This window comes from Lynx rufus, unplaced genomic scaffold (assembly GCF_022079265.1).
Source record: "Lynx rufus isolate CCGP_SWC_20201006 ecotype Redwood Valley unplaced genomic scaffold, mLynRuf1.p SCAF_24, whole genome shotgun sequence".
NCBI classification, from domain to species: domain Eukaryota; kingdom Metazoa; phylum Chordata; class Mammalia; order Carnivora; family Felidae; genus Lynx; species Lynx rufus.
In genome coordinates, this window is record NW_025814839.1 from 10531924 (window position 1) to 10772126 (window position 240203).

General features: G+C 44.0%; 2 protein-coding genes across 2 annotated transcripts; one reads left to right on the plus strand and one right to left on the minus strand.

Moving 5' to 3' along the window:
- Positions 1-28979: 28979 nt before the first annotated feature.
- PRKAB1 (protein kinase AMP-activated non-catalytic subunit beta 1) lies at positions 28980-40303 on the plus strand. The gene is made up of 7 exons (XM_047088047.1): positions 28980-29388; positions 32256-32419; positions 33620-33713; positions 33998-34112; positions 36701-36834; positions 38035-38103; positions 38381-40303. The coding sequence occupies exons 1-7, from the start codon at positions 29230-29232 to the stop codon at positions 38456-38458; spliced, it is 813 nt and encodes a 270-aa protein (XP_046944003.1). The 5' UTR covers positions 28980-29229; the 3' UTR covers positions 38459-40303.
- A 4251-nt stretch (positions 40304-44554) lies between these two features.
- CIT (citron rho-interacting serine/threonine kinase) lies at positions 44555-208737 on the minus strand. The gene is made up of 47 exons (XM_047088045.1): positions 208586-208737; positions 202387-202528; positions 195122-195297; positions 189615-189716; positions 179067-179209; positions 177756-177849; positions 171279-171482; positions 169054-169207; positions 148430-148613; positions 132110-132215; positions 131056-131199; positions 129700-129819; positions 124925-125095; positions 124575-124625; positions 124001-124054; positions 121274-121414; positions 119350-119475; positions 115892-115987; positions 110901-111017; positions 109801-109910; positions 108621-108795; positions 104266-104463; positions 95809-95862; positions 87789-87986; positions 86676-86869; positions 83764-83899; positions 79257-79361; positions 71441-71581; positions 70889-70996; positions 69056-69218; positions 68614-68778; positions 66041-66178; positions 65309-65489; positions 64562-64653; positions 63927-64031; positions 63515-63684; positions 62201-62281; positions 61935-62070; positions 60152-60291; positions 58420-58512; positions 56808-56916; positions 56581-56709; positions 55993-56073; positions 54203-54281; positions 53896-54075; positions 47977-48277; positions 44555-46976 (listed from the first exon to the last, which is right to left on the minus strand). Exons 1-47 carry the CDS (start codon positions 208679-208681, stop codon positions 46953-46955), a joined length of 6207 nt encoding a protein of 2068 aa, XP_046944001.1. The 5' UTR covers positions 208682-208737; the 3' UTR covers positions 44555-46952.
- Positions 208738-240203: the final 31466 nt, after the last annotated feature.

Below are 240203 nucleotides of genomic sequence, written 5' to 3' on the forward strand. Positions count from 1 at the left end.
TGACTACTTAACTGCCACTGCAGCACAAAAGCAGCCATATACAATATGCAAATGAATGAGTATGGCTGTGTTCAATAAAACTTTATTTACAAAAATTGGTATCTGGCCCATGGGCCATAGTTTTCCCATCTCTGAGAGACGAGAGAGGAAGACCGGAGAATCCCACATGGATTTTCACTGCCTCAGTCCCTTCCTCTGCCTTACCATCTGATCTGCTGAATGATTTCATGATTTTGACTCAACTAGCCGACCTGTTCTTACTGTAAGAGCAGAAGGGTGCCACATATTTTTGGTATTGCCAACGTGCTCTCGTCTCACAAAGAGATGGATGCTGTTGCTGTTTCTCTCTGGATTTGGACACATTTATCCTGATTTCTCTAATCAGCTCAGATGGGCTCCATCTGCTAGAATCAATGACACTTTCCATCAGAGGCTTGACAGGGGCAAGGTCGTGCAATGGACAATCAAGACCTGGAAATGACAAGCCCAGATCCATCTCTGCCTCGCTGTGTAGCTCCTGGCAAGGCAGATAAGGACTCTGAGAAATCTTCTAGCTCTTCCCCCAGAGCAGGGGGTTAGCCACCCCCCCCCCCGACACCATGTCCCTCAAGCTGAGAAGGTCAGCCTCTTTGACTTGGTTTCAGAAAAGGCTCACCTGGTGGGCAAGGGAGGACGCAGACACCCATCAGCCTGTCAAACCAGCCAACCCAACCTTGGCAGTCAAGAGGGTAGTCCATGTCAACTTCCTATCAGAGGAGCCAGACCCAGGAACAATCAGGGCGGCTGAATGGAGGGGAAGATGGGAAAACAGGAAGTGTCACGGGGGGGGGGGGGGGAATAGATGGCTTTGACCAAAGAGAGGAAAAAGGGACACTAAAACATCAAAGGAAGTTTCTTGCCTGCAAGATGAAAACGGATGGTGTTGGTCTATGAAGAAGATGGGTAGAGAATAGATGTGCACACACCAACTTTATCCTTTAAGGAAGGCATAATGTGCTCGTGTGTGAGTACGGGGCTGTGGGGTGTGGGGCCAATGGTGCCGGTTTGGCAACAGACTGCCTGGGCGCAGTTTCCCCCTCTGCCACTTACCTACTGTGAGACTGACGGTCAGCCAAGTGCTTAACCTCAGTTTCTTCTTCTGTAAAATGAGGATTATAGTAGTCTAATCCACTTAAGAAGGCTATTGTGAAGGTTAATTAGATGACCCACAGCATGTGTATAGCATGATGTCTGTTCCTTAGTTGGTGCACAAAAACTGCAGACCATTCGGGGCACTTGGGTGGCTCAGTCGGTTAAGCGTCCATCTCTTGGTTTTGGCTCAGGTCATGATCTCACAGTTCGTGAGATTGAGCCCCATGTCGAGCTCTCACTAACAGTGCAGAGCCTGCTTGGGATTCTCTTCCCTCTCTCTCTGCCCCTCCCCTTCTCTTGTTCTCTCTTTCTCTCTCAAAATAAATAAATAAACTTAAATATATATATAAATGCAGGGGCGCCTGGGTGGCTAAGTCAGTTGAGCGTCCGACTTTGGCTCAGGTCATGATCTCAGAGCTTGTGGGTTTAAGTCCCGCATGGGGCTCTGTGCTGACAGCTCAGAGCCTGGAGCCTCCTTCAGATTCTCTGTCTCCTTCTCTGCCCCACCCCTGCTTACGCTCTCTCTCTCTCTCTCTCTCTCTTTCAAAAATAAATAAACATCAAAACATTTTTTAAATTTTTTTAAAGTTTTTATTTATTTTTGAGAGAGAGAGAGACTGAGTGTGAGCAGGGGAGGGGCAGAGAGAGAGAGAGACACAGAATCTGAAGCAGGCTACAGGCTCTGCGCTGTCAGCACAGAGCCTGATGTGGGGCTTGAACCCACGAACCGTGAGATCATGACCTGAGCCAAAGTCAGATGCTTAACCGACTGAGCCACTCAGGTGCCCCAACATTAAAATGTATATATATAAATGCAAACCATTTACTAATCCTATTATTACTGCTGTTATCAACATGGCTGGGAGAGGACTTCAGAATTTAAGATGCTACCAAATAGAGCTCATGGCTTTGCACTCATGAGCTAATTTCAAAGGACAGTGTTCCAGGGGAAAAAGGCCAAGTCTTGGCCTAACTCCTGGGAACTTGTGAAAATACATACTGCCCAGATCAGTGTTGAGCTGGGTTATAATAATAGCAGCCGACACTGACATAGAACTTAATAGGCCAGCTACTGTCTAAGCTCTTACATGAATTAATCCCTGTTGAATCCCCACAGCAACCTCCCCACTTCGCAGATAAGAAAACTGAGACTCGGAGAAGAGAAATAACTTGCCTGATGTCTCACAGCTACTTAGAGATAAAGGCAGGGTTTAACCTGGGATAATCTGGCTCTGAAAGCTGTGTTCTTTTTTCTTTTTAAACGTTTGCTTATTTTTGAGAGAGAGACACACAAAGTGTGAACAGGGGAGGGGCAGAGAGAGAGGGAAACAGAGTAACCGAAGCAGGCTCTGCACTGTCAGCACAGAGCCCGGTGTGGGGCTCAAACTCACATACTGTGAGATCATGACCCAAGCCGAGGTCGGATGCTTAACCGACTGAGCCACCCAGGTGCCCTGAAAGCTGTGTTCCTAACCACAGTGCCACACTGCCTCTAAGCCAATAGCTAGTATACTCAGTAACAAAACCAGGAGATAGCACTCGACTTGTGGCTAGCTCCAGAGCTGATTTATATGGGGGTAGTATGCTGAGGTTTCAACCTACAGAAAGCAAACAAAAAGCAAACAAACAAACAAACAAAAACCTGTGATGAGACAGGACCAAGGGTAGCAAAATCAAAACACTGCAGGAAGGAAGCAGGAAGCACTGCAAGGAACACGCATGAATGTTCCCAGTTACAGGATAATATGAGTGGTGGGGACTGTGGTGTTCGAGAGCACAGTCCAGCTGATTGTTACCACTTGGAATGCAGACCCCGTGGAGCCCATTTTTCAAAAGATATTAGAAAGCTAGGTTTTCATTTCGAATCTCCTGTTTTTTAGATGTTGACAACCAATTCACATTATGTAAACACACGGTGAGGGCCAAAAACAAAGCAAGATGAAAAAGCATACAAAAACCACATCTCCAGTCTGGACATCATCTGCTTTGCAGTCTCTGGTAGACAATGTGGCTTTCAAAGATCAGTTTGCCCATTAGACACCATCCAAGCAGTCCTACAAGGGACACAGAAGTCTTCACATATGGGGACTTTCTCCATTCTTAATATAAATATTTCTATCCGGAGATGAAGCATCGACCCGTATATGCTTGTGATTGAGATTTTGTTAGCAGTGGTTCCTAAGAAACAGTGTTTCACAGTGTTTGGAGCCTGGACTTCAGTCCTGGCTTTACTAGGATACAAATCCTACTTCAACTACATAGACCACCCTGGCAAGTTACTCTCTCAGCCTCAATTTCCCTATCCATAAAGTAAGGATAGAATTACTTCCCATCTGTATGGTCAGGTTCCTTTCAGATACCTTTCCCTCCATGTTATCAGAGAAAACAAAAATATCTTCCAGAGTTAGAATCCCAGGGAGAAACTCAAATATAAAGGCTTTGTGTGCATGTGTGTGTGTGTGCGCGCATGTGTGCGTGTGTAGGAAAGAAACTAGCCCTTAGAGAATGAAATCAATTCTATCTTCCATTAAGACCAATAACGGGCCAATTTCTCAGTAATCCTTTGAAATAAAATTTCCCAGCCCTAGGAGGAACTGAGTGGCAATGTGGAATTACTAAGACAGAGGTTTCTAACTTTGAGCTGTATGCAAGTTACCTGGGGAAGTTTAAAAGAAGTTGGTATCAGGGCCCCATCTCAAAAGATTCCAAGTCGCTAAGTCAGAAGTGAGGCTCAAGAATCTGCATTTTCCAGCTCCCCATTCCTACCCTGGAGTTTAGACGCAGGTGGTCAGCTCAACCCTCTTTGCCAAACGTCCTCCCTCCCAAACCCAGAAGGAAGAATGCGCTAACAGAAGCTGGCCTTTAACAGAGTGGCCAGTTTTCATTTACATCAGCAAAGTCATCATCCTAAACGTGTCGTATCTCATTCATTGCCAAGGAAGGGAGTCAAGTTACCGCCAAGGAGAGTACCCACAGGAAGTCTCTTTTGTAACAATCCTCAAGGCAGCACTGAGGGGTTCTGGGGAAGTCTGACTTTAGAGGAGCCCAAGCCTGGATAGGAGACAAAAAGCCTTGAATAGGTGACTTTTCTGATTCTCATTCAAAAACTGTCTGAAATAAACAGACAAGTCTGTTTAAAAACTGTCAAATCCTGCCTTTAAAAAAAATTACTCTTTATCCTTATCAACAACACCGAAACTAATCCCGAAGTCCTGACCTTTTAAAAAATTACTACGTGTCCTTATGGAGAGAATTGTAACCAATCCCTTCCCTCCCAAATGATGGAAATCCCAGGTGGATAAACTTGGGTCATAAGAGTCCTTACCCAAACTCAGAAAAAGGTCTCTTTCAATAGGATATCCATGTAAGCCATGTGGCAGTTAAAGAGAGATTTGGGACATCAAATCCACAAAAACTGGGAATCACTGACACTAAAATATTCAACAGCTTGGGACAGAATGTGGCACTCTCAGAAGAGAACTATTCTGGGGGTGCCTGGGTGGCTCAATCGGTTAAGCGGCCGACTTTGGCTCAGGTCACGATCTCGCGGTCCGTGAGTTTGAGCCCCGCGTCGGGCTCTGTGCTAACAGCTCAGAGCCTGGAGCCTGTTTCCGATTCTGTGTCTCCCTCTCTCTCTTCCCCTCCCCCGTTCATGCTCTGTCTCTCTCTGTCTCAAAAATAAATAAACATTAAAAAAATTAAAAAAAAAAAAGAAGAGAACTATTCTGGTGCAAACAGAATCAGAAACTTGCAGGCTCTCAAAGTCAGAAAATTCTCTGCTCTCCAGCTGCTAGGGAAAGGGGAGAAATGAATCGCACAGAGCTGAAAAATTTAAATGTTGCTGCAGTCTATTTATCAATCGAATCGTTCAAGTCCCCAGCCTAAATCAACCTGTCTGCAGGCTTTTACTTTCTGCTGGTGCCTTGAGGATTCGAGCAAAGTGAGGTTATTCCAATCGTGTTTCTCAAAGTCTCGGAGTCACCTGTGACAAATTCAGCTGGGATGTTTGTGAAAATGCAGATTTGTGGCCTCTAATCAAGACCCTGAGTGGTCCTGAAAGATGCATTATCACAAGCAATCCCCCCAAAAATAGTTCTAAGCATTCCAAAGTTGCAGAAACACTGTTCTAGGGCTTTGCATCTGATGGAAGAACACTCTTGCCTGTGTATGAATATGTGCCACAAAACAAGATGTTTTTTACATCTCGAAGACACATCTGCTGCTTCGTCCCTACTCCCCAGTGCATTTTACACACCTCCCAAGTTTGTTCTTCCCTCTCTCCTCATGATCAGGCTCATGGTCACATATCTGATGCCCTGCAGAATTCAGTGGAATTTCCTCAGCTGCAAAAACAGTTGACTGTGACAAAGCTTGCGTATAAAGCAGACAAATGTCCCACCAGAAATATGACAAATGATATTCAGGAAGGTCTCACCTTACTGAGGGGTGAAGTTCGAACATCAGGGCATCAGGTGACCTTTGAGTATAATCAAAATTCATCTTGGAAGCATCTACGGTGGGGGGATGCCCTATTAGAGATTCACACCCGCCCTGTATCCTGGTCAGCCCAATAGACCCAGCGTTCCCACCGGTGTTGGAAGAGATGACATTCCTTGGGTTGAACACCAGCTGAAATAGTTGGCATGGCATATGTTCAACACTGGAACCACGCCCCAAAGTCACACAGAAGGAATAGGAGTCACATACCCACCCATCCTCATGACCATTGTACAGGGTGATGGCCAGAATCTCCAGCTCCATTTAAAGAGTTGCTTTCTTCTTTTTGAGAAACATGTATGGTTCATTCACCACACACACACGTTCATTCACACGTACAATGCTACTCCACTGAATTTATGACTCTGGACGGCTGTGTAGGCATCTAAATAGCCAGACAGGGCCCTACCATGTATTAAAATTGCTTGTTTGTCATTCTTAGCAATAAAAGCCTTCATGTTCCAAAGTTTTCATTCAGGAAGAACTTGGCCTCCTAAGTAGATTAAGGATCCCATGTGTCTTCCATTAGCAGACACAAAGTTAGCAAATATTAAGCCATTATGCACTGGTAAAGCTTATGGCTTATAAATAAACCGGAATGAGTCCTTTCCTGGCCTCAAAATATCCTTCATTGCATTAGGATTGGAAATAAGCATATGTGTCAAGGTAGGAAAGAAGCAAAAAGTTGGCCTTTTTGCAAAAACATAAAAGCAAATTCATCTTCTTTTCTATATTACTGGTTGGAGTAAAACTTCCTGGGGATTGGTTTCCATAGACATGTCTGCAGAGAATTTTTGTGATTCCATTATGAAAAATGGGGAACATTACCTATTCCCAAAAGGTCAGAAGGGCCTTTCTTTGTTGGTTCACATAAGCTGAAGTCAAGACAAATCCCACCTAAGTCATCATCAACAATGGAAAGACTGTGGCTTTGAAAAGGATATAAACTTGTGGACTTTGACAAATAAATCAAAATAGCCGTTAAAAAGATGTTCAACCAGTGACCAGAGCAACAACAAAATACTGGGGTCTTTTGACTGTCAGATTGAAACAATTAAAAAGATGGATAATATCAAGGTTGGTGAGAGTATGAAGAACTGGATACAAAACAACACTGTTGGTGGAGGAGTAAACTGAGTCTTTGGAAGGTCAATTTGAATACATCTATTAAACTTGAAAATCCATGTGCCCACCCACTCAGCAATTCTATTTCTGAGTATCCTCCCTAGATATAAGTGTACAAATAGGCACGTGAAACAGTAGCTCTCTTCCCTGGTTACACATTAGCGTCACCTGGGGAGCTTTAAAAACTAACAATGCCCAGGGCCTACCCTGGATCAGTTAAATTAGAATCTCCAGTGATAGGACCAAGCATTCATAGGTTTTAGGGCTCTCCAGATGACTCTAATGCAGCCAGGATGTGCAGTGATGTTCACCGCAGCTGGGAAACCATGAAACAACCTAAATGGCCATGGGTGGGAAAGTGATTAAGTACCCAGTGGTTTATTCATAGGACGGGATACCACACCACAGTTTAAATATACATCGTCCATCTCCCATACTATGGCTTTAGAAGGCCCCACATGATCTCGCTGCTGCCTCTCTTTATCTCCCAGCACATTGCCCCCTCACTCCTCCACTTCAGCTATACTGAATTCCCCTCTCTTCTTTGAGCAATGCAAGTATGCTCCTGCCACAGGGCCTTTGCACTTGCTGGTCCCTCTACCCAGAATTTTCTTCCTCCTGATATCCAAGTGGCTTGTTCCCACCTATCCTTGAGACGCTTGGTCACCTGTTAGCAGAGCGGTTACCCCTGACCAACTTCTCTAAAATAGCACCCACAGCCCCACCCTTATTACCTTGGTCCTCTTATTCCAACTTTACTTTTCTTCCTAGTACTTACCACTCCTTGCAAAACTGAGTGTATAATATATAATTATATGTAACTTATTATATTGACATAAAATTATACATTTTATATATTAATATGCATATAATCATACACTTTTATGGTCTATTTCCTCCTAGTAGGATGAAGACTCCAAAAACATTCTTTTTTATTTGAGAGAGAGAGAGAGCGCAAGCAGGGGAGAAGGGCAGAGGGAGAAGAAAAGAGAATCCTAAGCAAGCTCCACACTCAGGGCAGATCCCAGTGTGGGGCCCCAATCCCACGACCCTGGGATCATGACCTGATCTGAAATCAAGACTCAAGACATTCAACCAACTGAGCCACACAGGCGCCCCAAAAACATTTTCACTTCTGTCATTGCCCATAATAATAGAGCATAACATTTTACGGTTCTTCCTTTGAAGCTAAACTGTTGGGGTTTGAATCCAGGTTCTGCCTCTAAGTAGCTGTGTGCTCTTGAGCATGTCTTTTAACCAGTCTGTGCCTCAGTTTTCTCATCTGTAAAGTGGGGATAAAACAGCACCTAGCTCACAGGACTGGGAAGATTCAATTGTGTAAAGCACAATGCCTGACACACGGTACTCACTATGTAACTGCTGGGCACTGTCATCACCAACACCTAGAGCAGGGCCTGGCATGTAAATATTTATTGAGTAAATTAATGAATGAATATGTGTGTGTGTGTAACCCATATCTTACATATATATGATACATACGATACATATGATACATACATGGGATAATGATATATCTATATGTGATACATATGTATCACATATAGATATATCATTATCCCATGTATATAAACACACACAAGATGAATTTCTAAGTGCATACTTACAGATTTAAATGTAGAGAAAATCACCTGGAAGATGCACACAAAATGCTAAACAGTACTGCTAACCTTTTAGGAGGAGAATGAGGTTCAGAAATGCTCACAAAGCAGTTTGCTGCATCTGTATCATTTGTGGGTCGGATTTTTTTCTGTTTTTTGTGGGTGGTGGTGGTTGTTGTTGTTGTTGTTGGACATGGGCCAAGTGTAAAATCAAATATGTTTCAGATGTGACATTTCTCCAAAGGAAGCCAGTGCTTATGCAGATATGCTGGCCCAGGTCTGCACTTGTTTAATCAAGGCTGATCCCTACAGAGAACGGAAGCCCTTGGGTGGAGAAGGCCCAGGCCTGCTCTCTCTCTCTCACTCTTTCTCACTGTCTGTGTGTACCCCACAGAGCCTGAGCGGCCAGCAGTCAGCCGCGAGCATGGAGGACGGACCTCATCCACACACACCCCACCGGAGTTTCTGAGGAATGGACCCTTGACTTCAGACTGTGAGATCTTTTCCTCCAGGACTCTCCAGAGGCAGGTCCCTGGCAAATGAACTTAAAAAAGAAAAAAAAAAGAAAAAAAAAGAAAGAAAGGAAGGAAAAAAAAGTCCAAAATTAAGGAAAACCAAGCAGCACAGACAGATCAGCCATCACAGATTTTTTTTTTTTTTAAACAAAAAGAAAAACTCAAGTGTCACTGTCTGAGTTTAGTGAAGGTCTCTGTGTCCATGCCTCTTCTGCAGAGATGAGCCTCAGGAAATCTCAGTACTTCTACATGGGGGCTGGGGGTCTACATGTGGAGGGAGAGGGAGGTCCTAGAAGTTGGCATCCGCCAAGTCGAGGGCAAACATTTGCAGCATGTTTAAAGTTGACAATGGAGCTGAATCTGTGCTTTTTGTCCCCTTTTAATTTTACATGTCATAGCTAGTGGGTCCCACTCCATCAGTTGCTCCCTGCCACAGCCCCCAGAGTCCCCACATCACGCACCAAAGAAAACAAATGAAGGGTCTTTCTGGCCTTTTGTCCTGACCTCAATCTTCCGATGGTCCTCTCCCTTGCTTGTATCCACCGCTGCTCACCTCACTTTTCACTTCAAGACTCTGAGACTGTACTTAGTGATCAATTCTAGGTACAGGAGCACCTTCCCCATCCCAGTTTTGGGGATAAACCGGCTGTTTACGGAATGTGCTTTATTCAAACCATCCCCGCCCCCCACTCTTTTTTAGCAAGTCTCAGGCAAGATCTTTGATTTTCCTGGATGCCTACCTGGAAACACCACCCACTGTATTTCTTTTCTGTCAAACGTAACCCCTTCAGGTGTGAGTGTACTGGCTTAATGATGCCATTATGCTGCCTGCCAGAACTTGCCAACCCAGTGTTTCTCAGATGCAGGGCAAACCACTGGCGGTACACAAAGATCATTTTTAAGTTGTTTATAGACACAACATTAAGTGATGCCAATCACAAAGCATGTTTCCCCTTTTCTATTCTTTCTCAATGCCGATTACAGCAAAGAGAAAGCTTCTGTTTAGTGCTCACGGGTCCTTAACACCTTTTCTGTTACTTTGGCTCTTTTCCCTTCTTCATAAAGGAAGAGCAGGCCTCAGGTTCAAAGTCTTCTGTCTAGATAGAATTTAATAGCAGAGTCCTGTTTTCGTTGTATTTCTTAATTACCTTCCATTTACAGTTTCCCCCTTAGGGACGTGATACGTTGTTTCTATTCAAATAAATTTACTTAAGAAAAATAAGTGGACTCAAAGAAAATATCAAGGGATTAACACAACAGGTGATATGTACATGTGGCAAAAGTAACTTCAAGAACTACTATCAGAAATACAGTGGTAATGAACTTTCCTAAGCAAGAGAAAAGGCAGCTTATTCTAAGTAAATGAACAAGAGGCCGACAATTAAAACACCTGTGTCTCAAGGCCTTTTTTGCCACTCACAGGCTATGCAAGCTGATTTTTAGGCAAGTTTCTTAGCCTCTCTGTGCCTCGAATTTCTTCATCTGGAAAATGGAAATGAGAATACCTGTCTACATACCTCAGAGTGTTGTTAACAAGAATTAATCGCCATAATAGATGTGAATGCCCCTGGAGGGAGATTCTAAGTGCTTTACAAATACAAAGCAGTGTTCTTAGATTACTATGAATCTCAGGCATTTGTTAAAATCCTGGACCCCAGCAAAAAATAAACGTTGATGGGCATCAGATTCCACCTGTCATCTCAGCCGGATGTCTGTCATGAGCCAGCACTTGTCCCAGGAGGAAACTGAATCAGGGCCACGAATTCTCGGCACGCAGAGATCCTAACGTCATTCCAGTATATCGGATCCCGATTTCTGTTTCAGACATCTTGTTTCTTGTTTGTTTGTGTTTGGGTCCCTGATCTTTTACCCAAATCAAATGAAAAGTGTTGCTGAGAGGCAGAATAAAAATGGTTTTAAGTAAGCCTGTTTTCCATGGTGTATAAAGTTGTGTTTTCTCGGGGTTCCCAACCTTCTAGAGGGAATGGGCTCCTGGATCCCAGTCTAAGCCTGTAGGGAAGACAGAGAGAGGCCGGGGATGGGGCTGGAGAGGTGTCAACCTAGAACTAACTTAGGCCTGAAATGCCCTTCCAGGAGGCATTGAAAATGTTAAGACACTGAAGTCACTAAATAAGGTCCCTGGGCTCCAGAGGGGGTCTGAGTTTTGCTGGGCCTTGGGACCTGGCAGAGAGCTTTCATATTGATAAACTGGGATGATGTTCTCCTCCAGGGCTTCCTGCAAGGCTGAGATCATCCTTGTTCCACTCCAAAAAGCAGTCAGAGGGGCGCCTGGGTGGTTCAGTCGGTAAAGTGTCCGACTTCCGCTCAGGTCATGATCTCGAAGTCTGTGACTTTGAGCCCCGCATCGGGCTCTGTCTGACAGCTCAGAGCCTGGAGCCTGTTCTGGATTCTGTGCCTCCCTCTCTCTCTGCCTCTCCCCCACTCACGCTGTGTGTCTCTCCCACAAAAAAATACATAAACATTAAAAAAAAATTGTTTTTAATTAAAAAAAAAAAAACAGCTAGAAAAAGGATTGACCAAGTGCATCAATCAGCCAGGGTACACTTTCGGCAAGACAGTGACCAAAAAAAAAAAAAAAAAAAACATGGCTAGAGCAAAGAGTGGAGTTTACTGGTTCCTCTAACTAACTGCAAATTCCAGAAATAGCTTCAGGCATGGCTGGATCTTGGTGCTCAGCACTAAGAACTTCTACTGGTCTCTCAGCTTCAACTTCCTGAGTTCATTTTGGTTTCATAGCAGCATGCTGGCTGTCAGCAGCTTCAGGCTTCTCCTATCTGCTTAGCAATGCCTGTAGAAATGGTGTGTCTGTCCCCTAACAGCTACAGGGGGGAAAACGTTCAATTCAAAATAATGCAAGGGGCACCTGGGTGGCTTGGTCGGTTAAGCGTCCGACTTCGGCTCAGGTCACGATCTCATGGTCCGTGAGTTCGAGCCCCGCGTCGGGCTCTGTGCTGACGGCTCGGAGCCTGGAGCCTGTTTCAGATTCTGTGTCTCCCTCTCTCTCTCTGACCCTCCCCCGTTCATGCTCTGTCTCTCTCTGTCTCAAAAATAAACGTTAAAAATAATAGTAATAATAATAATGCAAAATTGATTCAGAACCAGAACCAGTCCATCAGTCTGGATACCAGCCATTAACGAACAGGCGTGGTCACCCTCCCAACACATATTGAATCCGTGGCCAGGGGTGTATGGCACCCTCATTGGCTGCACCTGGCTCACGGTTCAGCCAGTGTAACTGAGGGTGAAGTCAGATCCACCCAAACTTTATGGGTCGAGGGTGGAGGAAAAGGATGGTTTCCCAAAGGAAAACCAAAGTGCTTTTACCAGAAGAAGGAGAGACAGAGGCTAAGCAGAAAAAACAACCGCTGTCTGTATTAGGCATGCTGCCTCTTACTATGCCTGCCACAAACAGGCCAAAAGTGATGTAATAGCTTTTCAGACAATTTCCCCACTCTGTTGTCACTCTCATCCACTCCCTTGTCCGATGGCTATTTACAGAGCACCTGTTCACCCATGGGTGAGGCTTTGGAGATTCCAATATGATAAAAAGAGATCCCTGGGAAGGGTTCACAGTGGGGAGCAGGCACATGTACGATAATTAGAAGAAAACATTAGGATGCTAAGACAGGCATGAACAGTGTTATGCTGTCACTTGGCGGGAGGGACCGCTGGCTGTACCCGAGAGGGGAGGCCTCAGGGAGCAAATGTCCCTGTCCCACTGCCCCGTGCATTGCTAAGGCTGATACGGCTACAGCCCTTGAAGTTGCCCTATCTTTGGCCACAAGTTATGGGCAGAAGCAGATGCAGACATAAAATCGCTGGCCTCAGCTCCTGGATCAGCAAATTATCTCTGGCCTACACCAAGACAGCTGCATTCAGCAAAACAGCATTATGCATGTATCTTGATATGTAACCCTAGATCCAGGCTTCTAAATATAAGAGACAGTTTTGGGCCACTGATTACAAAAAGAAAAAAAAAAATTATTCTAAGACAGCATCCACCTTCATTGCTTACTACCAATCCTTAAAAAATACTCGTGGATGTTGACTATTTGAGCCTGGAGAGTTACCTTATGAAAACAGGCCCCTGAACCCGCGTACTTTGAATTCCAGTTTTGACGCACGCAAAAAAGAGGCCTAAAAACTAGTCAAGCATCACCCATCATTTCTGGAGAAGTCCCAGAGAGAAGGAATTCCCTTTCCAATACGGATTTGTTTGTTTATTATTTCTTCCAATAGAGATTTATTTATCGGGTGTCAGGAGAAAGAAGTACAGGGTTGCCTTTGTGCATTTTTGTGGGTCGGGCATCTGCGTCTCCCCTACATTCCTGGTTCCAAACCTCAGGTGAGCGGCCAGGTCAAATCTGTGATGGTCACAACCTCCATCCCTCTTCCAGTCTGAGTGCACAGCTCACCGTCAGACACTGGCTCAGTGAGGTGTCCTGCCATTTAATTTTCCGAAGCTGTCTGCTCCTGGCACTGCCACGAGGTGTCGATCCTGCCGGGTGACACGGAATCCCACGCAGGAGGACTGGTTGTACTTCAGAGTGAATATACTGACAGGGGCCCAGGAAAGGCCAAATCCTGCCTCTGTGGAGGTAACAAGGGGCTTGAGGACCAGCACAACACAGGGCCTAACGCAGATCTCAACACCTAGTAGGCAAGGTGAATAAATATTTCTCGAGCCACTACCAAAGCTCATCTAAACGATTACAATAGTCTTCTGATGGGTCTCCCTGGTGTATTGGTTGCTGACTGGTCCTGTAACAAATACTACAAGCTTAGTAACTGGAAAACAACCCACATTTATTGCCTTACCATTTGGGAGGTCAGAAGTCTGAAACAGGTCTCACTGAGCCAAAATCAAGATTCCAGGAGGGTTGTATTCCTTCCTGCAGCTTCCCAGGGAGAATCCATTTCCTTGCCTTCTCCACCTTGTAGATGATACCCACATTCCTCGGCTCCTGGCCTCCTTTCACCTTCAAAGTCAGCAATCACCACTGGACTCTACTTCACATGGCATCTTTCCCGTTGTGACTCCTCTGACTTCCTCTTCTCCATTTAAGGACCCTTGTGATTACACTGGGCCGACCCAAGTAATCCAGGCTAATCTTATTTTAAAAGCAGCTGATTAGCATCCTTAATTCCCCTTGCTGTGTATCCTAACAAACTCACAGGTTCCAGAGATTAATCCGTGGACATTTTGGGGTTATCATTTTTTTTCCCACCACACCCTGTTTTCACATTGATCCCCGTCCAGCACTCACAGCAGCCTGGGGTGATCTCGAAACCTGAATTAAACAGAACTACGTCATTCCTCTGCTGAAACCCAACCCACACAACCAATGGCCTCCCAACGCAACTAAAACTCAAACTTTTAACATGTAACCCTACATGATCAGAACTTTTTCCCTTTCAGATCTCATCTCCTACCACTTACCCTCCCTCCCTCTGCTGCAGCCCCACACTGGCCTTCTTGCTACTCTCCAAACATGCCAAGATCATTCCTGCCTCGGGGCCTTTGTATGTGCTGTTTGCTCTGCCCATAACACTGATTCCCGGATTTTCTTTTCCTCTTCCTCCAAGTCTCGGCTTCTTGGAGAGGGCTGACCTAACCCCCTCCAAGGCAGCCTACAGTCTTCTATTTGCACGATCACACAATCCCCAGGGCGTTACTTCAAGGTCTATCACAATGGAGTTGGATACAGTAATCAACTATATAATTATCATTGAATATTTGTCTTTCCCGGCAGACTATCAGCCCCTATGAAAGCAGGAACGCTGTTCATCTTTTTCACCCTTGCTTTCACGGTGCCTGGCATATACAAGGTTTTTGGTAAGAATGAATAAATAATGAAAGAGAATAGAGGGTGTGGAAGGAAGGAAGGAAGGAAGGAAGGAAGGAAGGAAGGAAGGGCAAAAGAAAAGAGAAGGGGAAGAAAATAGCTGGAAAACTTAAGGAACTAAGAAGAGATTTCAGCAGATCCTTAGTGCTGGGAGGCACAGTTTGGAGTTAAAGTTCCACCAGATTAGAGAAGCCTGGGAACCCCTCAGTCTTTCGTTGAAACTCAAGAGGAGTCACATATTAGTGGTAAAGATCACATCAAAGGACTGAAGTCTGGAACACACAAAACCAAAACAGACCCACCCAAAAGAAGTCTAAAATCATGCCTCCATTGGATAAAGAAGAGTCATCAGTAATTTCACTGTCAGATAAATCAAAATCAAAACCCAATACTTTTCTGAGGCAGATACCAGAACCCCAGTTCTCTGCAATATATCATACGCAACGTGCGGCATGAAATTTAAAAATTACTGAACATGTGAAGCAGCAGAAAAGCATTATCATCAAGAGAAGAAACAGTGAGTAGAAACAGACCCAAAGATACTGCAGATGTTGAAATAAGTAGTCAAATGCATTAAAATAAAAGCAATAAAAAAGAGAAAGGATCTAGAAGAAAAGGTTAATATAATGAGTAAAGAGATGGAGAATTTCAGGAGAGGTATGGAAAGTAAGAAAAACTAGAAATCCTAGATCAGAAAATTACAAATTCTGAAACAAAATTTGAAAATTTTGAAAATTCTGAAACAAAATGTTTGTATGATGTTAACAGTATATTGGACGATACAGAAGAAAAGATCAGTGGACTCGAGGACAGGTCAATAAAAATTATTCAAACTGAAGCACAGCAAAAATAAAGCTTCAGCAACTTATAGAAGAAAAGCAAGCCATACCATAAATGTAACTTGATTCCCAAAAGAGAAGGAGAGAAAGAGACAATGGAGCAGTAAAAAAATTTTTTAAAGAAATACTGACTTGGGACACCTGTGTGGCTCAGTTAGCTGAGCGCCCAACTGTTGATTTTGGCTCAGATCATGATCCCAGGGTGGTGGATCCAGCCCTGTGTCAGGCTGTGCACTGAGCATGGAACTTGCTTAAGATTCTCTCTCCTTCTCCCTCTTCCCCTCTCCCCAGCTTGTGCTCTCTCACTCTCTAAAATTAAAAAAAAAAAAAATACTGACTTAAAATTTTCCAAATGTTATTAAAAATATCAGCCCACATGTTAAAGAAGCTCAAAAAAACCCTTAACTGGAAATATTCAAGGAAAACCAAATTGCTGGAAACCAAAGTTAAAGAAAATAAATAAAAAACCAGGGGGGTGGGGGGGAGGGGTGAATCGATTACATACACAGAAACAATAGTGAAAATAATTGACTTCTAATCAGAAACAATGGGATACAGGATACATTGGAATGACAACTATAAAATAAACAACTGTTGGGGCACCTGGGTGGCTCTGTCGGTTGAGCCGTCGACTTCAGCTCAGGTCATGATCTCACAGGCCGTGAGTTCGAGCCCCGCATCGGGCTCTGTGCTGACGAGTGCCACATCGGGCTCAGATCCTGGAGCTGCTTCTGATTCTGTGTCTCCCTCTCTCTCTGTTCCTCCCCGGATCACACTCTCTTTCTCTCTGCCCCTCCCATGCCAGTGCTCTCTTTCTCTCTCCCCAAAATAAATATTAAAAAATAATAACAATAAATAAACAACTGTCAACCTCCAAGTGAAAATATCCTTTAAATAGAAAATGAAATAAAGACATTTTCAGCCAAACCAAACAAAGCTTAGAGAGTTGGTTTCCAGCAGAAATGAACCACAAGAAATGCTAAAGGAATTCCCTCTAGCATGAAGGTAGGGAAAACCAGATGGAAATCAGTACCTATGGGAAAAAAACCAAAAAGTTCTGGAAATGTAAAATGTGTGAATAAATAGAAAAGACCATAATCTTCACCAGAATCTCAACATGACTTTTTGCAGAAACCAATCAGCTGAGTCTAAAATTTAGATGCCATAGCAAAAGACCTAGAGTAGCTGAAACAATCTGGAAAAAAAAAGCAAAGTTGTAGGACTCACACTGCCTGATTTCACGACTTACTATAAAGCTACAGTTATCAAGAAGGTGTGATATCGGTGAGATAAGACAGACATGGAGATGAATGGAATAAGGCACATATATGGTCAATGGATTTTTGACAAAAGTGCAAACGCTGGGGTGCCTGGGTGGCTCAGTCAGTTAAGCGTCTAACTCTTGATTTTGGCTCAAGTCATGATCCACAGTTTGTGAGTTCAAGCCCTGCATCAGGGATTCTCTGTCTCTCTCTCCCTCTCTCTCTTTGCCCCTCCCCTCCCAAAATAAAAAAAAAAATAAACTTTAAAAACAATGCAAAAGCAATTCAATGGGGAGAAAATAATGTTTTCAACATGTGATGGCGGAACAGTCTGACCTCCATACGCCAAAAAAATGAACCTCAACCCATACCTCACATGGTAATATAAACTGACTCAAAATAGGTCATAGATCTAAACACAAACCCTGAGGGGCACCTGGGTGGCTCAGTTGGTTAAGCGTTCAGGTCATGATCTCTCAGTTCATAGGTTCAAGCCCCACATTGCACTCTGTGCTGACGGCTCAGCCTGCTTCGGATTCTGGGTCTCCCTCTCTCTCTGTTCCTCCCCTGATCACACACACACACTCTCTCTCTCTCTCTAAAATAAAGATGAAAAAAAATTTTTTTAATAAAAACATAAAACCTGAAATGATAAAACTTCTGAGGAAAATATAGGAGAATATATGGTAACTAGAACCTTTGAACACTGCTGGTGGAAATATAAACTGGTGCAGCCATAATGAAAACAGGACGGCAGCTCCTCCAAAAAATAAAAACAGAATTACCATATGACTCAGCAATTCCACTTGGGGGTATATACCAAAAAGAACTGGAAGGGGACTCAAAGAGGTATTTGCACTCTGATGTTCATAGCAGCAATACTCATACGAGCCACAATGTGGAAGCAACTCAGGTCGATGGGCGAATGAACATACAAATGCGGTGTATACACATAATAGGATACTATTCAGCCTTAAACAAAAAGGAAATTCTGAGCCAACTTACAACATGAATGCACCATGAAGACGCTATGCTAAGTGAAATAAGCCAGTCACTAAAGGACAAATGATGCGATTCACTTATAGGAAGTAGCCAAATTCAGAGGCAGAAAATAGAACAGTAGTTGCCAGGGGCTGGGGGGAAAGAGGGAGTAGGAAGTTATGGTTTTAATAAGTATAAAGTTTCAGTTTTGCAAGAGAAAAGAGCTCTGGAGATTACGTGGTGGTGACAATTTTGCAACAATGCGAATGCACTAATGCCACCGAACTGTACCCTTAAAAATGATTAAAATGGTTCTTACACCATCCACAAAAATAAACTCAAAATGGATGAAAGACCTAAATGTAAGACAGGAGGCCATCAAAATCCTAGAGGAGAAAGCAGGCAAAAACCTCTCTGACCTCAGCCACAGCAACTTCTTACTCAACATGTCTCTGGAGGCAAGGGAAACAAAAGCAAAAATGAATTACTGGGATCTCAGCAAGATAAAAAAGCTTCTGCACAGCGAAGGAAACAATCGGCAAAACTAAAAGGCAACCAACAGAATGGAAGAAGATATTTGCAAAGGGCTAGTATCCAAAATCTATAAAGAACTTATCAAACTCAACACTCAAAAAACAAATAATCCAGTGAAGAAATGGGCAAAAGACATGAATAGACACTTCTCCAAAGAAGACATCCAGATGTCTAACAGACACATGAAAAGATGCTCAACATCACTCATCATCAGGCAAATACAAATTAAAACCACAATGAGATACCACCTCACACAGTCAGAACGACTAAAATTAACTCAGGCAACAACAGATGTTGGCGAGGATGCAAAGAAAGAGGATGTCTTTTGCACTGCTGGTGGGAATGCAAACTGGTGCAGCCACTCTGGAAAACAGTATGGAGGTTCCTCAAAAAATTAAAAATAGAACTACCCTATGACCCAGCAATTGCATTACTAGGCATTTATCCAAGGGATACAGGTGTGCTGTTTCGAAGGGGCACATGCACCCCAATGTTTATAAGCAGCTCTACTGACAATAGCCAAGGTATGGAAAAAGCCCAAATGGCCATCGATGGATGAATGGATAAAGATGTGGTACATATGTACAATGGAGTATTACTCAGCAATCAAAAAGAATGAAATCTTGCCATTTGCAACAACATGGATGGAACTAGAGGGTATTGTGCTAAGTGAAATTAGTCAGAGAAAGACAAATATCATATGACTTCACTCATATGTGGAATTTTTTTTTTAATTTTTTTTTCAACGTTTTTTATTTATTTTTGGGACAGAGAGAGACAGAGCATGAACGGGTGAGGGGCAGAGAGAGAGGGAGACACAGAATCGGAAACAGGCTCCAGGCTCCGAGCCATCAGCCCAGAGCCTGACGCGGGGCTCGAACTCATATGTGGAATTTAAGATACAAAACAGATGAACATAAGGGAAGGGAAGCAAAAATAATATAAAAACAGGGAGGGGGATAAGGAAAGCACAAATAATACAAAAACAAGGAGGGGGACAAAACATAAGAGACTCTTAAATACAGAGAACAAACTGAGGGTTGCCAGAGGGGTTGTGGGTGGGGAAATAGGCTAAATGGGCAAGGGGCATTAAGGAAGACACTTGTTGGGATGAGCACTGGGTGTTATACAAGGGGATGGATCACTGGAATCTACTCCTGAAATCATTATTGCACTATATGCTAACTCGTATGTAAATTAAAAATTAATTAAAAATTTTTTTTAAGTTAAAAACAGAGGGGCGCCTGGGTGGCTCAGTCGGTTAAGTGTCCAACTTCGGCTCAGGTCATGATCTCACCGTTTGTGAGTTCAGGCCCCGCATCGGGCTCTGTGCTGATGGCTCAGAGCCTAGAGCCTGCTTCAGATTCTGTGTCTCCCTCTCTGTCTCTGCCCCTTCCCCGCGTGTGCTCTCTCTCTGTCTCTCTCTCTCTCTCAAAAATAAATAAACACTAAAAGTTAAAAACATAATTACCATATGATCCAGCAATTGCACTACTGGGTATTTACCCACGGAAAGCGGAAACAGTAATTTGAAAAGATATATGCACTCTTCTGCTAATTGCAGAATTATTTACAATAGCCAAGATATGGAAATAACCCAAGTGTGCCTTGATAGATGAATTAATAAAGAAGTTATGGTATATATAAGTTATAATTCTAAGCAAAATATGTCAAAGAAAGACAAATGCTGTATGATTTCACTCACGTGGAATTTAAGAAGCAAAAGAACCAATAAAGTGAGAAGTACAAAATTTTTTTAAAATGATTAAGATGGTAAATTTTATTTTATTTATATATATTCATCATGTTTTTCATTTTCTTTTTTTAAGTTAATTAATTTATTTATTTAGTAATCTCTACACCCACCATGGGCTCAAACTCACAACCCCGAGATCAAGTCACATGCTCTACCTACTGAGCCAGTAAGGTGCCCCATGTTCTTTATTTTCTATACTTTATGATGTTTTGACATCTTGGGCCCTCAGTGACTGGGAAGAGACTGCACCTCCCAAGATTAACTGATTTCTACTGGTAGTAAATGACTTGCCTGGAATCTGCAATGCAACCAATCCACAGCCCATACTCTGAAGCACATTCTCCATCTGGCTTTTAGACTCCAGCAGGCAAAATCTCTCTGCCCTAATCACCCCAGGGCCCAGTACCAGACAACCAGGGACCATCCCTATAGCCCAGGACCCAACGAAACCACAAGAAGGGCTTTTTGCACATGCTCTCCCCTCACCCTCTCTACCTGTGGCCAGCCTGACTGGCATGGCATATCCCCTCCTCTTGGGAACTGAGACTCATAAACTGTCTTTTCAATGGCCATCATCTCCTGATCTGTTGACCTAACCATACATGAATAAGTCCAAAATCCTGGGTACGTTTTATAGCAGCATATTGTATATTTTTGTGTATTTTATTTATTTATTTAACTTACTTATTTGCATATTATTGTATATTTTTAAAAAATAATTGTTAAGAGTATTGAGAAAGATTGACATATCAATTATGATACATCTATCCTACCTTAGTTTGGTATGGTAGCTAGGGGTGAAGACGGAAGAGTCCAGTTTCCTGCATCTAAATCCTGGCTCTACCACTTACAAGCTCTGTGAGGTTGGGCAAATTACTTATCCACTGTGCCTCAGTTTTTTCATCTGTAAAGTGGGGGTAATGATAGAATGGACCTCTTATGGCTTTGTGAGGGTTCAATGGATTCAAACAAGGGCAGTACCAGGTATACAGTAAGCACTCTAAAATGTTAACTATTATTGTTATAGACTCTGCAGCCATTTAAAAAATGAGGGAGATCTGTATGTGCTGACATGGAAAAAGACACTAAGGGGGAAAAAGTCCCCACTGTGTCAGTTTTTTTTAAAAGGAAAGTGATATAAGCAAATACTTCTTCTGGAAAAGGTTATATAGTTATAACAAAATATGTCCCCCAAAAGCATACTAGAAACTCTCAACAGGTTATTTTGAGGAGAAGGAAATAGAGCTCTAGTAGAAGGTATGAGGGGAACTTTTGTATTTTATTCAGTATCTCCTATATTACTTGATGTTTTTACCATGTTCGTTCATACTTAAAAATAGACATTCAACTTTTTGGAAGACCATGGGAATATTTCTCAATGTTCTTCATTGCCACCTAGGGGGTTCTGGAGGTATTGCCTGCCATAATCATGGTCATTTGTTTAAACTTAACTATTTTATTATTTTTTTTTTCAACGTTTTTTTTTTATTTATTTTTGGGACAGAGAGAGACAGAGCATGAACGGGGGAGGGGCAGAGAGAGAGGGAGACACAGAATCGGAAACAGGCTCCAGGCTCTGAGCCATCAGCCCAGAGCCCGACGCAGGGCTCGAACTCACGGACCGCGAGATCGTGACCTGGCTGAAGTCGGAGGCTTAACCGACTGCGCCACCCAGGCGCCCCAAACTTAACTATTTTAATAAGTGATACCACCTTCTGAATTTAGTATCTTACACCAAGCAATTCATAGCCTCCAACTTCCGCTAATGAGTTTTGCAAAGTCAATAGATGCTAAAAAAACAAAAACAAAACAAAAAGAAAAACAAAAAAAAAACCCACCTTGTTTGATCTACTTCACTGAAAGATTCTGGCTTCATGTTATAATCTTGATCGGCCTGAACCACCGGCCCCACCCAAATGATCTCACCCTGCACCCAGTTATCTGTCCATAACGCCTAAATTTCTACATCAACATGGTTGCCTGACTTTGAATATTGGTTCCATGACTTCCTATCTGTGTGACCTTGAGCAAGTCACTTCACCTCTTGGCTTCAGTTTCTTCTGTAAAATACAAATGATAATAATAATAGTCCCTTAAAGGATTCTTGGGAGCATTATGAGTTGATATATCAAGCACAATGCCACTCACATAATATAGTTTGATAAACAATTTTCACTGGTAACACCTACAGTCTTCAAATTTCAACATGATGCTTCTGCCAGGAAGCCTTCCCTGATTGGCTCACATTCCCCTCATAGATCACATTTCTCCTATGTAGCATTTGTCACAGATGACTGTTGAATGATTGTATGATAAATGTCCATCTTCTCTAAGAGGATCACAAGCCCCATTAGCACAGAGCCTGGGTCTGGTTTTACCCACCATTCTCTATCCCCAGCATCTACCACAGGGCCTGGCAGATAGTTTGTGCCACACACAATTATTGATAAAGAAATGGACTAATGAGGTTAGAAAGCTGAAGGCCTCTAAAATATTAAACGTTAACTACAACAGATGTCACAGACTGGTTAGGTTCCGACAGGCTGCACAGGAGGCCTGGACTGGAAGGGTCATCCAAGGATAAACAAGACAACTCTCACCTTTGTCCTAGGACTTGCCCTGTTTTTTCAGTCGAGGTGAAATTCATATAACATATATAATTAATCATTTTAAAGTGTACAATTCAGTGGTATTTAGTACAGTCACAGTGTCCTGTAACCACCAACTGTATTAAGTCCTGAAACATTTTCATCACGCCAAAAGAAAACCCAATAACCATTAAGCAGACACTCCCCATTCCCTCTTAGCCCAGCCCCTAGCAACCACCAATCTGCTTTCCATTTTTATGGATTTACCTATTACGGATATTTCGTATGACGGAATCCTACATACACGTGGCCTTTCGTGGCTGAAGTCTTCCACTTAGCATACTGTTTTCAAGGTTCATCCACTGTTAACAGTGTGTCTACAACTGACCGCTCTACAACTGACCGCCTTGTTAACAGCAAAAGCCTCAAGGCATTTATTTACAACCGCCCCGCCACCCCCCCCCCCCCTTAGTCTACGTCTACCAAATCCAAAGCGACTCTCACAGAGGCTGCGCTTGCTGCCCTCTGAGTCCCGAGGAAGGCCCACCAAGGCCCTCAGCAGCTCCGGGCCACGACCCCAGGGCTGGAGCCCTCTAGCCAGCAGGCGGGAGGCTGGGCTGAAGCCCAGGGGGCAAGGATGGCCCTGCGGAGGCAGCCCTGCGCCCTCGGCGGCCCCTTCTCCTGGCGCGGAAGTCAGGGGCTGCACCAGACACGGTCCCAACCCCACGGCCTCGCAAGGCCAAGCACTCACGTGTCGCCGCAGCTCCCGGACGCTCATCAACTGGTGCTGCACCTCCAGGTAGATGGGGCAGCTGTACAGCGCCTGCAGGCCCACTAGGGCGCGAGGGAAGGGGGGGCCGGCCAACCCGGCTTTCCTGGCCTAACCCGTCGCCCCAGTCCCAGCCCGCCTATTGGTGGATTAAAAAAAAACGTAGGTCGAAAGTTATACCCGGATTTTCACCTGGGAGGGGTAGAGGGCGGGGCTCCTAACCCCAGTGGTTCAAGGGTCAATTGTACTTCTCCTTTTTAGGCCTGGGTAATATTCCATTGTGTGGAATATTCCAGTTTATCCACTCATACCTTGATGGATATTTGCATTACTTTCACCTTTTGGCTGTTGTGAAGGGTGCTCTCCAATCCTGTTTTTGTTTTTTCTTTAAGCCCTCATGGTATGTCAGATCATGAAGACTGAAATAGCAGTGTCCTTTCAGCCACGAACTTGTATAATTCAGCAAGCCATTTTGCCTCCTCTGCTGTAACCCAAGAGGTTCAACCAGGATTTTTGTGCAAGTAATTTATTTGGAAGGTGATTCCGAGTGTTTATTTAGGAGATGATCCTGAGAAGTGACAAAGGAAAGAGAGGAAGGAAGCCAACAAATTTAGTGTACCTTTATGATCAAGTTAACTGTGTTGGGCATAAATTGGTTCAGTTCCACTGGGGACCTCTGTAGTGGACACAGTATGGAACATATCTTAGAAATGTTCCACCCATTGGCCAAGGAGCTGCAATATCTATCCACAAACTACTGTCTGTCACTGCTGAGGACTGCTCACAAACTATCCACTGTGTGGCCCCTCTGGTCTCCCCCATGTGCATGCCAAGAATGCTCTAGAAGGCCCTCAGATAGAGTCACATGTGCTTACAGTAGGAAACTTTGGGCATACACAGAAGGATGCACGCAGATTGCAGATGGGACACAGGGGTCATCAACAAGGCATGTTAGAGGGCTTATCAAACTCATCCTCAGATCCCTAGGAGCTCACGTTTTAATGAGACAAATACAGATTTCTTTTTATTTTTTTCACCTTAGGTGAATCTATGCATGAAAACTGCTTTAGTTTGTCAGTCATCTTCTTGGGAAAGGGAAGAGATATACATCCTTTTCTCCTCCATTCCTTCAAAGCTTCTTGATAGAGAGTAGATTTGGAGTGAACTTTATTAAGACAGATGTGTTACCAGGGTGACTGGGTGGCTGGGTTAAGGGGCCGACTTCAGCTCAGGTCATGATCTCGCCATTTGTGGGTTTGAGCCCTGTGTCAGGCTCTGTGCTGACAGCTCAGAGACTGGAGCCTGTTTCAGATTCTGTCTGTCTGTCTGTCTCTGTCTCTCTCTCTCTGCCCCTCCCTCTCTCTCTACCTCTCCCCTACTCATGCTCTGTCTCTCTCTCTCTCTCTCTCAAAAAATGAATAAACATTTAAAAAAAAAACAGATGTGATACCTTGAGCTGGGCGCTTCTCACCTTGAGGTCTCAGTTTACTCTGTAAGGGAAGCTATTTCTTTAAAAATATTTTTTTTTATTGGGGCGCCTGGGTGGCGCAGTCGGTTAAGCGTCCGACTTCAGCCAGGTCACGATCTCGCGGTCCGTGAGTTCGAGCCCCGCGTCGGGCTCTGGGCTGATGGCTCAGAGCCTGGAGCCTGTTTCTGATTCTGTGTCTCCCTCTCTCTCTGCCCCTCCCCCATTCACGCTCTGTCTCTCTCTGTCCCAAAAATAAATAAACGTTGAAAAAAAAAATTAAAAAAAAATATTTTTTTATTGAAAATAAAACAAAGATACAGGAAACCACACAAAAGTGTGGCTTAGTGAATTATTATAAGGCAAATGCTTTAATAACCACTACCCAGGTCAAGAAATAGAATTTTGCCAGATATATCACAAGTCACAAAATGAGACTGTCTGCCAGTTAATGTCTCTTCCCTGGAAGTCTACACTTATAAAATTTACAATTCTGTATTTTTATAATCAGTTGATTTCTAAAATTCAGCCCTACCCCTAAATTCTATGATATTATAAAATGTATATCAATCATTATGTGGATAAGATAACATTACTCCCATACCCAAACCCTCCCATGAATTCCCACTGACTTTGAATAAAATCCAGAAAGTTCCACTGTGACTATCAAGCCCCAAAAGGATCAAGCCTTTCCTCCTGCTTTCCAATACACTCCCAAATCACCTGTATGTTTCTGCGGCATGAAAAACTCATACCCACCTCAGGGCCTTTACACTTGCATTGTCCCTCTGCCTGAAACACTCTTCCCAAACTATTTTCTCATCTGACTCTCTTTTGTCAGTAACGTCTCAGCTCAACTGTGACGTCCTCAGGGAGGTCCTCCATGACCACCTTATCTAAAGTAGTACCCAGTCTCTCTCTCACGTAATTTCATTTGTTTCCTACATAGTAGTAATCACTCTGAAATTATCCAGCTTATGTATGTTTGCATATTCAATTATGTATCTATTGCTACACAGGGCCTTTCAGCTTTGCAAAAGGATTAACACTCCTTTTCCTGTTATTCCTTTATCCACAGCACCTAAAACAAAGCCTGGCATAAATTGGCTCTACACAAATACTTGTGACCGAATACCATGGAATGAGCTCATTTTACTTCTGAGCCAATGACTATCTCTCTGTCACAATGACAGTTGTATCTCGGTGGAGAGAGAACATGGGGTCATCTACCAAGAAAAGACAGACAAGTGTGCCAACATTGTGTTATTTACATCGGTGAGGTGAATTTCAGAAGGTCTGGTGGAAATCCAGGTAGGCCAGCTTACAACTCTATCTCAACAGCTCACACACACTGCAGTCTGTCTTAGATAAGGCTGCTATTAAAAAAAAAAAAAAAAAAAAGTGCCGCAGAATGAATGGCTTAAACAACAGAAATTTACTTTCCCAGGGTTCTGGAAACTGGAAAGTCCAAGATCAAGGTTCTGGCAGGATTCGAGTTCTGGTGAGAGCTCGCTTCCTGGTTTGCAGATGGCCTCCCATGGCCTTTCTTCTGAGTTTGCACGAAAAGAAAATGGGGACCGGGGAGATCTGGGACCCATGCTTTCACTGGGTTATCTTATCTGAGCCAGAGCAGCAGTCTTGAAACTTTCTTCATGCATAACAGCACCTGCATAGCCAGATAAAGGGTCCACAGCTTATGTGTTCATGAGCTCACTGTCCTCATGTCCATGGCCCTCCTCACTGCCTAGTGTGAGCAAGAAAGCTCAAAGAATGCATTCTGGGTTATCCTCTGACCTGGCTTAAGTCCCTTCTGGGCCAGCAGAACCCTTTTGCCTACCCGAATTATTGCCTTTCCGGGAGTCCGTTTCCACCTTTACTCTGTGGATTCCTTTGGAGCTGGAATCATGGCTTATTTTTGTCTTATAAAATCTGTTTTTAAAATACAAAAGTAGTACATCCTCACAGGAGAAAAATTTCAAACAATAATTGAAAAAGAGAAAGTCCCCTTTCGATCTGCTCCTGTTTCCAAACCCACTCCTCTCCCCAGGTGGGACCACTATTAACATTGTGTTGTATATATTTCCAGAACTTTCCATTCACAAGAATAATGATGCCAATAAAAGTGCTAACGTTTGTTGAATGTTTACTGAGTCAGGTGCTATGCTAAGCACTTTCTGTGCATGTTCTCAATTAATTCACAAAACAAGCCTATAAGGTCGGTGTTATTTAATTTCCTATTTCACAAAAGAGGAAACCAAGGTGGCAGTTACAAAGTGGTAAAGCCAGAATTTAAACCCAGGCTAACTTCAGGGCTCATGCTCTTAACCTCTATTGTTCTGCCACTTGCTTTGGGATTTGGAATGTCATAGACACTTCTCCATATTTACCCACAGAATTCTATTTCCTCCTTTTTTATTTTTATTTTTTTAATTAAAAAAATTTTTTTAATGTTTATTTATTTTTGAGACAGAGAGAGACAGAGCATGAGCAGGGAAGGGGCAGAGAGAGAGGGAGACACAGAATGTGAAGCAGGCTCCAGGCTCTGAGCTGTCAGCACAGAGCCCAAGGCAGGGCTCCAACTCACGGACTGTGAGATCATGACCTGAGCCAAAGTCGGACGCTTAACCGACTGAGCCACCCAGGCGCCCCATATTTCCTCCTTTTTTAAAGTTGCTCATTATTCTATAAAATGAATTTTAAAAATTCATTTTGTCATTCTATTGCCACACCTTTTCAAATTTTGCAGTTTTTTATTTCCTTATTTCATCAAATCTAACATTCCATTGATTGTAAGGAGCACCCAGTTTCAGAGATTAAAATGTGAAATAAAATGTGCATCCTTAAAAAACATGTGCGTCTTAGAATTAATGTAATAACCCTGTGGCAGATGGACATGCTTCCATATAATTTGCATGTGTATATTTCTACAGAAGTTCCCTGGAAGTAAAATTGTGCACTAAGATGAAGGTACATTTTTTATTTTGATGGATACAATCGAATCTCCCAGGAGACCATTTACTTGTTAGTCATCTGACTACTATTTACTTAGCACAATGCCTGGCACTTTGTAGGTATCAAATAAATGTTTGTTCAGTAGACAAAATGCATGACCTGGCCCAGCAAATGCAAAGCATTTTGAGATAATCACATGCGAAACAAAATACAAAAACAAAAAACCTCACCACCACCAAAAAAAAACCATGACAGTGACCGATAGATTAGAATATTTTAGGACCACAAGTGTATACACTTTTGCTAAAGCACTGGCCACGATGTGACAATCGTTAATAAATTAATTTTATGCAGAATGATGTGTCCAAAGTGATTATAAAATATGTTACAAAATTTTCTATCAAAAGGCTGTGCAATTTTTTAAAAAATACACTAGTAACTAGCATTTTATAACGCCCAAACCTACTCGTCTTGACAAATTTCCTGAGATCTTATGGTCTGTCATTTTCTCAAACACCTGCAAGACTACTTGCATCAAAATCACCTGGCGTTCATATTAAAATGCAGACTCTACTCCAGAGCCTACTTCGGAATCATAATTTCCAGGGAATAGGACCGGGGAATCTGCATTTTATTCAGGCAGTGCTTCTAAGGCACACAAAAAGCGTGTGAGCTAGAGCATTAACCAGCTTTAATAGTATGAGTCTCTTAATTAGATTAACACTTTAAATGATCTCTTTGGCTGTCGAGTGCAGGATCAACAGGAAGTGGGTAAAGATACCTAAAATAGCTAACGGCATCACTCATTCCAGAGCAGGGAAAGCGGCCCAGACCGCCCTCGCGCTGGCACGCCCCCTGCCGGCCTTCCGCAGTCTCGTCCTGACTCCGGCCGCAGCAGCTCACTGCGACTGCGCGCCCCGAGGCCCCTGGAGCCTCCTTTGGGTGTGGCTGCCGCGCATATCCAGACCGGAAGCGGAAGTGAGGTCGAGTTAGCCTAAGGCACTTCGCCCGCTGCTCCCGCCCCCACACCCTATCGCGACCGACTCTCAGACGCGCCGGAAGCGGAAGTTACCAGGAGGTGGGGGAGTTGTTGGGAAAGTGTCGAGCTTATTTTCGGGCTTCCTGAGTAACGCGGGCTTGTGAAACGGCCAGTCCGTCCCGCACGCCTCAAACCGGTTACCGGCCCGGAGCCCTCTCCCGAGCGGTGTGGTACTCGGGGCTCCGACTGTTTCCCCAGGGTCCTTGTGACCCGTTAGTTGCGGGAGTCTCCTGCCCCTTCCCTGGAGTGAGGCCCCGTCCGACTTCCCGGTGTCCCCGCAGACCCCCGCCATGGGCAACACGAGCAGCGAGCGGGCCGCGCTGGAGCGGCAGGGCGGCCACAAGACGCCGCGGAGGGACAGCTCCGGGGGCGCCAAGGACGGGGACAGGCCCAAGATCCTGATGGACAGCCCCGAGGACGCCGACCTCTTCCACTCCGAGGAAATCAAGGTGAGGGGGTGGGGGAATCCGGCTCCCCTTGATTAATGTTGAGGGGAGAAACCCCCTATTAGATTCCCCGCCACGTCCTCTCAGAAACTTCGTAAGCGGGAGGGAGGAGATACTTAATTCTATTCACTTAAAAGCCAGATGGCCCTGTAAGAGCCCTCTTCGCAGTCCAGGAACCTGTGTCTAATTACCGAAGAGAAAGTCACCCCGAGGGAGGAGGAACTAACTTCGTTTAACATCATTAAGGAGAAAGCAGCTCTGGGACAGCGTTTCAAATTCTTAATTAATTAAGATCGTTGAGCTAGCAGCAGGTGAGCCCCGGTCGCTGCTTTCCCCTTAGGTATAATTAGTTTCACAGCCTTGAGAGATCTTTCCTCACCTCTACGGAGACGGGCCCTTTTTGTCGGAGCTGGTTTTGCAGTTTATTGTCGATTTTGGAAAGAACCCAGCACACACGTGCAAGCTGAAAACAGAGTTACCCAGCTGACTGCAGTTGCCAGAGGCGTTTAGTTCTTCCTGAACTTGTGGTTCCCCCGGCTTCTTTAGAGCAGACTCAGAAAAGGAATTGGACTTCTGGAGGTCAGTAGGTGAGTGAAGTGTCAGTCTGAAAAGGGGGCAGCCAGCTGCTACTCAACCTTCTCTCTCCTCTCGTGTAAAAATGTGACATGATATTTTAAACAGACCAAAGCAGACATTTTTAAAAACATTTTTTAATGTTTATTTTTGAGAGAGAGAGAGAGCGTGAGTGGGGGAGTAGCAGAGAGAGGGAGACAGAATCCGAAGCAGGCTCCAGGCTTTGAGCTGTCAGCACAGAGCCTGATGTGGGGCTCGAACCCACGAACCGTGAATCATGACCTGAGCCGAAGTCGGACGCTCAACTGACTGAGCCACCCAGGCGCCCCAAAGCAGACATTTTTGCAGACTACATTTGGACATCCTAACTGTAGTCTGCTTTCATTCATCAAAACTTTAAAGATGAGCTTTGACTCCTGGTTCAGCCATATTCCTGCAAACCGCCTGATGGGGTGTGGTGTTTCCAGCTGCAGGGCCCAGTCCAAGGACACTTAGTGGTTCTGGCAGCTGAAAAGTATGTGGTATAGCCTAAAAAAGGAAGAACGGATCCCTTAAGGACAGGGCAACAGAGCAGGCTTGGGAAAAATGGGGTCTCCCCAGGCCCAGCATGCTCTCTGTTAGTATCCAGTTGCGTATTCATCATCATTGCCCATTGGGCTAGTTGCCTGGCGACTCATTCCACCTTTACTCATATTTTTTTCTCAGATGTTGGGCTAGGTGATCACATTATTTTAAATCCTCACTTGGATCTTGACTTTGAGTCCAACTCGAAAGAGCCTGCTCTTCCTGGGCGTTAAGTCCTGTGATTTGCACTTGCTTTCTGAAATTGTGCATTCCCGAGGAGCTGTGTGCAAAGTGAACTTTGAAATCCTGGTTCTCCAAAGACTTGACATCCCTTCCCCCAGAAATCATCGTGGCCCAAGGACGGCTGTTTAAGACACCACAAGAACCAAACTCCTTTCTTCAAGGAGTAACTTGTGGTTCTGCTGCTGCTGCAAAGCTCCTATAAGAAATATTTAGAATACAGAGGATCTGTGGAGAATGATTTTAAATAGTGTCCATTATCATTTCCTGAGACGTTACTGAGATGATGTAGCAGAGACACTGAATTGAATGCCCTAGACCCCTAAAAAAGTCATGGATTATTTTAGTACACTAGTTCACCATTTTGGCCGTGGTTATCACTTCCTCATTGGCAAGTGATTTTCCAGTCTGTTATTCTTTAATCTTTAGATCTTGTTAAATCTTAAAGAATGCAGGCTCACTTAAGATAAGCTCCAGTCAGTATTCGAAATGAAGATATTAGAAACTTGCTCAATGGCACCTTTTTTTTTTTTAAAGAAATTACGGCGCTTTTTTTTTTTTTTTAATTATTTATTTTGAGAGAAAGCGCAAGTCGAGGAGGGACTGAGAGAGGAGAGAGTGAGAATCCTAAGCAGGCTCCGAGCTGTCAGCACAGAGCCCAACACAGGGCTTGAACCCACAAACCATGAGATCGTAGAGCCTGAGCCAAAGTTGGACGCTCAACCAACTGAGCCACCCAGGTGCTCCTGCTCAATGACACCTTTAAAGGTCTATCCCAGCCTGGAACTCCTGCTCTTTTAATGTCTTTGGCTTCTGACTAGGAAATGTGTAAAAGGATCTAAAACCACATATATTTCAACCAGAGTTGGCTGTGTTTATTTCTCCCTTATTTTGGAATACCTCAGTTATACATTACTTCCCGTGCCTGAAGTTATTGTTTGCCATAAGGAGGGTCAGTCTTTGTCTTACCTTTTTCTCCCCGGTGCCTGGATAGCACTTTGTGAATATTTTTTCCCTTAGAATCTGGATTTGTGAGCTTCAAGTTGACAGCTCTGGAATTGTCTCTAATAAATTTTCACACACTTCGAATCTTGTTAATTCAGGGAAGAAAATGACATTTGTCAAGCTAGTCTTGAATTCATTGTACCCGCTTCCAAGTGAGTTCTGTAGTTTCTCCTAAAATTTTGATGTAGATCTCTTTAAAAACAATACTAACAGCTTGTAATTATTAAGTACTTACTACATGTCAGACATTAATGCAGAGCATTTTACACGGACTGTCTCAGTCTTTCACAACAACCTTAATAAATAGTTGTTTTTGTTATTTTAATCTTGCATTGGGGAAACCAAGGCAGAGCTGTTAGTTAATGAGTTTGAAAATGAACCTAAGTAGTCATCACTGCCTCTTTTTTAGAAGACTAGACAGGGTAACTGTGTGTTGCAGGGAGCCCACTGATGGCTTCCTGTCCCTGAGTAAACTGTTCCCTTTCTAGGCTCCAGAGAAGGAAGAATTCCTGGCTTGGCAGCATGATCTGGAAGTGAATGATAAAGCCCCTGCCCAGGCTCGGCCGACAGTATTTCGATGGACGGGAGGCGGAAAGGAAGTTTACTTATCCGGGTCCTTCAACAACTGGAGTAAACTTCCCCTCACGAGAAGGTAATTGCCTGGGCAATATTCACATATTTGTCTTAATCCAGGGATAGATACTCTGGTTTCTAACTGGTTTCTGCAGAGGAATAGAAAAGGATGTTTTTATAAAATGGATGCTGAATGGAAAATAATCTTGCTTAATGATTCACAGGGTTCAAATCTCATACCCAGTTAGACTCTAGGTTTAGAGCACACTTAGGAGAAAACACTTCTCAGTTATGAGTATCTCACAGACATCTTTGACTTCAGATAGGTTTGCTTAGGCAAGACTTCTTCCTCAGAATAAGAAATCTATTTCTAGTGCAGTGGAGAGAGAGCACTGGGCTGGGAATCTTCAAGCCCAGAATTTGGGTCCATGTTGACTAAGCTAACCTGTTGGTAACACCTGAGCCTCAGTGTTCCTGACTATAAGAAGGGAACATTAGACAGAAAATCTCTGAAGTTCCTTCTAAACTTTGACACTCTTTGTATTGCCTTTGGAAGGTACCTGTTATTTAGGCATCATTAGCAAGACCATGGTAAAACCCTTGATCAGGAATCCTAGCACTGACTTCTGTCTCAAATAGTCAGTGAAAAACCATCTTCACTAGTGAGTACTCTTGATGAAACAAAAGGAGAAATTGTGCCCTGCTGGGTGTGGCCTGATCACGGTCACAGGCCGCCTGCTTTTCCACTGGTAATGTGGGTATAGGAGGGGGACACTCAGCACAGTTAGAGTCATTTCAAGCAAAAAGCTTTCCTGGAACCTTGTTTTAGACGTTAAGCAAGCTTCTTTAGAGACCTGTTTGTGGTTCTTGGGAAACTGATCCCGTCTCCTGCCCAAGGCAGACTGACAGTAAAACTCGGCAGCGTGCAGTTTATCTTGAGTTGCTGTCCTCTTTGGCCTCCCAGATGCCAAGTGGTATTTTGCGGGCAAGTTGAAAAGGATGAATGCCTGTTTGTTGACCTTTTGATGGTAGGAATGTGGATTCCTGGCATTTGACCAAAGTGAGTCCTTAAGGAAACCTCTTGCAATGCTGCTTTCTTACGGCTTTTCTAGATTGAGGTCATTATACTGAATTGCCTACAGTGGTTAAAAATGTTTATTCTTTTGCAGCTAAACTCTTTACACACAAAGGTTTGGTTTCGTCCCGTGGCCAGTTTTGTAAGTAAGCTTAAGTGGGCAGCTCACCCAGCTGAAATCCTCTGCTTCCTTTTTCGTTGCAGCCACAATAACTTTGTAGCCATCCTGGACCTGCCTGAAGGAGAGCATCAGTACAAGTTCTTTGTGGATGGTCAGTGGACACATGACCCTTCTGAGGTACTCTTCCTCCTGCCCTTGGTCCTCTGACTGCCTTCACAATCCTAACAGCTCACTTTCCTCTACCAATTGTTGCCAGGTCTCCTTGTCCTGCTGGTAAAAGTCGCTGTGTGTGGCTTAGCTAGATGGCAGTGTTAATTGTCAGACTTATGGGCAAACTTGATGGAGATGAGCAGGTTGGCCAGCCAGGAGATGAGACCTTCCAGCCAGGAATTCTAAATCCTCTAAAGAATAACTCCAGAGACCTTCCACGTTATGATTTCTGCCTGTCTGTCTCTTCCCAGCCAATAGTAACCAGCCAGCTTGGCACAGTTAACAACATCATTCAAGTGAAGAAAACTGACTTTGAAGTATTTGATGCTTTAATGGTGGATTCCCAAAAGTGCTCCGATGTGTCTGGTATGAACACAGTTACTTTATACCACGTGTGTGCAGGTGGGGCTGTGCAGTCTAGAAATAGTCCTGTTTCTCTTGCCTCTCACTCTTGAGCTTGAGCTGCCCTGTCATGTGGATGTTTGTAGCTCCCTAAAGAGCCACAAAAGTGATTCCTAACTCTGTCAGGTCAGGTTGTTGAAATCTAGCCCCAGGGGAGCTGTAAGCCATATTTTTGGTCATCTCCAGTATTCAGTAGGCCTGCTTAGCCACAGAGAGCAGATGGTGGAAGCAGAACCAGAGCTTGATCTCGTGCCAGGGGCAGGGCCAAGAGGCCCTGGGAAGTTGCACTGGGTCAGTGATGAGCCAGCTCGGGGGGAGCCTGCCAGCTCCCTGCCTACTGACGACCCTGTCAGGAGAGTCTCAGCCTGACAGGTGATAAATGGACACTTCAGTGATCTGGGCTGTCACTTATATGGCATATTAGCACCTTGCCAGAATCCCTTTGTGGGGAGAAAGAGGCTAACCACAGGAAACCGGCTAACTGCACAACCTACTCGGTACCATCCTTAAAGAACTTTGCAAGAGTCAGCCAGGCCTCAAGCTTTCAATTAATTGCTTTTCATCCAAACCCACAGGAAGCAACGTAATACATACAATTCAGGGGCAGTGATGTTTTGTAATCTCAGGCATCAGTGCCAACTCCACTGCCCCTTTTTGCAGGAGTGTAAACAATTCCTTGGACCCCTGTGGGAGGCAGTGAAAAGATTGTCCAGGATGGGACCTGATAGTCTAAGAAGACAGGTTCCGTGCAGTTTGCAGGATGATTCTTCATTGTCAGCTGGCTGGGCCTGGAGCTTCTGCCCCCATGATCTCTGACTCTTATCAGCTCAGAAACCACAAGTGGTAAATTGACCATGGCGGGCTTGCTGTGGCTGAAAAGCCAGCTTGTTGAGCAGAAGTTGGAAATCCCAAGATAGTGTTCTTCTTTCTGGATAGCTAACAAATCTTTTAGAGAAGCCATTTATTTCTTTGTCAGATAGGTGGGAATAGGAGGATGGAGAAAATGCCCAAGTATCCCCCACTTACTGATAAATGTAACTTTAGGCCACATACCAAAGCTTTTAGTCAAGTTTCTGCAGCATAGACCACCTGGGGAAAGAAAACTGGCCCCTAACTGTTAGTAAACCAACATCAGCCTCTCCATAGACCTCATATTTAGATACTCATTTTCTTAAAATATGTATTTACTCCTATTGGCTCAGTTTTCTACGCTTGTTTTTCTCCATTTCCTGCTGTCATATGGTTGGGGCATACGAAGTGAGCCTGTACCCTAGAAAGTGATGTTGAGGGAATTGGCAGAGCGGGGGCACATCAGGTTTAATCTTCCGCCCAAGGATTGGGCGGCCAGGACCCATCCTACGTGTCCTTTGACAACAGCTCAGTCCTTTCCAGCTGGTCAGACATCACTAAGTGAGCTACCTCTGACCTTATGAAATGCTGCACTTCCAGAAGCTTCTTTTTTTTTTTTTTTTTTTTTTAAATTTTTTTTTTTCAACGTTTATTTATTTTTGGGACAGAGAGAGACAGAGCATGAACGGGGGAGGGGCAGAGAGAGAGGGAGACACAGAATCGGAAACGGGCTCCAGGCTCTGAGCTGTCAGCCCAGAGCCCGACGCGGGGCTCGAACTCACGGACCGTGAGATCGTGACCTGGCTGAAGTCGGACGCTTAACCGACTGCGCCACCCAGGCGCCCCCAGAAGCTTCTTTTTAAAAAAAAAATTTTTTTTTTTAATGTTTATTTATTTTTGAGACAGAGAGAGAGCGTGAATGGGGGAGGGTCAGAGAGAGAGGGAGACACAGAATCTGAAGCAGGCTCCAGGCTCTGAGCTGTCAGCACAGAGCCCGATGCGGGGCTCGAACTCACGGACCGTGAGATCATGACCTGAGCCGAAGTTGGACGCTTAACCGACTGAGCCACCCAGGCGCCCCTCCAGAAGCTTCTTAATATCTGTATAATCAAGACAAGCAAGCGTTTGAAAGGAACCTGAGAGTGGTGGAGTCAAAGAGCCTGTAGAGATTAGATTTATCAATTTTTTATTTTTGGTTTTAGTTTTGAAATGTGCCAATGCCTCATAGAACTTGTTTTCACCACTGTGTCTATAAACAGGCTGCTCTATCTTCCATTTTATTCTGGCTGGTGGTGCTCAGACCTTGGGCTTAGCTGCTTAAGCCTCGCTTGAAGCCCTGAGCGTCTTTGCGGTATTTGCCAGCCCAGCCCAAGGCGAGCAGCATTGTTCTGCAGGGCATGTCAGGTTAGGTTACTGAGAGCAGCTTCCTTGTTAGTCTGACCCAGAATCACCAGCTTTGCCCCCACCGCTATCTGCTGCCAGGGCATCTGAGTTCATGCTGAATTTTATGCCAGTCACCCAAATTCCAGAAGAGTTTTCTCATTGCCTCTACTCTTCACCCTTGGGGCCTATATATATTCTTCAAGGGAATATAAATCTGTGTTGAGGGGACGAGGAAAACTGAACGGTGCCATAAATTCAGTGAGACTGCTCCTAGACCTCATAATTTTCAAAGTAAATGTCCTGTCACCGTCTCCCGACAGAGCTGTCCAGCTCCCCACCAGGACCCTACCATCAGGAACCCTATGTCTCAAAACCAGAAGAACGGTTTAAGGCACCACCCATTCTCCCTCCACATCTGCTCCAGGTCATCCTGAACAAGGACACGGGGATTTCTGTGAGTACACAGGCGTCTGTCCAGACCATCCTCCACCGTCCTGTTGTGCTGCTCCCCTTTCCAACTGCCTCTCGGAAGCAGTTGGGAAAAAGGTTTCAGTGTTGCCCGTTGGTGTTAACTGCCAGGGTCCCCCTCTGATGTGGGAATGGGCTACTGGTGAGATGTTCCAGAGTGTGGGTGCTGCTCTCCCGTTGCACAAAGCCTTTCTGAACTTGTTTTCCTAGTGCTTCCCTCTTGCCTCAACCTAAGCCCCATTCCTTGTGAAACATGACGAGAAGTCTATAACCATTCCTTGTCGGTAAGCTACTTAGTGGAGCTCCTCCTCTGGCCCCCAGACTTCAGTATCTACTCTTAATCACCAAATTGTTTTCAGAAATGTCAGTGCTCTCGGATTAAAACTTGGGAGATCTGGCTGACACACATTTTCTCTGGGAAATTGATATTATTCGTAAAAAGAAGTATGTGTCCTCCAGGATCCTGAAGAGCACCCCATTATTACCTTGTTAATTTTCCATTCCGTTTCACTAAACATGCGCAGCACAGCCCTAATTCTTGGGAATCTGAGTGTTCTTGTGCTTTGTCCAAGCCACCCCCTGAAAGTCCCATGTTTATGAGGTGATAAAGCAGCCGTGCTGCTTGTGGACTCCACATACAAGCGGGTACACGTGTGCTACGATGAAGAGCCAAAAGCATCCGTGTGCAGGCGTCTCCCGCAGCGGTTGTGGTTTGCCCTGGGACATGGTTTCCCAGGCACCGGGTGGCTTCCCCTCTGTCCCCCCACAGTTACCCATTTCATTCTTCATGCTTTCTGAATCCTACAGACATGAGCTTGCAGCCCACTGCTCGGGAATGTTTAGTATAGATTTATCTTCCCGCTCTCTCTAAAAGTGTATTCATTGGATGGCTCTCTCTTCTTCTCTTTCAATAAGAAGATAGCCGTGGCCCACTAGAGGCCAAGGTAAAGCCTGACTGGAGACACACACCAGTGCATCCAACAGGCATGCAGGGAGCTCCCCTTAGACCATAAAGCATGACCCCCTCACCTCACCTGTCAGATCAGTCTTTCACTACCCAACTTAAGCAGAAAGGGGCATGAGAGCCTGCCTCCTTTCCATTGATACCTGGTGCTGTGAAATAAAGGGAGAATCTTCTTGATTTCCAAGTCCTAAATGCTCATGTCTGCTTTTGTTTCTCCAACAGTGTGATCCAGCTTTGCTCCCCGAGCCCAACCACGTCATGTTGAACCACCTTTATGCACTCTCTATCAAGGTAATGACACTTCTGTTGCTGGTAGAGCTGTGTTTCTCAAAGTGTGCTGTGAGGCCCCCTAGCAACAGAATTACTTGGAGTGCTTATCTAAAGGGCAGCTCCTGGGGCCTGGTGCAGATCCACAGGCTCGGGTTCTGAAGGCAGAACAAGAGTGTTTTTATTAAGCCCTCTTGATGCTTCTCTCTCACACACACACACACACACACACACACACACACACTAAAGTTTGAGCTCTTGACTTGGTACCACCTTTGATCATTTCCACCCTTTTCCTCAGGATGGAGTGATGGTGCTCAGCGCGACCCACCGGTACAAGAAAAAGTATGTCACCACCTTGCTATACAAGCCCATATGAAGAGCTGGGAGCCAGCGGTGGGCTCCAGGGAACAGTGTGCACCACCAGGCTCCACGCGTGCATGCTTTCCACTAGAGGGAACGGACTGTAAATTTCTCATTTCACACTCTTTATAAGACATTTCATCCCCACCGTAGTCCTGCTTGAAGGTTTGTTCCAGGCACGGCAGCTCCCAAAGCGCCTCGGTCTATAACAGTCCTCTTGGCACCCTGCGGCTGTGAGCCTTGGGGCTCACCGAGGCCAAGGACAGTGAGGGAAAGCAGAGGGTCTGCTGCCCCCACACCACAGTGCATGAGGACAGGTGCAGTTCTGAACTGGTCGTGGAGATTCTTCTTCAGCCAGAAATGAACACTTGCCACTCTGCTGGGAAAATCTAAGAAGCAGGGTCTGAGGCCACGCAAAATTTCTAATCATATGGGCATTTTTAAGACCATCAGTTTGTCCCTGTTGAGGCCTGGCTGTGGAGGCAACAGCAGGTACCTGTCCTCTGAAATCAAAGCAATAGATGGTCGCCTGTTCTCTGCTCCAGGGAGATATAATTTCTGTAGAAATTAGAACCTGTCTGATTTCCAGATGAAGTTGTACAATTGTTTCTTCTGCTTTTGTGCACTAAGTATTTTTGTTTTAAACCAGAGGTGGCTGAGTCTCTGGCCTTAGGGCAATTTTTAAATCACCCCAACTAGAATATAGATCATGCGAACTGTATTCAGCAATAATCTGTTCTTAGAACAGACTTTGAAAACTGCTGCCGGATTTCTCCATTAAGCTGGATGATCCTATGGACTGACCACTGTTAGCTGGAAGGTTGTCCAGCTTTTTACTCTAATCGCAATGAGGGGACAGTATTACCATGAAAACTTGGGAGGAGCACCCTACCCTATGCCAACTTGCTCAGGACCTCTGTCTTTACTTAGCAACGAAGGCTGTAGCAGTTGCTGTCGTTTATTCTGGGAGGAACTTAGAACTTGACAGCAGCCTTCTAAATTCATGTCGAGAAGACATTCTCTGGACCAAAGCAAACCTCTTCACACTCGGCGTGGTTTCCGGGGAGATGCTGCAGACGTGCCCATTAGTGCAGGTTCCTGTCCTCAAGTCAGCAGAAGCTATGGTTCTGCCCTGTGTTCTTGCTGGGAGACGGAGGAACAAGCTCCCTGGTTGCCAGTATTTATTTGGTAAACCTGAGTCTGGGATACCCTTTTTTGTTGTTACTGCTTTCCAAACACTGAATTATTGTCACCTTGACGTACAGGTTTCAATAAAGCTTTGTAAAGATAACGGGACGCAGGCTTGGAGGAAGCTTTGATTTTACTCAGTCATTTGGAGAAAAGACTGGAACGCTTCTGAGGTTTACTCGGTGAGGTGCTTTTCAATCTTTGTCACGTCTTGCGCTCATTGAAAATGGTACCAGTCGTGGTACTCTGGGGTGAGTGACAGGGCGGCTCTGGCTGCCCCCAGGACTGAGGACCATTCCCTTGACCTACGGGTTTTGCACGCAGAATTTGGAAGGCTGTTAAGAAGCCTGTAAAACTGAGTTCCTTTGAGCCACTCAGTTTTGAGGGGAGACTGAGGAGAGGCAACAGTGAAGGTTCCCAGTTTGGGCAGGTTGATGGCATCTCCAGGTCAAAGGTCTTGCCACCTCTTGCTTATCAGTGAGCACCACCACAGGAGCCTGGGATCTGGACACCCTTGGAAGACGCCAGGACATTCTGGAATCAGCGTTCTCATCAGCTAAAAGGAGCTCTGTTTGCTCTGCCAAACAAGATGGAAGATTACAGATGACATTGTAATAAGCCTTTCCTTCCCAAGTGCCAGGAAGTATTTAAATAAATGTATGAAAAAAGGGAACTTCTAGGTCATTTGGTTTACTTGAGGTGGAGAGTGGCCTAGAAAGCACTCCTACCTGGGTAACTGGCTGTCTCACCCTGAAAATCCAAGTGATGTGGGAACCCTAGATTTGGGGGACTATAGGGATTTTAAGTAGACTGTGGAAACATGCAAAAATCCTCTTTCCAAAACTGGATAAAGTACTTTTAAAATACAATGGAAAAAATTTACCTAAGCTCAAAAGTATAAAAGCGATCTATTCAAGCACCAGAAAAGAAACTTGGTGAGCTGTGAGCACAGGCCCTATGCCCTGGTGGGGACTGAGGGAGGGTGCTGGTGGGGGCCCTGCATGAGTTGGCCCAGGAGGGCACTGCCCTTTCTGTGAGAGGGATTAGAGAATCTGGCTGCTAGCCTGAGTCAGAGTCAGAGCTCAGAGGAAGCCATCAGCCCCAGGCCGCAGGGGGAAACAGTAAGAACTTAAAAATCCACTGTAAAAACTAATTGGGAACCAGTAAACCCTGTGAGAGCTCTCTGCAGCCCAGAGGCCACAGGAGACCCCCCAAGAGAGACCACCACTGTGGTGGAAGGATGCAGGCATAGCCCCTCCATGGGACCAAGGTATCCGCATTCTCTACAGCAGTTTGTGTATCTAAAAGACTTCCATTTTCTTTAAAAGGCAACACAAAGGAAGTCTCCTATGGTTCGAAAGACTGCTCACAGACCCAAGTGAAATCCTCAATACCCAAGAAGCTAGAGGTAAGGGAAATTATTTCATGGATGTGAAATCACAGGGTCAGAGGAGACCCCAGATCACAGAGGCAAAGCCAAATGTAGAAGTGAAGTGTCCTATGACCGAGGCAGGCAATGCTTTATTAGCATTCCCATTACGGGTGAGGACTGGTTACATGGTTAAAGCTTAACCCAAATTGCTTTTGAGTGAAGTTGTATTTTTCCTCCCGGAAATCTATGTACAAGTGAAATTTATAGAGCCAAAGGTAAGGCCTTTAAATTACTAACATGTAAGTAAAATGGTATGGGTCATTAGAATCGTATGTCAAAATACAGAAACCAGAGATTAAAGGACCCAGGCAAAGCCCTTTCCTTCCTCCAGCTTTGCTTATGGGTGTAAATAATGTAAGGGAAGTCAGTAGCACTCCGAAACCAGGTCAAACCCTGACTTCACATTAAAGTTGGCCATTCTCCCACTGTCCCCTCCCTAATGATATTAGGGATGTTGATCCAGTTCAGTTGCTGACTAGCTGTATGACCTTGGGCAGATCACATGGCCTCTCTTAGCTTGACTTCCTCTCCTGAAAAATGAGAGGGATTGGACTAGCACTAGATGATCCTAGGGCTCTTTCCACACTGGGAGCCACAAAGCCTTTACGACATGGATGGGATGTGGCCACAAACAGGAAGTTAAGAGGCTGGAAAAGCAAAAATGCCAGCCCCCTCAACTCGCTTAATTAGGTACTTTCCAAACTCCAAAGACCAGGATTAAAAACCCAGAACATCAGTAATCTCATCCATGGCTGAGGTCAGAGACAGCCACTTTAGGGAAGAATAAAATGCCATTTGGTTCACCTCCCATTATTTTTAGATGAACAGTTTCATTTCCAAACGTGTTCAGTTCTCCCAATACCCGATTCTCCACCAGTGTTTACAGTTTGAATGAATTGATGAGGATCCAAGTCTATGGACCACTCAAATCTTTATCCAGCTTCTGAGAAATCCCCCCCCTTAGCACCTCTCTTGATCAGCAAATTAGTGGAGGAACAAGCCAGAGCCTTCTGACCTGGAAGACCAATGCTAATTGTCTTCAGGAGAAAATAAGGAAGTTAGGAACACACACGCATTTCTTCTGAAACCTAAGTCATCCCAGCTGTTGTAGTAACATCTGTAGGGCCTTCCTGAGAGTCATCACTGTTGTCAGACCCTTGGAGAGGATCCCAAAAGCTGGAGCAGCCAGAGTCCAATCTGTGGGGCCCACCCTGTCTCTGGGTCAGCTCCCAGTCCTCATCTTTTTCGTCCTCAGCACCACTAAAGGGCCTTTGCCTGGATGAAGATGTCAGCCCTCACTGCTGCCTTTTCTACCACCTTGGTGTGAATTCACCCATCTCATCTGGAAAATTGTGAGTACCCTAGGTCACCTTTAGCTTTCCTTTTTGTGGTTCTTGGAAAGACCACCTGAGTTGCTTATAGTAGTGAAGTCATTTTCAAAGTTTGTTCTTCTACCTCCAACAAGCCCTTTAGTTCCATTAATCATTGATAGACTCAAAGGAAAGCCAAGTGATCAACACTGTACTATATTTCCACTAGCCCAACCCTCCCCAGCTTTGGAAAATAAAGCCAATATTTGATTAGGCAAGTGATGAAACATTTTTCTCATACAAACATTGTGTGCCTGGAGCCCCAGTCTCCATGGTGTAGACATCATAAGAAATATTTAAACTGCCCAGAGAGAAATCTGACTAGAACAGGCCAAGGTTTCTCAACCTTGGCACTATTGACACTTGGACCTGATATAATTCTTTTCGGGGGTAGGGGTTGCCCTGTTGTAGGACATTCAGCAGCATCCCTAGCCTCTACCCACTAGATGCCAATCGTGACCATCAAAAAGGTCTCCAGACTTTTGTCAGATGTTCTTAGGGGAGGGGAGCAAAGTTCAGTGGTTTAGAACCACTGGGACAGGCCTATTCAGCTGTTGTATTGCGAGTGGAAGCTTAGCTGCTCCTAGGCGTAGCCTTAATGCTTTAGACTTAAATCTGCATGGATGTCTTCTAAAGCAAATCTGATTCAAGAGGCCCAAGTTTTCTGAAGACGAATTTCAGTCCCATTAAGCAAATTATCTCTTTTTTGGCCTAAGTCTCCAAAACCTAGTTTCATGGTTATGAAATTTGCTGTACAATCAGTGTCTTTAGTCTCATGAAAATTAAGCACAGAAAACGTGATGTCTGATTTTGTGCTTAAGAAACAGGAGTGGTGGCCCCGTGGAAGGTTGGGCCTCATTTTATGGTGTGGCTGAGTGATTTGTCAGTTCTTTGAAGTCATTCCTTAGGGTCCAAAGAACCTTTCTGGCACATTCCTTTTGGAACCAAACCGTATTTACTTAGAAAGTATTCCTTGGCTGCCAAGAATCCTCAGGACATTAATTGATATGGTTGGTGTTTAATGGACTTTCCCCAGTATTATAAGGAAAGAAAGGTTCTGACATTTTATTCATCTTCTGAGTCATTTTCATTCTTATAGTTATGACCTTTGGCAGATTTTTATCTCCAACAGTAAAGTAGAAAACAGATTTGCAGGTACAGTCCCTGTAAGAAGCATGTCAGATACGGCCCTCCCAGTCCGATTGTGACTGTGGTCAGATACCTTCATTGGAAAATAAAAATCGAAGAGTAGAAAGCAACAGGAACCATGAAAAAATTCACCATTTGCCAAAACTGATGTTTGGATCAAGCAGAGTTTGTACTAACAATCACGGGAAAAATTTACCTCACAGACTGTAAAAATCCATCCAGTTAAAAATAGAAGTATTTACATTTTAAATTTTTTTTTTCAACGTTTATTTATTTTTGGGACAGAGAAGTATTTACATTTTAAATTACCTTGATCCAAACTCCTCCCCCCAAGGAAATAAATCTACATCATTAAATTCCCCATGACCGGGGCGCCTGCGTGGCTCAGTCGGTTGAACGTCCAACTTTGGCTCAGGTCACGATCTCACTATTTGTGGGTTTGAGCCCTGCATCGGGCTCTGTGCTGACAGCTCAGAGCCTGCTTCGGATTCTGTGTCTCCCTCTCTCTGCCCCTACCCCGCTTGTCGTTCTTTCTCTGTCAAAAATATTTTTAAAAACTCCCCCACGACCTTATAATGGAGAGAAGTTTTAAAGTGACCTGTTTTCCTGCTTAGCTGCATTATGGGAAAATTAGGTAATCCATCCTCAAGTAATCCTTTCAAAATGGCCTGTTTGCATAAGGACCTTTCCTGTTCTGCAGTCCTATAAAGTGACCTAACAGCCAGTTTATGGTTCACTGGAAATAGTGACCAAACTTCCAACAAGGTCTTGCTCTTGGGAAGGACTGCTACCGGGCTCTTGACTCCAGGAGAGCAGTGTGCTCCGGCCTCTGTGTTGCTCCCCCGACCCCAGAAAAAGCCTCCTCGAGAGGGAAGCAAGGTCCCACGCCACAGTAACAAGCCCATGCTGACACTGGCAATACTGAGGACTTGTATGGTCTCTCAAGAAAAGAAGAGGTCGTTGCACAAAAGCAAACATTTTAGATCATTGCTTTATTTCACTATTGTTTAACAACAAAGTTCATTCCTCTCAAGGTGGATCTTGAATTGTTCCTTGTGTTCTTTTCCTCATCCTGAATAAAAAAGGTAATGAAGAAAAAGCCTGTACTTTTGGAGACCTAGAATCTTACGTATGCTAATAAGCTTTTGACTGCAATTTCGTGGTACGGTATTTCCTGCTGGCATCTTGGTGGTCCCACGGAGCTCCCCACCCTCCAGTGAAGGTGGCTGTCCACAACTACCACCGTTGAAACCAAAAGTAAGTGTTGAAAAATGCACCTTTTACAATAAAAAAGTAGAAACCAATTCAATTTCCTTTTTTTTTTTTTTTTTACGAATATAAAGTTTCTTGTAAATATGTACAGTCTTTTGAGCTAGTTCTATAGCAGGAAGCATTTTTCACAAATGAGACACACAATATACACTTTCAGGGCTCAAGAAGCCCCATTTCTCATGGAGATCCTAAATGAAATGCCAAGACTGAAAGACCAGTTTTCAGTGACCTTTCCAAATACTTGTGGACCAAGAGACAAAAACTTCAGCAAACATTCAGTCTGATCTGCCCTGGGGGAGGGAGGGGATGCAGTGTGACCCCAAAGACTCCAAGCGACACATAAAACACAACAGCATGACACCTGCCAAGGGTGCAGTAACGTGGAGGGAGGGACATAGGCGTTTCGAACAAGAAAGCACTTAGGTTAAGAGACGAGCAGGAAGGAGCTGGGATTTGGGCCAGGTTGCAATCTGGAAAGTGATCTGACGTGGGTTGAAACGTGGTCATGATCCCCTGCAGTGGTGGAAACAGGTCTACCTTTCAGCCTACCTAGGATGTGCCTTGGTTGGTCGAGGCATGCGTAAGAGTCATGGAGAATCAGAAGCAAGAGATGCCTTGTGGGAGATTAAAGGCAGAAGTAAGGCCGCTGTTAGCTTGCCAACTGCAAAGCCTCTAGGTTGGTTCTTTACCAGTTGCCAGGAATTTTGCATTCTGGTAGCGGGCAGAGAGAAACCATGTGAGCAGCACTGCACCTAAGGAGGACCTCCTGACCCCAGCAGAGGTGGAAGAGGGGCCGCGGCTCTCTCCAACTTCCTGGTCTTAGTCTAGCCCTAGGGAAAGGCTCACTTGGGAAGTCACAGTTTCGTGGGGTAGAACTGTGCTGGATTTTGTGTGAACACGGAGTCATCCACGAGGGAGGCGGCAGGGAAGCGTGAAGGTGTGAGGTGGTGGTTTGCTGAAATCCTTCTCTGGTCGTAAGGCTTGAGCGTTTGGTTTTTTGTTTGTTCAGTGCTACAGACTGCAGCTTTTTGTGGCCAGTGAATTGGCAAGTGGTCAGAGGGTCTCGATTCAGCGGGAGCGATGGTATGGTACTAGTACATTGGCAGAGCAACCCAGGGGGGCAGCCAGGTCAGGGGGCAGCACATGCAGTGAAACCGCCATGCAGAACTCCCGGACGGGTCTCTTCCCATCCCAGGGTGGGGAACGACGCGCTGTCGCGGACAGGAGGTGGATGGCCCCCCGGTCCTCTCCCGGGCCCAGAGACTCATCAACGCTGGGCTCCGAGCAAGTCTATTGCATGCTTTCCTGGCCAAAGCTACATGGAAAGCAGGGACAGCAGGCTGGGGAGATGACGCTGAGGGGCGGGGAGGGAGAGCTCCTCGAGGTTCCTTGGCCCCAAGTCACTGCCTCCGAGCTGAGGCCTGATGACCTCCGTACATTCTCAGCTGGTGGGAGGGGAAGTCGTCAAGGCCATAAAAGGCAATGAGAACGGTAAACATTTGGCTAAGATGTCACCCTGGGTAAAACAGGGCCATCTGTGAGGATGGACTGGAACAAGAATGAACCTACATGAGCGCAGGAGGTTAGCCAACTGGCGGGGACTCTTCTACAATACGTTTCCGTAGCAAAGACCTGATGGTGTGATCTAGCTAAAAATGACTACGACAGGAAATACATTGCTATTCAAATCTATTAAGAATTCTGTTGTCTTTAAAAAAAAAAAAAAAGAAAAAAAAAGAAAACCAACCAACCCTAGGATCTTAAAGTAGCTATTAAATAGGATTCTAACCACGTTGTAGTTAGCGCAGGTTGGTTTCCTTTGATGAACTGGTACAGGCTAGAGCCAGGTATAAAAGTTTGTGAATGCTCTGAAAGAGAAAGTGCACAGAGGGTGACTGCAGGAAGGTGCTGACGGCTCCCGAGAGCCTCAGCCCGGCACCACCTGGCTGCAGGGCGTCCACACTGAGGTGGGTCTGGACCCAGCTGTGCCGTGGGGTGGCTGAGCAGATGGGGGCTGGGGTCCCCTTCAGCAAAGTTCCTTAGAGTGTTTGGGGTTTTCCTGCAGATTAAGATGAGGAGTTGGTTTTTCTGGCTGAGATTTATACTGAAGACTGGTCCCAGACCTAGGAGCAAAATAAGGAGGGGGTTTTAGCTGAGGGGGCCAGAAATGCCTGTGCTCCCCCTGCCTGATCCCAGGAGGAAGTGTACACCACCCGGCCTCCCTGCAGCTGTTAATAGGGAGTGCTCCACAGTACGGCTCCAGCTCTGAGCCTGGGGTTCATCAGGGAATGACATTCACAGAAAATTCTCCAAAGCTGTGGATGGATCTCTGTTACACACACACACACACACACACACACCCACCCATTTTATCGGTAAATCAGAGGGGAGAAGAAAAAACACTGAATGGCCTTTCCTCCTCTCTTTATCGGCAGGGGTCCCAAGAGCCAACTGCAGGTGGCCTTGGGAGAATGTGATCTAGAAAACCAGCCCCCAAGGACAGAAAGGTGGCTGTGCTGTCCAGAGGGGTCCCTGGAACCAAGCCTACCGAGGAGGCATCAAGTACTTGGGCCTCCCCCTGCTCGTCGGGGTCCCCTTTCCTTCAACACATCCCTCCGTCTCAATTGCTAACCTAAAATTACACAGATAATAACGTGTATGATTTAAAGATTTCAAAAAGCTCAAAGTTCTAGGGGGCAACCACTGTTAACCAGTTTCTGTGTAGCCTTCCAAAAAATTCTTGAGGTACGTATTTGTAGATGTGCCTGAAAAAAATAAGACATAAGCGTTTTGTATAGTAGGCTATCATTTGTGTTTAAGAAGGGAGGATACACATAGATACTTGCTTATGTGCATAGAGTATCTCTAGAAACTGCGAACACTGGTTGCCTCTGGGGAAGCGAATGATATACCTTAGGTAGCTATTCCATTTTGAGGTACACATGTATGCATTATCCATTTGCTTAGAAAGGCCTCTTCTTAAATACATTTTCTTCCTAAACTTGTTACCATGTCCTAAAAAATCTGAATTAATAATAACAGAGTCTCCTTTTTACAACAGTGGCCCCAAAGGGCCCTCAGCTCCTCAGGTCACTCCTCTGGCCTCTCCGGATGGTGCCTCACCTTGTTGACCTGGGACAGTGGGGTCCTCACGGCTCCCGCAGGCAGCCGGCCCCGGCTGCTGTCTTCAAACAGCCTCCCAGGTGAGCGTTCCCTCCGCGTGCTGAGCATCCGGCCTGGGGACTTCTCTCGCTCCAGGGGGCGGCCAGGAGACTTGTCCCTGCGCAGCTCTGTCCGCCCCTCTCGGTAGCGGTGGGGTGTGCTTGGCTCTCGTGGGTGGCTGGGGCCTTCCGGTGGCGCCGGGCTAGAGGCCACACGCTTGGTGATGTGCTCGTTGTATGTTGGTGGGCCTCGCTTGTTGGGGCTGCGGGCAACAGGAAAGGGAGGTGAGAAATGAGAAGTCACAACCTCAAAGGGGCATTTTCTTCCTCTGAGCAACCCCCAGGTCCCAATCCCACCAGGAGTTCTTCAGGCTTTTTGTTTTCTTTTGATAGGACAGGAAGAGAAAGAGGACAACAAAAGAAAATCAAGCTTCCTGGTCTCAGTGCAGGTTTTTACTGCCAGACCCTGTGCTAAGCTCTTTATGTGCTTTGACTCATTACATTGTCATGACAGCTCCACAAGCTAAGAGCAGGCATGACCCTCACAGCAGAGGCGATGTGGAGACAGGGAGGCTGAGTGCCTGGCCTGAGCTAGGGAGATGCAGAACTGGGATTCCGACACAGGTCAGTTTGACATCCTAATCCCCACCCAGTATCCTACTGACCTAAGTATTTTGCAGAATCTGTAAGGCACAGAAGGAAGTCTTCATTTAGGGGAGGAGGCTGCTCAAAGGCCCTTGATGCAAGGGAGCAATTTTGAGAAAGCCTGTACACATCTGCCAATTCTGTCTCACTCGTCGGCCTGGTGTTTGGTCACCTCTCCTTCCAGGTGGCTTTCCAAGCATCTTTGTGGCACCCAATACTGATGTGAGAGGGATCGGGCCTGACAGAATTAGAAAACTGAGCAGGACAGACAAAAACAGTACAGTTGCTCAAAACACGGCCCTGGCCCTGAAGATTGACAGTTAATAACCAAACAATAGAAAACACTGGGGCCTTTTTGTATGGCCAATCCAACCCTCCCCCGAGCCCGGCCTGGATATTTCGAATGAAGATTTCAGCAGGTACGGCCCTAACCACCTCTCTGAAGAAGGGAGATCCAGAAACAGAACTGAGAGTGAATTCCTTCCCACCCCAACGAGCAGAAAAAGTACTCAGTCCTCCTCATCTCAGTATAATTAGAGCCAGGAAAAGGGAACCGACTTAACATGGGCACATTTTATGGAGAATATTACTTGGAGAACATGTTTTGATTGATTGGAACTTTATCTCAGAAAATAAAAGTAGAAATCGGGCAAGTAAATTTATCCTCGTTATTTTTAAAATCTAAATTACAATTGGAATTACAGGCTGATTCTAAGAATGAGCCAAGTATGAATCACATACTGATTTATCTTGCTCTAATTTTTGCAGCGAAATTGTATGCTAATATGCTCGATGACATACTTTCCATCAATGTTGGACTTTTGCAGTAAAATCAGTCATTTCTTCAGAAATGTTTGAGAGAGTCACTGGTTTTCCCAGAGGCCCATCTTAATCCTTGATATTTAAATCCTTCTCTTTGGAAGGGGCCAAGTTAGTTGATTTTTTCTTCAATTATTGGTCCAACTACCAGAATCTCTTTGTCAATGCTCATAATTGAAAACAAATGAGAAGCAAAGGCACCTACTGGGGGAGGAGAGACTCTAGAGCAAGCTTGAAGGCCAAATCTGGACAGATGCCCTGGTTTTATAAATAAAGTTTTATTGGAACACAGCCATGCCCATCTGGTTTTGCACTGGTTGTTGGGCTTTCATACTACAACAATAGTTGAATGGTTGAGACAACAGAGAGGTGAGTAGAGATAATTAGATAAGTGATCAGTTCATTGTGAAGTTTTTCAAGTCATTGTCTGGCTTCCCTGTGCAATTCTGTCAAGATTCCAGATAACATGCCCAGAAAGCCAGAACCCTCCTGTGCTAGGTGGGTACAGCAGAAAAATCTGAGATAACTCAGATTTCAGCATCTTGAAATGAAGGTTTATATTCATCTCTAGTCATGTGGCTTTAAGATATGGAAGACAAAAAAAATAAATTCCAACTAGGAGAATTACATTAAGCCTGTTTGTAATGGAGATGAAAGTATAAAATGTGTCCACAGGGGCCCATCATAAAGCAAGTGAGAAGATACTCAATGCCCTGGGGAAGGAGGATGGCTCAAGGAAGGCCATTTGGGATGTCAGATTAATGGAATGAAAGAAAATACCCATCATTCTAGGCCAAGTGGGCAATCTTCTATCTCTGTATCCATTAATGACCAATGATCTACCATGCCAATTTTATGTTTTTTTGTTTTTGTTTTGTTTGCAAAGAGTTTCATTTCTTGCTCTGCTAAACAGACCAGGGCAATGAGGCCTGCAGTGAATCATATTCAGCCAAGCGGGGCTTCTACATTCTGACCTGCCAAAGCAGTCTGCATAAAAAGATCATTTTAGGGGCGCCTGGGTGGCGCAGTCGGTTAAGCATCCGACTTCAGCCAGGTCACGATCTCGCGGTCCGTGAGTTCGAGCCCCGCGTCGGGCTCTGGGCTGATGGCTCGGAGCCTGGAGCCTGTTTCCGATTCTGTGTCTCCCTCTCTCTCTGCCCCTCCCCCGTTCATGCTCTGTCTCTCTCTGTCCCCAAAAAAATAAACGTTGAAAAAAAAAAAAATTTAAAAAAAAAAAAAAAAAAAAAGATCATTTTACAAGCCAAGAGACAACCAAAGACTAACTGTTGATTTTCCACACATGCCTGGCAACAGCAGGAAAGCAACAGCATTATTTCTGCCTCTTGTTCAAAGGAACCGGAACCAGTTCCAACCACAGGAATAAGCAACTTCTTACAGAGACACCATATAGTCTCAGAAGGAAGGTGCCTGCCATCTAATTAGTGAGGCAGTGGAGAAAAAAAAAAATCTAATTATGGTACTTTGATTTGTTCTTGGCATGACTTGGAAACTACTTAAAGAAAATCTGGACGTTTCAGGATAGAACTGTAGCCCTTTGAACAGTTCCTTCTGAGGCAGGGTCAAGCCAAAAGAGTTAGGAACCGCTGGTTATTTGGCACTTCTGATTTTCTAGCAAGTGCCTGGGACTAAAACCACACTGACCAAAAATTCAGACTAACTCATATTTCAATAGAAGAAAAACTATTCATTAGGACATAGTCTCAGAATATTAAATTTATGATTTTTTTTCAAGATCTAAGCATTTTTTAATATTAGAGATAATTACAATGTGGTGGAGGGACTAAGTCCCTTGAGAATAAAAACATGTCTTCATCTGTGGATTCCCAGCCCCAGACATTGTGTCTAGCACATGGTAGGGGATCCATGTAATTCTTTACAGAGTAGACATACCATTCCAGAAAAATTTAAATCCTAGGTCAGTTAAATATTCCCCTTGGGTTAAATAATCTCAGAATTTATTTGCAGACCAAGATTTTAAAGTTATATACATCAAAGCTCCACATCGACCTGGATCTGGCTCACAGCCCTCTGTGTCAAGACCAGGTCAGTCCCACTTCCATGCACTGCTGATGGCATTGCAGATGGATCTGGCCTTCAGGGAGGAATTTTCAGCAAGATCTATCAAAATTACAAGCAGACGTCTGATGTCACCCGTCAATTTTGTTTCTAGGAATTTATCCTACAGATAGATTCCTAAGCATGCAAAATGACAGAAGCACAAAATCATTTAACAGTCTGTAAATAACCCTAAAATCCATTGATAAAAAAGCAGTTAAATAAATCAAGGTCACAGGAAGGAATGCTAAGTAGGCATAAAAACAACAATGAAGAATACTTCTGATGCCAATGTGGAGCAGTCTCCAAGGAACATTAGGTACAAGAATGTGTGCTGCGCTACCACCTGTATCAAAAAGAGGAAAAGCACTTCCAGAATGGTACAGCAAGGATCGCCGAACACCCGTTCCTCCATAAAAGCAACAAGAACGCTGGCAACAGCCATCAAAATAAACTTTTCAGAACTCTGGAAATTAACCAGACTTGTAAGAACTCTAACAGCAAGGGCATTTATGCAAGAAAAATAACTGATAATCCCAGTAAGAACAAGTTTTGTGACATGTTAATGTGACCTATTTCTACCCCCTTTCTCCCCAGAGCTGCAGTTTTGAAACTAAGAGCCCTGTAAGAGTAGCCTCTGGAGAGAGATCAGGATCAAAACTCCCCAAAAAGCCCCATCCCCAGAAAACAGTCTGACCTGCATGGCTACTCCCCAGAAAAGACCATTCGAGGGGCTTTTTCCTTGACCCAAGTCAGGGCTTGCTCATGAGAAAAGCCCTATTCCCAGATGTTTATCAAGAACAATCAACAGCAAGTGTTTAATCTGCCAAATACCTGAGGGAGTGCTACCAGTTGGGGAAGAGGCTGGCCAAAACACTCAAAAGGAAATCTGGGAATAAGATGTCTGCAAGGCATTTTGAAATGGTCCCTTATATTCATAGGGATTTAGAAGGCCATGCACACAGGAAAAACCTGAGAAGGCTTCAGTTCTCAATTCTGGCTGACTTTGAGCATTGAAGGTATGCCCAACACACACGTGCACACACACACACACACACACACACACACACACCCTAAGCAAAAGGTGAGAGACTTACTGATTCAATGCATTGAACAAAATCTCTGCCCTGTCATTAGCTGATAACTAACCTAACCAAGCAGAAACTTGAATGGCCAGCCCCACATAACAAAGAATACAGACTTTACAGATTTAGTCCAGGAGAGTCACTCAATAAACAGGAACAACAGGGGCCCTTGGGTGGCTCAGTCGGATGAGCAGCCAACTCCTGATTTTGTCTCAGGTCATGAATTCTTGGTTCATGAATTCAAGTCCGGCATTAGGCTTTGCACTGTCTGTGCAGAGCCTGCTTGGGATTCTCTCTCCCTTTCTGCCCGCCCGCCTCAAAATAAATAAATAAACATTAAAAAAATAACACCAAAAACAGCAACAACAAAAACGGGGGAGAGGTGGGGAACTGATTTCCAGAGATGCCACATTATAGTATTTGAAATGTTCAGCCTCCCAACAAAAAATTAGAAGACATGCAAAGAAAGAGGAAAGCATGGCCCATACGGATGGTGTTATTTCTTCTGGGAAATCTTCCCTGGCCCCCAAGTCCAAGCTAGGAACCCTGTTCTGGGCTCCCGTGGTGCCTTAAACTACCCCAGTCAGAGGCCCATCCTTCTAAGCTAGGCTATAATTGCCTGATTGCTCATCGTGGCCTCTCTCCCACTGGGCTCTATCAGGGAGGGACTGCATCTGGTTCTTCAGCACCATACCTCCTGCAGCAAGCCCAAGTAGCATGGCAGAGTATCTGCTAAAGCAATGAATGCACAATTCATGATCGATTCTAGTGCCACTAAAAAACTCAACAGAGAAAGACCAGACATTTCCTTCCACCTTTTTCCAAGGGGGCATTTAAAAATTCTCCTGATGGGGCGCCTGGGTGGCGCAGTCGGTTAAGCGTCCGACTTCAGCCAGGTCACGATCTCGCGGTCCGGGAGTTCGAGCCCCGCGTCAGGCTCTGGGCTGACGGCTCAGAGCCTGGAGCCTGTTTCTAATTCTGTGTCTCCCTCTCTCTCTGCCCCTCCCCCGTTCATGCTCTGTCTCTCTCTGTCCCAAAAATAAATAAACGTTGAAAAAAAAAATAAAAAATAAATAAAAAAATAAATAAAAAAATAAAAATTCTCCTGATGCTTGTAAAGGGCACTTTAGTGCTATAGATCCCAAAGAAATGAGTGGCTTGAGCTTGAAGACTGGGAAACCTTTGACCAGTTTAGCAAAATTTCCTGCTGTCTTACAGAAAAACACTCTGCCTCCTGTAATGGAGAAGTGTTGTACCTGCGGGAGGTGGAGGGGCCCCGGTGGTGGTCAGTGCCGGACTCCTTCACAAGGTTTCCTTTGCAGCAAATAACCCTTAATTTATCCTGGTATGAGGACGCCAGGTAAATCGCTCCTGAGGAAATTGCAGGGCCCAAGTAGCGTGGGTTCGGGATTTCCAAATACGCTCGGGCAGGGGTCCTATGGAGTTCCAGATAAGAGTTTACATTCAGGTTATCTCCGTTGCTAGATGGAATGGAAAGAAACACACACTTGGCCCCAAGCCCCAACCGCCAAGGTTTTCAAAGTCTGAAAGGGCAATGCTTACCCCAGAGAAGAGCGTGCCTGGATCTCAATTACTTCTAGTGAGTTGAAGTGGGTCACAAACAGATAGGGTTCTCTGTAGGCTGCATGGCCACCACAGAAGAGCATGGGCAAGGAAGGGTTAAAAGAGAAACTCAAAACCAGGCTGCAAGGCCACCTTGGACCTAGCAGTCCCACCTAAAGGGATTTATCCTACACATACATCCATGTGCCAACATAATGAGGCATGTTCAGGTATACTCACTGCCATGTTGTCAGAGCAGACGATGGGAACCAACTCAAGGGGACATTATAGGGGGTCAGTTAAATAAATTATGGTACATCTATGGAATTCTGCATAGTTGTAAAACCTGCAAGAAGCTCTCTATGTACTGATACATAAAAAAAACCTGAAGTGTACAATTTTACTTAGTGTGAAAAGCAAGATTCAGAATGTGTAAAGTGTGTCACCATACTGATTTAAACAAAAAGCATTTTTAAAGTGTGTTGGGGGGTAGATAAGAATATATTTTCTTATGCGTCTGTATTTGCACAAAGCACTGGAAGGATAAGAAACTCAAAGAAGTATTTTTTCCCCCTTTGGGGGAGAGGGAATGGAGAATTAGGGAGACAGGTTATTTGGGTGAGGCTTTTCATTGTATACCTTTTTGAAGTGTTTCATTGTATATGTTTTCAAAAAACATTAAAGATCGGGTTCATAGATAATTAAATATTTCTGGCCTTAATACTATATATCAATATCATAGTGTCACTGAAACTCTAGGATATGATGAGATCTTTTTCTGTCTTAAAAGTAAAGGAGATTATCACTACCATTCCTTTCAGTAAACTAGGACTTTGGTATTAGACTGTTAGTCGTGCCTCCTGGTACTCAGGCCCTGGTGGATAGAGAGCCTCCTTCCCTTGAATCTAGGCTGACCCTGTGGCTGCTTTAACCAGTAGGATGTGGTGGTAGCAAGAAGGCCTGCCAGCTTGCACTTCTGCACTCTTGGAAGAAGCCCACGTGGAGAGGAACTGAGACCTCCAGCCACCAGCCCAAGCTGAGTTCCCAACAATTATACCAATTGCCTGCCATTTTGTGAGGCCATTTTGGACTTCCTACTTATCCCAGTGCCCCCACTGGAACCGCACGAAGCAGAACTATCCAGTCCAGCCTCAGCATCTTAGGCAATGACAAGTTGTTGTTGTCTTGTCCGTAACAAGTTTTGGAACTTGTTATGCAGCAATAGATAAACCAAATAGCCTCGACAGGTATTTCAACCGTAACGGCATTTCAGAACATTCACACAGACATGTATGTACATATTTGCACGTAGGTGTGTGCTTATGCTTTGACCCAGCAGCTCCACTTTGAGGGCTTATGAGCAGCAGGTACTATTTGACAAGTGTGCAAAGATCAGTGCAAGGTGTTCATCATAGCAATGTTTGTACTTACAGAAAGAATGAGCATGATCTACCTGCTCTGCCTAATCAGAACTGATTAAACTGACAGGTGTTCAGCTATGCCATGGGATACTCTGCAGCCTTTGAAATGATTTAAATTCACAGGCAATGCTCTCCTTTCTGTCATGAGAGCCTAACAGATATTTCACAAGGCCAGTGGCCTTGGCTTATGTGGTTCTTCATCAGAATCTTTGCCCTGAATACTTCTTCAGGTGACTCTCACCTGTGGTGCTTGGTGTCTAATGTAATCCATAAGCATAGTGCTTAACCCAAAAAGGAGTCCACCTGCAATTTTTTCCTAGGACACCAGCTGCTGGCAGAACAGAGCCCTCCATACCTTGCATCACTTACCAAAGGCCAAAGGTAAGCGACTCCACTTGAGATCGTCTGTGCGGCTACGTCTTCCATAAGAATCCACGAACACCCCAAATTCTGCAAGGAGTTGGAGCCCGGGGCATCAGCACAGCCAGAGGCATCAGTATCAATGACACATACTTTGATAGAAGAATTAGGGATTGAACCCAGGGGACCACCAGCGAGATTTAACTGGATCATTAAAACCTGAAGACCTTTGCTGAGTCACATCTCTCAGAGATGTGTTAAAGGAAAGCGGAAGAGACAGAAAATAAGAGGCAAAAGGAGGAGGAAAAGGAGAAAGAGAGACCCAGACACAAGGAGGAACAGACAGAAAGACCCAGAGATAGGAAGAAGGGGGGAAATGAAAAAGAATGAAGAGAAACATCACAAGAAAATGCAAGAAAGAAGGAAGGGAAAAAAGAGAAAGGAAAGGGAGAGAAAGAAGGGGCAGAGAAGGAAAGAAGTGGCTGCTCTCAGGAGAGAATATGAGAGAGCTGGATCAGGCAAGGGTGCTGGTAGGGTCTGGGGCTCCTGGTGTCTGCGAGCCATCAGACCAGTGGCGGGCGGGAAGCCCTGACTCACCGTGGAAGCAGAGCAGGTACTCCTCCCGCTGCCCTGCGCCGTTCACCTGCACGATCGAGACAGGGAAACTATTGGAAGAGGAGGCAAACACAGCAGGCGCCAAGGAATGGTCATTCTTATCCAGGAATTCTGTAAAGTCAGGTGAGAAGCGGGGCTTCAGGAATGAGCTAGTGTTGGTGGCAAGGCTGGAGCAGAGTGCGGGCTCGGGGGGAGGACTTGGGCCCTACCCTCAAGCGTGTACTGCTTCATGTCAATTTCGTAGAATTTATTGGTTCCAATAAGGATACTGTAATTGGTGAAGTGGATGCAGCTGCAGGGCTCTGAGGTCTCTATCTCCTGAGACAGAGGGTAGAAGAAAATGATGTGAGTTAACACAGGGCAGCCCCATTTCCACTGCTATTCCATTTCCGCCTCAACTAACCAGCCTTGGAGACGGTCACCTCTGGACTTATTCACGTTCTCAGCCACACAAAGCACACTCCATCCTTTCATGTCCCCCACGAGGGCTGATCATCCCTTTGCTACCTCTGAGTTCTTTGCAACCCCAGACCAAGAAAATAAGGTCAAATGGCAGCCAAAAAGAGAAACACCATTTCAATGAAAAGGTTGCAAAAACAGATCTTTAAAAATGCAAATTCTTATCTGAGGAAAAGAACTGGAGAAAACAGGGTTAGAGGGAGTGGTTTTAAGCTTCCTTCTTTTGGTAAGCTAAGTTTCTAACGTGAACCTGTATCACCTATATGATTATTCTCATCATCATTGTTGTCATCTCCATTAGTGATGGGCTTTCTAATTACTTCCACTTGTTTTCAGGCCAGTCCTAATAGTAAAAAAAACCTAGGCATGCTTATTCAAAACAGTAGCCAAGAATTACAGGGAAGCAATGATTTCTGAGAAATCTCCTAAAGCTAACAGTTCAAGCTCACAATCTACACTATCATCACTGAATATTTCTGATCACCTGCTAAGTATGAGGAAACTTTTAGGCAGCATGACACAGTGAAATGGTAGGGAAAAATCAAACTTAAGTTTTGGTCTCAACTTTGTAACAGGATCTCAAGCCAGCCTCAATTGTCTAACCTGAAAATTGGGGATTACCACCCCTGCATTTCAGAACTGTTGTGGAAAGTATATAATAACCAGCTCAGTTTCTGGATGGTGGACGAACAGCCCACCCAGGATGAAACTATTTCCCTAACACAGAATGACCTCTATGTATGTTCACCCATCAGTCATTTCACTTCTGAGACTAATCATGAAGACACCTGAAATAAAGCAGGCTTACTACAGGTGGCACTTTCCTAGCCTAGGGACAACGGCCAGTCTCAGGAAGTGAGGCAAATGATCCAATGTGCACCTTGTCCACACGGCAGTCACCATCACCACCACTCTGCTCCAAGGACAATCAGCTCCCTAATTACACATCAGAACACAGCACTGGCTTCTCCAAAGGTTAATAATAGAAACTTCTAGGATCTGACATAAATTCTGATAAGTGCCACCAGAGACTGCTAGCTTCTCAGAGAGATGTCCTTCCTTTTTTATGTGAATTGAAACGAAGTGTCTCTTCCATCAGCCAGCTTCCTTTCTCCCATAACAAAGGGCTGAATTCACTGGGTCGGCTAGAGAGGCCGTTCACAAACAGAAGGAAAATGAGAGGGAAAAGGGCAGCCACTCAAGGCTCTGAAGCTTCCTCCAGGTGTGTCTGTCTCTTTCTCCCTCTCCCCCTACCTAGAGATCACCAAGGCTGAAGGGACCTGGCACACACTGTTCCCTGAGACGGCACGCCTTCCACATCAATTGGTGGGGACAGCAGGACAGGTGAGGCCCAGGACTTACTTTCCGAATGCAGTACTTGCTGAGGTTTTCATTGTAGCGGAGAATGATGACTTTGCTGGGCATGGCTGCACAGATGCAGAGCCCGTTCTCAATCTGAAAAGCAATCAGGGAACAGAAAAAGAGTGTCAGTCGTGTGTATACTGGCTCCAGAGCAAAACTAGGAATATAACATCAATTTTTTTTAATGTTTACTCATTTTTTGAGAGAGAAAGAGACAGAGTGTGAGCAGGGGAGGGGCAAAGACAGAGGGAGACAGAATCCGAAGCAGGCTCCAGGCTCTGAGCTGTCAGCACAAAACCTGATGTGGGGCTCGAACTCCCGAACCAGGAGATCATGACCTGAGCCGAAGTTGGACGCTTGACTGAGTGAACCTACCCAGGAACTCCCAAAAAACTTTTTTTAAATAAAAAGAAAAGAATTGATAAAACTGACAGAGCACACGGTGTTTTACCTTGCTCAGTCCCCGTCTGAAAATCCTGGGCCCATCTAGCAATGTCTTTTATCAGCCCCATAAGGTTCCTCTAAGAAACCTTTTCAAATCAACACCTTTCTAGGCCAGCCATTCTCCTACTTTATATTCTGCCCCCCCCTTTTTTTATTGCCACAATTAATCATAACCATCATATAAGTGACTAAGAAAAGAATTCCAGAGACCAAAAGTCCTCAAGAATAGTCACCAAGGTCAAGGCCCCTTCAGGAGGTTCCTGGAGTCAACCATAGCCCTCCCCCACTGGTCCTCCGTTCCTCAGCACAGAATTCTCTGAAGGCTCAGTCAGGGACACAGGATGTGTTGGGTAAATGCTGACTCAGTGGCTAAACAACAGATTCCCAGTGAGCCATTTTCTGAGAAGGGAAAGTCAGTGGTTGTCAACAGGATGACTCCAGTGGCCTCAGGCGGCCTGCAAATGCTTGATTCAGATTTCATTAAAGTTAGACATGTTTAAGGGGCGCCTGGGTGGCGCAGTCGGTTAAGCGTCCGACTTCAGCCAGGTCACGATCTCGTGGTCCGTGAGTTCGAGCCCCGCGTCGGGCTCTGGGCTGATGGCTCAGAGCCTGGAGCCTGTTTCCGACTCTGTGACTCCCTCTCTCTCTGCCCCTCCCCCGTTCATGCTCTGTCTCTCTCTGTCCCAAAAATAAATAAACGTTGAAAAAAAAAAAAAATTTAAAAGTTAGACATGTTTATGTGTAGGCACCCACAAACACTCTTAATTTTTTCAATAAAAAAAGTTTCCCTAAAGAAGCAGGCAAGAAAATATATGTATTTATGCACCAAAATCAATATGCTATTAGCTACCAAACAATTAACCTGAGTTATTGTGAACTGACTTTATGTTCTATAAATGTCATAAATCAGAATTTGCTAATTTCTAGTAATAAAACATTTTTCATCCAGTCCAGGAGTGGGGATCCATGTTAGATTAAAAAAAAAAAAAAAAAGACTCTGTCCTACACACACTGACACAGATATACACACACGTACACATTCTAAGCATGGATCTTCCTTTCAGTTTTGTTAAATTCTCATTTTTCTCTCTGACATTTCCTTTAGATTCAAAGCCTGTGCAAATTTCATGGCTACACAAATTCCTTCATGTGTCTAAAGGAAGCAACAGAAATTTAATCCAGTTAGAAGACATACAATTTTCAAGGTCAAATTGGTAAGCTGCCTCAAAAGGAGGGAAGAGCCGATCTCAAGAACATTCTGCCAGCTGAGGCCCTGAGGAGAGCCTACCTTGCCAGCAGCAAACAAGTGACAGCCCTTCACGGCTTCAAAAACGTTGGGTGAGATGTCGGGCTGGGCGGGAAGGTGAGCCTGCGCCAGGGACTGCTTCACTTTTTTCACGTCAACAAGGCACAGAGCTCGCTCTTCTCCTGAAGGGAAAAGGAAGAGCTTCACGGTCAGTGTGAGGCAGGGAAGCAAAGGTGCGGGATGGCAGTTCTACTTCTCTTCACAAACATCCACGCGGGGCCATGCAGGTCAACAGAGTTTCCCAGACACTTCTGTGTACACAGCTTAGGTCCAAGTTTCAGATCTAAAATGAAAACATCTGGCCTCTTGGTCAAGATTCTGGGATGCAAAAAAAAAATTCTGCCGACATAATCAGAGAATGTGAACTATACTTTCAAACACAATCCCCATCAAAGTGAAGATGAGGATGGGTTAGGAACACGGAGGGGACATTTTATGAAATGACAGGCTCGGACCCTTCTGATAGGTCAGTGTCATGGAGGACCAAAGGAAGGCCAAGGATGCATTCCAGATTAAAGGAGACTAATGGGACACTACTAAATGTAGTGCACAATCTGGGACTGGATCACAAATCAGGGGGGAAAATACCAGAAAGGACGTTATTGGAGCTGCAGGTAAATTCTAACTATGAGTAGTGTGTCAGACAACTGCATTCCAACGAGGGATAAATTTCCTGAATCCAAAAACGGTGCCACGTGAAACTATTCTGTGTGATACTATGACAGTAGACCCATGCCACTACACGTTTGTCCAAACCCACCAAGAGTGAACCCTCACGGACACTCTGGACCCTGGCTGATGATGTGTCACTGCAAGTTCATTAGTTATGTCCAATGTCCCACTCTAGTCGGGGATGCTGATAGTGGGGGTGGAGGGATACTGGAACTTTCTGTCCTTTAAGCTCAATTTCACTGTGAACCTAAAACGCGTCTAAAGAATAAAGTCAAGTAGGAAGGGAGGAAGGGAGGGATGGAGAGAAAGGAAGGGAGGGAGGGAGGGAAGGAAAGGAAGGAAGGCAAGCAAGCAGAAAAACAAAAGAGGCAAAGAGAGTAAGTGTTGAGAGCCAGTTCCTGACCATATTATTTCAGCCACGCCTAAAACAAGACCTGACTGTGGATGTTTTTGAACATTGAGCCAACAAATTACTGTTTTCCATTAAAAAAAAAATAGTACTGCCAATAAAGAGAGAAAAAATTTTTTGCCATGGTTATGTGAGACAATGCCCATGTTCGTAGGTGATACGGTGAAGAATTTGGGGTCACAGCTGCAAGGGACTCTCAGACGGCTCAAAAGTTAGTGTGTGTGCGTGCACGCATGTACATTTGTATAGGAAGAGAGAGAAAATATGGCAAAATGTTAACCAGTGAACAGATGAAGGGTTTCTGAGGGTCACACAGAAATAAGAGGCAACATGCTAACAGGCAGGCTCTCAGAAGGCCATGGCTCAAGGTGGCATTGACCTCGCCACGACGCCGGCATCAAAGCGTCTGATGTTACCAGGACTCTGAGGCTCCTACTCTTCCCCTGGCTGAATGGTGAAGTGTTCTTTGGGGGTGTCAGACTGTACTGCACTGGCCACCAGGGGAATGAATCTGGGCAGAGAGCGCCATCAGCTTGGGCACCAGCATGGACACGGGGGAAAGAGCCGCTTCTGCTCCCATCTGCCTGCAGGAGGGCCTGCCTTTGTGTTTCGCAAGCGTGACACTGGCTTTCAGGTAGTTTCCCTCGACAGTGAAGAGAAAGCGCCATGTCCTTGGCCTACCACCTGCTATCATGAGTAGCTTCTCCAGGTCCTTGATGATATAAATTTGGAAGACTGCTCCGATTCCTGGGACATGGGTGAGGGAGTTTTTCAAGACATTCAGAGCGTAGAGCCCTTCCTCAGTGCCTACCAACACCACCTGCAAGGAGAGAAGGTCACAAGCACAACATAAGCATGATCACATCCCGGGGACAACCCCATCAAGGAAGAGCCCTTTCTTTCTTGACTGCAGGGGGCGGCTACTGCCAGTGTCCAGAGAACAGTGCTACCTGGTCGCTGAAGGGCAGTGTGCAGTTCATGTCTAGACGGTCATCACCTTCCAGTTTCAGCAGGGAGTTTCCAAGCAATTTCTTTTCGTATTGGAACAAATTTAAAAAAGAAGGAAAGAAAGGAAAAGAAAAAAACAAGGACATGGTAAGATGGAACTGTTCATGACCAAACCATCCAGAGAGATAAAAGCAAGAACAGAGAGAAGTTTGGTGCCAGGAAGGAAGGTTACTCCTGAAAATGCCAGAAACACACATTTGGTCTTGGCTTGCCCCCTATTTTGATCTGAGCTCAGAAGGCAAAACATGAATGTTACTGCTTATCTCTGGGGTGGTTGTTAATTAGCATCAAAGTAATGCCTCAGCTTGATGCAGAAATAAAATAGATGTAGAGAGATTTTCTGTGGTAGGAAATAAGCTGAGGCTAAAGAGATTCCACCTGCAAAGGGTTAATAAGCCACATGGAAGGCTCCTTCCCCTCCAGGCTGCAGCAAAAGTACAAAGCACAGTGTCAGCACCAAAGAAGCAAGCTTCTGAATCTCTTTACCTGAACCCACGCAGGCAGAAGCTCGTAGGAAATACAGTCACGGCCCTATTGTACACATATTAACATGGATTTCAATAACAGGCTCACACAGGTAACCACAAAATAAGTCATCAAATCACTGGTCCACCCGGTGAACAAAGCTCCGATCAGGAGGCTCATGGTTAAGAAGTTCACCATTGTGAACTGTGAAGGTGCTTACTAGGAGCCCAGCATTTGGTCTTTGGTGGAGAAAACACCAATGAGCAAGGAGCCCTGTTTATATCCTGGAAGTTTCCAGGAGGAGTGATGCCAATCAAGGCACACCTACAGTTCCAACATCTTAAGGGTAAGTAGGATTCCAAACCTGCCTACAGAAGAGCAGTTCGTGTGGAAGGTACGAGAAGGTTATGAAAAGCCTTCCCGAAGTTGGCATGGCTGTCGGCAGACTTTTGTGCTGCTCCACAGCCAAGCGCTTGCAAATAAACTCATCAGAGTAAACGAGAAAGAGGATTTCCATATGAGTACATTTGCTGCCGTGACCAAGATCAATCGCCGCCCCAAGAGCTGGCTAACGGCACTGACTGCCTCATTCTAAAGGGCCGCCGGGGGAGGGTGTGTGACACCAGACAGACCGCGTACAGCCTGTATCTCAGTGACACAAGAGTCCCAGTCATGACAGTCTCGGCCATCCCTCCCCCGGAGAGGCGGCAAGAGGGGCCCCACCACTCCGGTCAGTTCCCAAGTCAGCCCACTTTACAAAGACAGCCTCCAGCTCCTGCCTCCATACTCACAGCATCAGCTTCTGCTTTTTCCCTAGAAACTCTCCCACCTGCGACCACAGACTCTAAGGCGGTGACCCAGCGCTGTTTGTCGGGGAAGCTGGGAGCCAGCAAGTAGAGCGTTCTCCCAGGCCAGCAGGTGGTGTGTGGGTGAGACTCCATCTTCAGTATGTAGGGGACATCTAGGGGATGGGACAGAGAGCAGGGGTCCGCTGTGGATTCCTCTCACTCTTGGGAGGGATGGCCCTGAGGTGTCAGACATCGCCCAGGCATGCAAGTCCTAGACCCCACTAAAAAGGGGGAGCCAAGGAGGGCACCCCCTCCTCCCCCTGCTGATTCATCCAGCCCAGTGCCCACCCCCACCCTCACCTCCCCACCCTACCCCACCCCACCCCCTGCCGTGGGTTCTCCAGCTTCCGCTCACCTGCTTTGGCTGTATTTGCAAGCTCAGAAGCACCAACGGCGCCATGAATAGATACATCCCCGTCGGGAAGGCACAGCTCAAATTCTTCCACCGGCCTCTGTCCAGCTTGGTGCAAAGAGGAAGGGCAGAGAGAAAACCAAAAGAACAGGAACAAGAACGAGGGGAGAAGAGAGGAAGAAAGAAACAGAGAGAGAGAGAGAGAGAGAGACAAGGCAAGAGAGACAGAGTATGCATGGAAAGAGAGGCGCACGAGAACAAAGGAGGAGGGAAAAAGGTGTGCAGAGAAGGCGGAGAGGGAAGATAAAAACAAAATAAAGTGTGTCAGATGAGTAGCACAGTCAAATTTCTGCTGACGATGCGGATTTATGGGCTAGTTGACTGAGGCAGAAGTTCTCTGAAGGTGTATTAGCAGGTAGGATCTTCAGGGCAGCACCCTGCAGGTTCCTCAGAGGGGAGACCTATAGACGTGAGTATCGTACCAATAACCTTTAGCGAAGTCATTTGGTTTTTAATTTTCAAAAATGGAAAATCGTAGAAGGCTTGCAACGCAGTTGGAAAAACAAAGCCTTCACGCCAAGACTGGGAGACCTGGGTCAACCACGTGCAATGAAATTCCCCCTGAATTCTTAATTTACCTTCTCTGGCTTCGCTGTCATAAATGAGGACTTTAGATCCCTCCAGGACAATGTACTTCCTGTCCCAGCCTTGCTGTCCTCGTTTGTTATTCCTGGGGATATAGGGATGGATAAGAACATAGGTTTAGACTCAGGAGGGAAGGAGGGAGGGGGAATCCTAGCCACGACGCTTCCCTAGGAAACCTCAGGAATGGAAGTGCCCTGTGCCGTCCATGTATCAGGGGAGGCAGAGCTTCCTTCTCCCCTTGTGGGTTCTGTGGCTGGCCTAGGCATTCCACTGGTATCAGACAGACGAACAAGAGATAAGCATACGGTTTTTATTTTATGTGTGTGTACCTGGAAATCTCCATAAGAAAATAAAGACCCAAAAAGCAGATAGGCCTAGTGTTTGTATACTAGCTTGAACAAAGAGTAGTGGTTATGAAAAAGCAACTAAAATGTATGGGGAGGCTAAAGGAAGATAAGGTGTTACTTTAACAAGGCTTATCTGCAGAGTTTTGTCTACAAGCCTTGCCTCCCTGCTTCTGGTGAGAATATTTCTTTCCTCCTGGAAAAGGGAGGGGTGCTCTTACACGGGAGATTTATCTCCTGCTTTCAGGAAGAGAAAGGGGAGGTCAGAGGGGCCTTCTTAGACCTGCTGTTTCTCAAGTGCCTTTGGCTCAAAATAATCCTGGTTCCAAAGTGGCATATTTTGGGGTGGCATCTTCGCCGGCACATGCCCCAGCCCAAGCCATCCTGTCACAATACCTGGGCACTTTCATCCACCCTTCCAGGTGCAGGCCGCTGCTGGGCTCCTTGGTCTGGAGACCCGGGGAGTTCATTTTGTCACGGCAGAAGGCCTCGGTGAAGTGTGTGGCATACTCGGCTGGCAGGCCACAGGTGGCTGGCAAGCACGTAGAGCACTTGGGATGACACATCACCTGACATTCTGGGGAAAAGCAGTGAACAACCTGAAAACACCTTGTCGAACCCTGGACCATTCTTCCTCCTGCCAGCCAAGCCCCAGCCAGGGCCCATCGGTCAGGCCTCATCACCCAGGTAAATCCCTAAGCTTTCGCAGGAGCCAGGTCCTCCCTACAGAGAGAGGAAACATGAGAGCCAAGTGCTCTCCACCCAGTTGTCCTGGCTTCTCCCCAGGCCGCCACAAACAGGCGTGTAGAGGACCCACCGGCAAGGTTCAGCTGGAGCCAGCACCCAGCCTAAAGGTGGGGAAAGGGCAGCCTGGCAAAACGGGAGGGCTGGAAATCAGCAAAGCGCAAGGCATTTTGCACACGGGGGGTGGACACGTGAGCTGGAAACATGTATAAGCTCTCTCCTTCAACGGGAAAAGTAGCGTCCTCCCACTGGAATGAAAAGCTTCAAAATGAATGCACTATATGGTAAAACATTTTTAAAGGAAAAAACCCACACCCATCAGATGGATTTGTTTAGGGGGAGACATGCAGGTGCCCACGGCAAACGCACCACTGCTTCTCTTACCAAGACATTTGGATGCCTGGCGCCCAAAGTGCACAGTATCCAGACACACAGCGCACTTTGTGGCTCGCATGTTCAATCCTACGTTAAATCGGTGAGGAATATTGTGGTGCATGCGCTCCTTAAGACGCCGACTGAATTCTGAAGGAAAATGTTTAAAAATTCATTAGGTGCTGCAAATGATACCGTCAAGAAAGTAAAAAGACAACCCACAGAATGGGAAAGGATATTTAGAAATCATCTCTCTGACAAGGGGCTTGTAGCTAGAATATATAAAAAGCTCTTACAACTCAATAATAAACAAGACAACCCAATTTTAAAATGGGCAAAGGATCTGACTAGAAGATAAGTAAATGATCAATAAGCACATGAAAAGATGGTCAACATGATTGGTCATTAGAAAAACACAAATCAGGGGTGCCCGGGTGGTTCAGTCAGTTGAGCATCTGACTTTGGATCAGGTCATGATCTCACAGTGCCTGAGTTCGAGCCCCATGTCAGCCTCTGTGCTGACAGCTCAGAGCCTGGAGCCTGCTTGGGATTCTGTGTCTGTGTCTGTGTCTGTGTCTCTGTCTCTCTCTCTCTCTCTCTGCCTTCCCCCGCCCCCTCCACTACCCCTGCTTGTGCTGTCTCTGTCTCTCTCAAAATAAATAAACTTAAAAAAAAAAAAAAGAAAAAGAAAGAGGGGCGCCTGGGTGGCTCAGTCGGTTGAGCGACCGACTTCAGTTCAGGTCATGATCTCACGGTTTGTGAGTTCAAGCCATGCATCGGGCTCTGTGCTGACAGCTGGGAGCCTGGAGTCTGCTTCAGATTCTGTGTCTCCCTCTCTCTCTGCCCCTCCCCCACTCATGCTCTGTCTCAGAAATAAACATTAAAAAAAATTTTTTTTTAAAGAAAGAAAGAAAAACACAAATCAAAAGCACAAGGAGATACCACTTCACACCCCCACTAGGAGATCTAGAATCAGACACATGGAAAACAAGGTGAGGGTGTGGAGAAATCCGAATCCTCATACACTGCTGGTGGGAATGTCAGGTGGTGCAGCCGCTCTGGAAGACAGTTTTGGCAGATCCTTGAAAAGTTAAAATTAGGATTGCCCAGCAATGGTGTGACCCAGCAATGCCATTCCTAGGTATATACCCAAGAAAGCCGAAAACATACGGAGCCACAACATACAATGTTCACAGCAACGTTATTTAGGATAGCCTAAAGATGGAAACAACCCAAACGATTATCAATGGATTAATAAACAAGATATGCTATCCATACAACAGAATATTACTCAACCAGAACAAAGTGAAGTACTAATTAACGCTACAAGACGGGTGAGTCTCCAAAGCATTATGCTCAGTGAAACAAGCCAGACACAAAAAATATGGTATGATTTCATTATATGAAATGTCCAGAGCAGCAAATCTATTCAGCTTAGTGCTGCCAGAGGTCTGGCAGAGGGGAGAATGAGGAGTGACTGCTAACGGGTGCAGAGTTTTGTGGGGAGGGAAAGGTTAAGGCCAAAAAATGTCCCCAAATTAGAAAGTGATGGTTGTACACCCTTAATGCACTTAATAAAAAAACATCCAATCATACACTTCAAATGAGTGAATTGTATGGCATGTGAATTTATCTCCATAAAGCTGTTAAAAAACCATTACAGCAGGTTACAGAGTGTGAAACTATTTTTTTTAATTTTTTTTAAATGCTTTTATTTATTTTTGAGACAGAGAGAGACAGAGCATGAGTGGGGGAGGGGCAGAGAGAGGGGGAGACACAGAATCTGAAACAGGCTCCAGGCTCTGAGCTGTCAGCACAGAGCCCGACGTGGGGCTCGAACTCACAGACCGTGAGATCATGACCTGAGCTGCAGTCAGACGCTCAACTGACTGAGCCACTCAGGCGCCCCAGTGTGAAATTATTTTAACACTCACAGATGCGTCTCAAGTTCTATGAATCAACTTAAAATCTCCATTATCCGGTTATTAGGAGTTGGGTATTTTTTTTTTAATGTTTATTTTTGGGAGAGAAATGCAGAGTGCAAGCGGGGAAGGTCAGAGAGAAAGGGAGACACAGAATCTGAAGCAGACTTCAGGCTCCGAGCTGTCAGCACAGAGCCCGACACGGGGCTCAAACCCACAAACCATGAGGTCATGACCTGAGCTGAAGTCAGACGCTTACCCGACTGAGCCATCCAGGCACCGCTAGCCATATGTATTATTAATATACACTCTAAGATAACATTTTAAGTAAAAGAAGAAAGGTGTTTTGCAGTGTATAGCTTAGTGTGCTATGATATTTTAATAGAAAAAAGGGCTAAGGAAAATATGCCTATTTCCTCATACTCTTTAAGTATAATTATATAAGATACATGAATAATATGATATGCTGTCACATGCATGAACTATTGCTGGAAGAATACAGTGGTGGTCCCTGGGTAAGGGAACTGACATCGGGGACAGGGGACTCACTTCTTACTCTTTATCCCTTAGTATTATTACTTGTCACTTTTACTGTATGTATGCATTTTCTTAGTGGATTAAAAACACTTTCAACCAAACTCCAAGGACCCCTTGGGAACGTACCCTCTGGAGTCGATGACTCCTTTCTGCGGCTGGATGGCGGGGCGAGCAGGCTCATGGCACTGGGCTGGTGCTCGGGCGACCGCACGATGGCGGACATGGCGATCTGCTGCCTCGCGGTGGCTGGCGTAGATGGGTGCGGGTGGTCTGTGGCCTTCCGGTGGGCAGCTGGGAAGAGACCAGTCCGATGCCTTCTGGTTAGCTGGGTCACCAAGAAGCCCAAACCAAGCGGACTGACCCTGGGTGGTCTTTCAAGCCCCCGAGACCAAAAGGACACGCATCGTGCCAAATGGGCAATACCAAGGATGCTGTGAATTTTTCACACTTGGGACATCTGGACTGAGAGCTTATGGGCCAGAAACACAGATGCTGAACTAGTACAACCCATCTGCTTGAGGTGGGTTCTCTGCCTTTTCCAGAGACTTGGCGTAGAGAGTGCCCCTACCTTCCTCCCGGGCAGACCGGAGCTCGATGCGGGTCTTCTGAAGGGCTTCCTCTAGCTCTGCACAGCGAGCTTTCTCCTTCTCCAGAGCCACCTTCAGCTCATTGTACTGCAGAGGAACCTGTGTGGGCAAAGCAGGGTCCTCTTTCCGTCGACTAAATAAACCCTAGCAATGGAAACAGAGATATCTCCTAACTCCTGGAAACTGGCACTTTAGCTGAAGGAACTCTGACTCAAGAGGAGCAGACCATGAAAGCCAGGAGCATACTCACTGTAAGCGGATTTAGTAAAAATGGCATGTGAAGGGGGGAAGGGGAGACTGAACCACAGCCCGTTCCAGCCGGCTGGAAAAAAATAGGGTTTTGGAAATTTTCAACAAGAGGGCTCAAGATGCTTGCACGGCCACCACCCCTTCCTTCGGCATTCCCAAGGAGGAGAGCCATTTCCTGAGTCTTTACCCTCAAAAAATGGAAGTGGAGGATGGAGTCAGGACGGATGGTTCGGAAATCACTCTTGCCTTGAATTTGTCTCATGACGCTTAGTTACGAGACACAGAGATGAGCATTTTTTAAAAAGGAGACAAAAAACTTGAATCCTAAAATGATGTCAAAACAAGGGGCTTACTCAAAAAAAAAAAAAAGCAAATGAAAAAATGAAAACGTGTACTGGACATGGAAGGAAAAAGGAAAACACAGGGAATCATGTGGCTGAAAAAAAAATTAACCACCAAAAATAAATGGAAACACCCTGACTACATCACATGACACAATCAGAAAACAATCCGCTGCTAAAATACAAAAGATTAAATATCAGAAGCATAACAAGCACAGACAGTCACGCGGTATGCAAGAATGTCCCTCCCCGGCGGCCACCACTGGAGGAGGCTGTTCTCGTCCCTCACCATAAAGAGAGCGCTGGGGACACGGGCGCCAACTGCCCGCTCCAGCCCCTTCTCGGGTGTTCCAGGTCACTGGGGGCTGCCACTGCTCCCCCAGGGTGGGAATGCTTTGGGAAGGAAACGGCAGGGTCCTCAGAGACCTGTTCAGACTAAGAACACCTGGCCAAACCTCCTAAGAGGGCTCTGGTGGTTTAGGGAAGCAGGTCTTGGGTGGATCCAAAATCTGCATAGGTGCATCTGTGTATAACCCTGTCCATAGCTGGGTGGGTTTTTTTTCCCCTTTCCTTTTCTTTTTGGTCAAAGTTTTTCATTTGTTTGTCTATTATCCTTCTAAAGGGATGGCGCAGCACCCTTGGAGTGGAGTGGTGTCACCTCACCTCCCTGGGTCCCAGTCTCCTGCAAGGACTCTGCCGGTCAAAAGGACTGGGCTAGATGATTTCCAGTCTCTTCTGGAGTTCCGTATATGTGCTCTGAGAATCCTACTACAGAACTGAGAACCACTCTCTCTTTCTCCTGAATCCCACACACATGACCTATCTCTCTATAGCCCTGTACCTGTGACCTGCTAATCCCTCTGGAGTCTTGTACAATGACCTCTCTGGAAACCTTTCTCTCTGCTATTACCACCCACCTCCCAATCCAGCTGCTTATTAAAAAAAAAAAAAAGAGAGGGAGAAAAAAAAATCACTCCCTTAACAGAGACAGGCACTATAATTTTAAAGGCTATGAACACAAAGTAGTTTGTTACAGACTTGATAATGACATGCCTTCCTTAAGGACTATTCTGACGATCTCAAAACCTATTTTCAACCCAACATAAAACTAGAAAAATGTGCATTTTGTTTTCATGGATGTTTCTGTAATTATCTCTCACAACGGTATTTCATGAATCATAAGGACTGAGAAAACCTCCCGACTTTTCTAACACTCGGACCCACCTTTTTCTTTTTAGCAGGCTGGTCCATTTTGGCTTGCAGAAAATCAATGAGTTTGGTTTGTTGAGAAATAGTACCTTCCATTTTCACTTTTTCATGAGAATAGAGAACCTAAAATTCATAAAAACAAAAAAATAAGCTTGGCCCTAGAAAGAAGTATACTTCCAAATTTGGTACTTTAAACAAATAAAAAATAAAGTCATTAGGATAGTAGCAAATGAACATTCAACACAAACCACACTGCACCAATATTTACTCACTTAGTCCTATTCTTACAGCCCAAAACAAACAAACAAACAAACAAAAGGAATGATACACGGACAGGTAGGTGAAAAAGTAAAACGAGCCAGGGGTTGATATTAGAATCTCGGGCATGATCATGATAGAAATTTTCCAACATCTCTGAATGTTTGGAAAGTTTCCCAATGAAATATTGGGGGAAACACACAATAACATACAATATAAAGATAGCGACCGTTTCCCCAGATGGCTTTTGGCCATCACGCTTTGCCTCCGCAGACAATCTTTAAGCCAATTCCCTCCGCTGGTTCTCACCTGAATGTTTTCCAGCTGGTACTCCAGATCGCTCCTTTCCGTCTTCAGCAGATCAGCCCGGTCTAGGGCTTCCTGCAGCCCTTGAGTCAGACGGAAGATGTGATTCTTCTGCAGATCCATCTGCTGCTGTAATTTGGCTTGCTAGTGGGGAGGAAGGCCAAGACAGAGTCTCGGTACCACGGAGAATACAGCTTGGTCCCCTACTGTTAGCTTGTTGCCAAACTAATTGCAGGCATGGCACCAGATTTGGCTTTTGAAATCATCTCCTTCCAGAATTACCGACGGTCTTCTGTTCCAAATTGGTGCATGGCACCGATAAGAAGAATTTTCCCAGAAATCTCTGATGGCCAGCAAGTCACGGGATCCCCACCGTAACAAGAAGTCCAGGCTGGTGGTCTGCCTTCCCAGTCAGAGTTACAATTAAGGACATTTGGGTACGTACGATATGGCCCATCTGAGGTGCCCTCTGAGATGCTGCGAATTACTGCCACGACAGCTAAGCTCCAATTTGTCCTTGGGGTTTTTTGGTTTTTTTTTTTTTTAAAGATCTGTTTATTTTTGAGAGAGAGCACGCAAGTGAGGAAGGGGCAGAGAGAGAGGGGGACAGAAGATCCAAAGTGGGCTCTGTGCTGACAGCAGCAAGCCACACGCGGGGCTCAAACTCATGAGTCACAAGATCATGACCTGAGCCGAAGTTGGGCGCTCCACCAACCGAGTCACCCAGGTGCCCCCTTAGGCTTAAGATCTCAGTTGCTACTGTGAGAAATCACTTTGTTTAGGCAGCGTGGATGCACAAAGGGGAATCATATCAGCTCTAACTTGAGGAGCACCTCGTTAGGGTGAGAGACCCCAGCAAGTACACAAACAGCCACAATCACAGGAGATACTTCTGCAGTGTGGGGAGGAAGGAAGAGGAAGATCCCAGACTCAGCACAAGAGTCTATAAGACCCAAGGGGGAAAAAAAAATCAATTTAGTGTTTTGGAAATAGTTTTGTGCTGAAAATCTCTCTCCAATTTTTACAATGGAAGTCAACCAGAAAATAAGGCAGGCTCTAAAGGTACTGGTTTTATGGCTCTCTTTCCTAAAACTCTTCTGTTTATAAAAAAGCAGGAAAGAGCAGGTATCCTGATGACACACTGCCTGATGTCATCTGACCCCTGGGTGACAATCCAACCGCCCTGTGGTTGGCCCGAACACCCCCATGCCTGGTGGCCTAGACTCTCTGCAGACTCAAGCAGAGAGCTCCTAAAGAGCAGTAAACATCACCACGGCCATTTTCTAACAGGCGACGGCAAATCTCTGCGCACTCAGCCCCAGAAGGCCAAGGGCCACGGACAAACTCAGAACTGGCTGACCCTCTCCCTCTCATTTTACTTCCCTCCACCTGTGTTTTGGTTCTCTCTCCATCTCTCCTCCTTGCCGGCCCTTCGTCTTGAGGGGAAGTGGATTCCTTGGGGCATCATGGCATGGTGGAACGAACCTGGGCTTTGGAATGCTAGGGACCCTACCACAAATGCTGACTTTAACACGCATCAGTCACAGGACCAGGGGAAGCTCATATTGCCTCTAGAAGCTCTGGCATCTTCATCTGAAAGTGGGTATAACACCTCCCCTGACTGGGTGACATACTCAGTGCCACCATGCCCGGCGTACCCCAGATGTTCAAGGAATTCTCGTAATCTCTCTCCCTCCTTTGTCCTCTTTCCTTCCCTCCATCCAGTTTGGGCTTCCCCCTCACTTCCCCATCTGCCTTCCCCGTGCCAGCCTCCTCCACCAGCCTCCCCCATCAGTCCTTCATAAAGCAAGAGATACTGTCAGCAGCCAGAGATCACCTGGCCTGTGTGCCAACTTAGAATTTATGAATCAAACCAGAACCCCTAAAATGCAGGGGGGATGGGACGCGGGGGGACAGCTAAGATTACCTCTTAAAGGGAACTATGAGTCCCTTACAGTGCAAGTGATTTCCACAAATTACCCTCTTTAGTTTCTTCCCACTATTTTAGGACAACATTAATTACTACGCAGGAAGCAGAGAAACAGGAGCTGGGGACAAAAATTGGTTTGGTGACAGCCAGGCCCAAAATATTTCTCTAGAATAAACACATCAACTGTCCGTGAGCTTTCCAAGAAACAGACTGCTTATTTACTATAATAAAAAACAAGAGTGACAGGTTGCTCAGTGGAATGTTTTTCAAAGCCATTTACTTGCTTCCCAGAGAGAGGAAAATGGGGGCTATTCATGGGTCAGTGCTGGACTGAATGCAGGGCGTTGGACCTGTCCAACAATTCCATGAGGTGACAGGAGACTGGGAGGGTGCATGAGGGAGCTGGATCACAGAACCAGAGCACCAAACAACCGCGGTGGTTGAAAGGATGGATCAAAACCAATGAGAAAAAGTTCAAAAGGACAGTATTCTTTGAAAACACTGACTGATAAATGCCAGAATACAAAGATGTTTACTCAAAAAATGCAAGCTTACAGAAGGGTTGGTGGCGATGTCACAGGTCAGTGGGTGTCAGTGGTGTGATAAAGCTATCCAAAGAGTCCAGGGTAACTGGCAGAGGCTTACAGAGCCCAGAATGGAGCTGGAGATATCCCACTGGACCCCATGTCGCTCATACCCTGTGGACTTTTAGAAACTCTCTTTGGAAAGATAAATCTACCAGAAAAGAACATCTCAAACTTGGAGGGACTTGAAATGTTTCAATTAGGTAAGAGAAGGTGGTCTGGCGTGGGGGAGCTACTCAGATATCTAACTGTCTGTCACAGAGATAATAAACGTAGCTCTCTCCTAGAACTATCGCAAGGACTGTATGAGCCAAAGCATGAAAAGGGCACTTGGCGTATAGCAATTGCTACTTAAACATTAGTTTTTTGGAGGCATCTGGGTGGCTCAGTCAGTTAAGTGTCCAACTCTTGATTTCAGCTCAGGTCATGATCTCACAGTTCAGGAGTTCAAGCCCTGTGTTGGGCTCTGGGCAGACAGCACAGAGTCAGCTTGGGATTCTCTCCCTCTCTCTCTGCCCCTCCTCTGCTTGTACTCTCTCTCTTTCTCCCTCAAAAATATGTAAATATTTAAACATTATTTTTTTATTAATCAAGTAATTTGATTATTATTTGGTATTACTCTCCTATTTTAGGTGGAAATGCCAGACCCAAATGTTTCAATGAAACAGAACCAGTGGTTGGAAGTTGTAGGCTTTAGTTCAAAATAAGACAGAACTTTCTAAGAATTAAAGTTGTTGAAAAAATGGGTCAGGATGTCCAAAGGCATGTGCACTCAGGCAGAGGTTCAACCAGGCCCACCAGTGAGGAATGTTGGGGAAGGGATTCTCTGCCTTGGACAGGAGGTTAATTTGACCAGGATTAGCAAATGGACTTTCACCTCTGGCATTACCTCTGACAGCCTGATAGTAGCTACTGAATGTCATGTCAAAAGAAGTTTCTGAAGCCATTTTGGGTCCAGGAGGATATCTGGGAGAAAGATCCATTAGCAAAGTCTGCCAGGGCCAGGGATGAAGGGAACAATGGAACAAGGGCTGGAAATTTGGGTTCTGTGACATTAAAAAAAAAAAACAAAAAACAAAAAAAACAACTTCTTTCCAACCCTGAGACTGTGATTCTGGCCCCACTTACAAGTCTCTATACCTAACGAAGAGGATATGGTTAACTTAAGACGACGACAAACAAGCAAAGACAAAAAAGAGAGACAAACCATGAAACAGACTATTTAAGTATGGAAGACAAACTGATGGTAACTAGAGGGGAGGTAAGTGAGGGGATGGGAGAAATAGGAGATGGGGATTAAAGAGTACACATATCACAATTTAAAAAAAAGACATGCTAGGAGCGCCTGGGTGGCTCAGTCGGTTGAGCATACAACTTCAGTTCAGGTCATGATCTCACAGCTCATGAGTTCAAGCCCCGCATTGGGCTCTGTGCTGACAGCTCAGAGCCTGGAGCCTGCTTCAGATTCTGTCTTCCTCTCTCTCTGCCCCCCCCCCCCGCTCATGCTTTGTCTCTGTCTCAAAAATAAATAAAAACGTCAAATAAAAATTTAAAAAAAGACATGTTTTAACATATCTTGAAATCAAGACATGACATCTAGACACATAGATAGCTTTTTGACAAAGGTGTCAAGAAAATGTAGTGAGGAAAAGAGAGTCTTCTCAACAGATGGTACTGGAGTAACAGAATAGCTCTATGGAAAAAAGTGAACCTCTGCTCTCCTGCCATACGTAAAAATTAACTCGAAAGACATCCTAGACCTACAAATAAAAGCTAAAACTAGAAAACTTCGAGGAGAAAACAGAAAATACTATCTTTGACTTTAGGATAAGCATAATTTTCTTTTTTTATAGATATAATTTATTGTCAAAGTTGTTTCCATACAACACCCAGTGCTCATCCCAACAGATGCCCTCCTCAATGCCCATCACCCACTTTCCCATCCCCCCCACCCCCCATCAACCCTCAGTTTGTTCTCAGTATCCAAGAGCCTCTTATGGTTTGCCTCCCTCCCTCTCTGTAACTTTTTCTTTTCCCCTTCCCCTCCCCCATGGTCTTCTGTTAAGTTTCTCAAGATCCACATATGAGCTAAAACATACGGTATCTTTCTCTGACTGACTTATTTCACTTAACACAATACCCTCCAGTTCCATCCACGTTGCTGCAAATGGCCAGATTTCATTCTTTCTCATTGCCAAGTAGTATTCCATTGTATGTATAAAATTTTTTTTTTTTTAACGTTTATTTATTTTTTGGGACAGAGAGAGACAGAGCATGAACGGGGGAGGGGCAGAGAGAGAGGGAGACACAGAATCGGAAACAGGCTCCAGGCTCTGAGCCATCAGCCCAGAGCCTGACGCGGGGCTCGAACTCACGGACCGCAAGATCGTGACCTGGCTGAAGTCGGACGCTTAACCGACTGCGCCACCCAGGCGCCCCTCCATTGTATGTATAAACCACATCTCCTTTATCCATTCATCAGTTGATGGACATTTGGGCTCTTTCCATAATTTGGCTATTGTTTAAAGTGCTGCTATAAACATTGGGGGTACATGTGCCCCTATGCATCAGCACTCCTGTATCCCTTGGGTAAATTCCTAGCAGAAGCATAGTTTTCTTAAATAGGACACAGAAAACATAATCCATTTTAAAAACTGATAAATTTAACTTCCCCAAAATTAAGAGCATTTGCTCTTTGAAAGATACTGTTTGAAAAGACAAGGCAAGCTATAGAGTGGGTGAAAGATTCACCATCCATACACCTGGCAAAGGGTTATTATCAAGAATTCTTTAAAAATTTTCCTCAGGGGGTGGGGGTATCTGGGCAGCTTAGTTGGTTGATCCAGAGCTTCTGACTCTTGATTTCAGCTCAGGTTGTGATCCAGCGGCATGGGATAGAGCCCAGTGCTAGGCTCTGCACTAAATGTGGAGCCTGCTTAAGATTCTTTCTGTCTCTCTCTCTCTGCCCTTCTCCCCTGCAGGCATATGTGTTCACTCTCTCTCCCATTAAAAAAAACAAAAAACAACTTTACTTGGAAGTAACTACCCAAAAGATTTGAATTTACACTTCCCAAAAGAAGATATACGAATGACAAATATATGGAAAGATGTTTATCATCACTCATTAAAGAAACGTAAATTAAAACCACAATGTGATACTGTAATATATGCACTAGAAAGGCAAAACAATACTAAGCGTTATGGGGTCAGAACCGCCACACGAAGACTTGGACACAATTTTTCATAGATTTATGTATAATAACTAAAAAAATGGCAACTATTCAAAGGTTCATTAACAGGTGAATGGATAAATGATGGTATACCCATACAATGAACTACAGCTTAGCAATAAAAAGCAATGAACGGCTAATACATTCGTCAACATCAATAAATCACATAAGCATGTTCAACTAAACTAAAGAATCCAGATACAAGAGTATACAGAGTATAACTCCACTTCTATGAGATTCTAGGAAAAAAACAAAAACAAAACAAAAACAAAAAAACTATCTATAGTGACAAAAAGCAAGTCACCGGGTACCTGGGGCCAGACCTGGAAGGTATGGACTAGAAGGGGGATGAGGAACTTTTTTAGATGATGAAAATGTTTTACATTTTCATTGCAGTGAGGATTAACCAGGCATTTACATTAAAACAATTATATATATAATTATATGTATGTATATATAGAGAGAGCAAACTTAGGTTAAGCCCTTGGTCACATGCTTACAAAGTGCACACCATGACCAGGGATCCTAGCCACATTCTGGACAATAAATATCATTCTTTGTTTCATAATGGTTTCAAGTGTCAGTAAAATCTGCCTCAAACTCAGTGTCAGCCAGATGTCTGTGCTCAGAAATCTATCTGTGAGGTACAGACTGGGAAGCTGGAAATGTTCTCATGTCGTTTACAAGTGAGAAAGAGGGGACTGAATCAGGATCCCGGCATGCTATTCCAAGCCTTGTCACTGACTCACCATGTAACCTTGGACCAAAGTATTGAGCTGTCAGAGCCAGCTCTCCTTCCTCGGAAGGAAAATAGGACAGGCGAGATCATTGATTATTTCTGTTCTGTTTCCAACATGTGCCTAAAGCAGGGACATTGCCTATTCATTCCAGATAAAAGACCATCATTCTCTACTTGACCACCAGGTAGATTTTTAAATTTGTATTATAGTGTTCTTAATGCTGCCTTTGGTGAGCCTTCCACTCAGGATATATTGAGATATAACTAATTTTATTTTAAAAACCTTTATTGCGGTACAATACACATAAAATTTACCATTTTAACCATTTGTAACTGTATAGTTCAGTGGCACTAAGGACATTCACGTTGTTATGCAACCCTTGCCAGCATCCGCCTCCAGACCTCTCCCAAACTCCCACCCATGTTTTTTAAAGTATCATTCTGTAAGGTATTTTATTCTCACCTGCAAAATTTTCACCACATTTTCCCAAGTTGATAGTTTAGCAATATTATTTCTCTCAGCACAGTCCCTTGAGAGGTCTATAATAAAACCTCAACTAATGAGAACAGGTAATCTGGTTAACTGAACTATCTGGCTCACTATGGGTTAAACAAAACCATCTTGGAATCTCATTTCTCAGTAAATATCTTTACAAAGCATGTATGTCCTGGTTGGTCAATTCTAATGAACAAAACAGAGTCGTCAGTGATCCAACATATAGGGCTTTGGTTGGGATCAGGACATCGTCAGCAACTTAAATAGACATTTTCAGAATTCTGTTAAAAGGTCCAGGAAATAATGTAAGGGATGGGTTCAGAAGATCAATTTGAGCTTTTCATTCTATGTCTCAAAGGCAGGACATAATTTTTTTTTTTTTAATGGAGTTAAATGAATGTTCAAAAGTCTTCATGAAATTTGGCACTCAACACAATCTGGTCAAGTCTCTGCCCTGTGCATGAAGCTAATTTGCATGGATGTTCTACCAGCCTGAAAACTTAATACACTTTAGATATTAACTCTAAAAGAACAATTTAACTCAATATTCAGTCACCTGTATATTTAATAAGCTTCCATTGGGCACATACTCTTCTGTGCTCTATGTTCTATTAAGCACTATGTGGGAGGACACAAGTGACAAAGACCGTCTAGCCTTTGTGACACATTCTTTGAGCCTGTTAAATACCTTCAAAAAGGTATTAAGTGACCACCTTACTTCTCCTTGAAAATTCCAACTTCAAAGATTGAACATCTAATATGGATCTGACCATCTAAACACAACAAATTTTCATCTTCAAAAGTCCACCTGGCTCCATTTCCCAGGTGTTTCACACTCACCTCTTCCAGAAGCCTCTGTTTGAGCTCCCGTTCAGTCTCCAGTTTCTGCTGTAAACTTCGGGCGTTCATTTCAAGCATGGCATGTTTCTTCTCCAGATCATTGAGCTGGGCATTTGGAAAAATTGGCCATGAGATCATATTTAGAAATGCTAGATGCTAATGACTTTTGAAGATTTCCATAAAGCTTCACATGTAAAGAATCAAGTTCTGGGGCGCCTGGGTGGCGCAGTCGGTTAAGCGTCCGACTTCAGCCAGGTCACGATCTCGCGGTCCGGGAGTTCGAGCCCCGCGTCAGGCTCTGGGCTGATGGCTCGGAGCCTGGAGCCTGTTTCCGATTCTGTGTCTCCCTCTCTCTCTGCCCCTCCCCCGTTCATGCTCTGTCTCTCTCTGTCCCAAAAATAAATAAACGTTGAAAAAAAAAAAATTAAAAAAAAAAAATAAAGAATCAAGTTCTGAAGATCAGAATATAAATGTTGTTTTCTAAAAGTATAGTATCACAAAGGTCCATGTTGCAGATAAGCCTTGTACAGGGATGGGATTATTGCTAAGGGATGCATAAATAACTGACAAGTTCGAGGACAAGGATGATCACCTTGGCTGAATTTAATTAAACTATCAAATGCTGAATACTTACTATTGCACAGCATCATATCGGGCTCTTGTGATGAAAGAATGGACAAAGTCTCTCAAGAATCCTACAAAAAGTCACAAAGTGGGAGACTGACCATAACTAGACCTAGACACAATGACTGCTTTGTCACATGATATTTTCAGTAAGAGAGGTATGCAGAAGAATTATTCTTCCTGAATTACAGTCATCAAGAAAAGACTGTATTGGGGCGCCTGGGTGGCTTAGTCGGTTGAGCATCCGACTTCGGCTCAGGTCATGATCTCGCAGTTCGTGAATTCGAGCCGTGCGTCAGGCTCTGTGCTGACAGCTCAGAGCCTGGAGCCTGCTTCAGATTCTGTGTCTCCCTCTCTCTCTGCCCCTTCCCTGCTCATGCTCGGTCTCTCTCTGTGTCTCAAAAATGAATAAACATTAAAAAAATTAAAAAAAAAAAAAAGAAAAGATTGTATTGGGGCATCTGGGTGGCTCAGTCAGTTAGGCATACAACTTTGGCTCAGGTCATAATCTCACGGTTCATGAGTTCGAGCCCTGCATCAGGCTCTGTGCTGACAGCTCGGAGCCTTGAGCCTGCTTCAGATTCTGTGTCTCCCTCTCTCTCTCTGCCCCTCCCGCACTCACAGTCTCTGTCTCTCTCTCAAAAATAAATAACATTAAAAAAAATTTTTTTTAATAATAAAAGAAAAGATCATATCAATGTCTGGGGTCATAAAGGATGGGTCAACTTTGCTACAGAGTCCTCTAGGAACAGTAAAATAGAAAAAAATATTCAAGTTAAACACAAAAAGGTTCATTTACCGCTAAATACTACATTTTGTTTCCTCACGGGTTAAAAAAAAAAAGTAAGCCAGTATCGAGGAACTCCAGAGTGTTCCTGAGGGGCAAGCTCTAGCCTTGAATCCAATCATTTTATTTCTATGAAATTTTATTTCTATAAGAAAATAATCATGGATATCCACAAAGTTTATGTTCATTATAGTGTTATGTATAATGGCAAAAAGCTGAAAGAAGCTCAAAGTTCCCACACAAGTGGAATGATTTAAAAAGGTATCTTTGTCGAAAAATCTATACACTGAAAACTATAGAAAGCTTAGGAAAGAAATTGAAGAAGGCACAAAAAAATGAAAAAAGATTCCATGCTCCTGGACAGGAAGAACAAATATTGTTAAAATGTTGATACTACCCAAAGCAATCTACATATTCAATGCAACCCCTATCAAAATAACACCAGCATTCTTCACAGAGCTAGAACAAACAATCCTAAAACCTGTGTGGAACCAGAAAAGACCCCGAATAACCAGAGCAATCTTGAAGAAAACCAAAGCAGGAGGCATCACAATCCCAGACTTCAAGCTATACTACAAAGCTGTAATCATCAAGACAGTATGGTACTGGCACAAGAACAGACACTCAGATCAATGGAACAGAACAGAGAACCCAGAAATGGACCCACAAACATATGGCCAACTACTCTTTGACAAAGCAGGAAAGAATAGCCAATGGAATAAAGGCAGTCTCTTCAGCAGGTGGTGCTGGGAAAACTGGACAGCGACATGCAGAAGAATGAACCTGGACCATTTCTCACACCAGACACAAAAATAAACTCAAAATGGATGAAAGAGCTAAACATAAGACAGGAAGCCATCAAAATCCTAGAGGAGAAAGCAGGCAAAACCTCTTTGACCTTGACCGCAGCAACTTCTTACTCAACACGTCTCCAGAGGTAAGGGAAACAAAAGCAAAAATGAACTCTTTGTACCTCATCAAAATAAAAAACTTCTGCACAGTGAAGGAAACAATCAGCAAAACTAAAAGGCGACTGACAGAATGGGAGAAGATATTTGCAAACAACATATCAGATAAAGGGTTAGTATCCAAAATCTATAAAGAACTTATCAAACTCAACACCCAAAAAACAAAGTCCAGTGAAGAAATGGGCAAAAGACATCAATAGACACTTCTCCAAAGAAGACATCCAGATGGCCAACTGACACATGAAAAAATGCCCATCACTCATCATCAGGGAAATACAAATCAAAACAACAATGAAATAGCACCTCACACCTGTCAGAGTGGCTAACATTAACAACTCAGGCAACAACAGATGTTGGCAAGGATGCGGAGAAAGAGGATCTCTTTTGCATTGTTGATGGGAATGCAAGCTGGTGCAGCCACTCCGGAAAACAGTATGGAGGTTCCTCAAAAATTAAAAGTAGAACTACCCTACATCCCAGCAATTGCACTACTGTATTTATCCAATGGATACAGGTGTGCTGTTTCAAAGGGACACATGCACCCCCATGTTTATAGCAGCACTATCAACAGTTGCCAAAGTATGGAAGGAGCCCAAATGTCCATCGATGGATGAATGGATAAAGAAGATGTGGTATATATATATACACATACACACACACACACACAGACACACACAATGGAGTATTACTCAACAATAAAAAAGAATGAAATCTTTCCATTTGCAACTATGTGGGTGGAACTAGAGGGTATTATGCTAAGCAAAATCAGTCAGAGAAAGACATCCTCACTCATATGAGGATTTTAAGATACAAAACAGATGAGTATAAGGGAAGGGAAGCAAAAACAATATAAAAATAGGGAGGGGGACAAAACATAAGAGACTCTTAAATATGGAGAACAGAGGGTTGTTGGAGGGATCGTGGCGGGGGGGGGGGGGGGGAGGATGGGCAAATGGGTAAGGGTCACTAAGGAATCTACTCCTGAAATCATTTTTTACTATATGCTAAACTTGGATGTAAGTGAAAAAATAAATTAAAAAAAAAAAGGTACCTCTGTGTTGTTGTTTAGGGGTTTTTTTTGAACTACATGTTCAAAAACATTCAGTAACTCAGGAAAAGCCCCTAGTTATAGGTTTGGTTTTTTTTAAAAAAAGATGCAAAGCTGCTTACATAGTAAGAATCTAAATTTGTAAAAACATATGTATGCATAAACATATTATGCAAAGGAAAAGCCACAAATAAATTCACCAATAGAACAGTGGTTCTATTGCCAGTCATTTTCTCCTTTACTTTTCTATGGTTTCTAGATCTGCCACAATGACCTCAAATGGTTATTTTTATAATCACAAAATAACAAAGAGTTATACAGAATACAAATTTTAGATTACTGCTTTGAGTGTGTGTGTGTGTGTGTGTGTGTGTGTGTGTGTGTGTGACAGAGAGAGAGAGAGAGAGAGAGAGACAGAGAAAGTGCACGTGAGAGCCTGGGTATATGAAATCTCTTTGATCGTCACTTTTGTTATCTGTAACATTGGGGCATCTATTCAAAATCTGTTTCAAGACTTAGATAAATCTCCAGAACACTGGTACCTCACTCTGTGAACATTAATATGGCGTGCTAAATGGACAGGACATGTGTATTTCCAGTGTGAAATACTGTGTGCCAGTGTGGCCGTCAGAGCCTATCGTGTCCCTGGACTCGGAGCACAGAAAGGCCCAGCTGCCTGTTACCCCAACAATGGAAGGAGCATTCGTTCTTGTCACTGAGCACTTTCCGATGCTTGACATTAAATCCAGCAATCAATCCACAACTTAAATCCAGAAACCAGTTGCCAGAAAACAAGAGCTGTGTGCCCAGATCAAAATCTGGACCTCAGGGGGCCCAGACAGGCAGATGTTAAAGAAGTCACTGGCCGACTGTGACACCCCAGTCCCCGCCACACCTCCCAAGCTATCGCCAACCAAGGATGTCCAATGGTGGACCATAACCCCAAGGCTTTACAGGACTGAGTGAATTTATGTTTGTGAAATATGTGGACCACGGACTGCACCTGAATTTGTGTCGAGCACACCTTCTAAAAGATGGAGATGAAATCTTTCTCCTAAAAGGAAAGGGATGGGCGCTGACCTTGTCAGAGAGGCTCTCGGCTTTCAGCTTCTGCTCTTTGAGGGCCTGCTGCAGAGCGAGAATCTCAGCCTTGTGCTCCTTCACCGCCAGCTCCACCACCTGGCGGGACTCAGTGATCCGCTGATCGGCCCTCGCCCTGCCGGAAAAGCACAGGCCTGTTTCAGAAGCCCCACCATCACTAAGCTCCACCATCACCATCTAGAAAAAGGAAGGGGGCCCATCTCTAATCCCAATAAGCAACCGAACAGGCTGCAGGCTGGATAGATGCCCAATCCCGATTCCAAGTTCCAAATTCTGTCTTGCTTTCTCACTGCTTACAGAGCGAAGATTTGACCCATTTTAGGTCTTGGGTAAAAATACTCTTAATAGGTAAAGTTCCTGTTAGTACTCACTTGGAGGCTGAAGGGGAAATTTTTCCAAAAGCAACTGGACTGATAGGATAGCAAGACTGGCACAACCTCCCATGGGACTGGAAATGAAATGGGGTCCCACCGAAGGACCAGGGTGCAGAGGACCAAGGGAGACCCAATGGAGCAAACATTTCCTCTCTTTAAAGCATATGCAGTAAATTAATTGTTTTGGGTGCTTATTAGGGAAACTCAAATATGATTAGTATATCTGTAAATAAGGTTAGAGAATAGAAAAACTAGAAGAAAACTAGAAAAATTGCTGCCTTTCCCTATTTTAGGTCTTGTGTTTTGCTACTTCCATATCTGGGCTTCTACAGTCTCCTCCACTGGCCAGCACTCTCCTCCCCTCCCCTGCAAACCCAAATCTTACTCAGCCTTCAAGGATTAAACTCAAAAGGCCATGTCCTCCATAAAACCTTGCTCAATTACTCCTGTTGCAAGGAAGTTCTCCTTGCTCTGTATTCCAGAGCATAAGCACACTGCTCTCCTGGAACGCCCTGCTCTCTATTTTGAGGTGGTAAATATCTGAATGCATAATTCATCTTCTCTGCGAAACTTGCCTCTTGAGGACAAGAATTAAGAATTCTCTTCACTCATCTCTGTATCCCATGTAACATCAAAATGGGGAAGGGGGGGAAGGAAAAGCCAAGATCTTTCACAAGTGCCCCCGAAAGTATATATGAAATGTCTTTCTGAGCCCAGCCTGTAATTATACCTTCCATGAGTAGTTGTGTGTTTCCTGATGCTGAAGCCAGCTCCCGACCCTCAAAATTATTTCTGAGGGACTCTAGAAACAGCTCCGATAAGAGCTTCACTTGAAGGTAAGAGCCGGGGCTGGGGGGGGGGGGGGGGGTGGTGGTGGTGTCTGCGTGAAAGCAACCAGAATGTACCATGAGGACTCAGGGTAAACAAGAATAGGAGGTCTTAAACCAGCAGCCCCTCACAGCAGCAAATACCCTGAGAGGAAGGATGTTGAAAAACTTGAATATTTCTACCAGTGCCTCTTGAAACTTAAGGGTCTCATCTTTTGCCTCTAATCTTTTCTGGTTTGACTGACTTGGCGTAGATTAAACATCCAACACATTTGGTTGAATCTAGTACGGTCCAGTAAATGTGGGAAAATACCAAAATGAGTCTGATGGAGTAAAAGAGTGACATTTCCATGCCTACTGTATCTTGCTTAAGGAGTTCAGAGGGTCCCAGGAAAGTCAGTTTCAGAGGAAGGTGACACTAGTGAAGGACGGACACAATTCCGTTGTGCAGACATGACATCATGGGGCTAACTCTAGCCAGCACACTGTGCCTCTGTGCACGCTGGAAAATGGGACCTATTCCTCAAGACCATTTATTTCTATCTGTTGGTAAACTGTCATAATATGCCCATTTTGTTAGACCAAAACACTTTCCTGCCAAGAGCTGTAACACTGTCATAAGCAATCTTCACATCTACAATGTCTTCAGTGTGGATGGCACCCCCTAGGGCTAGGAAGTATATGACCTGCAGGATCATAGCCCCAGCAGAAAGGGGATTCTATGCCAGGGGACTATGGAAGCGAAAGTGGCAGAGAAAAGATACTGTTTGAACTTATTATTATTATTATTATTTATTATTATTATTATATTTCCTACCAAAAAACAAAAAAAATTATTCTTGTAGGGGCACCTGGGTGGCTCAGTCTGTGGGGCATCCGACTTCAGCTCAGTTCATGACCTTGTGGTCTGTAGGTTGGAGCCCCGCTTCGGGCTTTGTGCTGACAGCTCACAGCCTGGAGCCTGCTTCGGATTCTGTGTCTCCCTCTCTCTCTGCCCCTCCCCTGCTCACATTTAGTCTCTCTCTTTCTCAAAAATAAGTAAATATTAAAAAAAAGGTTTAACTATTCTTGTAGAGAAGCTGTTCGCAGCCAAGGGTGATTTTGCCCCTCGGGAGACACTGGACAATGTCTGGAGACGTTTTAGGTGTCACAATTTGAGGAAGGGGTTGCTACTGGCACGTGGTGGGTAAAACCAGGGATGAGGCTCCCATTCGACAACATGCAGGACGGCCCCCACAACAAAAGATTATCTGGGCCAAACGGTCAATGGTGCCAAGACTGAGTAACCCTAGTATAGATGGGTGACTAGCTTTACACATGAGCGGGATTAAAATGGTCATAGTCTTGCCACGTGGTCACAATGATAACAAACCTGAGGAAGAAGTTTCTGCAAAGAGAGGACTGAGATATTTGCCCTGCTCTGACTTGTAGGCCTCTACACAGAGTAAAAGGACACCAGCTACTAGTTACCACCCCAGAATCCAAGTGACACTGACCACACTTACCACTAGGATGACCCACCCACCCTGGGTTGTCCAAGGGTCTCCCAGCTTTAACACAGAAAGTCTTGTATCCTAGAAACTTCGCTCGGTCCTGAGCAAGCTGGGACCGGTGGGCACCCTGTTCGCAATGCTCAGGTGGTCCTGGTGAAGCTGCCGGTCACTGGCTTTCTACAAACAGGAAGTCCCACCTGCTCTGCTTCTCGGTGTCCAGCATCCTCTGTAACTCTCGAACCCGACACTCAAACTGGGACTTCTCGTCACCAAGGACACTCCTCCACGCCTCCCACTGACGCTCTTTTTCCAGCAGTTCGTCGTTTAGGGCCTCCAGGTCCATGACCTGTTCTTCCAGCATCGTGCAAGTGGTCTTCAGAGCCTCCATCGTCTGCAAATCAGTACCACTCAGTTGTGCCTTGTATCAAATGAGGATTTCCTGGATGTTACTTTTGTTGGATCAGTGTCAGAAAAAGCACAAGTTTCTAACTATAGTCTGAAAATACAGTTTATCTTTTTCTTCTACAAACCAAGGGGACAAGAATGGATAAAGGGCCATTTCTGCCACCATGTTAACGGCAGAACCCAAAGCAAGCCAGAGGGAAGAGACCACACTTCCAAGTGGTCCAGGGCACCTGGGAGGCTTCAGGTCATGATCCCAGTGGGGTCGTGGGAATCGAGTCCCATGTCGGGCTCTGCAATGAGCATGGAGCCTACTTAAGATTCTCTTTCTCTTTCTCTTTCTCTTTTTCTCTCTCTCTCTCTCTCCCTGTATCTCCACCCCCCTAGACCCCTCTAAAAAATCTTTAAAAAATAAAAGTCATGTGGCTCACACTGGTGTCCCAAAACATTTTATTTTGCTTTTACTTTTTTTTAAATCAAAATTAAGAAGAACGACCCACTTTTAAAAGCCACATTTCCAAACCCCCCAAGCCCTCAAAACATAGACATGACTATGAAAAAGAGCCCTCATCTAATGGACAAAGCTCAGTCTTAGATCCGTTGGGAGAGGTGTACCAGGTGCCTGCTCTAAATTCTAAAGGGATCGGGGTGCCTGGGTGGCTCAGTCGGTTAATCGGCCGACGTCAGCTCAGGTCATGATCTCACGGTTTGTGAGTTCGAGCCCTGCGTTGTGCTCTGTGCTGACAGCTCAGAGCCCGGAGGCTGCTTTGGATTCTGTGTCTCCCTCTCTCTGCCCCTCCCCTGCTCGCGCTCTGTCTCTCAAAACTGAATAAAAGTTAAAAAAAATAAACAAAATGTAAAGGGATCAAAGGGTGTCAGGGATCTCTGACACTATTTACTGTCCTCACTTGCTTCTGGCTGGTGAGCTGCATCTCTCTCTCCGTAATCTCGCGGCGGAGATGGTCCACTTCGCTTCGTAGCTGTACTATCTCATCGTTGGCGCCAGAAGCCTCGTCGAGTTGTTTGGACAAGTAGAAATTTTGGTTGTTGAGCTCGGCGTTGTCCTCGGTGAGCTGGTTTAGCTGCTCCTCCAGGTCTGTGATTACCTAAAAGAGGAGAGGAATCCAGTTCTGCATCAAGCAAGTGGATTTAAAATGAGAAGCTGCTTCTAGAGCCAATGACTTTAGAGCCTACGTGACACTGGCGGTCCACGGGCCACTCCTGTTTGCTTCTCCAGCCCCGGCAGCCAAGGCCACGCCCGCCCACTTAGCACTGACACACACGTGCCGTGGGGGAAAACGAAAAGTCTCTGATTCTTTCTAACTCAGGATCCATCTGGAAGATGTGGCTAAAGTGAATCAAGCAAGAGTGACTGCCGTATGGAAGGGGCTAAACTTTAAATGAGATCAGGTTCACGGACAATAATACGATGTGGAACATGTGAGCCGAGGAAAGGCATCTAACAGACTGGTATCACAGTCAGCTAATTAAACTACAATGGCCCCGGCACCATCCACAGGACACTGGAACCGGAGATAGTCTGAGAAAGCAAAATAAGTTCTTATCAAGGAGGACTGACCCCGGAGGACACCAAGAGTTATTTTAATATCTCGGCAATAAATTTAATTTCATGCAACAAAAGAAAAAAAATTTAAGGGAAGCTCAGAATAATCCTGAAAATAGTGTACTATGGCATCACTTGAATGGTTTTTATTATACAGTTAGCTATCAGAAAATGGGAAGGCATGTATATGAAATTGTCCTTTTATTGAGAGATTTAATCTGGCTTTGCTAAGTTATTTCCCTGCTCGATGGCAGAATGACTTCGAGTTCAGTGCATTCAGCGTTTCCTATTCTCTTTGCTGAGGTTCAGTATCAGCACTTGCAGAGCTTTTATATCCAATACTTTCAGAGTTTAAGGGCAATTTTCTAATAATGGTTGGGATGAGGCACAGAGGCAGTAAATTAAATTTTACGTAACAAAAAGAAGTAAATTAAAAGGAAATGCCTTGAAGCCTACGGTTTATTAATTGTTTCCAATTTTCAAACCTAGAGTAGACTTAGTTTATGAAATGTTGCCACTGTTTCCATGACTAATTCCCTATTTTAACCCCCTTTGATTATCAATTTAAAAAAATCTTCCTAGGCACATAGAATTAAAGAACATCAATTAAGCACATTTGTTCGATGCGGCTCAGAAAACAGAGCTTTTCATTTTGTTAACCGAGCTGATAAGCTTTTAATGTAGTAAGTGGTCTAGTAATTTGTATTTTAATGTCAAAAGCCCTGTTAATTCCTACTGTACTGGTTTGAGGTGCGCTGTCAGCTACAAGATGGGGAATAAGGTTATCTGGTTGGATCCTTAGCTACAGCTCCTTCTTTATCGGGGGAAGAAAATAGGAAAACACTATAAGTTTGTCATCCCTAGTAGGCAGTCATGCCTCAAAAGGATCCCTGGATCACCCTTTTGGTGACATGGTTAAATCCCCTAAAACCAGAAACAATGAATAAACAATGCCCAATAGTTCCACTGGCCTCCGTCTTACATGTAGTAAAACCCATTTCTTAAGACAGTTTTCATCCTAGACTGCAAATATCTCCATTTAACTACTGTGCTGCCTTCTTATTTCCCTCCCCTCCCCAAAAAACGGAGGTAAGCTGACCTAAAACTATACTATCAAATGGAGCCTGGAACCACAAATACAGCCATTTTGAACTTTGCGGGGGGGTTGGCGTCTCCATCCATGATACAGAGGTCAATACCATATTTACTACCTCCCCTGTTTCTATTTTTTTTAATGTTTATTTTTGAGACAGAGAGAGACAGAGCATGAATGGGGGAGGGGCAGAGGGAGAGGGAGACAGAGGATCCAAAGCAGGCTCCAGGCTCTGAGCTGGCAGCACGGAGCCCGATGTGGGACTTGAACTCATAAACCGCGAGATCATGACCTGAGCCAAAGACGGGCGCTTAACCGACTGAGCCACACAAGCACCCCAATGTTCTGGATTTCTGGCATACTATTCTACCTTACTGTGGCCTACAAAATTCAGGGGATAAAAAGTAAAGCCCAAGACAGTGCTTCATTTTAATGATTATAGCGGTGCCTCTTGCAGAGCATAGAGACCCCAGAAAATCTGTCGACACAAGAATATATACGTTGCCCAAATAACTTAACTTGCCACTTGAGAACATACCTAAGCCTTTGGGTTCCCACTCCCTTTCTCTGACTTATGGGAAAAACTGCGATTTATTATTAGCCCGTTTCTGCTACCTCTTCTTTCAAAATAGGTTACAAAGTGCTAAAGAAGAAATCTTTGAAAAGCTCAATGAAGGGCCAAGATTATTACTCTCACTTCAGTGGAGACTGCCCATTGGACTAAGAGGCACTCTTCTATTTCCCTATTGTCATCCAGTTTTCAAGGGGCCTCACAACTCTGATTTCTACTTATAGTTTGTGATTGTTGGTTCTATATTTTACTGTCTCTATTTTGCCTGTTCGTCAAGCTTTTAATGTTATGGAGTGTTATGTGTTTGTGCGAAGCACCCAAACACTCATTTTAGCTCACTCAGACTTTTTATATATTCTTTCCGCCTAAGTCACATGTTTAGCTTGAGACTCTATTTTGAGTTCCTGGAATTGTGGCATTAAGTGATAGTATTAGGGGTGCCTGGGTGGCTCAGTCAGTTAAGCATCCGACTTCGGCTCAGGTCACAATCTCGAGGTTCGTGGGTTCGAGCCCCGTGTTGGGCTCTGCACTGACAGTGCAGAGCCTGCTTGGGATGCTCTCTCTCCCCCTCTCTCTCCCTCTCCCACTGATGCACTCTCTTTGTCTCTCTCAAAATAAATACTTAAAAAAACAATTAAAAAGTATTGTAATAGGCAATCTATGATTCTGAACCAGGTAATGTGCAATGAGAATTCTTAGGTCTACTATGTGTCCCTGGGTGTATTCTCTCCACACCAAGGGCAACATTATCTGTTTACTATAGTATGAGTCTGTTAATCTTCCAACCCCATGGATACAGGATGAAAAAGAGAAACTGAAGGTTGACTCCACCTTAGCAGTAAGATGAGGGAGACAGCTTCCTCACGCAGGAGCCAGCAGGGCTTTCTTACATGCCTTTTTTTGCAAATAAGAGATCACGGTACAGTTCTAAGAGAAACCAAGGGTATAAAAAATGATCTACTCTCAGTGTCCAAAAAAGAAGACAGAGAGTGGGAGAGAGATATCTCTACGTGGGGTTATCTGTTGCTTTTCAAGCAAATCTCACAGTTCTGAACAAGAACTGTTTACTTCTCACACCTAATGCAAAGACCAGCAGGGAGACCATTAATGTTCAACAGCGTGTCAGGGGTGAAGAAACCAGTCAGATAGTGAGCATCAGTCTAAACAGACACGGGGCTAAAGCCCTCCTGGAATGTCTGGTTCTTTCTTGAAGGCAGCTATTTGCATATTATTTATTTTTAATCTTATAGCTGACAGATTGATTCATAATTAAAACTGTGTCATATGTTTGCCCACCAACTCCCCTCCAAAACAGACTTAGGTAGGGTTTTAGGTGCCAGATTGGATCAAATCCTTTTTAAAAATCTCTTCAAAATATAGAAATGGTCTGAGCTGGAAAATCTTACTGTTCATGAGCTTTTTAAAAGATGCTAACTGGGAGCTCCTATCAGTTCAGTTATTATAGGAGTTCCCATTCAGTAACAAAGATGCCATTTCCTCACAGAGGCAACCTGAGACAGCGCCAGTAAGAAAAGAACATCTATCATGCCCTTCAGAAGTGTCTTTAAAGCAGCTGTTGGGGGCGCCTGGGTGGCGCAGTCGGTTAAGCGTCCGACTTCAGCCAGGTCACGATCTCGCGGTCCGTGAGTTCGAGCCCCGCGTCAGGCTCTGGGCTGATGGCTCGGAGCCTGGAGCCTGTTTCCGATTCTGTGTCTCCCTCTCTCTCTGCCCCTCCCCCGTTCATGCTCTGTCTCTCTCTGTCCCAAAAATAAATTAAAAAAAATAAAAAAAAAAAAAGTTGATAAAGCAGCTGTTGAACCTGAAAAAGTAGAACAGAGATCTACTATTGCTACCAAGTATTGTCCTAAAACGGTGGTTTTCAAACTTTTTATAGGGGCACAACGTTTCCTGAGCAAAAGATGGTATCGTAAGTACAATATAATAAAATAATAATAGTAACCAATACCGTTTAGCATTTTCTACGGACCAGGACCTGTGTTAGCACCGGGATGCATCATCTAATTCCTGCAGGACCCCCATGAGGTAGGCATTAGCACCAAATTTCTGATTCGGTGACTCAGTGTTTCCTAAGTTCTACTGTTTCTGAAATGTGAACATATGTTGGAACTAAGCAGCTGTCTCTGTCCTTGCCAAGCACCCAAAGAGCAGTTATTAAATGACTTGTGCATCTTATCACTGACAGTATATTGGAATGGAGAATACACAATGTCAGCACCATCTCACAGGTAAAGACATGGAGGCCTGGGAGTTTAATATCATATAGGTTACAAAGAGGCCAATTTAGAATGTGAACCCAGTCTGCCTGACACCAGACCGCATGGTTTGGATCACTAAACAACCCAGCTTCTCTAGCCTAAGTGTGGGTGGGGGTCACTCTTTTGGGTTCCCCCTCCCACTGGGAGAGAACCCAAAGGCTCCTCCACAGAATGATGGAAGTAAGTAAATCAAGGATTAGAAGTCACTGCTCCAGAAAAAAGCAAACGTGAATAAGACAATATAAAAGCTATGTAAGTTGAGAAAGTAACAAAATTCAGGGTGCCCGAGTGGCTCAGTCGGTTGAGCCTCCAGCTTCGGTTCAGGTCATGATCTCACTCAGCTCATGATCTCACAGTTCATAGGTTTGAGCCCCGGATAGGGTTCTCTGCTGTCAGCACAGAGCCTACTTTGGATCCTCTGTCTTCCTCTCTCTCTGCCCTTCCCCTGCTCATGTGCACTCGCTCTCTCTCTCTCAAGATAGATAAACATTAAAAAAAAGAGAAAGTAGCCAAATTCATTCTACATATTGGCATATTCTAGTAAAAAACAAACCTCTAACTTTAAAAATCTAGGGGAGGGAGGCTTACCAAAGGGCACATGGAAACATTGGAGGGTAATGGATACGCTCATTAATTTGATTGTTTCGCTGGTTTCACAGTTGTGTACACATCTCAAAACTCTTGAGGTTACTGTGCTCCTATTATACCTCAATAAAGCTACAAAAATGTTTTTAAAAAAAGCTTTGTGAAGATGTGGCATCCATGTGCATGTGTGTGCGTGCGCACACGCACACGCACACGCACACACACACACACTGGAATATCACTCAGCCATGTATAAAGAATGAGATTATGCTATTTTGTGACAACACAGATGGAGCTAGAGGGGATCATGTTAAGTGAAATAAGTCAGACAGAGATAGACACATACCACATGATTTCACTTACATGAGGAATCTAAAAAACAAGACAAACAAACAAAAAGCAGAAGCAGACCCGTAAGTACAGAGAACTGATGGTTGCCAGAAGGGAGGGTGGTGGAGGGACGGGTAAAATTGGTGAAGGAGAGTGGGAGATACAGACTTCCAGTTATGGAATGAATAAGTCATGGGGATGAAAAGTACAGCATAGGGAATATAGTTGGTATTATAATAGTGTTGTACGGTGACAGATGGTAACTATACTTGTGGTGAGCTGAGCATAATATATAGAGTTGTTGAATCACTATGCTATAGAGCAAAAACTAATGTAATATTGTGTGTCAACTATACTTCAATTAAAAAAAAAACTGTTATGCCAAAAGACTAAAAAAAGAGAAAACTCCAGATGAAGGATTAACGATGTACACATTTAAAACCTATCCAAGCTTATTTTAGGAAAAAATAGTAATATAAAAAAAAAATCACGGTCATAAAATGATCTATGTTTTATTCAGTGATCATTTACGAGCATGTATGTAATAAAAGCAAATAACCCTTGCATAAAATAAGAAACTGAGACAGTAAGAAACTTAAAAAAAAGTGGCGGCACGAGAGTGCAGGAACAGAATGCATCCGCTCCTCAAGGAAGGGAGGCAGAATGGAGGAAGTCGGGGATGCTTTTCAGGCAGGCCCACCCCTGATGCAGCCATCGGCATCGGGAGACACAGACCAAAAATCTATCTGCCGGGTACCTGTTAGAGTCAAACAGAGGCGCATCTCATGACCCACTAGCTGCTCTGCTCTTGGGTATATGCTCATCAGAACAGGTGCCGACAGCCTCCAAGGGACTTACATAACAGTGCTTCTACACAACTGTGTTCCTAACGGCAGTAACCCAAATGACCATCAGCAGGAGAATGGATAAACAAACTTCAGTTCTACGCATCCACTGGCAACGCCACACCATACTAATGAAAGAGAACAAACTCCTGATGGATGCAACAACAGGGATGAACCCCACAGATAACTTAAGACAAAAAAACTAAACCCAAAAGAACACATCCTCTGTGATTCCCTTTGTCTGAAGTTTAGGAACTGGCCAAAGTGATCTCTGGTATCAGAGGACAGAACCGAGGTCACCCTTTGGGGCAAAGGATGATGATAAGAGGGCATGAGGGAGCCTTCTGGGGGTTGCAAATGTTCTGGATCTTGATGCATGTTGTGGTTACATGTTGTCCATATGTGTAAAAATTTCATTGAACTGCACTGTAAGATTAGTGTACTTCATGCACTTTACAGTATGTCTTTTATTTTTTAAACATATTAAATAAATATATATATATATATTTATATTTATTTATTTATGTATGTTTGGGAGAGTACAGCAGGGGAGGGGCAGAAAGAGGGGGACAGAGGATCCAAATCGGGCTCTGTGCCGACAGGCTGACAGCAGTGAGCTCAATGTGGGGGCTTGAACTCACAAACCATGAGGTCGTGACCTAAGCCAAAGTCAGATGCTCAACTGACCAAGCTACCCAGGTGCCCTTACAGTGTGTATTTTGTAACTAAATGAAGGGGGGAAACCATACACTGACCAGACTTAGCATCCTATTTATAGCAGATAAAGAGGAAAGAAAAAGTTCCATTACAAGGCAATAAAATATGAAAAGAAAGGAAGGAAGGAAGGAAGGAAGGAAGGAAGGAAGGAAGGAAGGAAGGAAGGAATGTGGGGGGTGGGGTGGGTTTCCAGAAATTCACAGATGTGAATACTACAAATGGAGACAAGTTCACTGAGAACTAAGAAGGTAATAAAGTGATGACAGTACCAAATAAAGGAAGTGGAACCTTGAATAAGGATAACATCTTATCTTCTGAAAGGGGCTTATTTCAGTCTTTTTTTATAATCGAAAACAGACCTAGCTTCTGCTGACCCTACCCCATCACATAATCTAAGCATGATACTTATCTGCTCACAGAATTTACTTCTCTCCATATACATGATATCTCCCAAAAAGCCCTAGATTTTTATTTTGCCTATTGGGAACTTAAATTTTCTAGGTCCACAGCACGTGCTGGTCTTCCCTCTCCATAGCTGCAGCAGGCTGGAGGAGCCATTGCAGATGCTACCTGCCTCCAGCGTCTGGACAGGGTCTGGCTGGGACCAGCTTTGGAACCTTCTACATTGGGGTGGGAGGGGGAGCCGCCCTAGGACTTACAATGCAGCGACTGAAACCGATTAGCGGTTCTGCAGTGAGAATTATTTCCACCACTCCAACTATCCTTCCCCAAACATGAAGAACGGTTTTGAATTTTAAAAACTGGCAGGAACCCAAGAAACTGGAGTTATCTGGTGCTCAGAAACTCCCAATCAGTTTGACCACATTAACTGCTTCAAGATGAAAGTTTGTAACAAACATCAGTCACGGATATTGTAAGAGATACCCCCTCTCCCTTGTCCGTTTTAGTCTCGTATTATTTTAATCATCTTTAGTTTTAATACTCACAGTACAGCTGTTACGAAGGGCGTCAAATTTGCGCTGGATTTCATCTCTATGTGCCTAAAAGGTAAGAAGTCGATTATAAATTTTTCACAGCAGAGGGTACAATTCTACATGCTATGGGCCAAATGAAGAAAAGAGCAATTTACCGAGAAAGCCAAGAATGTTGTTGCAGCTGCCCAAACATCTGGTTTTCAAAGAACTAATTAATCAAGTCATGTCAAACATGAGAAGTTAAAGTTACAGGAATATATGATGCTGGGTTAGTAACAACGACTATTTAGACCACACAGGCACACCCTGTATACATACACTTAATGTTTATATGAATGCCTAGGGGCTTTGGAAGAAAAGGAAAAAAAAAATGAAAGGATGAAGTTTTTACTCTCTTTCCTTTGTTTACTCCCCATTCTTAACCTTTCCCTCTTCTTTCCAGCTGACCCCTCGCTAGGCTACTCCCTGAGAGACACACATGCATGCAAACACACACACACACACACACACACACACCAGCCAGGACAAGCTAGGGATTTTTCTTCTTGTTAATTAAAAGCTGCTGAGATTCAGAAATCCCACATTGACCTTGAGGTAAATAGAAAGGCTTTCTCCAAGGCAGAGCTGCTCTCAAACAGCAGCATTTGTTCAGTTGACCTTCAAGGACTTGGTGAGCGTACATGCTATTCCATCCACTGTGGCACGACACAGTATATGTGGAGTTACCTTCCTTCAGTGGGGGAGGATGGAAAGTTAACAAGTGCATGATTACAAACAGTGACAAAGGCTCTGAAAGAAACAGGGTGCAGGAAAAAAGAATAAGGGGGATAGAAAGGAACTTACTTAGATGGGGTAGTCAAGGAGGGCTTCTCTGAAGAGGTGCCACTTTAACTGACACCTGTAGGATAATGGGGAGCCAGCCAGGCAAAGGACAGGAAAAGGCAGAGGGCACAAATCTTGAAGTGAGAAAATGTTTGGGGCATTTGACGAACAAAAAAAGGCCTGAATGGTTTTTTCAAACTTCAAGCTGCGACCCAAGAGCGAGTATGACAAGTGTGTTGCTTTTCTGTTTTGGTTTATCCAATGAAATGGAATAAAAAAGAATAGACAACACTGGGATGTGCCCTTGGATAGTGAAGCACTGTCACAGAAAACTTCTGTTTCCAATACCATAATTCATTAAATTTAAGATGCTATCAACTGTAAGACATGGCAATTTTATGTACCATTAAGAAAAAAAAAGGTGTTGGGGCGCCTGGGTGGCGCAGTCGGTTAAGCGTCCGACTTCAGCCAGGTCACGATCTCGCGGTCCGTGAGTTCGAGCCCCGCGTCGGGCTCTGGGCTGATGGCTCAGAGCCTGGAGCCTGTTTCCGACTCTGTGTCTCCCTCTCTCTCTGCCCCTCCCCCGTTCATGCTCTGTCTCTCTCTGTCCCAAAAATAAATAAACGTTGAAAAAAAAAATTTTTTTTAAAAGAAAAAAAAAAAAAAGAAAAAAAAAGGTGTTGTTGAATAAGCTATGACATGTTTATGTCCATGTGACTAGAGAGTCATATATCAGCTATGACTAAGCTGCATCCTGATTTTACATACTTTGGAATCAACGAAAGAATATATATATGCTCCCTTGTATTAGATTGTAGGGTAAATGTATTCTCGGTGGGTAGGGGTCAAACAATTTTTGGCTAAAGCACAGCAAGAGAAGGAAAATGTGGCCCAAGATTATGGTAGAGAGGCAGGCAGGGACCAAGTCACTCGAAGGCCCAGAAAGGAGTTTGGGTTTCATTCAAAATACCATTAATCAGAAGCCAATGGAGATTTTAAAAAGTAGAGGGAAATGATCTGCTTGTCACTTTGTGGATGCTGTAGGAAGAACAGATAGAAATAGGAAACAGCACGGAAATAGAAATAGAAAGCAGCATGGAAACCAGAGGAGGCTATTGCTGTCATTCAAGAAGGAGATGATGGTGGTCTGGAGTAGGATGGCGGCCAAGGCACATAGAAGTGGATGGAAGTGAGTTCTCTTTTGGAAGCATAGGAAATAAGACTTGCTGCAGACATTGGAAAAGGAAGGGTCAAAGATGCCCTGAAAGATCTTTGACTTGAGAGACAGGGTATCATTTGCTTAGCTATGAAACCTCAAAGAAGAATCTAATTTGGGACACAAAGGCAAAAGTGGCCTTTCTCTTAAAAAAAATTAGTCTCCACCAGAAGGTCTATAAAAGAACTAAGTCAAAAATTTTAGAGGTGTGGGGCACCTGAGTGGCTCAGTCAGTTAAGCATCGGACTTCAGCTCAGGTCATGATCTCGCGTTCATGGGTTTGCCTTGTCAGGCTCTGTGCTGACAGCTCAGAGCCTGGAGCCTGCTTCGGATTCTGTGTCTCCCTCTCTCTCTGCCCTTCCCCAGCTTGCACTCTCTCTCTGTCTCTTTTAGAGCTTTGATGTATTCTCTAGTATGTCTACTTGCCATAAATTAATATTATAAATTTATAACAGCAGATAAACCATAAACCCACAGATGCAAAAAGTTCCAAGAACCCCAAGCACAAGAAACATGAAGAAAATTAAGCTACATCACCTCACTATCAAACTGCGTAAAATCAGTAATAAAGAGAAAAAGCTTAAAGCCAGTCACAGCAAAACACAAGTTACATACAGAGAAACGGAAGTCAGATTTCTCACCAAAAAGTGGGTAAAAAAAACGGGGAGGGAAAGGGGGCTAAAGCAAGTTAGAAGTCAGTAGAACATCTTTAAAGCACTGAAAGGAAAAACAAACAAACAAAAAACTCTTAAAATTTGTCAATCTAAATTATATACCCAGCAAAAATATCCTTCAAAAATGAAGGTGAAATTAAAGACTTCTTCAGATATAGAAAAGCTGAAGGAATTTGCCACCTTCACTGTAAGAAATGGTAAAGGAAGTCCTTCAGGCAAAAGGAAAATGAAAACCAGAAATACAAATCTACACAAAAGATTGAAGAGCACTTGGAAAATGTTTTGTTTTTAGGTTATACAGACTCACAGATTCATAAAAAGTTATCATTTGGAATCAACTCTCCAGGGGTACCTGGGTGGCTCAGTTGGTTAAGCATCAGACTTGAGCTCAGGTCATGATCTCATGGTTCATGGGCTCAAGCCCCACATTGGGCTCTGTGCTGACAGCTCAGAGCCTGGAGCCTGCTTCGGATTCTGTGTCTCCCTCTCTCTCTGCCCCTCCTCCACTCACACTCTGTCTCTCTGTGTCTCTCAAAAATGAATAAACGTTAAAAAAAAAAAAAAGAATCAACTCTCCACATAATTAGCCCACATTTTTATGGAAAACTTATCAGACTATTTTTTTTTTCCCAAAAATCAATCTGCTTCAGGCCCAACAATCATACAAGAGAGTTAGTGATTTAATGGGGCATGAATACCATTTATCCAAAGTGGGAACATGGTTCTACCACTGAAATCTCATCTGCTGTAAGCAGCAGCCTGGCCCCCAAAGACCATCCAACTCCCTCGAGTACACTTACTAATCATCAAGGACAAAAGGCATGGATTCTCCCTAGGAAGAATAAGGCCCTACGTTAACAAACCTAAGAGCATGAATGAGCAAATTTTTTTCTTTAAAGGACCAGGCAGTAAATATTTTTGGCTTTGAGAGCCATTCAGTCTCTCTCACAACCACTCAACTCTGATCTCATAGCAGAAAAACAGCCATACACAATGTGAAAACAAGTGGGTATTCCAATAAAACTTTATTTACATAAAAGAGGAAGCATACTGAATTTGGCCCATTGGCTGTTGCCTGCCAACCCCTGATTTAAATGACTATTTGGTGTGAAATCTCTCAAAGACAGAAACGGGAAGCTGACAGTAGAGTGAACTCCTTCAAAATGAACTTCTTCAAAGCCTAAGCAGTGACCATGAAAAAACTCACTGGCCTTGACTTAGGAAGAGAGGCCCTATTCAACTTTTTTATTAATAGATTTTCCAAATAACACTACTCCTTTAAAAACGTGTTTAACTTCCCCCAATGTAGTCTGATATTTCAATCACTAATACTGTTTCATTTCCATTAAAATCTACCATTATGAGGCCTCTGGATCATTCTGACATATCAAATGGCAATCCTCTCTGAGGATCATTATGACTTGATTTATTATTGACTGTGAAATATAAACACAAAATGTAGAACTGATCCTATTATGACTGCTGGAGATTCTATAAGCATTTAACAATTATTGAACTGATCTGAGCAAGAAAATGTCAAGAAACATGTTTTATGTTTCTTTGAAATAAGTTGTAAAGCAAGCACACAACAAAAGTTCACACAATACTGTATATAAAGATAAGAAAATATGTAAGACAATCTTTAGATTCTCTCAATGAAATATCTGAGTGTTAATTGGATATCAGGTGATACGGGGAATAAATACTTACACTCTTCAAAGGACCCTGAAGAGCTTTTGTTTATGTGGGTTATATTTATCTATATTTATCACTTAAGAAATTAAAATGGAGATTTTTTTTCAAACATTTCTTCTTTCTTTTAAAATAGCATTGCTTTTGCACCACCAATGCAAATGTTAACAAACTGAAAAATGCCAAATGACATCTTAGTATTATTATGAAAATAATATGAACTTGGGGAACCCCAAGGGATCCTCTGACCCCACTTTGAGAACTGCTGACCTAAGGGTTGGGGGGCAATCAGGAAGAATGCACAGGCTACAGCCTACAGACTAGAGATGCACTCTTTTTTAGGAGTACTAAGGTCTTCACTGATTTAAAGAAAGTTACAAGAGGAAGAAAAAAAGAGAATTTAACGCAGTCTTGATGAGAGAAAAATTCCATGCAGAACTGGAGAAAGGAAACTAGTGTTTAGATGTCTGACCATCTTCTGGGGCCCATGGTCAGGATTCTAGAACACTCAGGCTTCCACACATGCCCCCAATTCTGTATCTTGCTTATCATGCCAGTGGCTTGCTTAATTAAATACAAGGATTGATATTTATGTAAAACAAATGAGAGTATGCAGACTCATGGTTTTAACAAACCAAAGAGGATGACATTGGGATCCCATGATCACGCTATGCTGGATCACTCCTTTCATTAGTGCCTCTAGCTTTGGACTCTTGATTATGCAGCATTAGTCATTTAACCAAATCAGTAAAAGAACGTGAGGACAGGGACACGAAGCGTGCGTCGTGGAGTCAATGCTGATGTACACGGGGCCTACACCACGCCTTTCCCTGCATCCACATTCAGAATGGCACATCACATCACGCATCTGTCTGCTCTAAAGTGTGCAAGAAACATGTCAAGGAACATCAAATTCTCTTCCTCAGATGAAGGGATGGGGTCTTAAATATCAAGTCGAGGTGGAAAATTCTCTCTTCCACCAAGAAGCATTGAAGCACCTTAAAAGCATGGCTTTTTGTTTAAATATGACTCTCCTGTCGGCCTCCACCTTGATTCATTCTCAGCTTTTGATGGCCAGTGAATCTCCAAGCAAACTCAATTGACAGGATGGCTAACGTTGGAGCGGGTAGCAAGAAAACACGAAGGAGACCGACAGTCGCTTCCCAGGGGGCCCCAAAGCACTTCTGCAGTGGAGGGAGTCAACGGTACTGTGTTGCATCTAATCTGCTCCAGGGGCAGAAGCCAGAGTAACGGCTCCCTACCCTGGCCAGGAGATGGCTGCCTCTTAAAATTAAGCAACAAGAGCCCATTCGACTCTTCTCTTTTATCGGTAAACCAGACTGCTATGAAGTTCGCAAATCTCCTAGACCATTTTAGGTCCAGCTGATTTAATTTGACTGATGCTTATGTGGGGGGCCTGAAGTTGGGCCTGAACAATGAGACCGAGTCAGGGTACTGCATCTATGGCCATTTTCTCTTTCTTTCGGAAAATATTCTTCAGAACAAATTCAACAAAGCCATGCAGGCAACAGCTGCATGGGGTCCATCACCACGTCCATGGGACATAATCGAAGGGAGGGGCAGGCGGAAGACCCATGGCCTCAAAACTGGACTGAGGCAAGTTGATATGGGGTTTGGATTCCTGCACAATAGGCTACAAACAGCTGTAAGGTATTTTTCCCTGCCATCACTTTGAAAAAAAGCCCTATTTTCCAAGGCATCTTCATCTGCAAGGGTGGTAGAGCCCTAGTTTCTAGACTTAGGGAGGTTTGTTTCTTTATTTTTTTCATAAGATGCTCGGAGGCAGTGATCTCATCTGACTAAATTAAGTCGTGACTTGCTGCTGTGAAGGCTTCCAGCAGCCATTAGACACAGCACATTCCAACCAGCAGCAAGACAGGATTTAAAGACTAATTTCCCCACAGATAAACAGCAGTGACACATGCTCTATTTTATACCCTCCTCCTTCTGAATGGGCAGGATAAGATGCCACCACCCTCCCTCCCAATCCCAACAGAGCAGTGAGATAAATGTGTCCTTCTCCTCCGCTCCAAAGTAAAAGGATTTGAGGACTTACAGGCCAATCCCCTGGGGAGAAAAGGCTAAAGACACAGCACTAGGCACATAGTGAGGATTCATTAAGTATGGATTAGCTTACTGGTGTCTCCTCTTTCTTTCAGAGCGTGGGTGGTTCACACAGGGGGGACAATATTAATATACAATGCATTCAATATAACCGTGGTAAGATTTTAGGTGCCTCCTTTAGCAGCTAAGAAATGCTATCTGGCTGTCTCCCTCCTCATCTACCCAGTTCCAGAAAGCACATAAGTCTTCTTGGCACACAGTCTTTTATATTCATTTCATTCCTACCTCCATATTTTTCTTATATAGACTTATTTTCTCTATGCCTTTTCTTTCTTATTTTATCTTGTTATACTGTTTTATATCTTCCCAAACTGCTCTGAATCCATTTTGAAACAAGGCAGAGTATAAATAAAAAGATATCGTGACTGTTTTTTTCGCCAAACCAAGTACTGAGGACACATGGCATATCACACAATGAGTGTTCTCATGGGGACAATAGAAATTAATGTTGCAATCAATATCTGAACTTGGTGAAAGTCCTGGAAAATCTGGGACGCACGCGTACTTCCTATGCAGGAGTTAATCCGTATCCCCAGGATCCTGGAAACCCCCGTGTCCTAGACGGGTCTATAAGGAGCCTGGCACTGTCAGATCACGTTCCCAATCTGGTTCAGATAATGGGCTCCCCAAAGCCAACAACAGAAGGTAACTTCTAAGGATGAGATCGGTTTTTAAAAAGAAAAAGAAGTACACACATTACTTTCAAACAGGGTAAATCATAAGCAACAAATGTGCATGGCCATCTGTAGAAGTAACCCCACTCTAAGAGACGCTGAGATGTTCACTGATGGAAATGGGGACAGCATCCAAGATGAATCAGAGTGAATAAGGTACCCACCGAGCTACCTTATTTTAGAAAACACTAAAACCCAATCAGCTGCATTGTGCCCTGCCCACGGAAGAGGGTACCCTGACCAGCAGGCATGACTGTGCCTGTCCACTTGGCAAGTACACTATGTTACTACCACCGATGTACTTGCTTGGCTGATACTAGCCATTAAACGCCTTCGGCTTTCTGTGCCAAGTCCAGGTCCACCAAGCAGCCCTTCCAGGAGAAATGAGGTTTTTGAGAAGACTTCTCTGAAGGGGGAAAAAATGTGAAGATTAGCCACCCGGAGTATCCCAGGCAGCTCGGTGGTTCTTTTTTCCACTGGAAGTTGATACGCTGGCCTTTTATATGTAAGATTCTTGTCAGTTTTATCAGCCTGGGTCAGCCCCCATGAGAAGGATCAACTGTGGGAAATTGACCCAAAACGTCCAATTTTTAGACTTCCAGAAAGAACTAAGGTCTAAATCCAGCATCACCCTCCCTTCTCCTCAAGTTCTACTTCCTAAGCACACTCTTCAGTTGAATAAACTAGTGTCTCACAATGAGCAGAGAGGCCAGGTCCCTCTTAAAGAAAGACTCTCACTCAGAAGAATCTTTTCCATCCAGAACATACGAGATGCGTACATAAGACTTGAAGCAGAATGTACAGCTTAAAAAAAAAAAAAAAAAGTAACACAAATGAGGCTAACCAATACAAAAATAGAAATGTGGTAGAAAGACTACGATAAGGTAGAAGATTATTTTTCTTTTTTAACGATTATTAAAACCTAAGTAGAAGATCCAGGAAAATGGACTTCGGCTCAAACTAAAATTTTAAATACAATGATGATTATTTTAAAAAGAGGGAAGACATATAAATAGAAGAGGAACTTCTCAAGATACTAAGAAAAGGTCAGATGTTAACCAATTGATGCAGTATACCAATTCTCATGAGGGAGGAGCTTACGTAAGCCCGCTTTCTGCTCATTACGTATCTCTAAGGGATTGCTTTTTCTCTCTTGGGATTTCTATGAGGGAGCAGGTCTCCTCAGCGCCATGCTCGTGCTGGCTGAGGCCTGGAGGAGCCTGAAGGTGCCCGTCCCCAGGCCTACCGTGAGCGCCTGGATCTCTTCTTCTGCCTCCGCCGTCGTCTCCTCCAGCTCGGTCTTGGCCTGGCGAAGCTGGCTCTCCAGGGCCGCCCGGGCCGCCTGCAGGGCCGTCAGCTGGGACTCGCGCTCTTGCAGGGAGAGTTGCAGCTCTGTGAGCTGACGCTTCAGCTCCAGTTTCTGCTCCTCGTGCTCTAGACTGACCTGAGAGGGGCGGAGAGAGAGACACACACACTCACGGTCAGTTGACCCTAACTACGGAGAACGCAACCGACTAGTCAAGCTAACTGACTGAACCTAACTAGCTGAGACGCAACTGGCCGTTCAACCTACATCTTGGTTGATTGATGTGGTCATGGATTCAAATTCTCAGCACTCAACTGAGAGGGAGAAAATGCCGTAAAATGGACCTGACTTCAGGAGTCTCAAAAATGACCAGAAGTAAGAACGTGTAAGAGAATGTCTATACGAAACATCCCTTACTTCCAAATATTCAAAGGCTTGGGGAGGCTTCAGAAGAAAAAGCACACGGCAAGAGTCTCAAATGAAAAGTATGACAAATACTCTAATTAGAAAAGCACTTAAGGGGTGCTTGGGTGGCTCAGTCAGTTGAGCACCCAACTTCTAATTTTGGCTCAGGTCATGATCCCAGGGTTGTGGGATAGAGCCCTGCGTCGGGCTCCACGCTGAGCATGGAGCCTGCTTGAGATTCTCCCTCCCTCCCAATCTCTCTCTCTCTCTCTCTCTCTCTCTCTCTCATTCTCTCTCTCCCCACCCCCCCCCGCCCCTCTTCCCCACTCATGCTCTAAAATTTAAAAAAAAATAATACAAAAAAAGCATTTAAAAGTAAATGGCTATAAATAACACCATATTGGTAACAAGGACACCTTTACAATTGGGATAAAAATGAAACAACCAGAATTGAATTCTGTTTATTTTAAATATTCCTGCTCTGATTTGTTCGCATTAGGTAACCCACATTAGGTCACATTGTGAGCTAATCATTCTTTCCTCCATCTGCCCATCTATCCTTCTATCGACTCAATGTTTCATTCATTCAAGAAGAGTTTACTCAGCAACTTCCACATAAAAAGGAATATGAAGAGGAAAGACAGTTTCTTCCTCTGAGTTGGAGGAGAAATGAAAACCAACCATTACCATATATGTGGTCAAGTGTAACGGTCAGAATATGTAGGGATGTCGTGGGCACACAGTGGAGAATAAAGAAGGTAACTCTGAGTGTACTTACTGAAGAATTTACAGGAGCCAAATGAGCAAACAGGAAAGAAAATTCCAAGCAGAGGAACCAAGACATCCAAAGGCTGTCCCACAAAGATGTGGGAGACCATGGCCTAATCTACTGACCTAACAAACACTGACAAGGTTGTCCTAGGGACCAGACCCTGTGTCAGACTTTGGGGACATCAAGCAAATAAGAGGTGTCTGCTGCCCTCAGAAAGTTCACTGTCTAACTGGTTCTTCCAAGAGGTACACAACGTGACGATCTAGACAAAGAAGGCCAGGGGGACGCAAAGGAGATGTTTTATCCAGAGAAGGGTCCCTGGAAAAGGTGACACCCAAGTCCCTTAAGGATGAAGAGAAGACTTATAAAAGATTAAGCCTACTGGGGCGCCCGGGTGGCGCAGTCGGTTAAGCGTCCGACTTCAGCCAGGTCACGATCTCGCGGTCCGTGAGTTCGAGCCCCGCGTCAGGCTCTGGGCTGACGGCTCAGAGCCTGGAGCCTGTTTCCGATTCTGTGTCTCCCTCTCTCTCTGCCCCTCCCCCGTTCATGCTCTGTCTCTCTCTGTCCCAAAAATAAATAAACGTTGAAAAAAAAATTAAAAAAAAAAAAAAAAAGATTAAGCCTACAGAGCCAACAAGAATTTGTGGTGCATTTGAGGTGGGGCAAGAGACACAGGACAGAGGGGAGTCGACAGTGACACCTGAGCTTCTGGGCAGGTGCTCTGCGCAGTGAGACCACTGCTACGCCAGAGAACACCAGGGAACATGAGAAGAGCCAGTCTGAGGAGAAAGGTAAGAAATTCGGTGTTGATGTGATGAACTTGGGCAGCGAGGGAGACATCCAGGTGGAGGTGTCTAACTAACCTCTACTGGGACAGTGGGTCAGAGACTCACGAGAAAGGTGTGGGCTGGCGATCTAGATCTGGGAGCCCTTAGCCAGTCAGTCAGCGGCAGCTGAAGCCAAGGCTGCGCTCTCCCGCTTGTGAAGATGGCGGCGACCTGATGGCACTGAACTCGGGGCTCACCCGCAAGGTGCCAGGCACTCCTTTAGCTCATCTCATCCCGTGACAACCCAGAGAGGGAGGCACTGCTTACTATCACCTCCACTTGACACACGAGCATGCTGTGGCGCTGACACACTAAGTGGCTGAGCAAATGTCACACAGCTCAGCAATGGCGGGGCTGGCTTCGAACCCAGAAGTCCGCCTCAAGAGTCTGCTACTTGCTGTTTGTCTTATTAACATGCCAGCAGTCACAGCAGGCGGTGACTCCACCAGCGGGCTGAAACATTCCCCCGAGACCACTTGGCAGAACCAAGGGAAGCAGGTGACAGCGAGTCATGTGGAGGTGGGTGAGCAGGACGCCACGCAAAGACAGGAGGAGTCCCCCCCACCAGGGCCCTGCACCTTCGCCACTCCACACATTTCGCTAGGGAAGACCTCACACTGCACACACAGGGTCGGGGAGGCCCAGGGCCCTCTAAGTTGGATTAAACTGGAGGCTGAGAGGCCTCTGCCCCCAAACTCAGTAGCAGCAGGCAGCACACAGAAGGTGGACCAGCCTTGTTATGTTTAAAGCTAAGCTCCAGAACTCCCAGGGGGTGCGACACTGAGCCTCCTATAAACGTTCTAGGTTGCCCCCACCTTCCTTGGGGGAGCTAGCTGGATCGATTCAAAAGGAAAAAAAAAAAAAAAAAAGCAGATTCAAGGGAAAAGAAAAAAGCAACTCGTTTTTCCTGGGGCATTTTAATTGCCCAGATGAGCGACAGAGGCAGGACAGGTGCCGCAGTAAGAGAGACATTTGTGGAAAGGGAAGGCAAGACAGCCAGTGTTCCCACGCTCAAAGAAATCGGAGTTATTTACACTCACACTCTTAAGGCTCACACCACAGGGAAATGTTGTTAAACTTACTGAACAGTAAAAATATAGCCTGGATAATAAAACTTAAACCACCATCCAAGGCTTCCGGACAACCCAGAACCACCATTCTGGAAGTGTAAGAATCACCTGGAGACTGCTAAAAATGCAAATCCCAGCTCCCCCTGTCCCCCCACATCCTATTTCATTCAAAAAAACCTAAGAGACCCAGGAATCTGCATTTCAAAAGACACACCAGATGATCCTAAAGGACCCATGTACACCTGGACCACCCTTGAAAAACACGAGACAATGCATTTTTTTTGCCTGTCCTTTGGGGGACTGGCCTCATTTTCACACTGCAGTACAAAAAAAACCCATGAGTATTCCCCAAGGTTAGTCCTCAGACCTCTGTCTGCTTAACAGCCTTTTCCTTAAGAGAGACCATCTGCTCCTTGAAGAATTCCATCACAACTACCCGAGACCTACGAGGCTCCGGGAACTGTGTCTCCTCTCCCAGCTGGGATGTCCTACTCCCAACGACCCCTCTCCTGCACTCCTCTGTCCAACCAGCCAACCCTGCCTACGAGCTGACAGCCCCCAAGATCAGAGATGGGGTCTGTCTTATCACCACTGCTGGCACATAGCAAGGCATTTAACGAATACACAGTGAGTACTGTTCCACGTGTAACTTCACAGCCTCAATCACCCTCAACGCGTCTACAACCAAATGTGTCGTATTTTCCTCCCCAAAACTTGGCTACGTTTCCCAGCTTCCTTATATCTCTGAAGTGAACCACCTTCCATCAAACCTAAGATTTAGATTTGTCTTTTCATCTTCCGCTGTCACTAGGAGACCGCTCCACTGCCATGAAGCCACCCTACGTACCCGAGTGCTAAACTCCCAAGCGTGGACTCAGTCAAGTACGTGACCCTCGTGACCCTTGCTAAATCAGGATAAGGGAGGAATCACTCTGCCCTCCCGGCTCCAGTTTGAAAAACACACCCATTTACATCATCCTCATGTGACCCTAGGGGGGAGATCCATTATCATGGCCATCTGACACATGAGAGACCTGAAGCGCAGAGAGAACTAGGCTACTCAAGGTTACAAAACTCACAAGTGCAAGTGGGACTCTAACCCAGATCGGGGACGCATGACACCTCTCGTGTATATACTGACTGACTGACGCTTGACACCTGGCTGGGTTTGGAGCCCCACCCCCCAGCGAATCCTCCTGGGGGAGGGCCCCTCGCTCTCACCTCCCTCAGCCTCGTCTCCAGCTCCAGCAGCCGGTTCTTGTCGCTGTGGTCTTGGTGGCTGATTTTCTCCAGCTGCTCCTCCAGCTTTCGGTTCTGGGCCTCCAGTTTCCCTGCCTGTGTCTCCAGGTAGAACTTCTGCTGCCTGAGTTCTGAAATCATCTCTTCCTGGGCCTTCCTGGTGGGGGTGGTGGGAGGAGCCAAGCAAAATCACAGTCTTGTTAGAGGTGAGCACGTTCCCTCAGAAGGGGCACACAGAAACAGCAGCACGTCTCTGTAAGTGGGCATGGATGGTCATTGCCAGGTTAGCTTGGTCTGGACTCAGCCTCGTGTGCATGAGCCCAGTTTGGGGGGCTGGGGCCCATTCGGTCCTCACTGTTCAGAGGCCCTTCATCTATTGGCTACAGGAAGGTCCCAGGGGATGCAAGGGACACTAACATTTCCCTCCTATGGTAGACTTTTTTTTTTTTTAGTCTGTCTAGGAGCAGAAAGGGGCCGCTTTAGAGTACAAGACTGCCCCAAAACTCATGAAGGCAGGCCCTGGGGAAGAAAGGGCGATGAGGAGAAGGAAGGTACTCCTTCCGCTTGTCCACAGGCCTTGCTCACCTCCCCACCAGACTGCTCACAAGTATCAGAAACTAGAATGACTTAAAGACCAAAAAGCGGCCTACTAAGCCGGTTTAGGTGAAAATGGGTATGTTTTATATCTCTCAAGAGACGTATCTAAGGGGGGAACAAAATCCCGGAGATGCTAATTCTTTGGGGGAGAAGATTAAAATCAAAGTTCTCCTAGAACACGGGGAATCCTTACAAACCTCATGCCCCCAGGCCTGACTTACCAGCGGGACGGATGGCCCAACCAGGCTAATCATGGGAGGCAAGTCTGGGGAACAAAGACCACAGCTTTCCAAAAGCCACCTATTAATAGCCCTCATTAGAGAGAGCAAAGCACTCTGTAATCTGATGGCAATTTGAAGTATTTAAGAAAACCCAGGTCCAAAGAAAGGGCATGGCAGAATGACATGTAAAAGAAGGCAAAGTTACACAAGTATAAGCAGGTCTGGGACAAACTACAGAAGTAATTAAATCTGCTCTGGCTTCATCAGACAGAAGAATGAAGTTTATGCCCCAGGAGAGAAGACCAATGTGTAATCATGCACGCAGGTAGAATGTGAATACTTACATGTTCCTCTGGGTAAAAAGACTGCTGTTTGCTGCAAGTTTATTGGCTTCTGAGAGTTCCACAATCCTCTGTTCCAGGGATCTGATCTTGGAATCCATAGCATTGATCATCTGAAACACAGGGCGGCCTTTGAAACCTCACACACAGACAGTTCTACCAGAATGAGATTAACTCAGGCCGTGGGGCCGGGTAAAAGGCTCCTCTGAAATGTAGGCGATCTGACCAGAGGTAACAAGGGAGGTGACTGGACTGTACCCTGAGGGTCACAGGTCTTACTGCCCCGACAATGGCACTCAGTTTTCTCCAACAGAGATGACACATCCCCACACTACCTAAGCCGCCTGCATTAAAACCACATAGAAGGACCAACTTAGGAACCCGTCATTCTGTGAAGAAGCAGGCCTCATTAAACCCTGTGTCATCTGCATGGGCCCTGGGCCTGCCAGAGCCTCTAACTTGAACCTGCAAACTCATGTTTCTCATCGCCCATGGGGCTGTCGTTTTCTAAGCGATCCCTCCATACCCGGCCACCGTTGCCTAGATGCTCTACATCAAAGTTTTGCCAACTTAATAAATCATAAGAATCAGGGAGGAGGAGGGGAAGGTGCTGGTTAAAAATACAACTTCCCAGGACCCTCCCTTAGAGACTCTGATGTGACAAGTCCCTGTGGGGTCTGAGGTCGCAGGTGGATTAACAAGCACCACAGGTGAACCTGAGGAGTGGAAGGTTTCTAAAACCCACGCCTACATGGGTTAGGAAGGAAAGGAGCAAATGCGCGTAGGAAGGAGGCACTTAAGGATGACCTAGGGCCACTGGGCGGTTTGTCAGGTGGCCTTGTGAAGGACAACGCTAATCATAGACCAGCGTGAGTCCTTCAAGAAGAGTATGAAAGGCAAAATTGGCCACCCTGAGCCACCACCCCTACTGCTTTTAGGAGAGGAAGGAGCTGCAGAGAACCTTCTGTGGGCAAGGAACTCCACAGGATTAAGCAGGAAGAATAATTCATCAGCTGGAACGGACTCCCCTTGCGTGTGTGTGATTCCAGGCATGTTTCAAAAACCCTCCTTTGAAAACTGGCTTTGTGATTCCTTATACCTACCGCCTTCTGCTCACTGAGAATTTTGCCCTTCTCGTGGGCCTCCTCTTCGTGTCTCTGCATCAGATTCTCCAGAGTCTCTTTATCGGCCAGGTCTTTCTTTATCTGGTTGTCCAACACCTATGAGAAACAAAAGAAATCAGTGTCCTGAGTAGCAAAGTTGAACAGGGTAGACTAACCGGGGGCACTCGGGAAAAGAAAGAGGAGGAATGAAGAGGCCAAGAAAGTTCTGGGGCAAAGAGGGAGACTGGGAGTTTGCTGATGAGCTGGGATGAGGGTAAGAAGTCAGATATGACCATCAAATGGCAAGTAATAGCAGACTTGAGCTAAGAACTTATTTTAAAATCAGCAGCCAGGGGTGCCTGGGTGGCTCAGTCAGCTGACAGCCCGACTTTGGCTCAGGCCATGATCTCACGCTTCGTGGGTTTGAGCCCCACATGGGACTCTGTGCTGACAGCTCAGAGCCTGGAACCTGCTTTGGATTCTGTGTCTCCCTCTCTCTCTGCCCCTCCCCTGCTTGTGCTCTGTCTCTCTCTCAAAAATAAATAAACATTACCAAAAAAATAAATAAAATCAGCAGCCAAAAAGACTCAAAAGAGGTATATCCTCAGTGGAAGGAGACCCCAAAATGAGAGAAAAAAGCTCTCTCCCCAGAGTTTACAATCTGCAGATATTACCTCAGGACAACTCTATCGTAGTCAATGCACCAGTTTTCAGAACACTGCCTGCTCTTAATCTGTACAGGTTTAATCTAGATATCTCCAAGGCTGTGTACGGAAGGACACAAAGCTGAAAGCCGAGGGCGTCCATGTGACCAAGGCTGATGTTCAGAAAGAGACGCAGACAGGAGGATTCTGCCCACCGATAAAGTAGGTGGAGAGTCAATAGTTTGAAAAGACAACATAAAAGAGAGAGGGGAAAAAAAAAAGCCTCTTTCCTCCGTTCTTTCCTCTGATCCAGCTGGGAGTTGGTGGGGGGGAAGGCACTGGAAAGAGAAACCTTTTCTCAGGGGAAGAGGAATCATGTGTTCTCGGGGCCGAGAACGCCACTGCAAGCACCTACTGTTCCCAAGAGGAAAAAATAAAACAGTAATGGTGTCACCATCTACCAGCTCGATCTAATGTTCCGCGAGGCACACACAGCCCGACCAGTTGCCAAAACAACAAGTGACAAAGAAAGAAAAAGGAAGACGACGTCACATAACTTGCCCGAGCCTTTGACCACTGCCCTGTATTTCTCAACACAGAGAATCCACTCTGCCTTTTCTGAATGACACCAACTGCTTCTGATATTGGGAAGAAGCTGAAAGAATTGGGGTCACAGAGGGGACTGAAATCGGCCTTTCCCACAATGTCTATTGTGAAGGGACCTTCGTAGCTCATGGGATGTCGTCCCTAAAAAGAGCCAGTCAGCAGGGAGGGGGTTCGCATGATACAGAAAGGAAAGAACAGATTTCAAAGAGGGCTTTAAACTAGAACCGACTGATGAAAAAAATAGAATGAGAGTTTGTGGAGAAGAACAAAAGGTGGAGGACAGGTCAAGGGAGGAGGGGAGCAGCTCAACAGGATAAGTGGCCCGTTCTCTAGGATGGCGGGGTGTGATTCTAAAATTACGAACAAGAAAAGGACAGAATCTAGGGTATGATCAGAATTATGACTAAAATGGCCTTAGAGAGGCTGGAAACAGGAAGCACAAAGCAGAGCAGGCTAAAAAGAAATGGTTTCATAAAGATTCCCAGTAGGGAAGAAAAAAGAAAACAAGTCTTTCCATAACATTCCCCAGGATCCATCAAACAAAGTTCTTCCCATCTAGAAGGCTGTGGAGACCACACAGTATCTGGACCAGGTATGCTCCTGGTTATCAGGTGCTAAAGCAACGAAGCACATTTGCAGGATGACTCTGCTCAGAATAAAACCTCAACTCTGCACCGTGATGGATACCAATGAGAGGTATAGAGGAACAGGCCTCGATCAAGAACTCACGCACCTCAGCTCTGATAGGGTTAAACTGGCAGAAGGAACAAGAGGAATGATGCATGGGGGGGAAGCAAGGAACCTGAAATAGGAGAACCACTGTAGACATTTATAGCAATTTAAGACAGAACATGGCTTTTGGACAGGAAGGTCAATATACTCACCCAAATTACAGAATTTTTTTTACGTGTATTTATTTGAGAGGGCGAGAACGTGTGCATGTGCAGGCCGGGGTGGGACAGAGAGAGTTGAGAGAAAGAGAGAGAGAGAGAATCTCAAGCAGACTCCACATTTAGCACAGAGCCCGATGTGGGGCTCGAACCCACAAACCGTGAGATCATGACCTGAGCCAATATCAAGAGTCATACACTTAACCGACTGAGCCACCCAGGCGGCCCCAGAATGAATCTTAAGAATGGTTATTTTCATCGTGCACAGGTGCTAGTGGACTACATTCTCACAATTTTCTGGAAGTTGGTTTATTCCAAAGGTAAAAGTTGGGAAGCCTGTAAGAACGCAAACCAAAAGGACTGGTATATAAAGTTTAAAATACACTGAGTAGGGGGTCATACTACAACACATTGAGGTTACTTCTGGGTTAATTTTCTGTATTAAAAAAAAATTTTTTTAATGTTTGTTTATTTTTGAGAGGGAGAGAGACAGAGCATGAGCAGAGGAGGGGCAGATAGAGGGGGAGACACAGAATCCGAAGCAGGCTCCAAGCTCCGACTGTCAGCACAGAGCCTGATGCAAGGCTCAAACTCACAGACCACGAGTTCATGACCTGAGCCGAAGTCGTATGCTTAACCAACTAAGCTACCCAGGCACCCCTCTGTATTTTTTTTTTTTAATTAAAAACAACCAAAAGTAACACCAGGGGTAAAAAAAACAAAAACAAAAACAAAAAAAAAGGGGGGGCAAGGGGATGACCAGGGTGGTGATGATGCTGATACTGCGTGGGCATGTACATGTTTGGTTCTCCAAAAAAGGAACAGAAAACACCAACCGAATCATTAACAGGATCATCAAAAAATTAAAAGCCTCCTTTAATTGTCTGATTTGGAAGCAGAAGAGGCAATATTTGAGATGTAATGACCAATGTCTGATTCTCAGGAACACAAAAACTGAGTTAAAGACTTTGTCCAAAAACATAATGAAAATGTGATGTGCTTTTAAAAGGAAACAGATAAGCTCGTGTTTTTTCTGATCAGTGAATTAATAATAATTGAATTGAAATAATAATTTCAATAATTGAAATAATAACTGAATTTAACAGCTCTTCTATGGAAAATGATTTAAAATACTAGATAAAATACAGAAAACATTTTCCCCAAAGTTGGCAAGAGAGTAAGAAACTAGATACTAGAATCCTAAGTGAAAGCAGAAACCTGGAGAGTTAAGAAGGACAAAAGCTGTTTTTAACTTGAGGCATTTGCTGAACCAAATAAACTTGAGCTTCATTTTTAACAGCTTCAAAGAGTAAGAAGATAGAGAAATCTGAGCCCAGAACCACTCCCAAAGGGGGCACCCATCTGCATTCAAAGTCTCAAAGAATTCTCATTAATAATTTTCGAAGGAAAATGAGCAGCTGACCAAGCACACAAGAAGACAGGCACCATGAGAAACAACGAAGAAAAACAGTGGAGCAGAAACAGACCTTCAAACAGAACAGATATTGGAATTATCAGATAAAGAACATAAAAAACTATGCTAATGTGTTTAAAGAAACAGAAGACAAGCTTTAAAATGAATGTAGGGAATAGAAAATTATTGTCTTAAATAATCTAGTAAACTTGCAAAAGAGCCAAATAAAATGTTTAGAAACCAAAAATACAGTAACTGAAATTTAAAACTCACTGGTAGGTTTAACAGCAGATTTGACAGGTAAGAATTAGTAAACTAGAAAATCAGCCAGAACTTACCCACAATGTGCACCAAAAGAGAAAGAAATGGAAAATATGAAAAAAGTTAGAGGTGATGCCTACTCAAATTCTCAAAAAGGAAGAAGGAAGGAGAAGAGACAATATGGGAGATATAGTGACCAATGATTTTCCAGAATTGATAAAAGATAGGGGCACCTGGGTGGCTCAGTCAGTTAAGCATCCAACTTCGGCTCGGGTCATGATCTCATGGTTCATGTGTTCAAGCCCTGGGTCCGGCTCTGTGCTGACAGCTCAACGCCTGGAGCCTGCTTCAGATTCTGTGTCTCCCTGTCTCTTTCTGTCCCTCCGCCACTTGCACTCTGCCTCTGTCTCTCTCTCAAAACTAAACATTAAAAAAATTTTGTTAAATTTAAAAGATACCAATATATTTAAAAGTCCTGTTTATCTCAAGCAAGATAAATAATAAATCTGCATTTAGATGCATCACACTAAAAACTTTAGAAAACAAAAGACAGAGCAAAATTTTAAAACCAGCCAAAGAAAAAAGATCAACACTTTCAAAGCAAGCAACAGTTAGACTGACAGCTGACTTCTCATTAGCAATAACAGAAGCCAAAAGTCGATGGAATGTTATTTTCAAAGGATGTTCTAAGAAATCACTGCCAACGCAGAATTCTGTCCCCAGTCAAAACACCTTTCAAGAATGAGGATGATACAAAGATTCTTTCAGACACACAGAACAGAGAACTTGTCACCAGCAGGTCTTCACTCAAGAAAGTCATCTGGGATATACTTTAAACAAAAGGAAAAGGATCAGGTCTGAGATGCAGGAAGGAAATTAAAAGCAAAGAATGGTGAGTATGTGGCTAAATCTAAATTATCATGGACCAAATGACAGTGGGGTGAAAACATGTTAAAGACAGAACTGAGACTAATAACAAAATTTTTTAAAAAATTGTTTTTGAACATTGCATATCAAGACCCCCACATGGGTAACACCCCGAAACCACCCACCATGGCCTGAGGACAGCATTCACCCCAAACAGTCCTCTAGTCTAGCAAGAAGTGACCCAAAGTGCCCAGGAAGCTATGTCGTGCCATAGGAAGAATGCTGGGGGAGATCAGAAAGTGTCTTTACTTTAATTTTTTCTTCGTAGTGCTGTTCTTTCTGTTTCAGGTGCACCTCTAGGTGCTGGGCTGAGACCTGGGCCTCACGGTGCTTCTCCTCCAGCTCCTGGACACAAAAGAACAGGCGGTCAGGTGTGCAAAGGGGAAGACATAGCTCATGTGTGTAGACATTCACAGGAAACATGACTCTGGCACCGGTACCACAAGCAACAGGCACGTGTTCCTTCGTTACTAGCCCTAAGGCTCTTGGGAAGGAAACCACCACCCATCCTTGGCCCTGGGTTTTCCAGGTCCAAGTAATCACACACATACACACATAGCTGGTGGGCTGGGATCAGAACTCTGTCAGTGTGACAGGTCAGACAAACAAAGGCAGCTCTTCACCTGTGCACAGAGAAATGACAGTCACAAGGCAACATTTGAGAGTTTAGTGCAGCACAAAGCCCCTGACCACTGTCTTGAGCCTCAGGCCATTTTCACTGTCCCTTAAATGAGAAAAGTATCTTTAATTTCTTTTAACTTCCAAATTGCGTTTTTATGAGAAAAATTATTTTATATTTTCCTGATTATCAACGTGACTGCTCAAGAGCCCTAGCTGTGAAGAAAACTAATGTTACAGTTCAAACACTTGGGAGTTGGAATGATTTTTTTTCTTTTTTTTAACTGGTGTGTGGAGAATGTGACTGTCTGGGGACATTCACATCATATCAGGTTTATAGGATACAGAGCTAATGGAAACAGTAGAACATAAAATACACTGATAATAATGACGTAAATATGTATGCATATATATTAAAGACGGGAAGAGAATTTGGAGGAATATAAATAGTTTGGATTCCATGTTCCCTTCATTCTAAGATTTCTGCTTTTAAACAAAATTGTAATTCATTTGAAAATTATACCAATTCACTTGCTAATGTATCATAAACTGATTCTTACAAAAGGTGGCATTCAATCCACTGAAACACTCTGTAAACTGCAGATATCTGCATCTACATTAATTCTTGTGAATCTGGACCCATTAGTTAATTACTAATATCAAAAGTTATCACTCCAAGTTTTCATCTCTTCACATTGTTTTGAAATTTTTCCTTGAAGTGGAAGTAATTATGAGCATTCTGAAGAATGAGGAAATTATACAGGATGTGCCCATAAAATGGGGAAAAAATACTTTCAGATTCACATGCACATAAAATGTTACTGATTAAGCTTTTGAAATTCTAAAGTCTACAGCACTGACTTTGCTTCGGGGGCCAGTAAAGTGTTCAATTTTAAGAGCAGGTGCACAAGATCTATTGCAATGCAACAGATGTGATCTTGAGAAGTTGAATGTAAACAGGATTTTAATTAATAAAAACATACTTTAAGGGCTTTATGTGCACTAAAGGATCTCCTGCAATGACTTCTTCCATTTAAGCAAAAGATTTTGCTGTCATGAGAACCCCAATTACCTGTTGTGAAAAGTCTTATCAGAATAGCAAATATTTTAAAGCAATTGACATTTGGGATCTGTTTCCAAGCACCATCATTATATAACAGTATTAAGGACCTCCTTTGCCCATGTCCTGGATATTTCACAGCCTGTCAGCACATGGTTCTTGAGCAACAGGCACTTTCCGATAAATGAAGGCACAACCACAAAGGTGCTTGGGCAGGTGGCAAGATACCCTTGAACAAAGAAATCTGTTTTGCTCTTTCTTTATGTTAGGAATCACTTGATAATCATCTTTTCTTAGTTTCAGTCCTCCTAAGACAGCACAGGAACGGAAAGCAGAATCTAAAAATAGGTCAAATGCTCAGATACCTGAACCTGAGAACTTTTAACACCCAGTTTCTGATCTATGTATGGATGGGAGTTTACAACACAGAATCCAAAAGTCCAGAGAAGTCTATGCTCCTACATTTTAATTGCAAGTGAATCTTTGGAAAAGTAGATATCCTAAATCTGATTTCTTGGTGGTTTGGCATTTTTTGTTGTTGTTGTCATTTTTTTAAAATGTTAACTTTGCTTATATGTATAAGATCAGACTCTTTGGTCCTGCTATGCAAACACTGTTGTTCACTGCTACATTTCCAGCTCCTAGAACAGTGCTTGGCACATAGTAGAAGCTCATTAAATATTTGTTGAATGAATGAATGAACACATCGCCATTAAACAGAGAAACACTTTGCAACCACAAGAGACTTAACCACTTTGTTTGCACCAAGCAAGGGATAGAGTGGTGGGATCTTGGTGGGATCTAATTTTACTCACGATAAAATTCACACACTTGACAATCGCCAAGAGAAACTCTGATGAGGGAACAAGAGAACAGAAAGGGCAGACTAACGGTCACATTTGCCTCTGTGTGCAGACGTATATACGAAGACTGTGTGTCAAAGCAAAACAATTTAACCAATCTCTCTTTCACCTGTTTGCTCAAGAGCATCCGTATCTTCATGCATATATGCAAACATAGACAGGCAAAGTTTTGAAGGGCTTGGGGGGTAGTTTTGGTATTAAGGGCAGGCCTGTAAGTTGGCCATTCTTGAGTTCATTTGGCTGCAGGTGACTCAATTCCCAGAAGTGATGCAGAGATGACAGAGAGAGGTGCAGGGCCCTGCTCACCGCCTCGCCTCCTTATGGCAGAAAGGAACAGTCACCCACCCCAGAGGGTCCCCTAGGGGCAGGGGGAAGGGACCATGAACAGACTCCATGTCATCACTAAGACTCCCAAACGGGGCACACATTCCTGGCTTGGGGACTGAGATCCAAGGACAGTCCTTTCAAAAAGTTCACCTGCCTGGGACAAAACTTCAACACATCTGCAAGTACTCCCAGAGCCAGGCTTCCTTGATGAAGTTAATCTGGTCACCAGAGCCGAAAACAGAATCATGATGATTTACAAACCTAAAAAAAGACCTGCTACATCTAAGGAAATTAAGGAGGGGGGCGGGGAACAATCCTAATAACGGAATGTGGCAGAGAGAGTGAGTGGGTGAACACGGATCTATGACAAATACTACTCTGAGAAAAACAACCCTGCGTGACTAATTTCTTTCTTCTCCAAAAGCAAAAATCTGGGCTTTGGTCTTAAAGGTCTAAATCCCTGCTGTTTTTTTTTTTTTAAGTTGGCCTCGCAAAGTTAACAGCCATACAAAACTCTGCTGATGGTGGTACGTAAATGCTCCCGTAAAAACGTTTAACGGAAATGACAGAGGATGCGCGTTCGTGTTTTTAAAATGTCAGGCAGTAGCAAACAGAGCAGAAAAGTAATAATTACGGATCTGTTACCGGTGCTGAAACGTCCGACATTTCGTTATTCGTGCTATCCTAGGAATGTGGCAGACACTGAAACCACTTCTCTCCATTCGCCTACTCGGAGATACCTCCCCTGTTGACGGCAGGCCGTTCTTCTTTTCACCCCCTTCCCTCTGCAACCTCTAACCTGTTGGTCTTTTAACTTTTCAGCTTTTGTTCCTGCTCACCAGAATTTTATCAGCCATCTGCTGGATCTGTTGGGATTTTGTCTGGATGTCATCCTTCAGTCTGTTTTCTCTACGCTCCATGGTCTCTAGCCTCTTTACCTTGTTCTCCAGAGAATGGCGGCGTTCCTGTAGATCATGAATCAATCAGAGAGTTTTAATGGAGTAACCGCTATGGGCATAGCGCCTGCACCGAGGGAGAGCGGCCTCGAGAAGCATACGCGCAAGGCAGGAAGAGAAGTCTCGGGCATCCGAAGCAACAGTGAGAAAAAATAAGATTTCTAGAATCCAAGTACTCGGTTGTGTGGGTTACAAGAGTGCATTCATTCATTCAAATATTTACCAAGCACCTACTATCTGCAAAGTATCACACTAGGCATCACGGAAAATACGGAGGCGAAGCCGACATAATTCCTGCCCTTGGAAAAGATAAGACAAACACAAAGAAACATAATATAGGTTAAGACGGGGAAGGGCCATACAGAAAATAGGTACAGAGTGCTGTGGGAGGCTGCAGGCAGGAGAGAGGCCTTTTCACCGAAAGCTGAAGGGAGAAGTCACAGAGATGTGAGCTTTGGAGGGCGGAGGGTGGGAGGTGAGGGTGGAAGGCCCTTCGGATGAAGGCAGATGCATTAGCAGAAATACGGAGGGGTAGGCAGCCAGTTTAGGCTGAGGCGAAGCCTCCCATGGCTCAGCATAAGATGCTTTAGGGGACAGAGTAGCAGAAAAGCTGAAAGGGGGCACTTGTGAGTCAAATGGTTCAGAGTCTCATGTACCAAGCTGAGGGGTGCACGCAGGGCATAGAGAAGCTCTAAAAGCTTTGGGATGGGGCAGGGGGTGCTGATGAGCCTTGTGTTGAGGCCCATGAGTCTTATATCATATGAGCCAGCTGGGGGGAAGGGAAGACGGGGAGCGGAGGGCCAAGAAATTACTTAGTGTTGCTCATCTAAGGGAAAGAAGGCCTGGACCACGAGGAGGCCCACAGAAATGGCAAGCAGGGGTGAAGGGGAGGTGCGGGGGGAGACAGCGTGGCTGGATTTATAGGACTGAGTGGCTCACTGAATGGCAGGGGGGCAAGGAGAAGTCAACGATGTCAAAGTTTCAAGCCAGGGGGTGACCAGATAAATGACAGTGGCCCTGGCTGGCATGAGGAGATTAAGAAGGGAGCCCCACTCGTGGGGGAAGATACTGAGTTCATTCTAGAGTTGATGCACCAGCCGGCACCGAGGCAGGGAAAGCAGAGGGCCCAGCAACGGGGTGGGGGGATGGTTAAATCAACTCTGATCTGTTCTGTGGAACCATCACCGAGGAGGCGGCGGCGGCGGGGAGGCGGAGTGAAGGGCAAGTGTTACTTTTTATTCTATATTCTTCAGTACTGTTCAAATTTTTTACAACAAGATGATACTCATGTGTTCCCTGTACAATTATTTCAAAGATTTCAACAACAACAACAACAACAAAGAATTCGAGGGAGAGAAGAGGCCCAAAATCTAGGCCTGGGGGCCATCGACACACGGGTAACAGGTGAAGCCTTGAAAAATAATGTTATTAACACCATGGGGAAGAGGCAAGGAAAAACAAGGGTGCAGAGGGAAGAAAACTCAGGATGGAATTACACTTCATCTACTGAACATAAATCCTCGCAGCATAGTGAGGTCCGAGGAAAACAGAAAGGCAAAGCTTTTAGCAGAACATCTTTCTACCTGAAGCTGCTGTGACCCATCTCTTTTTCCCTTTTGAGGAAAACATTGCCACTCCTCTCAAGCTTCAAAGGATTTGCAGAAGGGAAAGTGGTTTGGTCAGACATAAGCAAGAGGTGGTTCTGCAGTGTCTTTCCCTCCGCACGGCCCAAAGCTGGTCAGCAGCTCACAGGCGGCCACACCGGGACCCAGGCTCAGTCCACTGTGGGCTGAGGTCCCCTGCTCACCTCGGCCTCCACCAGCTTCTTTTTTATGCCTTCAGAGGAGTCCTCACGGTTCTGCAGCTTCTCCAGCTCACGCTCGGCTCGCTCCTTTGCCTGGCGGATATTCTGCAGCAGCTCAGTGGCCTCTGTGCTGGCTTTTACAGCCTGCCCGGAGAGGAGGGACAGGAGACAGATGGCCAGACTTACTCACATGAAAAGATGGTGACAATCTCCTCAACAAGAAAAGTCAGGTAATGCGAAGTATATATGTATCATATCCATTTTCAAAACCTGTAAACATTCACTTGATTCTGTATTTTTGTCTATGCCCAAGCGCACATCACTGAATTTGGAATGCATCTTACAGTTAAAATGGACAGCAATTTTTCCTTCTTGGGGTGCGCAGATAAAGGTGTATCTGATGATCAGTAGTACCTTAGCTTCAGTGCAACGTAGTAAATGTAAACAAAAAGGGTCTAGTGGACTTATCTGCCCAGGTGTTAATGCCTCACAGCATTAATTTTCACCTTACTTAATTATCTCCTTTGCTAATTCGGGATTTTTTTTACTACTTTTATAAGAAAACAAAATAAAAACTATACTTTAAACTTTTTTTTCAAATAAATACCTGTCAAAGGATATAACAGCCATAGATGCACTGGTAATTCATAAATCTGTGCTTGAAAGAAAAAAACAGCTAAACCTTTGGAAGTTAATTTTCATTTGGGTCTTGACTATACTGTAGCTCTTATAGCATCAGAGCAAAGATCTGAGCATAAGAAACCAATAGTCTCACACTTACCTGCTTTGAAATATGATTTCTAAAAAGCAAAAACTGCAAAGAAAACTTGAACACTAGCACCATCCAATATGGGAGTCACTAGCTAGACATGGCCCCTGAGCACTTACAATGTGGTTGGTGTGACTGGAAAATTGATTTTCAGTTTTACTTATGTTTTAATTCATTTAAAAGCTGAAACAGTGTAAATATTTTAGTATTGACACATGCAGCAATGATATTTTGGATATATCAGATTAAATAAACTGTATCATCCAAGTAACTTCATCTGTTTCTTTTTGCCTTTTTAATGTGGCTACTAGAAAATTTAAAACTACACCAGGAGCTGACATGTGTGGTTGGCATCACACTTGTAGTGTAGAACACAGTTCTAGACGGAAACATGAATCCTCATACAAACTTCTAGCTGAAAGAGGATGGGAGAGGCTTTCATTACTGAGCTCAAGGATAGGTAAGAAGGGGCAGATTAAGGGAGAAAGAAAATGTGGTCTATCCACACAGTGGAGTATCACACAGCCTTTATTTATTTTTAAGTTTATTTATTTGTTTTTGAGAGAGAGACAGAGTGCAAGCTGGTAAGGGGCAGAGAGAGAGGGAGACACAGAATCTGAAGCAGGCTCCAGGCTCCGAGCTGTCGGCACAGAGCCCAACCCATTAACTGTGAGATCATGACCAGAGCCGAAGTCGGATGCCCAACCAGCTGAGCCACCCAGGCACCACACATAGCCTTTCAAAAGAAGGAAATCCTGGGGCGCCTGGGTGGCTCAGTCGGAGAAGCGTCCCACTCTTGATTTCGGCTCAGGTCATGATCTCACGCTTCCTGAGATCAAGCCCCGTGTCAGGCTCTGCGTTGGCAGTGCGGAAGCTGCTTGAGATTCTCTCTCTCTCTCTCTCTCTCTCTCTCTCTCTCTCTCTCTCTCTCTCTGCCTGTACCCTACTCTCTCTCTCAAAATGAATAAACATTAAAAAAAAAAAAAAAAAGAAGGAAATCCTGTCACACTACAATGTGGATGGACCTCAAGGACATCACGTTAAGCAAAATAAGCCAGTTAACAAAAGAACAAATATTGTATGATACTACTCATATGAAGTATCTGAGGTAGTCCACATCACAGAAACAGAGGGAGAACGGTGGTTTACCAAAGGCTAGGGAGAGGAAGGAAGGAGAATTAGCAGGTAAAGAGTCAGTTTGGCAAGATGGAAAAAGTTCTAGGGATTCACTGCACAACAATGTGAATGTCCACGACACTACCAAACTCTATACTTAAAATGACAGCACTTCAGAGACAGTAAATTTAGTGTTACGTGCTTTTTAACCACAACTTAAAAGAAAAAAAGTAAGAAGAGGCTCTATTAAACCAGGCCAGGAAACACATTCGCATTCCTGATGCGACAGGCATGTCTCAGAATCACATTCATTCCGGTCTTTTCATTGGCATTTCCAGTGTTTGGCTGAGAGGAGGGTCATTAGCCACCAATGCACAGGATGGTGTAAACCAAACGCACTCCCTCCCCCACCCCGAGCTGACTCCCCAGTTCCCCCCAGCCCTCCAGTGGGCAGGAATGCTGCCCACAGTTTCTCACTGAAAGCAGTTTGGGTCATGAACAACACCTACCTCTCTTACAAATGTGCAGAACAGGGAGCCTGGCCCCCTGAAGGGAAAGAAGCTGGCCTCTTGGCCTCTTGGGTTCTGTCGTAGTATAATTAGAACTTTTACTTGAGTGTCTCGCACAGCTTGGTTTTTAAAAATAAACACTGCTGACATGTCTCAAAAGGAAAAAAACTATATTCAGAGCTCTGATATTTTCAGGTAATAGCTCACTCCCCCTTCATTTTCCTCGGTGCTGGCTGACTAATTCGGTTTCTCTCATCTTTCAGGCTCCGGGACAAGGCAACGAAAAGTATTTGGAAATGAGGGGTAAGTTCCCCCAAAAAATCACCTCAGGCTTACCTTTTCCAGCTTGTCTTGGAGCTCCTGAATTTTGAGCTGTTGTTCAGCATTGATCTATAATTAAAATCCCGGGAAATAAAGCAAAAGGTAAATTGGCATTAACGTCTTGCTACATTTAGCGCAGTTCTATTTTCTGAAGGTTTCTCTGGGGTCTTTTTGTTCTGTTTTCCAGTGCCTACTAATGGAGAGGAAGACCAGTGGCCTATCAGAGAAGGCTTTGAATGTCCCAATGCAAACCTCCATGCTGACAATCTCCCTAGAACCAGCAACATACGTACGGCAAGAGAATCGAAGTTGCCGGTGACTTAAGACTATAGAAATTTTCACGTGTGTTTTCCTAAGAGTCTCGGTTTGTATGTTACTCTGATCGGGCATGATAAAAAATGAGGTGTCTTGTACCCCTCCTGGAACCACACCTAAGTTAAACATGCTTCCCCACAGATTGGCCATCAAAATAAACCTAGAAGAGAGTTCTCAGTCCATTGCAAAAGCATTCTTAAGCAATGACTGGCCATGGAGAATAGCATTTAAAAGATTATCTACCAAAAATAGCAACACCAATAATGGAAAATACCTTCTCTAGTTTGGAATATTCTCCCACTTCAGGCTTCCCTTGATCCTTAGCCTGTAATTTAAGAGATAAAACATATTGGGAAATCTCAAGAGCCTTAAAGTCATATAAAGACAACACCGCCTGCTGTACTTTCTACCAAGAAATAGAAATTATTTGGCCATTTTCTGTGGCCAAATAATGATAATGATGATGATGATGATAAATAAGTTATCTTCTATAAATAAGGACCAGGAGCTTTGCAGAGTATTCCATTAATCCCCACACTGATTAAGCTAGTATTCCCTTTATTCTTGCAAAGACCATCCAGGAGTCGACCCCTCAAAACAGCCTTCTGGCAGGTGGCTGGCTACCTTCATCAGTTTATGCTGACATTCTGTGGCTTTCCGCTTGAACTCTTCAGCAGCGAGCCGAGACTCTCTCAACTCCGATTCATAGAGATCACTCCGTCTCCTCGCTGAAACGAGGTCCTCTTCCAGCTGATTCATCATTAACCTCATTTCTTCCACTTGAGCCTGGTACTCCTAAAGAGCAGGCAAGGGAAGAAGGACGAACTTTAGAACTCCTAAAAGAAAAGACAGGCAGTGAAGACAGAAGACCATGGACCACGGAGGGAAGATGCACATTGAAGGCTGACTGGCAGAGAAGAGACCTGGGGAAAAGGTGGACAGCGACAGGCAGAAGGGAGAGGTGTGGGGAGGGTGAGGAAGAAGCAAAGAACATTAAATCCTTCAACTATTTCAACGTAGATCATGTATCATTAGTAACACCATTTGGAACACATGTGCCTGTACCTAATAAGATCCTCTGAGCAAATAATACTGCACAAGTAGCACAGAACCTTAAGGCATCTGCAACACAGGAGAGCTGAAAGGGATGTTCTTTAAACCACCAGGATAAACTGCTTACATGTAGCTTTCCTCCAAGGGTAATCATTTATATAGATTTGTCCTTTAGAAGTCATGTGCTCCTAACACAATTAGATATGGTACTAGTTTTAAAATTAACCTTTCAGACTGCACAAGGGGGTAATTGGAAATCTCCATGGAAAGACTCTTGGAAGGTGAAACTCATCATGTCAGTTTCTCACCATTAATTTCTCTGGGCCCAAAACTGAATGATGAACTTAACGTTGCTCTTGAAATGCAAGTCACCCAGAAATCTGGAAGAGTCAGAAAGCACTGGCTCTGGTCAAAATAACTTGTGAGGACAACTCCGGAGAAAGAATTATCTTTTTCCCTTGAGCAAACCTCTAAAATGATCCAAACAGCCTGACCTTTTCCAAAATGAATTTCTAAAATCAAAACAGAACATTTGAATTGGTTTTTCAAAAATTGGATTTACCAGAGAAATGGGCAGTGGTTTTGAAAACTTTGGGGCGAAGTATGAAAATATTCTCTGTTAGCAAAACCAAAGCTTATGCATATTAGGATTTGAATGAGAATGGAGCCAGTCAAAGGTGCCTTGAGGCAGGGGTAGGGATACAAAATGAAAAGAACAAGGAATTGAATCAAGACTATCTTTGATACTCACAATATACATCTCTAAGATCTGTTCTCCCAAGAAATAATTGAAGCGGTATCACTTGAACAAGGACATGTTAACCAGTAAAAACAATAATTGGTTTTTTCAGTAGCAGGGTAGAAAGCAAACCTTTCATCCCATTGTACCAAGCAATACCCCCAGATGCACATTAAAGTTGAGGTGATATTCTTATGAAAATTGGATAGTTTCCATGCAAGCACACCTCTCTGTATAACTGGGAAGGGAAAAAAAATGAGTCCAGAGTGGAGCATGGTCTCATTTCACTCCCTCCCACCCATAAGCATACTATCGTTGAAGGTCAAGCCCAGAAGTCACGGGGCACCAGGTTTTCTGGGTGATGCATACTAAGTGGGTGACATGGGTTATATAACCAAAGGTCTTCATAAGCTGCTCACAATTATCTGAACTGACAGAGTGGAACATGAACCGAATTATGTGAAATGATATATCCTTTATTTACATCTGTTACTTTCTAGACCCCTTGGTCAGAAATGCGCTATGACTTTCGAAAGGCTCTGGGCACCGTGCCTTCCTGCATCCCTTCCTCCATTAAAAAAAAAATGTATTAAAAACTATATTTTAGAGGCATCTGAGTGGCTCAGTCGGTTAAGCGTCTGACTTTGGCTCAGGTTGTGATCTCACGGTTCGTGAATTCGAGCCCCACATCTGGCTCGCTGTTATCAGTCTCTCAGTGTGGAGCCCACTTCAAATCCTCTGTCCCCCTCTGCCTGCCCCTCCAACGTGCACCACTCTCTCAAAAATAAACCTTTTTTAAAAAAAAATCTGTATTTTACAACAGCATTCATATAAAGACAAAAACATTAATATTATCTATGAAAAAGTTCCTTTGACCTAAAAGCTCAACTTTTATCTTCTGATTAAAAAAAAAAAAAAAAAAGGTAAACATTTTATGGGTCCCTAAAACTACTGTGGCCCTGCTCACAGGCACAAACACCAAGCTGTAGTGGAAGCAAAGTTCTGAGAGAAAATCTTGGGCATCTTTTATCCTCAAGCTCCTTTTTCTGTCTGGAAATTGTCAGTGAGAAGGGAATGTAATTTTCGTGTTTTGTCAAGAGCAAGGACAGAGAGTTGTTCCGTCCCCTCAAAACGTTTCTCTTTCCTGAGCTGTCAGCACCCAGGGGGAGGAAGGCAAGAATCAGACAACATCTCTATCAGCATTCTGAGCTCTTGGGGCACGCAGCTTATTCCACCTCATCTGTTGAGCTGCTGTTATTATGCCGCCCATATCAAGGAAATCCTATAAATCCAACAGCTAACCAAATCCCCGCTTCAGGAAACAGTCTGAGAGAGAAGAATCAGATCTGTTTCCAAGGAGAGAGAACAGTTGTATCTCAGCATGGGATGGATTGTAGGCCACGTTGAGTGGGGTCAAGATGGGGAACCATGGACAACGTTCAAGGTCCACACAAAGTAAGTCTTCTGAATGGAGCCTCAGATATCATAGGAAGACAGTATCAGACATAGTCCTATTCAGTCAGAAATCCCAAAACACCAGTGCCTTCTGTGTGACCCAGACTTCCACTTCCCTTCCTGAGGAAGGGCAAAGGGCATCAGTCATCTCTAGTAGTGGTGCCTGAATCCAACTGTCATGTGAGGCTCTTAGGTGTTTTTATTTTACACCAAATGCAAACACTCTACAGGGGGTAGCTAGGCAGAAGCAAAATGTTTAGAAAATAAAATAATAAATAGCTGTATGGAAATTAGCTTTTGAGAGAAACAGTGGGGAATAAATGCCAAATCTGGGAGGAATGGACATGCTGCAAACCAACTACTATGGGTCTACGGAAGAGCAGGAAATGCTTGCTCCTGGACTGCAGACATCGAGGTCTCCCAAAACTCACTTTAATAGATCCATCTTCCGACGAGAAATAAAATCCAAAACTGAGAAGTTTTCTGCCCCCCCCCCGCCCCGCCCCGTGGAACTTTTAGCAATCATTAAATCTAAACCTCCACATGTATGCCAACTGTGGTATGAATCATCAAAGACAGTTCTTTGAACTCAACCACCAGCATGTACCTTTTCAAAATGTCCTGATAATTCAGTTTCTATGGAATTCACGGACACCAGCTGCTCCCTCTGCTGGCCAAATGCAGCTTTCATTTCCCCAGGATGTCACCAAAAAGCAAATCTCCAAAACACATTGAACTAATGGGAGAAAAAGAATCCTATCTCTTGAAACTTTTAGGATGAAAAACTATGTTGATAAAAGGGGCAATGAGTCAACTGTCAGAGCAGATTTTTCAAACTCTCTGTAACCTTCAAAATCTCTAAGATTAGTATTGGTGTTCAGAACAGATTGCAACATTTCCTTTGCAGGTTATTTATAACATCTTTATCAAGCAGGAGGATATTAACTAACCACTTTAAAATATTAAGGTGATAAAGAGATCAGGCCAACAAAGTCCCCAAAACAATCATTCCATCTTTAAAGAAGAGTTAATGGACCGAATGATTTGCAGGAGTCTCTTGTATTAGCACCACCCATATGGCTAAGTTTGTGCCACCCAGAGACAAAAATGTTCATTGCCATCGCTGCTTCCATTAGGTTTCCTGAAATGAATGAGAGTTGCCTGGCAGCTGATAATTCAGCTCTCCAATTGCTCACTGCCATCTCTTCATTAAAGTTTCTATTTACAGTTTCTTCAAAGGACAGAAAAATCCATGCTAAAAAGGAAACAATGAGGCGAAGTAAAAATGAACCATCTAAAAAGAAAACCCTTTTAGAAAGGAAAAGAGAGAGAGAGAGTAAGCTTTTTAAACATCTTGATTCTCTTTTCTGAACACTCAGGGGATGGCTTTCTGCACTCAGATTCCCCGCGTTAATTCTGACTCGGCTTTCGCTGCTCAAACTCTTCTTCTATATCTTTATAGACGCTACGACTTGTCCTGTCTTTTCCCAAAAACTTAAAGTGCATCTGAGAAGCTATGTAAAAGTATTTCATTTTTTTGGTGGTCTAAAGCAGAGATTGGCAAACTGTTTCTCTAAAAAGCTAGACAGTCAGCCATCTCTGCTTTGTAGGCCATATGGTCTTTGTCCCAACTACCCACCCCTGCCATTGTAGTGTGATAAGCAGCCATGGACACCACATAAATGAATGGGCACAGCTGTGTTCCAATAAAACTTTGTTTATGGATGCTGAACCAAGCATCCACATATTTTCCGTATAATTTTCACATGTCTTGAAATATTCTTCTTTTCTTTTCTTTTCCCCCCCCAACCAGTTAAAAATGCAAAAATCAATCTGAGCGTGTGGCCATGGAAAACAGGTGGTGAGCCAGATTCGCCCCATAGGCCGCAGTTTGGCTACCTTTGTTCTAAACCTACACCTTTAAGTGAAATGAGTGGCCAGGATGGGGTGCAGACCTCAAAAGGAGCTAGAACACGCGCTCCACCATTTACATAAACCATGGAGAATCTAGTTTTCAAATGACCTACATAGCTCTCTCTCCTCCTCCCAACCCCCGCTTCCCTCTCTCCACCCTCCCCCCACCCGCCCAAACACGCCGCTCTTGGAATCAGAGGTCCGAGGTGCAGCCCTGCTCCCCAGCATCAGGTCATACCTGCTCTTTGATTTCCTGGAGCTTCCGGCTCTGCTCTCTGATGTCATGGAGAAGCTGAAGCGCTTTGTCATCCTCCTGGGACACCTCCATCCGTGCTTGCTCCAAACTTCGCTTTAAGCTCTAAGGAAAGCAAAAATTTTAATAGGGATGCCCTGTGGTGCCTGCTCTGTTTGAAAAGATTCATTAAGGGAGCTGCAAGCTGCTTCGCGGACACCAAGACGGTTTCGGGTGACGGAGCAAAGTTGACAACTTCCAGTTGGTTGCTGGCTCCGGTTTTCATCCTGTAAAAACCCTTTGGTTCAAGAATCATCATCTCAACCTTGTGACCTCGTGGGTCCAGCCTGAAACTTCATCACAACCTGCCTCCTACCGCCATCTACCTGTCCTACCAGATACTTACTTGTACGTTCAGGACTAAAAATCAATGAGGTCCCTTAGCCTTTTGTTAAACCACCATGGGGACAGCTACAGAGTCTTTTCTGGAATATCAGTTATTAGAGGGCTCTCCGGTATAGGTCCCTCTTTCAAAGCAGCAATGACTTCCTTCTTCCCTAGTTGTCATTTAAGACTCCGAGAAGTCTATTTCCACCTCCTGGCTTACGTCTCCTGGACACCTTTCATCCATAAGGTTCCCTCAATGCTTCAGTGGCACTGAAATACATATCTGAAATACAACTTCACCCACCACTGAAAGGCAGCCAAATCTGGAATGGAAACATAGCAGTTATTCTTAATCAGCCACGTTCTATAGATTTCCTTCTCCCTTGTGAAAAAAACTTGAAAAATGTGGGATTCAACTTCTTAAGACTGTTTAATTGGCCACATTAAAAAAAAACACCTGAATGAAAAATTTAACGAGACAATGGAGAAGACAGTCTACTCTTGTGAAGGAAAGGAGAAAAAAAAAAAAAGTCACATGGTAAATAATGACAGAGGGTCTGGGTTTTTACAGGCTGAGTCTTCTTGTTGCTACACTGGTTCTAGGCGATGGAAAACTGATCTTGGGCGGATTTGTTTATTTAAGAGTTGGGTTCCTGAGGCTGATCGTGTTGGACAGGATATAGACCAGAGAGGTCGGGACGGGAGGTGTTAGGACCCTCTGCAGCTCACTGCGGTGACAACTATGACAGTATCCAGGCTCCACAGCCTACCTGGACTCCTGGAGCCCAGTCTCGCTGTTCTGGGACCTCCCGCCTGGCTCACTGCCAATCACACACCTTGCCTTTGAATACTCCCTCTCTCTCTACTGTCTGCCATTGGCTGTGATGTGCCTCATGAAGCCGTCATGAAACAGGATGAGACACACACGACAGGAAGTGCCACCTCCGAGGGAAGGGGACTTTGGGGAAGGCTCACACTGCATTCTGTGATGTAGGTAGCAAGGTCCTGCTCCAGGAGGGATCTCTGAGTCTCAGAGGCCTTCAGCTCCACCTCCTTCTGACTAAGCACAGCCTCCACCTCTGACACTCTCCGATGTAACCGGGTCATTTCCTGCTCCATCTGAAACAGACACATCGACAGGTTAAAAGGGCCCGTGGAGGTTCGTCAGGAGCAATCAAATCTCAAGCAGCCGCCGAAACCACCTGGTGGTCTGGGCTGGCGTTAATTCGCCAAAGGTTGGGAAGGAGATACCATTGCTTCTTCGCCCGGGAGTGCACAGTTCTTCGTAAGGACAGTCACCAATGCTAAGTCACTCCTCTCATCCAAGACTCGGTTCACACTTGGTCACTTCTCTAGCCCAGTGAGCAAGGAAGCCACAATCATCATTTTTCACCTGTATGCTTTTTGGGTTTAGTTTGGCTTTCTGCACACGTCACTTTAATTTTATCCCAAATCCATCTTGATCCCCCCCATCTCCTTGCAAAGATCTAGAGGACAAATCCAGGACAGGGCAAGGAGATATGTATTCGTCTGCACTCTTAGGAGTCCCAGGCAAGTAGTGGGTTTTATGAGCTTCCAGAGAGCTGCCCCTAGGCAGGAACAGTGAGCGTTAAGAGACGTTGAGCATAGTCAACACAGTGGCCGCAGTTACATAAGCAGGAGTTTTAAAGGACTAAGAAGAGAGACTTCGCATCACTCAAAGCGGATGGGATGCATCTCGGCCACAGGTGAGGACCCACGCCACCTGCCGGAAGAAGCAGACATCTGGCTGGGTCATGCTGAGGAACGGGCCGTTTTAAATCCAGGGCCTCCTCTGGTTAAGATTTAAAGGATTTACGGCAACGTCAAGGCCTGAATTCATCTCCCTCTGAGCTGCTGGAGGCGAGACTTCAGCGAGGGAGGGAGCGCCTCGCCCGCTGGGTATGGATCAGGTGGCTCAGCGCCAGCAGCGGCCCCGGGCGGATCCCTTGGCATAGATTGACGGGAGGATCCTGGAGCAAGGAGGGAGGCCGGCTGCGGAAATAAATACCTTGTGGCACTTGTCCTGGGAGTCTTGCAGCTCTTTGCTTTTGATGAGAAGTTTCTTTTCCATGGAGCTAGTCTTGGCAGGGGAGTCCAGACTTGACACAACAGACCTAGATACGAAAACCAGCGTTAAGGTGGCCAGCAGACGGTTCTGAAAAAGCCGCTTTCAGAAACTGCGGCAGAGAGGACAGACCTGCCGGAGTTCTGTGGCCGTCAACAGAGCTGGCCTGAGAAGCTTCTGATGACATCAAGGCCACGAGGCACAGAGCTGGACAGAAGCAAAAACTCTGGAGGCAGACAGACCTGGGTGTAAACTCAGTCGCCGCTGACCTGAGGCAATGATTCAGCCTCTCTGAGCCTTGGTTGCCATCTATGAACAGATAGGCACTCTGCACCTGCTCTGTTCCACAAACTGTTCCAGGTCCTGGAACAGCTGTGAACAAGATGCACAAGGCCCCTACCCTCCTGGAGCTGACATTCACAGAGGGCAGACAGACACACACACACACAAAGGTTACAGATGATGTCAAAGAAGGAGACGGGTGATATGGTACGAGAGAGGAAATGGGGTCAGCGGGCCTGGTCTAAGCAAAGGTGACCAGGGAGGGCCTCTCTGAGTGGTGACATCTGATCTGGGGCCTGATGGGTAAGGAGGTGCCAGCCATCAATTCTCTGGAAAGAAGCAAGCTCCAGGAAGGGGGAAAACGGATGCAAAGGCCCTGAGGCAAGAGTGAGCTAACACAGCATGTGCCTAACAAATGTCATTAGTAACTGTGCTGATCAAATTACTGGCTCTTGTATCCCCAAGCTAGCCAGTTTGGTTCTGTTTCATTTTGTAAGAGCAGCTAATGCATATTACGGTGGGCCCGCCCCCACCACGCCCACGTCCCGATCCCTGGAACTTGTGGATCTGTTACCAGACGTGGCAAAAAGGGACTTTGCAATGGGATTAAGTTAAGGATTCTGAGATGGAGGAGATTATCTTGGATTTACTGGGCAGATGCAACATTATCACAAGGGTCCTTCGAAAACCAAAGCAGAGGAGGAAGGGGATGTGACAACAGAAGTAGGGTCGCAGTCAGAGAGATTGAAGATGCTACACTGCTAGCTTTGAAGGTGGAGGAAGGGGCCTCGAGCCAAAGAATCTGGGCGGCCTCTAGAAGCCAGGAAAGGCAAGGAAACAGATTCTCTCCGAGAGGCTCTGAAGAGTATAGCCTTGTCGGCACCCTGATCTCAGCCCAGCAAAACCCATCTTGGATTCCTGGTCTCCAGAAGTATAAGGTGATACATTTGTGCTATTTTATGCCACTTATTTGTGGCGACTTCTTACAGCAGCAACAGGAAACCGGAACACTTCCTGAGCACGGACTACCCACATGGCTCTGGGTCTAACGCTAGATATGTCTTGACTCTTTCTTCTCTATAGTTTTATGAGGCAGATACGATTTATTATCCTCGTTCTATACATGGGGAGGCTGCCAATTAATAAATGGCTCCTGTTGGTCTTCACAGAGAGCTGGAGTCAGTGTGGAGGTTGACTGATGCATCCAACAGAATTCCCAGGGTGAGATCACAAAGCAGGGCAGCATGACCTCCCGAGAGAGGGGTAGAAGGAGGCCCTCTCCACAAAAAGGCGGCACTCACCCACATGTGGACATGTACCTCACACACACTGCCGCATCCCTAGAAGCCGTTAGTCACGGGCGGAGAGGATACCCATCACCCAGGGTGGCTGCCCACAGTGGTCGGCACCCTAGACAAGAACACCAGGACCGGTGAAGGGCAGGGCCCAGGGAACAGAAAGGCTCTTGTGCTCAGACAGACGTGCACAGAGCCCACCGCTGCCCCACATACCCATCTTTGTCGCTTTGGTAACGGACCTGCAGGAGCGGTGGGTCAGCGAGCATTCACTTCTTACCAGCAGGTGAAAGTTCTGCTTTCTGATGCCCCAAACTACTTCCCGATCAATATCAGGTCCATTTCCTGCGGCAACTCAGACCTTTCACCCTGGTCAGTGGCAAGGGCTGACATGACAGCGCTGGCTCACTGGACCCCAGGGACAGCTCCCTACGTGTGCACTGTAGGGCAGCAAAGTGAATTGACACCCAGAGTCATGCTGCTCTATTCAAAATCTGACTCTGCCACTCACTGAGGCTCAGTCTCCTCATCTGTATAATGGGGATAACTCTCAACCTACTTTAAAGAGTTCGTGTGAGATTAAATGAGCTTATCTCGTGGCACAGTGTCTGGCACATTACAAGCGTTCAGTAAATGTCAACCATTACTATTATCATTACCATTTTTATCATCACTACCCATGCAATAGTGTAAATAGCACATTCCTCGCAGGTCTAAAACAGTTGCTTGAAATAGTAAAACTCAGGGGGCTGTAAGTGCTCTCTGCTATTACTCACATTAAAACAAATATTGATTATTCACAAAAATGGGCAAGAGGGATTGAAATCCCAAAATAAATCCTCCTTTTTGTTTTAGTGTTTATTTATTGTTGAGAGAGAGAGAGAGCGAGAGCGAGAGAGCACGCACAAGCTGGTGAGGGGAGAGAGAGAGGGAGACACAGAATCCAAAGCAGGCTCCAGGCTCTGGGCTGTCAGCACAGAGCCCGAGGCAGGTCTCAAACTCACAAACCGCAAGATCATGACCCGAGCCAAAGTTGGACGCTTGACTGACTGAGCCACCCAGGTGCCCCAGAAATAAATCTTTTTTGTTTGTTTGTTTGTTTTTTTAAAGTTTGAGAGAGAGAGCGCAATAGGGGGAGGGGGAGAGACAGATTGAGAGAATCCCAAGTAGGCTCCATGCTGTCAGCACAGTGCTCAACACGGGGCTCGAACATGACCTGAGCCAAAACCAAGAGTTGGACACTTAACCAATGGAGCCACCCAGGCACCCCCAGAAATAAATCTTTTTTAAGATATTACTTTTGGCTAAAGATTTTTTTTTTTTAATTTTTTTTTTTTCAACGTTTATTTATTTTTGGGACAGAGAGAGACAGAGCATGAACGGGGGAGGGGCAGAGAGAGAGGGAGACACAGAATCGGAAACAGGCTCCAGGCTCTGAGCCATCAGCCCAGAGCCCGACGCGGGGCTCGAACTCACGGAGCGCGAGATCGTGACCTGGCTGAAGTCGGACGCTTAACCGACTGCGCCACCCAGGCGCCCCTTGGCTAAAGATTTTAATCAAGTTCTGCAGCTCTCACTAGCCTATTTTCCACCTAAAATCTAGCCAAAACACACACACACAAACACACACACACACACACACACACACACACACACACACACACACACAGTTTTTCTTTTCCATCTGAGATGAAATGGGTTGCTTGGTGTGGCCTTGGGTTGTCTTTGCTACTTCCTTATTCCTGACATCACTCTGGTGGGTAGGCTAGAGAAGACCCAAACCACCTGAGGGAGGGATGGTCCATAGACGGGGTCCTTGGTCCTTTAGTAATCAGGAGGTACTCACATGTCACTCAGTTACACACTGACCTGGGGCAGGGATGACAGATGAGGTCACAACTATCTGCACCTGAGTACAGAACCAGCCCCTTTTAGAAGAACCAAGACAGGGGGTACGGGATCTTGGGGTGGGAAGTGGCCCCAAAACTTCGATGACACATGGAGGACAGGATCCAGCTGTGTTCAATGTTTAAGGTGCGCTGCTATGGGGACAAAAGCTGATTGCTTATTCACCAACCCCCGCTCCAAAAAAAAGTGTTTCTAGGTCACTCATTAATGGGGCCAAGAATCCAGGGGACGTGCGCCCCCACCCACCTGCACTCACGGGAGACAGAGAGACGCCCTCCTTGTCCCTGAGGCCCAACTCCCTCCTTCTATTTTGATAGCTGTTTTGATGCTTGACAAATGTTCACTGTTTAGAAGTTCTAAGTACAGCAATTAAGAGCTCTTCAGAAGCAAGGTGCTAAAGAAAATCTTTTTTTTTTTTTTTTAAGAATAAAAATCACACCTAAAAAAAGCTACGGTAAGAATGCTGATTCTGAACCCAACTTGTACCAATAATCCCACAGCAGGAATGTGATTGGAGGATAAGGCTGGGGGTGGAGGGCAGAAAGGTCAACACAGCTTTCTGGAACTTCCCTGGTCTTCAACCAGTCTGCACATTAGAATCATGTGGAAAGCTTTTATAAAGTACTGATGTCGGGATGCCTGGGTGGGTCAGTCAGTTAAGCGTCCGACTTTGGCTCAGGTCATGATCTCACGGTTCACAAGTTCGAGCCCCCTGTCGGGCTATGTGCTGACAGCTCAGAGCCTGGAGCCTGCTTCCGAGTCTGTGCCTCCCTCTCTCTCTGCCCCTCCCCCGCTCACATTCTGTCTCTCTCCCTAAAATAAACATAAATAAATAAAAAATTTAAAAAATAAAGTACCAATGTAGGGTAGTGGAAATACTCCATGTGATACTACTATAATGGTGGATACATGTCGTTACACATTTGTCCAAGCCCACAAAATGCACACCACTGAGAGTGAACCCTAAGGTAAACCATGGACTTTGGGTGATGGTGACATGTCAGTGTAGATTCATTAACTGTAAAAAGAGCACCCCTCTTGGTGTGGGATGTTGATGATGAGGGACACTGTGCATATTTGGGGGCAGGGGGTAAATGGGAAATCTCTGTACCTCTTGTTAACATTGTTGTGAACCTAAACTTGCTCTTAAAAAAATAGTCTTTAAAAAACAAAAACAAAAACAAAAAAAACCCCTGATGTCCAGGGCCCAACCAGACCAATTAAGCCAGAGACTACCTGGGAGTAGGGCCTGGGCAGCACTTTTGTCAAGCTCTCCTGTGATTCTAATGTACAGAGAGGATTGAGAATCATGATGCTAATTAATAAGAATGGACCTGTGATTTAGGGTCTAGGTTTTTAAGACTCATAGTATGACTGTCCCCAACAACTGGCTCCAGGTGGCATTTTTGGCCAGGCCATTTTGTATTGGTGCCTTTTGGTCACTCTTTGAGTGGGAACACAGTTTTGAAGTTAATCATGGTGGGCTATCAATTTCAAAACAATGTACAAATTTCAGACACTGATTTAAGACTATTCCTACCCCCATTTTTAATAAGTCAACTGCAATATACCATTTCCATGAATTACTTCTGTAAAAGAAATATACTAGAGACAAGTATGGCTCAACATATTTGTATTCTATTTATTTTTCATGTAGACACCTAGTTAAGAAAGTCAGAAGTCCTGCCCTCAAACAACTAACACTGTAGGAGAGAGAATTAATGTCACTATTTGTCATCACTAATAGTGCTCATTTATTGAGCACTTAACTATGCATCAGACACTAGATACTTTACAGATTACCTCACTGAACTCACTCAACAATCCAAAGAGGTGGGCATTGTCATCCCATGGCAATGAGGCAAAGGAATAGCTGACCCTATGGCCTCTATGTGCTCCTACCCCATCAGGATGATGTGGGCACAGGTGTGGTGCAGGAGAGCTGGGTTTTGGTTCAAAGTTGGGCTCTGGAACCCAACAGCCATGGGTTCAAATCCCAACTCCGCTACTACTCGGCTGGACAGCCCCGGACAAACCCAAGAAAAGCAACCTGAGAAAACAGCTGCGTAGACCCTGAGAGCTCACAGAAGAAAGGGAAATGGATCACTCAGGGAAGGTAACATCTATCCGTGACTGGCTGTGTGCAATCCTGGGAAGGCAAATCCAAGGCTGAGCCCAGGACAGTCCAGGTGCCCAAGAACATCCATTCAGGTTAGACCACAGCCACCCCCCAAAAGAGCTCAACGCACACACAAAAGCAACTCTTCCTCCCTTGTTTGGCAGCTCAGGGGGGTAATTACATAGGAAACAGTACAGACTTTAGAGGCCCGGGCTGGTTCATGCTCCGGGCTCGATGAGATGCAGTACAATGAGGATGCTAATAAAAGAACATGCAGCCTGCCCACACATTGCTTGCCTACTCCTCCTGGCCACATCTCGGATACACAGCCAGTTATACCCATGGAGAGAAAAGGCACTTCTGAGCAGCGGGTGCACGCAGCCACCCACCCACACACAGCAGTGCTGTCTCTTCAAACATGAAGCCAAGTTTGGGTTTTCCTCTTTTTTCCAGCTTCTATTTTCTAGAAAAATTTACTCTGAAATCAACATCTCGTCCTGATATACACATCTGCTTTATAATTATAGAGGCACAAAGAGTATTAGCAGAGGTAATGGTGTATGACACACAGAGGGAAGGTCGGGCTTGGTCGTTTCTGCTGCAGCAAAAAGAATATTTTCTTAAAATGTGTTAGATGTGACCTAAAAATTGCTTTCCATGTAACTTGAACATTTAAGTACCAATGACAAAAAGAAGTTTTCCCGATGTCTATAATAATCCACAGAACTCAAAAATAATTCCTTAATACGCTACCAAGAGAATGCTTCATATCAAAAGAAAATACAATCTGTACTTCCATCCTAAAGAAAGTATATGTATTGAGTACTCTCTCATCACTGCTGTAATAATTAAGGTCATGCATAAGCATCAAGCCATCCATTTATTCGCTTAAGAATAGGATCCTAAGACCATAGAAGATGCCACCAGATCACTGAGAGCATAGATCACAAATCACAGATATTCTTGAGATAACCAAGAATGGATACTTGAGTCTAAACCGAGGGGATTCAAAATTAGCTCAGCTGAGGGCCCTACCTTAATTGTGGCCAACAGCACTAAAAATACATGCAACTGCAAGATGTAATATGGTGCAAAAAATAAAACACTCATCAGCATTCTGTTCCAAAAATATATTGGCTTTTAAGATTGAGCATTCTGAAATTTATGAACTAACTTTATAAGCCCATTTCAAAATACACAAGCAGTGTCCATCATGAACACTTGGAAATATTAAAAATATTGTTCTACTAAAGTTTCAGAGTCTAGCTGGCTTTGGGGCGCTCCCACCAACCCACACACATCACATATGCGCGCGCGCACGCGCGTGCACACACACACACACACACACACACACACACACACACACACCCAGAGCAGTGGTCTCCAGTTGGATTAGAGCATTTGCTTTGGAATGATTAATAGGTAACTCAAGAATCATTTATGGGGCACCTGGGTGGCTCAGTCGGTTAAGCGTCCGACGTCAGCTCAGGTCACGATCTCAAGTTTGTGGCTTTGAGCCCCACGTCGGGCTCTGTGCCGACAGCTCGGAGCCTGGAACCTGCTTCGAATTCTGTGTCTCCCTCTCTCTCTGCCCCTCCCCCACTGGCACTCTGTCCCTCTCTCTCTCAAAAAAATTAAAAAAAAACATAAAAAAAGAATCATTTATTAAAAATCACATTATTAATGAAAGTGTAGACTCGTGATTTCCAAGACAGTCTCCACCTCTAAGCCAGTGCTAGCTCTGTGGGTCACCGTCACTGACAGACTTCCACCTCCTCCCTGGATGGCTGCAGTGACCTAACTAACCTCCTCGAGTCCAATTCTTGTTGCCCTTCCATCCACCACACAGCGGTCAATGAGAACCACATCTACCATGTCCCTACTCCAAACCCAAACCTGAAGACCTGTCTTACCTCAACTCTGACCCCACTCCCCATGCATCCCGAAGCTCCAACTACCCCACTGGGCTCTGTGCTCACTGGACGCCCACAGGCTAGTCCCGGCCTCAGGCACCAGCATGGTCATAGAACCCCTATCCCGGGTTCTCATTTCTTCACAGCCCTCACCATCATCTGAAAACCTTTTATGAACTTATTTATCCTCTGTCTCCCCCAACAGAATGCTAGCTTCTTGAGAGCAAGGACCTTGTCTGTCAGTTACGCCATAAGCCCTAGAACATATTTGTGGAGGGAACCAATGCGTGAATGAAGGGTATGCCAAATATTTCTGTGCACCAGGCAGCCTCAGTTTAAAGGTTGCAGTGGCCAAGAGAATCCAAACAAGTCCACTGAATTAACGCTGGCACGATAAAGCTTTCTGGCCCTCGCTCGGGAGATGCCCAGACACGCTGGTTCTAGGACAGCAGTGTCACGATGACACACACACTGTCCCCTCCAGGGGACACTCAAACACTGGAGGGGGCAGGGAGTGCATGACACCCAGGTTGGGCACAGCACCAAGTTCCAGACTCCACTGGAAACCGGATCCGACCAGAAGCCTTGAGCACGTTTTAGGGAAGGAACCGGTTTAGCCAACACATCACGGACTCCATTCAGAGTAAAAAAAATTGGATGGAGATATTAGGACATCTGTCAGGCACCCCACGTGGAGCCTGATTCTCTCAATGGGCAGAAACCAGCAAGATGTCTTTATAAACTCAAGCAGGGAAGAAAGGAGAATTGAAAGTATTCCTAGGCCCATCTTCATCCCCAAAATAACAAGACTACAAAATGGACACTCGCTCTGCTCCAGGTGCTAACACTACATGCTTTGTGTGTCCCTAGCAGGTGGGCGCTGTAACAACTCCCACTTTATATACGTAAGGGGATTGATGCTGGGAGAATTTAAATGGCCTCATTCACACAGGTGGTGAGCGGCAGAGCCTAGAACCCACATCTACCTGATTCCAAAGCCCGGACTTCTAATGAGTGTACCACAGTCTGTCCCCCGAAATAAAGAATATTTATGTCAACTCTAAAGTTAAACGTGGGAAAAGTTGGCCATTCTCTGCCACACGCAAGGTGTGAACTTTAGTAAGTGACCCAAGCTCCATGACCAGTATCTGTATCTGTAAAAGATTGGGTGGCTGAGATTAAACGAGTTTGTCAAGCACTTGGAATAGTGTATGGCACAGTGAATTCTCAGTCAGATCCACTTTCTCACCTTTATTATTAGGCTAGCCTGCAGGTCCCGCATAATCCAGGGAAATCATGAGTGTTAGAGGCAGAAGAGCGCAGTGGTTCTGGAGGCAGCCAGCTATGGGTCTAAGTCTTAGATGTGTTACTACCTGCAAGACCTCAGGAAAACACCTTATCCCGGCTGAGCCTCAGTGTCCTCATCTGTAAAATGGGGATCACACCTGCTGCCTCACAGAGTCATGGCAAGACTGTGAAGACTTTGTGAGCTAATGCATGTAAATGCATTCAGCATAGCTCTGGGCACACAAGAAGTGCTCGATAGAGGACAGCATCCATTAGCACTTGTATAAACTGTGCAGAAGGAATTGGCATAATCCCTGGCTACTTTAGTGTAATTCAATTTGAAAAATGTTCTTTGAAGACCTTCCAAGGGCAAGGCACTTTTTCAGGCAAAAGGTGGAAGACATGGTCCCTGTCCTCAATGAGCACTGAGCAATGTGACCAGGAACAGGGGACAAGAAGGAGGTACGAATGAAAAAGGAAGGCTGGGGGTCTTGGCATACCAGGCTTGAATACCAAGTTCTGGAGTGGCCATTAATTCTGTGCACACTGTGATGCCACTGAAGGTCTGAGCAGGAGAATGACATCATCCAACTTGTGCTTTGGAAGAATTCCATCCTCTGTGAAGAATGGATCATCAGATCTGGGAAAACTGGAGGCAGAGGAATCGGTTAGGAGACTACTGCAATAGTCCAAGCAAAATTCCATGAGGGGTGACGGTAAGGACAGAAAGACAGGCACAGATCCAAGTATCATCCTAGAGGTGTAACTTAGAGGACTTGGCAAATGATGGGCTGGTGGGGGAGATGGAACAGATCTCTTGTCTACAAGGCTAGAAAAAGTGGTAGTTTCTCAAATGAAATGAGAAAACCAAAACTGGCACCTACTGGCTTACTGAGTGAGCACACAAGTCTGTCTGTGTTGGGAGGGAACAGAGTACAGGGATGTTGAGAAAGTGGTAGAACGTCCTGGCAATAATGAACACAGGACATTCTGGGAGGAAGGCCATGGGGAAAGAAGAGTGTAAGTCAAGGAACTGAATGAGATCAGCAAGACCAGGCTAAAAAGGTTAACTGAGGATGGAACTTGAGACAGTGCAACATTTCAAGGACCTGGAACAGACGATGACAGCCAAGAAGCAGTGAGATTGGCAGTCAGGGAGGTAGGAGGGAAAACCGAGTTTCCACGACGCAGAAGTGAAGCCGGCAGAAAGTTTCAGGACACGTGCGGTAACTGACGATATCATGTGGCACGGTGGGGATCACTGGCTTTGGTGGTTGAGTGCAATCCATGGCTTCTCAGGTAGTAATTCCGTAAGGTTGTAGAGACTGGAAAAGAGGCACAGAGTGCAGGCTATGCTTCCAGGAAGCTGGTCAGAGAAAGGAAGGTGACAGAGGTCAGGAGACAAAAGACAAGGAAAACAGAGAGAACGGAGAGAAATTCACTTAGGCGAGGGAAGAAGTGCCAAACTGGCGCAGAGCTTGGGAACACACAGCACCATTTAGTCAATTACTGTCTTCTTAAGGGATCCGAGGCAACCATGCAAATTAGCATGTGTAGGCCAGCAAAAAACGCACTTGACAGATCTTTTGGAGTCTAATCTTCAGGATTGGGCTAGGCTCGTTTGGATTACATTTCCTAAAGGTATCTTTAAGACAAACAAGAAGGCGGCAGAATGGTCCTGCCAGGCCCGCGAGGCAAGCACGCACAGTCTAAATAGAGAACAGAATAAGGCAAGTAGAACAAGATGTGCTTGACTAAAGGAAAGAAGAAATGGAGTGAGTGAGAGGACAGAACCCAACTCAACAAACAGAGGTGAACATCAGGTATCCGGTCTGGATGACGGTGGAATAGAAACAACACAGGGCACTTGAGGGCAGGAACCACGGGCAGAAGCTAGTTACGGTTTTTGAAACTTGGGAAGCACAGAGGATGCACACCTTTGTGTACCAGAGCGCATTCTGTTATTGTCGCTTTTTTTTTTTTTTTTTTTTAAATCAAAACACAGACGAGGCTCTTTGCAAGGGATCTGGAGGTAGCACACACAATAACAAACAGCCCCAGGCCGGATGTGGAAAGGAAGATAGTTTTTAAGGGAAGACTCCCCACCATCCTAAGTATTTCAGTAAAAAGGAAGTAGGACTGTTTGGAGCATTCAGGCCATCTTCCCCTGGAATAAGCCATCGCCAAAATAAATGACAGAAGGTGGCAGAAAGTACAAAACATAGATTTGCATAGACATGGATCACAGAGTCACCAATAAATTGAAAGCTGCAGCCACAAAAATGATTTGGACCGATTCACCAAATGCTTATTGAGCATCTTGTATATGATCGGCCTGAAGACATGGTGGAGAGCAAGGTCAATGCAATTCCCTGTGAATTGCTTACACTCAAGCAAAGAAGAACTTTCAGGGAGAGAGTATATCTGCATGCGTTCATGTACACGTACACACACACACACACACACACACACACACACACACACACACACACCAGGGAAGAGTCTCGAAATGAGAGGAAGAAGAAATTAAAAAAAAAAAAAAATCCAAGAGCTACATAGTCTACCTACTCAAAAAATTTGCAGAGATTGAAAACAAAATCCAGCAATTAGTCTGCTTGCCAGCTCTCATTCTGCCCTGACTCCAACCCCATCGCCCATATCATTCCCCACACTGGGCCTCCACTTCCGACAAGCACGTAAACCTGGGGACCCCACACAAATCTCCTAATTTCTCCTTTGGGCAGCATTGATACTTGGCAGCACAGCACAGTGGCTAAGAGACTCTGGAGCTGCCACATTATCTGGGTTCAACTTCCACCTGAGCAACTCAGAGCTGCCTGACCTTGGGGTAAATCGCTTAATCTCTCCGTGCCTCAGTTTCCTTACATGTAAAATGGGAATGATGACAGATCCTTCCTTGTAGGCCATCGTGCAGTTTAAATGAGTTAATCTGTGCAAAATGCTTAAAATAGAGCCTGGAACAGAGTTGGTGCCCTATAAGGACAAGCTGTTGTTACCACTTGACCCACTTGAAATGTTCTCTACATTTCTCTCCCCTCATCCAAATCCACTGGTTTAAAAAGTCAGATATTTTACATCCCATTAGTGGGCTCACACGCTCAGTTTCCAACACAGGCATTTACTGAGGATCTACCATGTCCTGTGCTCCAGGAGAACTGGGATCAATCAGACCCAGTCCTGCTCTTGAGATCACAGTCAACTTGGGGAAACGGACAGACATTCCAATGAAGATCGTTACCGTAACTTGGCAAGAACTATGAACTGGCATTACCCATTAAGCGTCTCCCACAATGGAGGCTGCCCTCCTCTCTTGACTCCTAAAGCAGTCAGGTATCCCATCTGTACCATGATATTCTGCAGGAAAGGTGTTTGCTCTGTGTCCCCTGGACTATTTCACACATATGTGCCTTGACTTGTTCAACTTGATAGAAAGGAACCCGTTCTGGGACTGGGCCTCCTGATTCTGTCCCCCAGTCCACTCCATCCCCACAACTACCTCTTACCTACAGGTATCTGGCAAATGCATATTAACCTGTGGTTGGTTAGGATGTTTAAGCTTCTCTAGCATTAAACTTCCAGGGCCTGGGAAGCTGGGTTTCTGCTCTGGCATGACCAGACTACTTAATATTGCTGAGTTCCTTCCATATCTTCTCCGTATAAAGAGGACACTATGCATCTACAGACTAACAAATTAGTAATAACAATAATAGTAATAACAATAATAGTAAATGTTTACTGAGACTTTTCCATGTTCCAAGTACTAGATCAAGTGCTTCTGTGTTTCACATAATCCTCCCGAAAGCCCTAAGACAAAGGGAACATTATTACTCCACCTTTGCTGTAGAGGAAACAGACATGCAAAGAGGTCCCGATGGAGCAAGGAAGAGGCACCAAAACCTGGTTCTCTGAAAATCTGGGAAGGTAATGGTGGGAAGCCATTTCTCGTTCCTCTAAGCGTTTAGATGGCTGGCACCAAAATGAAACTTCAGATCACCCAGAAGGAAAGTAAAGAGCCCAGAGCCAAAAGGAAGCGAGAGCCCCTTCCTAAAAACAGCCTATTCAGGCACTGGCATCCCACAGATTTCAGCCTCCCTGACATCTCTTTGCTCCTCTAAGATTTCAAAATTCTCCAAAAGCATCAAACCAGCATGTGTAAACTAGCACAAAATATAAAACCAACTGGCTTTTTCCTTCTAGAGTTTATACTGAAGGTTTGAAGAAATGCACTGTTTCAGCAAATGAGGCAGTATTTCAGATCTAGGAGGAAGAAGGGATCTAAAGACATATACCCCATGCTGACAAGGGAGGGAGGGAGAACTGGGATGCATTTTATTTTTAAACCTTTAACATATATCTTTAACATATTGTAAAATTCAAGCAAACAGAGGCTCAGAGAAACATCCAAGCATTCAGAGCTTGGGGATGTGACTTGGGTTATCGTCAGTTAAAAAGAAAAAGAGGCACGAGGACAGACACTCCCTCACTCTCCAGCACCAGTTTCGCCAGAATCCCACCCCAGAGACAACCAAAACTAATCCTGTGGAACCTCTCCTGCTCCCTCCACTCAAGCTGCGAGGAACGCCCACGATCCCTCAGACACAGAACGCTGAGATCAAGATTCTTGCTAAGTCTAAAATAATGATGCACTCAATGCCTGGCTTAAAAACTGTCTGTGGTCCCAGAAAAGGATCCTAAAAAGCAACCAACGATCACAGCAATTAAAACCACTCTCACCACCGGAGTCTTCATGAAAACTCCTCATTCATTCAGCTCCTCCTCTGAACATTTCATGCAATTCACCAGTAAAAGATCTGGGGTCAATTTACCCAGCCGCCACACAGCAGCATCTGCTATTTCCCCGGTGGTGTGAAGAGTGAGTAGCAGCACAGGTAATCCCTGTGTGTAAATAAAAACCTGTGACGCTGAAAACAGGGGTGGGGAGAAGGAGGAACTCGGGAAGAAACAGCAGGTCCCTGGTGGCAGTGGTGGGACCCCCCAGAAAATGCCTCCTCCCACCTCTCAGTGTATTTGTATATATGTCCCCAGCACTGCAGGAGCTTCTAATTAATTTCATCACTGCCTCTTTTATGGAATTTCCACATAATGATAATGTGATCTGTCCAGGGTCACCTACACCCAACAGGTGGAGCGAACTCCTAAAATGATGCTATGGGTTTCACCCACAGGGCTGCCCGCAGCAAGAAGAGCCCAATCCAACAGCGAGATCACACTAAAAGACACGAGATGAAAGAAAATCTTTCTGATTCCAACCCCAGACTGCCATGGAAAAGACATTAAAGTTCCCCAAAGACAGGAATACTCCAACCCCATCTTCCAGATGAGACATACACGAATTCATGTGCAGGCACTTTTTTTTTTTCTTTTTTTCTTTTTTAGGAGAATCTTATTAAGCATTCTGTTGGGGCATGAACAGAAGCTCGTTTTATGCTCTAGAGATGTACCGTGAACTATCAAAGGTGAAATAGCCGATCTTCAAATACAATGAGCAGTAGAAACGTGATCAGGGGGATGGGGGGGTCGGGGGGGGGAAGAATCATGAGCAAATTAAACCAACAAATATTTATCAAGTGCCTGGGCCTGGAGACTGAGATGTCCCCGTCAGAGAGCTCCCTTAACTGAGCTCTCCATGAGAAGCAGATGCAAATTCAGGCTTCCAGAACCATAAGCCATTAATCACACACCGCTTCAGATTAATTGCAATGCCTAAGATCCCCCACATCATTCTGCCCTTTTGCCCCCAAAATCGAATTCCCTCAAGTCCTCCCTAATTTTTCAGATCACTAGTACCCCAAGCAAGCTTTCACCATGAGCCAGCCAGCCCACTGCTAACCAGAACTAGAACTCTCCCCACATCTCCCTCCAGCCCGATCTGTGACCTTCAGCGTGCCGCGTGCGTCGACGTTAAGCTGCCCCCCAGCCACACGTTCTTTACCATCAGGCCTCCACCTCTGCCCTGCTCTTCAGATGCCCTGCTGGGCTATTTCAAATCCATCTGATGGCACATTCAACAGCTAGTGAGCTCTCTGCCTCTCCTCCTACCATCCAGATTGTTTTGGGGCTGCAGAGCAAATTAGTCGGAAAGGCACGGCCAACGCCACCAAAATCTAACCCCAAATATTTAGCCGGTCCCCCGGGGAAGGAGGAAAGTAGGACCATGGCGGCATCTTTCAACATAAAAATCTCTCTCCAATTGAATCACAACCCACAACCCTATTTCATATCGAGTGCCCAATTCTCCACAATGGTCTGAGATCTTTTGAGGAACGTTAGTGTCAAAATAGCACCCATGGGGAGACACCATCCAAGAATCAACACATGCTTTCAAATCGATATCTTAACTACAAGCACAACAAATCAGGAATGGATGCTGCCAAGGAGAAAATCAAATTCTGCTCGTCTCCTAAGTGGGCAGCAACTAATTACCTAACATTACCCCAAGAGCCTCCAAGTGAGAAAGCCAGGGCATCGGGGGAATAACACAGCTAGTCCAAAACCTTCCCGAGGAACTCGTGCCTCTGAACGCAGAATGTCATCGGATCACAGAACGAAGCAAGACACTGAGCTCCGACATCCACAGAAGGTACTGAATTTGAGAGAAATTCCAGGAGGCTGGGAGCCAGGACCCTACGGTCCTGAGTGCAGTGTTAATGCGTTTTTCACGAGCTTTTTCAAGAACGGAGAAGAGACCTATCATGTTAAGAGGTTTACAGTGATGTTTATACTTCCATTTTCTAATCTCTTGGTTTGTTTGGTTTTTTCCCCTAAGAAGCCCAATTTCTGTGAATCAATGACTCGGCGACATCATACTCCCTCCCGGTGGCTCACGGTAACGGGGCTCTCTCTGGTAACCAGCGCTCCGCCAGCTCAAAAAGGCTCAGCTGCCAGATCCCTGATCTTGCAGCAGACTTCGAGCGGAGCCGAGCACCATCTATCTGTTAGAGCTTGGGTACAGCCACTTGCAGCTCAGCTAAGCCATCATAAACCTTTAGCTTATGAGATCTCGCTCAATACAGCCAAGATAGCAACCTCCACCCACCCACCTGAGAGGGAGACGGATGCACAGAAGGATAAATAAACGGACAGCTCACTTGAACCCTGCACGTTTCTCCTTCCACCAAGCATTTGCACTGCTAGGTAATCCCCCACTATTTCCTCTCCTCTAAAGAAGACCAAACACTGAAAAACTAACCCAAAGTACCCAATTGACAATTATGATGCTAGGGAGAGGAAGAGGGACCTGAAACATAGCAAAATGAGAATATGAACATTCTGCCCCACCAAAGCCCAGACAGGTAAACTGCTCCCCCAATGCAGGCTGATTAACAGCTTCCCTTCACTGCACTCCCCCCACCCCGCCACCTCCCCCCCACCACCTTTGCATCAGTGCAGGTCCTCAGAAAGTCAAATTTTCACTTACTCAGATCTACCAAGAATTCCCAGTGCCTTGCTATACGAAAACCCCACAAACGGCAGTTCTTCGCCCGAGAAACCGGAGAGGTTCAGCTGGCGCGGAGAGGATGAAACCCACGAATTCTTCTCTGGTTCATCAAAATTGGAGGTGTCATCATCAGACTTGAGGGTGGGAACGAAGGGGGGAGGAGCTGGTTAAAGGAAAACAAGAAGAGGGGGAGAGAAAAATTCAGACGGATCGACACTGTTGCGGAGAAAATCGTCTTACTCCTTCAGCGGCTCCCGATGGCACTGCAGCGCCTGCTTTCAATCTAGCTCACACAGGCAGACCCAGCCTTGGCTCTTACAGCAACAAGAGATTAACCCCTTCTCTGCCAACATGGCCACCAACCGGCAGTTAGGCTGCCTTCCCCGCTGGGGTAAAACTGAAGGAGAAACTCAAACAGGTCACTTGCTGGAACAAAAGCACTTGGGGAACTCATGTGAGCAAGCGGCTCGTGCGTGAGATTTCCAGAACGCTTCGACAGAGCGTCAGGCTGGCGGGTGCCAGCATGCCAGCTGACCTACACCTATTTGTTTGCTCTCCTGGACAGCTCTAAGTCATTAATATTTAATGTTACCCACTGAAATAAGATGGCATGTATACATTTCGTGGGCTAACCGGGATGAGAAGAAGGAGCAGGAGAGGGGATCTGGGAGGTGTGTAACTCACGTTAAGGTAGCACTGCAGTCTAGCTCATTCATATCCAGAGGAGTATGCTCGGAGCTCTTATCAACCACTTTTTTTTTTTTTTTTTTTAGTTCATTATCCCTCCTCCCCACCTCAATCATGCTGCCCGAATCCACCGCAGTTTAATCAGCATAATGAAACACCAGCCAAATAAAGTTCTTTCCGATGATTTACAGCACCCCTGCGCGCTGATGGTGTAAATGCACCGATGGGCATCGGCGTCCTACCTCGTTAAGGCATGACTCCCAGCTAGGGGCATCTTACATCTTCTCCACTTCCTGCAGACCTACTAAGCTCTCTCGGTCAGGGACGGGGGACACTCGCCCATCAGTCACCAGGAAGCTGCCCATTGTGGTGGGCTCCGGGGGGTGGAGCGGGCCAGAAGCGTTACCATGGCTGCAGGCTGAGGCGTCAGCGGCGAACCGGCCGGTTGAGTTGGCAAGCCGGGCATCACAGCCCCCGCAGTGCAGGCTTCATGCTCCCCACTCTGTGCGTGCTCTGGCTGTAACCCCACCTGGCCGCCTGCGTGGCAGGGGCCAATGCTGATCCAAGTGACAGAGCCGCATGAGTCACTGCCGGAGCTTGCTACAGCGCCCCCTAGGACAGTTGTCACAGTCCAGGCTTCCTTTTTAACCCCTCGTTTTCTGAACTAAGCTGTGCACCAGACGGGAGCAGCAGTCTTGTTTTCAGCTTACAGACCCAAGAGAATCTGTTTCCAAAGTACCCCAATGACAACAATATCGGAAGCAATGCCGGGGAGCAGATGGGAGTGGTGAGGGCTTGGGGGGAGGGGGTCAGGAAAGGAAGCCTCCACCAGGAGGTCTGGCTGCTCCTGGGAAGTGCCCAGGGGCATTCGCTGAGCTTCAGGTACACCCGAGATGAGGCTGGAGACTGAAAACATAGAAGGCACTACCAGAAAATTATTTAACACCTCCAAGCTCTCAAGAGAATTTAAATCTTCCCTGTTAGCATCAGAATCTACTTGCTTAATACTTTAAAAATTAGCTGATGGAAAGAAAAATTACACTGAATGCTTCAGCCCACATCCCATGTGTACTTCCATCAATATAGCCTCAAATCCAACCTGATTTCAATTACCTCATATTTTTTTTAAGCAAAAAGAAAAAGAATGGAAATTACATTTCATAAGGATCAGAAAGAGAAGTTTTCCATGCCAAAAAACTTCAGATAAAGACTGAGGAAATATATGGAGATTCGCAGATGATACTAACATGGAAGCATTGTCATTAATGGCACCTTACTTTAAAATCTGAGTGGGTTCCGCCTGGGTGGCTCGGTTGGTTGGGCAGCCAACTTCGGCTCAGGTCATGATCTTGCGGTCCATGAGTTCGAGCCCCACGTCAGGCTCTGTGCCGACGGCTCAGAGCCTGGAGCCTGCTTCAGATTCTGTGTCCCCCCTCTCTCTCTGCTCCTTTCCCACTCATGCTCTGTCTCACTCTCTCAAAAATGAATGTTAAAAAAAATTTTTTTTTAATCTGAGTGGGTTCAAATCTCAGCTCCACCACTTGTCGGCTCTGTGACTTTGGGAAAGTCACTTAACCTCTCTGAGCCTCATTTTCAACATAGAGACAACTTGCTCAAAGGGCTGTTGGGAGGTTTAAATGAAAAAACTCTGTATAAAGTGTTTGGTGTATTTCTTCGCATTCAGTAAACACTCCGTAAAGATCACCTGCTATTGTCGTTATTGCACACACGAGATACACGTTCATGACAGATCCTGTGGATATTGAAGGCTAGCGAGATACAGCACAATCTGTGTTGCAAATTCTTCTTCCCTGGGCAAATGACACACACACTCATGTGGATGTTTGTGTTTATCATATCATTTCATTCCTAACAGAAGTTTAATTCCCTTTCCACTATATACTAATTTATCTTTGGGAGACTAAAATAGAATTACATTTCTGAGTGAGGAGTATGATTAATATAGGGGTAGGAGCCACCCTCTGTGAAATAATTATGATTTAGAAATTCTGTACCATAAAATAAGATTTCTCTTAAAAACTCCATCATGCTCAAAGCTAGCCCATATGGTCGAGATTAGAAAAAGGGCCAATCTTCAATAAAAGGAAGGAGAAGTCAACATGAAATATACCAGATGGTAACAGGTGAGATAGTCACAAGACAGATTAAAAGCTAGGGATATAAAGCTCTAGGCAGGTAGTCAGTTGAGTACAACAGGAAAGTCTGAAAAGGAGGGCTTATAAGGGCCACACTTAGGCAAGAAAAGAGCCAGAGCCTCAAGCCAAAAAGAAACGAGCAAATTGGAAATTATCTACCCACCAGAAAGTGACAAGGATGTTTCCCCTTGACCAAGATCCTTTAGGGGGAAAGAAATAAACTGGCTATTAAAACTGTAATCCCAGGTAGGATGTCTGTATTTATAGTATCCTGTATAGTTTGGGAACTACAAAACAAGAGATTAACACCAATACTGGCCCAGGATCACTGAGCCCTGAGGGCAATGGTAGACACAACAGGAGAACAACTTGTGGGGACACTCACAATCCAGGGCGGGCACGCGCGCACGCACACACACACACACACACACACACAGTCCCTGCTAGAAATGAGTTTATGATAAAAAAGTAAAAACCAACAACTACATATATTGAGGAAAAAGAAACCACCCAAACCACCACAAAAGAGCATCCTCACATATAAGAAATGAGAAAATCAGCCCTCCAAAAACTGCAGATAAAACACAATCTGAAATGGGCCATAAAATAAATTTATTACCAAGGCAGATGAGTAGAAACTCCAATAAAAGAATAGGATACTCTCAAAAAAGGACCACATACATTTAAAAGGAACCAGCTAGAAACTTAAAAAATGAAAGTTATTGAATTCAAAGTTAAAACTCACTGAATGCATTAAATAGACGATTAGACACAGCCTAAGAGAAAAGTAGTGAATTAGCAGTTAGACCTGAAGAAATCACATAGACCCACGCTTTTCAAAGTGTGATCTGCAGACTGGCAACATCAGCATCACCTGGGACTTGGTTAGAACTACAGATTCTCTGGTTCTGCCCCCACATCCACTGAGGCAGAACCTATGTAGTAACAAGATCTGCGGGTGGAGAAGTGCCAACAAAGAGACAAGACTCGAGAGATCAAGAGACAAAGAATGAGAAGGTTCAATACATGTCTTAACAGGTGCACCAGAAAGAGTAAAGTAGCTCAAAGTCTGGATGCCACATTTTGAAAGGATTATGTAAAACTTGGTCAAATCTAAAGACGACAAAGTATGTGACCACATCTGTCGTGGGTGTCTAATCCTCCTTTCATGTACCTTATAGGAAATGTTCCCTTTTTAAAAAAAATTTTTTTTAATGTTTATTTATTCTTCAAAGAGAGAGAGAGATAGAGCATGAGTAGGGAAGGGGCAGAGAAGGAGACACAGAATCCGAAGCAGGCTCTAGGCTCCAAGCTGTCAGCACAGAGCCCGACATGAAGCTCGAACCCATGAGCTGTGAGATCACGACCTGAGCAGAAGTCAGATGCTTAACCGACTGAGCCACCCAAGCACCCCTGGAAATGTTCCTTTTTTGATTTCCATAAAATGTAATTTTTTTTCTTAAAAAAGGTATTAATAGGTCACTGGATTTGAGTGTATGTTGATGGAGGTACATATTACATCTGAGAACATAGTATAGTGCCAGGCACACAGTAGGTGCTGAACAGGTATATAATTAAATAACTAGAAAATGAATCTTGGAAAGAGAGCACCTAGCATAATACAGGCTACAAAGAAGTTATTTGATATTTGAGTTAAATGAAGAGGCTTTAAAAGTGGAGATTTTTCTGTCTGAAAAATATGTTAATGAGTGCCTATAGTAATATTTTCTGATACTATATTATGAAATCATCATCTCACCCCCCCATACCCACCACATTCAATAATGACAAATCAGAAGTCATATATTAAGATCAACTATTCATTGGCAAAAGCCATTAAGGGAAAAAAAAAAAAAACTTTTCCTATATATTTTAAAAAATAAATCAGCCTGTGCATGAGGTCTCATCAGGGCACTTTCCCTGTAGTGGCAAGGGCTATGCAAGCAAGTTCTGGAGTGTTCCCCCACCCCCACCCCCAATTATAAGATAGATGGCAGAACAAGGTTTTCAGAAACAAAGAGCTATTTTAGGAGCTTTAGTTAATCTCTCTCCTATAAATTTTCTCTCTTTTCTTTAATCCTGACATTCATTAGAAGCTTTTGGGGGGAAAAAATTGAAATGCCTTCAAATTAAAAACAAAACAAAACAAAAGGCAAATAACAAGGAAAAGAGAACCAAATGGATTTGTCCTGTTAGACCTACTTATTTCTAACATAGTCCACCGAGCTCCATTTACCCCATTCCCACCTTTAATTTTCCAGGATACCATGCAAGCAACAATATTACAAATATAAGGGATTATCTAATTTTGGTATAGTGTTTAGTGCCTGCTTTCCCCACTGGAACACGAGCTCCATGAGGGGGAAGACAATGTCGTGCTCACAATTACACACCCAACACCTGGCTGTCCTTATTCAATGTTCAATATCTGTTCGGTTAAAGGAATGAATGATTAACAAGAACCCTAGATGTGTGGTAATTTCTTAAGCCTAATGGGCTATTTCATGCAAGTGCCGCTTTAGGAAACCTAGAGTACCCGATTTAGTCATGAAGAACTGGCACGTTAAAAAACAAGTACGACAACAAAAATCTGAACTAGATATAGCTCATGAAACTCCTATGACTTTTAATCATCACTGTGAGTTACACACACTGGTGAATTGTGTGTGGCAGAAGCAGAAGATGAATAATGGCCAACGTGGTGTCATAAAAGACAAAGGCACATAAATAAATATTGCATAATGATATAATGAAGCAGGACTGTGCCTGGAACACAGTGGGCATTCGACATTAAATCCAAAACATTTTCAACTTTGTTCTATCTACCATGATGTCCCACACCTTAAGAAAAAAAAAAAAGGTAATTCATTTATTAGATGCCACGTTCAAAACTAAAAGGAAGACGACCAGAAAATTAGCCATCTTCCAATTCCTTAAAATCTGAAGTACCAATGCGATCGCACTTACCCACGGTACAAAGGCAGAGAACTGCAAAGTATGTGAAGAGGAGGCTATTTATGTCATTTAGAGGTCAAGGTGTGGGTATGAAAAGCAGAGATATATAAATGGAGCGCTGGCAAGTTCTGCAGAAGGGGATACAGTGAATTTTGTGTGTTCCTGTGGGAAAGTGTCATGGAGGTGATTGAATGTCAAGAGTTGGTTAAAAGGGATCTTGGCGGGCTGGAGTAGGGAAGAGTACCGCTTTAGAAAAGCCACAGAGCACCAGCCAGAGAAAGACCTGGGTGATGAGGCTGGGAACGAAGTGAAAGTGAAATCTTGGCTGGACCTTGAAGCAGGGGAACCCTGGATCGGATTGACAGAAAGGATTATCAGAGAGAGTTTTAGAGCACTGGGTGGGTGATAGTGCCAGAGACCGATACCATCGCTGCAGGAGCAATGGTTGGAAGAGGTCGATGCTAGAAACCTCTTAAGGACAAGTCTACAATAGTCAACATGACAAATTCTACACTAAGGAAGTGATAACAGAAACAGAGAGGATGTGGATTAACAGCAGACAGGCTACAGAAAGAAGTGGCAAAATGTGACAACTGACACAAGAGCAGAGCTTTTAGGAATATCAATGACCAACTCTTAGGATGTGAACAACTCCAGGAGAAAAAGGTTCCAACGGTAAGAAGAGCAATATCCATTATCATCAGGTCATGGGAATGAGCCAACAGACAAGTTAGGGGATAGACAAATAGAGCTAGTTACTAAATATACGTTAGTAATTCAGCCCCATCAGAACAGACTCTATTCCCTAGAGCCTCGGGCAAGTCCCCTATTTCCTCCCCAGTGGGTAGGAAGTGGTCAGGTATAGCTCCTACAAGCAACACGTTGTGGAAGAAATACAAAAGGAAGACAAACTAGATCCAGTTTCCAATAGACTCAAGTAAATAAAAACTTCTCCCATGTCTCTGCTTCCCTAAAAGTCATAAAGAGACTTTAAGGTAATGCTGATTTGGCTGGTGATCAGTTTTTACAATGGTGTCTTCAAAGGAGATGAATAAGGAAGTTAGCATTATTCAAGCACGCATCAATCGCTCAATCTCAAGGATGCTAGGGTCTGGCTGCCAACAGCTAAGCAGATTCCCTCTCGGGTGGCAGATTCCAGGTCTCGATGGAGTTGTGGGCTCTGTCAGAATCTCACTATTCTCAAAAGCCATGTTCCTACCAGTCTGCTTAACATCAAGTTTTTGGTAAAGAACTTTGAATAATGGATTTGCTTTGAGAGAATGCTTTGAGAGATGCCTTCTCTCAATTCTGCATCATAATTCAACCAGACTTCTAACATTGTAGCTTTACCTTGTTTGCCCCCTGCTCTCTGGGTCTAGGTACTCAGCAAACCTGCAAAATACCTACTCAGGCTGGAAATGCTCCAAAGAGAGAATCCTTTCAAACCGCAACTAGTTAGGACTGCGTTTCCCTGCCAGCGTGGGTCTGGATAGAGCCAGTCTGGGGCCCAGGTAGAGACTCCCAGAACATAAACAAACAATGAAGGAGCTCATCCCTCGGCTTCCATTCCCTAGGACCCAATCACTCTAGTGCCCAACAATGTTCCCTTCTAGCATCTTCCCCCTTGAATTACCTATACCCAACAACACATCAGATAGCACTCATTCTCTGCCGCCCTCAAGACCACTGTAGTATCCTTTGCTCCAATATTTTAAAATTTATTTTTAAATACTATGAAAATCTTCACAGGCACAAAAGTAGTAAGGTAGTACAATGCACTCCCACATGCCCCTCACCCAAGTTCAACAACGAGCAACTCTCATTCCATTCCACCCCATCCCTGTCTTGTTTGCACGTTTGTTGATTATTAAAAGAAAACCCCGGACACGGTATCATGTCACCCATAACTACTGCAGTAGATATCTCTAACATGGGGTTTCTCAACTGGGGCACTAGTGACATGTGGGAGTGGACAATGCTTTGTTGTAGGGGGCTGTCGTGTATTGGAGGGCATTTAGCAGTTATCCCTGACCTCTTCCCACCAGATGCCAACAGCACCTCAAGTCATGACAACCAAAAATGTCTCCAGTCATTGCCAAATGTCCCGTGGGGGGCAAAATCACCCCCAGTTGAGAACCACTGCTCTAACAGATAAGGACGTCCAAAATACTGTTACAATACCTTCATCACACCCAACAAAATCACGATAACTCCATAACATTATCTAACAATACTTTTGTGTTCAATTTCTCCAGTTATCCCAAAAATGTCTCTTCACAGTTGGTTTTTCACTTGAATCAAGATCCAGCCAAGGTTCACAAACTGATTTGGTTGGTATGTCTCTTAATCTATAGTATTGAATTTTTATTTTTAATTTTTTTTTTTTAACATTTATTTTTGAGACAGAGAGAGACAGAGCATGAACGGGGGAAGGGCAGAGAGAGAGGAAGACCCAGAATCAGAAGCAGGCTCCAGGCTCTGAGCCATCAGCCCAGAGCCTGACGCGGGGCTCAAACTCACGGACCGCGAGATCGTGACCTGAGCCGAAGTCGGACGCTCAACCGACTGAGCCACGCAGGCGCCCCAGCATTGAATTTTTTTTAATGCCATTTATTGGTCTAAGAAACTGGATCACGTGTCTCTGTAGAATTTCCCACATTCTGAACTTGGTTTCAGTGTAAACTTGTGACATCATTTAACATGTTTCTCTGTCTCTCATGTTTCCTATAAACTGGAAGTTCAACTTAGGGCCTTCTGTACATTCATATTCAATTCTTTTGGCAGGAATACCTCCTGGTATTCTGGATGTGCTGTCTACTTAATGCATGACATTAGAGGGCATACAATGTCCGCTTGTCTCCCGCCTTCTGATGTTCAGAATGATCCATGGGTTCTGATGACATCAGCCTGATCCCTCCACCATAAAGGTCCTCCCCCCCAATCTTTCACTTAAAGGTTTCAGCCACCATTGATGAGCATTACCTACAGCCATTATTTCATTAAGGGCTGCAGAATGGTGGTTTTCTAATTTCATCATTCCTTCTGCATTTATTAGCACATCAACGATTTGATTACCCTGAAATATAGTTCAAATAGGAAGGCAGAACGAATGCTTGGTTCTTTCTATATTTAGCAACATCCAAAGTAATGACTTGGGGGCCCTTAGCAACAAGTGCTAGAAGTGACCAGTGAGATTTCAAGTTATCATTATGAACTCATAAACTGTTACATATTTGATGCGTTTCAAGCCACTGCAGTCTTTTTGGTGCTCATATTGTCCCATCTGAGGCCAGGAGAAGCCCCTCTACTGGATATTCTTGCCAGAAAAGTCAAATCTGAATCTATTTTTAGCTTTTAGAGCTACCTTACAGTTTATAGGGGCTGAAAGAATAAGTACCACCATCATCCCTTACTGAGGAATCAGAGACAAATAGGTAAGACAATGACCCAACTTCTTCATCAAGTCAACGGCATGTATACACATGTATATGTGTGTGTATTTTTTTCAATTTAAAAAAAATGCCACTCTTCTCTGGGAGGGTGGGTAAATTTCCTGCAGCCCTGCATCAAAGGTTATCAAGCACTTGCCTTGCCAAGACTAACGTGGATATTTCCATCCCCAGCTGGCTATCGGTTCCTTGTGTGTGTCCTTTGTTAGCCAGAGTCTGAAGAACAGGAAGGGTGGGTCTTAGACCCCAAACTGCCAGTGCTGTGAGACGAATATAATCCTTTTCTTTCCACCACCAGGGAGCAACAGGGTTGGCCACATTTATTTTCTATGAGGTGAGACACTGAAAATCGTTTCCAAACCCTTGGTCGTGGACCACCTGGACCTCCTACTCTTTGTCCTTTGGTTGTAACCTCTTTTGACTCCTGCCAACCACCCTCTTTAGTTCTATCCAAATTTCACACTCAGAAAATGAGCGTAAATGCAATCGCCACGCGTCACAGAATTGACTCAAAAATTGGCTGCTGAATATAGTCCCAGATGTTTAATATCATTTTTGAATCTTTGGCCAAATGATTTCCATGTTTGATTGGTTGTAGAAGGTTTTTGGGTGAGAATTTAAGGATTGAAGACTCCAATTTATGGGCTTTCCAAAAAAACCTATTCCTCGCCTTCTCCCAGGAAAGGCATTAATTTACCTCATTTGGAAGTGATTTTACTGAACTGAAATTTAGCATTGCACTGTTGGCTTGCACTAAGAGACACTATAAGAAGCAGTCATAGGGGAACACCTGGGTGGCTCAGACAGTTGAGCGTCCAACTCTTGATTTCGGCTCAAGTCATGATCTCACAGTTTATGGGCTCAAGCCCCGCGTCACAGAGGGGAGCCATCAGTGCAGAGCCTGCTTGGGATCCTCTGTCTCCCTCTTTCTCTGCCTCTCCCTCTCTCTCTCAAAAATAAATAAACATAAATAAAAAAAGAAGCAGCAGCAGTCATAGGGAAATCCCCAGAGCACGTATGGGAGGCGTGAGGTCTACCATGTCACAAGGAGGTCTCACTTATGAGGAAGCCAATGATGAAATTCCTCAGGGCTCAGTATCCAGAAAATCAAGTCTCTTCTGAGCAAACCATTTTGGATTTTTCTCTCATGGGACTGAGACTCTCATACAGTTGAGCCTTGAGCAACACAGGTTTGAACTGCAGAGGTCTACTTATACACAAATTTTTTTCAATAAATAAAGCACAGTACTGTAAATGTATTTTCTCTTATGATTTCTTAGTAACATGTTCTTTTCCCCAGCATACTTTAAGAATATAGTAAGAATATAGTATGTAATACACATTACAAAATATGTGTTATTCAACTATTTACATCATCAGTAAGGCATCTTGCCGACAGTAGGCTATTAGAAGTTTTGGGGGAGGGGCACCTGGGTGGCTCAGTCAGTTAAGCGTTGGACTTTGGCTCAGGTCATGATCTCACGGTTTGTGGGTTCAAGCCAGGCGACAGGCTCTGTGCTGGCAGCTCAGAGCCTGGAGCCTGCTTCAGATTCTGTGTCTCCCTCTCTCTCCACCCTCCCCTGCTCATGCTCTCGCTCTCTCTCTCAAAAATAAACATTAAACAAAAGAAGTTTTGGGGGAGTCTTAAGTTATATGCAGCTTTTTGACTATGTAGGGGTCAGCACCCCTAACCCCCATGCTGCTCAAGGGTCAACTGTAACTGTTCCCATTTTCCTTTTTGTTCTGGCCACTAGGAGGCTAAGAGTCCCAAATCTGTCCTTGTCCAGCAACTTGACCAGAACTTGTTTGTTTTTACCTTTATCTCTGACTTGATTTCTTTACTGTGCTATTTCCTTCAGCCAGATTCCTACATTTATTTATTTTTATCCTTTTGATATTGCAATTATCTCTAAAATAAGCCATCTCAACTTATCTTGGAATAAAGTGAAATACTGCATATTTTTAACATTTCTGGATGTAGCTTCTAAATTCAGACTAGAGCAGGGAAATCCCATAATCCTAATTTATAAGCAGTTAGCTCTTCTTAGCCTATTTTCTCCTATCAATAACTTACTTTCTAAAAACAGAACAACCCCCAAGAGAGACATAAATATTTGCCTGTATAGCCCATAAGCCTATAACAGCTACTGACTACATGTCTTCATTATTCCTTGTTTATGTTGGAGAAGCAGGTGCCCACATGCTCCTGGTCTAGTGAGTTGAGTTCCTGCCATCACTACTATAGCATCCTCCCTCTTTCTACCCTCCTCTCTCGCAGGCTGATCCCCTAAACAGTCCAGCTCCCCTTCCTCACTTCCTCCTGCCCCTGAAGCGACTGTCCAACAGGGAGATACACTTGAGGGGCAACCAAGGTGAATATAGGAGCACATCTACCAACCTCCTCGAACTGGCTCTGAAAACAAAGCATGGACAGAAACCTGCTCGAATGGTAGGAACCCAAAACAAGCAGACCTGAAAAAGACCCAAAACAAACCAACACACACACACACACACACACACACACACACACTTCACAAGCCATTAAGATAATGCTGTTCTAAAGGCAGAACACTAAAATAAATAAATGAAATATTCATGTTAAAACCATAGGGGCTTTCATTTGTGAAGAAAAGAACACTGTTCATCATAAATCAATGCCAGAGCGGCCAATTCAAAGGATAAATAGGGGTTTTATGAAGATCTCTTCATTTATATCAATGATGCAGGAAAATCACCTGACAATAAAAACTCCTGATTTCTTGGGAGACAGTATAGTGATGTTGTTAAGGGTACAGGCCACACTGGTGTTTACGTGAGTACAGAATATTCTGGGAAGTTACCTAAGAAGCTGACAATTGTGGTTCACTTTAGGGAGACGCAATGGGCACAGAGTGAGGAGGAGACAATTTTCACTGTTTAAACTTCTGTGTCACTTGAATTTTTTTTTTTTTTTTTTTTTTTTTTTTTACCACAAACTATACAACTTTTTCAAATAAATACAAGCAAAGAGAACTTGGGAGTCTGAGAGACCCGAATTTGACTTCTGCCAACTACTCGCTCTGTGACCTTTGCCAAGTGGCTTCATCTCCTCAGGCCTCAAGGTCCTCATCTGAACGGTGGGACTAATCATACCACCCATCTCATAGAGCTGTAGCAAGTAAATGGGACAATAATATGCAGAATGTGCTTTGCAGAGCCCCTGGCACATACTAGGTGCTTAATAAATGGCATGGCAATATAATACACATCTAAAAAGTTAATGAAGAAAACTTAGTCCATCTTTAATTAAAAGTAAATATGGGGGGCACCTGGGTGGCTCAGTCGGTTAAGCATCTGACTTCAGCTCAGGTCATGATCTCGCAGTTCGTGAGTTCGAGCCCTGCGTTTGGTTCTATGCTGACAGCTCAGAGCCTGGAACCTGCTTTGGATTCTGTGTCTCCCTCTCTCTCTCTGCCCCTTCCCTGTTTGTGCTCTGTCTTTCTCTCTCAAAAATAAACATTAAAAAAAAATTTTTTTAATAAAAAAGGAACAATAGTAAGCTGGGTGGAGGATGTGGAGTAGAAGGCACAAAAATGCCTTTTTACAACCACCTATTTGCTATCAGCAGGTGGAGATTAAGTCAAGCCACCATCTTGAAAGATAGGAAGGTTGTAAAGTCCATCTGAGAAAAAAGCTTTAAATCCCTCAAAAGCAGAGCCTAAAACCCAGCATTTCTAAGCAGTTCCATCCACCCGTGGAAGTCCTCAGCCAAAAAGCAGTCTTCCCTTCTCCCAGGCCCAGAGGACAAAATGAAAGACCCCACAAAGATGAACAAGAAACCCTAAGGCTGACAGAATGAATTTTCTCCTCTTGCAGGGCTTTGCAAATGCTAATATGCACAGGAATCTTATTTCTGGGGATCTTATTAAAGTGCAGCCTCTGATTCAGCAGATCTAGAGGGGCCTGAGTCTCTGCATCTCTAACAAGCTCCCAGGTGATGCCAATGCTGCTGGTCCACAGACCACACTCCACACAACAACAAGTGAACCACAGTCTGGACTACGGTTCCACTGCTTGTTAGCAATGGCAGTCATGAGTGATTCTGATTACTGCAATATTTTCTCTCCTGGTAAAAACCTGGCCGATCCTTCCAAATCAGCGGTTCTCAATCAGGGGCGGCTGTGGCCCCCAGTGGACACTGGGCAATGTCTGGAGACCTATTTGGTTATCACAAACTGCATGGGGGAGGGTGCTTCTGGCATGTATGGGAGCAAAGGCCAGGGGGTGCTGCTGAATATCCTGCACTCACACAACAGCCCCATCACAATTATCTGGTCCCATGTGTCACCAGTGCCAAGGTTGAGAAACCCTGGGTTTTGGTTTTTGTTTTTTTTTAATGACATTTATTGTCAAATTGGTTTCCATACAACACCCGGTGCTCATCCCAACGGGTGCCCTCCTCAATGCCCATCACCCACTTTCCCCTTCCCCCACCGCCCATCAACCCTCAGTTTGTTCTCAGTATTTAAGAGTCTCTTATGGTTTGCCTCCTTCCTTCTCTGTAACTTTTTTTTTCCCCTCTTCCCCTCCCCCCTGGTCTTCTGTTGAGTTTCTCAGAATCCACATGAGTGAAAACATATGGTATCTGTCTTTCTCTGCCTGACTTATTTCACTTAGCATAACACTCTCCAGTTCTATCCACATTGCTACAAATGGCCAGATTTCATTCTTTCTCATTGCCAAGTAGTATTCCATTGTATATATAAACCACATCTTCGTTGTCCATTCGCCAGTTGATGGACATTTAGGCTCTTTCCGTAATTTGGCTATTGTTGAAAGTGCTGCTATAAACATTGGGGTACAAGTGCCCCTATGCATCAGCACTCCTGTATCCCTTGGGTAAATTCCTAGCCGTGCTATTGCTGGGTCATAGGGTAGGTCTATTTTTAATTTTTTGAGGAACCTCCACACTGCTTTCCAGAGCGGCTGCACGAGTTTGCATTCCTACCAACTCTGCAAGAGGGTTCCTGGAGAAACCCTGTTCTAATAACCAGAAAATAAGAGTTGGGTCGTGTCAATTCATCCCAAGACTATAAACCCCAATTTTGGAAGTGGGTCTTGAATCCAATACTGTCTTTTCCCAGGCCAGACGTGAAGCTTGGAGAGGTTAACAGATTAACAGGAAGAACAGGATGCCATATGTAGGGAAGGGGTCACCAGCTCATAGTCCATATTTTGTTTAAAATCAGGCACATGTGGTTCGGTAAGCCAATGAGTGACCCACTAAGCATTAATCTTTCTATGATTTCGAGCTACAGCAATTTAACAGGAACAGATGTAAGCAGACCTGAAGCTTAGGCTGTAAGTTCCCTGAAGGCAGGACCATATCCAAATTTGTCCATCAACAGAGCTACACTCAGCACAATGAGGAAGAAGGTAGACACTCAACATCATGACGAATCCTGTAGATTCAAGAATTCCAGATGTGCTAAATAGATGCAGAGACTAAACCACCCCTAGTGTGACATGGTTTATTACTTGTCATCACCACAAACACTATTACTAACAACAATGATCTACGCCAAGGCATGCCTGGTTCTGTAGAAAGAGCACGGGCTCTAGAGTCATGCAGACCTCGATCCAAATCCTGATTCTCTCACTATGTGACCTGAGACAAGTTAACATAGTGTCCACATCTGTAATATGGGCATAATAATCCTTACCTCTGACAGAACGGTTTCAAAGTCGTACAGTGTCATGTATTTCAACAGCTAGTTGGCTACTTAACCAATACTTCCTACCATATTAAGGACTGGAGTAAAATGCCCAGTGAGTTATATGGTGCTTATTTCTGCATAGAACAGTATGTAAAGATTTCACCTGATGACACAAAGCCACAAGATCCCTTTCCTTTAAACCAAAGGCCATCATGCCCCAGGTTTATTGAACAACCACAGGACTGTGCATTTGTGGTTTTATGATGGCCACTCAGGGCCTGGTAGTGCACAATGATCATCAATGACAAAAAAGAGACCTACACAGCATGGGAACACCACCGAGTCACTCACTACCAGTGGAAGTGAAATGTACCCTCTGCTAACAAATGGTAAGGACCTGAAAACTCACAATCATTTTGCAAGAGCTAGGTCTTTCTGAGAATAGTGAAAAGAACATAATTTAGAAGAAGACTGTGTTGTAAGTAACAGACAACGTCTGAGCATTAGCCACAGAAGTTCCAGGACATTTCCACAATCCACGTTCGCGTTTCGCATTCCCCACTGTCAGGATGTAACGGTGTTGGACGAAAGGGACAAGCATGCCGGTTCCAATGACATCACTATGTCTGTGCAAGGAAGATATTTTAACAGATGTGACTAGAAAAGCACACCAGGCAGCAAAACTTCCCCACTAACAGGAGCAAGTGTATGATGCCAGGAAATGGAGGCGTAACCCCGAAGGCATGAATGAAAGAGGCCCTCTGACCTCAGCATTCCAGAAGCTCAGAAAATATCAGGCTGGGTACCACCAGACTCTTGCCCAATACTGGAAACATCACTGGAATTGCAAAGTCCAGGGCAGCCAGTATACTTAAGAAGTCTCCTACTGGAACTTGGAAAGCCACCTTGAAATAGTGATGATAATAATAAGCAACTGAAAACACAAGCTGACATCTGATCACGCGAAGGTGGGAATGAAACATCAGGGTAATGGGCACCTGGGGACCTTCATGGGGCAGTAACTCATCACAAAGCTTTTGACTTGCTGAGAGAATACGGGTTCCTGAACTGGGTCAGGTTCCTGGTTCGTGTACTGTTGCCCAGAGCAACCCTAAGAGACTGGACCCAGGGGGACGCAGATGTTCCGTCTGACTTCAGTGTGAAAGCCGGGGCATGTCCTAGTTCCCCTCAGCAGCCACTCCTGATTCTGTCATTCATAAATTTGTCCAGACCCTTCTTAAACTACATTCATATATCCTGCCAGGACCACCTCTTGAGATGATGAGTTTTAGAAGATTATTACCTGCTGTGTTAAGCAGTACTTCCTTTCATTGGTTACAACAAGAAAAAGAAGAATTAGGGGTGAGGCAGCAGAAAGGCTAATGTAACTTTCATCAAGGGACAATCTTGTGTGTGAAAAGTACAGATATTTAATACCCTGGAACCACAAGGCATTGAAACAGCAACCATAAACTCGGCTTCAAGGGTTTTGCTTAATGAAAGTCACTCAACATGCATTTGTGGAAAAACTGGGACTGGACAAAGGCATAATTTCTGTTAGAGTTACCTAGTTGGAAAGTAGCTCAAAGATCATGGAGCCCAGCAATGTTTTCAATCACACAACCCCAAGTTGATTGCAAATATGCAGGGATCAGAGGTTGGTTTAAAAAAATTCTGCAAGGGAAACTCAGTGAACTTCCCTAACAGGGAAATCTCGTAGGAGAAGCTCAGTGAATACCGTGTGTCTCTGCATTGTCAGGGATGCGACAGAACCTCCAGGAAAACGCACTACCAATCCTCGGGGGACATGAAGATGCCCCTCATTGGCTGAGCTACACTAAGTATGTGCCTACTGCAGGTGCCTGCAATATGGCACCCTGGACTGACTCCTGGAACAGAGACATGAGTGGAGAAACCAGTGAAATCAGAATAAAGTTTGAAGTTTGATTAATAGTAATGTGCAAATATTAATCTTAGTTTTGACAAATGTGGCACCGTTATATAAGATGTTATAACATTAGGAGACGCTAGGAGAAGGGTATGTGGGAACTCTCTGTACTATCTTTGCAAGTTTTCTTTTTTTTTTTTTTTTTTAAATTTTTTTTTTTCAACGTTTTTTATTTATTTTTGGGACAGAGAGAGACAGAGCATGAACGGGGGAGGGGCAGAGAGAGAGGGAGACACAGAATGGGAAACAGGCTCCAGGCTCTGAGCCATCAGCCCAGAGCCCGACGCGGGGCTCGAACTCCCGGACCGCGAGATCGTGACCTGGCTGAAGTCGGACGCTTAACCGACTGCGCCACCCAGGCGCCCCTCTTTGCAAGTTTTCTATGAACCTATTATTATTCCAAAATAAGGTTAATTAAAATTAAAAGACATTTTTTTAAAGCAAACATATTTCATGACACTCCAGAGCCACTGTACTGGGAGTCAGAAGCCCATAAAAGCCATCAGGATTTTGAAGAATCAAGATTCAGGGCAAAGGACATGAAAAGACATTTTTCTAAAGAAGACAAACACATCAGGGAAAAACAAATCAAAACCACAATGAGATACCACCTCACACCTGTCAGAATGGCTAAAATTGACAACACAGTAAATAGCAGATGTTGGCAAGGATGTGGAGAAAGGGAAACCCCCTTACACTGTTGATGGAAATGCAAACTGGTGCAGCCATTCTGGAAAACAGTATGGAGGTTCCTCGAAGTTAAAAATAGAACTACCCTACGATCTAGCAATTGCACTACTAGGTATTTACCCAAAGGATACAAAAATACTGATTCAAAGGGGTACATGTACTCCAATGTTTATAGTAGCATTATCAACAATAGCCAAATTATGGAAAGAGCCCAAATGTCTATCGACTGATAAATGGATAAAGAAGTGGTAAAAAATAAAAAAATAAAAAAATAAAAAAAAAAAGAAGTGGTAGATACACACACACACACACACACACACACACACACACACACACACACAGGAATATTACTCAGCCATCAAAAAGAATGAAATCTTCCCATTTGCAACAACGTGGATGGAGCTAGAGTGTATTATGCTAAGCGAAATAAGTCAGAGAAAAGACAAATACCATATGATTTCACTCATGTGGAATTTAAGAAACAAAACAGATGAACATATGGCAAGGGGGTGAGAAGAGAAGAAAGGGAAACAAACCACAAGAGACTCTTAACAATGGAGAACACAGGGTTGATGGAGGGAGGTGGGTGGGGGATGGGTTAGATGGGTGGTGGGTACAAAGGAGGGCACTTGTAACAATGAGCACTGGGTTGTAAGTGATAAATCACTGAGTTCTACTCCTGAATCTAGTATTATACTATACATCAACTAAAATTTAAATAAAATTTGAAAAAAATAAAAAGAAGACATATAGATGGCCAATATGTATATGAAAAGGTGCTCAACATCACTAATCGTCAGGGAAATGCAAATCAAAACCACAATGAGATACTGCTTCACACCTATTAAGATGACTGTGATCAAAAAGCCAAGATAACAAGAGTTGGTGAGGATGTGGAGAAAAGGGAATTCTTACACACTGTTGGTAAGAAGGTTAATTGTTACAGCCACTAAGGACAACGGTACAGAGGTTGCTCAAAAACTAAAAATAGAACTACCGTATGATCCAGCAATCCCTCTTCTAGTCGAACACCCAAAGAAAATGCAATCAGTACCTCGAAGAAAGATCTGTGCTCTCCCGTTCATGGCAGCATTATTCACAATAGACAAGATATGGAAACAATCTAAGTGTCTATCAACGGATGAATGGATAAAGAATTTGTAGTATGTATACACACACACGAGAGAATATCACTCAGTCTGGAAGGAAGGAAGGAAGGAAGGACGGACGGGGTGCCTGGGTGACTCAGTCTGTTCAGCATCTGACTCTTGATTTCTGCTCAGGTCATGATCTCACGGTTCATGAGATTGAGCCCCACATCAGGGTCTGCGCTAGCAGCATGGAACCTGCTTGGGATATTCTCTCTCTGTCTCTCTCTCTCTCTCAAAAATAAATGGATAACCATCAAAAAAAAAAAAATAAGATTACAGAGATAAAAAGGCAAGGCAAGAAAAGACTATTTGAACAGCATCTAAAGAAAACTATATCAAATCTTTCTAAAAGCAAAAAAGAAAATAGCCCTGAAAATATACTATTGATTAAAAGCCCTAAACCTTGGAAGATTTGGGGATTGATGCCTAAAGATTAGAAAAATTAAGCAATGTGGCTCCCAGAAGAAAAATAAATTTGCTAAGGCAGATTTATAAAAATGTAGCCTACTTAAACATTTGGGCAGGTTAGAGAAACCATCAAAATGGCTTTCAACTGGAAAACACTGGGATCTTAACCCAACTCATCATATATTAGGATTACAACATGGCTCGAACTAGAAGTCTGGTTTTGACACCTAGAAATGGATTCCACTCCCCACCTCCCCTCATCACTAAAGATAAAACACTCAAACAGGGTCACCTGGGTGGCTCAGTGGGATGAGCGTCTGACTTTGGCTCAAGTCATGATCCATGGTCCATGGGTTTGAGCCCCGCATCAGGCTCTGTGCTGCAGCTCAGAGCCCAGAACCTGCTTTGGATTGTGTCTCCATCTCTCTCTGACCCTCTCCTGCTCATGCTCTCTCTCTCAAAAATAAATAAATATTTTTTAAAAATTAAAAAAAACAAAAACAACCCACTCAGACCCACTGCTTTCCTACCGGCCCTAATCTATGCTAATCATTGGCACATTCAATCAACACATCCAAAAATAAGAAATGTTTTAAAAAAATCAATTTTTTTTTAAGTTTATTTATTTTTGAGAGAGTGCGTGCACAAGTGGGAGAGGGACGCGGTTGTGTGTGTGTCGGGGAGGGGGGGTCGGGGGTCTGGACAGAGGATCCAGAGAAGGCTCTGTGCTGACAGCAGAGAGGCTGATGCAGGGCCCAAACTCACCAACTGTGAGATAATGACCTGAGCTGAAGTTGGACGCTCAATCGGCTGAGCCACCCACGTGTTCCCCAAAATCACCAATTTGTAAAAGCCCAAGCATTTTGGTTTTGTCAATAATAAATCAAATCTCTGTTTTAAATGAATTTCATTTGCACTAATTGATTCCAAAGCGATGTATGTATGAATGAATCTGCTGTGTGTGTCTATGTTACAGATTTTACAGGCTTGTGAGCAAAGACAAAATGTTTCCGAGGAAAACACGAACACAGAGAGGCATTTATGGGTTTCGTGCAGGCTTGGCCATTTGCAGAGCAACCTGGCACTTTGCCTCATTTTTGAGTCTTTTTTCCCAATCTGTGAAGGAAATACATACGTCCACTTTTCCTCTTAGAAGAAACTCTGTCAAACCAACCGGCAACCCTTGAACTCCATCAATCTGTTCCTCTAACTTACTGAGAGATGATGTGAAGGCCACTTAAGCACAGAGTTTGATAAATGACCCCATTCTGTGCAAACAATTTTAAAGAAGAATTACCACTTACAGACAGCTACATCATTAGCCCTTTCTATCCCTGGAGATAATTGAGGCCCTTATTTATATAATTTATACCACCTTCTGCAGGCCAGAATAATTTCAGAACATTCTTAAGTGTTTACACTTAATCTGAACACCAGAAAGGAAGGACCGCAGCCCTACTCACAGTTACGAATGTTATTCCAGTCGATTTTGGAGAAGAAAGGGTGGCAGCAAAGGCCTTCAAACTTCAGTCTCTCTTTCTGGCCACACAACAAACTCTGAATCAGATCAAGTAATTCGCTGCTAACTTTTGGATCCTCTGGAAACTTCAAAAACCGCTATTCCAAAAAAATAATAATTATTATTTCCTTAGCAAACTCAGTTTCTCATGTCCCCCCAAAAAAGTATTTCTCATATATGCAAGTTTCTTTTTGTTAAAAGAAGGAAGTTTTGTGCCCTCTTAACTTTGGACCAAAGGCATGTTCCCAAAATAAATGGCTTGTTCACATCAATAGGCCTAGTTCCTTTGCAAGAGTTCAATATCCTTCATGATTTGACCTCGGTCCTCTCTCTTGTCTCATGTAGCTACACTCCCCATCTCACTCTTTGCTGTCCAACAATGATGAGCTATTTAAAGCTTCCTGAACAAATCATGCTGTTCTCTCTGCCTAGAACGCCCTCCCCAGCCCGCACCCCTCTTCCACCAGATCACTGCCCAGCTCCACCACCCCCCCCCGCCCCGTAATCTACTTCTACACAAACACAGTGCACTGTGATTTCTGTGTAATAACAGGGAAAGAAGGCAGAGAGAGCCTTCTGCTCTCTCAGCACTGTAAACCTGGTACCTAACCGTGCCTGGTGCCATTCTCTCATTACTGAACGAATGAACTGAAATGAAGGAAATAAATTGGCCCCAAGAATCATCTAAGGGAAAACTTGAACTCAAGAGGAGACTCAAGAATAACAAGTAATATATATATATATATATATATGTATTAAGCATATAAAATATGTATTATACAATATGAAAATACACATTAAGTATTCCAGAAAGATGAAGTTGGGTGAGCTAGAAAAAAACTGAAATGTCTCTTCTTCCTTTCAGTTGAAACTAAAACATACATATCTATCATATCCTAAAGAAATGAGCTTAATAGGGGCACCTGGGTGACTCAGTCGGCTGGGTGTCCGACTCCTGATTTCGGCTCAGGTCATGATCTCACCGTCATGAGATTGAGCCAGATGTCAGGCTTTGTGCTGACAGTGTAGAACCTCCTTAGGATTCTCTCTCTCTCAAAATATTAAATAAACATTAAAAAAAAGAGAAATGGGGGGCACCTGGGTGGCTCAGTTGGTTAAGCATCCGACTTCGGCTCAGGTCACAATCTCACAGTTCGTGGGTTTGAGACCCGCGCCGGGCTCTGTGCTGACAGCTCAGAGCCTGGAGCCTGCTTCGGATTCTGTATCCCTTTCTCTCCTCTACCCCTCCCCCACTCACACTCTGTCTCTCTCTCTCTCTCTCTCAAAAATAAACAAAAAAATTTTTAAGAGAAATGGGCTTAATCTACTAGAATATACACTTATTAGAAAATAGTTTTAATTCTACTTCATATACATTCCTGTATTTCTAATTTCTGCCCCCATTTCAATTCTCCTGCCATATTCGATAGCTAGTCATACCGAGAAACAGCATAGCATAGCATCAAGAGCATGGACTTCCAAGCCAGACTGACTGTGTTATTCTAGGCAAGATGGTCTTGCTTAACCATTGTGTGCTTTGGTTTCCTCATCTGTAAAATGGAAGTAATATCTACCTCTTCCATTGTTTGAGGATTAGCCGAGTTAATGAACCCTATTTTTTTTTTTAATGTTTATTTATTTTTGAGACAGAGAGAGACAGAGCATGAGCAGGGAAGGGGCAGAGAGAGAGAGGGAGACACAGAATCTGAAACAGGCTCCAGGCTCTGAGCGGTCAGCACAGAGCCCGATGCGGGGCTCGAACCCACGGACCGTGAGATCATGACCTGAGCCGAAGTCGGACGCTCAACCGACTGAGCCACCCAGGCGCCCCAGTGAACCCTATTTCATAAAGTCTAGGACTCAGTTATTCCCTTAACAGCACTGAAATAAAAATGCATTTTATAACCAATGAAATATCATAGATTAATTGGCAAGTTTTTCTTTTTTAACGTTACCTAAAATAATGGCATAGGCTTACAATGACTGGCAGCTGAGAGTCAATAAAACACAATCACTAAAGCGCTTAGGACAGCTTTTAGCACAAAGTGCTTTATAAGTATTTGCTGTTGTTATTATCCAGCACTACTGATTTACATTACAAAGGTTCACTTGTACATTTTTAAATGACAGTTCTCAATATTACTTCAAAATCTACTAATGGCTCTTTACCTGGAAATTCATGATGTTATTGAAGGTTCTGGCTGACGTTCCCTCAGTGAATGGGGATCTTCCATAAACCATCTCATAAGCAATAACTCCCACTGACCACCAGTCACAATCCAGGCTATAGACGCCTTTTCCGTCCCCATTCATCACAGTCAACACTTCAGGGGCCATGTAATCTGGGGTCCCAATCGGGAGTTTTGCGTTCACCTGGAAACCCATAAGCAAAATGAACACAGCAAAACTTTCAATTATTCTCGAATAGATTGCCAACAGCCACGTTTCAGACACAGGCTGATTTGCCACTGATTACTATTCTCCCAGGCACTTAAACCTTCTGTCAAGTGGCACGCTGTCAGGAAATGCAAACGATTTACTAATTAAAAAAAAAAAAAAGTACATAATATAATCCAAAGGCAAAAGGGCAAGAGTTGTTGATGATATACGCCCTTTGGTTACACAAATGAGAATTGGGGAAAGAACGGAAGGTGTCTTTCCTGATACATGTTACACAGTATTTCTCTTACTTATGAAAACAGCAAAATGATAATAAATCCTAAAGACGAATCTATAAGATCTATATACCCATTATTGAAAACCTGGCAGCTAGCTGGGGCAACACGATATTGCAAACGCATTGTATCTCAAGTTTAAATATTTGGAATCAACATTCCTACTTCAAGCCACCCACAGGGCAAGACATGATAAGTATCTTCCACCAGAGACCAATGTTAATGAGTTCATTTCCCTCACCCCAAACTCCTGTTCCTGTGGTTGCCTCCCCGCTGTTCAGAAATCCACAGCCCTCCAATCCAGTGGCACTCAAGCACCCAACCCTCGCAAAGGTTAGGACAATGTAGTAGGTCTTTTTCTAAAGCTAAATATATCCCATTTAAAGAACTGTCCTTTTTTCTGAGAACTTGTCCTTCCGACTGTTTTAGTGTTTACATGTCCTTTGTTTCTTGAAATGAGGCCCGATAAAAGACTTTCTGCCCCCTACCTCCTTCCCTTCCTAGACAACAGAGGAAGTCAGCAACGTTTTCAGCCTTCAAAATTATTTTGAAGTCTTACTGAGCCATGAAATTTGAAGGCTAAGGATCACCTCTCTGACTTCTTCCCTATCAACACAGAAAGGGCCTGATGTTAGTCATATACTGTGTTGACCAATAATCCTACAGCCGTCCAATAGCCCTGCCTTTAAAGAGGTTTCTCTCACATCAGCAGTTACATGGGCAGAAACGAACTTTCTCCCTATTAAAGGATGTCGAGTGCCCCCGAGTGACCTTAGATATTTTGTAGGTATGGCCACACCCCTTTAAGGCTGGGCTTTATATTAAGAAAGGCAATTTGCTTTGCTTTGTTTTGACCAGAAACTTAGTCCCCTTCTCTAGGGACAGACACCCAAGCTCTTCCAGCTCATAACTTTAATCTTGTCCATTCCTCTGCCCCAAAGACCCACGATTATAGGAAACAGACCCACTCTCCCTACTCCTTCTCTTTTCACCCCTTTTCTCAAGCCCACCATAGGTTTTCCAAACCCTAAATCCAGACAGCAGTGTGATGCTGTTATTCTTTACACCAGTCATCTGTTGCTTTGGGCAACAGAATTTCCACTGGGAGGACGCCTGGCTGGCCCAGTCAGCAGAACATGCAAATCTTGACCTCGGAGTTGTGAGTTTGAGCCCCACACTGGGTGTAGAGATTACATTAAAAAATAAAATAAAATCTTTAAAAAAAAAAAAAAAGAATCTCCACTGAGAGTACCCACTGGGAAAGCTGGACAGTCATACCGCCCAAGAAAACCAAAGGCCATTGTTGATAGACAAAAGTGGGGAGAAAGGATACCACATCCGGTCTAAGACAGGGTACCTTACGCTTGAGGAATTGAAAGTAGCTTAAGTCAAGAGGAAGCCTCAATGCTGGGGGGCCTGAGCTAAGACTTCTATTTTTTTTTTTTATATGAAATTTATTGCCAAATTGGTTTCCATACAACACCCAGTGCTCATCCCAACAGGTGAAGACTTCTATCTATCTTTTAATGTGTATGTAAATGTTAATGAGCTCAGCACAGGATTCAGATTAAACTACAGGGTTTTAATAGAAACCCTCAAGGGGCGCCTGGGTGGCGCAGTCGGTTAAGCGTCCGACTTCAGCCAGGTCACGATCTCGCGGTCCGTGAGTTCGAGCCCCGCGCCAGGCTCTGGGCTGACCGCTCAGAGCCTGGAGCCTGTTTCAGATTCTGTGTCTCCCTCTCTCTCTCTGCCCCTTCCCTGCTCATGCTCTGTCTCTCTCTGTCCCAAAAATAAATAAACGTTGAAAAAAAAATTTTTTTTTAAAAAAAACCCTCAATACTGACAATGAGAAATAAAAGTATTTTTTAAATATGAAAACAAGAGGAGAAAAACTGCAATGTCATCACTGATTAAACGCTTACCCTTTATGCCTAATTACCTTGCAGAACCATTAATATGCAATCTTCAAACATGCACTGCTTGCACTTGCTGGGTTTTATTTTATTATCACACTAGATTGTTTGGAAATATTCAGTTCTCCTTGTTTGCAGCGCACGGGGATTGGTCACTTGTTCACAACCAAAGAGTCGAAAGGAACTGGACTGGGGCACGTTATCAGCATGACCCAGGAAAGGGCGTAAGTCACCAATGCCTCATTTTCAAACTCATGATTAGACTTATCCAAGAGCGTCAGGTAACTCCCTAACTACTGCCCTCTAACAGATATGTGATTATACACATTTATGTCTAATCACTTTATAATTTTCAAAATTTTAAGGAAAATATCCCTAGCTTCCCTTATGGACATCTCTGACATAAAGTATATTAAGTACTTAATAGTAATTAACAAAGGCTTTTAATGACAATTTAATGACTGTTAAATTTCCATTAGCTACCGGCCTCCAAGCACATTAAACCCATTTAACACGTAACACCACCATCCTGACAAGGATTTTGCAAGATGGTTTCACTCTCTTCTGGTGGCAATTCACAGCCAGCTAATCTGGGTGAGATATTAAAAGTGGAGCCATGTACTGTGGGCCAGCCTGCCTGACAGGACACCATCTGATAATTAACTAGTTAATTTTCACTGTATTGATAAGGAAGAAAAGACACCAATTCAGCAGGAGACAATAAGAAAACTAGGAGACAGAAAACTGAGTTGTATTTCAGGAAATAGAGACAGTAAGGCAAGAAAAAAAAGGGGTAGATTAACTTAGATTCCTTTACAAGCAGAAAGCAGATGAGAAGTAAGAAAACCACCATCTGCCTCCTCCCAATCCCCTTCCCCTAAAATGCTTATTAAACATAAAACTATTTCAGGGCGCCTGGGTGGCTCAGTAGGTTAAGCATCTGACTTCGGCTCAGGTCATGATCTCACAGTTCGTGAGTTCAAGTCCTGTGTCAGGCTCTGTGCTGACAGCTCAGAGCCTGGAGCCTGCTCCGGATTCTGTCTCCCTCTGCCCCTCCCCTGCTCGTGTTCCCTCTCAAAGAATAAATAAACATTAAAAAAAAATGCCTTTTTAAAAAACTATTTCAACCTAACTTTCCCCATGTAGCTGCCCAGGGCAGAAACATCCGCCTGCAGAAGGAGGGGGATGGGGGGCGTATCTCACTATGTTGTTCCTCTTGGGGAAAAGGAATAAAAGCTTTTCACTCCTACATAAATCTCAAAAAAGTCTATCTCCTATGAGTTTCCAACCACTAAATGAGGCTGATTAACACTTAACATGCTATACTGCTCTTTGTTTACAATCTCCTTACAAATGTTTGTGTGATCTGGGCTGATGGCTCGGAGCCTGGAGCCTGTTTCCGATTCTGTGTCTCCCTCTCTCTCTGCCCCTCCCCCGTTCATGCTCTGTCTCTCTCTGTCCCAAAAATAAAAAAAAATAAAAAAAAAATTAAAAAAAAAAAAGTTTGTGTGAGAGCTGAAAGAGACAGGTTGGAAGCGTTCACCATTTGTGACTCTTTGAGATTCTAATAAGGTAAGGTGGGTGACCAAAGTCACACCGCAGGTCAAAGGCATATCTCAGTTCAACAGCCAAACCTCTAGGCAGTATGGCCCCATGTTAGTAAGGAGAATACTCCAAAGCAACATTCTGACTAAGCGGCTTGGAATAATGACAATGGAAGATGGAAAACCCTACAGATCTAAGAGTCACAAATACCTAAAATTCATAGATAATATTTGTGAGCAGTAGGGAAAGGATTAATTGATTTTCAGTGAGTAACATATATAAATTTCAGTAAATGTAGGTTATATATGGTATATTTTGAGTACAAAAAATATTCTGAACCCCCTTTTCACCTAGGAAACATTCTACTTAAAGGAAACATGTGCTTAACCCACCAAAAATACAAAATATATTTAAAAAAAAGTATAATTCTATATCCATACTCGACTTCACCTAGATTGTAGATTATTGGTCTTCCATAATTAAAGGGCCTTTGCACTGAAAACAATGCTAAAAATTCCCTCCTACGTGCTTGTCACATTCTGGCCCTAAAAGTACAAAGTTCTGGAGAGGAGACTCTTTCTCCAAGAGAAGAGGAGATGACTGTTCTCATGTGTTGGACTGAGTGCCGTCTTTCCTTCACCAGACTAATCAGGGATTGAGCACTGAGCTGCAAATAAACCTGAGTGACCCTGGAGGGCTCCCCGGAAGTGATGGTTGTTCCAATTAGAAGAACTGAAAAGGGTAGTCTGAAGCCCTAAAAAACAGAAATCTGAAATGAAGTAAAGTCCAGTCTCTCCATCAAGGGCTCTGAAAAAAGTGATTCCAGATGCACAGATCAGGCCTTACTTTATTCCCATTTATTTACCAAGTATTGACTTTGGACCACAATTTAGTTTTCCAAGTAGATTTTCTTATTGCAAGCACGTAGTGCTGGCTCTCATTAATAAGCTTTCTGATGTTTCTCAACTGACTTGCAATGGTTCTCAACCAGGGGTGATTTTGTCCCCAAGAAACACTGAGCACTGTCTGGAGAGATTTCTGGTTTTCACAACTGGAGGGGAGGGTGTTACCAGCATCTAGTAGATATGTAGCTAAATATCCTAGAATACACAGGATAGCCCCCTGCAACAAAGAATTACCCAGAGCAAAATGTCAGTGGTGTTGACCATGTACCTATGCTTCAATTATTAGACTATGTACCTATGTTTCAGTTTATTTCTAGATGCATGAGTTCATTACAGTCACTCATGCAACGTACAAGTTTTTCAATCCTAGATGATAAAACTTCACATTACTTAACTTTTTTCCTCTGCTTTATTCCAGTAAATTCAAAACTTAAGTTTTCATACCTGTTTCTGAGTTGCACATAATTTTTAAAACATAAAATGCTTTGATCCTATAACCTAATTCTCATTGTAATGATCAAGTAGAATCAATTACAAGAACATAATTTGGGAGGAGGGGAACCAGCACATAGGGAGACTGTTTCTCCAAGGATCTGAACACCAAGCAAATTATCTCAAGTAATCCTCAGGTCTGCAGAACAGGGTGGCCAGCCCCTGGAGTGCAAAGAGTTAACATAACCCCAAGCCTTTTCCTAATATCAACCTAACAATACCCATCTTTCTTCCAAGGAACTTGAGCAAAAAAGGCAAATTTACATATTTCCCTTCATGAGGACTTAACTCTTAGAGGCTGGAGGGAAAGGGGGCATTTTAAAGAATAACCTCCCTAACCTCTGAATTTGTGCATTTTAACTAGAATCAGTATTTTACTGAGAAAGAATCAAATGCCAAGTTCCTAAGAATTTTGTCCAGGTCACCAAATGACTCCTTTGCAAAATAAGTCTTAAAGTCTAAGTTGATTTTCTCGTAGACCTACCATTTTTTTTGCATAGTTGCCATGAAAATTCACACTTTACTATATACCAACTTTATTAGATTTTTTTAAATTTATATATATTTTTTTACTTTGTCATCTTTTTCTAAAGTATCCTTGCTCTTGGTCTCAGCAGATACCCTCTTGCCTTCCTATTTAGCAGGTGGAATACAGCGTAATTTTTACCAAAGATCCAGGACATGGAAATACATTTTCAGCAGTAGGTTCTTAATGCTTAAGGATATTTGTTTAAATGTGCCAGTGATTTATTTCAATTTTGCTGCATAGGAAATAGAAATTTGAGATAAAGATGATAGAAGGCAATCTATAATAAGGAAAATGAAAAGAAAAACAAAATAAGCATTTTCCCTTTTTAACCAAACTATTAAGGATGTCCCTAAAAATGTTTTGTAGGGTATTAACAGATGTTATACATAAAAGGGTGCCAAGATCAAGTAAGTCTGGGAAACAGCTCCTATCCCCCTATCCCCACCCATGGAGAAATCCTGCCATATATTGGCAGATGAAGATTCCAAAATGTCGCTCAAAGTTTTCCCATATTTTCCAAACTTACAAGGACCACAGAACACTTTGTAGCATAATCTCTATTAAGCTATCTTGCTCCATTTTGTTACCATCTTATTCGAGCTCATTTTAGCCGCTGATCCAAAATCCACAAGCTTGATGTGTCCTATTCGGTCAATGAGTATGTTCTCAGGCTTGACGTCTCTAAGAAAATCAGGGCCACAAATTAGTATTGTCTTCTCCATGCCAATCAGCAAGCAACTATTAACCTAGGATATCAATTCAGCCAAGAATCTCAAGGTCTATGTCCTGCTATACATACCTCCTGATTGATAGATATAAATAATAAGCAAAACATTCTGCAAAACAAATTTAAGTAAGAAAAAGAAGGAGAAGAAGGAAAAGGAGGAGGAGGAGGAGGAGGAGGAGGATGAGAAGGAAGAGGAGGAGAAAGGGAAGGAGATGGAAATAGAAAAGAGCAGGAGGGAGAGAGGAAGGGAGGAGAAAGGAACAAATCTAAGTTATTAGATGGATTATTTCTCCTAGAGACACACATTTTACATTATGAAAGCAACAAGGGGATTTGCCTAAGGTCATGTAGCTAAGTCAATGGAAAAACCTGAGATTCTATTCGAGGTCTCATGACTCCTGGCCTAACTGTGGTTCCATTCCCACAACATTCTCAGAGGTACATAAAACGTCACATGAGCAAGGATGCAAAAAAACATTTTTCAACAGAGGGTGGAACACCTGTGTGAATTACTAACTAATTCTATAAGGTCAGAAGTACAACTCCATGGGCTTCTGCCCCTACATGGTATGCCAGTTCCTTCTGCAAATCAAATTCAGTTCTTCTACCATGTAACCTGAGGAATCCACGCACGAGTTCTCAGTCTTATCAGCTACATTAACAGATCTTGTTAGGAAACTTGAGAACGTTATAATTATAGATCTATTTCACTGCTGAATGAGTAAGCTGAAAGGTCTGCCATTTTGGAAAATATACCTTCAGCCATTTATAGTTAGGACTGGTTAAAATTTGGGGGTGTCTGGGTGGCTCAGTCGGTCGAGCATCTGGCTCTCAGTTTTGGCTCAGGTCATGATCTCATGGGTTCACGAGTTCAAGCCCCGCATCGGGCTCCACACTGACAGTGCACAGCCTGCTTGGGATTCTCTCTCTCTCTCCCTCTCTTTCTGCCCCTTCCTACACACTCTCTCTCTCACTCTCTACCCCAGAATGAATGAATAAGTAAGTAAGTAAATAAATAAATAAATAAACTTAAAAAAAAAAAAAAGACTGGTTAAAATTTGGAGGGAGCATTATTTTGATGCTGAAATCGTTCATCCATTCATTCATTCTACTGTGGGACTTGTTAGGTGATACAGATAAATTCTCAGTATACTACCTGAGTCTCACTTACCGATGCACATATCCCATCTGATGAATGCTGTGAACAGCCAAAATCAATTCGGCTAGGTAAAACTGAATCGTGTTTTCATCTAATTGGTCCTCGTATCTGTTCAAAAGTGACAGCAAGTCCCCTCCAGGCTGATATTCCATGACCTGTATAGAATACCAAAGTTATTAATTCTTCATACACCCCAAAAGGGAATGTCTCAATTAGAGCCTCAAATGCTGCCTGACGTGTTATAATTACAACATCTCCACAAAGCAACCAAGATGTGAGAGACATATTGTAAGTCACGTAGGATGAGATCCCTGCCCTAAGGAAATTACATCCAATACCCAAGAGAATCACTATAATGAAAGACTAGTCCCAGACACCACGCACAGTGTTTGCAAGGTAAGCTTGAAAAGCTGAATTAAATCCACCCACTCACCTACCCACCCACCCAAGTTGACACCCCAGACATTCCCTAGGATTCGGTACACAGTGTAGATGGAAATTGCTGGAGGGCAACAAACCCTCTGGCATCCCTTCTGTATTTCTCTCGGCACCCAGCAGAACACAGGAAGGGTGCACCAAATGTGATACAACCTTTTCCTGCAACAGTCATCTGACCATGTCTGTTACAAATTTAAATGTGAAATATATACTCTTTGACCTAATAATTCCACTTCTGACCACTTATCTTACAGGAACTTATAGTAGTTTGTAGATCAATAAGACACACAGATTCACTGCAGCATTGCTTGTGACGCAGGAGAGAGAAAAAGCCTGGAAATCACCCAAATATCCATCATTAAGAAATTCCTGAAATATGACATATCTAAACCATGGGAGAAGATGTAGATATGAAAAATGAACAGACTCCCTTTATTCATACTGCCGTGGAAAGCTGCCCATGATAATATAAAGTGACATACAGGATAAAGTACAACCTCTTTTTTCTCATAAAAAAATTATTACATTTGTTAACATATACATTATATTATGTTTGAGGCCGGTTTGCCTGGGTGGCTACAAACTGCAGCCTGGTGACTTAAGCTCTCAGCCTTTCAGTTTCATCCACTGTAAAATGAGGATAAGACTAATTCCCTCGCAACACCCTGCCTGGCACCAACAAGGTCTTCAACTGCCAGTCAGGAGTCTTCCTTTCCCGACCTTCGCTGCATAATCCTTTCCTGGCTGGGAGAAGCCGGGACACATTTCGACCACTCTTACTTAGCTCTCTCTCGTCCTTTGCTCTGATTTCCCATTTTGTGAGCCACACTATAAATGTCTTTTGTTTTAAGTTGTCTCAAATCCTTTCTGGAAAGAGGCAAGATCCAAATAAACATCTTAAAAAAAAAAAAAAATACTAAATCTCTCCAACTACTGCATTCCAGAAGCCAATTTTGGGATGTGAATTCTCTCCCTCCTCCTCCAAACTCCTGTTTGCTTTTGGTCCAGAATTAGAAGAAAGCTCTAGTCGAGTGAGACATGGAGCATCTGTACATTCCGCAGAGGCCCCAGGCTGGTCCAGTAAAGATTCTGCCCAGCACCGAGTCAACCCTACCCCAGAGACCCCTGGAGGAGCCAGTGACCTGCATGTCCTCCCCAAGGGCTCTGGGTCACCTGGGAGTCTCCCCCACTGACGTGGCATCTTGCATGGAGCACAGAGTCAACCAGATACTGGACAATTTGAAGAGTAAGGTTCCATCTGCACTGTAATTATTGGGGAAAAAATGACTTATGAACTAGCAAGAAGGGTGAAGTGTAGAAGGAGTGGCGGTTAAAATGCAGCCTTTATTGCCCCAAAGTTCACAGCAGACTGAAAGCTACCAGTCCCAGTCCTAGAAGAACCCACAGGAGCCACCTGGCTGCCTAAAGCTCGCCCACTCATCCCAACCTGGTTCTCCACAGGCCCTAGTTATGTCAGTGAATGTTAATTTTTATATCTGTTTTAAACATATATTGCCGGGGCGCCTGGGTGGCGCAGTCGGTTAAGCGTCCGACTTCAGCCAGGTCACGATCTCGCAGTCCGTGAGTTCGAGCCCCGCGTCAGGCTCTGGGCTGATGGCTCGGAGCCTGGAGCCTGTTTCCGACTCTGTGTCTCCCTCTCTCTCTGCCCCTCCCCCGTTCATGCTCTGTCTCTCTCTGTCCCAAAAATAAAATAAAAACGTTGAAAAAGAAAAAAAAAAATTTAAACATATATTGCCATTAAAAAGGTCTTAAATGCCCTCTCCCCTCCCCCAAAAAATCACCAGTAACAACAGAAGTACTCATGCTTTTAGAACGGAAACATCTTAAAATAGGAACAATGCATATTTATGACGATACATCGCAGTTAAAAACTTTCTAACCTGGCTCTATTAAAGATGTGAAAAATAGGGGCGCCTCGGTGGTTCAATCGGTTGAGTGTCCAACTTCGGCTCAGGTCATGATCTTGCAGTTTGTGAGTTCGAGCCCCGTGTCAGGCTCTGTGCTGACAGCTCAGAGCCTGGAGCCTGCTTTGGATTCTGCGTCTCCCTCTCTTTGCCCCTCCCCTACTCATGCTCTCTCTCTCTCTCTCTCTCAAAAATAAACATTTTTAAAAACTTTTTATAAAAAAAAAAAGATGTTAAAAATAGAATGGCTGTAAGTTTAAGGATGACAAAGTCAAACATATAGCACCCACTGGCAACTTTTAGGAGCTCACAAACTGACCGCTCTGTAATATTTCACAACTTCACAACTATTCCTGAAGACTCTATTTTGTAATGACCAGTAAAATAGTTCAGAAAATAAGAACCATCTCTTAAAAGCAAAAAGATATGTATTCTGTGTGCTTATTCAGAAGATCCAATTTCCTGAGCTGAAAATCCCCACCAAAACTAAGATCAGTCTTTTCTGAGTCAAACAACTTTTCATTTCTTCAAAACCAGGGTTGATTGGAAAGACAAGTGACAAAAATTACAACAGCTGCGAGGCAGCATGTTCCACAACATGGGACAAAATAGACACGAAATGACAAACCCCTAAATAGACTGGGTCCTTATCAAAGAACTAATCAGGCTTGAGCCACCAACACGATCCCACATTACCACCCTAAAAATTCAAGTGCCCACCGTTAGAGAACTTAATTTGGACATTTACTGAGTAAATCTGTTATCCCTATCCCAAAGCTATCCTGCTGGGGTACAGTCGCTCATTCTGGCAAAATGGGGAACAGGGCTTGTGTGTGGTCAACTCAAGCTTAACCAATCATCTTGCTGTTAAGCTTAGACATAAAGAACAGGACTTGGGCACTTTCAGAAAACACCTCTGGACTTTTAAAAATGGTACCAAAGCAAGAGGCTCCAAAAGCATCATCAAAAGTCAAAAATTAAGGGGCGCCTGGGTGGCTCAGTTGGTTAAACATCCAACTCCTGATTCCGGCTCAGGTCACTATCTCATAGTTTGTGAGATCGAGTCCCATGTCGGGCTCTATGCTGATGGTGTGGAGCCTGCCTGGGATTCTCTCTCCCTCTCTCTCTGCCCCTCCCCAGCTTGCTCGCGCTCTCTCTGTCAAAAAATAAACAAAAAAATTTTTTAAAACAAAGTCACAAATGAAGAGCCTTTAAATCTCCTTACCAGATGGCTTGCTATGAACTAAACATCAGGGTCAGAAGAACACGATAAATCATTTAAGGCCAAAGTCACCACCCAGGCTGTCCCAGACAACCCATTCACAGCACCTGCTTTTGTCCAAAAGTGTGACTCTGTCCAGGACTTTGACTACTCAGAGATGCCTGGTGAGGCACTGATACCCCCAAAATGTGGCTTGTCAAACCTGCCTGTCCATCAGAATCACCCAGGGAGGTGCTTTTGAAAAACAGAAAAAAACACATTCATAAAAAAAAAAAAATTTTTTTTTTGAGTGCCTGCTGTGTGTCAGGCACTATTCTAGATATAAGGAAAACAGCAGAGACTAAAACAGACAAAAGTCCTTTGCCTTCATGGAGCTGGAATTCTAGAGGAATGAAAAATAGCGAACATTAAGCAGTATGAAAGGGTAAAGTCGGTTTCATTCTCACCCCAACCGGTTATTCAGGGAGCTTGTTAAAAATCCCAGTGACTGTGGGTGAGGTCCAGAAACCTGCATTTTTAAGGAGCCACCGGGGTGGCTGATGCAGCCAGCCCAGCACTGTACTGAGACCCAATGCTGAGGAAGTTGTGGAGACAACGTGGCTCCCTGCTTCAAGTGGATGAAAAGTTTCTACAGCAAGAGGTGCCCTTGATACAGCCAACACTCCTGCTGCTTGACGTTTTTTTCAATGACTACCTATAGCCTTTCTGACCATCACGACGAGATCACCAGCAACAAAGAGCCGGAGGGTAACCAGTCCGTCAGCACAGAGGCAATAATCCTCCACGGATGGATGAGACATGTGCCTGCCCGCAACGACCAGCTGCAGGTCACCCAAATGGCACTCACCAAGGCATGGTAATCAAAGGCTGGGGCGACGGGAGGAGGAAAAGGGCCCTATAGGGAAACAGCCCTAAACAATGCGGCAGCCCTGCAGATGGCAGAGAAAGCACAGCAGCTGACAAACAAGCCTGGCTTGGAGCTATCACAGACTTGCTCTTTTAAAGCAAAGACATTCAGGCCAACAGAGACAAACCCTTCTAATGGCAGCAGCTGCAGATACTAATTAAAGGGCAAATCTTACATGTGTTCGGTTTGGAAGGAGTAGAGGCCTCTCTGTTGGTGTTTGCAGCTACACCCCAAGTACAGGGATAGCAAGGGAGAGCAATGCCCATCAGTTGTGTGGCATTTGAAACAAAGGACAAGAGTGTGCGTGTGTGTGTGTGCGTGTGCGTGTGTGTGTATGCGCACGTGCACATGAATGCACATACATGCACACCTGCATGCGCTCATATCCATATGTGGGGAAGGGGTGAGTATTTAATAGTCCTTGTACCCTATTCCAATTTGCACAGGGTGTCATTAGAAGCATGCTGTGCTGGCCACCCTTTCAGCAACGTGCCCTTGAAATGCTTGCACTACAATCAGCCTGCCTGAAAGTGCCACGGAAATGTAACAATGGTGTTGGCATCGTTATCTGCCCTGTGGACTGTCCCTGATCTTTGGCATCTGGGAGGAAGGAAGGGCTTCTCAAAGCAGAGTGGTCCCTGGCAGGGACTCTAAATTATTCTTCATGAAAGGCAAGGTCACCAAGAGAAAAAGAGAGAAGACCCTTTTTTTTTTTTTTTTTTTTTTTTTTTTCAGAAAATAGGAATCCCAGCCTGATTCATCCATCTATTCAGAAAAATCCTCATTGAGCACTGAATCATCCAGAGTCTTGGCAAGAAACAGACTGCACACTCAAACTAGGTAACTGAGGACATGAATTAATGAAGCACCCTGCACTGGTGAAGAACCCTGGGGCTAGTTAAGAGCTGGGGAGTAGGTACCACTTGTCAACCTGAAAGAGCAAAGAGCAAGGGACAGGATCTGAGAAACTTCACCATTGTTGAAGGAGCAAAAGGAGGAAGAAGTAGCCAGAAATTAACTGTAACTATAGCCGTAGGACCATGGTTCTCCAAGTGGGGCCCCCAGACTAGCAGCAGCATCACCTGGCACCTGGTTGCAAATTCTTGGGCCCCATCTTCGATCTACTAAGCCAGAAACTGGGACCATGGGACAAGGCAAACTGGGACAATGGAAAAAAATTGTGACGACTAAGACTTTAAATGCATTCACTTGAAATATGCCTCGAAAGACCAGGACATAAAACAACTATTTTGAAGGCACAAAGAACCCCTCCAAGGCAATAACATACTCAGCAACTGAATTGGGGTCAATAAGAGGTATTAATATCTCATTTCACCAATGAGAACATTGAAGCCGAAAAGGCCAATGACTCCAGAGAGACCAACCAAGGAAGAGTAATAAAACAAGAACCTATATTCTAAGTAACAGCTTCCTTCCAACGGGCAGCCAGCTTCCAAACCCAGGCTTCTGAAACAGCAACATGAGAACATGCTGGTGAGTTTTGAGACATGCCTGAAAACTGGATAATCTTTTCTGAGAGATCAAAACAGCACATGTCTCACTGTCAAAACTATCATAAGCTGCCACATTTTACGAAAATAAACAATGAAGTTGTATTTGTTAACTCTCTCCAGACTCCCAGTGTCAGCAGAGGCTAGAGCCCAACACCCACAGGCCACAGGGGTCACTGTCTAAAAACAGCCAACCTCCAAACTGTCCCTACAAAGGAAGGAAATACCACCTGTGCAATTGCTTCGGTGCAAAGCGAGACAATGTAAAGAACTAATCCCAAGCAGGACTTCAGAACCGGGGACAGAACAGAAGTGCTTTGGGATGTGACAGTGTAACATAATGGGTAAAAGTATGGGAGGTGGATCTAGGGGGCCCGGCTTCAAAACCCAGATCTCTTATTGCCTACAAAAGTAGGTGTTTTAACCTCTGTGGCAGACTACAACTGGTCCCCCAAATCCATTCTTCCCGAAGCTGGAGAATGGCCATGCCACTAGACGGTATAGATGTAAGGTCATATGATCAAGTTCTAGTCAATAAAACAGCAAAGGAAATGATGTGCCCCACTTCCATATCTTTCTAAGTAAAAGGAATTTGCTTGTTCTGTCCTCTACTCCTTTCTCCTACCAGCCAGGTGAAATGAGAATATGAAATACCCGACTTCAACCACATCAAAGAGGACAACATCCTAAGGGATGAGGAGCCACAAGATGGAAGGAACCCGGGTCCCTGGATTATCACATACAACAGAGCTGCTCCGTCAGTTCGGACTGTATTTTGGTATCTTTTTGTTACAGTAGCTTAGTCTATACCTTAACTAATACATCCTATGTGCAACTGGGGGAGAAAAAATTGGAATGAACAGAAGGAAGTCAATGTGAGGCCACTGTAAGGAAAGAAGATTCATGGATCGGTTGTGACTCAGAGCAAGGGCAGCCTGAAGACACATGGCATGAAAAACATCAATACAAAGCCAGCAAGCTTTAAGAATCTCACAAAGGGCTTAGATGCAACAATACTACAAGTGGTGAGTTGCAAAACAATGGTTTCTTTGTAAAGACCAGCTCCTTCCTGGAAGGACACTGGTGAAGGCATCTGTTATACAGAATTGAACAGATTTCATCATGAACCAGATCAACAAAGCGCTGTTTCCATGGGCTGCCTGCCAGAACACAGAACTAGCCTTGTTATATAGAACCAGACATTAATACAATGGACTTCATTGAAATTTTCTATACGCCAGAAAATGGCAAGCCACATTCATTGGTATGTAACGACAAATACATTTTTAACCATCAAATTTCAAAAGGATCCAAGTTCAATTTCCCTGCACTGCACTCCAAATTTTGAAAATCCCACTGGATCTAACTTGAATTACATACTTTAGAGAATAAAACTCCTACTACTAATGTGTGATTTCCATAACACAGTAAGTAAATCTGTATGTAAATCAATTTCTATGAAATTAATCAGACATTCGTTGAATAGACGCATCTTAAGCATTTACTTGGGGAAGCACCACAGGAAGCAAGGGAAACAGAATCCCTCCAGGGAGGTGTAGCCTGGTAGGGTAGCCCAACACCCACTCATGAAGAGGACACACAGGGTGTTATGAGTATGCAGCCAGAAGGGCAACCCTCCCGGAAGAAGAGAGGCCAGGATGAGTTTCTGGAAGAAGTGATACCTGGCCCAAGTCCAGAAGGAGAAATAGGAGTTAGCCTGGGAAACAGGGAAAGAGGGAACAGCGTGGAGAAAGGTCAGAGGCCAGATCAAAGAACCAAAGGAAGGTCAGGATGAATGTAAAGTAAAAACAAAGAAATGGTAAGCAACAAGCCTAGAGGTATATATGAAAAAGGCCTTGGAAACCACATGGAAGAGTCTGGACTTTATCCAGAGGGCAGCAGGGAGTCTTAAAGGGTTTTAACAGTGGGATGACTTGGCTGCAGTGTGTAGAAGACCTGGGGGAAGGGCAAGACAGATGGCAGGGAGAACACTTAGGAGGTTACTGCAGTAATGCAGGCAAAAAAAGATGGCAGCCGGAACTCACCCAGTCGAAGCTAGAATGGAGAGAAGAGACAGCTTTGAGAAATATATAGGTCACCGATTCCTACTTGTTTTATTCACTGATTTCTAAATGTATCTTCAATTAAACTGCATTTGCATTACAAGTGAACGTTCAACTGCCAGGGAGCTTAGGATAATTTATGTTTCCCCAAACTTCAAAGGTTTGGTGATCTATAAGTGGTCAATAGATACAATGGAATTTTGGTACTTCACGATACCAATATAGATCTATGGTCCCCTTATCTTGTGGCAGAATGTATTTCCAGATGCAGAAATGTTCAGATTTTAGAAAAGTAAAATGGTGCATATACTTTATGTTATGTAACACCCTAGGGTATGGCTTGAGATATCACCCTGTAATCAAATGCAATCAAAATCACAATTTTTTGGCAAAATTACAAATAGTCATACTAAAGGGAATGAAGAAGAGATTCAGGTCAGGTTTTGCTGCCAAATAAGTAACTAAGGAACTTGAGGTTATTCAGAGCTCTGGGCATTTCAGAATTGCAGATAAAGAATGGGGGATCTATAATCATATCTTAGTTCCAATGCTGAGTTTGGATATTTATAAGAAAACTGTACCCTTAGCAAGCATTTTACTCCAAATTACCAACATACTTGAGAAGAGAATGCAGACAGGGAAATAATTACAAGATCCCATCAGCAATACCCAACTGAGCTATGAAAGAAGGGTGTAAAAATGTCATTGCAGCCAGGTATCAATGTGCTGAGGCAACTAGAACTCCAGGAGACAACTGTTTTGAGATCATTCCCCTCTTGTAAGATGGCGGCTAGAAAACCTGGAAAGATGGTCATTAAGCTAGGAATGCTAATGCCAGGGGCAACATCCAGATGGAAGCCCCACAGACAAAAGGCCCAAAAAAAGGAAGCCCCCTGCCACTGGGAGGTCTCTTAGCAGAGGAGAGGCTGATATTCCCAGACCATAAGGCATTCCAGTTAGGCTGTGCCCAAGAGGAAGTCCACAGCAGTTAATTACACCATTAAAAAGAAAAAGGGAAGGTCTACCACTAGGACAAAGTCAATTGGTAGGGATAAAAATGGTGGCACCAAAGAGGTTAAAATTTTTGAAATGACCAGGTATTACCCTCTTGAAGATGCACTTTGAAAAGTGTTGAGCCATGAAAACAAAAATAGAAACAAAACTACTAGTCAACACAAAGGAAACTACGAGCTGGTATCACTCCCAGGGCCCCTCTGGTCATCCTCATTGGCCACCCGAATACAAGCAATGCCAACCACCAGTTGTCATCACTGTTACATAGAACACTTAGAATTTGTCATCACCTCTACCATGTGGTTAGTGCAAGGCCAATCTCCTAATGCATTTGTATATAAACATTCTTGCTCAGAAGGCTAGGTGGGGCTGGGGAGGAGGTGTGGGGGGTACTTCTTTACCAGCAATAGGTTCTCAACTAATAGGAAACCAAATAAAGTGCTTATTACAGGTCAGAAATAAAGGCAATAAAGTCCCCCAAAACTATCCAGTGGAAGTTCAAGATAAATTGGAATCCAACCCTCTCATACCCTTTCCTCTTACATGAGCCTCTATAAGAGTTTCTCTCCATTCAAGGTAATAGTATGATAGTCTTGTTTTAAGGGCTTAATCAGGAACAAAAATTGTTTCCGGGATAAATTTTTTTACTTTAGGAATCTAAGCCCCCAAGAACCTAAACAAGGCTCCAGAATTAATTTTAGTATTGTGAAAGTTATGCTACACGTACATCAGAAATACTATGGCATTGTTCAAAAGAACAAGGCAGATCTGTATGTACTGACATGGAAAAATGTCCGGGGTAAATTGCTGAAAGGCAAAAAGCAAGCTGAAGAAAAGAGTAGAAAGTAATATACAAGTTTCATAAAACAAACTATATACATGTGTTATAAATACAGACATGGAAATATTTTTTCCATGAGGGTCAGGAAGAATATACATAACCAATAATAGGTTCCCCTAGGGAAAGGGATTAGAAAGAAAGGTAGAGAACTTTCCCTATTTCATACAGTTCTGCAGTGTTTGCATCTTCTTAAAATAACTGTGCATTATCTCAAGTTTTAAAAATTAAAAAATTTAAATGATGTTCACTAGACTTAGTGGTTGATCATTTCGCAGTATATACAAATACTGAATCATTACACTGTACACCTGAAGCTAATGTAATGTTGTATGTCAATTATGTCTCAAAAAAAAAAAAAAATTAAAGCAAGAGTCTACTAAAGGTAGTATCAGACTATTTCCAAATAAATGATTTCTCATTATTGCCCTTTAAGCCACAGCTACAATACTCAACAACAAATGGGGCTGTTTCTAAATGGGATAGCCCTTCATCTTTAGGACAAGGAGAACAGGGAGACACCTTAAAGTCAGGACAGCAACTCAACAGACCATATGGACAAGAAACACACCCAATTCTATGTCTATGATATCTGAGTATCAGCATTGGACTAATTCCAGAGAGACGGATGAAAAGACTCACCAGATAAAGGTTATTTTTGTCCTGAAAGGCGTACTGTAACTGGGGAATCCAAGGGCTTGTGCTCTGAGATAATATGTTCCGTTCTTCCTCAAAAAATGAAACCTAGGGGGAAAAGAAACCCTTTAGACAATTATAATATAAAGAACAAAGTGTTGGGGGAGGGGTGAATGTCCCAACCTCTCTCTTTAAGCCTAAACTGATGTCTCTAGTTTAAGAAAAGAAAAACCATCCCTTAGCCCAGCACTCCACAAATTTCATTCATTCGTCTACTTTGCTCATGATTTTTGCCAGATCTGTGTATTATCTGTCCAATTATTTACTTTTGTCCTTAAAGCAACTCACTTCTTTTGAATCTAAATATCTCCCTCTTTTTCTTCTTCACCTTCTCTCCCTGAATAATTCAGTCCTAAATCCATTAGGTGGAACAGAACAAGGTAAGCATCCATAACAGGTAGTAGGGAGAGTGGGACACAGTGGCCCAGAACAGGGTGCCAGGCCCAAGCAGGGTGAGGAGGGCGGCAACTGTGTGTGGGGGCCCGGGGGGGGGGGGGGGGGGGAGGGAGACAGTCCAATATCAGGTATCAAGGGCCCAAATAGGGTGAGGAAGGCATCCACAGGCAGCGATAGCCTGGAACGGGGCATCTAAGCCTACCAATGAGAAGAGTGGCAGCAAAGACAGTAGACTGGATACACACAGATGCATAAAATAAGCTAAAATATTATGGGTGATATCAGAGAAGGGAGCTACAAACACAGAAAGGGTGAACACTAGAATACACTCAGGGAAGTTGGACTGGACCTGGACGTATTGGTATGAACACATGGTTTTTCAATATACAGAGATGGAGAAATAGAGAAATAAATGTGTGTGTGCGTGTGCGCGCACGCAAGTAGCTATATTAAATACCTGAATTTCTATTCTCTAGCTCTGCTCACTGAAAGGGATCTGGAAGCAGTGACACTCCAACAGCAATAAGGACACCTAGTACCCGGATCTTGGTTTCTAAATACCATTTTACACTAAAAGGAACAGGCACCCTTTGAGAAAGGTCTGATTGCAAGGGTGGGGCAGGCAAGGTAAAAGCACAAGAGCTTTAACATCTTGCACCAGAAAGCAAGACAGTAACTCAAAGATGGGGATGCGTCAAAAGACACAGAAATCAACCTGAAGAGATTCTCATGGCCCAGCTTAGAGGACGATTTGAGCATAAAAATACATAATGACAGGAATGGCTTCTAATTCATTGACTTAAACAGGAACATGCAAGTCCATACAGCTATAAATTAAGAACCTGAAAGTTTTAGGAGGATCGGGTATTTCCACAGTCTGAAAGCACCTCCCTACAGAATACTCATGTAATGACGAAAAAGAAAGGGGTGGCCCTACAGTGGAGAAGCATGGCCGATACCTAAGTGAACATCGACATGAATGTGACAAACTGAAATGGGGTCACCCAGTGGGACTCAATGAGAAGAATAGAGCGTCTTGTCTGTGATGTTCTTGCCAAAGATCTATAACCTGAATGAACCTGAGTAACATTAAACATATCTGTATGTTTACAAAATAACTGGCCTGTAATCTTCAGAATGGCCAAGGTCATGAGAGTCCAGGGAAAACTGAGAAGCTGGTCCAGACTGAAAAAGACTAAAAAGACAGGACAACTAAATGTTATGTGTGATCCTGAGCTTGACCCTTTTGCTCTAAAAGACCATGAAACAGTTGGTGGACCATGAACGGGGTCTTAGGATTAGATGGCAATAATGTAGTATTGTGTCTTTTCCAATAGTGATGGCTGTATTGTGGTTCACAGGAGAGCGTCCTTCTTGTAGGAAATGCACACTGAAGTATTTGGAGGTAACAGGGCACCACTGGCAACATGTTTTCAAATGGCTCAGGAAGAAAAAAGTTGTTCATAGTTTGTGATAGTTTTACATGTCAACTTAGCTAGGCTATAGCACCCAGCTAATCTTAAGCATTTGCTGTGAAGGTATTTTGTAGATATGGTTAACAAGTCAACATCTACAATCAGTTGACTTTAGTAAAGGAGATGATCCTTCCTGGGTGGGTCTCAGCCAATCATATGAAAGAACAAAAGTGAGGCTTCCCTGATAAAGAAGAAATTCTGCCTCAAGTTTGCATTATCAGTTCTTGTGCAAGAGTTTCCAGCTTATTGGCCTCCCCTACAGATTTCAGACTTTACAGTCCTTACAATTGGGTAAGTCATCCATACACGTGTATGTATGGATATTCAATGTGTAGATGTATATATATTTAATGTGCATATTTTTATATATTATAGAATCCTGGCTGATACACTGTGCTTGCAACTTTTCTATAAATCTGTGACTATTTCAAAATAAAAATTATGTAACTTTAGGGGCACCTGGGTAGCTCAGTTAAGCGTCCGACTCTTGGTTTTGGCACAGGTCATGGTCTCACAGTTCGTGAGATCAAGCCCTACATAGGGCTCTGTGCTGACAGAATGCAGCCTGTTTCATTCTCTCTCTCCCTCGCTCTCTGCCCCTCTCCCGCTCTTGCTCTCTCAAAATAAATAAAACTTCAAAAAAGTAGTAATAATTTAACTTTAAATATGCCTTCTACCATTTATTTTAACATCTATAAAACTCCCAGGTTTTAACACGCTAGTTAATATTAGACTACTAAACACCTCAAAATAGTTTTGTCCATGTACTACCTAAAATCATCTTGCATACCACCAGTGCTATATGGAACACATTCCGGAAACAACCCAACTTCTGTAATCTCCTGAACCTGATCTGTGGTCCTTCTTTCCTGTCACATAAAAGGTGTTCAGTGAAGGTTGGCTGAACTGAGAAGCCTACATCTTCATTTGCTCACCATTGGCTCCTCATCTGACCCCTGAAGCCCCCATTAAAATAAATAGTCTCAGGCGCCTGGGTGGCTCAGTCAGTTAAGCATCTGGCTTTGGCTCAGGTGATGATCTCACGGTTCGTGAGTTCGAGCCCCCCATCAGACTGTGCTGACAGCCCAGAGCTTGCTTCAGATTCTGTATCTCCTTCTCTCTGCCCCTCCCCCACTTGCACTCTCTCTAAAAAATAAACATTAAAAAATTATTTTTATTTTTTTTAAATAAAATAAATGGTCTCTGAGGACTCTTCTGGTTCTCACAGAGCCCTGAACAGGTGTGCTGGCCTCTCCTAGGTGATAGGTCTTGCTTACAGGATGTCGCCTCTCTACCTCCTTCTCTGGCATTTCCTTTCATTCACACCCTGTGCTGGTTTTTCTCCTCTCATGCCTTTAAATTTGAAGCCTTGCCATGGCTCAATTAAAGACTCTTCTTTTATTCACCCTCTTAAGGAATGGTTGGGTAGCTTTTATTAGTTCCTGGATGTGTATTATTTTTAAAATCCCCCAGCCCACACCTCACACAGGGTCATCGTGAGTCATTCACCGGAAGGAAGGCACCCTATCTGCACATCTCTGTCGCTTGCCTGCAGTGCAGTATATTAGATTGTTTTCTTTTTACATGCACTACTTCCCACCTAAAACAGAAGCGTTGCAAGGTCAGGGCTACACTTCATGCCTCCCCTCAAGGACCCAGAAGCACACCACACACAACAGGTGCTCAGTAAGTTTGTACCGAGGATAGGTGGCTGCTTAGATACTGGGAGGTTAAGTGAACACCTCCCATTCCTCCCTTCCAAATGATCGGTAACGTCCTGTCATTTCTCCTTCCTGTGAAGTAGCTCACATTTCACTGCTAAACACAGGCTACATCATTCTCGGACTCTGACAAGCAGCTTCCTGCCCTCCGCTGCTTCTTTGACTGGAGGCCACGCAAAGCCACTGAGTCCTCAGACTCTGATCCCAACCTCCTCCTTCCAAAAGTGTAAATGATCCCCAGCTGCCTCACAAAGTGAGCTGCCATTCCAAACAGTTCTTGGGGAAATGAGGAGTTAACATTTAATAGGTACAGAGTTTCTGTTTGGGAGGATGAGAAAATTCTAGAAATAGTGGCTATGGTTGCACATCATTGGTAAATGCACTTAAGGCCAGTGAATTGTACCCTAAGAAGGATTAAAACAACTCTAATTAAATAATTAAATAATTAAATAATTAAATAATTAATTACAACCCTAATTAAATAATTACAACCCTAATTTTAGGGGCACCTGGGTGGCTCAGTCAGTTAAGTGCCCAACTTTGGTTCCGCTCATGATCTCAAGACTCAGGAGTTTGATCCCCGCATCGGGCTCTGTGCTGACAGCTCAGAGCCTGGAGCCGGCTTCAGATTCTGTGTCTCCCTCTCTCTCTGCCCTTCCCCCACTTGCGCTCTGTCTCTCTCTCTCTCTCTCAAAAATAAAAAAAAAATTTAAAAAAAATTTTAAACAGTAAATTTTATGTTATGTATATTTTGCCACAATAAAAAAAGGTTCATCAGATTTCCCACCAATTACCCTCTCCCCACCCAAATGTCTCATTTCTCCCCATTTCCTAGTCCCATCTGTTCTAAACCACTAAGGAACACACACACACACACACACACACACACACACACACACACATCTGTACAGCATTCTAGTACTCAAACCTCCAGAACGTCACACATACACTTCCACCTGCCACACTCCTGTCACGTCTCTCCGCCCAGAACCTGCATTCGCTCTCAGCAGTGTGAACCTCCCCTAACCGTCCCTGGCTCACTCACATCTCTCCTCACTCCCCAGCTGGTGAATTTGCTAACTGCTCTCCCTTCTGTGATGTTTAGCGGCTAAGCGCCTGCTTTATACATTTGCATTTTTTCTCCACTTTCCAAAGTTGTTTTTAAAACCCTGCAACTAACGGCCATGGAGCTTCAATTCCTTTCACGGGCTTCCCACAGAGCCGGGTACATTATCAGACACATGATGTGTGCTCGGACGTCTGTAACTAATAAATTGCTCTGAACGCCAAGGCTGATGGCAGTCTCTCTAGAAACTCGGCAAATGAATCGATATGTCTGGAGCAGCAGCCTTGTTTAAAAGAAAGAAAAACACCATGACCATAAAAAAGAAGTTCTTACCTGCTCTCAAACAAGCAACACTCTTGCCACAGGACAATTTTATTTAATTTCTTCAAAGGCCTGTTTTAAAATCAAACACATATGCCCACAACACAAGTATAGAAAATGTGCACACAACCATATGCTGCCTAACCCCACAATATGCACATGTCGAAACTGCCAGCTGACGGTCATAAAGGGTCATCTTAAATTCATTAGTTAAAAGGCCACGTTGATTCTGAATAAAATACAACTATAGAAACACAATAAAGCAATCGCGGGAAGCTTGTGGGCCCTCAAAATGAGTCAGTATCAGTTCAAGAAAAGCTGAGAACGGGAGAGCTCTTTCTGCAACTGTAATTAACCAAAGAGTCGCCGAGGAAATCTTGCTCAATCCCAGATGTCAATTCAGCAGATGATTGCCTCTGCAGGGAACATCCTGGTACAGGAAGGGGAAAGGGTGTGGTGTGAAAATGCTCCTACCTGCTCTTGGGCCAACAAGGCCATCTTCTTCATGACCTTCATGGCATAGACGTCGCCAGTTGCTCGCTCTCTTACCACCTGCACTTCAGCAAAGTGACCACAGCCCACGAGACTTCGGACTTCAAAGTCTTTTGCTGAAGGCTGGAGCTCCTGTAACTCAGCGATGGTGTCGGAATCTGCAAGAGATGTAAGAGTTACTCCCAGGTGAGTGAAGCACTTTCCAATACACGCATCTTTATGAAAGCACAAAAAAAAAAAAAAAAAAAAAGAAAGGAAAAAAGTGTTCCTATGTGTTCCCTCGCTGTCAAAAGACATTTTAGTCACTTTCCCATCCGTCATGAATAATTATAAAATCAGCACAAAAGTGTTTTTATATGTTAAGTTTAAAATTAAGGGCTCCAGAAATTCCAAAGCAGTTTCCATGGTAGCTACGATTTGAATCCTGTAGACTCAGAAAATAGGAGGAGAACACAAATCAGGCTTTTCTTCTTCCTCTCTGAAGGCCACAGGGCAGCGTTTGGTCAAACACGCTTATCAGCATTTAGACTGGTTCATAATGTGACGTAAGCAACACGATTCCCAACTCAGTCGACTTTAGAGCTGACCTCCCGCTTATCCCATTCTAGTGCTACTGCGCAGTGTTATCCCACAAACCCATCTCTTTCGGATTGTCAGTAATACCTCCTTTCCCTTAATACGGAGCAGTGCTACCAAAAAGAAAAAGAAAATGGAGCCCTGGACATTTGCTCTGCAGCACTGACAGGTCACACACCTGGAAGGGTTTGCAACTATCTGTTTCTTTGCCTATGGTCGTACTCCTTTTTCAAGTGCAATCTCTCAGTCAGTATCTTAGTCTGCTCAGGCTGCTGTAACAAAATACCATAGATGAGGTGGCTTAAACAACAGGCATTTATCTCTTACGGTTCTGGAGGCTGGGAAGTCCAAGATCAAAGTGCTGGCAGACCGAGTTCCTAGTGGGAACCCACTTCCTGGCTTACAGACAGCCATCTTCTCACTATATCCTCACAAGATGGAGAGAGACAGAACCCTCGTCTTTTTCTTCTTCTAAGGACAACAATTCCATCACAGAGGCCCCACCTTCATGACTTCATCATCATATGAATTTGCAGGGGGACACAAACATTCAGTCCATAACAGGTGGAGATCCTGAATGTATGAAGTATGGATTAAATGGATGGCAGATTTGGAATCTACAGTATATTTACTGACACTCTAAGAACAGTAAGCTGGGACATCACTGGATATGCAATGACTCTCTAAGGATCTGAAAGAGGGAAGTGGAACAGCTGTAGCTGACTAAAAAATTCAATCCTGCACATTACAGAGAAGCTGCATCAAATATAGGGGTTACGCTCCAAAGGAAGACAAGAGGAACACGGAATCAAAATTATTCTGGAGAATCCCTCAGAAAGGTGCCATGATGAGACCAAGAGACTCTTGATATCCCAGACAGACACTAAAGTCCTCCAGGCATTAGAGCAGGTTGCCCTTTCCATGGTTGGGCACCAAATAAACTTGGGAGCTACATTCTAGAGCTACGCTCGGCAAGTTATTCACACAATAGGAGGAAATTAATCCAACAAGGGGAAAAGTCATTTCATTACCTATAGTCATTGAGCAGAATATTGATAAATTAGCCAATACAATTTTAATTGGTATCCACCTCCTTTCTTTGTTGTGTGGGTGGAGTCGCATTCACTTGGATCAAAGGTACACATGATGAACTCCACTGCACTGAGTGCCTTCCCACCTGTCTCTTCAGCCAGTCATCCTGAAAGCATTTCCCTTTGGGCCCTGGAGGAATCAGGCAAGCGTGGTCGGCACATCCGAATAAATTCATCATAACCATTGCGAAAAATAAATCTGGAGCACCTTTGTGGAGAATTCATGCAGAAGCAAGACTGAACGCTGCACAATATCTTCCTTCTGCCCTGCCATCCCTGTGCCAAGCCCTGTCTCTCTTCCCTGCCATTTTTCCAAGTTTCTTTCAGATCAAGTATTTGAGTTTTGAATTATAATTCCCCAAATATGCTGGCTTGCAACTTCCTGGGTTGAACCTGATTTTATTACTGCTTGCGCATGAAGCCAGCCTCTCCCAATTCTCTGTTAGGCCTTGGGTCCCTAAGTTGCTTACTGCATTTGTCCAACTCAACTCTGGATCCATCGCTGTAACCACCAGGCATTTCAGTCACACAAGTAAATAAACCGCTATAGACAGAACCACAAGGATACTCAGAATTCTGAGAAACCTTACCAAATTTTAGGTCTTTTTCCAAAGGCTTTGAATTATTAAGGTGAATGATTGAGATACTCAACTCAAGTCTATGACTATTAAAAAAAAAAAAAAAAGACGATTCACAATTTCCCTCCATGCCAGCAGCTTCTGTGATTCCAAAACCACATCACACTTCAGCCCTGCACACTGTTAGTTACAGCATTTAAGTACCGAATATTGAGGTGGAAATGAAGACCCAAAGCATGGTAATGAAAAGGCAGTCAAAGCGTGACCTTGTCAGATAAACATTTGGACCCAGGGGCAAAAGCCAATACAGCACAGTGTATCGCTTCCTTTTCTGAAACTCAGTCATTCAACATTTCAATTTCTAGGAATTTGTCCTTCACAGAAACGTTAGCAGATGTGCTCGAAATAGACAGGAAGATATTCATCATGAGCACTGCCTGTAACAGAAAAATAATCAGAAATGACCTAAAGGTCCATCAGCAGGGAAGTGGAATCGACCTAAAAGTCCCACCCACATAAAACCATATTAGGCACATGAGGTAGCTCAATCTCCACTAGAATATATTACATATTCTTTAAGGGCAGGAATTTTTGTCAGTGCTGATCACTACTGTGAACACAGTACCTAAAACGGAACCTGGCACACAGCAAGTGCTCCGTAAATATTTGTTGAGTAAATATAATGCTAAGTGAGCAAAGCTAGTAGCAAAATATTACATACATATGATCCACTTTGTGTAAAATTAAACAAAAGTAATGTTAGAACATACACGCAAAGGGTTGATAACTGCTTGCTGACTGGTACGCATGAGCTCATTACATTATTCTCTTTACCTTAAGACCCACTTCAAAATGTCCATAATAAATATTTTATAAGGACAAAAAAAATTGCAACACTATGCACCAAACTGTTAACAGCAGTTATCTTAGATAAGATTTTGAGGGATATTCTCTCATTTTGACCTTTTATTTATTTTTATTTTTAATTTATTAGACAGAGAAAAAGGAAGAGAGTGCAAGAGTAGGGGAGAGGGGCAGAGGGGGGGGAGGGAGGGAGGGAGGGAGGGAGAGAGAGAGAGAGAGAGAGAGAGAGAGAGAGAGAATCCCAAGCAGGTTCCAAGCTCAGCCCAATGTAGGGCTCGATCCCACGACCCTGGATGGTGACCTGAGCCAAAATCAAGAGACTGATGCTCTAACTGGCTGAGCCATCGAAGCACCCCATGTTTATTTAATTTTTTTTATCATTTGGACCTTTTATATATTTAACTTTGTATTATGTTTAGAATTGGAAAAAAAATTTCTTATAGTTATAACTCGCCCATACATACTACAGTTGGTAACATACAGAAGCTTTTGCCTACAGTAAATGTAGCTGAAAGAGTATAGGATTAAAGCTACCGTCAAACCACCAAGAATAGTCCAATGTCAACAATTATCAACACTTTGTTATTCATGTTTTATTTTTTTAAGTTTATACACGCACACACGCACACACAAGCGGGGGAGGGGCAGAGAGAGAGAGTGAGAGAGAGAGAGAGAGAGAGAGAATCCCAAGCAGGCTCCAAACTGCCAGGGCAGAGCCTGACACAGGACTCAAGCCCACGAACCGTGAGATCATGACCTGAGCCGAAGTGAGACGCCCAACCGAGCCACCCAGGAACCCCCTATTCATGTTTTAATATCAGTTTATTTTTTACACAAATTCTACAATACAATACTTACAATTTTGCCCCTTAACTTTGTTCACTCGGCAATATAATGATTCGACCAATATTTACTGAACATCTATCATGTGCCAGACACTGTTTTAGGCACTGGGAATAGAACAGTAATTAAGAAACAAAAATCTCTTCCCTGGGTTCCCAGATGTGGGTTCCCTGTCCTACTTTGGCTCCAGCTAGGGATACCACTTCAGGGCCATACCCGCTGTCTCATTTCCTCCAACGGTCTCCATGCAGTAGCATGGAGTAGCAACAGTCTCTTATGCAGTAGCAACTTTTGGGCCCTTCTACCCATGTAAGAACACTTAGATTCCAAAACAGAAACTTAAAAAGAGGTTGGGGGGGGAGGGGCAGGGGAACCAGACATACTAATGTAATCACCCTTTTCCAATCACAGCCTCTCAGCCGTACTCTCCAGGAAGCCTCTTCAAAAATATGAAACAGTTCCTTGCAAGAGAATTCTATTAGAAAAATCTACATTTCGCTAAGCCTAAGCCCCCTGATTACTGAATGAGTCTAGAAGATCCACTACTTTAAAGTAACCAGAGGGCAGACTCAAGACTAATGAAGGAGCCGGTAGATGGCTTGATAAATTAGTCTGTCTCATAATTTCCCTTCCCCTCCCACTCCCTATTTGAGGATTTAAATATTCAAGAAAATAAGGTGGGAGTTTATTCAAATAAATATGGAATAATGAATAGTACCCAAGTACATTTCAGAGTTAAAGACCTACAATATATTAAATATACATGGAGGCTGGTGGCTACCATTACTGGGTAACATTTATTATCTCCTGTGTGCCAGGCAACGTAAGCCTAATCTGTGCACTAACTCATTCAAGCCCCACACAGCCTTATTGGATATGCATTTTCCCCATTTTGCAGATAAGGAAACAGAAAAGACAAGTGGACATACACTAATTTTATCTACTCAAAACTCTCAGCTCCTTTGGGCACTTCCACATCCCCTATTCCATGGGACCCTGGTAATTGCAGTGCCCTGAACCCCTAGGCACCCAGATGAGGCCCATAACACTTGACTCCTGGCCCGGCCCCTGGTCACGGGGTAGACAGATGACCCAGAACAGAACCAGTTAAAATCTTTCCTGGGGATCCTATTAATATAGAGAGTGGAAAATAAATATTGCATAAGGTGTGGTAGCCATCTCCAAAGATGGTGCCAACGAATCATACACACACCTCCTAGAACTCACGCCCTTATGCCTAGACTCCCTGGCACATGGAATCTGGGCAGCCCCACGACTCACTTCAAACAAGACAATGCAGCAAAAGAGATCTTATGTCCCTTCCACACCTAAGCCCTAAGAAGTCCCGGCAGTTTCCACCTTGGTGCTTTTGAAAGCCCTGAGCTACCAGGTAAGAAGTCGACATCTCTACTAGAGAGACCATGTAGATCAGAGGTCAGCAAGCTTTTCTTTAAGGGCCAGAGAATAAATATTTAAGGCTCTGTAAGCCATATGGTCTCAGTCACCACTACTCAAAGGCCTTGTAGTGTGACAGCAGCCACAGGCAGTACGTGAACAAATGGGCCTGGCCAACACCTTCCAGTAAAACTTGCTTTACAAAACAGGGATCCCAGGCTGTAGTTGGCTAACCCTTGATGGAGAGACCACACAGGGAAGCCACTTGGAGAGCAAGAGGCCTGGACTTCACAGAGACAGGGAAAGGCCCCGTCATCCCAGAGTCCCAGCCGAGTCCAGCCTTCTAGGCAACATACCAGACACTGTGCAGGCCATCTTGGACTTTCTAGACCAGTAGAGTCCTGGGTGCCTGCAATCTTAGCCCAAGTCACATGGAGTGGAAACATCCTCAACCCACAGATTCATGAGGGGTAATACAACGATTATAGTTTCAGACCACTATAGTTCAAGGTGCACGGTTACACAGCAAAGTCGCATAAGGGAGGGTTTCTCAAACTCGGCACTACTGAAATTTTGGGCCAGATAATTCTATGCTATTCTGTCATTGCAGGAAGGTCAGCATTATCTCTGGCTTCACCCACTAGATGCCAGGAGCACCCTTCCCTGCAAGTTGTGACAACTGAAAATGTCTCCCAAACATTGCCAAGTGTCCGAGGTGGGGGGGGTAGGGGGTGCAAAACCACCACTGGACAAAAAACACTGATGTAAAGTAATAAAATACAAAACTGGGACACCAGCAGCCCACTCCCCCACATTGAGGAAGACACGAACAGGGTGTGGCCAAGGCCGATTTATGACTTTCATAGGCCCTAGATACAACTGCCTTCATCAGCCTCTTCCTCCATTAAAAAAAAAAAAAAAGCCAGGGGCGCCTGAGTGGCTCAGTTGGTTAAGCCTCCAACTTCGCCTCAGGTCATGATCTCACTGTTTGTGGGTTTGAGCCCCGCATCAGGCTCTGTGCTGACAGCTTGGAGCCTGGAGCCTGCTTCGGATTCTGTGTCTCCCTCTCTCTCTCTGCCCCTCCCCTGCTCACGCTCACTCACTATCTCTCTCTCTCTCAAAAATAAATAAACATTAAAAAAAGTCAAAAACTATATTTTATGATACCACTGACAAAAGGATAAATATAACCCAAAATCACTATAATTATTTTGTTCATAGTTTTCTTGTTTCAAACTAAATTTAAATTAAGTTAATGAAAATAAGTGCAATTTATTAAAATTAAATACTGTGCCTGCTATGCCTGCAGGATTATCAGCCCTGAGTGGGTATAAGGATAGAGCCAGGGGGCGCCTGGGTGGCTCCGTCGGTTAAGCGTCCGACTTCAGCTCGGGTCATGATCTCGCGGTTCGTGAGTTCGAGCCGTACGTCGGGCTCTGTGCTGACAGGTCGGAGCCTGGAGCCTTCTTCGGATTCTGTGTCTCCCTCTCTCTGACCCTCCCCCATCCATGCTCTGTCTCTGTCTCAAAAATAAATAAAAATTAAAAAAAAAAAAAAAAAAAAAAGGATGGAACCAGAGGACTAACTCACGTACCTGGATCCAGCCATGCCTAAAGTTTGACCCGTCCCTGGATGGGCTTCATGAGCTCAGTTTAGTGAGCCATAAATTCACTTTTTTGGCCTAAGCTAGTTTGAGTTGAGTTTCTGTCACTTGCAACCAGGAGACCTGACTTATCTGTTCTCCCAAATGCAACAGGTGGAAACTGACCTTAAAACTGAGTCTGCCTTCCTCAGAGCAAAGTTCCTACTCACTACCACCAACCACTAACTCATTCTGCCTCGGGCATTTTTGCAGTTTTCTCTCCAGAACACTTTTCCAGAAAAACCTCTCCAAACTTACATTTGCGGACAAAGTTGCTCACGTGCTTAATCTTCATCAGAGCAGGCTGACTGCATTCTTCAAAGAGAACGAAGAGGGCATCTAATATCCCTTCTCGGGAAAGAGGAGACATCTGCTGTTGAGTCAGAAAGGGTGGTTTCCCCTAAAAACAGCAAACAGCAGATGGAGACACTGTCAATAATGAAAAGCTTTGATCAATAACATCCACACAGAGTAAATTACAAGCCACCAACTCTAACTGCTCACGACACACGCTAACAGCACAATTCTGTGGCTTCATTCTTTAAAGCGACATCAATGGAGAGTCATTAAGTTATCACTTGTACAATTCCATTATTGTGGGCTTCTTTCACCAGTGCCTGGGAAGAAAACCTTCACGAGCGTGCCATTAATAAGAAAAGGCCCCTCCTTCTTAACAGTCTGAGGCTCACGGGAACATTGACTCCGGACCCTGCTGGTTCTGACGTGTTTCCATGTCTCTACAATAGGACACAATGATTGCTACATCTTTCAAGTGCGCCCAGAGGTTTGCTAATATAACTGCAGTTTCTTTAATTTCCTTGAACAATCTAAAGTAGTGTGAACGAAGTGCCCACACTGAAGCTGAATTTATTCATGACCTAGACCAACAGTTCCAAACTGGCAGACTGTATCTGGCCCACAGACATGTTTTGTTTGGCCTGCGGCATTTATTTATTTATTTATTTATTTTTTAAGTTTATTTCATTTTTGAGAGAGACAGAGTGTGAGCAGGGGAGGGGCAGAGAGAGAGGGAGACACAGAATCCAAAGCAGGCTCCAGGCTCTGATCTGTCAGCACAGAGTCAGACTCAGAGCTCGAACTCACGAACCGCAAGATCATGACCTGAGCCAACAGTCATGATCAGACGCTTAACTAACTGAGCCACCCAGGCACCCCAGGCCTGCAGCACTTCAATTTGAATTTTCTGCCAATATTGAAAAATCAGGAAATTCCATTCAAAAGAAAGGGTGGGATTTGAGGGTTCTCCTAAAATACTGGAGGATTGGGCAACATTGTCCCACATTCCCGTCTGGTGATGCTGAGCTGTGGTTGAGTGATGCTGCCCCTCCGTAGTGAATGTGTTCAGCAGTTCACTGCAGACCTCACTGCCAGTCTTCCATCTGGCCCATGTGACTCACTTATATTCACTTCCTGGCCCCTAGGGACATGAGTTTGCAACCTCTGGTCTAGAGCAAAGATTTCCATGGGCCAGGCTATGGATTGTGTGGGGTCTCTCTGCCAAGATGGCCACCAACAGGCCCTCTAACTTTGTAGGTGCTGCCGGCACTCCCATCAAGAGCCAGAGTCTATTTCTCCTCCCCTTGGATCTGTACTTCCTCTGTGACTTGCTTTAAGCAACAGAAGGTGACACAAGTGACACTGTGCCAGTTCTGGGCAGAGTTCTAAAGGAGCCTAGCACCGTCTGCTTTTCTCTTTGGGGAAGCCAGTGGCCATGTAAAAAAGCTTAGACCAGACGGAGGTCAGCAAACTATGGCCCATAGGCCAATCTGGCCCACTGCCTGTTTTTATAAATAAAGTTTTATTGGAACACAGCCACACCCATTCATTTACATACTGTGGCTGCTTTTGTGCTACAGTGGCAGAGTTGAATAGTTGGAGCCACTCCCAAAGCCTAAAATATTTATTATTTACAGAAGAAAGTTACCAGCCCTGGGTTAGACTACTGAATAATGAAGGACTTTCATACAGAAGTCAGCTAGAGGAAAAGTCAGATGCCCCAGTCAGCAGTCAGCACCCAGATGTTCCAGTCCCAGCCAAGCTCCCAACATAATATGGCCCCTTGAGTGACCCCAGCTGACATCACAGGGTAGAACAGAACTGCCTAGTTGAATCCAAATAACCCACAGAATCAGAAGAAAAATAAATCATTGCTGCTTTAAACTTTGTGAATGGTTTCTTACACAGCACTGGATAATAGAAACAGACTGGTTACATTGAATCACCCGAAGAACTTAGCCGAAAAACAACAAAAAAATTACCTGGTGCTATCCCCGACCTACTGAGTGAGAATTTTCCAGGTTGTGGCTTAGAATCTGTTTTTTTGTTTTTTTATGTTTACTTATTTCTGAGAGAGGGAGAGACCAAGAACAAGCAGGAGAGGGGCAGAGAGAGAGGGGGACACAGAATCCGAAGCTGGTTCCAGGCTCTGAGCTGTCAGCACAGAGCTCAAAGCAGGACTCAAACTCACAAACTGTGAGATCATGCCCTGAGCCGAAGTCGGACGCTTAACCCACTGAACCACTCAGGTGCCCCTAAAATCTGTTTTATTAGCAAGCTCATCAAGAAATTCAAACCTCAGCTGGGTATGTGAAGCACTGGGTCACAAGCCACCATACCTGTCACTTTATAGTTCTGCCACAAACTCCAAAAATTAATAAGCCTTTGTTCCTTTGTTCTTTAGTAGTTTGGACTAACTACAGCAGCAGTTCCCAAATCCAGTACTGATTCTTAACAAAGTTCTCAAGTTGGCCCAAAATGAGAAAAAATGAACACCTCATAATGATTTGTCTATAAAGCTAAATATATTCAAATTTTAAAGTGGTCTTTTTTTTCTGAAGTAACATCCTTCCTTTGTTGCGTTTCTTAAAAAAAATTTTTTGGGGCGCATGGGTAGCTCAGTCAGTTGGGTGTCCAACTTCAGCTCAGGTCATGATCTTGCGGCTTGTGAGTTCGAGCCCCGCATCGGGCTCTCTGCTGACAGCTCAGAACCTGAAGCCTCTTCAGATTCTGTGTCTTTCTCTCTCTCTCTACCCCTCCCCTGCTCACACTCAGTCTGTCTCTCAAAAATAAATAAACATTAAAAAAAAAAATTTATTTTTTTTTTAATTTTTTTTAACGTTTATTTATTTTTGAGACAGGGAGAGACAGAGCATGAACAGGGGAGGGTCAGAGAGAGGGAGACACAGAATCTGAAGCAGGCTCCAGGCTCTGAGCTGTCAGCACAGAGCCCGACGCGGGGCTCGAACTCACGGACCGCGAGATCATGACCTGAGCCGAAGTCGGCCGCTTAACCAACTGAGCCACCCAGGCGCCCCTTAATGTTTATTTTTGAGAGGGAGAGAGACAGAGCATGAGTGGGGTAGGGGCAGAGAGAGAGGGAGGCACAGAATCCTAACTAGGCTCCAGGATCTGAGCTGTCAGCACAGAGCCCGATGTGAGGCTTGAACTCATGAACTGGAAGTTCATGACCTGAGCCACCCAGTCACCCCTGTTGGTATTTCTTAAAATGTCCCTTATTTATAAAAAAAAAAAAGTCCCTTATTTTTGAAATGAAAGGACTGGAGATAATAGGCCTTTCTCTGTACATCCTTTACTTGGCAAAATAAAAAGCTGGCAAACCTACATTAGCCCAGCAAATTTGTGAAACTTTGCTGGCTCAAAAACCTAAAAATCTGCCGCCCGCCAACAGAGAAGTCGTTGGAAAGTTAAGCAGAATGTTAGTAGAAGCTAAGACCCAATCTAGAGTACTTCCCTGGATGGAAAACAAAATCACTACTCTATCTAAACCTTGGTAAAATAGCACTGTACGGGAAAGAACAGTATCCAGTGCCTGTTTAGACAATTGTCAGGTGTATGCTACAGTTGCAAATAATACCAGTCGTGGGGGCAGGGAGGAACTCATCATTAAAAAAAGATGAACTGGGGATCTACCCACAATCCTTGCTTCTATAATGACACTTAAGTATAATATACATTTAATAAACTCTGACACACACTGGCAATGTCGCCAGTGGTTACATGTCCGATCTCTGGAGCTTGGCGCTGCATGATCCTGGACGAGTCCTTGCCTCTCTTGCTGCCTGTCTCCTCCTATTTAAAATGTAAGTCAAAACAGTCCTTACATCTGTTCTGATGCGAGATAATCAGGAGCACGCTGGCCCTGTACCCAGCTCTCTGGAAGCCACACTTGTTACATAATGAGCACACTATAAGCCCTTAGTAAATTTTGTAAGAAGTTGAAAAAGTTTTGGAGTAAAATGTAAAGGGGCTAAAATGTGGCAGTAGTCCAGTCAGCTAGGGTCAGAGGCAGACTATTCATTTGTGAAAAATATCTCATGGCTTAAAATGGCAACAGGGAAGATGGCATAGAACAACCTAAGCCTTCAGTCTGTCTCCACTGATCTGTTTGAACATTCCCCAATACCAGTATTTTGGGGGGAAAATGTCATCAAAAAAGTATTAGTATTTATCATCATACAGGCATCCATGCATAAATACCCTCCTAAATATAATTACTGTTAAGTAAACATAAAATTTAAAATATAATTTAAATAAATGTAAATTAAAATAAAATTTAAAAATAGAGTTACTGTTAAGTAAACATTACTGGGGCACCTGGCTGGCTCAGTCAGTAGAGCATGCAACTCCTGATCTCAGAGTTCTGAGCTCAAGTCCCACATGGGGTGTAAAGATTACTTAAAATCTTTTTTTATTTTTATTTTTTTTTTATTTAAAAAAAAAAATTTTTAATGTTTATTTATTTTTGAGACAGGGAGAGACAGAGCATGAACGGGGGAGGGTCAGAGAGAGAGGGAGACAGAATCTGAAACAGGCTCCAGGCTCTGAGCTGTCAGCACAGAGCCCGACGCGGGGCTCGAACTCACGGACCGCGAGATCATGACCTGAGCTGAAGTCGGATGCTTAACCGACTGAGCCACCCAGGCGCCCCTAAAATCTTTTTTTAAAAATGTATCATTACTAGGGCACCTGGGTGGCTCAGTCACCTGGGTGGCTCAGTTGGTTAAGCGTCCAACTTCAGCTCAGGTCATGATCTCAAGGTTCATGAGTTCGAGCCTCACATCGAGCTTTGTGCTGATAGCTTGGAACCTGAAGCCTGCTTTGGGTTCTGTGTCTCCCTCTCTCTCTGACCCTCCCCTGCTCGTGCTCTCTCTCTCAAAATTAAATAAAAACATTAAAATTTTTTTTTAAATTTATCATTACCATAACTAATATTATTTCTACACTTAACATTAATAATAGTTACCATTTATAACTATTGGCTTATCAAGAGCCAAGTGCTTTACATAAATTATCATTTAATCCTCATGACAACCCTCTGAATTTGGTGCTCTAACCTCTATTTTCAAGAGTGGCAAATGCAGGCACCTTAGTAATTCAGTTGGTTGAACGTCTGACTCTTGGTTTTCAGCTCAGGTCACGATCTCATCGTTTGTGAGTTTGAGCCCCCACATCTGGCTCCACACTGACAGTGCAGAGCCTGCTTGGGACTCTCTCTCTCCCTTTCTCTTTGCCCGTCACCCATTCATGCACTCTCTCTCTCTCAAAATAAATAAAATAAATCTTAAAAAAAAAAAAAAAAAGAGTGGCAAATGGGTTCAGAGAAGGCAAATGAGTCACTCAAGGTAACACAGCTAACTAATGTGGGGCCAGGATTCAAACCTAAATCTTCACTACTATCCATATTGTCCCCCTGACTGGTGAATATATAAGTCAAACAAGGATTTCTACACCAACAATGTTTCATCAAAAACAAAAGAATTAGAAATCCACTTGGAAATTATTTCCTGATAGTAAGCTTTAATACTTCTGGGGTGATAGAAATATTTTATATCTTTTTTTCTTTCTTTCTTTCTTTCTTTTTTTTTTTTTTTTTTTTTTTTTTTTTTTTTTTAAGTAGGCTTCATACCCAGCACAGAGCCCAACATGGGGCTTGAAGTCAGGACCCTGAGATCAAGAGTCAGATGCCCAACCGACTGAGCCACCCATGCAACCCAGAAATGCTCTATTTCTTGAGTGGACTATGGTTTTCACAGGTGTGGGTATTTATCAAGCTTTGTTTTGTTTGTTTTAAATAAACATCTCTTGAATGAAAATAGGATTACACCTATAGCAATTATGGTCAAATATTTTCTTGATAAATTTTGTTTTTCTTTCTTTAATAAAAGGACAACACTTAGTATAGATGTGTAAAGTGTGAGAAATGATTTTTAAAAAAAGAGAGAGAGATCTCCTTTCAAGGACAAGTTCAGCTATCTACTCCTCTGTCTGTACAATGGCTCCTTTTCCCAAAACTATCAGCAATATAAAACATCCAATGAGATTTCTCCTAGAAGATTAGCCTCAGTCCTATAAGGATAAGAGCAACAAGGAGGGGCCAAGGGAACACACGCAGGTGAAGGAGTTGGCAGCCTGTTACCTGGAAGAAATGATTCAACCTGGAGGCCCGGCTGGCAATGGGTTCAGCAGCACCAGCGTCCAGCAGATTCCTTGCTCCATATTTGAACTTCAACATCTCTCCAAAGGTGAAGAGATATAGGAGCAGAGCAAGTGTGTGCTACCAATTTGAGGAGGAAGAGCCTGGAAAATCCTGATCTTCTTCAAGATGTTGGGCACAGGGAGGTAAAAACAGTCACCACACAGGTCTTAGGAAGTTCAGTCTGGCAAATCTGACATTAAAGAGCAGATTTTTATTCACTGTAACAGGAGGTAATACACTTATCTGACATAGTCTCTTACTTATAAATAAATTATCTACTCCACCTATAGTGTAAGCCCTTGTGGAGCTCCACAAGGGCTTACACAGAGCCAGGACACATAGCAAGTTCTAATAAATACTTACAGAATCAATGACTTAAATAAGTAAATGACATAGTATGTTGGAAAGTAATACGTGCTACAGGGGTTAAAAAAGGAGAGAGGGAGAGAGCAAGGTAAGGGCAATTGGTGGTGTGAGCAATTTTTAACAGTGTAGTCAGAGTAGACTTCACTGAGAAGGTAACACCTGAAGCAAAACCTGAAGTGGGTAAGCAGTTAAGTCTTTCTGATGGGCGGGAGAGGGAAGAAAAGTGTGCCGGGCAAAGGGAACAGCCAGAACTAAGACTCTGAGGCAGGACCTGGCCTTCGCTAACAACAGCAGGGAGACGAGAGTGACTGGAGTGGCTGGAGCAGAGGGAAAGGCACTGGAAGTAGGAGGTGACGGATGGTACCAAAAGTGAAGACACAAAATTGTCACGATCATACGGATAATAGGGAGCTGCCGCGCTCCACTAGCCGGAATAATGCAGTTAATGCGGACAGGTAAATGAGGCAGGGCGGATCACACACGGGACCCCACCCTGTTTAAGAAGGATCTCACAATTCCTCCCGCCCCACGGCACCACCTGCAGACCTTTCAGCTCCCTCGGAGGGGGACCCGCGCACCTCCAGCCTGGGAAGACCCTCAGGCCCCCAGCAGCCTTGGAGGCGGCAACACCGCCCTCCCCGCAGCGGGAGGGAAAGCCGGGACTGGTGTGGGTGGAGGCGGCCTATCCCCGGGTTTGCAGAGTGGGGTGGGGGAGATATGGGCGTGCAGGGTTCACACTCACGCTCCGCCGACCCAGCCAGTGCGCGTTCCACTCCGCCCGAGGTCTCCCGCCTCTGCATTTGAACCCCGAACAGCGTGGGCGGGGTTCAGCCGTGTCCGGACCAATCAGAGTGCCCGCTTCTAGGAGGAACAGCTGCGTGTCAACAAAGTTCCGCCTAACTCCTAAAAGGGATAGAGGAAGTGGAAGGGAGAACCAATCAGATTGTTACTTCCTTTGACTCGTGACCAATGGAAAACGGGCAAGGGCAAACGCGGCCGGGCAGGTCCTGGAAGTTTGAAATTGACGGTTAAGCAGGGTGCTGCATTTATGGAATCGTTTGTTTGTGTCTAGGATCCCTGAGGAGGTCGCCAGGGCGCTGTCCTCTGTCTCCTTGCGAGGAGGAAGACAGCCAGGCCGCCTTGGTTTCCTTGTTCCTTAAATCTGGCCAAAGTAGGGGGCACCTGGGTGGCTCAGTCGGCTAAGCCTCGGACTTCGGCTCAGGTCGTGATCTCACGGCTCCTGAGTTCGAGCCCCGCCTTGGGCTCTGCGCTGACAGCTTGGAGCCTGGAGCCTGCTTCGGATTCTGTGCCTCCCTCTCTGTCTGCTCTTCCCTCGCTTGTTCTGTCTCTCAAAAAATAAACATTTTTTAAAAATTGGCTGAAGTAAGAAGTGTTTGCTATTTGGGGAAATCAATTTGTTCTGTGCTACAGCTAAGGCAGCTTGAACTTCAACGTGCCTCGGTTCCTGCCACTTTGGGCTGATTGTCCTGCAACAAATAGGTAAACACGTTGAAATTGTCAGAAAGGACATTTTAAAATCACTTAAACGCAGGAGATTTCAACAGGCACTTCACTAAAGAGGAAATCCATATGGCCAACAAACGTATAAAAAGGTGCTCAATCTCATACATAATCATGAAACAGTGAGATATAATAACACGCACTCCTCCCCCCAAAAAGGGGAGGAAGTTCTAGCAGTGTTTTTCAAAGATGTGGAGCTTCAGTCATTTATACATAGCTGACTATGAATTAGTACAGTGTCTTTGAAAAAGTCTGGTTCTATTTGCTGTTGAAGTTGAAGACAAGCATATCCTACGGCTCATATGCCCAAGAATGGACAAATAATATTGTATCACATAATGCCAAAAACAAAATTAAAAACAAAATCTAGAAGCAATGCAAATGTCCCATTAGCAATACAAAGTATACTGGAGTGTTTCATACTATAATGAAAAGGAATAAATACAGCTAAACACAATGACATGAGTTTTGACATGATGCTGAATGAAGGAAATGACAGCAGAACAAAGGATGATTTCATTAATACAAATTTCAAAAGCAGACCGTTTCCAAAACTGCAAGGGAGAGATGTGCGCACAGGTGGTAAAACCATAAGAAAGCAAAAGCCAGGATAGTGGCCCCCTGGGGTGAAAATGGAGGCTATTCAAGGTGTCAGGGTGCTATGATCTATTTTTTTTTTTTTCAACGTTTATTTATTTTTGGGACAGAGAGAGACAGAGCATGAACGGGCGAGGGGCAGAGAGAGAGGGAGACACAGAATCGGAAACAGGCTCCAGGCTCTGAGCCATCAGCCCAGAGCCCGACGCGGGGCTCGAACTCACGGACCGTGAGATCGTGACCTGGCTGAAGTCGGACGCTTAACCGACTGCGCCAACCAGGCGCCCCGACTATGATCTATTTCTTAACCTGGATGGTAATAATGTGGATGTTTGTTTTATAATTACTAAATTGGGTGTGCATGTACATGTACGCATGTTCTATTTATGTATATAAAGGAGGAGATGGTCTTTGCTGTGCTCTTCCAATTCCTACACTAGATAGAACTGAAGATGTCTTTTCACATGCACATGTGTGTGTCCATCAGTACAAAACTGAAGCTACAGGCTTCCTTAATACACTTTTTTTCCCCCACCTGTAACTTGTTCTTCCTCCCTAGGACGATAATGATATTTATCAAGCCCCCTCCCTTACTAAGCACTTGATCTCATTTGATCCTTACCACAACCCTAAGAGGAAGGAACTATAATCCACATTTTACAGATGGAAAAACTGAAACTGAAAGAAATGCATTAGCTAATCTTGGGTCATTCAACTTTAGATGGTGGAGCAGGATTTGGAACTCCTGGACTATCTGACCCCAAATACTTTCGTCGGCACAAAACCTGCTTGTCAGAAGACATTAGAAATTCTCCTAGCCTCCGCTTTTGTCATGTTGCAAGGGCTGACCCAGTATAGAAAAATGGAAAACAAAAATAAGAAACACTTCTAATGACACGTTGGGGATGGCAAGGGGAGGGGAGGTGCAAAATGGGTTGTAAGCAGCTGTTGACTTGATAAAAAGAATCACAGAAAGGTCTGAATGTGGATCTAGTCAATGCTTCTGATTTTTCTAGTCCAGACAAACCTGTTAGTTTCCTGGTATCAGAAATAGAAGCCTTTACCAGAATCTTGGGACTTGTTCATCCTAAATTAGAATGCAGTGTTAGCAGCGCTGTTGTGCACTGCCCTGAATCCTGCCTAGATATCCTAATTTCCTGTTAGAACAATTACTGGCCTTTGCAAACCCTTTGTGAAACAAGACAGGAAATAAGCAACAAATAAAATGAGTACAGAAACATACAGCAAAAAAACACATTAGCTTCATCAATTTTCTTTCAAGAGTAGTAGCTGCACAGAAAGTGTATGGGGAGTATAACGAATAAGAAGGGACCGAGAGTGGATGTGCATGTACTAAAAGGATAAGGGGCACCTGGGTGGCTCATCGGTTGGGCATCTGACTCATGAGGTCAACTCAGGTCATGGTCTCACAGTTCGTGGGATCAAGCCCCCTGTCAGGCTCTGCTCTGACAGCATGGAGCCTGCTTTGAATTCTCTCTCTCTCTCTCTCTCTCTCTCTCTCTCTCTGCCTCTCCCCCACTTTCTCTCTTTCTCTCTCTCTTTCAAAATAAACTCTTTTTTAATTTTTAAAAAAAGGATAAGACATTGCCAAATAGAACTGTCATTAAAACTAGACAGAGACCTGAGACCATACGTTTGTCCTTGCACAAAATGAAACAATGACCATTCCGTTGCTGAATATGAATCCAACACGACTATTGTGATGAGGATTTTGGAAGAACATAATCACAACTGAGTCACAATGAAGGACCTTATGACATTCCATCATTCATTTATCTGAAAAATATTCATGTTGCCAAGCACTGAGGGTACCGCCATGAAAAAGACATCCTTCTTGTCTGATTTTCAAAGGCTGAGCAGAGTGGGGAAACGAGGCTGTGAGCAAACAATTGTGAAACACTCAGGATAAGTTCCTACAGCAGTGGAAACTACAGAGCACTGTGGCAACCCAGACGGGGGAGGGTAGGTGGTATTGTGACAGCAAATATCCGACACTTGAAAATCGAAGAAATGTGATCGCCCTCAGAGAATCCAACTGGAGATATAATAACACAACCACAGAAACTCCAAGGCATCTTAAAGGAAAGACTGCAAGACTTAAACCAGACTTTAGCGGAACCTTAAGAATTATACATAACCATCCCCCAAAGAACAGAAAAAATATCTGAGGAACTAACCCCATTTCAGATATAAAGAGATAAAACTATTCTGGTCCTTTTGGCAAGGAAGAGTTCCTCAAGCTATTTTAGCTGCAGGTAACTTCTAAATCATGAAAATAACTACCATTAACCGAGTGCTTTCTAACAGCAAGCCACAGCCAAGGTATTACCTGTTTCCCAGAGATGTGTCCCCACCACTGGTACGAGGGACAGTTTCAACTCACACACAAATGTCACTTATTTTTTAAATTATACACTTTACTAGATTAGGAACAATTACAACCAGTTCATCAAACCAGGTAGTGCAGGATATTTAGCAGAATCTTGGCCTCCACCCACTAGAGGCCCCACTCACTAGCATGCACTCTCAGGGGTGACAACCAAAAACATCTCCAGACCTTGATAAGGTCCCCTGGTGGGGGGAGTGATTGCCCTGGATTGAGAACCACCTGTTATAACTGGATGATGTGAAATTCTCCAATGAATAAATATACTGCACTTTATTTAAACCAACAGAACTCACAAATCAAAATGTTTTCTAGATTTTAAATATTATGAAAATGTTAACCAATTGTTAGGAATTTCATTCTGACACCATTACTTTCCAAATGTTTTCTCTGAACTTGAATGATTTTTTTAATGTTTATTTATGAGAGAGAGTGAGACAGAGCGTGAGGTGGGGAGGGGCAGAGAGAGAGGGAGACACACAGAATCCAAAGCAGGCTCTCAGGCTCTGAGCTGTCAGCACAGAGCCCAACGCGGGCCAGAACTCATGAACCACAAGATCATGACCTGAGCTGAAGGTGGACGCTTAACCAAGCCACCCTGGCACCCCTTAATGATTTTTTCCTTTAACACAAACTAGGCTCCATGCCCAACATGGGGCTTGAACTCACAACCTTGAGATTAAGAGCCACATACTCTACTGACTGAGCCAGTCAGGTGCCCATGGATGATTTTCCATCTATATTTTCCTTCTCTGACCTAAGACAAATCTTCTCACAAGGAAAGGTAAATTTTCAAAGTTCAATTAAATGGCAATTAGACTTCCTGCCATTTGATTCTAGACAATTTCTCTATGACGCTTGGGCATGACAGTTAATTGTGTTTCTTCAAAAATGTTATAAACTGTTAAACATACCTCTAATCCCTTAGCACACTGATTTCAGGAGTGTCTTATAATTTCCAGTCCATTTATACTGTAAGAAATTCAGGCACCTGACTCACAACTATTCCCTAAGAACAACTAGGAAATAAAATGTCACCAAATTCCTCTGGAATTCAAGAGAATGGAAAGAAAAGCCACAGACCGGGGAGATAATATTTGCAAAAGACACATCTGACAAAGATCCAAAATATAAAAAAAAAAAAAAAACCACTTAAAACACAACAATAAGAGAACAAACCAATGTAAAAATAGGCCAAAGACCTTAAAGGACATCCCCACTAAAAAAGATATATACAAATGTCGGGGTGCCTGGGGGGCTCAGCTGGTGAAGCATCAGACTTCGGTTCAGGTCATGATCTCACAGTTCGTGGGTTCAAGCCCTGCATCAGGCTCTGTGCTGACAGCTCGGAGCCTGGAGTCTGCTTTGGATTCTGTGTCTCTCTCTCTCTCCGCCTGTCCCCTGGTCTCTCTCTCTCTCTCTCTCTCTCTCTCTCAAATAAATAAAACATTAAAAAAAGATGCACAGATGGCAAAAAAGCAAATGAAAAGATGCTCCACATCCTATGTCACCAGGGAAGTGCAAATTAAAACAACAGAAGCTATCACTGCACACCTGTTAGAATGACCAACATTCAGATCACAGACAACACCAAATGCTGGTGAGGATGTCGACAACAGCAACTCTTCTTTATTCCTGGTGAAAATGCAAATGGGAGATGGTTTGGCAGTCGCTTACAAAACTGAACACCCCTACCATACGATCCATCAATTACACTGCTTGGTATTTACCCAAAGGAGTTGAAAACTGCATACACACACACACACACACACACACACACACACACACAAATATGGATGTTTATAGCAGCTTCATTAATAATTCACAAAACCTAGAAGCAACCAAGATGTCCTTCAGTAAGTGAGAGGATAAATAAATTGCGAAACATTCCAGACAATGGAATATTATTCAGTGCTGGAAAGAAATAAGCTATCAAGCCATGAAAGGACAAGACATGGAGGAAACCAAGACATGGAGGAAACTTAAATGCATATCGCTAAGTGAAAGAAGCCAATGTGAAAAGGCTACACACTGTATAATTCCAACTATATGACATTCTGGAAAAACTATAGAGACAGTAAGAAAAGAAATCAGTGGTTGCCAGGCTTCGGGAGGGAGGGATGAATAGGTGGGTGGAGCACAGAGGATGTTTACAGGAGCACAGGTGTTCTGTTTCATATCATAATGATGGACACATGTCATTATGCATTTGTCCAAACCCATAGAATGTACAACTCCAAGAATAAACAGTAAGCTGTGAACTTTGGGTGCTGATGACGTGTCCATGCAGGCTCATCAGCTGTAACGCATGTGCCGCTCTGGTGGGGGATGTTGATAGTTGAGGGGGGGGAGCTTAGAATGTGGACATCTTTGGGGGGTCCACTGTTGGTCCTACCATAACCAGCAAGGTTGAAGAAGAGTTGATGCAGGCAAGGATAGTGGGAGATAAGGTCAAAGATGCTCCTTTTTAGTAACTAAAAGCACACTCATTAAAAAGAATGGTCTTTGTGATTTCATTCTTTAAAACTAACTGGGGGTGGTGGGTGGTGCCTGGGTGGCTCAGTCGGTTGGGCACTCGACTCTTGATTTCGACTCATGTCATGATCCCAGGGTTGTGGGATTGAGCCCTGTGTCAGGCTCCACTCCAAGAGTGAAATCTGCTTAAGATTCTCTCTCTCTCTGGGGCGCCTGGGTGGCTCAGTCGGTTAAGCGGCCGACTTGGGCTCAGGTCATGATCTCGCGGTCTGTGAGTCTGAGCCCCGCGTTGGGCTCTGTGCTGACAGCTCAGAGCCTGGAGCCTGTTTCGGATTCTGTGTCTCCCTCTCTCTGACCCTCCCCCATTCATGCTCTGTCTCTCTCTGTCTCAAAAATAAATAAACGTTAAAAAAAGAAATTAAAAAAAAAGATTCTCTCTCTCTCTCTCTCTCTGTCTCTCTCTCTCTCTCTCTGGGGTGCCTGGGTGGCTCAGTCGGTTAAGTGTCTGACTTCAGCTCAGGTCATGATCTCACAGTTCGTGAGTTCGAGCCCCGTGTCGGTCTCTGTGCTGACAGCTCAGAGCCTGGAGCCTGCTTTGGATTCTCTCTCTCTCTCTCTCTCTCTCTCTCTCTCTCTCTCTCAAAAATAAATAAACATTTTTAAAAAATCAAAAAAGATTCTCTCTCTCTCTCTCTCAAATTAAAAAAAAAATTTTTAAACCAACTGGGTCAGCCCTTTTCACAGTAAATTACATTAAGTTGTACTTTTCTAGCTCCTTCCACCATCAGACTGCCTTTGTAATGTTCTCTTTCTTTCTCAATGTCTCATAAAGTTAAAACACTTGGATAGATGATAGTATGAATTCTATTTCAGCTTTGTATATGTGGATGTTGAGAGAGGCCGTCCATTCCCAAAAAGCAAAACTAGCTGAGACAACTTTGTGAAGAAAGGAAACACAAAGCATGAAGTGGGTACACAAAAAGTGTATTCTGTTGTTCATTCACATCACTTTGCAGAAGAGCCCAAGATCTCTATTTGGGGGCTTGTGTATATTGGGGAAGACACTGGCCAGCCTTGCGTAGCTTTTCTTTTTTTTTATTTATTATTTAATTGTAATTAATACACATGACATAAAACTTACCATCTTGACCATTTGTAAGCATACAGTTCAGTGGCACTAAGTATATTCATATTGTTGGGCAACCACACCACCATCCATCTCTAGAACTCTTTTCATCTTGCAAAACTGAAACTCTGCACCCATTAAATACTCATTCCCCGTTCTCCACTCTTCCAATCCCCTGGTAACCTCTATCATTTCTGTCTCCATGAGTTTTCCTATTTTATGTATCCCAAGCTAGTGGAGTCATACAATATTTTTGTGTGTGCGTCTGGTTTATTTCATGTAGCATCGTGTTGCCAAGGCTCATCCATATTGTAGAATGTATCAGAACTCCACTCCTTTTTATGACTAATATTCCATTGCATATATATTTTGTTTATCCATTCATCTATTGATGGACCCTTGGGTGGTTTCCACCTTTGGGCTATCATGGAATAGCGCTGCTGTGAACATTAGCATCCAAGCGTCTGTTTGAGTCCCTGCTTTCAAATCTTTGGGCGTATCTACTTAGGAGTTGGGTTGCTGGATCATAGGGTATGCTACATTCAACTTTTGGAAGAACTGCCAAAGCTTCCGAGCTTTTCCACAGCAGCTACACCCTTTTACGTTCCCACTAGCAAGGCATCAGGGCTCCAATTTCTCCATATCTTCACCAGTGCATGTTATTTTCTGTGCTGGTCTTTTTATATTAGCCATCCTAGGGGTATCAAGTGGGCATCTCATTGTGCCTATTTATTTTCCTCGCTTAGTAAAAGAATCTTTTATATGAAATTCAGGCATTCCTCCAGATCGCACTCATTCCGCACTGTCTAATAAACCCCTATACTTCACTTCCAGTAGGCTTTAGGCTCCTGCCTTCAAAATTACTTCAGTCAGTGACTTCTTTACGTTTAAAGTACAGAAAGCACCGCGGCTTGTTTTGCATTTGCCTCACCGAAGCAGAGGCGCTATCTAGTGGCCTAATAGGGTAACTGCAGGATTAGGCCCCCTTTGGTACCCATGCCGGTCCGAATACAGAATCCTTGATTATATTTTATTTTCCTGGTGATGCCCATGTGATAGCACCATGTAAGGTGAAATCCAACTCCCATTCAGAAAGGGATGTTTTTAAAAAGATCAAATAGATGGCCTTTCACCCCAAATGACAATGCCTTCTCCCGGGTCCTCTTAATTGCACCCCTTCCTAAAATAGGAATAATAGAAATGCAGCTGACATTTTAAATGCAACTGGTTTGTTGAGTGAGTGTTCCAAAAAAGAAGCAATTTAATTTTCTTCCAGTTTCTTCCTTCAATCATTCTCTGTCAAACCTCCCTTTTACACCCTTCAAAGTCATACCTAGCAAACCCTAGTTTTCAGGTTTCTTCAAGTTTCCTCAGTTCCTTGTAGTGTCATCTAATATTTTACCTGCCCCCTCCTCAGAACAGGTCAGAGTAAGGAGGGTGGTCTGTGGGATGGTCTTCTCTTTTATGCTCTTTCCACTCTCCCTTCTTCCTTTAAAACTCCTCTGAATGGACAAAATGAATGAAGCAGATTAGAGACACCAACTTCCAGTTACAAATGAGCCATGGAAATGAAAAGTACAGCATGGAGAATATAATCAATAATATTGTGATACACTTGTCATGGTGGGCATTTAGTAATGTATATAATTGTTCAATCACTATACAGTATACCTAGAACTAATTTAATGTTGCATGTCAACTATTCTTTTTGTTTTTAACATTTTTATTTATTTTTGAGAGACAGAGCGTGAGCGGAGGAGGAGAAAAGAGAGAGAGGGAGACACAGAATCCGAAGCAGGCTCCAGGCTCTGAGTTGTCAGCACAGAGCCCGACACAAGGCTTGAACCCACAAATTGTGAGATCATGACCTGAGCCGAAGTTGGATGTTCAACCGACTGAGCCACCCAGGCACCCCAACATTCAACTATTCTTCCCCATCAACTATTCTTAAATTTTACTTTTAAATGCTAGAAGAAAAAACTTTTTTAATGTTTATTTATTTTTGAGGGAGAGACAGAGCGTGAGCGGAGGAGGAGCAGAGAGAGAGGGAGACACGGAATCTGAAGCAGGCTCCAGGCTCTGAGCTGTCAGCACAGAGCCAGATGCAGGGCTCAAACCCACGAACTGCGAGATTATGACCTGAGCTGAAGTTGGAAGTCTAACCGACTGAGCCACCCAGGTGCTGCCAAATGCTAGAAAAAAATTTTAATTAAAAAACAAAACAAAACAGAACAAAACAAAACAACTTCTCTGATGTTTGGAGCTGTGACTAGAAATTTCTCCTGCCCAATTTTCTGACATTGGAAATGGACTCCTACTTGGACTTTTCCAACTACCCTCCCTCGGCTCATACCATTAGCTAAGTTCCAAGGTGTCCACTTAATTCATTCATGCCCCAGCCAACAGCGAGAGCTGAGGCTACTTCGTTTTGCCCCCTTTCTGCCTCTCTGCCTGTACACCCCAGCCATTTCTTTCCCATTTTTTTCCCTTTCCTCAGAAGTCACAAGAACAAGAAAAGGAAGTAAATATCACTCTTAGAAAAGAAGATAGTGCTATCATTAGGTAGGACTGTAAGCTTAAAAAATCCAGAAGACTCAAAGAAAGTATTAAGACCAACAAGAGGTATAAAAGATAGTCCAAAATAAGATGAACGCAAAGAAAAATCAATTGCTTTCCATTATACCAGCAGCAGCCATTGAACTAATGTGATGGAGAAAAGATTCTATTCCAGTAATAGCAAAATATCAGTTCCTAGAAATAAACTCAACAGGAAAAGACCAGAGGCCACATAAAGACTATAAAACTTGACTACAGACACAAACAAAAGACTTGAGTAAGAAAATGAAGAGGCTTGGCTTATTCCTAAATAGGAAGCATCAGCCTGGTAAGAATTCTTTTTCTTCCCAAATTAACATAAAAATGAGGAGCAGGATAAATAAATAATGGTCTACCTACACAATGGAATTCTACTCTGCAGTGAGAAGGAATATATTTTTGATAGAGCAAACATGGAGAAATCTCAAGATCGTTACACTGAGGGGAAAAAGTTAGACACAAAAGAGTACACACTGTATAGTTGCATTTATATAACATTCTAGAAAGGGGAAAAAATGAAAGCAGCTGGGGTTGGGGGTGGAGAAGAGGATTAATTACATACAAAAGGACATGAGGGACCTTTCAGAGGCTGATGAGAACATTCTATATCTTGATTGCACAGGTGGTTACATAGTGTATACATTTGTCACAACTCATCTAAATGTATCTCTAAAATGGTGTGTTTATTGTATGTAAACTATACCTCAATACAGTTGAAAGGAATGCGACTGCTATGGAAATGCAATTCAAAAACACCCCAACTTTAGGGTTTGGGGGAGAGGTGTGGCAGAGACTTAAGAAACTAAAATAAAATTCTCTGGCAAGGAGAAATGCAAGAGATCAGCCAAGAAAAAAGCATACGCTCAGAGAGCGCATTAAGTTCACAGCCCAAATAGATGACCACCCTGGGAGATGCATCCAGGGCCTCCCTTCTGGCAAGTACCCTTCATCTCTAAGAAAAGTTCCCCACGGGGTAGGGGCGGGGAGGGGGAGGGAACAGTGTCAGCCCTTCCCCTATCTCTACCCCCCACACAGCCTGGAGTGGAAGTCTGAGTGTGGCTGCAGATAACAAAGAAATTTGCTACCTTCTTAGAGGAGGGAAGGTACCCCAATTTGTTCTTCTCCCTCTCTCTTTTTTTTAATGTTTATTTATTTTTGAAAGAGAGACACAGCATGAACAGGGGAGGGGCAGAGAGGGGGGAGACACAGAATCTGAATCAGGCTCCAGGTTCTGAGCTGTCAGCACAGAGCCTGATGCGGGGCTCAAACCCACAAACCGTGAGATCATGACCTGAGCCAAAGACAGACTGAGCCACCCAGGCGCCCCTTTCTTTCTCTCTTTTAAGCATGGGGTCCATGAAACCTTTTTTTTTTTTTTTTTTTTTTTTTTTTTTTTTGTCCACAGCTTTGCGTCCCAGCTGCCTCCTCCAGAGTCATTCTATTACAAAGGCAAGCACGAGGTTCAAACTCTTTTAGGATGCTCCTTATATCATAGAGACCTCCAAGAATATATTGTTTCAGGGCATAAAAAGAAGGTCCACCTGTAAATCACAATAAATTCTAGGGATTTAAAAGTGGAAATGTACAAACATTAGATAGTAGATTCTAGTGCACACTGAGCAGGAAAGAGAATAGGATAAATTGATCTGGTAAACTCCCACGGTTTGCTGTTATTTAGCGTGAAATCCTTGAAAAGGAAGAACAATGGATTGATGCATCAACATACTTCGTGTTCACTGCTGACAAAAGCAAGGCAGTGCCTTAATGTGACCAATTTTTCTGGGCATAAAGATTTTCCACAACCATTAAGACATTTCTCTTTCAATCGGTGTGCTTGGTGGTATATTTTTAGAATTGAAATTTCTCGTTAAGAGGTGATGTGGTTTTTCTCTGTTTGCCGTTAGTAGGGTCTAAAGGAGCAGACTTTGAAAATAAAGGCTTTGTGACTTCAGGAGCCTAACTCCCAGATCGCTTTCCTTTGCCAAGCTAAAAACTGTTTCAGCACTAACACAAAGGTATTGCATCTGAGATTCTCTACCAGTTTTTCACTCTGCGTCGCTACGATTCTTCAAGGCACAAGGAATCGTTAAGGTTTGAAATTTATTTGAAATACTCATGGCAGCCAACCAATGACAGAAATTGGGCCCGATCACACCATGGTAACTTATGGAGATAGTCTTTTGTTTTCTGAACCACTGGAATGTCTTTCCATTCACTGCTACCCTATAAAATGAGAACAACCCTGTAAGGTGCTGCAAATTAAAAGGAGTACATCACTCAGGCCTGTCTGTATTCATTATCTAATGCTGCGTGGAAGTATCACCACCAACTTAGCAGCATAAACTAACACACATTTATTACCTCACAGTTCCTCTGAGTCCAGGCACAGCTGAGCCAAATCCTCTGCCAAGATGTAGCCAAGGTTTTGGCCAGGGTAGCAGTCCCATATCAGGATTTGACTGGGGAAGAATCTGCTTTTTTTTTTTTTTAATGTTTATTTATTTTTGAGAGAGAGAGAGAGAGTGTGAGCAGGGGAGGGGCAGAGAGAGACAGAGACACAGAACCTGAAGCAGGCTCCAAGCTCTGAGCTGTCAGCGTAGAGCCTGATGCAGAGCTCAAACTCATGAGCCATGAAATCATGACCTGAGCCCAAGTCGGATGCTTAACTGACTGAGCCACCCAGGCACCCGGGAAGAATCTGCTTTTAAGCTCATGTGGCTGCCAGCAGCATTCATTTCCTTCAAAGCTATAGCTGTAGTTTCTTGCTGGCTTACTGTGGAGGTTGCCCTCAGTTTCTTGCCTTGTGGCCCCATCCACAGAGAAGCTCACAAGATGGCAGCTTGCTTCCTCAAGGCTAGAAAGGGTGAGTCTTCCAGCAAGACAGACCTTGTGATCATAAGTAGCTGAACCACTGACATGACAGCCCATCACTTTTGCCATATTGTCTTGGTTAGAAGCAAGTCACAGGTCCCACACACACTGAAGGGGAAGGGATCACACTAGGACTTGAACATCAGGAGGCGAGGATCACGGGAGTCACCTTAGAGTCTGTCTTCCGAGTTGTCTAAACTGACTGCTGACGGCACCTTAGTATAAATGGTCTTGACTTGGTTTAAATGAAGATGACTCCATCCCCATGATTGACAGGTGGATTGTCCTCTGCTGTGAATCCTTTAATTCAAGAATAGCATTTACCACACAATTGAAAGCAATCTTGGAAGATTCTCTTATCTTCTTATCTGCTCCTTCTTTCTCCCTTTCGTAGTTACCTCCCATCCAAATACTGAGAATCCACACTGCTACTCAACAGGGCACACGTCCCCTGTAGGCTTGGATACCCCTTCTCCTCCCCCACCTCCCCCCCCCCCACCGCCGGTCGACACACACCTCTCTCTATGTGTTCAGAGAGGTCTCTACCATCACCACTATCATCAGCTCAGTTGCTAGTGCCTCTTCTGGGCAAAGAACAGTGTTAGCCATAAACTGGTGAAGCAAAGAATAATGAGGCATGATCTCAAGATGTTTATAACCCAGATTGAAATTGCTCTACAGCCTTAACTAAGAGAGGGCAAAAAGACCATAAGCCCAAAGGATATCGTGGACAACTTTTGTCCACCGTGTTTGAATTTTTAAATAATGAGCACACAGGAGATGAGAGTAGACATTTCTGGTGTTTTTATTTTTTACTTATTCTTGAAAGAAACACAGAGACAGAGCACAAGCAGGGGAGGGGCAGAGACAGAGGGAGACACAGAATCCCAAGCGGCTCCAGGCTCTGAGCTGTCGGAACACAGCCAGGTGTGGGGCTCGAACTCACAAACCGTGAGATCATGACCTGAACCAAAGACAGACGCTTAACCGACTGAGCCACCCCGGCGCCCAGAGGGTAGACATTTCTTATCCTACCTTCTGGAAACAGAATCCCAAATGTCCGTTGTTTGAGAGCCCCCTCCTTCCTACATCTTCTCAACCAGAAGCTTCCGGTGGGATTAATCCCACCCTCCAGAGACTGACCTATGCCTAGCATCAGCCAATCAGCTTACCCCATACCTTTCCCCTACAGTGATTGGTTCACAATTGATGCAGCAGCCTGACCGAAGGCAATGAAAAGTAAGAAGTTTACTGGGGCCTCTGGAAAAGAAAATCCCTTGACTCTTGAGGAAGTCTCCAGAAGAGGCTCTTCCCCTGCACCAATGCTATCCAGTAGAAATATAATGTGAGCTTCATACGCAAGTGTCAGTTTCCTAGTAGCCACATTTTAGAAAGCGAAAAGAAACAAGTGAAACTAATTTATGTTAATAAATTATAATATGTTAATTTGTGTTAATAAATAAATAATATGTTAATACTATGTTATTCTATTTGACCCAATATACCTAAAACATTATCATTTCAATATGTAACTAGTATAAAATTATTAATAGATATTTATGGTTTCTTTCATACTAAGGTTTTTAAAATCTAAAATGTGTAGGGGCGTCTGGGTGGCTCAGTCGGTTGAGCATCCGACTTCAGCTCAGGTCATGATCTCACGGTCCGTGAGTTCCAGCCCCGTGTCAGGCCCTGTGCTGACAGCTCAGAGCCTGGAGCCTGCTTCGGATTCTGTGTCTCCCTCTCTCTCTGCCCCTCCCCTGCTCATGCTCTGTCTCTATCTGTCTCAAAAATAAGTGAAAATAAAAAAATAAAATAAAATGTGGGGGGCACCTGGGTGGCTCAGTTGGTTGAGCATCCAACTTCGGCTCAGGTTATGATCTCATGGTTCGTGGGTTCAGCACAGAGCCTGCTTCAGATCCCCTGTCCCCCTTTGTCTCTGCCCCTCCCCCCCTAAAAATAAATAATAATTTTTTTTAATGTTTTAAATGTGTTTTACATTTTATACTTATAGCACACCTCAGTTTGGACTAGCCACATTTCTCAACAGCCACATGTGGCTAGTGGCTACTGTACTGCCTGTCCACCCTGGACAGCAGAACACGAAGATGGGAAATTAGATATGTACTAATGTTGATGCTACAAGTCTGTGAGGGAGAGGAAGCTTAGGATGAAACTGACCACGTCTAAGGAAAAACACTGGAAGTAAACTGGGTTCTTGGTGACATCATTTGAGTCACCGAATTAAGCATCACTTGAAATTAGCATAACCTCAGAACATTTCAGTTATGTAAGCCAATAAGTTCCCTTTACTATTTAAATTAATTCAAATCAAAAGTTCTGTCACTTCCAAACAAAAGGACTGATACAGAGGGTAATCGATAAAGTAAAACCATCCAGTATGTGCCCAAACTGAAGAAAGGACAGGAAGCATAAAGTGTTCAGAGAAGGGAGAAATCAATCGAGCGATAGTAGGGCTTCTCAGTCTTAGCACTTTTGACATTTGGGGCTGGATCATTCTTTAATATGAAGGGCTTCCCGTGCATTGCAGGATGCTAAGCAATATCTCTGGCCTCTACCCACCAGAAGCCAGCAGCACCCTCCACCTCCAGTTGTGACAAACAGAAATGTCTTTAGATATTGCCAAATGTCCCCAGTTGAGAGCCACTAAGCTAGGGAGTGGATTTGTAATAAATCTGGAAGAATGGGTGGGATGTACTTATGTGGGAAAGGCATTTCCAGTGGGCACAATGAGATGAGTATAGGAGCCAGGAAGAGGGAACAGAAGGCTCATGAGGAAATCAATCAAATCATCACTGCTAAGGCCCAGCTGTGGCTGCCAACAACAATCAAAGCATTAAATTTTATCTGAAAAGTCATTTTTTAAAACAATCCTATCATACACTGTTAGTGGAAACCTTAATCAGCAGAAACCTTTTCGGAGGGCAATTTTGGCAATACCTATAAAAGTAGAAAATGTTTTTGACCTTTTGTCCCTGCAATTCTTCCTCCGGGAATTTACCGGGGGGGGGGGGGGGGAAACACCTTTACCTAACAGAAAATAATAGTGATAACTGAAAAAGACAAACCTGCATTCATAAGGACTGGGTTAAATTAATTATGGCAGAGCCACACAATTAAATACTATGTATCCATTTTTAACAATGACTTCATGTGCACAAAGGAAAATATCCAAGATTCCTCCTTAGATTTAAAAAAAAAGAGTAAAATATAAACAAAATATGCGGTATAATCCCATACAAATAACATGAATATCTGTTAACATAGACTTGGAGAAAATGAGGGAAATATATACACAACTAAACAATAGTTATCTTGGGGATAATTCATGTTGTAAAGTGGTAAAGAAATGAGAGTTATACTTTCTATATACATTATATATGTAACAGTATGGAGAAAAGCTCTTATTTTCTTGGCCTCAGAAATTATCTTCCACCCCCACCGCAGCCCTGGGCACTGCCTTCTGCAGAAGAAAACCTGTTTCTACTTGGTGAAACTCTTATATGCCTGTTACAGGATGGATCCAGGGGTGTGCTGGTAAATGTTTAAATCTAGCTCTTTGGAGGTGGGGACCCTGGTTTATAGTGTTTGCCAATTTCTGTGATGTAAATACTCGAACCGTAGCCCATTTCAAGCTACCAACATGATTTCACTGAATGCAGGACTGAGAAGATAAACACACCATCAATCGGGTCTCCCAAGCCTCCCTCTCCAGCCGCCACTCCCAGCCTTTCTTGACAAATAGTTGATGGATATTGAACTGCTTCCTTCAAAAAAGGATCAGAGTAAGATGAGGCATCTACTGAGCTTTTGTCCTTTTGAGTGGGATAGGCAAGTTGAGAGCCAGAAAGGAGTTGTCCTAAAAATCCAGGGAGGATTTAGGTTAAGAGAGGGAATAAAGACAGAGACAGGGAAGGAGGAAGGGGAGGGAGGAGAGGAGGCTGACATTTAGAGAGGAAATTTTAGGGGCACTTGGGCGGCTCAGTTGGTTAAGCATCAGATTCTTGGTTTAGGCTCAGGTCATGATCTCATTTTGTGAGTCTGAGCCCCATGTCAAGGAACCTACTTGGGATTTTCTCTCTTTCTTCCTCTCTCTCTTTCTCTCTCTGCTCTTCCCATGCATGCACACACTCTCTCTTAAAATAAAATAAAACAAAATAAACTTAAAAAAAGAGAGGGGGGAGGGGGCATCTGGGTGGCTCAGTTGGTTAGCATCCAACTTCATTTCAGGTCATGATCAAACAGTTTGTGAGTTCGAGCCCTGCATCAGACTGTCTGCTATCAGCACAGAGCCCGCTTCAGGTCCTCTGTCCCTCTCTCTGTCTGCCCCTCCCCCATTCACACTACCTTTCTCTCTCGAAAATAAATAATAAAAAAAAATTTTAAGAGAGAGGAAATTTTAGCGGAACGAAGCCATTTAAAGGGAATTACAGTGAGGTTTTGCCATGTGGTATGCAAGGTAACACTTCTTTCCCCCACCTTCTCAAAAAAATCTTCAGCCGAGCTGTATCACTTAGTAGTGTGTCACCAACTAGACCTGGTCTGCTAGGATTGCACTTACGTGCTGAATGTGGCCCCAGGGAGGCTGCAAGGTAGGAGCTGTGGCCATCTTGGGGGCCTTGCTACATCTGGGCCACACATATTTCAGTCTTTTTATTTTTTTTTTATTTTTAAGTAATGAGCATGCATTATTTAAGTTATCAGCAAAAAATACTTTTTTTAAGTTACTGCACCTAAGAACATGGAGTTGAGAGTTATTTTCTTTTTATGTTTATTTATTTTTGAGAGAGAGAGCAAGGGAGGGTCAGAGAAAGAGGGGGATAGAGGATGTGAAGCGGGCTCTGTGCTGACAGCAGACAGCCCGATATGGGGCTCGAACTCACAAACCGTGAGATCATGACCTGAGCTGAAGTCAGACCCTTAACCACCTCAACCACCCAGGTGCCTCGAGAGTTATTTTCTTACCTTACTCAGTAGAACATGGCTTAGACCCTTGTGCTTATGGTGGGGAATTGAGTCCTGCAATTGGTTATAAACCAGTTGGGTCTGTTTAGAAGAGTGTTCTGGGAGCACCTGGGTGACTCAGCCAGTTAAGCCTCCGACTCTTGATTGGACTCAGGTCATGATATCACGGTTGGTGAGTTGGAGCCCTGCATCGGGTCCTGCACTGACATCACGGAACCTGCCTGGGATTTTCTCTCTCCCTCTCTCTCTGCCCCTCCCCTGCCTGCACTCTCTCTCTTGCAAAATAAATAAATAAACATTTTTTAAAAAGGCGTGTTCTGTTACAGAAGACAAGCTCCCTAAAACTGCTTGTCTCCTACTATTGTGGGTTTAAATTTTTTTTTAAGTTTACTTATTTATTTTGAGACAGAGAAAGAGAGAGAGATCAGGGGAGGGGCAGAGAGAGAGGGAGAGACAGAATCCCAAGCGGGGCTCAGTCTCACAAACATGAAATCGTGACCTGAGCCGAAATCAAGAGCCAGATGCTTAACTGAGCCACCCAGGTGCCCCTACCATTGTGCTTTGATTACAAACTTTTGACAGAACCTTTTTGCATGTGTTCAGAAACCTCAAACATACTGATAAGACCTCCTCAAAACCAGCTGTGTAAAGACATCAGCACAAACTTGCCCTGTGGTTCACGTTCCTGAGATAGTGCTGATCCTGTAGACTAGAAAGCTTGGGACGGATGGCATTCAGGTGTCTGGCATGTTCCTCCAACAGGATGTAAATATGGTTTCCTATTACAGCTCAAGTAGGAAAGATAAGGTCCAGGCCCTGGACCTTTGAACAGCAAAGTTTTATTGCGGTATGATTCACAGATCATTAAAATTCACCCATTCTAAGTACTTTCTGGTGAGTTTATTGAGATGCACGACCATCACTATAACCCAGTCTGGGAACAGTTTTTACCCCCTCCCCTACCCATTTACAATTAACCCCCACTCCCACTCCCAGCTCCACAAACAACCACTAACCTACTGGCTGTCTCTATAATTTGCCTTCTCTGGGAATTTCGTATAAAGGGAATCACACAGGGTGTGTGTGTGTGTGTGTGTGTGTGTGTGTGTGTGTGTTTTCTGTTTGGCTTCTTTCCGCGAGCATAATGTTTTGGGGGTTCATCCACATTGTAGCATGTGTCATTCCTCAATTCCTTTTCATCGCTAAGTAGTGTGGATGGAACACATTTTGTTTATCTGTTCACCAGTTGATAGATTTTGAGTTGCTTCCATGTGGTGGCTATCACGAATGCTGTTGCCGCTGAACATTCACGTGTGCTTCTGTGAGTGGTGGTATGTTTTCATTTCTCTCGGGTAAATACCGCGGAGAAGGATTGCTGATGAGGAGCGAGGTTTCAGCACATGGTAAAATGTGAAGACGTATCACTATGTTAAATAACAGGGCTTTGTTGTTATTCATGACTATTCTAAGGCACAGGGATGTCGTTATGACTCCTGTTCTATCTGCCAGTACTAGTCCCGTTAGATCAGGGTTCCTTTGACCTCAGCGCTATTGATATTTCAGGCCAGATAATTGCTTTGTTGTTTGGGGTGGGGAGAGGAGGGTGTGGGATGTTAAACAGCACCCCTGACCACTATCTGCTAGATGCCAGTAGCATACTCCCTCCTCCTGCTCCAGTTGTGATAACCAGAGATGCCTCCAGACATCGCCAAGGGGTCCCTGGGGAGCAAAATCGCCCCGGGACAAAAATCACTGTATTAGACTTCACTTAATAAATGGAAGATATTCCAATCCCACTTCTGCTCACTGGCTGAGCACATGGCCAGTTCTGGCTTCCACACTCAGAGTAGGTGTGTGGGTCCTGTCTTGGAATGCTCGGCATTGACATCCTACATGTTACTTTATTTAATTTGTTCTAAATCAGTAGTTCCCTTGTGGTTTGGTGTGTATGTGTTTGTTCTCAAACTGGGCCAAGAGAAGAAGTGGAGGGTTGCAGATGGCACAGCCTGTAGTCTCTGTCTATTTAATTCAGATGAGTCTATCCTGGTGGAATTTATTCCAAAAGTATGAGTTTAAGACAACATGTAATAGGTACCCAGAGTGTTTACACAGCTCTGCTTACAAGAAGCACGATACAAAATAAAGTGGATATTTGTTGGTTTTGTGTGTGTGTGTGTGTGTGTGGTTTGTTATACTGCCAGGTATATACTTCTCTCTTAACAAACAGCACTCTGCTTGCATTTTGAGGAACTTCTCCCTGACTGTGGGCAGCTGGTTGGTGGAGTAGAAAATCCAGCCCAAAGGGGTTCTGCAGCCCCTGCTGACAGATTCCTCCTCTCCAGCTCCAGAGGGTGGACACATCTTTCAGTTATCTATTGCTGTGCAACCAACAATCCCAAACTTAGAAGCTTAAAACAACAATGATCTATAATTTCTTATGATTCTGTGGATTAGCCGTCTGATAGATCTTCTGGTCTCGTCTGGGCTCATCCACATGGTTGCCTCCAGTTGGCTGGGCTGGGCTGAGCTAGATTATCCAAGAATGGTCTCATTCAATACTTGACAGTGGGTGCTGACTATATCATCTGGAGAACCCCAGTTCTCTTGAATGTAGCCTCTCACTCTTCAGTAGGCTACTCCTACAGCATGGTAGTTGTAAGGTTTGGGGAGTGTAAGGGCAGAGGTTGCAAGGGTTCTTAAGACCTAACCTGGAGCTCACTCATCATGTCTGCCATGTTCTGTTGGTCAAGGCAAGTCATAAGGCCAACTCCAATTCAAGGGGGTGGAAAAATAGACTCCACTCCAGCAACATCACATTACAAAGAGGGGTGACCAGAAGAAAATGTGATTAATTGAGGGCTATTCTTACAGTGATCTAACACAGCAAGTGACCCAGCCCATTCCAATTAGATACTCTCTCCTAGGACTCCAGAGCAAGTTCTTTAGGCTCTCTTGACCCTTTAGAGAGTATTCACTCTCTAAGGGATTTCTTAAGCTTCTTCAGATGTGTGTATGTGTGTGTTTGGGGGGGGGAGGGGAAGGGAAGGGGGTATTTGGCTTGGGTTGGCCAGCATTGATTTCTGTCACTTGCAACCAAAGAATTCTAATTATATGTATATTGGGTCTATTGAGTTGAAGACCCTTCCCAGATATTGTCATATAAGTACATACACTCACTTTTCTGTAAATTGTAGGAGGTAGACACCAAGTTCTGGAGAATTGTTTTGTCCCCATTCCCGAGTCCAGTGGTGGTTCCCTTTGTCTATGTCTATACAACATGATCCCAACTCCTTGACCATACTTTTTGGGACGAGAAGGAGAAACTGACCCTACCGAGCCCAATCAGATTACTTTTCCCAGCACTTGAAATCAGGACACAAGAGTCCATCAAGCTCTACCTACCCATGAATGAGGCCTTGTAAACTCAAGGACTAAAGATGGTTACCTTCCACTCAATGCAGAAAAAGAGAGAGAGTAAGCTGATGTGCAGAAAGAAAGAAGGTGCTGAGAGGAGAGACTTGAGAGACCATGTAGCATCTAAAAAGGAACCTGAGAGATGTTTGACTTCTGAGAACTTTCTGGTCCCTGGTTCTTGTCTCGGCCATAGGGATTGGTTCAGGAATCAGCAAAGGCTGAATTCAGGTCAATAAGAGAGAACGAATTCCAGGACTCACATAAGAGATATCAGAAGATATATTCTTTCTTCCCCCTGATGGTGTGGCATGAAGATGTGAAATGTGCTAAAAATAGCAGAATCTGGAACAGTCCTAGGACCACTCAGTAAACTCTGAAGAAGATGCCAACACTACAGAAGTTAGAATGAAGAGGTCAAAAGAAAGCATATGCTTAGAGACAGTTTGTGAGCCATTGAATCAAGCCTTACCTGGAGGGATGTCTGCATATAGACTTTCAGTTATGTGAGCAAATAGCTAACAAATTCCCCTGTATTGTTCAAGCCATCTGGAGTTAGGCTGAAGCCAAAAGCATCCTCATTGACAACTATCTCTTATAACCTATTACTTTTTTAGGGAGTAACAGATGGGAGAAAATTCAAGCCATGTGCCATTGAAGAGGACCTAACTCCCAAAGCAGGACTTGTAGGCTCTCTTTGCCCTATAAGGGGTATTCACAGATCCTGGGTGAGCCCTTCAGTTACAGAAACCACGTGTGTGAGTCTCCAATGGACCCTATTAGATTGCCCTACATATGCAAGAACTCAGTAAATGTGCTGATTGATTGGAAATTTTCATTCTGATCTAGTCTTTGAAAATCATTCCTGGGGCACCTGGGTGGCTCAGTCAGTTAAGCATCCGACTCTTGATTTTGGCTCAGGTCATGATCTCACAGCTTGTGAGTTCGAGCCCTATACCGGGCTCTGCTCTGATGGTGCAGAGCATGCTTAGGATTCTGTCTCTCCTCTCTGCCCCTTCTCCACTTGTTCTCTCTCTCTCAAAATGAGTAAATAAACATTAAAAAAAAGGAAAAAGAAAATCATTCCTATGGTTTGGGTCTTTAGGTTTGAAGAAGTAGGCGAAAACAGAGTATGTATCTTAGGGCTCATTCTGGACTCTTGCAACCCACCAAAAGCTCAGAAACTCATTTATTTTGCATCTCTGGCCATTGATAAACATAACTCTCCTTGCACAATGTTGCCCCACAGGAAGGATTCAGAAACGATTTGGGACCTCCAACTATAATCAGAATCATGGCTGAGCTTGTGGGAACTGATTAGATAATTCACTTTAATCTCTTCCTGCTGCTAATTGATGAAAAGGAAGTGTATGCTCCATTTTATGGATAAGGCAAATTGAGGCATATGGTGGTGACAGACTCAGCTATGGAGTGAAAAACACTAGCAAGGACACTCACATTTGATGCTGCGCTGAGCTATTAAATCACCTTTGTAAATCATGTATTTTCTACCTGCCAAGACACCTAAAAATAGAGCTGGAGGCTCCTGAGGGGCCAGAAGGGGTAGGCCAAAAAGAAGAAAGAAAAAAAAAGGCCAGGGGCATCTTAAAATTATAAATCTAGTTTAAATGATCAGGACATGCATTATAGTGACACAGTGCAGTGACCTCATTAGTGACTGACTTTTAAAGAGTTATTAGAATTGTCCAAAAATGAATACTGATCCTTCCACAATTTCACGGGTAGAATCAAATATCATGAGTAAGTTTGCAAACTAGCAGGTGCTCACATGCCCAGGGTCTAAAGAAAATAAATCAAGAAGCTATTCTAAGACACCTTTCAATAAATTTTGCTTTCTCCTTTCCTAGCATTGGGTTCCATTTAGTTCAATAAGCATTTATTGTCTACTACATGCATAGTACTGGGCATTTTGCCTCCATTTGTATGATAGTCAGCTGTTACCTCAATGTTCTCATTAAGTTCTTCCAAGTAGAATACTGTATGAGTTTCCTAAGGTTGCCATAACAAAGTACCATAGACAGAGCAGTGTGAACGATAGAATTTATTCTTTTACACTTCTGGGGGGCTAATAGTCCCAAGTAGAGGTACCTACAGATCCATGCTTCCCCCAAAGACTCTAGGGGAAAAAAAATCTCTCTTGGCCTCTCCCAGCTTCTGGTGGCCATGGTGTTCCTTGGTTTGCGGCCGCATCACTCCAATGTCTGCCTCTGTCTTGAGGTGGCCTTCTCCACGTGCATGACTTCTCTGTGTCCTCTCCTCATCTTATAGACCCCAGTCATTGGATTAGGACCTGCCTAAATCCAGGATAATTTCCTCTTGAAATCCTTAACCAGTTAGATCTGCAAAAGCCCTATTTCCAGATAAGGTCACATTCTGAGGCTCTAGGTAGACATGGATCTTTGCAGGCGGGATACTATTCAACATACTAAAAACGCTGTGTCACAAAAGCATGAGTAAGCAATGCCAATTTCACCAAAGGTTTGGGGAGGGTGGAGAAGGAGGTTGGGATTACTCACCCCACAGCAGATACCTTGAAGTCTCTCTGTCACAGGTTGGGTTCTTGGAAAACGACTCTAAGATGGAGATTAGCATAATGGACATTTATTTTTTTTTCTTATTTTTTTTAAATGGACATTTATTAAGGAGTGCTGGGGCGCCTGGGTGGCTCAGTCGGTTGAGTGTCCGACTTTGGCTCCGGTTGTGATCTCACAACTCGTGAGCTCGAGCCGGCATGGGGCTCTGTGCTGACAGCTCAGAGCCTGGAGCCTGCTTCAGATTCTGTGTCACCCTCTCTCTGCCCCTCCCCTGCTTGTGCGTGCGCTCTCTCTCTCTCTCTCAAAAATAAACATTAAAAAAAAATGAATGCTCTCAGTGTCTCAACCCTTGTGAAAGGGGGCAGGAGGAGGAACATAGGAGTTGGGTTGTGATGCAGTCACATCAGAAGCCTCAGTTTGTCACCAGCTAGACCCCAACATCTGACTTTTATTGCTCATGTGCCTGTACCCAATTAACCATTGTCCCACATTTTTCTTTAAGCTCTTCTTTTCAGCTTAACTTTTAACTCAGGGAAAAGACCCTATGGACATAACATCTATAATGGAAACCAAAACAACCCCTCAAGCAATAGTGACCACTCGGACAAAGAGTTCTGGCAGCCCATACCACCCAAACCAAGTTGAGTTTACCTCCTGACTCACACCTGTACATATAGACCATGGAGTGAGCCACAGAGTGATGGATAGCTGCCTTTACCTTATTATAATATGAAAATCTCTGCCCAAGGTGGAGCACAAGCCTCATTTACATAGCATACAGTGTATGTACAGGCATGTTTCCTTTGGGTGCATGCACAACCTTATGCCCACCTCTACATATGATGAAAAGGCTCCCTCCCCTTTCTAAATACTCATCCTAACCCTAAATAAAAAGAACCCATTCACTCTTGCTCAGGGATCATGGCTTTGGAAAATATTCCCCGTGAACTCCTTTTTTTTTTTTTTTTAAGTTTTTATTTATTTTTAGACAGAGAGAAATAGAGAGAGAGAGCAAGTCAGGGAGGGGTAGAGAGCGAGAGAGAGAATCCCAAGCAGCACGGAGACTGACATGGGGCTCAAATTCACAGATCATCAGATCACGACCTGAGCCGAAATCAAGAGTCAGATGCTTACCCAACTGAGCCACTCAGGTGCCCCACTGTGATCTCCTTATTTGCTGCAAATAAAGTTTCCTTGTGAGACAACTTTCCTTGGTGTCGTTTCCATCACAAGGAGCGAACTCACATTTAGTACAGTTACACATTGACCCCCTGAAGAATTCTGGAGCTGGGATAGCCCTTCAGAGCCCTTATGTCTCCCACTAATTATTGGATTCCCAGGAAGGGGACGTGACCTACGGTGAAGCAGCTCTCTACAGGAAAGGCAATCCCCATGAGGGTCTGGCAGTTTAGGGCCGCCAGCCAGCAGTACTCCCAGCCCCTGGAGGAGACATCACAGTGTCTACGAAACCTCCATTGTTATTTTTCTCTTCCCGTGGCTGCTATCAGTCAAGTCTCCTTTTTTCTCCTGTCTCCTAATAGTGCTGAGGGCCCCTCACATTCCTCACCCCCACTGAAGCTTCTTCCTCCAAACCCACCCACAAAGAAACTGAATTACTGTTAGCTAGAATGCAAAGGGAAGTTGCTCCAATAAGAAGGTTGTCTAGTCACCGTTAGCTAGGATGCAAAGGGAATCCAGTAAGAGGACTGAAAGCTATCTGCAGAAGGGAGGATGGAAGGAATGTGTTTTGTTTTGCAGAACCAACAGCTCCAGCCAAGGAAACAACCACTAAGTGTTTTACCTGATGGCCCTTTGCTAGGGGTGTCTCGCCTGATAGTCCCTTACCTGAGCCAGTTTGAGCGGGAGTGGAGCTGAGAACCAATGCAGAAGCCTCCCTGAGTTATCCAGAAGTTACCTTTAGCTAATTATAATACTAAGATTTCTATAGATTACGACTATAATACTAGGAGTTTTCCATCATTTTTTGAACGTATGAAATATGGGCTAACATGTTGACATGCTAGGAATGCCCAATTGTACCAAAAATGCCTATGCAATCTCCCCCGCACCCCCCAATACAATGAATGAAAGCTTCATGTACTAACCCCATGGGGAGACGGTGCTTTGAGAGCTATCTTGTTGTCCCCTTACTTGTAACAAGTCATAAAAAGGTCTTTGTTTTCAACACTTCCTTCGGTTGTGTTCAACATGATGCACCCCAAGTGGCGAACCCCTTGAGTTTAGTTATATTATAACACTGATGCTACCTCCTTAGAAGACATTGAAGGGAGTAATAAATGGCAACCAAGGCATTTGTTAACGCTGCTTATTGTATAATGAAGTGAGTGCTGGATTTTGAGGACGAAGACAGAGTCTAAGTGCTAGCTCCACCACTAGCTGTGTAACCTTGGGAAAATCACTAGCCCCTAAGACTTGAGGGCAAGGACCATGTCTTTTTTATTTGTCATTGATTATGCAGCACCCAGGATCATGCCCAGCATGTAGCAGGTTTTTAGTAAATATTCCCTGAGTATATGAAGGAAGGAACAAGTTGTGCCTGAGTATCGGTTTCCTTGGAGTAATATTTGATTAGTTAAGGATAGGCTATGCAGTTATGCCCAAAATGTGGTCCCCATACCACCAGCAACAGCGTCCAGGAACCTGTTAGAAATGCAAATTATTGGACCCCACCCTAGATCTGCTGAATCAGAAACTCTAGAGGAAAGGTCCAGCATTTTTCATTGAGAACCAGTGGGCTAGGTTATACCAAGGTAACCAACTCAAAATCTCAGTGGCTTAATATAACAAAGCTTATCTCTTGTTCATACCATCTCCTGTTGACAAGTTAGTCATCATACTTATTCAGGGTTTCAGGCTGCCATCTTGAAAGCTGATGGTTTCCAAGACCAAGGGAAAAAGATGGTGAATCATGGACTAGTTCATTAAAGCTCCACCCAGGTGTGCGTGATGTCACTTCTGCTCACAATTCACCATCCAAAGCAAGTCACAAGGGCACATTCAACTCCAAGAGAGAGGGGAAGAACACCACATCTATTCTGTAGGACTGTTGAAAGAATCAAGTTAAATATCAAATAGAGAAGCCTTCTGAGAACTGTTAAAAGCTATCACAGGGGCGCCTGGGTGGCGCAGTCGGTTAAGCGTCCGACTTCAGCCAGGTCACGATCTCGCGGTCCGGGAGTTCGAGCCCCGCGTCAGGCTCTGGGCTGATGGCTCAGAGCCTGGAGCCTGTTTCCCATTCTGTGTCTCCCTCTCTCTCTGGCCCTCCCCCGTTCATGCTCTGTCTCTCTCTCTGTCCCAAAAATAAATAAACGTTGAAAAAAAAATTTAAAAAAAAATAAAAATAAAAGCTATCACAATTTAGGGGATTATTTCTGTTATTTCTACTCTTGGTATAAAAGGGTTTGTTCTCTGGCTGTTTTGCTCATTGTCACTTTGTTAAGGAATGGCTCAGAATGTGGAAATATAATGTTGAATTCTAAAGTAGGAAGTCACTAAATAGATAGATGGATAGATAGGGCGGGAAGTCACAACCCGTAAGATAAGTTCAGAATTTACCAGATATTTCTCTTAAAAGAAGCTGGCTTTGGGGCGCCTGGGTGGTGCAGTCGGTTGAGCGGCCGACTTCAGCCAGGTCACGATCTCGCAGTCCGTGAGTTCGAGCCCCGCGTCAGGCTCTGGGCTGATGGCTCAGAGCCTGGAGCCTGTTTCCGATTCTGTGTCTCCCTCTCTCTCTGACCCTCCCCCGTTCATGCTCTGTCTCTCACTGTCCCACAAATAAATAAACGTTGAAAAAAAATTAAAAAAAAAAAAAGAAGCTGGCTTTGAGAAGAAAAAAATGATAGAAATCTGTAAAAATTATGATCCTCACAGTACTTGGCACACAGAAGGTATTTGATATGTTTTGTTAGGCACATTTTGTGATTTTTCCCCCCAACTATTGATACAAATTATTGGTCTCACAGTTGCAAAGATTGGATTGTTTGGAACAAGCTTCTTGCTGCTGATCAATTAGATGTAGGGTTCATCTGACTGGCTCCTTGGACAGTATATAGAAGTGGAAGTCCAACCAGAGCTTAAATCCCAGCTCCCACTTATTAACTGGGTAACCAGAAACAAGCTATTTAAACTTTTCTCTCTCTCTCTGTTTTATCTGAAAAATGAGGATAATAGTACTACTTGCTTCACAAGTTTGTTTTAATGATTAAATGCAATAAAACTTGTTAAGTGCTTAGAACAGTATATGTACATAGTAAGTATACAATAAATGTAATCTATTATGTTAGTTTTAAACTTAGAATAAAATCCAACCTGTCTAATAACCTACAGAACCTGCTAAAACATTTCCCACCTTTTCCACCTTGTCTTCACTACTCCTTACTAACTTACCACTCGAAAACTACACTGACCTTCTCTGACTTTTTTTTTTAAGATTATTTTTAAGATTTATTTTTGAGAGAGGCAGAGACAGCGTGAGCTGGAGAGGGCAGAGAAAGGGAGAGAGAGAGGATTCCAAGCAAGCTCTGCACCATCAGAGCACAGCCTGATGAGGGGCTTGAACACGAATCGTGAGATCATGACCTGAGCCAAAACCAAGAGTCAGACACTCAACCGATGAGCCACCCAGGCACCCCTGACCTTCTTTTTCTTAAAATAACAAGCTTGGTTCCTGTCTCAGGGCTTTTGTACCTGCCCTTCCCTCTCTGCGGATGGCTAGCTCCAACTTGTAGTTCACTATTGGTCCAAATATGCCCTCCTTATTCAAAGATCAAATCATCATGTTGCACACCTGAAGCTAATATAACGTTCTATGTCAATTATGTATCAATTAAAAAATGTGTCCTCCTATGGGGCGGGTGGGGGGGGCACACAATCGGAAATTAGCTATACTAGTTATTTAGTGTTCTTTCCCACCATCCTGGCATTTTTCCTCTCTATAACCATCTTGTTCATCTGTTTACCAGTTTATCTTTCTCATCATTTATGTAATATCATTTTCTTAAGAACAAGCACCTTGAATGTTTCCTTTACCCCTGGAACTGAAAACTCCTAAACAATGCCCAAAGCATAAGACAGCACCCTATAAATGTACGTCGAATGAAGGATTCAGGGCTCTGCTTCCCTTTTGAGATATTGGCACTCGGCTCTGTGAGAATATCTCCTCTATAAACTTGAGGTGACAATGAATTTCTGCAGCAGAAACATTTTTCACATTAACTGGATGGATCCAAAAATGAAGTGCATCTTGGAGCCATGTGTTGAGGAAGTGCCATTTTTAACAAAGGGCTTGCAGGGTCACCCTTCCAGCTGATCCACATCACAGCCTCGCTACAGATACCCAGCAAAATATCGTACTCACAGTCAAATTATTTTTGCACATTACTATACGAGAGCCATACACGATGTCCTAACAATTGTGTATAGATTTGTGTAGAGAAAAATAACATTTCTTGTAGGTTGTTTGTTAATATTCTAATTTCAGAAGAATTGCAAGCTCGTTGTAAAAAATTTGGAGGATAGAGAAAAGCACAAAGAAAACACCAATCTTCCAAACAGTGGAATATTTTTATGTATGTACTTTCCAATTGTTTTCTATGAATGTTTTAAAAACATAGAATGTTTTCTATGAATGTTTTAAAATCTGTACTGTCTAAACTGTCTTGGAGTCAAAATTTTCCCTTAGATGTATATCATGGATGTTATTATTTAGTTTTCTTTCACAAAAAAGTTTATATATTATGATCTACTGAAATAATTTTAAGTTATATAAAAATATATGCCCATGGGGAAAAAATCCAATTTTAGAGAAGAGTAGAAAAGGCAAAAAAAAAAAAAAAAAACCTTCATGCTACTCCTGCTGCAGAGGGTTTCTTCTGTATCCTTCCAGAATATTCTGTTTCTATATACACACAAATAAAATCACTGTATTGTTGTTCAACAAGTTATTATTTAATGTAACAATATATTTTATATATATTTCTATGGCTGCATGGTGAACTGTTACATAAATACGCAATATTTATTTATTTATTTATTTAAATAAAATATTTAAATATTTTAATAAAAATGTTTTATTTTATTTAAATAAATAATGTTTTATTTTTAGTTATTTTGAGAGAGAGGAAGAGAGAGAGAGAAGGGGAAGTGCAGAGAGAGAGAGAGAGAGAGAGAGAGAGGGAGAGAAAGAATTCCAGCCAGGCTATGTGCTTACAGCAGGGGGCTCAGTCCCACGAACCATGAGATCATGACCTGAGCTGAAACCAAGAGTCGGATGCTCAACCATTTGAGCCAACCAGGTGCCCCAATAGGCAATGATTTTTTTAACTAGTCTCCACTCTGATACTTTTGTAATTCTTACTTCTTTGATATTATACACAATGATGATATATTCTCCTTCTCTATTGCCCTGTGTCTCTTTCACAGGTTGATAGACATGCATGCAAGATATCTATCTATCTATATCTCTTGTAAATTGCTTCGAACAGTGCCCACATGTAATGTGTGGTTCAGTGTAGTTTCTTAATCTCACCAATACTGACATGTTGCACCAGGTAACATTTTGTTGCAGGGAGATTTTCTGTACTTTGTAGAATGTTTACATCATCCCTGGCCTCTACCCATTAGATGCCA

Excerpts from the sequence above, each read along its gene's own strand:
- PRKAB1 (XM_047088047.1), top strand. The coding sequence starts at position 29,230 with ATGGGCAACACGAGCAGCGAGCGGGCCGCGCTGGAGCGGCAGGGCGGC. Across the intron at positions 29,389-32,255 it reads TCCACTCCGAGGAAATCAAG|GCTCCAGAGAAGGAAGAATT; the intron begins GTGAGGGGGTGG and ends TTCCCTTTCTAG. Across the intron at positions 33,714-33,997 it reads GGACACATGACCCTTCTGAG|CCAATAGTAACCAGCCAGCT; the intron begins GTACTCTTCCTC and ends GTCTCTTCCCAG.
- CIT (XM_047088045.1), bottom strand. The coding sequence starts at position 208,681 with ATGTTGAAGTTCAAATATGGAGCAAGGAATCTGCTGGACGCTGGTGCT. Across the intron at positions 179,210-189,614 it reads ACAAAAATAACCTTTATCTG|GTCATGGAATATCAGCCTGG; the intron begins GTGAGTCTTTTC and ends TATTCTATACAG. Across the intron at positions 83,900-86,675 it reads GACACCGAGAAGCAGAGCAG|GGCGAGGGCCGATCAGCGGA; the intron begins GTGGGACTTCCT and ends CTTTTCCGGCAG.